This window comes from Tachyglossus aculeatus, chromosome 3 (assembly GCF_015852505.1).
Source record: "Tachyglossus aculeatus isolate mTacAcu1 chromosome 3, mTacAcu1.pri, whole genome shotgun sequence".
NCBI classification, from domain to species: Eukaryota; Metazoa; Chordata; class Mammalia; order Monotremata; family Tachyglossidae; genus Tachyglossus; species Tachyglossus aculeatus.
Window position 1 is genome coordinate 69,304,154 of NC_052068.1, and position 241,655 is coordinate 69,545,808.

Sequence of the window (241,655 nt, forward strand, 5' to 3'; positions counted from 1 at the left end):
CAATCAACTGCATTTATAGAGCACTTACTGTGTGCAGAGCACTGTACAAAGTGTTTGGGAGAGTAGAGTGTAACAGATCAGCAAGGATCTAAAAGCTTAGAGGGAAAACAGGAATTGAATTTCCATTTTGCAGAAGAGGAAACTGAGACATGGAGAAGTTAAGTGACTTGTCCGAAGTCACACAGCAGGTGACTGGCAGAGTCAGGATTAGAACCCAAGTCCTCTGACTCTCAAGTCCGTGTTCTTTCTACCAGGCCACGCTGCTCCTCTAGAAGCCAAACCTCCCTCATCTTGGGAGTGGAGGGCCTGGGAGTGCATAAATACTGGAGGAGGGCTAGAGTCCCCTTGCAGCTCAGGATCCCAGATGGAAAACCAGTGACAGACAGGGGGCTGCTGCAACCCTCCCTAGAAAGACTCCCCCTTTTAGACTGTGAGCCCACTGTTGGGTAGGGACTGTCTCTATATGTTGCCAATTTGTACTTCCCAAGCACTTAGTACAGTGCTCTGCACATAGTAAGCGCTCAATAAATACGATTGATGATGATGATGATGATGATGATGACTCCCCCCGCTCCTGATCCAGATTATGACACAAAGACACTAGTCCCATGGCCTATTCCTCCTATCCTACACCTCCAACCTCTGAAATCCTAACATGTAAAGGGAGTCAGAAACCAGCCCTGCTGCACTGAGGAGCCACTGCTGCCTCCTCCTCCCTGTCCACCTCGGCGACCCGTACATGGAGAATATTTTGGTAGCCTTACTCTGGGGCCAGGGAAAAGCCCCTCTTTCTGTTTTATCTTTCAGGCCACAACAAGGGACATTGACTTTAACAAGAGGGTTAAATCCAAACGTGGATTCTTTCAGGGAAGATTTCCGACAACGGAAAACATTCATATGTAATTGCTCCAATGTGGCCTGGGTGGTAGGGTCATTCATTCATTCATTCAATCGTATTTATTGAGTGCTTATTGTGTGCAGAGCGCTTGGGAAGTACAAGTTGGCAACATAGAGACAACCCCTACCCAACAACGGGCTCACAGTCTAGAAGGGTCCCTATGTCCCTCCTCCTCCTCCAGCCAAGCAGCATGCCAGCGGGAAAATGTTAGAAGAAGGTGAGCAGGCCCCCTTGGCTGCTTCCCAGCCTCTGCAAATTCAGAATTCCCAGCATCATATTCTGCTTTGAGGAAGGGTGATAGCTAACGAGGATTTCGGACTCCACTTGAGTCTGGCCAGATGGAGGCTGGGCTCAAAGGAAGAAGCTGCCAGCAGCAGCAGCAGCAGCAGCAGCAGCAGCAGCAGCAGCAGCAGCAGCAGCAGCAGCAGCGCATGGGGGGCTGGGGGCTTTGTGGTGGCTCCCTGTGCAGCTCGTTGCTGTTTAATTTTATCCCTCAGCCTCTTCCTGTGGTGATGTCGCTGGCCCCCTCAGTCTCTCATTCTCTCAGGATGAAGGAATGTAGTTTGCCCCACCACACTGAGGTGCTCAAGAACACATGAGGGACACCATGATAATAATAATAACAATAATTTTGGTATTTATTAAGTGCTTACTATGTGTAAAGCACTGTTCTAAGTGCTGGGGAGGCTACATGGTGATCAGGTTGTCCCATGTGGGGCTCACAGTCTTAATCCCCATTTTACAGATGAGGGAACTGAGGCACAGAGAAGTTAAGTGACTTGCCCAAAGTCACACAGCTGACAAGTGGCAGAGGCGGGATTTGAACCCATGACCTCTGACTCCCAAGCACGGGCTCTTTCCCCTGAGCCAATGGTTGACTAGGATGGGCGGGCTAGGGGAGGGTTGGGGCAGTGGAAGCTGGAATTCTGTGGGCTGGATAGGAATATGAATACTTATTCATATTACTGTCAATGACTATGAATACATATTCATATTACTGTCTTAATGTCTCTCTCTCACTCTAGACCAAAAGCTTCTTAAGGGCAGGGAAGTTGTCGATAATTCTGTTTATTGTACTTTCCCAAGCGCTTAGTAGAGTGCACTGCACATAGTAAACACTCAACAAATACCACTGATTGATTGATTTGCTGGAAGACACTGGTTCTTGTCTCAAGAAAAGCAAGGAACGGCTCAAGAAGCAATCATCAAGGATCAAGCGACTTAAGATCAGTGGCCTGAAAAATTCATTCATTCAAATGTATTTATTGAGCACTTACTGTGTGCAGAGCACTGTAATAAGTGCTTGGCAAGTATAATTCGGCAACAGATAGAGACAAAACCTACCCCAAAATGGGCTCAGATCATTGAATTTACTGATAGGAACCAGGTTGTCTCCTGGGCCTGGTCAGTGGTCCCTGCAAGCCAGTGTTTTGTCTCCAGCTAAAAATTCAGAGGGGTATCAGAACAAGACTTTGTGTTACATCCTCAGGGCTGACTTCTGAGTGGGACTGCTTGTGCTTCCTGGAACTCTGAACCTTTTTCTGTTTAGAATATCTGGATTTCATAGTTTCGATTTCGATTATTTGTCCCCAGCCCAACTGTATCGTTAACTTACAATTAACCTTTCCTTTTTTGGAGAACAAATTCAACCTTTGACCTTTTCACCAGGAGGCAGTCGATTAAGCATTGCCAGAAAGCCAATGATTTGAATCTCTAAATAACTGGCTTTCTGGCTCATGGCTGGTCTAGCCATTGGAAATCAGATATAAGGGGCTGGGAGTCCATCTCAACTAGCCAAACCCTATTGCCTTTGGTTTCTGGTTTACCTGACTGTCAAATCAGGTCCATTCATAGGGTTGTCAACTCTCCAGGAAGGAACTTCCACAGCTGTAGTCCTGCACTCTTCAGCTGCATCTGGGCTCAGTAGTAATAGCATTCTGAAGCACTTACTGTGTACAGAACGCTATACTGGGTCTTAGGAAAGAGTGTACAGGTAGGAATTAAACATAGCACAAGGGCCAAGGAAGGTATAATATTGCTCCAAGATCATGAACTTGTCTTGATTTCCTTCCAGATCCAGTCAACACAGCCAGAAAGAGGGGCTTTCTGAAGGATGATTATGTGGAGAAGCACTTTCCTGCAAAATGGTTCATCCATTAGGAACTCACACTGATCTTCTTGGTTTAGACCCACTGGGAACAAGCTCTCTCACCAAGAAGAATTAGAGGAAGCCAGTGGGGCAGGCACCTCTCTGAGGGTCACACCTGGAGAGTTTCCAGTACTCTACCAGTCTCAGCTATGGGAGGGAGAGTCAAGCAGAGGCCTATCCATTCCATTCCTAGCTTGGCCAGTGGCTAGCGAGTAGAAGGCAATCTGCTACAAGTTAGAACTCACCCATGCTGGGCAGCAGTGGCATGGTAGAGAATTGAGTTTGGAGACTGCTGAAGAAAGCTCAACAAGCTTTCATGTTGAAAGCTCAACATGTCGAAGACTGAGCTCCTTGTCTTCCCTCCCAAACCTTGTCCTCTCCCTGACTTTCCCATCTCTGTTGACGGCACTACCATCCTTCCCGTCTCACAAGCCCGCAACCTTGGTGTCATCCTCGACTCCGCTCTCTCATTCACCCCTCACATCCAAGCCGTCACCAAAACCTGCCGGTCTCAGCTCCGCAACATTGCCAAGATCCGCCCTTTCCTCTCCATCCAAACCGCTACCCTGCTCATTCAAGCTCTCATCCTATCCCGTCTGGACTACTGCACCAGCCTTCTCTCTGATCTCCCATCCTCGTGTCTCTCTCCACTTCAATCCATACTTCATGCTGCTGCCCGGATTATCTTTGTCCAGAAACGCTCTGGACATATTACTCCCCTCCTCAAAAACCTCCAATGGCTACCGATCAATCTGCGCATCAAGCAGAAACTCCTCACCCTGGGCTTCAAGGCTGTCCATCACCTCGCCCCCTCCTACCTCACCTCCCTTCTCTCCTTCTACTGCCCAGCCCGCACCCTCCGCTCCTCCACCACTAATCTCCTCACTGTACCTCGCTCTCGCCTGTCCCGCCATCGACCCCCGGCCCACGTCCTCCCCCGGGCCTGGAATGCCCTCCCTCTGCCCATCCGCCAAGCTAGCTCTCTTCCTCCCTTCAAGGCCCTGCTGAGAGCTCACCTCCTCCAGGAGGCCTTCCCAGACTGAGCCCCTTCTTTCCTCTCCCCCTCGTCCCCCTCTCCATCCCCCCGTCTTACCTCCTTCCCTTCCCCACAGCACCAGTATATATGTATATATGGTTGTACATATTTATTACTCTATTTATTTATTTATTTATTTATTTTACTTGTACATTTCTATCCTACTTATTTTATTTTGTTGGTATGTTTGGTTCTGTTCTCTGTCTCCCCCTTTTAGACTGTGAGCCCACTGTTGGGTAGGGACTGTCTCTATGTGATGCCAATTTGTATTTCCCAAGTGCTTAGTACAGTGCTCTGCACATAGTAAGCGCTCAATAAATGCGATTGATTGATTGATTGATTGAAGAAGCAGCGTGGCTCAGTGGAAAGAGCAAGGGCTTTGGAGTCACAGGTCATGAGTTCAAATCCTGACTCTGTCACTTGTCAGCTGTGTGACTTGTCAGCTGTGTGACTTTGGGCAAGTCACTTAACTTCTCTGTGCCTCAGTGACCTCATCTGGAAAATGGGGATTAAGACTGTGAGCCCCCATGTGGGACAACCTGATTACCTTGTATCCTCCCCAGCACTTAGAACAGTGCTTAACAAATGCCATTATTATTATTATTATGGTTATTATTACTGTACGGAGGGCGGCAATGGTAAACTGCTTCCATATTTTTACCAAGAAAACTCTATGGATACACTAGCAGAATGATTGCAGATGGAAAGCGGGACATTCTGGAAGAGATGTGTCCGTGGTGTCGCTATGGGTTGGAAATGTCTCGACAGCATAAGACAAGACAAGAAAAGTGGGGCAGGCAGGTAGGGGCATTAGAGCCAGCTGCAGAGGGGTTGAGGCAGAACTCCCACTTGACTCTGTCTGCCTTTCATATTCTTTCAGGCTCCCTGGGCCACAAGAAGCAGCGTGGCTTAGTGGAGAGAGCATGGTCCTTGGAGTCAGAGGACCTGGGTTCTAATCGCAGTTCTGCCACTTACCTGCCATGTGACCTTGGGCAAGTCACTTAACCTCTATTTGCTTCATTTTCCTCACCTATAAAATGAGGATTAAAAATACCCCTTCTCCTTCCTATTTAGATTCTGAGCCTGTGACCTTGGGCAAGTCACAACATCTTTTTGCCTCATTTTCTTTCTTGGAAAATGGGAATTCAATATGTGTGCTCCCTCCCACTGAAATTGTGAGCCCCGTGTTCATTCATTCAATGTATTAGGCACTTACTGTGTGCAAAGCACACAGAACTGTGTGGGTCAGAGACTGTGTCTGACCAGCTTATCTTGTATCTACCCAGCATTTTCTGAGCCCACTGTTGGGTAGGGACTGTCTCTATATGTTGCCAGCTTGTACTTCCCAAGTGCTTAGTACAGTGCTCTGCACACAGTAAGTGCTCAATAAATATGACTGATTGATTGATTGATTGATTTAGTATAGTGCTAGGAACATAGTAAGCACTTAATATATGCCACTTGTTATTATTATGTCCTCACCAGGATGGGCCTGCTGGTGGCTGTCATTGTTCCTGCTCTTCACTCCTGGATGCCCCGGGCTGGTGGCCAGGACTTGGGGAGGTACTTGGGGGCTCCCAAAGTACCTGTCATGAACAGCTCATTGAGAGCAGCCCAAAGAGCATTCTGTCTTTCCAGAGTGTGTGTGACTGTGTTGCCAACTTGTACTTCCCAAGTGCTTAGTACAGTTCTCTGCACACAGTAAGTGCTCAGTAAATACGATTGATTGACTGCTTGATTTCCCTGAGAAGTTGCCGCCATGTGCTATCTCCAGGCTCCTGGTTGGGGCCAGGATGTCAGATCGGATTTGTCCTGGAGGCTTTCAGGGAGCTGCACCATCACCACTGCTTGCCTCAGCATTCTCCAGGGCATGGACTCCTGCCACCACTGTAGGGGACACTGGTGGGGTCTCCCTGGGAGTTGGGGACTGAGTTGAGAAAAGAATTGGAAGGGTCTCATTCCAGGCCTCTGTCATAGTACTGTTCTGGTCATATCCAGCAGTCAGCGAGCCCAGGGCTGAGGTCACAGTGAGGCCAAATGTTGATGCCTAAGACATAGTTTGTGACAGTTTAAAGACACTGTCCTCTAGTCTCCAAGGTTTCTCATCATCATCATCATCATCATCAATCGTATTTATTGAGCGCTTACTGTGTGCAGAGCACTGTTCTAAGCGCTTGGGAAGTACAAGTTGGCAACATATAGAGACAGTCCCTACCCAACAGTGGGCTCACAGTCTAAAAGGGGGAGACAGAGAACAAAACCAAACATACTAACAAGATAAAATAAATAGAATAGATATGTACAAGTAAAATAAATAAATAAATAAATAGAGTAATAAATACCTACAGGGTAACCTACAGGGTACGCTCTACTCATGAAGACTGGCCCGAAGCTGTCCTCCCAGCAGAGCAAAGGGCAGTCACTAGCAGACAAGTGAGGAATCAAACAGCTCTTGTTGGCTTCCAATTCTCAGGGCTTTGACCAAGGTCTCCTCTTATTACCGGGCTCTGGGCTCCTGCTTTTGAAGTCCCTGCAGTTCCCATTATCCACCATGATGCCAGACCCCCTACAAATCTTTGAAGGTGACAACATCTGAGCTAGGTCACTTAGGGTCATTGTACTGCCTCAGATTAGTCTGTATCAGAGCAAGCAGGATGAGGGGAAAATGTGGTCAGAGTCAGGTAGAGGGACAGAGGAAAGGGTAGAGAACAGGAAGAAGTCGGAGAGGCAGCTTGGAACAGGTACCAAGAAGAAGGAGGAGAAGCAACAGTAGAAGTCTCCTCACCCAACAGGGGCTGCCAGGAAAGGTGAAACTGTGAATTTCTTATGTGGCCAAGTGTGCACTGGGGAGAGATGGAGGTACTGGTAAAAGGCTGGGTTGGGCACTTACTAGTTAACTCGTGGCTGCTCCTGCTAACACCATCACTGCTGCCCCTGAGTCCATTCACACCCTAAATTTAAAAACCTTCGGAAGCTGCGTTCTTCAGCTGAAAATGGACACTCTTCTGCCTGGGCACAGTGCTATCCTCTCTGGGGCCAATGTGGGGAGATGAAACTCTGTGTGAGGGGAGTGTCAAAGTTTCAAACTTTTATGGAAATAGAGAACTTTTTCCAAGTATTTCCAAACTTGTCCATATCCTCATCTTCTCACAGCATGAAATTGACAATTTCTCTTGGACTCAGGAGGCAAAAAGGATAATTTCACACCGGGGTAGGGAGCGGCTGATTCCAACACTTTCTAACCCTTTGGGGGGCTGTCTTCCAAGCCTGGGGGAGTGCAGTGTGCATTCCTGAGAGTGTGTGCATGTGTGCGTGCACACACACACATACATATACAAGTACAGTGGGCAGTAGGAGCCCACTCAGAAAAGTTACAGGGACTGGAAGGATGCCAATTCCTCATATCGGCTTAGGGGCCAGTGCTACTTCTTCAGTGTAAAGAGCCTGTTAAGAAGAACGAAAGCCAGTTCCCTGAAGGCACCATATTTTCAGGCCCTTGTAGCTGGGAAGACCTATCTATGGGTCCCTGGGTCTTATGCCAGTGTCAGTTTTTCAAGGAAATAGGCTTAGAGCAAAACTGTTGGTCCAGGACTGCATGGGGCAAGTATGATTTCAACCCCTTGAACCTCAGAAAATCTGTTTCTTTCCTAACTCAGCCCAAGCCTTCACAAGTTACTTGCAGCCGGGGAAATGGTTTGTTAGGGGGTCTTCAAGAGCCCCATGGTCACCTATTCCTCATGCTGATGCAGTGCTTGATTCAGTGCCACATATTGGCTTCAGGCTTGGGCCCAGCCCAGTTTCTCTCCCTCCCTCTCTCTAGCTCACAAACACACACACACACACACCTACACACATTCTGTCACTCACCTTTGAACTTCCTCCAAAACTAATAAGTATATTACACAGTGCAGTGGGCTCCTGCTAATTTTGAAGTTATGATTTTGGCAGCAACTTCGGGTTCCTAATGATAGACTTTCTCAGCCCCTGCCCTGCTTGCCTTTCATACAAGGAGCCTCAGTTTCCAGCAGAGAACCGCCTTGGCCAGTTAATATGCAGGGAGCCACAAACCCAGGCTGATTAAGTGGCCTGGCTCTGCCCCCTCTGCCTTTGTTTATTATGCCAGTGTAATGACTCTAACATACAAGGAGGCAGCATGGCCTAGTGGAAAAGGCCCAGGGTTGGAATTTGGCAGTCTTGGGTTTGTATCCCTGCTTTGTCCCTGACCTACTGTGTGATGTTGGGCAAGTCACTTAATCTCTCTGAATCTCAGTTTCCTCATCTGTCAAATGTGGTCAATCTAGATTGTGAGCACAATGCTGTGCCATATCTCCTAGCCTTGTTTCTACCACAGTACTTGATGATGATTTATCTACTCTATTTATTTATTTATTTATTTTATTTGTACATATCTATTTTATTTATTTTATTTTGTTAGTATGTTTGGTGTTGTTCTCTGTCTCCCCCTTTTAGACTGTGAGCCCACTGTTGGGTAGGGACTGTCTCCATGTGTTGCCAATTTGTACTTCCCAAGCGCTTAGTACAGTGCTCTGCACATAGTAAGCGCTCAATAAATACGATTGATGATGATGATGATGATGATGATGATGATGACGATGGTATTTATTAAGCACTTACTATGTGCCATCACTGTTCTAAGCGCCGGGCTGGATACAAACTAATCAGGTTGGACACAGTCCCTGTTCCACATGGGGCTCAAAGTCTTAATCCCCATTTTACAGAGGAGGGAACTGAGGACCAGGGAAGTGAAGTGACTTGCCCAAGGTCACACAGCAGACTAGTGGTGGAGGCGGGATTAGAACCCGTGACCTTCTGACTCTCAGGCCCAGGCTCTACCTGTCAGGTCAAGGGCAGCCCCCACTGTAAGTGCTTAATCAATGCCACTATTATTATGCATTTCTCCACATATTACTTATCTCCAGAACTACTCTCCATCTCCCTGGAAATGATGGAAAGTAAAAAAAAAGATGTGAGTTCCTAAGGAATAATGCCTCTTCCAGCCAATTTCATAATTTGTTTCATTAGCTCTGACTGGATTAAAAAAATCAGACCTTGTAACAGAAATAGAAAAGTGCCTCCATCGGCACTGGTGCGTGCTCAGGCAGTACTCTGTTTAGGCCTCACAGCATTCTGGGACTTGAACAGCTGCTCCATAACCCTGGAGGACTGTTAACCCATGCTGAATCTCTACCTCTTGTTTCTTCCATGTTGAGAGGGAAGGGAAGGACGTGTGAAATTGGAATGAGGTTTCCATCAGATACAATTTGTTTACCATGGCCTTGGGTAAAGGAATGAAGGACCCTCAGTTTCATTCAGTTCCTCGTGAGATTCAGAGAATTGGCCAAGTCACCGTTTGGGCCTCAATTTCCTCATCTTCACAGATTCCTGCTTTCCGAATTCCCTTGGCCCAGGATCCATTTGCGGGGAAAACAACACCCACACCTATCATTTGAAGAGGGATCAGGTTCTGATGTGTGTCGAGCTGGGTGCACCCTAAAGAACATTTTATCCCTGTTAGCTCATTGTAGACAGGGAATGTGTCTACCAATTCTGTTGTATTCTCCCACCTGCTTAGTATGGTGCTTGCGTAGTAAGTGCTCAATATTTAGTTAGTACTGTTGATGATGATGATGATGATGATAATGAGCTCTCATAGTGAATCAGCAAGACTCCTGAAGCCATCCCAAATGCCATCTGCAGGGCTTGACCCTGGGATGCAAAGGAGCTGAAAGTTTGGAAGTAAAAAGCAAAGCTTTCTTCCCCTTAACCCTCACCCCAGCCTTCCAGACCAAGAGAAAAACAGGTACTATTCTTAGAGGCCTAAGTAATTCACCAATCCAAATCATCTGGTGAGATGAAGGATTGTAAAACTGATCTTCTCACCAAGGTTGCTGGGTCACTTCACTGGAGATCTTAAGGTCCTTGGGCAGGGCCAGTCCCCCTGGATTTTTTCCTGTGTGTTAGAGACTATCCCCTCTCAGGGTCACATCTGGAAAGTTTCCAGTGCTCTACCAGTCTCAGCTATGGAAGGGAGAGTCAAGCAGAGGCCTACCCATTCCATTCCTAGCTTGGCCAGTGGCTGGTGAGTGGAAGGCAATCTGCAAGTCAAAACTCACCCATGCCTGGCAGCAGCAGCATTGGAGAGAGTAGAGGGCAGAGACTCAATTTTACTGTACAGAAGGTGACAAAGGTTGGACCATACCCACATCTCTTGCAGCATGGCTCAGTGGAAAGAGCACGGGCTTTGGAGTCAGAGGTCATGGGTTCAAATCCCGGCTCTGCCAATTGTCAGCTGTGTGACTTTGGGCAAGTCACTTAACTTCTCTGGGCCTCCGTTCCCTCATCTGTAAATTGGGGATTAAGACTGTGAGCCCCACGTGGGACAACCTGATCATTTTGTAATTTCCCCAGCGCTTAGAACAGTGCTCTGCACATAGTAAGTGCTTAATAAATGCCATTATTATTATTATTGTTTTGAATTGCCTGGATCACCACCTTTGAGGTATATAGGTATCATGTGCTGTGTACTGTACTGTACTTCCGTATATTTACCAAGAAAACTCTATGGATCCACTACCAGAATGATTGCAGATGGAGAGCGGGGCACTGTGGAAGAGATGTGTCTGTGGTGTCATTGTGGGTTGGAAGCGACTCGACGGCATAAGACAAGTTGTAAAGATTTTCACCTGACCCACAGAGAAGATCAATTGAGAATCACCATTCAAGGCTATCCAATTACAATCCCAGGTATCCATGCAAGGTATGGATGTTGTTTTTCAGGTGGGTAAAGTGAGGCTATGAAAGGCCAAGTCACATCATTTGAGCCTTTTGTTCTGACAGGCAGACTACCTGGGGTGAGAATTAGGATCAGAGTTAGGAATGCGTGTAGACGGGCCATGATGATACAGTCATCTCCCCTAGAAAGACTAGATGAGCAAGCAGGCTGACTTGAGGAATTGGGGAGGGGAAGGGGGGCTGGGAGAGGGTTCACCACAGCCTCCAGAGGGTTCCAAGTGGGTGTTTTTCCCCACAAATCCTGGGCCCCAGCCTCAACCGAAGTGCCAGACTCAGTGAGGTCTGAAGCTGGAAATGTTGTGGAGAGTGGAGAGTTCAGGAGGGAACTCCCCCGGGCACTGAAACGTTTTAAGATCGCACCGAATAAACTGGCAGCCCCGTTGGGGTAGGATTGCCAGTCCTAGTGGAGGTGACCGGTGCTTTATCAGGAATGTGTGACTCAAGGGGGAGCAGGGGAGGGATTGAGGATGGCTTTCGAGGGGCCTCGGAGGAATCACTGCAAAGTGCACCAACTACAGTCAAGACTGATGTCAGTGATCCGGGAGCAATGGACGCCATCCCATCTGCAGCACCAACGGGCAGAGATAGGCTTGGATCAGCAGTGTCCTAGCCAGGGAGGAAGAGATTCTGGGAAAAATTAAACCCGAGCCCCATCTCTCGCCCAGAGAGAGGTTGGCTTTGTCCCTAGGGAGCAATTAGGTTCCCCAGATAGATCTCTAGGCAGAAGGCCACACGAAGCTGGTTGATAAATTTCCTGTCATCTGGTTCGTTCTTTGGTTTTTGTCCTTGATCTCCTTGCCAAGTGGACATGTTATTCATTCTGGCCAGTCCAACAGAAGGCACCTGGTCTTGCTGGAGAGGTGCCATCATGGAGTAGAGGGGAAAGGAGGCAGGAGATAACCCAGAAATGACCAGGGAAGGAGGAGAGTCTCACAGAGCTGGGGAAGAAAGGAGCTGTCCTGCTCCTGAGAGCCTAGAGGAAAGACTAGCTCTGCCCCACAGGGGAAGCCATGAAGTTTGGGCCCTGGGAAGCATGCTCTGGTGAAGGCGGTGGCCCAGTCAAGGATTTGATCACCTCCATCTTGAACTCTGCACTCTGACCATCACTCAGCTGTGATCTTGAGCAAATCGTTTTGCTCCCAATGCCACCAGTTTTTCAGCTTGGCAATGAACAGGGCAGCCTTCCTCCCTGGTCCCCCTTCTCCCTCTTCTGACCCTCCTCAATCAATCAATCAATCAATCCTATTTATTGACCACTTACTCTGTGCAGAGCACTGTACTAAGCACTTGGGAGAGTACAAAATAACAGTTGGTAAACACATTCCCTGGAGGGAACCATTTCAGATACTTCCAATAGGGGAGGGTCTCAGGTGGAGGAATCAGGTTCCCTCAGTGCCACCTACAATAATAATAATAATAATTTTGGTATTTGTTAAGAGCTTACTATGTGCAAAGCACTGTTCTAAGCACTGGGGAGGATACAAGGAGATCAGGTGGTCCCATGTGGGGCTCACAATCTTAATCCCCATTTTACAGATGAGGTAACTGAGGCCCAGAGAAGTGAAGTGACCTGCTCAAAGTCACACAGCTGAAAATCAGTGGAGCAGGGATTTGAACCCATGACCTCTGACTCCAAAGTCCGGGCTCTTTCCACTGAGCCACGCTGCTTCCCCACACAAGGCACACAAGCCACACAACATCGAACAGTGAGGCAGGGTTACCCGCAGTGAGGTCTTTGAGGGGTTCAGCTCACCAGCATTTAGGGGTGTTGTCATCACAATCCACTTTGCTGGAAGGGACCTGGGAAGGGAATGGATGACAGCAACTTTTCCAAGCTGCTGCTCTGGGCCGACCAGACCCGGGATGTGCACGAGCAGAGAGGATTGAGAAGAAGCTTACCAAACCCACTGAAACTCAACCCCAAACTCTAGAACATTTTAACAGACCTCTGGGAGCTGAAGGCAGGGTCTACTTGGCTGAGTCTCTGAGGAAGGAGGAACCCTCTGAGAACAAAAACTTCAGGAAGATCCTAACACTCAGGCACAGAACTGAAAATAGAGCCAGAGGCTGCAGAGACCAAGAGCGGCATGCAATGAAAAACTATCTTCATATATATACAATGCCCACTGGTCCGGCTTTTACGACCAACCCAATCTGCCGGTGTATTTCGATGTCATTGGCTTCAACCAACCTGAATGATGAGCACTTTTTTAGGGTATTTGTTAAATGCCTACTATATGCCAGGCACTGTTCTAAGTTCTGGGGTAGATACAAGCTAACAAGGTTGAACACAGCCCCTGTCCCACATGGGGCTCACAGTCTTAATCCCCATTTTGCAGATGAGGTAACTGAGACCCAGAGAAGTGAAGTGACTTGTCCAAGGTCACATAACAGACAAGTAGCAGTGCCAGGAATAGAACCCAGATCCTTCAGACGCACAGGCCCATGCTCTAACCACTAGACCATGTTGCTTCTTGAAAAAAAAGTTCATGGTTTTTTTTCTAGTCTGTTCCCTTTGTGATTCCCTCACCATGCAGCTACAAGATCAGAATGAAATCATTCAATTAAACAGAAAGCAAAGCAGTCACTGTAAAGAGCTGGTTATTAAAATCATTCTGGAGGACTGTAGCAGTGAGATGAGTTGGCTGGGCTCAGCTGGACCGAGTTGGAGGAAGATGACATGGGCAAGGATTGCCATGGAAACCCCTGGTCCCAAGGCCTGTCAGGTTTGGCCTCCATCCACAGAAGGTGCTGGAGAACGGTCCCTGGGCCGCAAAGGAAGACAATCATCTCCTGGGGTACTGGTCCCCAAACTGTTGTGGTTTAAGTTATTTTGCTTGCTGCCATGAGGGTAGCAGGACCTTGTGATTATAAAGGCCTTGAACTTCAGCAAAACCTGAAGTTCTCAGAATCTGGACCAGGGGCCATCCCTGAGAATGAAATGAAGTTGATTGGGTGTTGGAGTCCAGTGGGGAATATTAGTCCACAAATGGCCATTCTTGGGCGGGGGGGTGTCAAGGTTACAGCCCACCCCAATGGAACAGGAGTGATGAACTTAGTTCCTTACCCTACCCCCAGCAATTCCACTCATTTTTTATGAAGTGACAATCCATTATGACCACATCAACATGAGAAAGAAGGAGTCCATCCATGCTTGGCACTTGGGTTTTTTCCCTCATCCAGTATTGAACAATCCTTTCCCCTGGGGCTCTGGTAGGCAAAGAACACTTTTAGGATGGTGATAATAATAATAATGATAATCATGGTGCTTGTTAAGCTCTTACTTTGTGCCAAGCACTGTCCTTAGCACTGGAGTAAATACAATGTAGTCAATCCCTGTCCCACATAGGGCTGGGGTAGATACATGTTAATCAGACTGGACACAGTGTTTGTCCTACATAAGGCTCACAGTAGCAGGGAGTAAAATTTAATCCCCATTTTACAGATGAGGTAACGAGGCCCAGAGAAGTTAAGTGACTTGCCCAAGGTCACATAGCGACATGTGGTTGGGCCTGGATTAGGACACTTGACCTTCTGACTCCCAGGACTGGGCTCGAGTTTGATTAAGATGGATAGTGGTGGAAAGTAGACTGCTGAGGACTTAGTGGCATACAGTCAAAAAGCCCAGAGTTCATGCCCCACTGCTGTCTGGTGGTGAATAACTGTGGTATGGAGATGTCAAACTGCAAGCAGTGACACTACACCACATCACCATAGTAGTGGTGGTAACAGCCGCAGCAGTTGTTGAGTCCTTCTCTAGACCGTGAACTCGTTGTGGGAATGAAACATGTCTACCAACTCTATGGTACCGTACTCTCCCAAGTGCTTACTATAGTGCTCTGCACATAGTAAGCACACAATAAATACCATTGATTGACTGGGCATCCACTTGATGCAGTGCTTTGTACTAGATATTTGAAAAGTACAAAATAAAGAAGTGGCACAGAAGGAGTGGGGCCTAGTGGAAAGGGCACTGGCCTGGAATCAGAGGACCTGTGTTCTCATCCTGGCTCCGACATACGTCCCCTGGGTGACCTTGGACAAGTCACTTAACGTCTCTGTGCTTCAGTTACCTCATCTGTAAAATGGGGATTAAATTTTACTCCCTGCTACTTAGATCGTGAGCCTTATAGAGGACAAACACTGTTTCCAATCTGATTAACACTTATCTACCCCACTACTTAGAACAGTATTTCTGTACTAGTATTATGGTACTTGTTAAAATATTATTTTTACTATTGTTATGAAGGAGTTTGCACGCTAACAGAGGACTGATACTGATTCAGGACCGAAGTTTTTTCCATTATTCTTTGTACCCAGACCAATCCAGTTCATCAAGATGGCTGCCCAAGATCACTCAGTCTTTGGGTCGTGTTTATTAGGAAGAGGTGATTCTCCAGGCTCAGGCATGCACCTGCCATGGACAGACCTGCCCCTGCCCCAAGGTTTATCTGAGCTCCCCACGGAGGAGAGCAGTCATCACCATTGCAAGCCTGTCTGGCGTGGGGAAAAGAGTATGCAGGTGATTGGGCTGGAGATTGGAGCTTCAAACCTTCTGACAGTTTTCAACGACATTGAGAAGCGAATCTCAAGGTTACCCTAAACCAGCTTAGAACTAATTGTCTTTCTAACCCGTCATCATTTCAAGCTCCAGTCGAGGTTTTGGCCTGGATTTCATTTATCTCTGACCATGGGCATAGCTCTGGAGCTGGGAGGCTTGGCGGACCGTGTCCATTTTTGTTGAGCGCTGCCAATAAAGAGAGCAGATCTGGGTCAGAGTGGGAATTTTCTCTGAATGGGCTCTCAGAGTGAATTCATGAATCCCCCAGAAAGACAAACTTATTTTCTGGAAAAGTTTCCGGCCGCATTAAAGCATGGGCTCTTTACCGTCTCTCAGAAAGCCAGGGTGTGGCTCACATGGGTCAGAATCAAGGAACCCAGTTCTTTGCCTCAGGCAGACCCAACCTCCCAGCCAGGTTGGAAGAAGGAAGAGTCAGGTACTTTTCAGTTTCCCACGGTTCTCCCCTGCTTTTTCCAGAGGGAAGCAAAAGCCTTTCGAAGCACGAAGATTTCCAGCTCCTGACCCAGCTGACCTCATCTGTTTTCCTGGTTAAAGCTCAGCCCCCCTTCCTTCCCAGGAAGGTGGCTTCTGGCTAGCTAGCCGAGTTGAGGACTACCCTGGAATTTTCTCCCATTTCTACCCCCACTTCTTGGGCGGGTAGGGAGCGATTCCCCCACCCAGCAGCAGGAGAATAAACAAAAGGGGTTAAAGCTTAGGTCAGAGAGGGTGAACTCCCCTCCCGGACTCCTTTCTGTCCTGTGAGAAAACATACGGTTGGTCTAACCCAAGGGAGTCTGACTAGAGGGTAAACTCCACTCAGTGTGCTGCCAGAGTGGCATCAGGATCCCTGGGTAATTGAGCTCAACCAGAGAAGAGGCTGGGGCAGCGCCCTGACTGGGCATGTGCAAACAGGGCAGGCTTTGATATTTAAAAGAAAGCTTCTCCCACTTCTGATCCATCTGCTGCTGCCGCTGCTTCTGCTGCTGCTGCTGTCACCACCACCACTGCCATCACCGCTGCCGTGGCATAGTTGGCATTGGGAATTGCAATAAACTGCTGCTGCTGCTTCCTGCTAGCCACCCTTCCCTGAGCCCTCCTGGGGTACCAGGGAGGGAATCTCCTGCCAGCTGCTGGACATGGAGAAGCAGCATGAATTTGGACAGCGGGTGACTTGCTATGATCACTGAGTTCCAGAGCAAAGTTGTGGCATCAGCTCAGGGACTTGAAAGCCAGTTTTGCTTCATCAGGATGAACGCTCCCTCCACACACCAGGGGGGCCTGGGCCCATCGTCAGATGCCAACTGTACCCGCAATGTGACGTCCCTCAACATCTGGAATGGCTCAGAAGTAGACGCGTATACTTTGCTGGACCTTCCCCCTGTGACTCCCATGGTGAGTGTGGAGATAAAATATTGCTTTGCCCCCTAAGCCTGTGGCTGGTTAGATTGGCAAGATTACTGTGGGGTCAGTCAGTTTGGCAAGTGGTCCCATCTCCCCTTCCCTAGCATCTCCTGGTAAAATCATTTCTGAAACAGACCAGGACCAAGCATTCCTTCATTCTTCGAACATGAGTGCAGCAGGGAGAATTCAGGGTGTGGGATGGGTGATGAACTGAGGAGAAGGGAGGAAGATTACATAAAAATGAAGGGGGCAGAATGAGGTCCAGTGTGAATGAATGCTCCATGTTCAATGGTGCACCAGCAGAGATGAAGCTTGTGTTCAGACTACAGGACGGGCAGTTTCCTTTCCTCAGCCCAACCTCTTCTGAGCAGTCACTTCCTTCCCTTTCTCCCTCCCTCCACTCTCCACCTCACCGAGGAGTGAGCACTGGAGTTTCTTCTCTGGTTCACTGCTGAACTTCACTGCTGGAACCACTGGGCCAAATGTGTATTTTAAATATTTTACATTTAAACATTTTAAACATGAAGTACACGTACAAAACACACACACACACACACACACACACACACACCACACACACACATTTCAACTAAAGGATATCTAGCGTTAGTCATTCATCTGCCCTGAGGTTGGTCAACGTAATGACAGAGTAAGCCGATCCACGGCAGTGGGAAAGGAGGGAAAAAGTATTCTTTGTATAGGCCTGGGAGGAAATCTAAAATGTACGAACTCTTAAAATATAGTAGGAGTTTAAGCCAGATGTCTCAGTGTGCACAGTGTTAAATTGACCTTTCCATTTAGCTCCAAAGTGCAATAACATGGGAAAGCTGCTGAAAAAATATAATAACCTTTTAAATTCCACTGTTGAATCTGCGTACTACCCGCCTTTGGAATAAGCGTTTTTCAGATGTGAAACTGTGGCACCAGAAGAACTTTAATGCATAGTGGTTTTAAAGGTCTCCCCCTTGAAGACTGTGAGTCCGTTGTTGGGTAGGGACCGTCTCTATATGTTGCCAACTTGTACTTCCCAAGCACTTAGTACAGTGCTCTACACACAGTAAGCACTCAATAAATACAATTGAATGAATGAATGCATGCATGAATGGTTCCCTTAGTCCTAGAGGGAGGAGGAAAGGGGAAAAGATGCACTGTAGGCCTGCAGGGAAAGAAAAAGAGGCTCAGAAAGTCAATCAGTCAATCGTATTTATTGAGCGTTTACTGCATGCAGAGCAGTGTAATAAGCACTTGGGAGATTACAATATAGCAATGAACAGATGCATTCCCTGCCCACAACGAGCTTCCAGTATAAAAAGCCACTCACCCAGTGCCTAGAGTAGGTTCCCCTTCCAGGAGCCCACATGTGGGGGCAAGTAGATACACTCTGCCAGACAATGAGAATCCACTGCTCGCTGTCAGCCCTGGCAGGACTCCAGCCATGGGCTGAGCCCCAGACCCTTGAAATGATTCCCCAAACCAAACCTAGCAAAAGGTTTTGTGATCAAAAAGCACTTTGCTTCTCATCCTTCCTCAGACAACCCACACCCCACAATTTGCTCCTGTAATGCTAAACTTCTCAATGTACCTCAGTCTCATCTATCTTGCCGCTGATCTCTCACCCAAGTCCTGTCTCAGACTTGGAATGCCCTCCGTCCTCATATCCGATGGGCAATACCTCTCTTCCCTTCAGAGCCTTATTTAAAGCACATCTCCAAGAGGTCTTCCCTGACTAAGCCCTCATTTCCTCTTCTCCCACTCCCTTCTGTATCTCCCTGACTTGCTCCTTTCGTTCTTCCCCACTCCCAGCACTGTAGCTCTTATGTACACATCTGCTATTCATTTATATTAATATTTGTCTACCCCTCTATACTGTAAGCTCATTGTGGGCAGGGCATGTATCTGCTAATTCTGTTATATTGTACTTTCCCAAGTGCTTAGGACGGTGCGCTGCACATAGTAAGTGCTCAATAAATGCCATTGGCTGATAATCCATAATATATTTATTTATATTAATGTCTACCTCCCCTTCTACTTGTAAGCTCATTGTGGGCAGGGAACGTGTTTTCCAACTCTACTATATTGTACTCTCCCAAGCACTTAGTACAGTGCTCTGCACAAAGTAAGGAATCAATAAATATGATTGATTCATTGATTCCCCTCATGGATTTTATAATCTAGCAGAGAAGATAGACTGACTATAAAATAAGGTAAGAGAAGTAGTAGAGCTTAAGGAAATGTGTGTAAAGTGCTGTGGGGGTGGGAGGCATGGTGAGCACCTAAGTGCTTGTGGGGTAGAGACTCAAGTGCATAGGAGATGCAGAAGGGAGGAAGCATTATCACCTGGCTGATCATCACTGATCAAAAGTACCTATTTACTATTCTATTTATTTTGTTAATGTTGTGCATATAGCTATAATTCTATTTGTTCTGACAATTTTGACACCTATTACGTGTTCTGTTTTGTTGTCTGTTTCCCCCTTCTAGACTGTGAGCCCGTTGTTGGGTAGGGACCGTCTCTATATGTTGCTGACTTGTACTTCCCAAGTGCTTAGTACAGCGCTCTGCACACAGTAAGTGCTCAATAAATATGATTGAATGAATGAAAGTGGCAGATGGAGGTGGGTGTGGGTGGATAGGGTAGTGTAGGGGAGGGGAGAGGCAGGGCTTCCCTTGGTTTCACAAATGGAGCTCGTTGTGGGCAGGGAAACATGTCTGCCAACTCTAAGTTGTACTCTCCCAAGCACTTAGTACAGTGCTCTGCACACAGTAACTGTTTAGTAAATACCACTGCTTGATTGATTGAGAGCTTAAAGTGCAGAAAAAGTCAGTGTTGGAATGGGGAACCTCTTTATGCTTCTTCCTAAAAGAGGTGCAATTAGCATGAGGGGACAGATTGTGGTCTCTGGTCAAATTGCAGGCCCAAACCCTGGCCTTTAGAAGAGGCCCAACGGCAGAAGTGGCCAGCCTCTGGGCCTGGACCGTGTGAGAGCTCAGGGAGGAGGCATTCCTTTTGACCCCACCCATTAGGGTCCGTCCAATTACCCCATCCTCTTTAGCACAGGCTGGCCTCTGGCCCAACCCCAAGTCCCATTTATGGAGTCTAGTCCCGGGTTTGGCCAGTTCCCGTCTGTATCCAGCCCCTAGGGAGAAGCTGTTTGGGGGTCCGTCTCCACTCTGCCATTAGGAGCCCCCCAGCATGCTCACCTGACTGATCTTGGAGCACCAGGAATCTCCAGTTGTCATCACATGGCCCGTTTTATCAGAGATCCACCCCCCGGGCCTCCTGACGTCGAGCAGACACTGTGGGGCACAGCCCGGCCAGCTCAGCACCCAAGAGCTCACTGACCCACACTGGCAGGGGTGCCCCCACAGCACCAAGACCTGAGAAGCTGTGGTTAGTCTTTCCTCTGGGGAGCAGAGTCTTGGAGTCCCACCTCGGAGAGACCCCTACTGAGTACCCAACAAGGGCTGTTATAGTACAAATCTTCATCCTTATCATAGCTTAATCCTTCATTTCCCATTAGTTGATCCTTATTTGTTTCTCCTCTGGTCCTCCTCCCAGGTGACTTCCAACCTTTTTAGAGAGGGGGAGAGGGGGCTGCTCTGCTCCCACTGCTCACTGGGAGGGGTCCTCTTTGGCCTTGGACTCCTTTCACCAGGCGGTTTTCTAACCTGACCTTGGCTTACTCCCCTCTATCATTCCTCCTTTTTTGGAGGAAAACCAAGCACTGCTCCTACTGCTCACGAGGAGGGATCCTGCTTGACCTTGGGACTCAGTGCCTGGTTCTACTCCCCTCTGTCTTGTCTCCTTCCTTTTGGGAGGAAAGCCAACCTCTACTCCTACTGCTCATGGGGAGGCCCCTGCTTGACTTTGGAGCCTCCTTGGCTTGTTGGTTGTCTATTTCGTGTCCGGTGTTAAAGTCGCTCATTTACACTGATTCATACTGGGCCCTTGAGCAATAAATCAATCAATCAATCGTATTTATTGAGAGCTTACTATGTGCAGAGCACTGTACTAAGTGCTTGGGAAGTACAAATTGGCAACACATAGAGACAGTCCCTACCCAACAGTGGGCTCACAGTCTAAAAGCAACTTCCCCAAAATCCTCTGCTTTGTGTGGGGCCTTCCCTTTGACCGCACAGAACTCTTGGAAAGCTTTATCCAAGGGCTGGCAAGCCTCTCCCTCCAGTGACCCCTCCTGCCAGCCACAGTTCCAAGCTCTTCCCCTCTCTGGGTCTTGCATCCCATTGGGAAAACAGGGAAATTCCTTCCTTCAAAGTGGGGGCTGCAGAGACAGTGGCAGTAAAACGTGGAACCAAAGGATCGGGATCTGCTTCCCAAATCCTGGGTGATCCTGGGGCTGGATGCCTGGCTTCCTGAGATCATCATCAATCGTATTTATTGAGCGCTTACTATGTGCAGAGCACTGTACTAAGCACTTGGGAAGTACAAATTGGCAACATATATCGCTATAGAAACCTGGTTAAACTGGAAGGAGAACTCCGGCTTGAATTCCTGTCTCGTAATTGGTTCTGTAGGTGATAGTAGTTACTGAGCTTACTCATCAGGCAGTGGTCTGAACCAGGCTCTGCGGAGCTTTCAGTACGATGGTGGAGGCAGATCAGGTCAGACACATAGATGCCCAAGCCGCTGTGAAGCAGTGTGGCCTAGTGGCAAAACCCTGGGCCTGGGAATCAGAGGACCCAGGTTCTAATCCTGACTCGGTCCCTTACCTATTGTGTGACCTTGGGTGAATCAATCGACTTCTCTGTCCTTTGGTTTCCTCATCTATAAAATGAGGGCTAAATACCTATTTTCCATCCTATTTAGATCATGAGACCGCATGTGGGAATGGGGCTTTACATATATACCCCAGCGCTTGGCACTTAATAAATACCATAATTATAATAATTCATTCATTCAATCGTATTTATTGAGCGCTTACTGTGTGCAAGCACTGTACTAAGCGCTTGGGAAGTACAAGTTGGCAACATATAGAGACGGTGACTACCCAACAATGGGCTCACAGTCTAGAAGGGGGAGACAGACAACAAAACAAAATATATTAACAAAATAAAATAAATATATGAGCATTTGGACCATAAAACCTTAGACAAGATGCATTAGGGAGCCAGCATGGAAGGAGTCAGGGGATTCAGCCAAGCCACATCCCTCCCCTCCCTCAGGGCCCTCCAGCAAAGTCACCACCTCCAGCTGGTATTTTTTTAAGTGGTATTTATTAAGCACTAACTATAGGTCAGACACCTGTCAGGGTCGAACCTGGACAGTTTCCAGGACTCTACCAGTCTCAACTATGAGGGGGAGAGTCAAACAGAGGCATATCCTAGCTTGGGCACTGGCTAGCGGGTGGAAGGCAATCTGCTACAATTCAAAACTCACCTGTGCTGGGCAGCAGCGGCACGGGAGAGAGTCAAGGGCAGAGACTCAGGTTTACTGCACAGAAGGAGGCAATGGTAAAATGCTTCTGTATTTTTACCAAGAAAACTCAACAGATACATTACCAGAACGATTGCAGATGGAGGTGGGGAATTCTGGGAGAGATGTGTCCATGGCGACAGTATGGGTTGGACACGACTCCGCAGCATAAGACAACAGCAGCATATGTCAGACACTGAAGTAAGCGCTAGAGTGGATAAAAGCTAAGCAGGTTGGATACAGTCCATGTCCCACATGAGGCTCCTAGTCTTAAATCCATTTTACAGATGATGTAACTGAGGCACAGAGAAGTTAAGTGACTTGCCCAAGGTCACACAGCAGACAAGCGGCAGAGCTGGGATTAGAACCCAGGTCTTCCGACTTCCAGGCCCGTGCTCTTTCCACAAGACCACACTTGAAGAAAGGAAGAAAGAGAGAGAGAGAGGGGAAGAAAGAAAGGAAGGAAGGAAGGAAGGAAGGAAGGAAGGAAGGAAGGAAGGAAGGAAGGAAGGAAGGAAAGATGGAAGGAAGGAAGGAAGGAAGGAAGGAAGGAAGGAAAGAAGGGAGGGAGGGAGGGAGGAAGGAAGGAAGGAAAGATGGAAGGAAGGAAGGAAGGAAGGAAGGAAGGAAGGAAGGAAGGAAGGAAGGAAGGAAGGAAGGAAAGAAGGGAGGGAGGGAGGAAGGAAGGGAAGGAGGGAGGGAGGAAGGAAGGAAGGGAGGGAGGGAGGGAGGGAGGAAGGAAGGAAGGGAAGGAGGGAGGGAGGAAGGAAGGGAAGGAAGGAAGGAAGGAAGGAAGGAAGGAAGGAAGGAAGGAAGGAAGGAAGGAAGGGAGGGAGGGAGGGAGGGAGGGAGGAAGGAAGGGAAGGAGGGAGGGAGGGAGGAAGGAAGGGAAGGAGGGAGGAAGGAAGGGAAGGAGGGAGGGAGGAAGGAAGGGAAGGAAGGAAGGAAGGAAGGAAGGAAGGAAGGAAGGAAGGAAGGAAGGAAGGAAGGAAGGAAGGAAGGAAGGGAGGGAGGGAGGGAGGGAGGAAGGAAGGGAAGGAGGGAGGGAGGGAGGAAGGAAGGGAAGGAGGGAGGGAGGAAGGAAGGAAGGAAGGAAGGAGGGAAGGAAGGAAGGAAGAAAGGAAGAAAGAAAAGAAGGAAGAAAGGAAGAAAGAAAGGAAAGAAAGAGCAGAGCAGAGAGAAGATGCTTTTCAGTCACACAATCCTCTCAGTGACTTCCTCACTGACTCAGCACTTAGAACAGTGCCAGCACTTAGAACAGTGCTTTGCATATAGTAAGCGCTTAATAAATGCCATCATTATTATTATTCCATGCACTTTATTTTATTTGGAATGGATTTAGTTATCTATGTGTGAATATTATTTATACCTATTTTCAAACCTCCTCACCTGTTGTATAGTCACTGTTCATGTTGGCTTACTCACATATTAGATTGAAAGCTCCTTGAGGGCGGAGATCACATCTCGTCCTTCTTCTCTATGTCTCCCAAGCCCTGCATCCGGGGATGACGAGAAGCAGCGTGGCTCTGTGGAAAGAGCACAGGCTTTGGAGTCAGAGGTCATGGGTTCAAATCCCAGCTCTGCCAAATGTCAGCTGTGTGACTTTGGGCAAGTCACTTCACTTCTCTGAGCCTCAGTTCCCTCATCTGTAAAATGGGGATTAAGACTGTGAGCCCCCTGTAGGACAACCTGATCACCTTGTAACCTCCCCAGCGCTTAGAACAGTGCTTTGCACATAGTAAGTGCTTAATAAATGCCATCATTATAATGTTCCGAGAATTCAGGAGTGGGAACCTGCACAAAGGAATTGATTATAGTGATAGTGCTTTGCAAATCATCATCATCAATCGTATTTATTGAGCGCTTACTGTGTGCAGAGCACTGTACTAAGCACTTGGGAAGTACAAGTTGGCAACATATAGAGACAGTCCCTACCCAACAGTGGGCTCACAGTCTAATGCCATTCTCAGTCTCTCTTGCCTGCCAGTCATGTCCCACCAGGGCCTGGAATGCGATGAATGGGCAGGTGGGAAGGGGTGAAGTGATTTGCAAATGGAGATCTTTTACCTGAAATCTCCATTTATGGCTGAAGTGACCCAATACAAAGTGTCAACAACCCAGCAGGCTGTTGCCTTGGTAGCAGCTATGGTCTTTCCCACCCATGATAGCCTGCTGTTTCTCAGGATTGGGTTGGGTCTGCCCTACTTGGGTTGTACTCTGGGGGACTCTTTAGTTAGAAACCTGCCTCACTGGCAGAAATGCACTGTCATTTGGTTCAGTGCACTCCCCCAGTTCTCTCATTCACACCGATTACTTCTCCCAGTATTCTGTGGCCTGCAGTCTTTGCTCTTTCCAACCCTCTGGCTCAGGACTCTAGCTCCAGTTAAGGTCCCAGAACCCTAAGTGTCATGATGATGATGATGATGATGATGATGATGATGATGCTGATGATGGCATTTATTAAGCGCTTACTATGTGCAAAGCACTGCTCTAAGCGCTGGGGAGGTTACAAGGTGATCCGGTTGTCCCATGGGGGGCTCACAGTCTTAAACCCCATTTTACAGATGAGGCAACTGAGGTACAGAGAAGTTAAGTGACTTGCCCAAAGTCACACAGCTGACAATTGGCGGAGCTGGGATTTGAACCCATGACCTCTGACACCAAAGCCCGTGCTCGGCACACAGTAAGCGCTCAATAAATATGATTGATTGATTGATTTCCACTGAGCCACACTGCTTCTTCATGATGTTGCACAGGGTCTGAGGGCAGCCACCGATGGCTGTCAGGTCCATAGGGGGGTCAGGGGAGGGTGCCCAATCTGACCCCTGATAATTCTGATAATCTAGACCGCAAGGTCATGTGGGCAAGCAGCGGGGACTATGGCTACCAAATATTATATTGTTCTATTGCACTTTCCCAAGTGCTTAGAATAGTGCTCTGCACACAGAAAGCGCTCAATAAATGATTGATTGATTGATTGATTGGTCACCTATGCTCTTCGTTAGAAAGAGAGAGACCATCCAACTTTCCCTCCACATCTCTGTTCTTTGCTCCAGTAATCCAGCATGGGGCTATTGCCCATCAATCAATCAGTTGTATTTATTAAACACTGCATAAGCACTGCTTTAGAGCACTGTTCTATGTCTTTGGGAGAGTAGAATGCAACAGAGTTGGCAGATACATTCCCTGCCCACAGTCTAGAGGGGGAGACAGATTAATACAAATAAATTAGAGATATGTAAAGAAGTGTTGTGGGGCTGCAGGTGCAACTGTTTAAAGGGGGCCTATCCAAATGCTTAGGCAAAAGAGCACGGGCTTTGGAGTCAGAGGTCATGGGTTCAAATCCTGGCTCCACCACTTGTCAGTTGTGTGACTTCCGTCTAGTCACTTTACTTCTCTGGGCCTCAGTTACCTCATCTGTAAAATGAGGATTAAGACTGTAAGCCCCACGTGGGACAACCTGATCACCTTGTATCCCCCCAGCTCTTAGAACAGTGCTTTGCACATAGTAAGCACCTAATAAATGCCATTATTATTATTATTATTATTAGTCAGAGAAGGTCTCTTGGAGGAGATGTGATTTTAGTAAGGCTATGAAAATGGAGAGAATAGTGATCTTTTTTTATGGTATTTGTTAAGCACTTACTATGTGCCAGGCACTGTTCTAAACACTGGAGTAGATACAAGCTAACCATGTTGGGCACAGTCCATGTCCCTCATGGAGCTCACCATCTTAATCTGCATTTTACAGAGAAGAGAACTGAGGCACAGAGAAGTTAAGTGACTCGTCTAAGGTCACCACAGAAAAGTGGTGGAGCTGGGATTACAACTCAGGTCCCTCTAGCTCCCAGGCCCATGCTCTATCCACTAGGCCAGGCTGCTTCTCTGTCATATATGAAGGGGGTGGGAGGCCAGTGATGAGATAGATGGGATTGAAGAAGAGCGAGTAGGTTGACATCGGAGGAGTGAAGCGTATGGACTGGGTTGTAAGAAATCAGTGAGGCATGGTAGGAGGGGGAGAATTGATTAAGTGTTTTAAAGCTGTTAGTGAGGAGTTTGTCTTCAGTTTGGAGGTGGATGGGGAACCACTTGAGAAGTAGGAAGATGTACTGAATGGCTTTTTATAAAAATGATCAAGGCAGCAGCATGTACTAAGGACTGGAGTTGGGCGAGACAGGAAGCAGGGAGGTAAGTGAGGAGACTGATGCAATAGGCTGTTGGAAGATAAGTTCTTGGATCAGTGTGGTAGCAGCTTGAATGGAGAGGAAAGGGTGGATTTTAGTGACATTATGAAGGTGACAGAGTGAATACGTGGGTTGAATGAGAGAGATTTGTCTAGGGTAATGCCAAGTTTACGAGCTTGTGAGATAGTGGTTTTGTCTACAGTGATGAGAAAGACAGAGGAAGGCCAGGGTTTGTGGGGGAAGATGAATTCTGTTTGAACCTTGTTGAGCCTTCTCTAACTTTTTTAATGATATTTCTTAAGCACTTACAGTGTGAAACTCTATTCTAAGCGCTGGGGTAGATACAAGTTACTTAGGTTGGACACAGTCCCTGTCCCGCATGGGGCTCACAGTCTAAGTAGCGGTAGGAGGGAGAACTCTTCCCTCTAGATACCCATGCATTTGCCCAAGCTTGCTTGAACCAAATGGTATTTCTGGCTGCAGAAATTCCTGTAGCTACAGATTCCATGTGTTTTTCCCACCTCTGGTGGAGGAATGATTTTTTTCTCTCTGTCTGAATCTGCCACACACCAGCTCCAGTAGATGCTCCTTAACTCTTATACTATTACTGCTATTCATTCATCCATTCATTATTCATTGAATCATATTTATTGAGCACTTACTGAATGCAGAGCACTGTACTAAGCACTTGGAAGAGTACAGTAGAACAATAAGCAGACACATATTACCACTGCTACTAATAACGATAATAGCAAGAGTAATAGTGGTATTTACTAAGTGCTTACTATGTGCTAAATACTGACAATTTCAGGAACAATAATCCTGTACTGCACTATCCATCCCTTTCATGTATCTTTTTCCAAGACTTTGGGTCTCTCCTCATTCAGAGGTGGCCTCAACCCACTGACAGCTGGGGAGGAAAAGAACAAACTTCCCTCCACTAAGAAGTAGGTGATGGTGGTGGTGGGCATGGGTGTGGTTGGGGCGGCGTGTGTGTGTGTGCGTGTGTATGAATCCTTGGTGATGCAAGGATCGTAGTCCCAGGAATCAACCTGGATGCCCAGTGTGATGCTTAAAATGCTTCAGCCACTGCTTCTCTCAGGTGTGAAGTCAAAAAGCTCAACAGAGATTTTTATAGCATCATCCAGCATTTTGAGCAATGCTTGTCAAATAGTAAGGACTCAACAAATACCACGTTGATCATCCTTATCATTATCATCATCATCTTTCCTGTGGAATCCAGGACATTTACCAGCTCCCAGAAACTGGAAATCTCAGCGCTGATAGGATCTTTGCTGTTCCACCATCTTTCCCTGTAGGGTGAAGCCTCACTGCCCAGCTCCTACCACGCCTTCCCAACAGTAGACGTCCCGGACCACGCTCACTACACCATCGGGGCCATCATTCTGGCTGTGGGCATCACAGGTGTGCTGGGGAATTTCCTGATCATCTACACATTCTGCAGGTACCGAGGTTCGGAGGGGGTGGCGAAGAGGGTGGAGTCCTAGGTGATGTCTCTTGGAGTCGGGTGCTGGGGTTCAGTGGAAGTGGGGTTGGGTTAGTTGGTGGGGTGAGAGGTGGAATCAGTGGCATTTGGGGAACATTCAAAGACCTGAATGGACTATAGTCCTGGTGCGTTACTCAGGACAGTAGAGAAATTATCTTCCTGAATAATTCATCATGGATTCATCGTGGACTTTTAGACTGTGAGCCCACTTTTAGACTGTGAGCCCACTGTTGGGTAGGGACTGTCTCTATGTGTTGCCAATTTGTACTTCCCAAGCGCTTAGTACAGTGCTCTGCACATAGTAAGCGCTCAATAAATACGATTGATTGATTGATTGACACCAGTGGAGAGGCCCTTTAAATAATAATGTTTTGAATTGGTAGAGTGCTTTTTATTTTTCCAGAGAAATTCTCATCAGTTATCTGAATTTATACTCACAATAACCCTGTGAGGTTGAGAGAGTCTAGTGTTATAATTCCCATTTTATGGATGAAGCAAACGAGGCCCAGAGAGATAAAGTGACCTCTCAGGGTCATACAGAAGGCCTATAGCAAAGCTAGGCCTGGAACTCGGGTCTTCTGGTTCCTAGCCTCTTTCTCTTTCCACTAGCCACACTGGCTCTAATAATTATAATAGTATTTATTAAACATTTGCTATGTGCCAAACACTGAACAAGATAAACAGATTGGAATTGGTCTCTGTCCTACATGGGGCTCACAGTCTAACTATTATTATTATTGTTATTATTATAACTATTATTATATTATCATTGTTTTCTTAAGAGCTTACCATGTGTAAAGCACTGTTCTAAGCACTGAGGTAGATACAAGTTAATAAGATTGTATTTACAGTCTAAATAGGAGGGAGAGCAGGCATTGAATCTTCATTTTACAGATGAGGAGACAGAGGCACAGAGAAGTTAAGTGACTTGCCTAAGGTGCCAGCAGGCAACTGGAAGAACTGGGATTAGAACCCCGTCCTTAGACTCTCAGGCCCAGGCTCTTTCTATGAGTCCATGCTGCTCCTTGAAGGACAATGGGTATTGAATACCTATTTTACAGATAAGGAAACTGAGGCCCAAAGAAGTTAAATGATTTGCCCAAGGTCACACAGCAGGCAAGTGATTGAGGCAGGACTAGAACCCAGGTCTTCTCACTCCCACTTTCCACTAGGTTACACTGTTCTTTCTCTAGTCAGCAATGGACGCTGGTCTTTGGGGAGACTGGAATCAGCCTACGTGGCTGTGACAATTATTCTAACTCATCTTGCTTGGCATCCAGCAGGAACCCTATCTGACCTTCTTCCTTTCTGTATTTTTGGTGGTCCCAGGAGAACTGGGTTTTCTCCACCCAGGCACTGACCTCCTAAAGAATCACTCTGGGCCTTGAGCATCAGAGGAATCCTATTCAGGGGCTGGAGCACTACAGTGGGGAGGAAAATGGCTCTTCCACAGAGACCCACAATCCTTTGGGCTGGGTCAAAAAAGACGGAGGAATCTCATGGGACCCCACTAGCCATCAGCTTCCTGGCCACCTGTTAATCAGTCAATCAATAGGATTTGTTGAGTGCCTACTGTGAGCAGAGCCCTGCCTTAAGGGCTTGGGAGAGATAGCATCTCTGTAGCTCCAATAAATAGAAACATTTTCTGTCCACGATAAAGGGCCGTCGACCCCCAGCCCATGTCCTCCTCTTGTCCTGGAATGCCCTCCCTCCGCATATCCTCCAGCTAGCTCTCTTCCTCCCTTCAAAGCCCTACTGAGAGCTCACCTCCTCCAGGAGGACTTCCCAGACTGAGCCCCCTTTTTCCTCTTCCCCTCCCCATACCCCCGCCCTACCTCCTTCCCCTCCCCACAGCACCTGTATATATATGTTTGTACAGATTTATTACTCTATTTATTTTACTTATACATATTTCCTATTCTATTTATTTTGTTAATGATGTGCACCTAGCTTTACTTCTATTTATTCTGATGACTTGACACCTGTCCACATGTTTTGTTTTGTTGCCTGTCTCCCCCTTCTAGACTGTGAACCCGTTGTTGGGTAGGGACCGTCTCTATATGTTGCCAACTTGTACTTCCCAAGCGCTTAGTACATTGCTCTGCACACAGTAAGCGCTCAAGAAATACGATTAAATGAATGAATGAATATTAGTACACATAATTGCTGCCCTCAGAGATCTTAAAAATCTAGTTGGAGAGACAAACTCTTAAATAAATTACAGGGTGGAAGAAATGAGAGAGAATAAGGATACATACATAAGTGCTATGGGAGGTTGTGTAGTTAAGTTCTGAGATGGCGTAGAAGGGTTGAAATTGCATTTGGGGGACATAAAATGGGAAAATTTAGATTAATTGTGGAAGGCCTCCTGAAGGAAAGTTGATTTTTAGAAGGGTTTTGAAGAGGGGGAAAGCAGTGTTCTGTTGCACATGAACAGAAGAATGTTCCAGGCAGTGGTGAGGACATCAGCAAGAGATTACTTGCAGGTGAGGCAAGAACGGGTCCCAGTGAGTATGTTAGCTTGAGAGGAATGAAGAGTGGGACCTAGGGAGTAGTGGCAGAAGGGAGTAGATAAGTAAGAGGGAGAGAACTGATTGTGTGCTGTAAAGCCAAAGGTCAGGAGTTTCCACGTGATGCTAAGACGAATGGGCAATTATTGGAGGTTTTTGAGGAGGTGGGTGACATATGCTGAATGGTGTTTCATTCCATAATCGGGCCAGTGGAGAGTAGAATAGACTGGAGGGGGGAGCGAATTGGAGGTAGGCAGACCAGTGAGGAGGTCAATGCAGTCGTCAAGCTGGGATATTGCAAGTGCCTGAACCCCTGTGGTGGTTATTTGGATGAAGAGGAAGGAGGGAGGATCCTAGAAATGTTTAGGAGGAAAAACAGGCAGGATTTGGCAAATGGACTAAAAGTGTGGGTTGAAAGAGAGGGAGGAGTGGAGGATAATGTCAAGGGTACAGCCTTGAGAGGTAGGGAGATGGTGGTGTTGTCCCCCATGATGGGAAAGGAAGGAGAAGAAAAAATATAAATATGGGAGGAAAGGTGAGGAATCCATTTGGAACATATTAAGCTTGAGGTGCCAGCAGAACATTAGTGTAGAGATGACTGGGAGGCAGGAGGAAATGTGAGACTGGAGGAGAGAGGTCAGAGCTAACGAACTAGATTTGGGAGTCATCCACATAGAGGCCGTAGTTGAAGCTCTGGAAGCAGATGAGCCCCTCTGCAAAAGTGAGATGAGGAGACCCAAAATAGAGGCTTATGGTACATCCAAATTTGGGGTGTGGGAGGCCAAGAATGAGCAGATGAAAGAAAAAGAAAGATTGTCTAGAGAGGTAAAAGGAGAACCAGAAGAGGACTGTATCATAAAAACCAAGGCTAGATAGATAGTGTTTCCGGGGGAAAGGAGTGGTCCACAGTGACGAAGGCAGCTGAGAGGCAGAGGAGTATTAAGACTCAGACCAGTGGGACCCACCTACTGGGCCCAACATCTCTGCCTGAGCTGTCAGACTGGTTCATCCTCCTTGTTGCTGCTTTGTCAGGTGAGGTGGGCATTGCCCCGGCCAGCTCACAGAGCTCATTGTCTGCCTCAGTAAGGGGAGCAGCTGGGCTTGATGAGGCGGAATGCCTCCCTTTCTAATCACCCCATTCGGCAGTAGCTACTAATCCTATCAGCTGCGGAAAATGCTTCTCCAGATCAGCCTGACCCAGATCCAGAAAATCCATAACCTGTGGCCAGGACATTAATTTCCTGTTCAACAGGGCCGGGGGGCAGGTGGGGTCGGAGAATCTAATGGGCCGTGCTTCCTCAGAGATCGAACGGATCCTCATAATCAGCCCACTCTCCCTCCCCCAGCTGCGGGGGTGTTAGGGGGCCAGGGGTGCCTTGGACTTTCTTTTTTCAGCTCATCTGGGGCCCCTAGACCATATTGAGTGTAACTTGACTTTGGTCTGTTTCCCACAGGAGTCGAAACCTCCGGACTCCTGCCAATATGCTCATCATCAATCTGTCCATCAGTGACTTCTTCATGTCCCTCACCCAGGCTCCCGTGTTCTTTGTCAGCAGCCTTCACAAGAGATGGATTTTTGGGGAGAAAGGTATGTGGGTCAGTAATTGCCACAAGGTCATTCCTTTCAGGTATTTCTTGCTCCTGTGACTTCACATGTGCAAGCCTGGGCATATATTGGTCGCTGGCTTTCATTAATGTCTGTTGGGCACTGGGTAAGTGGCTGGGAAAACGTGCTATAGATTAGCCAGAGGAAGAAGGTCCTACTTTTTCCCAAGCAGCTCACACACCTGGACCCAATTGGAGAGATATTTAGCCAGAGTTTTAAAACATCCAAAGGCTCAGTCACATTTCCCAGATATTTTTGATTGCATGAATGACTGGGCAAACCACCACATGGTTAATAGTAACTGTGGTACTTGTTAAGCACTTACTATGTTCCAAGCACTGTTGTAAGCACTAAGGTAGATAGAAGATAATCAGGTCCCATATGGGCTCACCATCTAAATAGGAGGGAGAACAGATATTTAATCTGCATTTTGCAGATGAGGAAACTTAGGCACAGAGAAGTTAAGTGACTTTCCTCAGGTCACACAGCAGGTATCTGGCGGACCCAGGTTTAGAACCCAGGTCATCTGACTCCCAGGCCTGTGGTCTTTCCACTAGGTCACACTGATGCCCTTGGAACTCACATCATTTCTTCAAGGGTCTTTTTTGTATGGCAGGGTGGCACCACTGACTGGGAATTTTACATTTTACCCTCCAGTCCTGTTGACTAAATCCTCAAGGCCTTCCCCCACCTCATCCCCCCCATTTCTCAGGAAGTGACTTGATGTTGGGAAGCTGTGTGCTCACTCTCTCTCTGTATTCCTCTGCCTGGGAATAGGTTGCCAGCTCTACGCATTCTGCGGTGCCCTCTTCGGCATCACATCCATGATCACTCTGACAGTGATTGCATTGGACAGGTACTTCGTCATCACTCACCCGCTGGCCTCCATAGGCTTCATCTCCAAGAGGAGGGTTCTGCTGATCCTGACCGGTGTCTGGGTTTACTCTCTGGCTTGGAGCCTCCCGCCTTTCTTCGGATGGAGTGAGTAGGGTAGAGGCAGGGTAACGGGGGAAAGTGGGTCAGAGAGGGTCTAGGGTGAAATTCCTGGTGGCAGCAAGATTCCCAAACAGTCGGTAGCATTTACTGATTACTTACCATGTGCAGAGCACTGCACTAATGGTAAGCACCGAGTATAGTGCATTAGACACAGTAAGCACTCAATAAATACGATTTGTTGATTGATACAATCGATTAAGTAAAAATGATTCCTGCCTTCTAGGAATTTGCAATCTAGGGAAGGAGACTGTAGCTGTAGCTAGACTGTAAGCTTCTTGTGGGCAGGGAACATGCCTTCCAACTCTGTTATCCTGTGCTCTTCCAAGTCCCTAGTACAGTGCTGTGCACATGGTAAGTCCCCAGTAAATATGATGATTGAGTGATTGAAGGAGATAGACACTGAAATAAATTGCTGGCAGGTGGAAGCAATAGAATTTCAAGCTATGCACATAAGTGCTGTAGAGAAAGAGGGTGGAGTACAGATCTAAGTGCCTAGGGGGTCAGGAATCAAGTGCATAGATGAAGCAATAGAGAGGGAAAAGTGGTGGGGAGTTGAGAGATTAGGGAAGGCCTCCTGGAGAAGATGTGATTTGGAAGATGGAGATGGTGGTGGTTTGCCAGATATGAAGCAGGGGAAGGAGTTCCAATCAGGAGGAAGGCCATGAGAAAGAGCTCCACAGAGAGAGAGTTGAGAGCGAGGCACAGTATCTACCTTGGTATTAGAGAAGTGAAACATGAGGACTAGGTCTCGATGGGAGAAGAACCAAGATAAGAAGGGGAGAGAGCTGATTTGGTGTTTTCAAGCTGATGGTCGGGAGTTTCTGCTTGGGGAGAGACATTATCAACCAATGGAAATTTTTGAGAAATGGGGGGATGGATGCAGAACAGTGCTTCAGAAAAATGAGTCGGGTAGCAGAGTGCAATATGGAATGGAGAGGAGAGAGTTTGGAGGCAGGGAGATCAGCTAAGAGGATGATTGGTCCTGGAGGGGACAACCATTAGAGACCAAACTTTAAACCCTCATTCTGAAGGCACTTTCTTCCTACCAATGAATCTTGATGCTATTTAGCTATTAGTTCAGGTCTCCAGCTTCATTACCTGGATTTTTATTAGCTCCGTCTGAGAAAAACTGCAAAGTAGCAATGGTTTCTGGTGTTTCAAGCTTCTGATGATTAAATAAAACTAGTAGAATAATCAAAGTTAATGGTAAAAGAGGAGGAAAAAGGGAATTGGGAGTCTTCATGCAGTGCCCGGTGCATAGTAAGCGCTTAACAAACATAATTATTATCATTATTATTATTATTATCATATATGGTATTTGCTAAGCATTTACTATGTGCTAGGCACTGAATTAAGCATTGAGGGATGCAAGCTAATCAGATTGGACATAGTCCATGTCCTACTTGGGGCTCACAATATTAATTCTCATTTTACAGATAAGGGAACTGAGGCCCAGAGAAGTTAAGTGACTTGTCCAGGGTCACACAGCAGACAAGTGGGGGTGCTGGGGTTAGAAGCCAGGACCTTCTAACTCCTAGGCCTGTGCTGTATCCACTTGGCCATGCTGATGCTCAACAGTTTCATCTGCAGTGGTTGTGTGGCTCAGCTGCATCACTGAACCCCCAATGGGACCATCATATTCCTTTGGAAACAGTCCTTTACAAATCCTCAAACAAGAGAGCCGCTCAAGCCAAGGGCTGTTTCCCAGAGCATAACTTACATACAGAAGAAATGCCAATCATGGAACAATTCTACACTGTGAGCCCGTTATTGGGTAGGGACCGTCTCTATATGTTGCCAATTTGTACTTCCCAAGTGCTTAGTACAGTGCTGTGCACACAGTAAGTGCTCAATAAATACGAATGAATGAATGAGTTGGGTGTACATTAAAATGTGGCATATTAAAATGACCATGATAAAAAGCCTTATGAAGCTGGAAAATTTGACTGAAGCTGTTAATTTACTATAAGGGTCTAATAGTAGCTGTAATTCTGAGTCTTGGTGGATAATTGGGGATAATTGGACAATAGATATCTGGTCTACTGTTCAAGTGTTCACCTTAAAACAGAAGAATATTGAGTGCCAGGAGAAAAAGCACAGGACGGTGATCAACATTATCTATCCCCTCTAGACGATTCATTTAATCTCTGGGTAATTTCTTTATTCTCTTGGGGCAGGCTTCCTCCAACATTCATTTCCCAATTTTATTTAGCTTCCTGCTGTTCTGAGCAGCACATGATAGGCTGTTGGGGCTCAGCAGGCATTGACAAAGCTCACAATATCCTATTGCTGCTATTTGCAAAGAAATCTTTCCTGGCCAGAACATTACAAAGAGTAGAGTTCCAAATCTCTGTTAGAATGGGATCAATTTCTGAGAGTTAAAGTAGGAATCAAAGCTGCCCGACCTTTGAGGTGTGGAGGCCCAGTTTGAAGCATAGGCAGATCCCGGACTCCCGCTCCTATCGATGCAACAGACTCAATAGATGTGTTCCCTGCCCACAATGAGTTTACAGTGTAGAATAAGAGACATAATGCTCCTGTTGTCGAATTAATCAAGTAAGTGGTCCTGTGGGTTCGGGGAGAGTGGAGAAGGGAGGCACTTTAGGGAGCATAACATGCTAGCGGGCCAGGCTTTCCTCTCAAGTGGGCCAGTGAGATTTGTGGAATTAGCTGTAGAATAATGATAGACCTCTCATAGTAAACAATCATCAGTTCTGTATTACCAAGAGAACACTGAAGTGGAAGCTGGCAACCACTGTGGGTCATCTCTGCGCTCAATAATACAAGATGGGTTTGGAGAGAAAAAGAAAGATCTCTTCCCTCACTCTAGACTGTAAATTCCTTGTGGGGGGAGTTCCCAGTCCAGAGATTGGTTCTCCCTCATTAGACTTGCGGGCAGAGACTGTGTCTATCAACTCTGTGGTATTGTACTCTGCCAAGTGCTTAGTTCTGCATACATTAAGCACCCAATAAATATGATTGATTGATTGCCTCTCTTCCCTAGCCCTGTCTGTGTATTCTCTCCTGTGCAAATGCTGCAAGTGCAGCAGATTTTTTTAAGCAAGGCTATCTTGAAAGTGTTTAGTCTTTAGTACTTAGGCTTTAGGGGGTGATGGAGTATGCTGTCTTGGACAAGGGCTATACTAAGAGCAGTTGTGTATGGCAGGACAAAGGATAGGGCTGGCCAACCTTCACCTCCGCAGTACTTATGTACATATGATTATACTGTGTTGCTTCCCTTGTGTGAAATTTATTTTAATGCCTGTCTTCCCTACTAGATTATAAGTTCCTCGAGGGCAGGGATCGTGTCTCCAACTTTATCTACAAAGTACACACAGTAAGTGCCCAGCAAATATATTTGATTGATTGAAGGGTAGCAGAGAGAGGCCTTCCCCAGCGAGGTTATTTTGAAATAAGCAACTTTGCCAGAAAAGACTCCAGGGCAACAATTCTATTTTACATAAATGGACTCTGTACCGCATCAACTCTTCCCATTCCAGGAGAAAAAGGATCTCTGAGGCTGGATCTCGTGTCAGTTTCCACCTTTCTTTTCCCTCTTCCGAGGTGCCTATGTGCCTGAAGGGCTCCTGACATCTTGTTCCTGGGACTACATGACTTTCACGCCACCAGTCCGGGCCTACACTATGTTACTCTTCTGCTTTGTCTTCTTCATTCCCCTGATGGTGATCATCTACTGCTACTTCTTCATCTTCCAGGCTATCAGGGGTACCAACAAGTGAGAGATTCTTTTGATCAGGCTTGGGACCTACTGGGGTTAGAAGAGGGAGATAGGTAAAAAAAGAAGCCCCCACCCAAAACTCACACCACCATAACCGTCATTGTTATTACCATCATCATCATCACCATCACCACCACAATCAATCCACCTGGTCTATCAGGTTGCAGTAGCTCAGTGATAGTTGTGGCATTTGTTAAGTGCTTTCTATGTGCCAAGCCCCCTCTCAGGATCGCATACTGTACCAGTCTTGGCTTCAGGAGGAAGAGTCAAGCAGAGGTCTACCCATTCCATTCCCAGCTTGGGCAGTAGCTAGCGAGTGGAAAGCAATCTGCTACAAGTCAAAACCCTTCTGTGATGGGAAGTAGCGGCTTGGAAGAGAGTCAAGGGTGGAGACTCAAGTTTACTGAGTGGAAGGAGGCAGTGGTAAGCCACTTCCATATTTTTACCAAGGAAACTCTACAGATACACTACCAGAATGCTTATAGATGGAGAGTGGGGCGTTTTGGGAGAGATGTGTTCATGGAGTCTCTATGGGTCGAAGACAACTCAGCAGCATAAGACAAGATATGCTAAGCACTGGAATAGATACAAGGTAATCAGGTCAGACATAGTCCCTATGCCACATCAGGCTCACAGTCTAAGTAAGAAAGAGCACAGATATTTAATCCCTATTTTATAGATGTGGAAACTGAGGCTCAGAGAAGTTAAATGACTTGGCCAAGGACACACAGCAGGCAAGTAGCAAAGCTGGGATTTGAATTGGGGTCTCCTGACTCACAGTCCTGTGGTCTTTTCACTAACCACAGTCTGCTGGTGTCTTCCAAAGCATGGGGCAGAGGGACCAGTCATCTTCAGAGTGGCTCGGTAGACTGAATGTTGGGCTCAAATGTTACCTCAGCTACTAGTCTCAAACCTGTCTGAGCCTCACTTACTCAGCACAAAGGATCGCCAGTCTTGCCATCATCATGTATTCACCCTCTCCCAAGTCCTCCTTCTGGCCTGAAACTCCCTCCCCCTTCATAGGCCACAGACCACTACACTTCCCACTTCAAAAACTTACTAAAATCACCCCTCCTCCAAGAAGTCTTCCTTTACTAAGCCCTCACTTCCTCTATTTGCTCTCCCTTCTGCATTGCCTATACACTTGGATTGGTACCTCTAAGCTCCTGATATTCACCCTACCTTCAGCCCCACAGCACTTACATGTTCTTAAAGTCTGCAGCCTTTAATGCCTGTCTCCTCCTAAAGACTGCAAGCTATTTGTGGGCATTGAATACATTTACTGACTCTTTTGTATTGTACTACTAATAATAATAACTGTGGTATTTGTTAAGCACTTACTATGTGCCAGGCACTGTACTAAGCACTTGGGTAGATAGAAGCCAATCAGATTGGACACAGTTCCTGCCCCATGTGGTCACAATCTTATTCCCCAGTTTGCAGACAAGGGAACTGAGGCCTAGCGGAGTGAAGTGACTTAATAAATACCTTTGATTGATTAGAACTCAGTCCCTATTGGACTCCCTAGAACTCTCCCTGTTGGAGAGGCAGCTGTGTGTTGTACAGAGGCGATCCCAGAGCTGCTAGAAAGGACCCAACTCTATGTCTCAATGAACTCTTCTCAAGTCCCATTTTCAGTCTCCATTCTTGCTCCTGTGCAACTGGTTGCTGTGGGGTCTGCCAAGAATGAAAAGAAATAAAAGAAAACTCCTTCCTGGCAAAGACTCAAGGCTCTCCAGAGGCAACAGAGTTATGAAACAGAAATGCTAAAGTCTGGGCTGAAAGATAATGTCCAAGCCAAGAGATAATGACATTCAAGGCTGCATTCCTAGGAGAGATACGCCAGGTTCCTAAATAGGAGGAAACAGGCTTTCCCCCAACCAACCTATTCCTGAAGGGAGTGAGTTCCCTAGAATATAAGAGAAAGACACCTGCACTTGGTTTCAGAAGATTATGAGCAAGAAATGTGTCTGCAAATTCTGTTGTATTGTACTCTCCCAAGTGCTTAGTACAGTGTTCTGCACATAATAAGTGCTTAATAAATACCATCGATTGGTTGATTGATTTGGAACCTACTCCTGACTGTACTGCTGACATGCTTGGTGATTTGGGGCAAGTGCTCTATGGGCTTCAGTTTTTCCATCTATAAAATGGGAACTACCTGCTTCTCTGGTATTTTGTCAGGGTACAGTGAGATAATAAGTTAGGTAATAGATGCAATTGAGGGCTTTAGAAATAGTGGAATAATGAATGGAATTGAGAATTTTAGAAATACATCTCCTTACCATCATCAAGTTCTTCCTCATCCTCTTTCTCCTCCTCTCCTCCCTGTTCCCCAGGTCTTCTGTACAGTCTTGATTGAGACCCAACCTCAAGACTGTAAGTTTCTTGTGGGCAGGGGACATGTCTACCAATTCTGTTATAGTGTACTCTCTCAAGTGCTTAGTACAGTGCTCTGCCCATAGTAAGTGCTAATAAATACAATTGATTAATTGGTAACCAACTGGTTCTGGTGCTCATTTCCCCAGGGCAGTTCAGACTATCAGCTCAGATGACTGCAGAGGGTCTCAGAGGCAATGCCAGAGGATGAAGAATGAATGGAAGACAGCGAAGATCGCCTTGATGGTTATCCTGCTCTATGTCATTTCCTGGTCCCCTTACTCTGTGGTGGCTTTATTGGCTTTTGCTGGGTAATTCTCTATTTCTGTTACCTGCTCCTCAGAGAGCTTCAGCTGTCTTGCAAATCTCTCCCCCAGCCTGCCCTCATCCAGGAGCCATGCCAGGCATAAAAATGTGCACCGGCAACACCCATGGGCTGGGTGCAGCCTGGCAGACTTTCGCCCCAGTCATGGGGAGGAGTGGCTTTTGTCCTGCCAGTGGCAGATACTGTTGAGAAGCAGGTCCTTGCAGGTGAGGGGCCATTCAGAGGATGAAAGCGTAAAATTGTCCAGAGGTCTCTGGGTGACGCACAGGGATGGGCCCTAGGGCAGCTGAATCATCTCCATCCTCTTGCTTAAGGCTTGCCACCAGTGATCCTCTTATACTTGGCTTGATATGCAATTGAAACATATGAATTGTAGCACTTATTAAGCCCTTAGTATGTGTCCAGGGCTGGGGTTGATACGTGATAATCAGGGGTCCCTGAGTTAATCCAAGTGAGCATCTTCTCAGGAACTGTGTGGATGAGGCAGACGCCCACCCAGGGCATGTCAGCAGGGTTATTCAGATCCTGTAGAGACCCCATCTGCTTGTACTGTAGTAACTATAGAAGCAGCTTGTCCTAGTGACTAGAGCATGGGCCTGGAAATCAGAAGAACCTGGGTTCTAATTCCAGCTCCTCCACACATCTGCTGTGTGAACTTGGGCAAGTCACTTAACTTCTCTGTGCCTCAGTTACCTCATCTGAATAATGGGGATTAAGACTGTGAGCTCCATGTGGGACATGGACTGTGTCCAACCTGATTTGTTGCTGAATTGTACTTTCCAAGTGCTTAGTACAGTGCTCTGCACACAGTAGGTGCTCAATAAATACGACTGAATGAATGAATGAATGATTAGCTTGTATCTACCTCAGAGCTTAGTACAATGCCTGGCACATAGTAAGTGCTTAACAAACGCCAATTTAAAAAAAAGGATAAGGGCCAACTTTCCTGATCTCTACTGAGGGTAGACCTGGGGAGAGATATAGATGGGGCAGAAAGAAGTATTCCCCCCAGGGATAGTTGGAGTATAAAAAGGAGTTGTGGAAGTCTTGCAAAATGGGATGCAATGTTATGTCTGGGAGGGTTTCTGTGATGGCCTGGCTGGAGGAAGAGGGATGGCTTTCAAGGTCCCATCCATTAGTAACCATCCATCTAAAAAAAAATTGTATTTGTTAAACGCTTACTATGTGCCAAGCAATGTTCTAAGATGTGTGAATTAAGCTTTACAAAAATCAGTCAGCAGAGTGAAGTATGAACTGGAACAGGGAGTGATTAGAGGCAGGGAGCTCAGCAAGGAGGTTGATGGCTGTAGTCAAACTGCGATATGTGACAACGTCCTGGACCATTGACATGGACCAATGTGGTAACCATTTGTATGGAAGAGAAGGGACAGATTCTGAAAATGTAGGGTTAGAGACAACATTAGTTGGAAACCCCCTAAGTGCGAGGGTTGAAAGTGAAAAAAGTCAAGACAATGCCAGGACTATGGGCTTGAGAGACGGGGAGGATGGTGGTGGTGTCAACTGTGGGGGGGAAAGCTAAATTGGAGAAAAGGCGAGGGGCTCACTTTTGAACTCATTGAGCTTGAAGTGACCGAGATATTACATTACGTGATATTGAATGTAGTATGGTAGAGATAATCCGGTTGGACACATCCTGTCCCACTTAGGGCTCACAGTCTCAATCCCCATTTTATAGATGAGGTAACTGAGGCCCAGAGAAGTGAAATGACTTACTCAAGGTCATACAACAGACAAGTGGCAGAGCCGGGATTAGAACCCAGGTCCTTCTGACTCCCAGGCCTGTGGTCTATCCACTAGGCCACGGTGAGCTCATCAGAGGTCCCAAGAGAAAGGGACGTGTTGTTGCCCCTTCACTCCCCCGCTGTACCCTTTCTCAGCCTCTGGCAGCCATAACCTTCTTCCTATTTTGGTCTGCTTCTGGAGCTCCAGAACCCTAATTTTTTTTATAACTTTGAGATGGACCTTCTAAAAATTCCAGAGCATGGTTAAAGAGCATCTTCAGGGCACGCAGGGAAAGAACAGCCACCAGCCTGTTGTGTGACCTTAGACTAGTCATTTAACCTCTCTGCACTTCCATTTCCAGGGGTGTAAAATGAAGAAGAAGTGCCTGCACTTTTTGCCCCTTAGACTGTGAAAACTGTGTAGTATGTAGACTGTCTGATTTGATTATCTTAGAGCACAACGATGGTTTTTATTAACCACGTATTACGTGCCAAGCAACGTGCTAAGTGCTGAAGTAGATAAAAAATAATCAGATTGAACACAGCCCTTGTTCCACCTTGGGCTGGCAGCGTAGGAGGGAGAACAAGTATTTTATCTCCACTGTACAGATGAGGATACTGAAACATGGAAAAGTTTAGTAACTTGACCAATATCACACAAGCTGGCAAGTGGTGGAGCCAGAATTAGGTCTCTAGTCTCCTGACTCCCAGTTGTGTGCTCTTCCATGCAGATCAATCCCAGCCCTTGGCACAAAGTAAGCACCTAATAAATCCCATAATCATTGTCATTATTCTGAACCTCTGAAAGTAGGTCTGGCCAGCCCAGAGATGGAGAGAATGAAGATAAGTGGGTGGGAAAGACGTCCAAGTTGGAGGAGCTAACTGAGCTGAACGAGCACGCACTAAAACACATTCTCCTTGAACTTGGCCAATTCAACTTGTCTGGGAGGGGAGATTTGCAGGGTTCGTGGTTCAGACCCTATCTTCTCAGCTCCAGTTTCCTCCACATTCAGGTATTCCCACCTCCTAACACCCTACATGAATTCAGTGCCAGCTGTGATCGCCAAGTCCTCCGCCATCCACAATCCTATCATCTACGCCGTCACTCACCCCAAGTACAGGTAAGCCAGGCTGCACGCCATGCTCTTGACCCGTGTCCATCCGTCTTCCCAGGGAAATGGCTTTGAACTCCACTTTCTTGGCCTTGGCATTTCTGACAACACTTAACTTAGACCCACAATGTCCTGCACCTGAGCTTCCTCTGAACCAAGAGGGTGTGTACTCCAAGGGGCTTCATAGACAGAAAGGAGTTTGAACTGTCTAAGGCGATTGGTAAAGAAGAGCAAATTTTCTGGCTAGAAACTACTTTTAGGGTACTTGTGGTGATTTCCCAGGAAATTAGGCTAGAATATAGGTAATAACAATTGTGGCATTTGTCAAGCAGTTTCTTTCTGCCAGGCTTTGTACTAAATGCTGGGGTGGATACAGTATAGGCAGATCAGACAGTCCCTGTCCCACAAGAGGCTCCCGGGCTAAGCGGGAGGGAGAACAGGAATCAAATCCCCATTTTACAGATGAGGAAACTGAGGCCCAGAGAAGTTTCGTGACCTGCCCAATGTCACACAGCAGGCAAGTTGCGGAGCTGGAATTAGAACCCAGATCTCCTGGCTTCCAGGTCTGGACTTTTCCCACTAGGCCAAGTGGTTTCTGTGAGAGAAGCAGAGCCTGACTTCACACAGCCTCTCACTTGCATGGCTTCTGGACTTTTGGTCCCAGCAGCTTCTAACCCTTGTGTGTCCAGCTCAGAGCTGAGTTTCCTTCAGGCAGTTGGGAAGGTAGGGCACAAGACAACTGGACTTGAGGGTGCAATCTTCCCTCTCCAAGGGATGCTCCAAAACCCAGTGCCCCCCATCCGGAAAGGAGACACAGCTTGCTGGAGAATGGAAGCTCTTAGCTAGGCAGCCAGCTAAGCAGATGACTGGGTGGGAGAGGGGAGAGAGCTGTTTTGGGTGAATTTAAATGATTCTCTGGAAAGCCACTCCACTGGCCTGGTTTAGAGGGGCAAGAAAGAACCTTTTGGATTTTACCTTACTTCCAATTAAACTCTGTATGGTTAAAAAGCTAATTTTAATAGCTGTTTTCCCCCATGAGATTGATGTTTCAGTATCCTTTTTCCACGCCAAACAATGGCAGTGCTAAATCCGCTCCCAACGGGATAGTGTATAAGACATCCACATTTTGTTTCATTCAGAATCTGCCTTTGCAAACTGAATTAAGATGTGATGATCTAGAATCAGGATCCTTTCTGTTGATGCTGAGCCTAGAGTGCTACCATCTCTCTGACATGAAGCAGTGTGGCCTAATGGAAAGACCATGGACTTGGGAGTCAGAGGATCTCAGTTCTAATCCAACCTCTGTCGTCACTTGCCTGCTGTGTGACCACCAGCAAGTTGCTTGACTTCTCTGGACCTCAGTTTCCTCATCTGTAACATGGGGATTAAATACCTGTTTTCCCTCCTATTCATAAGGTGGGACCTGATTATTTTCTTGCTTACTACAGTGCTTGACACATAATAAACACCTAACAAGCTATATTATCATTGTTAGTATTAAGACTAGGATGAGCCACAAAGGTTCTGAGCAGAAGGGAGGCCCAGTGTTCCTGGGAGCCTCCTGGCCTCTTCCCTGGGGTCAGAACTGTAACTTATTTATCTTTTTATTTATTTATATTTATGTCTGTCTTCCCCTCTAGATTGTAAGCTTGATGTGGGCCGGGGAGGGGTCTCTTTATTGTATATTCTCCCAAGTGCTTAGTACAGTGCTCTGTACATAGTAAGCGCTCCATAAATACGATTGACTCACTGACTGATGCCTGGGTCTAGTCTCATCTGTGCTGGAGATCAGTCCCTTGGACTCTGTTAGCTGGGATTGCAACACTAGCTGCTCCTCACCTTGGAGGCAGGAGGAGAGGAGGGCCACTGCAGGCACAGATGGGACTCTGACGATGGCAGGGTTGTGCCAAGGATGGGGTTGGTGGAGCCAGGGCAGAGCGGAATGGGGGTGGTTGGGGGGGCCTGAGGGATCGTGCTTCTTTCTGCCAGAATGGCCATCACCAAGTACATCCCCTGCCTTGGACCCCTGCTGAGAGTGTCTCGCCAAGACTCTAGGTCCTCCAGCCACTACGTGTCCAGACGCCGCTCCGCGGTCACCAGCCAGTCCTTGGATGGGAGTTGGCGTCCCGGGAGGAGGCGCCTCCGGTCTTCCACCTCAGACAATGAATCGGTGAGCATGCGGGGCCCAGCTGTTTGGGCTCCATGCCATGTGCTTGGTGCTGAAGCCCAGTGCTGCAGGCAGTGCCAGACGACTGATGCTGATGACAAATGTTGCTTGCCGATGGCATGAGTGATGTGTCAGGGCCATGTTATTGGGTCATCTAGATCTTCCGGGAAGTAAAGGACCCCCAAACTGGGATGAGCTCTAAGTGGCCTCGGACCCCAGATCTGCTCTTTCGTAATGTGACCCTGGAACATGGCAATTGGCTTGGTGTGGCCAATTCCCTTCAGAACAGGACTTAACCCATGGGGTCCCTTTGACTGGCCGGGCTCTCAGCCCCCTCCTCCAAGGCTGAGTCCAAACTGGACCATGGTGACAACGAACTAGCCGATTGCTGGGGTGAACACCCCCTCGGATGTTCCTCTCTTTCTTGACTCCCAGCTTGAAGTCCACCGTGGGTCACACTTCTGATTTGGGTTCTAAAAGGGTACCATATACAGGCCTGCCAGGGAGACCCACCCACCAAGTGGGGCATGGAGGATGCTGGGTTCCAGACACCCGACTGCCACTATTTGCCCAGAGCAGACTAAGTTCTCTGGACCCCTGGAATCGGGAAATCAGGACTTTTCTGGAGAGCAGAAATAGAGGGCTGGAGCTAAGGCCCTAGTAGTGAATTTTTCTCTACTTCCTTGTGGGTGAGGTGGGGTGGGTTGGGGACAGCACACTTTCCAATGGGACTGTCTCTCATCTCTATTATTGGAGACCAGAGGTTAACTGAGAAAGCCAAGAGTCAGGACTCCTGGGTCTCAGCCCCTCTCTCCATCAGAAACTCAGCAGGTGAATTGGACCAGACATATCCTCTGACTTAGTCTACTCTGCCCCTTCCGCTGCTGGCTGGAGAGTATCTTCCTGAATCCTGGCCTGACTCCCCAGGACACAGGTCCCAGGTTCCCAGGGTCCCAGAGAGAGCATCGGGTGGAGTAAGAGGAAAGTGCCTTGGGCATGTGCCAAGACCTGCTGAGACCCAGAGGTGATTTTTTTTTTTTTTTAGGGCAGCATGAGTAAAACCTGACCAGGCCTCTGTCTCCACCCATGCCCAAATTGGTGCTTTGTTAAGCGACAGCTATTCTGCAGTGCCCAGATTCCTTCTGGAAGAAAGAAAAATGAAAGACTCCATTTGGAAACATCCACAATCCCCTCCCCCTACAACACACACAACTCACACAGGATTATTTTATGGGGATTTTTGTAGAGAAAAAAGCTGGAATTTGGACCATAGAAACCTTTGCAGTGTCATCTTACCCCTATTAAATATCCTAGTTGGTGAGAAGGGGCAGGGAGCTGGTGGGGGTTGGGTCCTTTAAAACCTCTCTTCTCGGTCTGTTGCAATCCTCTCACCTCCCATAACTAGATGGACAGTGGTGTTCGGGGATGGAAAATGAGTTTTTCTTTCATGGTTTGCTCCAGGGCTGGACAGACACTGAGGCCGATGCTGGCAGTGCTTCCTCCAAGGCCGCCAGTCGTCAGGTTTCCTGCAGAATGAGCCGGGGCCCCACAGAGCATTGCAACCCGCGGGCGAAGGTCAAGCCGAAGAGCTGGGAGGTGGGAAGTTTCCAGAAGGTAATCACGATTGGGTCAGGTGCAAGGTTCAAGGAAGTCTTAGCAGTGAGCACATCTCAAATACCTGGGGAGAAGAGAAATGTTAGGGTTAAATATAATGATGATGACAATGATAATAATTGCAGTATTTGTTTGGCACTTACTGTGGGCCAAGCTCTGTACTAAGCACTGTAGCAGTTAGAAACAGAGCATACAGGACATTGTCTCTGTCCCACATGGGGCTCACAATCCAAGTAATAATAATAATAATAAAAATAATAATGATAGTATTTGTTAAGTGCTTACTATGTGCCAAACACTGTTCTAAGCTCTGGGGGAGATACAAGGTAATCAGGTTGTCCCACATGGGGCTCACAGTCTCAATCCCCATTTTACAGATGAGGGAACTGAGGCACAGAGAAGTGAAGTGCCTTGCTCAAAGTCACACAGCTGACAAGTGGCAGAACTGGGATTGGAACCCATGACTTCTGACTCCCAAGCCCAGGCTCTTTCCACTGAGCCACGCTGTTTCTTTAAGTAGGAAGGAGAACAAGCATTTAATCCTCATTTCACAGTTGAAGAAACTGAGGCACAGAATAGTGAAGGGACTTGCCCTTCACTAGCAGGAAACAGCAGGAAACTAGCAGTGACACAGCAGGAAAGTAGCAGAGCTGGGATTAGAAGGCTCTTCTCTAAAATGAGGGTCTCAGCCTAGCCCCATGGCTGGTAGTGGTCTGACTGAAAAACCTTCTCCCAGCATAACTATTTAAATCTCTGCCTTGGCCTGGCCAGCCAGCTTTTTCGCACTCCTGGAGACGAGCTGCTTCTAAATTCCAAGCAGTCTGGGCAAACCAGACTACTTCATGCCATAGTTAACCAGGTACAGAACATCATTCTTCTCCTCCCTGTGTCTGGCTAGATCTATTTGTCCATTTGGGTAGAATAACCTCCCCAGCACTTAGAACAGTGGTTTGCACATAGTAAGCGCTTAATAAATGCCATCATTATAGAATCAATGCACTGAAAATAGTGGCTGGTGAGTAAATATGTCCACCCCACTCTGCTCCTCAGGATAGGATAAGGATTCAAGCTGCAGCATGAACGATTCATGATTGTTACGATTGTTGTTGACGGTTGATTCAGATTAGATGTGAGAATGGCCTGTGAAGGAGGGTACTTTGCTCCTCTTTGGAGATCTAAAATGGGTGGAGGCAGGGGCATGTCTTCTCCTTGATTAAAATCTTATTTCCCTCCTACTTAGACCGTGAGCCCCATGTGGGACGGGGATTGTGTTCAGACTGATTAACTTGTATGTATTCCAGGGCTTAGAACAGTGCTTGATATATAGTAAGCACTTAAATATTATAAAAAACCGAACACCACAATTATAATTATTATTCTCTTGGGGAGTCTCCTAGCCCCTGGAAATGCCTGCCTATCTTTCTTCCTCAGCCCCATTCCTTGAGATAAGCCAGCATAGTTGCTCCCATTACACAGATGTGAGGAATTTGTCCCAGAACTGAGATCAGACCTGGCAGCCCTAGAGAGTGTAGGCTGCTGGCCAGCCCTTCCAGCACTTCCACCCTCCTTCTCTTCCTCCTTCTCTTCTTCCTTCTTCTCCCTCTCCCCTTCCTTGGTCACTGCCTGGGGTCAGCCCCTCTGGAACCTTGATCAATTCTTCTTTGTTTCTAGGTTCTGATGGACACAGAGGACCTTTCCCCAGCAGAGGTGAGTGGGGCAGGGCCAGCTCGGGGCAATTGGCCCCAAGTAACTGAGGGAGACAGAGGCAGAGCCAAAATGTCCGATATTAATTTGCCCTTTGGAACCCAGCCTGTTACCTCGGAGCCACCATTTACACTGTGGGACTATCCTTTGGATCCCTGCCACTGGGGATTGGGAATCTGGGAGCTGAGTCAATTGAAATGAGTTTGAATTCTTCTCTGAAACGTTCTTCCCGGCCACGTAATTCCACCTCCAGGTGTTCTCAATTGCTTGGGGCCCTCTGCTCTTCAGTGCAGAGTGCTGATCCAGCTCTATCACCCTGGAGAAGCTGGTTCTGAACCGATAATTGTCAAGATCCAAGTGTGGTTCTTTGCCAGAGAATAGGTCTCTGGGCTCAGCACTACCAGAGTGGTGGGATTGCTTATTTTTCCAGAAAAATCAGGGACATCTATTCATATCTCATATTTCATATTCATCAATTCATATTTATTCATATCTTCCACATCTCATTCCTAGATAAATGAACAGACATTTGCTGTTTTTAATGTGAAAAAAAGTCCACCGCTTATTGCCATGGCAAATTGTACTGAGGCTCCTGGGAGACCTGTGGGTCATGAACAGCCATCACCCCCTTAATGCCCCCCACAGCAAGATCAGTCTGGGGTGGGGAGGAGCCACAGTGGGGGCTCACCCTAAAAGTCAGGGAGACCTGAGAGGTCAAGGACCATCATTGTCTAAAGCTCCAAGGGTAAATCTGCAAAGCAAGGCCGTGAAAGGCATCCCCTCTTGAACTTCCTTGAATTGGTGGCGTCCCATGAGGAAAATTCAATTTCCTCATTGGTATAAGAGATGATGGCAGCTGTCTCTCACTGCCTTGCAGGAATGTGGGGAGAGCAATATGTCATGGCTGGTGAGAAGACTTGTGCTGCAAGGGGCTGGCGATTAGGCAGGGCAGAAGTGACCGCCTGCACAGATTACTCTTTTCCTGTACTTTCTGCTGCTAACTGTGCCGGAGGCCTGGAGAGTGTCTACAGGGCCAGGCCACTGTGGGTCTCGGGTTTGAATTCTGCTCCATGGCTCCAGAATAGGCAACCAAATTAACACTCAGGTCAAAGCCCCTTTCCCTTAGAAAAGCAGCCTGGCCTAGTGGCTAAAGCACAGACCCAGGAGCCAGAAGACCTGGGTTCTAATCCCAGCTCCACCACTTGCCTGCAGTTTGACTTTGTGCAAGTTACTTAATTTCTCTGTGCCCCAGTTTCCTCAACAGCCAATGGGGATTCCATACCTATTATCCCTCCTACTTAGACCATGATCCCCATGTAGGTCCTGATTATCTTGTATCCCCTTCAGTGCTTAAGTCATAGTAAATGTTAAAAGAATACCATCATTATTATTTCCTGCAAAGCTGCGCAGGCTCTTTATGGACAGCCTCACCCCTCTGTCTGGGCTAGACTGCCCCAGTGATATCAAATTGCCCCAGCTCAGTGCCCCACCATGATAAGCCCAGCCTCCTGGCACCTGGCCCCTGCAGCCCCATAATTCCCGTAGTGGATAGAGCACGGGCTTGGGTTGCAGAAAGTCATGAGTTCTAATCCAGATCCACCACTTGTCTGCTGTGTGACCTTAGTCAAGTCAGTTAACTTCTCTGTGCCTCAGTTACCTCAACTGGGGATTGAGATTCTGAGTCCCGCCTGGGACAAGGGACTGTGCCCAATCCGACTTGTTGCATCCATCTCTGCACTTAGTACAGTGCCTGGCAAATATTTAACACATAACAAATACCATAATAATTATTACTATTATCTCCTGACCACCCACTCCCAGAACCTTGGGAGCCCGGCACCATTTCCTGGGGAGCATAGGCAGACTGTGACAAGCTGAACTCCACAGGACTGGAAATTTTGGAACTTGTACCCTAATACTTTCTGGACTTCCTCATCCAACAGGAGGCCAGGTGATGTTTGGGTAGAAGTTTCTAGATTGGAAAGGAATGTAGACAAAAGAGTGGCTGCCTGTTAATTACTGAATCCTGACAGTGATTTTCCCTGGCCCCTAGAGGTGCTTCAAATGGACTTGAAGATTTGGGGCACTTTTTTATGGTATTTGTTAAGTAATTACTTTGTGACAGGCACCGTTCAAAGCACTGGGGTAGATACAAGGTAAAAATGTTGGACACAGTCCATGTCCCTCATTCCCATTTTACATATAAGGGAATTGAGGCACAGAGAAATTAAGTGACTCACCCAAGGTCACAGCAGACAAGTAGTATAGCCAGGATAAGAACCCAAGTCCTTCTGACGCCCAGGCCCTCGCTCTATCCACTAGGCCATGCCAGGCCTAACTATTTTAACAGCAAATCTAAATCCCTCCAGCTTTCTTTTATCAGTGGATTATTGCTAGGTCTTAGAAACAATATTGTTATTTTTCTCATTACTAATAATAATTCTTATTACTAATTACTAATACTAGGAGAAGCAGCTTGGCTCAGTGAAAAGAGCACGGGCTTTGGAGTCAGAGGTCATGGGTTCAAATCCCGGCTCCGCCACTTGTCAGCTGCGTGACTTTGGGCAAGTCACTTCACTTCTCTGGGCCTCAGTTCCCTCATCTGTAAAATGGGGATTAAGACTGTGAGCCCCCTGTGGGACAACCTGATCACCTTGTAACCTCCCTAGCGCTTAGAACAGTGCTTTGCACATAGTAAGCACTTAATAAATGCTATCATTATTATTATTATTGTAACCTCCCCAGCACTTAGAACAGTGCTTTGCACATAGCAAGCACTTAATAAATGTCATCATTATTATTATTATTATTACGAATTATTAATTACTAATACTAATTCTTACTACTATTACTTATTACTAATACTATTACTAGTAATTACATATTACTACTAATACTAATTATACAACTAATTAGTTGTATAATTACTAATACACCTAAAAAGAACAATAAAATGTTTATGAAGTGCTTACTACGTGCCAAGTGCATGGTTAGATAGAAAATAGTCAGCTCAGACACAACCCTTGTCCCCTACAGTCTTAGATGGGAGAACAGTATTTTACCATCAATTCTTCAGACAAGGAACCTAAAGCAGAGGAGTTAAGAAGCAGTAGCAGCCACAGCTGCAGCAGTAGTATTTAATAGTAGTAAAAGTGGTGGTAGTGGTACGAGTAGTAGAAGTAGTAGTAATGGTTGCTATTACTCTCAGAGAGGTGTAGCTAGGAGGAGAGAGAAACAACAGCTCACTCCAAATCAGGCATCTTTAATCCCATGCCTACCAGGGAGGGCTCAGCACACAGCTGCCCTGCTCAGGTACTGTGCTTTTGGGGGAGGGGAGGGGGTGCTTAACAGGTGGTTTTGACCTATCTGTTATTTGCTTAAACCCACCCCAAGCTGACACAATCAACTCCCCTTGGCCCTCCCCAAGATGATCCACCTTGCCTGAGCAAATCCTCATTAGTCCCCATACTGTCAGTCAGGTTCCGTGGCTTCTTGTTGACAATTGCACAAGATGTTGACATCCCTCGGTCTCCAGTGGTATCCGTTCATTACTCTCGGTTTCTCCTCCAATGGAGCTCAATGAGCTTCATCTTGTGGCCTGATCTGCCATCTTGGAGCCAAGTGGCCCGTAGAGGAAGGGGTGGGAGGAACACCCAAAATGTCAAGGGGTGGGGAAACACGGGTGCTAGGGTCATTCCCAAGCTGCGATGGGGAGGGGGCTGGGGTCCGCACCCATGTCATGTTGGCGTCGGGGTGTGTAGGGGAAGGGAACAGTGAGCCTGGGCCACCATATCCACTCTAACACTGGAGCCAGGCCCTGGGACTGGTAGGTGTCAGGGGTACAGTGGAGGTGGTATGTAGGGACTGTGGTTACAGTGGAGGTGGTATGTAGGGACTGTGGTTCAGATCCCCAGGGTGAGCCATGGGTGAGGGGGAGTGGGGGAGGTGAGGTGGGGGGCGGTGCTGGCTCCATGATGGAGGCAGCTCAGAGCCCCCTCTCTGAGCTGCAGTTTTGCCCCAGAACAAGGAGCTGATGAAGTGTCCTGGATTTCCCTCTCCACCTCAGGGAGCTGATGAAGGGGCATGGAGCTCCTCTGCACCTCAGAGTCAACTCAGACTGTGGTTTGGAGGGAGGAGGGGTAAGGAAGACCACTCTGGGATGCCTGCAGCGTGGGACTCTTTGGCATTTGTGGGGTAGGCAGGGGTGTGTGATGATAGTGGTGGTATTTGTTAAGCGCTTACTATGTGCCAAGCACTGTTCTAAGTGCTGGGAGAGATACAAGGTAATCAGGTTGTCCCATATTGGACTCACAGTCTTAATCCCCATTTTACAGATGAGGTAGCTGAGGCCCAGAGAAGTTAAGTGATTTGCCCAAAGTCACCCAGCTGACAAGTGGCGGTGCTGGGATTAGAACCCATGACCTCTGCCTCTCAAGCCCGGGCTCTTTCCACTGAGCCATGCTGCTCTGGAAGGTGGGGAGCAGGCACTGTGGTGGAAATAGGCCAGGACTCATCGCTCTGCCACAGACCCCGAGCCTGAGGAAGGCATGGGGTAACAGTGGAATTTATTGACTGCCTATCGAATACAGTATGCTGTACAAAGGGCTTGGCAAGTGCAACGGAAGCACAAGATATATTCCCCACCCACAAAGAGCTTCTACTACAATGAAGGAGACAGGCACAGAAATAGCAAATTCACAAGTACATAAATACGCACATAAGTCCTATAAGTGGCTAGTGTGTTAATAAGAACTTGGATGCTAATATATAGTAGGGAAAGGCTTGCTGGAGGAGATGGGATTTTCAAGCTTTTAAGGAGGAGAACGTTGAGAAGTCTCACGGATATGAGGGACAGTGGGAGCAGGGGGATGGAGGGAGGCAAAATGAAAGCAGAGTTCAGCTAGGAGGGGGTCTTGGTGGGAGTGAGGAGTATAAGCAGGAGAATGGGGGGGGAACAGTGCTGATAAGTAAGGTAGGGAGAGCCTTGAAGTGATTGGTAAGGAGTTTGGTTTTGATGTGGAGGGAGATGGTAACCATTGGAGGGTTTTGACCCAATTAGCTTCTATCTACCCCCGTGCTTAGAACAGTGCTTGGCACATACTAAGTGCTTAACAAATACTCAAAAATTAAGGAGAGGGAGGACCATGTGCTAAGGAACACTTCTGGACAATGATCTGGGTAGTAGCATGAGGTATGAACTGATGGAAGGAGGGGCTGGAGACAGGAAGACCAGGAAGGAGGCCACTACAATAGTCCCATCATTGAACTGGGGTGGTGCTTTTATGAGTGGAGAGAAAGGGGTGGATCCGTGAAATGGTTTCAATGAAAGATAGGCAGATTTCAGCAGTAGGACAACAAGGAGTCAAAGATGATGCCAAGGTTTTTGGTTTCGGTCACAGGGAAGATGATGTTGTCAGTGGAGATGGGAAAATTGGGAGGTGGAAAAGGGTTAGGTAGGAATATAGGAAGTTCAGTTTTGAACTTGTTGAATTTAAAAGGCCAGCAGGCCATCCTTGTGGCGATGTCTTTGGACAAAGAGGAGATGCAGGATTGGATAGCAAGGGGAAGAGATCAGGCCTAAAACCTCAAAGGGATGGTGGCTAAAGCTATGTGAGTGTATGACTTTCCCCAGGAAAATGAGCAAAGAGGGAGAAGAGCCTTATGGGACACTCCCCAGTTAGGAAATGAGAGGTGGAGGAGGAGTCAGCAAAGGTGTGAGCCCGTTGTTAGGTAGGGACAGTCTCTATATGTTGCCGACTTGTACTGCCCAAGTGCTTAGTACAGTGCTCTGCACACAGTAAGTGCACAATAAATATGATTGATTGAATGAATGAGACAGAGAGGGAGCAATCAGAAGGATAGGAGAACAAAGAGAGTACCAAGCTGGCAAAGCCAAAGCCAGATAGTATTCTGAGGTGAACATATTGTATTGTATCTAGCCAAGTGCTTGGCACAAGTAACTGTTTTACAAATAGCATAGTTATTATTATTATTATTGTTATAGAGAAGGGGGTGGCCCACAGTACTTTCGAGAGGGTCATTTCCGTGAGTGAAAGGAGCAAAAACCACCTTCATTCCAACAAAGTTAAGTGACTTCCAAGGTCAAACAGCAGCACAATGGCAGAGCAGCTTAGGTTAGAACCCAGGTATTCTGACTCCCAGTCTCATGCTCTTTCTATTTGGCAGTAGTTGCCTCCCTCCCATACCACCTTCTGTCATACTGCTTCTTTCCTGTGGAGGGTTGGCAGGTGTTTGTGTGAATTCTGTTCCTGGTGACCTTAGTCCTAGGTCATCTTGAATCTCCCTCTCCCATTCCACTTCCACCTGAAGACACCCATTCCCCACTACTCGGTGCAAATCTTTGTGAATAAATCAGCTGGGTGGCCAGGACTGATTGACATTCAAGTTTTGTTTCCGCAGACTGGAAGATTGCTCACCCACCTGAACCTTGGGATTTAACAAGGCCTCTGCACTCCACGGCCCTACCAGCCTTACCTTTGTTTCTCTAGGTGTTAGCCAGGGGTCCTGTTGCACATGTACCTCTTGTAAGAGCATAAACATCTGAGCACTTTTAATGTGATGAAGGAGCTGATATTCCAGTGATGTCTTGTACTTACATGGTCCCAGCCTCAAACCTGAGCTAGCCATTTGAGCTTGGTCTCTGCTGTTTTGGGTAGCGATATATCCCCTTGATGACAATCTGTTTGTTCAAATGTCTATTTTAAAATAAAAATATAAGGTCTCAGCCAGGTTTGGGGGATTTGGTTCACCTGTGGGTTATTTTAAACTTGGAAATATGGATGGCACCATTTTCTTTTTTCATTGATGGAACAAAACCCAGGATAAGTTCCTTCATGTTTTCCTAAACTGAATTCCCTCTCTCTCTCTCTCTCTCTCTAACACACACACACACACACACACACACACACACACACACACACACACACACACACACACACACACACACACTTCCTGTATGTTTAAGGTTGGCTTCAAATCCACCCAGTGCACCTTCAAAGAGATAGCTATGAAATGACAAGACCTTTCCCCTCTAATACTTGTTAAATGTCAATGAAAAATAAGAAGCTTTGAGGGTTAACTGAGCTCAGGAAGCTCATTTAAGCTGATGCTATGGTTTGCAGTTGTGGTAAGATATGGGGGAAATGACAGGGAGCCCCCAAAGTGGCCTCTTGAGTTCTGCCCTGTGAATTCGACAGAGGCCACCCCCCCACCCACCCCACCACCTGAACCCCAAATTGGCTGTATAATAGAGTGGGAGCAACATGAGTTGAGCTGAGGAGAAACATCTGGGAAAGAACAGTGTGAGCAGAAAGAGGCAATGGTCCTGAGGAAGAAGGGAGGAATGTGCTTTCCTCAAATTGTGCAGAAAATGAAGGGAAAGGGAGCAGCAAAAGTGGGGAAATCACAGCAGAAGTGGATGATGTCAGCAAAAACCACCACTCCAACCCCCACCAAAGGACTTTCAAGACCGTCCAGGTTGGAAGAAATGGGAATTAAGCTAGGGGTAGTGGTTCTGGATACTTGCAGGAAGCAGGAGTTGGACAGCGTGTGTCTGAGGAAAGAAAATCTCCCAGAAGCTAGACTCCCGCTTCATTTTGGGATTTCTTTTTGGAAGTGTGCTCTGCTCCAGATTTCAGCCCTGGGAAGGAAGGAAATGAGCTCTCATCAGCATGTTTGCTCTCTCCCTGGGGCCAGGGGTTGGGGAGGAAGGGGGGTTGCTCCAATCTCAATCAATCAAACAATCAATCAATCCTATTTATTGAGTGTGAACTGTGTGCAGAGAACTGTAGTAAATGCTTGGGAGAGTACAATACAATTAGAATATGTACACAGTTATCTCTGCCCTCAAAGGACTTTCAACCTAGCTTTTATCTCTTGTCTTCAGTTGACTTTGATCTTCTTTGATTCCCTTAGGAGCCAGGCACATTGGAGTGAACCAGAGGGGGCATTCTGGGACACCTCTGCTCATCTGTTTCTCAGAAGGAGTAGTGTTGGGGCCAGTTCAGTTCTGGGACTCTCCTCCTCTCCCCCTCCCCTGGTAAGCTCACGGAATGGAGACCTCATTCCCTAAGGAAAGGGGGGGGGGGGGGGCTTTATGTCCTCATGCCCAGTATGACATAGATTGAGGTCTGCTTGGATTACCCAGAGGAGCCCCAGTCTGGACTGCTTTCCCCTCTGTAAAATGCAAAAAAAAGCATCTCCCTCCCTATTTTAGAGGGATGTTGAGAGAGTTAAATGATACATGGCAAGTGCATTGAGCTCCTCAGAATCTGATTTTGAAACTCTAACCCCAACCAGTCCAAAAACCTGGCCTATTGGTCCTTCTTTCCTTACAGATGGCATCTTCTAGACTGCAAACTCTTTGTGAACAAAGAATAGATCAACCGACTCTGTAATACTGTGCCCTTCCAAGCACTTAGTAATGTACTCTGCAAACATTAAGCATTCAATAAATAACATTGCTTCACTGATTGATCAACATTTCAAGGGCCGAGGTCCCTGAACAGAGCTGAGAGAGTCTCCCTCTTGTCACAGCAAGTTAGCACTAAGACCAAAAATCTTCTGCCAAACAGACTCAGCTTCCTTCTTTTTAGAGTTTTTTTATCGTATTTGTTAAGCACTTACAATATGCCAGGCACTGTACTAAGAGCTGGGGTAAATGCAAGCTAATCAGGTTGGACACAGTCCATGTCCCACATGGGGCTCACAGTCTTAATCCCCATTTTTTAGATGCGGGAACTGAGGTACAAAGAATCTAAATGACTTGCCAAGGTCACACAGCAGGTACATGGTAGAGTCAGGATTAGAACCCAGGGCCTTCTGATTTGCTGGACTGTGCTCTATCCATTAGATAATGCTGCTTCTCAGTTTGTCATGCCCAACTGCCAGGGCTCTTCTTTAATCAGTGGGCAACATGGGCACATACCCGCAGCCCACACTGGCACCAAGAAAGTTGCATGGGAGCTTGTGCCTGTCAACGTGCTCTTGTGCAAGCCAGGAAGCAACCACCTCCTGAACACATCATGAGTGCAAACCCTGTGGGGAGTCATGCTACAAGTAAGACACTCTTGGACAGGATTTATAGCTCACCACAGCACCACCCCCAGCCCCCCAAAATTCCTAAACTAATGTTCAATCCCTCTGAGCCCCCAAACCTCCCCAGCCAGCCGCATGGGATCAGGCAAACATTGCTATGATATTGCATTATTCCAGGCACGTTGCCAGTATTCAATGGTTCAGTGTCACAGAATCACAGTTTACTCAATCTTTACTGTGTTTTCTCTGGGCATTTTGGCTAGAACACTGTTGGGAATCAGGAAATCTTCCAACAGTGCATGTCTATGTGAACTAAAGAGATAGGTCAAAAGAAATGGTTGTGGCATCAGGAGCATCACTCCTGTGTTAGAGGAAAACTCAATGGATTTGAGAAATAATTGCAGGAAACGTTAGGCAAGGGAAATGCTAAGCTAGTTCAATGAGGTGAATTCGCAGAGGGACAAAACATGACATTAACACAGTTTGTTCTGCCAAAACATGTGTTTCCAGTAACCATTTTGACCAGGATGCTGTTGCAGAATTAAGGAATGTCCTTTCACTATTGTGCATCTGCCTGGATACAGCGTGATGCAGTGTTGGAAGAAACAGTTTTCTACATGTGTATGGCATCAGGCATGGTACGAGTACTACCATGTGACTTTTTGTGAATGCAAGTTTTTCAGGCAAACGAACCCCACATGAGGCAAAACTGACTGTATCTGGAAATAGTAATAGTAGGAGTAGTAGCATTTATTGAGTACCCACTTGATGTGGGGCACTGTACTAAGTGTAAGGGAATTATAGAATAGCAAAGTGGCTAGTCCTCTGTCCACAAGGATCTCACACTCTTAATAAGAGAGACAAACATAAAAATAACCTAGCTACACAGGCTCAGTGGCATGCCTATAAGCCACCCAATGAATTATCGCCAGACTGAGGCACCCCACTCCACTACGCTCACTTTCCCATCACTGTTGGCACTACCATCCTTATGACTCACAAGCCCATAACCTTGAAATTATCCTTGACATTGCTCTCTCATTCCACCCGCATATTCAAGCCATCACTAAATCCTGTCAGTTCTACCTTTATAACATTGCCAAAATCTGCCCCTTCCTCTCCATTCAAACTGCAACTACATTAATGTAAACACTTATCCTATCCAATCTTGATTATTGTATCAGCCTTCTTGCTGACCTCCCTGCCTCCTGTCTCTCCCCACACCAGTCCATACTCCATTCTGCTGCCCGAATCATTTTTCTTCAAAAACATTCAGACCATGTCTTCCCACTCCTCATGAAATTCCAGTGGTTGCCCGTTCACTTCCGCATCAAACAAAAACTCCTCGCAATTGGCTTTAAAGCACTTAATCACCTTGCTCCCTCCTACCTCACCTCACTACCCTTTCCTCTTAATGCTAACCTACTCACTGTACCTTGATCTTGTCTGTCTCACCACCAACCTCTCGCTCACATCCTACCTCTTGCCTTGAATGCCCTCCCTCCTCTTGTCAGACAGATATTGCTCTCCCCCACTTCAAAGCCTTATAGAAGGCACATCTCCTCTGAGAAGCCTTCCCTGACTAAGCCCTCCTCTACTCTTCCCCAACTCCCTTCTGTGCCACTCTTATTTGCTCTTTCATACATCCTCCCTTCCATCCTTACAGCACACATGTATAATCTGTATAGATCTGCATTTTATTTATTTATTTATTTAATCTATTTATTTATATTAATGTCTTTATCCCCTCTAGACTGTGAGCTCAGTGTGGGCAGGAACATCTCTGCTTGTTGTTATCTTGTACTCTTCTAAGCACTTAGTACGATGCTTAATAAATGCAGTTGAGTGAATGAATTCATTCATTCATTAAATCATATTTATTGAGCGCTTACTGTGTGAAGAGCACTGTATTAAGCCCTTGGGAAATACAAGTTGGCAACATATAGAGACTGTCCCTACCCAACAACGGGCTCACCGTCTAGAAGTGGGAGACAGACAACAAAACAAAACAAGAAGACAGGTGTCAATACCATTAGAATAAATAGAATTATAGCTATATACTCATCATTAATAAAATGAATAGTGTAATAAATATATACAAATATACACAAGTGCTGTGGGGAGGGGAAGGCGTAAGGCAGAGGGAGGGAGGCAGGTGATGGGGAGGGGAAGAGGAGAAGGGGAGGAAAAAGGGGGCTCAGTCTGGGAAGGCCTCCTGGAGGAGGTGAGCTCTCAGTAGGGCTTTGAAGGGAGGAAGAGAGCTAGTTTGGTGGATGTATGGAGGGAGGGCTTTCTAGGCCAGAGGTAGAACGTGGGCCAGGGGTTGATGGCAAGACAGGTGAGAACGAGGCACAGTGAGGAGGTTAGCAACAGAGGAGCGGAGTGTATGGGCTGGGCTGGAGAAGTAGAGAAGGGAGGTGAGGTAGGAGCGGGCAAGGTGATGGAGAGCTTTGAAACAGAGAGTGAGGAGTTTTTGCTCAATTCGAAAGTTGATAGGCAACCACTGGAGATTTTTGAGGAGGGGAGTGACAAGCCTAGAGCGTTTCTGTACAAAGATAATCCTGGCAGTAGAGTATAGACTGATGTGGGGAGAGACAGGAGGATGGGAGATCAGAAAGGAGGCTGACGCAGTAATCCATTCGGGATAGGATGAGAGATTGAACCAGAAAGGTAGCGGTTTGGGTGGAGAGGAAAGGGTGGATCTTGGCGATGTTGTGGAGGTGAGTCCGGCAAGTTTTGGTGACAGATTGGATGTGTGGGGTGAATGAATGAAGTCCACTCATCATCAGAAATAGTATTTATTGAGTGCTTATTGTACCCAGGCACATACTGAGCATATGGGGAAGTATAAAACAGTAGAGTAAGTACACGAAGTCCCTGCCCTCAAGGCACTTATGTACAGTGGGGGAAACAGATATTGAAATAAATATACATGGGGAAAGCAACTGAGGGTATGGAGATGTACATAAATATTGCAGTAGGGTGAGAGGGGTGGATACCCAAGTGCTTAGGAGATATGAACTCAAATATACAGGTGAAGCAAAAGCGGGGGAAAATAGGGTGGGGAGATGAGAGTTTTGTCATGGACTGCTTCCTGGAGAGGTGATTTTAGTAGGGGTTTGAAGATAGGAAGAGTGGTTGTCAGATAAAAATGGAGGCAGGGTGGCCTTATGGAAAGAGCATCGATCTGGGAGTCAGAGGACCTGAGTTCTAATCCCATCTCAGTCATTTGTCTGCTGTGTGACCTTGTGTAAATCACTTAACTTCTCTGTGCCTCAGTTACTTCATCTGTAAAATGGGGATTAAATCTTCTTCCCTTTGATTTAGACTGTGAGCTCCATGTGGGACAGGGACTGCTGTGGTGAGCCCACAACAAGCTCTCTGTGACGCTGCAAACACCACCAAAAAGAGACTGTGAAGGCACTGATAGGCACCACCTGAGGGTAGGTGATGGCTGGCCTGTGGGGGTGGAGCATGGAGGGAGGCGGGAATTTCTCTCCCTGTTCTTTCCAGTAAAGGGCCTGGTCCAATCAATGACGGCCACATAGAGCCACAGCTGCGATGCCCCAGGCAGATAAAAGGCAGTCGTTGTTTTTTTTTTGAAGCACACGGGAGTCACAGAGGGAAGTACCTGGAGCAGAAGTATGCAGAGGAGAAGCAAGAAGGAAGCATGCTGAGAGCAGCAGCAGAAGAAGGCAGCAGCACTTGGAAGTAGAAAGAAGAAGCGTTGGTAGAATGGGCTCCCTTGCCCAGCAGACTGATATTGGACTCTTAGTGGAGTGAGTATGTGTAGGGATGTGTCACTACCTTGCACGGTGGTAAAACTAAGCAAAAAAACTTTCCACAGTAACCTTGGTGATCCCCTGATGTGTGTTTGACTTCTACTATGTGTTACCGAGAGTGGCTCCCCTGGTCCAGGAAGGTCCTGGTTGGTATGAACTGGTGGCTCGTGACAACTGTGTCCAACATGATTATTTTGTATCTGCCCCAGTGCCCAGTACAGTGTCCTGCAAATAATAAAGTGCACAAGTACTGTAAAAAATAAAAGAAAGGGGAAAGAGTTCCATGCAGTGGGAAGGTACTAGCAAGAGGGACAGCAAGGAGCAAAGTATGTAAGCTGGGTTGTAGTGGAAGAGAAATAGCATGGTCTAGTGGAAAGAGCACAGGACTGGGAGTCAGATGACCTGAATTATTATTATTAGGGTACTTGGTAAGTGCTTATTATGTGTCGAGTGCTGTTCTAAGTGCTGGGTTAGATACAAGTCAATCAACTTGGACTCAGTCCCTGTCCCACATGGGGTTAGTCTAAGCAAAAGGGAGAAGAGGCATTTAATTCCTATTTTACAGATGAGGAAACTGAGGCACAGTAAAGTTAAACTCCTTGCCCAAGTTCACATAGTAGGCTATTTGGGGAGCTGAGATTAGAACCCAAGTCCTGTGACTGCCAGGCTCATGCGCTTCCCCACTAGGCTATGATGATTCTCTTGATGTGGGGAAAACAGGATGTGAGGTGGGAAAATAAGGAATTCAATTTTGTATGTGTTGTTTGAGGTTATGGTAAGACAGCCAACTAGAGATGTCCTGAAGGCAGGAAGAAATGTGAGATAGAAGAGAAGGAGAGAGGTTGGAGCTGGAGATGTGAATTTGGGAGTTTTCCATGTAGAGATGGTAGTTGAAGCTGTGAGAGCAAATGGGTTCTCCAAGCACTTCTCATATTCCAAACACTTATATCCCACCTTGACTACAGCACCAACCTCTTTGCTGATCTCCCTGCCTCCTGTCTCTCTGCACTCCAGTCCATACTTCATTCTGCTGTCCAGATAATTTTTTTAAAAAAACATTCAGGCCACACCTCCCCATTTAAGAACCTCTAGTGGTTGCCCGTCAAACAGAAACTCCTTACCACTGGCTTTAAAGCACTCAATCAGCTCTGCCTCTCCTACCTTACCTGGTTGATTTACTACAGCCCAGACTGCAAACTTTGCTCCTCAACAACATCATATTCACTGTACCTCAGCCTCAACTATGTCACCACTAACCCCTTGCCCATGTCCTCCTCCTCCTGGCTTGCAACTCCCTTTCTTTACACATTCAATGATCCACCACTCCATCCACCCTCTAAGTCTTATTAAAAACCCACTTCCTCCAACATGCCTTCTCTAAGTCCTCATTTCCCATATTTCCTGTCCCTTCTGAATTGCACTTGGATTTCTCCCCTTTAAGCACTTGACATTCACTCCCACCTTCAGCTCCACAGCACTTATGTCCATATCTGTAATTTATTTGAATATCTGTTTTCCCCTCTAGATAGTAAGTTTTTTGTGGGCTGAGAATGCATCTACAAACTCTGTTCTACTTTCCCAAGTGCTTAGTACAGTGCTCTGCACACCGTATCCATTCAGAAAATAGCACTAATTGATCAAGGGAGTGATAGTCAAAGGGTGTCTCTTATTACATTGATTTAGCACACCTCTCAGGGGGCTCCCATGCCTGTCAGCAGACCCATTAGCTCCAACTAGCCAAAATAAATCAATAACCTGCAAACCTGCTTTCCTCTTCTCCAGCTCTTACCCCCACTACACCAATATGTACCACATGGAGGGTGGCTGGTCATCTGGTTTTAAACTGACAGTCTGGTTTTCCACTGGCCTGTTCCCAAACTGGACACTTCTGGGGCCACTTTTGTGTCAAGATTCCCTCTCCCACAGCTCCTGCTGATGAGTTCTGAGGCTCAGATGCTGGGCCAGGTTTTGAGCTGGCCCGGAAGGGGGAATCATTCAGTTGTATTTATTGAGCACTTACTGTGTGCAGAGCACTGTACTAAGCACTTGAGAGAGTACAATATAACAATAAACAGACACATTCCCTGCCCACAGTGAGCTTACAGTCTTGCAAAGGCCCTGGAGCAAGCTGGTGGTTTGAGCCTCCCCTCCCCAAGAGAAATACTCTAGGATCTTCTGAAATCTGCAGATTTCAGGAAAATAGAGGTCATGAGGTCACTACTTTTCAGTGCATGCCCAGCACAAAGCTTGCAGTGTCTTACACATCTCCCCATTGGTACACAAAAGGGGCATCAGTGACCATCGTGGCCGTGGCCGCAAGCACTGATCTGGGCTTCCCTAAATTCAAATATTAAGGAAGGGCAGGAGCCCACAGAGTTAGGGGCACCCCTGCTTCAGGGAAGGCTGACCTTAGACCTCGTCGGGGGGGGTCTTCAGCAAGAACTCACTGTCAGGCCCAGTCACCTAACTTCACCTTGCTACTCTCCTACTACAACCCAGCCCACACACTTTGCTTCTCTAATGCCAACCTACTCAACTGTACCTCGATCTCGTCTGTCTTGCCACTGACCTCTCACCCACGTCTGCTTCTGGCCTGGAATGCCCTCCCTCCTCAAATCCAACAGACAATTACTCTCCCCTTCTTCAAAGCCTCATTAAGAGCACATCTCCTCCAAGAGGCCTTCCCCAACTAGCCCTCTTTTCCTTTTCTTCAACTCCCTTCTGTATCACCCTGACTTGTTCCCTTTATTCCTCTCCCTCCAGGCCAGTCCCACAACATTACTGTGCATATCTTTATTTTATTTATATTAATTTCTGTCTCCCCCACTAGGCTGTAAACTGGTGGTGGGCAGGGAATGTGTCTATTTTTATATTGTACTCTCCCAAGTGCTTAGTACAGTGTTCTGCACACAGTAAGCGCTAAATAAATACGATTGGCTGACTGACAGTCGGATGAGACCCATGCTGAGCAGGTATCTGGGAGGAATTTCTTTCTGCTTTGACTTTCTCACCATTCTCCATCACTGCATCTCAGAAGGCAGCTGGGCTATTTCACATCTCTTTGTGGCTGGGAAGCAGCGTGGCCTAGTGGAAAGAGCACTGGCAAACTAGGTTCTAATCCCAGCTCTGCCACTTAGCTGCTGTGTGACAACTTCTCTGTGACTCAGTTTCTTCATCTGCAAAATGGAAATTCAATACCTATTTCTCCATCCTAGACTGTGAGTCCCATTTGGTTCCTGATTATCTCTTGCTTATCCCAGTGCTTAGTTCAGTGCTTGGCAAAAAGTAATTGTTTATCAGATACCATTATTAGTAGTAGTAATAGTATGCCCTGGACCTCCGAGGACCTCCAGAAAGGAGAGGTGACAGAGTGGCAAATGCTCAATTAGTGAAAAGAAATCCAATTTCCAAATGAGGCCCTGCCCCTTTAAGAGGTCCACCTTAAGAGATGGCTCCCTTCCCTCCCCTACACCAAGGCCAGAGTGTGTGTGTGACATCACCGGGATACAGGGATCAGATAAGTGTACAGCTAAAGCAGCTGGGAGCCTCAGGAGCACCAGAGGGGACCTGCCCAGCTAGCTGTTCCCAGGTATAGATTGTCAGCCTGCCGCTGGCTAATGCCCTGCCCGGTGGCTTGACACTGCCCATTTCTGCAGGACCTGGGCTGCTGTTGTAGCTGCTGATTTCTATTCAACTTCCTGCCTATAGCTACTGGACATTTCTACTTTCCTCTCTCTTTTTCCCTCTTTCCCTCTTTCTTCCTCACCTTCTCTTGCCCCCTGCCTTATTCCCTTCTCCTTCCTCTCTTCCCTTCTCCCCCTTCCTTCCTCTCTTCTTTTCCCCTCATTTCCTTTCTCCCTTCTTTTCCCCTCCTTCCTTCCTCCCTTGCTTCCCCCCCCTTCCCTCTTTCTCTCCTGTCCCCACCTTCCTGAATATTTCCTCATCACAACTAAGATCCAAGAGATTTACTTGCTGCTGTGCTGAGGCTCGTGCCTGTTGTGGGTTTAATCAGGTTGTACCACGAGCTGCAGAAGCTCCTGGCCATTTGGTCACTAATCACAGAGGATCCACTGGAGAGATAGCTTTGTAAGCTTGCAGCTCTTGTCGTTACAGTGGTCAGAGCTGGCCCTTTTGCTGGTCTGCATCTTTCTGCCGTGTATTGTGGTCTTGTCCTGACTGCACCGTGAAGCTTGGGGTCTGCTTTTCCCAGAGTCCACTTGGTCCCAACAAGTGATATCTTATCGGGTCCCTGCTCCTGGGCCTAGCCCTACTGTTCTGGGCTTCCCTGTTCCTGAAGAGATTGGGCTGCCCATCTAGATATATTTTTTTAGGAGGCAGGGATGTGGAGAGTGGTATCTTGCTGAATGCAATAATTATTGGTGTTTGGGGGAGGGAGAGCGGTTCAGAAAAATCCCCTAAAATTGCTATCATTCGTCCCACCTACCTCCAAAGGCAGGGTTTTTTTTTTTCTCTTTGAAATTTCAACTTTGTTTTGGGTCACTAGCAAATTTTCCAATTCAATGCACTGATTGTATGTTCAACAAGTGACCATTTCATGCCTCACGTTTTATAAGGAGTATCATGCTGTGCTCCTGTATTTCCATGTCTCTGTCTCTCCATGCTGTGTGCTACATGGCATTACTGGTGCTTTAAAACATACCATTCTTCTAGTAACCAGGGATAGTAGGGTCTTTTTCCTGAGGGAACTGATATTTGTTCAACCACTTAATCACGCCCAACTGAGCATCCTGATCACTGAAGTGTTAATGCTAGATTAGCTTCTGGAAAAGGCAACCTCATGCTGAAATACTAGGTTAATGCCCTTTGAAGTAGCCCAAAGAGCCATAGAGCCTTAGAGAGGGAGGATAGGAGAAGAGCTAAAATCAGCTATATTTGAGTGCATACTGTGTTAAACGCTTGGTAAAGTGCAATATAACAGAGTTGGTAGACATGTTCCCTGCCCAAAAAGAGCTTGCAGTCTAGATGGGGAGACAGACCTTAATATAAAATGAATAAATTACAGATATGTATGTAAGTGCTGTGGGGCTGAGAGATGGATGAATAAAGAGTGCAAATCCAAGTGCAAGAAAGATGCGGAAGGGAGGGAGAAGAGGAAATGAAGGCCTTGTTGGGGAAAGCCTCTTGGAGGTGATGTGTCTTCAATAAGACTTTGAAGACTTCTCCCCCATGGAAACCTGGCCTGAGTCCCCGTCTATTTGCAGATTTCCCCCCAGCTCATGCTCTCTCTGGGCTTTAATAGAGGTGGTGAATAGGAGTTTGGAACTTGGGCCTGAAAACTGCAGGTCCATTCTCCCATTCACTGGTGGTTTTTACCCATACAAGACAGTATGGTCTGTCCTACCTTGGCAACGTTTAGAATCCAATTCTTGCTTGGCTCTAACACAGTTTATGGTAGCCACACCTCACCAAGCCCTTCATGGTTCCCTGGATGGGGTGGAGGAGTGGAGGGGCACAGCAGAGATGCCACTGTACCTGGGGAAAGTAAATGCTGGAAGGCTTCGAGACTTAAGGGACGGAGAAAGGAGCTAGCTGTCAGTCGGAGGCCGGGGCTGGATCTCATGGGATATCTATAATCTCCTTTCCAGTAGAATTGATGGGCAGGGAGTGTGGGGAGAGAAGAGAAAAGGAGGTTCAATCTTTTTTATGATGATGAACTCTGGGTGGTTCTAAATATTCCAGACATGCTGGCCAGACAAACTGGATTGTGTGTGCCCAGCTGGGTGCAATTGGACAACTCCTGCTTGGTTGGGGAATTTGAGCTTGCTAGCAGGCTATTCTCTGCCTGACACAGTATTCTAGACCATGCTTTTATTCTCTCAACTGCCACTTCCAGCTTTGAGCCTGGTGATGGGGCAGGGGGTGGGTCCTCAGCGTTGGGTTTCCTTGATGGTTGCTGGGGGCCTCTGGACATCTTTGAGGTGCCGTGGCATGTGGTGGTTCTTTAAAACCCACCTCCCTCACTGGTCTATCAGCCTAAGGGTTTTGATCTCTGCACCTGGCTGTTAACTAAGCAGCTAGTTGGGGGATTTTCACATCCTCCATCAACAGAGGCACCCAAATTGAATACCATTCCTGAGTTCCTACTGGAAAAAAAAAAACTCAACCAGCTTTAATTCTACAGGATTCCTGGGTTCCTACTGTGGGGGGCAAAAGTTCTTGTTCTAGGCTTCTTCTTCCTTTACTGGTGACCATGACCTAGTCCTGGCAGGGTTAACCAGCCCAAGAGCTAGCTCAGACAGAGCTCTTTATTTTTATGGTATTTGTTAAGCACTTAGCATGTGCCAGGCACTGTACTAAGCACTGGGGTAGACGCAACCTAATCAATTTGGACACAGTCCATGTCCCATATGGGGCTTTCAGTCTTAATCCCTGTTTTACAGTTGAGGTAACTGAGGCATAGAGAATGGGATTGACTTTCCCAAGGTCACACATTGGGCAATTTGCAGAGCCAGGATTAAAATCCAAGTTCTCTGGCTTCCAGGCTGGTGGTCTATTCACTAGGCTACACTGCTTCTCTTGCTACCCTGTCCTTAAGACTTTGACATTCACATTGGAAGCCACAGCTTGGGGCTGCTTTTCAGGGTGCTGGAGGGACACTCGGGGTAGTTCAATGATGTGAACTGGATGGGGCTCAGAAAGGAGACCAGCTCCCCATGAATCAATCAATCGAACATAGTATTTACTGAGCTCTTACTGCATGCAGAGCAATCAGTCAGTCAATTGTACTTATTGAGTTCTTACTGTGTTCAAAGCACTGTACTAAGAGCTTGGGAGAGTACAGTGTAGTAATATAACAGACACATTTCCTGCCCACAATGAGTTTTCAGTCTAGAGAGGGAGACAAATTAATATAAATAAATTACAGATATGAATTTACAAAGCACTGTTCTAAGTGCTTGGGAAAGTACAACGTAACAGATTTGTTAGATATGTTCCCTTTCCACAAGGAGATGATAATCTTGAAGAGCCATGGGGGAATGTAGGAAGGGTTGGCAGCCGCTGAGTGGAACTTTGGTGAAATTTTATTCAGATCTTGTCCTCTGACATTGCTTCTAGGTTGTCTGCCCCCATGTGGTTCACAGTAATTGTGGATCACAGAAACTGAATCACCTTTTTTTTTCTTTTACAATGGTATTTGTTAAGTGCTTAACGATAATAATGATGGCATTTGTTAAGCACTTACTATATATGGAGCAGTGTTCTAAGCTCTGGGGTAGATACAAGAAAATCACGTTGTCTCATGTGGGGCTCACAGTCTTAATCCCCATTTTACAGATGAGGTAACTGAGGCACAGAGAAGTTAAGTGACTTGTCCAAAGTCACTCAGCTGATCAGTGTTGGAGTCAGGATTAGAACCCACAACATCTGGCTCCAAAGCCAGGGCTCTTTCCATTAAGCCACGCTGCTTCTCTACTTACTTGCTTCTGTGCTTACCTTGTGCAGGCACTGTACATAGGTGCTGGGGTAGATACAACATAATTACGTTGGTCATAGTCCCTTTTCTAAGAAGTGCTCGCAGTCTTAATCTCCATTTTATGGATGAGGTAACAGGCCCAGAGAAGTTAAGTGACTTACCCAGGATCGCACTGCAGACATGTGGCAAAGACAGGATTAGAATCCAGGTCCTCTGACTCTCAGGCCTCTGCTCTTTCCACTAGGCCATGCTGCTTCTCCCAAGTCTGAAGTTCCAGCAATCCGAACTTCTCCTTTTCCCGTTTCCGAGGAAAGAGGCCCAAGGAAAACCCTGATCCTCTATAAAGTTCCCTTTCTAAGCAAATTCATTCATTCAATCTTAGCTATTGAGCACTTACTGTGTGCAGAGCACTGTACTAAGCACTTAAAGTACAAGTTGGCAGCATATAGAGACGGTCTCTACCCAACAATGGGCTCACAGTCTAGAAGGGGGGAGGCAGACAACAAAACACGTAGACGGGTTTCAAAATCAACAGAACAAATAGAATTATAGCTATATGCACATAATTAACAAAATAAATAGAATAGTAAATATATACAAGTAAAATAGAGTAATAAATCTGTACAAATATACAAGTGTTGTGGGGAGGGGAAGGAGGTAGGGCGGGGAGATGGGGAGGTGGAGAGGAAAAAGGGGGCTCAATCTGGGAAGGCCTCCTGGAGGAGGTGACCTCTCAGTAGGGTTTTGAAGGGAGGAAGAGAACTAGCTTGGTGGATGTGGGGAGAGAGGGCATTCCAGGCCAGGGGAAGGATGTGGGCCAGGGGTCGACGGTGGGACAGGCGAGAATGAGGCCCAGTGAGGAGGTTAGCGGCAGAGGAGCGGAGTGTGCGGGCTGGGCTGGAGAAGGAGAGAAGGGAGGTGAGGTAGGAGGGGCGAGGTGATGGAGAACCTTGAAGCCGAGAGTGAGAAGTTTTTGCTCCTCACTGGGCAAATATCACTGGGACCCGCAGAAGCCAAAGTCTGAAGGAGCCAAGTCCAAATGAGACAGGGAAGGGGCAACATTACAGTTCATGACCCCAAAGTTTCCTGCCCCCCGAGACTCCTTCCTCTTTTCCGTACCCCAGGATTTAAGAATGTACAGTGAAATACACCAAACCCCTATCCCCTGTCCCTCATGTGCCGAGTGTATTGTGATTCCTTTTGCTGGTGTGGGACACTTTGGAAATCTTGAGTTCCCCCCTTCCCCGGGGACCTTTCCAGTAGGTGGCACTAAGGACCCCTGGCTTGGTTTCCCTGTGTGAGCCCCACCCCACGCTATCTGGATCCCACCCTCATTTCTTTCCTTGGGGTGACTGTCACCGCTGCCTCCCCCAGGGAAAGGAAAATAGGAGTCACACCCCTAAGAGCACAGTGATAGCAGGTTGGATCTCATGACGACTGAGAGGATGTTTTCCACAACAGCAACGACCGGGCATGGGTGGCAGCGGCTCTATTTTGAGCCCCTGGTGCGAGACTCTCAGGATGGAGTGAGGCTCCTCAGTCATTTTCGACCAGAGACTCCAACATCATCATCATCATCATGGTATTTATTAAGAGCTTACTTCTATGTCAAATGCCAAGCGGATCGGACACGGTCCCTGCCCGACACAGGGCTCCCAATCCTAAAGGGAGCAGGTATTCTATTCCCATTCTACAGATGGGGAGATTGAGGCACCGAGAGGCTGTGATTTACCCACAGTTACACACCAGACCAGTGGACTAACTGGGATTATAATCCAGGTTTTCTGATTCCCAATCTTAGGTCCTACTTTTTTTTAATGTTTGTCTCCCCTTGTAGATTGTAATCTCCTTGTGGGCAGGAAGCACATCTACCAACTGTATGAAATTGTATAGACGCAGCATGGCCTAGTAGAAAGAGCATTGGCCTGGAAAACGGAATTCTGAATTCTAATCCCGGCTCTGCCACTTACCTATTGTGTGACCTTGGGCAAATTACTGTATTTCTCTGTGCCTCAGTTCCCTCACCTGCAAAATGGGGATTCAAAACCCATTCTCCCTCCTAGTTAGACTGTGAGCCCTATGTGGGACCTCGTTATCTTGTATCTATCCCAGCACTTAGTACAGGTCTTGGCACATACAAAGCGCTTAACAAATGCCACAATTATTTTCCCAAGCCGTTATACAGTGCTCTACACATAGTAATCTCTCAATAAATGCCATCTGAGTGATTCTTTCCACTAGGCCACACTGCTTTTCTGGTCCTGCCAGTTTCGAGCCCCTTTCCAACTCCAGCCGTGATCAATTTACCAGACCAGTTGGTCATGGAAGGAGTATGCAGCAGTTATCTGCTTCAGCTATCAGAGGACATTCTAACTCCAAGATTATTTAAACCCCTCCAGCCCCACCTTGCCCTTATCCCTTTTTGGTATCTGTTGCCTAGCAATGGAGCAAATGGCATCTCCTCTTTAGAAGAAATGAAATCCATAAATCCCACAGGGCACAATGCGTTGACACAATGGAGCACGCTTCTCGCGAGGGGATTTTCTGCTAATGCTGTCAAGTTTTCCAAAGGCTCAGGGCCCTGGAAGATAAAGATGATAAAAAATGTTAGACACAGACTTTGGGGGCTGAGGGTGGAAGCACCTCCAAGAGCCCATTAGATGTTTGTTGGGGTGGAATTTGCTTAAATCAATTGACTCTTCCTCCAACATCTCTGTCCTTTACTCTCCTGCTGTCCCAACCCCACTTGAAGATCTGATTTTTGGATCACCAGCCCAGACCAAGTGGATGCTAAGCCCACTGGCTGGGCTTTAGCAGCGTGTGAAGCATTGTGGCCTAATAGAGCGCAGTCCTGGGAGTCAGAGGACCTGCGTTCTAATTCCAGTTCTGCCCCTTGTCTGTTATGTGACTTGGGCAAGTCACTAAACTTCTCTGTACCTCAGTTACCACAACTACAAAACCGTGAGCTCAGTGTGGTACCTGACTCTTGTATTTATCCCAGTGCTTAGTACATGCCTGACACCTACTAAGTACTTAACAAATACCACAATTATCATTATTATTATTGTTATTATTGAGAAGCAGTGTGGCTAAGTGGAAAGAACCTGGGCTTTGAAGTCAGAGGTCATGGGTTCAAATCGCAGCTCTGTCAATTGTCAGCTGTGTGACTTTGGGCAAGTCACTTAACTTCTCTGTGCCTCAGTTACCTCATCTGTAAAATGGGGATTAAGACTGTAAGCCCCCCATGGGACAACCTGATCACCTTTTAACCTCCCCAGTGCTTAGAACAGTGCTTTACACATAGTAAGCACTTAAATGCTATTATTATTATTATTTTATTAAGCTGAAGTTGCAAGGCCCAGAGAGCATTTGGTAACCGCACAAATTTATGACCATCCCTAGGTTGGAAATCACATCCTCCTTCATCTTCCCCACCCCAGATTTCTTTAAGGGCCTTGTTTTGTGAAAATGAAGTATGGGGCTCCCTGCAAAATCTGCCGTACAAATGGAGCAATGCGACAAATGCAACAGTTAGGAAGGAATCAGCCACAGACTTCCCATGAGGGCAGGAGCAAGCCAGACTCAAAGGGTGGGAACTTCTTTTCTCTAATTATTAACAATGATAATAATATACATTTCCTTATCATGAGCCACTGTCAGCTCAAAGCCAGGGTAGTGGAACCGAGAAAGATCAGCTAACCTCTCTTGAGGCTATATTAGACTTCTGAGTCATGGAGCCCCTAGCAGATTGAGTGTTTGGTTACAACCCTTTTATGGACCCAGCTGAGCTGAGATATCAGTATCTGCATTAAAGCTCCTGCCTATTCTTAGGTGACTCTCCAACGGGACTGAACAGGCAAGGCACCAACCAGCCGGTAGCGTGCTGATTTTTCCTTGGTGTGCGGGTGACTTCTTTTTTCAAATTGATTACAAATCCCCCCCCTTTCACCTCCTCTGCGTGTCTATTTGTTTGTTCTTTAGAGCTTAGAGGTAGCTGCTACAAGAGCCACAGAATGGCTTACAGCGTGACTCTGAACGGCCCGGGTCCGTGGGGCTTCCGACTGCAAGGTGGAAAGGACTTCAACATGCCCCTGACCATCTCCAGAGTAAGTACTCACAGTGGATGGGGCGAGGTGCTCCTCTTGAGGGAGCGTCTGCTGAGCCACCCTAGCTGGTTCTGCTCCCCCGAAACCCAGCGGGCACCGGCAACTGGAACTGCTGACCACACAGTAAATCTAGGGGTGCCTCACAGTGGGGGAAGCAGTGCTAACCAACTAGTGTCTTGGGTGGATGCTTGATTTTACAGTAAGCTCATGTGGGTGGGCAGTATATCTATCAACTCTATTATATTGTGTACTTTCCCAAGCACTTAAGCATAGTGCTCTGCACACAGTAAGTGCTCAATAAATATCATTGATTTACATGTGTCTGGGGGAAAAAGCTCACTGTCAGGGAACGATGCTTCTCCTTCCCTCCTCAGAGCAGAGAGGGTAGCTCCTTTTAAATGGAGACCTGTCCTCAGGGAAATAACCTCCGTGCTAATCCAAGTCGATTAGAAGGGAGTTAACACCTCTGCCACCCAGTCTGAGATGGTTTACCCAGCCCTTTGGTGGGATCTGGATGCTTTCATGCTCTGTTTCCCGTAGCCAGCCAATAAATGGTTGCTGATGGACAGATTTAGCAATGAATAACTCCTTTGACTGACCAGAGGGTAGGGGCTCAGCGGTGAGGTATTGATCCAGTGTAGAGTCCAGAGTCAGAAATAACAAGTACATCTGACCTAACCCCCGCCAATCTGGATCCTGGGACATGTTGGGGCCCCGGGGGCAAGGGATGTGAAACCGAGAGAGGGAAAGGTCAGGTTGAAATAGGTTTTCCAGTGAAGACTTCAGGAGCTGGGTAGAACTCTCGATCCTTTCCTGCCCTATTCAGGAAGGACAAATCTATGCTTCGAGCAGGGAAGTGAAGTTCACATTGGAAAAGGTCTGGAAATTCTCTGCTCTCTCAGGATTGTCCTTTGTGCTCCAAGGAGACGCCCCTGGCAAATGGACTTGATCCTGGGTACAGGTATAACTGAAAAGGTTGACGCCAGTCAGTTTCAATACTGATTGCCCCCATGCCTGCACCCTGTTCCTTTAATGCTATAGGGAATGTTTTTCCCTCTCGCTTTTCGGGGCTATTCTGTGTTACATGCTTTCCAATGAGGCTCTTGGGAAGACTATTGTTGATTAGGATGAGAGGGTTTGGGGAGCTGAGAAACCCTTCTTCAAGACCAAGGTCCTGAATATTTCACAAAATAGAGGCGTGAATGTGAGGGAAGCTTGGCGTGGGAAATTATCATTTAATCGGAAGACTAATGAGCCAATCCATTCCGGCACAAGATTGTGGGTCAAATGAGTGCCTCTGTAAATGCTCCTTTGGTGTACAATGAACTAAAGCTGAATCTGCCTGCCTCTCTGTCACCATCTGGCAAACCAGTGAGTCTGAGTGAGGCTTATTTTGAGACCAGACCGTGGAAAGGCTCTGAAGTAATGTGTTATCAGAATAATCCTGGGGGGGAGCAACCAACCTTTTGACATTCTCTCTGGTTCCCCTGACACTTGAGATATTCAGTGGAAAGTGCGTTCAGTTCTTTTGGAAAAGCACGCCTGTTATCTAGGTAGCCAAAGATGGGCGGCCGCGAGGAGCTGGAGTGTGCCTATCTGTTTCAACATTCTTCCAGGAATACCTCTGACTTTGGTTGCTAACCTCTCTAACTCTTTCTTTCGCTCACTCTCCCCACTCAACTCTTTCTCTATTTCACTTTCCATCAATTTTTTTTCTCTCTCTCTCATTTCCCACCCTGCACCCAGTTTTCTCCCATATTTTTACTTGTTGTGTCTCCCACCCTCTGTTTTTGTGTTTTTGTTTTTCACTCACATTCTCCCATAAACTCGCTTCTTTGCTCACAGGTCTGAGGGAAGCTCCCTATAGCTACTCTCTTTAGGAGAAGTTATCATTTGGGAGTTTAGAAAGCACAAGGGCGCCAGTTAAATGAAAGTTGTCCTGCTACAAAATGGCCCATCCTAAATGCTTCATGATGGGAAGCCTTCCATTAAACACGGGCTCTCTTTCCCGTGTTCTAGTTGAGTCACTGACCTCCCAACCCAATGTGGTCCCCCCAAGAGGAGGTTTGAGTTTTTCTGAAGGCCCGCACAGTTTGCTACATCTTGTGGTGGCTGGCTCCGGGCTCTCTGGTGATCCTCATGTCTATGGGGGCTCCCAGTTGGAGAATGGCAGGTCTGGTCCTGATCCCTTCCTGCACCATGCAGCCATGCTGACCTGGCTCAACATGTCTGCACACAGGACAAAACCAAAGAGAGTCTCGAACTCACCTCTGGCAGGCACTGCCGTGCCAGCATGGCCACCCAGTGGGCTGCTATAAATAAATATAATTTATTTATATGATATCTGTCTCCTACCTCAAGACTGTAAGCTCCTTGTGGGCAGGGAACATATCTACTAAATCTGTTATATTATTCTCTCCTAAATGCTTAGTACAGTGCTCTTCACACAGTAAGTGCTCAATAAATATGATTGACTAATTGATTGCTGAGAGTTCATTCATTCAATCGTATTTATTGAGCACTTACGGCGTGCAGAGCACTATACTAAGTGCTTGGGAATTACAAATCGGCAACATATAGTAGCCCAGGGAAGGACTGCAGGCAGTTTCAGTCGGGGGAGGAGGAGAAATGAGTCAGGGTGGAGGCAGGGAAAGAGTCGGGGCTGTGAGGACAGCAGTGGAGGAAGGGTAGTGGAGCATTCATTCATTCAATTGCATTTATTGAGCGCTTACAGTGTGCAGAGCACTGTACTAAGCGCTTGGGAAGTACAAGTTGGCAACATATAGAGATGGTCCCTACCCAACAGTGGGCTCACAGTCTAGAAGGGAGCAGATGTCGTTTGGGGTGGAAGACTCTAGAGAGTAATAATAATAATAATAATTATTATTATTATTATTATGGTACTTGTTAAGCACTTACTGTATGCCAAGTATATTCTAAGTGCTGGGGTAGACACTAGTTAATCAGGTTGGCCGCAGTCCCCGTCCCACATGGGGCTCACACTCTTAATCCCCATTTTGCAGATGAGGTAACTGAGGCTCAGAGAAGTTAAGTGATTTACCCAAGGTCACACAGCAGACAAGTGGCAGAGCTGGGATTAGAACCCAGGTCCTTTTGATTCCTAAGCCCATGTTCTTTCCACTAAGCCACGCTGCTTCTCTGGTAGTGAAGTGATCTTGTGTTTTGCTCCATCTAAAAGAGGGGGCCATCTTTGAACCGAAGGACAACTCGCCTACTCTAGAGAAGGGAGACTGGCTGGCTGAGAAGGGATAAAACCAACAGGGCTCATTCCCTGCTTTGTAAGGAGCCAGGGTGTCAAGACAGCCCTGTGAAGAGCAGAACTGAGGTTCCTCTGTGACCAGGGCAGGCAGGGGGTCCGGGGGCTCCAGAAGCTGGGCGGCAGAGGTGTGGCCCAGAAGACAAACTGGGTGTTTGGGTGAAATGATCCTCTGCCCTAGTTCTATAAAGAAGCTGACAGCTCAGGATGGGACAGGGCTCCAGCTTCTCAGGGCAGGGAGCGGACTGTTCCTGTGAGGAATGGCTGCCCCCTTGCCTCCTCTTACCAGAATGAGAAGGTACAGGCCAAGCTTTGCCCTCTGGCTCAGTCCCCACTTCTCTCACCCACCCACCTAAATCACTTGGAGCGTCCATTCCCCCACTCCACTCTCACCTCTCAGAAGCACAATTCACCAGCTTCAATTCCCCTTTTCTGCCCAGAGAGAGGCCGTACAGACTTCTCCTCACTTACTTTGCTGACTTCTCCAAACCATGGCCTTTCCCCTCCTCTTTTCTCCTGCCATTTTACTCCAATCCCCTCTACCTGCTCCCCCAGTACTGACTTCTCCCTCCCAGCCATTCCTCTGCCCTTGGGCAAGGGTCCAGCTGGCACCAAGCAGGGTGGAGCACTTTTATTTTCACACCCATTTCCCATTGTTTTACCCTCAAAACATGCCTGTAAGGTAAGGAGTGGCAGGGATTCTTTTCACCATTCTACAGATGAGGAAAAGAGACACAGAGAGGTTACATAACTTGGCAAGGTCACACAGTGGGCAAGTGGCAGAGCTGGGATGCAAACCCTGGCCTCCTAGGGCCTGTGGTCTATCTACCAAATCTATGGTCTATCCATCAGCCCATGCTGCCTTCCATGCCTTCCGGATCTTTGGTAATGGGAGGGGAAGAAACCTCAATTAAAGCTTCCATTTTGTCATGACAACAGCTGCCCTCCTCCTTCCTCCCCACCTCAGGAATTATCTTGAAGGTGGAAATCAAAGCCTGAGCAAACGGAAAAACCAAGAGTGCTGGGTGGGTGGCCGGGGGGAGTGTATTTCAGCTAGCTCTGTGTCCCATGCTTGTCAACTCTTCAGATGCCTTGCTTTCTGAGGGTCTGGGTGTCAGGAGACCCTGCTGTGGAGGAGAAACAAGGGCCAGATACCCCTCCCGTGGTGGAGCCTCCTGTCATTTTATGGCTGTAGGGTTGGTCATCGCTGTGCAAGGGGAGTGGGCCAAACTCCCCCTGGGACACAGCCCAAGGGAAGGCTGATGGTTTGGGGCTGGGGCAGCAGCCACCTGCAGGGTGACCAGATTGCTGTATAGCCCAATTCAATCCAAGGTCCTTCAGTTTTCCCACTCTCTGCCACCCAAAGCTGCCTTAAACTGGCAGAGCCCGAGGAGAAACCAATGGGGGTTCAAAACTGACTTTTGATCATTAAGGGAGGCAGTGTGGTCTAGTGGAAAACTCATGGGATGGCAGTCAGGACACCTGAGTTCTGATCCCAGCTCTACCAGTGGCCTGTTAAGTGGCACGTCACTTTGTTTTTCTGTGCCTCAGTTTTTTTGTGTGTAAAATGCTCTCCCTCCCTCTTAGGTTGTGAACTTCATGTGAGACAGGTACTGTTTCTGTCTTGTAGATACCCAAACACTTAGCCCATAATAAGTACTTAAGTACCCTTATGAAGCTCAGCTGTTGTACTTTGCCCCATCTTAAAAGGGAGGTGCTTTTGGCCAGTGAGCCAGGCCTGTGTCTCAAATAGCCCAGACCTTTTCCAGGAGAACCCCTCCACCTCCTGTGTCCATGGAGAAAGGGAATAACCATCGATCAGGGGCTCTCTGTGCCAGGGATCCGTGAACCTCTCTTGGCTGAAAAAAGCTTCAGCACATTCTTCGTGTTCCATGTTAAACATAGCTTGTGACTTCACTCCGTGTCTCTGAGGGGTCGCAGAAAGTTAACTCCATGTTCTCAGTACAAGAATGCTGGCACGGAGGTGAGGCTTAAACTGCTGCAAAAGGGACGTGGGGCTGTTTAACAGTGGAATGAAAGGCCTCTCGCTCTTTGGAGGTCTTTATAAATGGTTTAGATTCTCCTTGGCTTAGGAAGGTTGGACAGCGTCCTTTTTAGAGGCAGGGGGCTGAATGATATGACCTCTTAGGATCCTTTTCAACCCTTTGGTGATTGGTTTTCCCAAGATAACATGGTGTTCAGGGCTGCCTAGGGTGTGGGTGATAATCAATGATATTTACTAAACCCTTACTGCGTGCAGCTCACTGTACTAGGCCCTTGGAAACGTACAATACAATGGTGTTGGTAGGAGCTTACAGCTTATGGTGGGGGGAAGATATTAAAATAAATTACAAGTAGGGGAAATAGAATATAAGGATTTGTACATAAGTGCTATGGGGCTGGGGTGAGTATCAAAGTGTTTGAGGAATACAGATCCAAGTGCATAGGTGATGCAGAGGGGAAATGAGGGTTTGGCCACGGAAGGCCTCTTGGAGGGGATGTGATTTTAGAAGGACTTTGAAAGGGGGGAGAGTGGCAAACTCGTTGTGGGCAGGAAATGTGTGTACTGATTCGGTTGTATTGTACTCTCCCAAGCACTTCATAAAGTGCTCTACACTTAGCAAACATTCAATAAATACCATTGTTAATTATGTTGATGATGGCTGTCAGATAGGAAGGGGAATAGCCAGAAAGGACATTATTTACTGTTCTCCAAAACCCACACTCCCAGGGTCACACACTCAGCATGAAAGTGGCACCCTGTGGATGGTGTGTACATGAAATCTGTTCCCACATAAAGCCATGCTGAAAGTGCCTATATGTTTAAAGGTGGGTTTGGATACATCCAGATATGAGTGATCCATGCTGGGTCACTGGAAGGAAAATTAGGGATGGAGAGGGGTAGAGTTAAGGGTGTTGGATGGTCCATCCTCAGCCAAGATGGGTGGAGTACGAAAGAACAGCTAGTCCATGTTTCTTCCAGTCATCCTGGTGCCACTATTGGTGACACATTCCTGGGCCATGGGGCTGATCCAATAGTGGTGGTGCTCATATTTCTCTTCAATAAATAATATTTACTAAGCATAAATAATATTTACTGAGCACTGACTGCAGAGTACTTTACTAAGCACTAGGCAGAATACACTGAAATTCATTCATTCAACTGTATTTATTGAGCGCTTACTGTGTGCAGAGCACTGTACTAAGCGCTTGGGAAGTACAAGTCAGCAACATATAGAGACAGTCCCTACCCAACAACTGGCTTACAGTCTAGAAATAATAATAGTATTTGTTAAGCACTTACTCTGTGTCAGGCACTGTTCTAAGTGCTGGGGTAATAATAATAATAATAATGATGGCATTTATTAAACACTTACTATGTGCAAAGCACTGTTCTAAGCACTGGGGAGGTTACAAGGCAATCAGGTTGTCCCACAGGGGGCTCACAGTCTTCATCCTCATTTTACAGATGAGGTAACTGAGGCCCAGAGAAGTTAAGTGACTTGCTCAAAGTCACACAGCTGACAATTGGCGGAGCCGGGATTTGAACCCATGACCTCTGACTCCAAAGCCCATGCTTTTTCCACTGAGCCATGCTGCTTATCTGGGTAGATACAAAGTAATCAGGTTGTCCCCCGTGGGGCACACAGTCTTAATCCCCATTTTCCAGATGAGGTAACTGAGGCACCGAGAGGTCCAGTGGCTTGCCTGAAGTCACACAACTGACAAGAGGCAGAGTCGGGATTCGAACCCGTGATCTCTGACTTCCAAGCCCGGGCTCTTTCCACTGAGCCACAGGATCCCAGCCACCCCGCCACCTTACTTGGTCTCGTGGTTCCAGATGCGGGCAGATCGGTCCAGGGAGCAGGTGGCCAGGAGGGACTTGGGGACACAGGTGGCCAGCCCCGTGATGGCCGCTGAATGCATCGGGAACAGCAGGTACTCCAAGTGGGCTGGTTCCCCCTTGTTGATCTCGATGCCCTCAGGAAGCTTACCATCTAGTGGGGGAAACATGTACTAAGCGCTTGGGAAGTACAGGTTGGCAACATATAGAGACAGTCCCTACCCAACAGTGGGCCCTCTAGATTGGAAGATCCTGGTGGGCAGGGAACGCGTCCATCAGCTGTTATATTGTACTCTCCCTGGGGCTTGGTCCAGTGCTTCGCACTTAGTAAGCACTCAATAAATACGATTGAGTGAGTGAATGAAAGCAAGCACTCAGTAAATAGCGTCGATTGACTAAATGGGGAGTTAATCCATCGTATTTATTGAGCGCTTTCTGTGTGCAGAGCACTGTACTAAGCGCTTGGGAAGTTAAAAGCCAGAAGGGAAGCAGTGTGGCTCGGTGGAAAGAGCCCGGGCTTTGGAGTCAGAGGTCATGGGTTCAAATCCCGGCTCTGCCAACTGTCAGCTGTGTGACTTTGGGCAAGTCACTTCACTTCTCTGGGCCTCAGTTCCCCCATCTGTAAAATGGGGATTGACTGTGAGCCCCCCGTGGGACAACCTGATCACCTTGTAACCTCCCCGGTGCTTAGAACAGTGCTTGGCCATAGTAAGCGCTTAATAAATGCCATTATTATTATTAGAAGAACAATTGGAATGGTGAAATTGTGTCCAGGCTAAAAGTCCTAGCTTTTAGTGTGTGGTCTGTATATATGTATATATGTCTTTTAGACTGTGAGCCCACTGTTGGGTAGGGACTGTCTCTATATGTTGCCATCTTGTACTTCCCAAGTGCTTAGTACAGTGCTTTGCACATAGTAAGCGCTCAATAAATACGATTGATTGATGTGAAAATAGATTACAGGTACAAAGTAATAGAGTACAGAGATATGAACGTAAGTACTATGATGGTTGGAGGAATCGGGGGAAAGAAAAGTGAAGAAAAGAAAAGTGTTCAAGTGGCAGTTGGGGGTGGTATATAGGGTGGAAAGATTAAAGTTGAATCAGGGAGGGCCTTTTGGAGGAGATGTGATTTGAGAAAGGGATTGAGGATGGGAGTCAGGTTGAAAAACATTTATAGGATCCTGTCCATTTTTGAATGGTGCAAATGTTTATGATCACATTAAACTGCCAACAAAAGGGACTTATCAACTAGTGCTTTATCTTGCAATTTGGCCCTGTAGGACTAGAAGCTGCTAAGCTATGCTCAGGAAGTTAATGAGTTTGTTTCCTGCTGTCTGACTGCAGATTGGCACAGTACTGCCCTTCAAAGATAACGAGATGCTGTCTGGGTGGATCTAGGGGCTTTTGGGGCAAATGCCAGGAATTATGAAGAATGCATCCATCCATTAAAACCCTTCATAGAGCCCCTGAGCTGGAAATGTTCTTTATAGTAGAGTACTGGCAACCGTGTACAGAAAGGGAAAACGTAAATCAAAATGCAACACGATTCAAGGAAGCAGAGAGGATACTCCTGCATGTAGTTACTAGAGAAACCTGCCCTCCTCCTGTTTCTCTAAACAACCCTGGTTAAGGGTCAAAGGAATGACCATTGAGTCTGTCTAGTTTGCCCCTGGAGCAGGTGGAATATCTATGTGTAAAGGTGGTTTTGCTATGACAAGATGCTTGTCTCCTCTCTGAAGCTGAGTGGGGTCAAGAAAAATAGCTCAGGAATTATTCAGGCCATGAAAAGCAACTCAGCCTGGGCCCATGATAAGCAAGGAGACCCAGAGGTGGCTTAAGACTCTGCTGCATGAGGAGAAGCAGAATCGCAGGAAGACATTCCACCCCAAACTGCTGCTGGAGGAATCCACCATGGTTCAGTGGAAAGAGCACAGGCTTTGGAGTCAGAGGTCATGGGTTCAAATCCTGACTCCACCAACTGTCAGCTGTGTGACTGGGCAAGTCATGCAACTTTTCTGTGCTTGTTACCTCATCTGTAAAATGGGCATTAAGACTGTGAGCCCCCCGTGGGACAACCTGATTACCCTGTAACCTTCCCAGTGCTTAGAACAGTGGTTTGCACATAGTAAGTGCTTAATAAATGCCATCAAAAAAAATGTTGGTCAGTCAGTTGTATGTTACTGTGTGCAGCGCGCTGTACTAAGCATTTGGGAGAGTACAACAGAACAATGAACAGACACATTCCAAGACAGGATGAGTGTCTTGGGATTTTACCCTGGATCAACTCCCCCAATGAGATAGAGAGGGAGGGAGGGGGCATGCAGATACAGAGGCAAAGTTACCACATACCACTTCTTTGTGAGATTGAATCTGCTTAAGGTTGGAGTGAGACCCAGGCCATTGTAAGAGAATTGGAGAGAACGATAGCAGTTTTCCTGAACTTCTGTTTGATTGGGCCCCTCTAGCCATGTTAGCAAGCTCCTCTGTCCCAGATGACCAATTTCACTGGACACTTCTCAAGGGGATAGGCTGACCATTTAGCTTGGCAGTTGGCAAGTGCAGATGAGACCTTGGGGACTTCAACATCTGCAGACTAGCCCAAGCCTTTGAAGAATAGTGTTTGGGCTTGGAGGAGCGATCTGGGGGAAATCAGGGCAAGAGATCCCTTCTGTTCCTGGAGGCTCTCGGCCAAGGTCTGTAAGGAGTAGTCGGCATGGATTCTAGGACCCCCCCATCCCCCTCAGACCGATGCACTTTGCAGATTCGCTACCTTCAGGAGGCTGAGGTGGGATGGAAAGAGGGAGAGGGGAGCCAGCCCAGTCTTATGATTGGCACTGGAGTGAGTTTCTAACTTCTCGTGTTGGTAGCTAACTGGGTCAGAAGGAACTGGGCATTTCATGCTGAGCTGGAGATGCTCCCTGCCACCTTGCCCTAATGCTACTTTCTCCTTCTGGTTGTTGCTGGCCCTGAAATCAATTGTTCAAACAACTTCTGTGAGCAGAGCACTGTACTTAGCACTTTGGCCTGCATCATGGATTTAGAAGACATGATCCCTCCCTCAAGGAGCTTACAATCCAGCAGACCTTCAGCATGGCCAATCTTGAGCTCTGTGGGTGCCTGTGGGCACCGATCACTGTTGGTTCCTGTCCAGGACAGACAGTGACAACAGCTGAAGGACATAGAAACCCCCCCACAATACCTGCCCAGGGCCACTTTTAGACCCTCTGAGTTCTGTGAGGTGGGGGAGGTGGCCATCACTATTTAAGGCAGTTGGTAATACAGGAGCTATTTGGAATTGGAGCTCAGAGAACACTCATTTCATGCCGCTGGAAAGTTTTCCCCAGGACAGGTGGCCACTCTGGGTCCCAGGTGTCCCTGCCCTGATCCCAGCTTTTGGGTGCCAGCTCCACCCCCCAGAAAATTAGCCCACCAGGTGCAGAGTTGCAGCCCTGGCCCCTACCCGCAGCTTACTCACCATCTCCTGGGGGAGTAGAGTGTTCAATCAATCAATCATCAATAGTATTTATTTAGTGCTTACTGTGTAGAGCACTATATTATGCATTTGGGATAGTATAACAATATAACAGAGTTAGCAGATGCATTCCCTGCTCATAATGAGCTTACATTCTAGAGGGAGCCCCATCACCCCTAGGAGGGACCCTGCTGGACAGGTAATCCAAGCTGGCCAGCCACCACGGAGCCAAGGCTAATCAGAGCGGGCCACGGTTAGTCCCTTGGGATTTCTGTCCCGAGTTGGGACTGTAGCAACAGGAGGAGAAGTGGTCATTTTTGGGATCGAAGGCTTCCTCTCTCCAGCGGCTCCTCTATCAGCCCCAAGGCAGGAAAAGAGAGAGTCTTCCCCTACCCCCGTTTCCATGCCCCCGCCCCAACTGTCATCAGCTGCTGAAGCTGGGAGACAACATGGAACAGCTGAGGGTGCTGAGGAGATCTATAGCTGGCCCAAGACTGAGGAAGAGAGCGAGCAGAAGGTGAGGAGGGGAAGGGGGTGGGAACTCCTGGATTGAGGCACTGCCAGAGAGATTACTGGGAGACCGCCTTGAGGGAGATCAATGTACCCGACAGACTGGATTGATACAGCTGAGCCAATGAAGTACCCCTTGGCCCCTCAGCAGGCTGCGGGCTTCAAGTCTCGACTGTTTGAGGAGGTTGGAGCTCAGGCCGGGCTTGCAGGAGCCCAAGGCCCTGGTGGTGAATGAAATCGAGCCTGAAATGGCACAGCTTTATTTATCCACACCGACAGGTGCTGGGAGGCTGCAATGTGAGTGCTTTTCATTCCCTCTCCTTGCCCCACTTCTCCCTACCCCCAGATTATGTCCCTCTGACCCTCAACCCCCACACCGGGCCCTTCCTGAGGATACGTGGGTTTGGTGGTCTGGAGCCTAGGGGCTGACCGCCTCTTTCTCAGGAGCTCTTTTCAGTCAATCAATCAATAGTATTTATTGGGCACTTACTGTGTGCAGAGCACTGTACTAAACACTTGGGAGAGATAAGTAGATATGATCCCTGACCTTAGGGAGTTTACAGACTAGTGAGGGTGGAAAGGAAGGAGCAAAAGAGGAGCTCTGCAAGTGGGGCATTAGAATGGTGGCTATCCCCACCCCCAGAGCCAGCTCCAGAGTTTGCCTGGCTTCTGACCAACTCTGCTGGCCTAATTATAATAACTGTGGTATTTATTAAGTACTTAATATGTGCCAGGCACTGTACTAAATTTTGGGGTGAATATAAGCAAATTGTGGTGGACATAATAGTAATAATGGTACTTGTTAAGTGCTTACTACTTGTAAAGTACTTTCTTAGTGCTGGGGTAGATACAAGTTCATCAGGTTGGACACAGTCCCTGTCCCAGTGGGGTTCACACTCTTATCCCCATTTTACAGATGAGGTAACTGAGGCCCAGAGAAGTTGTGTCTTGCTCAAGGTCACACAGCAGACATGTGGTGGAGCTGGAATTAGAACCCATGTCCTTCTGATTCCCAGGCCTTTGCTCTATCCACTAAGCAGTCCCTGTGCACACATGGGGCTCAAAATCATACACCATTTTACCGATGAAGTAACTAAGGCACAGAGAAGTGAAGTGACTTGTCTGAGATCACACAACAGACAAGTGGTGGACCTGGGATTAGAACCCAGGTCCTTCTGATTCCCAGGCTCATGCTCTATCCACTAGGCCATGCTACTTCTCAGCATCTGGGGGCTGGGTGATACATTTTGGGGCCAAGAATCCTGCTTCATTGACCCTAGCTGTTGGGTTGAAGCAAAGAAAGCTGGAATGCCGAAGGGAGTGGAATTGGTTGCAAAAGGAAGTGGACTCTTATTGAAGTGACTGAAAAGCTACCCCCTTCAGTTCTTCATTCTGGGGGGCCTCTAACTGTTTCCTCTCAAACTTGAACTTCCCAGAGCCCTGCACCCCACTATGGAGCCCAGAGTGGCATTGCTTTTTGGTGTACCAGGGCCCTCACATGCCCCCCTCACCCATTTCTCATCATCCCCTGCTATGGGGATTGAGTAACTGGTTAGAGCAGGGAGGTTGTGGTCCAGCCCAGAGCCCTTTATTGTGGGTTAGCCGAGCAGAACTGGCTTCAGATGATCAGCAAAGTTGGTCATCACCTCAGAGGGCCATACCAGCCCTCCCAAAGCCACCAACCTTCCCAAAGATGGTGGGAAGTTTCTCACCACAGTTTCTCAGAAATAGTTACACCCCCATCCATCATAAAGTGGGCAGCAGAGGGGCAGGAACTAACCCATTTGCAGGGTGAAAGTTGGTAGCTCAGAGCCAAGTGGACAAGGGCTCTTGGTAAGAAGCACTAGTGATTTGGTGGCTGACAATCTCTCATCAGCAAGACTTTGCCTCGGATGCCATTGCACTACACAGCAAGAGCATCGTGTCACAATGATGTCATTCTGTTGGGCTGCGTAGCGTGTTGTGGGAGTGTAGCGGGATAGGATGCTGTCATGCATGATATCAGGGGTGCTGTTGAATATCTGCAGCTGGGCCTGCTTCTGAGATCGATGAACCAGGCCTTTTTTTGGTTCTTGCTTCCAAATAACTTTATCCCAACATTCTGCTAAAATGTGTCCCTGATCCTCGAGGATCTTGGGGCTACTTTGGTTCTTTCATATCAGCATGGGGACAGAGTGACTGGCATCTGGGGCACCTTTTCACTGAGCCAGCTAAACAGATCGAGTCCCTGCTTGGGAGAAACTTCAACCAGTTACTCCATGAGTGATCCAGGGCCCAGGAATCCCCTAGGGTGAATGTTGTGGGTAGGCATTGTGTCTATTTATTGTACTTTCCCAAGTGCTTAGTACAGTGCTCTGCACACAGCAAGCACTCAGTAAACACAATTGACTGAATGACTGCAGAGATTGCTGGTAGAGGACAGGGTGGCTTCACCCTCATGAGCTGAATGGGACCTGCCATTCATTAATTCATTCATTCAATCATATTTCCTGAGCACTTACTGTGTGCAGAGCACTGTACTAAGTGCTTGAGAAGTACAAGTGGACAACATATAGAGATGGTCCCTACCCAACAATGGGCTCACAGTCTAGAAGGGGAAGACAGACAACAAAACAGGCACACATCCCGGCTTCCACGGGATTTAATATCATGGGAAAAGAACTCCAGAGCCTTGTAGGAGACAGGGCCTCCAGCCTGTTTGACCCACATTAGAAAGAAGGAGCAGGAAGAAGCTGTAACAGCAGCTCCTGATGATTTTTGCGCTATGAGTTGAATTTTACTCCCGTCACTCAGCAGCATGCTCTTTTCCTTAGTCCAGGATAGCAATTCTGAATCCTCTGTATCTGCCTTGGGCTCTCCACCCACACCCCCACTCTTGCCCCGACATCCCTCGATAAAGGAGGCAAGAGAGAAGCCAGTCAAAGTGTGGGCCTGGGACTAAGCTATTATTGGTGATGTTGCCCCAAATGTTTCTGGAATTTGATAGCAGCAGGTCAGACTTCTGCTTTGTTTAAGATATCACCCGTGGGTGAAGACAGACAAGACTGTTTTTAGCCTGGTCCTGATGGTCAGGGGGAGCCTTTGCCAAATGCAGGAAGGCTGATGATATTGTGTCCTCTGAGCTAATTGATAACAAGACAGGACACTATCACCTGAGCTGGAAGATAAGGGGCCAGAGAAAATTGTTTCTACTGAAAGATGAGCCAGAGCCAAAAGATTTCCTTCCTTTTGCCTTGCTTTTAAAGAGGGCTGGAGTGAAGAAAGGATCCAGGTGGTGAAAGGAATCAGTCAATCAATCAGTGACTTTTATTGAGCGCCTACTGTTTTAAGTGCTTGGAAAGAGAATAGTTAGTAGACACCTGTCCTCAAGGGGTTTACAATCTAGATAGGAGAGCTGAGATTTTTCTCCCACTCCCTCACTGATTCCCTGTGCAACCTTATAAATATCACTGCCCCTCTCTGAGCCTCAGATTTCCTGAGCATACGAGGTGGAAACTGTGATGAGAAGGCACTACAGAGGAAGACTGAGAGGGAATAAAAGCAGAGATTGTTTTGCTCCTCGCAGGACCAAACATAGCAACTACAAGGTCATTGTGGGCAAGGAACGTGCTGTCTACCAACTCTGTTGTATTCTCCCAAGGGCTTATATTGATTGACTGATTCATCGCAGGCCAATGTACTACGTGCTTGGGAGAGTACAATAGAGTTAGGTGACACAAGGCCTTCCTTCAAGCAGTTTGCAATCCAAATCTGGACCCTAGAATCATTGCTGAACTCCGCAGGTGATGCTCCTGGTCAGGGGAGGGAGAGTAATAGACCTCTGCTTGATGGCCAACAGATTAGGTCCAGAGACTGAGTGGTTTGAAATGAAGGAAGAGAACAGTTCACTGCTAGGGTCTTGGAGGGGAGCTGAGAGTTTTCCCCAGGCCATGGCTAGATAAAGCTGGAGTTCAGGCCATTTTCCACAGCCGCAGACAATTCAGCCCTAAGGCTTGGGCATGTCAGGCCCACTGGAGTGAAGAGACAGCGCCTTGATCCCTTGGTCTGGGGCTGTCCTGGGTCTACCTGTGGAGGGTGGCTGAGGATTCGCTTGGTCTTGTGACATTTGTTAAGCACTGTACTAAGCACTGGGGTAGATATGAGATAATCAGGTCAGATGCAGTTCCTGTCCCACCTGGGGTTTACAGGCTAAGTGGAAAGTAGAATGGGTATTAAATCCCAATTTTATATATGAGGAAACTGAGACCCAAAAAATAAAGTGACTTGCCCAAACTCACCCAGCAGGCAAGATGTGGAGTCAGGATTAGAACTCAAGTCCCCTAACTCCCAGGTCTGTGCTCTTTCCATTAGGCCATGCTTCTTCTTCGGCCATGCTTCTTCTTTGCCCCCTCCATATTTCACCAACCCAGTGTGACTTACCCAGGCAGCATCAGAGTCAGTCCAGGGTCCTGTCCCCAGGACCTTCTGATTGGGTTCAGCCTGGACTGTGCTGCCAACTCTTTTGTGCCTCAGTTACCACATCTGTAAAATGGGGATAAAGACTGTGAGCCCCATACGGGACATGAACTGTGTCCAACCTGATCTGCCCAAGACTTAAGGACATGAACAGTAGCACCCTACAGCTCAGCAGACCATAGCATAGGTGAGCAGGTTGGCTGGGGGGTTGTCTCCCACACCCAGGGTACCCTGGCATGTGCCCCGTCAGTGACACCCAACCCAGGGACAGCCGAGGGAAATGTTCATCAACCCCCTCAGGGGTGCTGAGGGGGAAACCCTCCTGAGCTTTTCACTTGAGGCAAAGTCCTGTGACTATCTGTGGCTTAGCAGAACTTCTGGTCTCTCCAGTTTCTCCTGGTGTTGGTTCCTAAAAGCCGCTGCAATTTTCATAGGTGCATTTTTGAATCTCTTGAGAAGAACAGGTGGGAATGAGGCAGGCCATCCTCTACTCTTCCTTTCACCCCTTCTTTCCAAGGGCAGGATGTTGATGCTGCAAATCTCAAATAGTCCTAGAGTAGGGGCTGGGCCAGGGCTGGCCTATGGGGAAAGGGCCGGCCAGTTGCCTTGTCTCCCTTCCAGTCGTCAGCAAAGGCTACTAGGCCTTGTTTCTCAGTGCCAGCCCTCAGCAATTCTCCCCACTGTAATAGCATTCTCCTTTGGTTTGAAACCTTTATTTCAAAAGTGACTCTGCTCGTGGCACGGCTCTACCTGTGGACTTAAGTTTCACAGAAAGAAGCCCTTGCACACTTTGTCCATGAAAATGCAGTCATATAAATTTTCTGGTCCCTTGCCATTTGAGGTGCTCTCCCCTAAGCTCAAACTGCCCCTGGGCAATTCGTTTTCTTTCTTTTGGGGGAGTCTTCTCCATCTATGCCCTTTCAGAGACGAGGTCACAAAGAGGGATCTGGATTTCCCAGATGATAAGGGCGTCATGTCCTGAGGGGGAGAGGTCAAAGTGCCTTGAGTCTTTTGTGGGAAGAGATGAGGAGCGAGGGGAAGGATAGGTCCGGAGGGTCTGTGAAGAAAGAGAAATGACTGCTATGGGGCTTAAAGAGAGGGAGAAAATGAAGCAGTGTGGCTTAGTGGATAGAGTATGGGCCTGAGAGTCATAAGGACCTGTGTATCAATTCCAGCTCTGCTACTTGTCTGCTATGTGACCTTGGGCAAGTCACTCAACTCCTCTGTGCCTCAGTTACCACATCTGTAAAATGGGGATAAAGACTGTGAGCCCCATATGGGACATGAACTGTGTCCAACCTGATTAGCTTGTATCCACCCTTGTGCTTAGTACAGTGCCTGGCACATAATAAGCACTTAACTTGTGCTGTTGAGTTGTCTCTGACCCATAGCGACGCCACGCACAAATCTCTCCCAGAATGCCCCACCTCCATCTGCAATTGTTCTGGTAGTGTGTCCATAGAGTTTTCTTGGTAAAAATATGGAAGTGGTTCACCATTGCCTCCTTCCGCACAGTAAACATGAGTCTCCACCCTCGACTCTGTCCCACGCTGCTGCCTCCCAGCACGGGAGTTTTTTTAAAAAGGAGTCAAAGAGTTGGGACCCAGAAAATTCAGGGAAATCCCAGAATGATTGGTGAGAGAATTTCTGGTGGATGGGGAGGAAAGTGGGCAGGAGAGGGGCAGGTAAGTCCCAGGAAGAGAGGATTCATACAGGCCAATGCTCCTGCCTCTTAGTGCTGCTTCTGGCAGCAATTGCCTCCCCAGCACAGCTGGGGAGTTGGAGCCCTGCACTCCCCAAGGGCTAATTTTAGGCAGTGACCTTTCCCTGGGCTTCTCAGAGGCAGCCCCACTTAACACCCAGTGGGTTGCAGTCAGACAGTAAACTCAGGAGAGTGGATTTCTCAGTGCAACTGGACACACACTGGACCCTGGGGAAAAAAACGGCAGCTGACAGCAGAACCACTCCAGATTGGGTCCCCCTTTCTGGCAATCAGAGCTCCAGCAGCTGGGGTGGTGGGACCAATAAAGATCAAGGAGCATGGGGGATTGAGTGGGCAGGTTGCTCAGGGTAGGAATTCAGGAACCTGGGACCAGGAGATGTTGGCTATAGTCTGGGTGCCTGGGGGGTGGGGGCTTCCCTGCAGCGTTTGGGGCTGGTTTTTGGAAAGGTCAAACCCCCTCCTGACTGGGTGATTTGCAGGCACTTAGATACCCCCTGCTTTCCAAAGGGGAGAAGGAGAAACAGCCAATGTGCAGCAGTGACCCTTGGTTTCCCAGAGCCATAGCTCAACCTGATTCTAGAACATCCTGGTGTTAGCAAACTTCCTCCCCTTCCTTCTTCATATCATACTTTGCTTCATGAGAAATAGTATGGCATAATGAGTAGAGCATGTGCCTGGGAGTCAGAGGGTCATGAGTTCTAATCCCAGCTCTCCCACTTGTCTGCTGTGTGATCTTGGGCAAGTCAAGTCACTTCATTTCTCTGGGCCTCAGTTCCCTCATATGTAAAATGGGGATTGCGACTGTGAGCCCCATGTAGGTCAGGGACCGTGTCCAACCCGATTTGCTTTTATCCACCCCAATGCTTAGAACAGTGCCTGCCACATAGTAATCACTTAACAAATAATGTTATTTGTTAAAAATTTCCCCCTAGTTCACAAACTTCCCCTTCTGGTGGACTTCCCATTTGTTAACTCCCTCTCAGGTCCACTGAAGGGACAGGGACCATGTCCGATCTGATTGTATTGTATTTACCTAGTATTTAGCACTGTGCTTGACACAGAGTAAATGCTTAATAGGCCCCACTGTCATCATTATTGCTATTATTACTTAAGAGCTATTATTGTTATAGGGTTTATTTTCCAGCCTTTTGGTGGAATTTCTCCAGTCCCCAAACCTCCCACCCGCAAGATCCTGACTTCCAGCGACCTTTCTAGAAACATTTCTAGACATTTTCTAGAAGGCTAACACTCTCGCTCCCTCTCTCTCGCTCCCTCTCTCTCGCTCCCTCTCTCTCGCTCCCTCTCTCTTTCTAATTACAAGCCAACAGGGAACGCAGAGCCTGCTCCCCTCTTATCTGCCAGACATGGATAGGGTGGGATTGTGTCAGTTCTGAATGGCAGCCAGCTGCAGCCCAGCCTGTCAGCCTGTCCTTCTCCCCTGGAACGATCACATTACACATTCTTTCAGGGTCAGGCATGGCAGGACCAGGACCTCCTGGGGTCCATGGCGGTCCCCTTATTGTTAGCCGGAATCTGTCCTTTGACAATCTCCTGGGCTCTCCCTCCAGATGCCCCTAAACATGATATCCTAAGATAGAATAGCCTCCCTGCCTGATTTATTACTTAGAACCCTCAAAGTTCAGCTGTGACTTAGCTCTGACTGCCATCCTCTGGAATTATGGAAACCTAGACATAGAGACCTAACTATGCTTTGGATCAGGGCGCCTTTCAATCAGTCAATCGGTTGATGGTATTTACTGAGCATTGACTCTTTGCAGAGCACTATAAAGCACTGGGGTCAAAGGAGTTAGTGGACCCGAATCCTGCCCTTAAGGAACATCATCTAATGGGATTTCTTTTTTGTAGGGATGTGTTGGGATGGAGTTTAGGGCCTTTGTTGGTGAGGGGGGAGACAAACCAGTGGATGCTCATTAAATGTCAACTGTTACCAGCAAGAGGAAGTAACAGATCTAGGAGCCCTCCTCCTTTCTGTGCAATGAGAGGCTGGGAGGTCAAAGTCACCTAACACACACTGCCCTCCTCACAGGTAGCCCTCCTTCCGATCCCAATGATAATCCTGTCATTGACAGGAGAGTAAACCCCTAGGTAAGGAGAAGATCAGTAGAGGGAGGAAAGTTTTAAAGAGCCACCCTGCCCCTGCCACCACCAAACAGATTTTCAGAGCCTTCTGAGACCAACATTATTAAGGAATTCTTCTCTGCCTCCCTTACTGCCCCATCCCAGCTGAGCTTAGATCCCCAAAATGACAGTCCTGGGACATTTCTATAGTGGATGTCTGTGAGCCTTCTGGGGCATTTCTATGGTGGAGGACTGTGAGCCCCTTGTGGGTTGGAGATTGGGTCTGACATGATTAACTTGTATCTGTCCAGTGCTTAGAACAGTGCTTGACACCTAGCACACACTTAGCACACACTTAACAAACATAATAATAATAATAATAATAATGATGGAGGAAAGACTAGGACTGATCCCTCAAGAAAACTCCTCCCCCTCCCCAGCACCTCACCCAGAAGCTGCCATCCCCTGATCATTTTGCAATGGAAGCTCACTGTTCAACCTAAGCCAATAGAGGAAGTATCGCTGATGGTCCTGTAAGGTGAGCTCCATGGTACAAGTGAATATTAAGTCCAGAGAGGATCTGAATCCTGTCCCAAACCACCCTGGGAAAACCCTAACACAGCTAAGGATTTCTTCCACTGGTTGGAAGGTGATGGAGGTGTCCCAGGAATGAGCTGATAGAAAGGAAAGTCAGCCTGATTTGGGGGAAAGGGCTAGTGTGTTGGGATGGCTGAGGAAAGGCTTGTGGAACAGAGAGGTTGCCCAACCTTCCTTATGGCTGTGAAGTTCAAACCTATCATTGAGCTCACATTTGACTTCTTCAAGGTTAGAGTCACATTTCCCTCTAAATGGTGAAGCTGCCACTTAGAGTACCATCATGGTCTAGAGGAAAGAGCACAGGCCTAGGAGTCAGAGGATCTGAGTTCTAATCCTAGCTCCTCTACTTGTCTGTGTGTGACTTTGGGCCTTTGATGACCTAACTTCTCTATGCCTCAGTTATCTCCTCTATAAAATGGGGGTTAAATGGTGAGCCCCTTGTGGGACATGAACTGTATCCAAACCCATTACTTTATACCTATCCCAGCTCTTAGAAAAGTGCCCGGCACATAGAAAGTGCTTAACAAATACCATAAAAAAAAATGGCTGGACCACTGCCATTGAGGTCCCGGAATGCAGTGAGTCCACCAACACAAAAATGATGCTTTGGACTACTTAGGATAGAGAAAGACCAACCATGATATAATTAATGATAATAATGATGATGATGACAAAAATAGTAATAATAGTGGTCTTTGTTAAGCACTTACTATGTGCCAGGCACTGGATGAAGCACTGGGGTAGATACAATGCAATCATATCAGATAAGTCTCTATCCCACATGAAGCTCACAGTCTAAGAGGGAGGGAGAAGTATTTAGTCCGTAGTTTACAGATGAGGAAATTAAGAACCAAAGAAGTTAAGTACTTGCCTAAGGTCACAAAGCAGCCACCTCTCCTGATGCTTGGCCCTGTGCTCTTTCTAGTAGGCTTCACTGCCTCAGGACACCCAAGAAGCTTCATTTGGCCAGCAGGAGTAGGGCCTCAAGCAAGGTGAGCAGCAGAAAATTAGTAAGGGAGAACACCAAAGTCCAAATTAAAACCATATCGAAGAAGTATGGGATTCTGGGTAGTTGTAGAAGGGAACCTTCCTTTTAAAAGTATTGGGCAAAAGTTAAAGGGACAAACTGCAAGAGCAGCACCATCCCAAAGCTGAAGGACAGTCCACAGTTGGGCACTAAATAGAAAGACCACTGGTTACACATCAATCTTTTCAGCACCTGAATCTCCCCATACCCACTGAAAACACCACTGTCAACTCCGTGTGTCCTCCCCAAATACCAAGGGCAAGAGGTTGCAAGAAGTTGGTCAGATGGAAAATCTTGGAGCCTGGAAGGTGGGATGTCTTACCCAGCGCCTTCCACCCCTCAACCTGCTGAAAAAGGGCAGTAATAATAATAATAATAATAAATATTAAGGGTTTAGTATGTTCTAAGCACCGTTCTAAGCACTGGGGTAGATATAAGATATTCAGTTCGGACTCAGTCTCTACCCCAACCAGTTTTCATAGCCTAAGTAGGAGGGGTAACAGGTATAAAATCTCCATTTTATAGATGAGGAAACAGGGTCGCAGAGAATTTAGGTGACTTACCCAGAATCACCCAAGAGGTGAGTGGCATAGTTGGGACTGGCTCCCAGGCTAATGCTCTTTCCGCTAGGCCATTCTGCTTTTCTAGTAAACCAAACTCTCTCAGAACATCAAAACAGGGAGAAACTACCCCTCCCTCCCAAAATCCAACTTCAAATAACATCACTCCCGCGCCCCTTGGGATCGAGCTCAGTTCTCTGTCACTAAGCCAGGGTTCCGGCATTGGTAGAGCAGATGAGATCCCAGGGAGAAATGCTGGAGAATACTTTGTTGGTTTACAAGGAACACCAGTTTCACAACAGATTTGGCAATATGCTCAGAAATTCTTGGAGGCATTTTCCAGGGCACGGGTCTCAGGCTTTCCCCAGAGTTCTCCCAACTCATCTTGTTCCCTGGGTGTTCTCATGCAGATGGGGCTGCTAGACTATAGAGTAGCTCATTCTTGTTGGTCAGTATTGACGACAGAGAGGTGGGAATCAGGAAACCGTGCAGCTCCAGGGAAGGAAAAATTCCCTTGGGAATCCCTTTGTTTGCGGAGCCAAACTTGTGCCAGGCAGTTCTGAGTAGCGGAGAGCAATGTTGATTTAAACATCTTTCGGCTGAGCTCTGCACTGGGTGACTGGAAGGGAGGCCGACCTCTTGGGTCCCACTGCGGAAACCAGAAAACAAACCCAGGAAACATCCCAGGGGCACATTCTCTAAGGTTACTGGCTTGTCCCAGGGGCTTTGGCGAATAACAGCACTTTGGTTTCCCCAGTCCCTTCCTTTCAGTATGGGAACATGGCTGCTGGGGACTCTTTTGACCTCTCCATTTTGTGGATGGATCTGTTGAGCCTGAGCAGTGGATAAAACTACCTGAGATTGCACTCCTCTGCAACAAACAGAAACTCCTTACCATCGGCTATGAAGTGCTCAGTCAGCTCTTCCCTTCCTACCTTCAGAAACTACACACTTCGCTCCTCTGGCAGCAGGTTGCTTACTCTACCCCGATCTATCTTGCCACCAACTCCTTTTCCATATCCTCCGTCTGGCCTGGTATTCCCATTCCATATATGCTGGACCACCTGCAAAGCCTCATTAAGAACACATCTCCTCCAAGAGGTCTTTCCCAATTAAGGTCTCTTTCCCCAATTCGTTCTGCATTACCTATGCATTTGGATCTGTATCCTCTAAGCGTTTGAAATATGATTGAATGAATATTCACCCCACCCTTATTCCCACAGCACTTAAGTACATATCCATAATTCATTTATTTATATTAATGTTGGTTTCCCCCATAAACTGTAAGCTCACTGTGTTCTGTTGTACTCTCCCAAGCATTTAGTACAGTGCTCTGTGCACAGTAAGTGCTCAATAAATACCATTGATTGATCTATTGAACTGAGCAGGCAGGGTGCTAGTCCAGAAGCCCAGCTATCAATCCTGAACTCTAATCTTTGGGTCCCACAAAAGATTAACCCAATTAACCCCACTAGTGATTGTGTGAACTTAAAATGGCCACTGGCCTCTTTGTCTCAAGGTTCTATGAACATATCTCATCTAGCTTTAGTGGCAGCAGGAATAGGAGCATTAGTAATAGTATTAGTAGTAATAATAGTAGTAGTAGTAGTAGCATTTATTAAGTGTCCAATTTGGTGTAGTGCACTGTGCCAGGGCTTGGGAAGTACAGAATTACAAAGTGGCACGGTGCTGCCCTCAAGGTGCTTACATAAACAGGGGAGACAAATATAAAAATATTTACAACTGGAGAAGTCATAAATAAAGCAGACATGAGGACTAAGGAGGACACAAATAAGTTCATAATGACTCTGCTACTTGTCTGATATGTGACTTTGGGCCAGTCAACTTCTCTGTGCCTGTTACCTCATCTGTAAAATGAGGATTAAGATTGCAAACCCCATGTGGGATATAGACTGTGTCCAACATGATTATCTCATATCGACTCCAGTGCTTAGTACAGTGCCTGGCCCCTGGTAAGCACTTAATAAATACCATTAAAAGAAAAAAAAGTGATTGAGTTGGCCAAAGGGATGATATAGCTCAGGGTGCTGGGAAATGAATCAGAGAAAGCTTGATGGAGGAGTCAAGATGGGACTGACTTAATTTAGTGAGTTCCGGAGGAGTAATGGACTAGAGGCAAGTGTGTGACCCAACATCCTCCCCTTGCTTCAGGATGAACCCTGGGTCCTCACTGCAGAGTTGATGCCCCTGCCGTCTCTCCACATGTCTAAGGATAATAACTGTGGTTTTTGTTAAGTGCTTACTATGTGCCAAGGACTATACTGAGCCCTGGGGTAGACACAGTACCATCAGCTCAAACTGCAGGTGAGTCTGGAGTGGAGGTGGATGGAGAGGACAGCTGAAATGTGGGGATTAGGGCAGAGGATTAGGCAAAGCTGCTGTCTGATAGATCGAAGATTAGCTGGAGATGCTTGAACTCCAGGCAGCCTGGAGCCAAGATAATGCATAAAGGAATATTTCTCTGAGCCTCTGTTCTCCCTCCAGTGATGGACACAATGGTGAATCCTTAGCCAAATGCAGGCTGCCCTTCCAGAAATCCCTTTCCCCCTTGGGATAAATTGTGCAAAGCATGTTAAAAAGAAGCAGTTGTCTTGCCAGTGATTTGATTGGGGGTGACATTAGGGAGACATTTCCAGTTATACAGAGCCTAACCCAGGTGTCAAGAGGTTAAAATGGAATGGTCCCCACTGCTCAGCCCAGCAGCTGGCTCCCACAGCTAGTGGGGAATATACTACTTCAGTTCCATGTATATCCTGGGTCTCTGCCAGGAAACACCCCAGTTGTCTTGAACAGGGGGTCTGAGGGTCTGGGTCTTTGCTCTCTCCCCAGAAAGACTGGTGCTTATAGATTAAAGTCAAAGACGCATCCCACTACTTGAGCAAGAGCAGGGAAGTACCTGGGGTTGGAGGGAGTATGGATAGTTATCAAGCTTGCTCAAAGCTGGGAGACACCATTCCCCATCATCCCCAAGGTCCCTGTGTTCCAGGAGAGAGGGATCAGAGCAGTACAGTTCTAGTTCCCACTGGTATGGATGGGGAAGGGCTAAACCCTACTTAAAATCATAACTCCTCCAAGAAGCCTTCCCTGATTGAACATCTCACTTCCCTACCCTATTCTCCTTCCCTTCTGTGTTGCCCATGCACTTGGGTCTGCAGCAGCAGCGTGGCTCAATGGAAAGAGCACGGGATTTGGAGTCAGAGGTCATGGGTTCAAACCCCACTCCGCCGAATGTCAGCTGTGTGACTTTAGGCAAGTCACTTAACTTCTCTGTGCCTCAGTTACCTCATCTGTAAAATGGGGATTAAGACTGTGAGCCCCCACTGGGACAACCTGATTACCTTGTAACCTCCCCAGTGTTTAGAGCAGTGCTTTGCACATAGTAAGCGCTTAATAAATGCCGCCATTATTATTATTATTATTATTATCACCACCCCTAAATTTTGATACTCTCCCCATCCCAACTCCCCCAATGCCTAACCCTCAGAGCACTTCTTTACACTGTTGCTTCCTCAAACTGTATTTTATTTTGATGTCTGTCTCTCTATAGATTTTATTTTAAGTCAGGCAACATATCTACTAATTATTTCATGTTGTACTCTCCCAATACTTAGGGTAGTGATCTGCACACCATAAGTGCTCAATAGATACCATTGACTGAATGATTGATTGATTAGCTGGCCCCTAGGTGGAGAGAGTGAAGGGAGAACAGCCTCTTAGACAGGGAGTGGCCCCCATCAGTGGGAAATGTAGACCTGGAGGGCTTGATACAACTGCATCCAATGCTGAAAGGGTGATTTCTTTCCTTTGAGTTTTCCATGACATCTCAGCTAGTGAACATCAAGTCTGTTGAGTGTCTGGCACCATACCCAGCCCTCTACTGCTCATACCTGGGGTGCAGGAGGGTAAGGAAAGGGGAGGGGTGAGATGAGGAAATGGGGAGGCAGGCTTGCTGTGATGGGGCCACTGCTGGATTGGAACAGGCCCCACGTTGGTGCAGGGCCCAAGAGGGTGGAGGTGCAATTGAATTGCAATTGCAATATGACTGAATGAATGCAAGATGGTGAATTAGGAAGACCTGTTGCAGGAGAACCCACTGATTCAATGGAACTGGATCCTCTTCTGGGGCAGGGGCCCCAGGAAGGAAGGGAGAGGCCCTAGAGAAGCAGCATGGTGTAGTGGATAGAGCACAGGTCTGGAAGTAAGAAGGTCATAGGTTCTAATTCTGGCTCCGTGCCACATGCCAGCTGTGTGACCTTGGGCAAGTCACTTAACCTCTTTGTATCTCAGTTACTGCATCTGTAAAATGGGGACTGGGACTGTGAGCCCCAGGTGGGACAAGGGACTGTGTCCAACCCAGTTTGCTTGGCTGCCTGGCACACAGAGTAAGCACTCAATAAATACAACTGAATGAGTAAGGGCTTAACAAAGTCCATCATTATTATTATTATTTTAGAGGCAGGCAGCCACTGGTCCTTTGGCATCAGGCCCCACTGCGAAGCCATAGCCCTTCTGATTTTCTCTGTTTTGGGGGTGTCAAAGGAGAGTAGCACCCTGATTCCACATAGCCCTGTCAGGACAGTGTCAGTGACTGAAACTTATTTCAATGTTTATCTCCCTCTCTCGGGTCCTTGTGGGCAAGGATCATGTCTATCATCTGTACTGTATTGTACCCTCCCAAACTCTTAGTGCAGTGCTCAGCAGACAGAAAGCATTCAATAAATACCATTGATTGACTGAAGAACACAGTGGAATCCTGATTGATTGACTGATGGATTGATTGATTATTGTGCCTCGGTGGGAAACCTGTGGCAGGGATAGAGACACGGGACCTTGCTTTGGGGACTCTGCAGCACTGCTCCCATGATTTCAGGGAGATGAATTCCAGGAGGCCTTTCCTGATTGATTCCCAATTTACCTGCCACCCATTCCTTTCAGCCACTTTAGTCCTCAAGGATTTATCTGTGTTTATTTTCTTTTGTTTCATTTATTCCCCTAGAGTTAGTTGTATTTCTTCTCTTCCTCTTAACTCTGGTATATTCTTCAACCTATATTTATTGTACCTCTGCAAGACAGTAAACTCTTTGGTGGCAGGGATCACTGTCCCGCATATGCCCAGTATAGTGGTCTATCAGTCTTAGTGGCAAGCTCTGCCAATCTTGATGACACTGACATTAATCCTGTGCTATTGGTGCCTCTTTACTTGTTTTAATATCAGTCTCCCCCCTTCCAGACTATGAGCCAGCCCGTTGTGGGTAGGGCTTTGTGCAGAATTGTACTTTCTAAGCACTTAGTACAGTGCTCTGCACACAGTAAGTGCTCAATAAATGCGATTGAGTGAATGAATGAATGATAAGCTGTCCTAGCTATCTACTTACCAGTCAGGGTTACTGGGAAGCAGGCAGCTTAGGGTTTTTCAAGTCTGACCCCTCACCCTCATCTCCACCTCCTGCTAAGGTCCTGTGTCCTTCTGGTCCACTGTCCTAGCCCTGGTGTTTAGTGAATGTGAGTGACACTTAAGATAAGTCAGTCAGCTCCGGTCCCTGTGGAAGGTTCGGGCAGCTGTAGCCAAACCCAGCAAAGACTGTACCCTAGCAGCAAAAAAGTCTTCTCTTCTTTTCCTCAAAAAAGAGGCCTGCTCTTTCTGTCCTTAGGAGGACTGAAGAACAGGAAGTCTTTTTATTGACATTTCTCCTTGGGATGAGCCTGTCCCCCCAAAAAACTGTATTTCCTACTTCATAGACTGTGAACCCTCATAGATCATGAGCCCCTCATAGATTGTGAGACCCTCATAATAATAATAACTATTATTATTATGGTATTTGTTAAGCGCTTACTATGTGCCAAGCACTGTTTTAAGTGCTGGGGTAGATATAAGGTAATCAGGTTTCCCATGTGGGGTTCACAGTCTTCATCCCCATTTTATGAAAATATTTTATGAAAATATTTGGTCCATTTGGGGTTCAGGTGACCCTTCAGATTTTGGCTTAAACTTGCCAATAATTTTCCCTTTGGGATCTTTAACAGAGTAACTCCCACTTGACCCTTGAGATATTCTTTCCGGAAAGACTCCACCATCAATTATAATTGCTGAATAATTTCAGCAAATTCTGGATCTTCCAAGAATATCTGTAATATAACAGAGAAGTTAAGTGACTTTCCTAAGGTCACACAGCAGACAAGTGGCAGAGCCGGGATTAGAACCCAAGTCCTCTGACTCCCAAGCCTATGCTATTGCCACTGGGTCGTGCTGCTTCTCTAAGATTTTGAGCCCCTTGAGAGACAGGGTCTGTGTGTCCTGTTCCCACTTGTATACTCTTTCCTGGCATTTAGTACAGTGCTCTGCACGTAAGTGCTTAATAAACAGTATTATTTAACCTCTTTGTATCTCAGTTACCGCATCTGTAAAATGGGGACTGGGACTGTGAGCCCCAGGTGGGACAAGGAACTGTGTCCAACCCAGTTTGCTTGGCTGCCTGGCACACAGAGTAAGCACTCAATAAATACAATTGAATGAATAAGTGCTTAACAAAGTTAGGCTATTGCTCTGGCCAGTGTGAAACTGTTAATAATAATAATAATAATAATAATAATAATAATAATGGCATTTGTTAAGCGCTTTCTATGTGTGAAGCACTGTTCTAAGCGCTGGGAAGGATACAAGGTGATCACGTTGTCCCACTTGGGTCTCACAGTCTTAATCCCCATTTTACAGATGAGGTAACTGAAGCTCAGGGAAGTTAAGTGACTTGCCCAAGGTCACACAGCAGACATGGGGAGCTGGGATTAGAACCCATGACCTCTGACTCCCAAACCCGTGCTCTTTCCACTGAGCCACGCTGCTTTGTATGCTCAACTCGGCAAAGTCAATGAGCTATTGTCATAGGAAACTAGCATGGAGCATCAGATTTGGGAGCTGGTGACAGCAGAATTGGGAGTTGCAGAAATTATTCTCTGTCCTAGTTAGGAGAGTCCACGATGTCTGGCTCATTCAGTGGGTGGCTTCGTGGCCTAAGCTGGAGGGACCTGCTGTGAACCCCCCCTTCTAGACTGTGAGCCCACTTTTGGGTAGGGACCGTGCCAACTTGTACTTCCCAAGCGCTTAGTACAGTGCTCTGCACACAGTAAGCGCTCAATAAATACGATTGATTGATTGATGGGCTCTGAGCCCTTTATCCCTTAGAAACTAGCGCTTTTAAGGTCTTGTCTCTGGCCTGATCCTCTCCCTACCCACTGCAGCTAGAGGGTCCCTCTGCCAGGCAAGAAAAAAATCCTCCCCTCCCTATCGTCTTTCTAGAGCCGTGAGACATCTTCTTGGGTATACACAAGAAATCTCCAGGAATTAGGGATGGAGAGGAGGGTGGCTGCAGAGTCTTGACCCTGAGGGAAGGAGACTGGCTGACTAAAGCCCTCTAGAGCTCCTCCTCAGAACTTGGCAGTTTTGAGGCTCAGAACCTGCCCTTTTTAGTAGTAGTAATAATAATAGTAAAAATAAAAATGTTATTTGTTAAGCACTTACTATGTGCCAAGCATATCACACTAAGCACTGGGGTAGACACAAGATATCAGGTTAGACACGGTCCCTGACCCACATGGCACTCACAGTCTAAGGGGAGAGAGAATGGGTATTTCCTCCCCATTTAACAGATGAAGAAACTGAGGCACAGAAGAGGTAAGTAACTTGTCCGAGTTCACAGAGCAGGCAAATGGCAATGTCATGCTTAGGACCCAGATCCTTGGACTCCCAGTCCTGAGCCTTCCACTAGGCCCCTCTCTTCCCTCAGTTTCCCAGTTCTCTCTCAGGGAGGGTTGGTCATATTTCAAGGCCACTAGCTGATCTCTGGTCAGCTGGATGATTTTTTTTTTTAACTGGGGAGACTTGCCCTGAGCCTTGGGGATGTATTGGAAGTTTAGGAAGCTGTGGACTTTGAAATGGAAACATATCATAGCCTTAGTAAGATCACATCTCTACCAAGAGGCCCTCCCCACTGAAGCCCTCTTTTCTCTGGCTCCCTCTCCCTTCTGCGTCATTTATGCCTTGGAATCTGTGACCTTTGGGCATTTGATTTTCGACCCACCCTCAATGCCACGGCATTTATGTTCATATCTTTAAATTATATATTATAAATTAATTATATTAATGCCCGTCTCCCCCTCTAGACTGTAAGCTCACTGTGGGCAGGAAACATGTCTGCTAACTCTGTTGTATTTTACTCTTCCAAGTGCTTAATACTGATCTCTGCACATAGTAAATGCTTAATAAATAATGCTCAGTAAATACTATTGATTGATAGGAAGTTCCTTGGGCCTGAACAATGGATTCCTGGGAACACCAAGACTCAAACTGAGGCTTAGGGTGGGGCATGGGGAGAGGAACTTCAGGCGAGGCCCCGCTCTCCTTTCCTTCCCTTGGGACACTTCCTGTCCACATGTCGATGAAACCCCAGAAGGAACCAGTTTGAGCTCCACAATAATAATAATAATATTGGCATTTGTTAAGCGTTTACTATGTGCAAAGCACTGTTCTAAGTGCTGGGGAGGATACAAGATGATTAGGTTGTCTCACGGTCTTAATCCCCATTTTACAGATGAGGTAACTGAAGCATAGAAACGTTGTGACTTGCCCAAAATCACGCAGCTAACGACTGGTGGAGCCGGGATTTGAATGCATGACCTCTGACTCCTAAGCCTGTGAGCTATTCACTGAGCCACGCTGCTTCTCTAGGCTCCTGACATTCTTTATAGTTCTTCTTTTACCTCTTCCTCCCTGATTCCAGCAACCAGCACAGAGCCCCGGGGATTCATGGAGCTGCTTCCCCGCTACCTTGATAGCAGCAGCCCAAGGCAGAGCACTAAGGGCCTGAATAATCGCTCCCCAGCCCACGCTCTCAGCCCGAACCCTGGATAACTGAAAACGCAGCTTAGGTCAGCCAGTGCATGACTCAGCCTCCCACTAATCCTGGAGCCTCTCTAATCTGAGGCCAGACATGCCTGGATCTAAAGCCAGGAGCCAGAGTGGTGCCCCTTCCTTCAGGGGACATCAAAAAACAGGAACCTGGTTGGTGCAGCCATGCCCTGGCAGCCCTTGTCCAACCGTCCTTTCTTTGGCTGCCCACGAGGAACTGAAACACCCTCTCCTGCACCAACCCAGTCCAACCTGGAGAGCTGATTTGGGCTGTGCTGGCCCTGATGGGTGACAGTGATAGGGTTTCCACTTTGAGACGGGCCTCTTGTTTACATAGCGAAGCCGGATTTTCCAGGCCGTCATCGTTCCCAGAGCTCAAGCCCTAAATAGTCCTTGCAGTTGAGGGTCAGAGAAATCAGAAGCAGATAAGATTAAAGAGGAGCCAGACCCCTGGCCCATCTCCGGCTGGGATGGTTTCCAGTTCAGATGAGATTTCTGATTTTCACCCTCGGGGGGGACCCAGTTTGGAGCAGTCCAGGGAATACTCTGCTGTTTGTTTTCCTGAGGAACCATTCCCCAGAGACGTGCATTGCCTGAACCCTGCTAGGCCAATGGGGGTGTATTCTTTCAGACATAGGGCCACCACAGGAAAATTCCCTAGAGACCTTAACTCTCTCACCAGATCCTTCCTCCCTGGATTTGTCACCTTGTCGCTCTGGCCTACCTGCTCTCCCTTCCTGCCCCCAGTTTCCAGCTGTGCTCCCTCAAAGATGCTCCCCCAACCTCCAGCACCTGTGCATGAGTGTCCTGGTCCTGCTCAGGTGTGAGGTGGACAAGGGGCTTTCGTTGGATTTCAGGGAGAGGATGGGGGAACATGTTGACGTTGATCTGACCTGCAGTTGAGTGGCACTATGGTCTTGGTGTTCCAGTTCTCCACCTTGATCAGTGAGAGTGAATTTCCATTAACCAAATCAATCAATCAATCAATCATATTTATTGAGCGCTTACTGTGTGCAGAGCACTGTACTAAGCACTTGGGAAGTACAAGTTGGCAACATATAGGGACAGTCCCTACCCAACAGTGAGCTCACAGTCTAGAAGGGGGAGACAGAGAACAAAACCAACCATATTAACAAAATAAAATAAACCAAAGCCACGAGTGCCTTAACAGAGGTCCACTCTACTGGTTCTTGGGAAGATGGAACTTCTGGGAGAACCCAGCCAGACTTCAATTCTCTTTTTTTTTGGTATTTGTTAAGCGCTTACTCTGTGTCAAGAAGCGTTCTAAGGACTGGGATAGATACAGATCGATCAGATTGGGACATTTATCCTGTCCCTTATGAGGCTCGCAGTCTATGTAAGAGGGAGAATCCCCATTTTAGAGTTGAGAAAACTGAGGCACTGAGAAATTAAGAGCCTATGGTCACAGAGCAGGCATATGGAGCTGAAATTAGAACCCAGGTCTTCTGATTCCCAGGCCCATACTCTTTCCACTAGGCTATTCTGCTTCCCAGGCAGGATTGGAATTAACAGCCACCAAACCACATCAGCTGCCTGCTGCATTCTTGTCCGTGTTGCTCAGGCCAAACTGCTGTTTGGGCAGGAATGGACAGATAGAATTAGTACCTTTGGGTCTCTCCCACTAACGTACACTCCTAAATACTCCTCTGCAGACATGGGCCTCCATGCCGGCTCTGAACTCCCTCTCGCCTTTCCTCTGCCGTCTCCGGGTCCAAACCCAGGCTGTTCTGGACAAGGAAGGGAGAGGAAGATGAGGGGGGATGGGGTGCACTGAAGTCTCTAAGGCAGGGGGCTTTTGGCTCACTGTGAGCAAACAGTGAATCTGAGCCCTGCCTTGATGAACAGGCACAGGTGGATTGAGGAGGTGAGGGAGGGAGTCCAGGCTCCTGGCATTAACAGAGGTGTGGAAAGAGTCCACGTTTTTTCTGAAGCTCTTTTTTCCCCGGAGAAAGAGGTGGTGAGCGAGAAACTCTGGTTTGAGTTCCGATTGGAATCAGATTGGGGCACTGAATGGTTGGAGACCGGGCTAACTCTGGGTTCTCCACATCCTAAAGAAGCGCGATAGGTATCCTTATTTTTTGTTGTTGTTGTTGTTGTTAAGTATTTACTATTTGTCAAGCAGTGTTCTAAGCATTGGGATAGATACAGATAAATAGGGTCAGACATATTCCCTGTCTCACATGGCGTTCACAGTCTATGTCAGAGGAAGAATCCTCATTTTAGAGTTGAGGAAACTGTGTAACTGAGAAGATAATAATAATGATGGCATTTGTTAAGCACTTACCATGTGCAAAGCACTGTTCTAAGCACTGGGGAGGATACAGGGTGATCAGGTTGTCCCACAGGGGGCTCACAATCTTAATCCCCATTTTACGGATGAGGTAACTGAGGCACAGAGTAGTGAAGTGACTTGCCCAAAGTCACACAGCTGACAATTGGTGGAGCCAGGATTTGAACCCATGACCTCTGACTCCCAAGCCCGGGCTCTTTCCACTGAGCCATGCTGCTTCTCAAATAATGATGGCATTTGTTAAGCGCTTACTATGTGCCAAGCACTGTTCTAAGTGCTGCGGGGGGGGGGGGGATACGAGGTAATCAGGTTGTCCCACATGGGGCTCACAGTCTTAATCCCCATTTTCCAGATGAGGGAACTGAGGCACAGAGAAGTGACTTGCCCAAAGTCACACAGCTGACAAGTGGCTGAGCCTAGATTAGAACCCATGACCTCTGACTCTCAAGCCCGGGCTCTTTCCACTGAGCCAGGCTGGGAGGGAGTAAGTTAAGTGAATTGCCTAAGGTCACACAGCAGGCAAGTGGCAGAGCTTACTATGCACCAGGCACTGTACTAAGCGCTGGGATAGGTACAAGGTGATCAGGTTGGTCACAGTCCATGTCCCACATAAAACTCACAGTCTTAATCCCCATTTTAATAATAATAATAATAATGATGGTATTTGTTAAGCACTTACTATGTGCTAAGCACTGTTCTATTCGCTGGAGTAGATACAGAATGATCAGGTTGTCCCACGTGGGGATCACAGTCCTAGTGACCTTTTAACAGATGAGATAACTGAGGCACAGAGAAGTTAAGTGACTTCCCCTAGATCACACAGCAGACAAGTGGCGGAGTCAGGATTAGAACCCGTGAACTCTGATTCCAAGCCCGTGCTCTTTCCATTGAGCCATGCTGCTTCTCACGCATAGGTTTCATTAAATTTCAGTGATTATAATATTTCCAGGGGGCACATCCTATCCCCTGCATTAGGCTTTGACTCCAGGATACTCTCTCTCTCCCCTTTCTTGCCCATGGCTGCTGACATCCTTATATCTTTCCTCGTGACCTGAAGCCGAGTTAATGGATTTCATTTTTTCTCCTGAGGTGCCTAGGAGTCTCATGGGTTAGGTTTGCCTTCCTGGAGTGAGGTGAGAACGAGTCTCCAGCCTCATGCTAAGATAGATAGATTGCCCATTCTGTTGAGTATTATATGGAATGAACAGAAGGCCCAATCAAACCTCTAGGTTGTGCGGACTCATGGTGGTGAAGACATAGGACTTGGAAGGGCTGGGGAAGTGGGGAAGAGGCCAAAGTTTTCCCACTGACCTTTGCTAATTTCTGGTGTTCCTGGCCTTGTGGGTACACTTCATTTCTTAGGCTGTGGTTGGGAAATTTAATGAATTTGTGTTGGATTTGGTGACTGGAATGAAGGTCTGGTCACTGATGCCAGGGAACTAAGGGGGATGAGCCATCCATGGAGAGAGATTTAGGGTTTCCTAGGGGCAGAGCTGCCCCTGCAATCCCTTTCTCACCTTCTGTACCATTCAGAAAATGTGCAGGGCAGTCCAAAGGCCTGGACATAGGCCTGATTTCTTGATAGAGTAGTCTGAGGCAGCCTCAAAGTGAAGAGAAAGTTGGTCTGGGAGTGAAGCCCGGTAGTGACAGATCTCTAGAACAAAGGATAGGAAGAATTGGGGAGGTTATATAACAGATTAAAAAATGGTGAGCAATTGCTGCTTCTACTGTGATATCACTTTGGTTCCCAGAACCCACCCCAGCATGATGCTGGGCCGAATGGCAAGCCTAGAACCTCCTGATATTCTTTCTTTTTCCCCCTCAGATCACTCCCGGCAGCAAGGCAGCCCAGTCACAGCTGAACCAGGGTGACCTGGTGGTGGCCATCGATGGAGTCAACACGGACACTATGACCCACCTAGAGGCCCAGAACAAGATCAAGTCGGCCAGCTACAACCTGAGCCTCACCCTCCAGAAGTAAGTTTAGAGGCCTGAGAGCCCAGGGACGGTTGGGAAGATGGTCCTAGAGATTAGGATAGAGCCCTCTTCCTTTGGGTAAAAACAGAGATCAAACTCCTTGAGGGTAGGAATCGTGTCTCCCAACTCTATTGTAGTTGACCTGGTCATAGTATTTATTTAGCATTGTGTGTAGAGCACTGCACTAAGCTCTGGAAAAGAATATACAGGTGGGAACTAGACATGGTCCTTGTCCTCAGGGGGTTTACAATCTAAAGTGCTTAGTACAGTGCCCTGCACATATTATGGCATTTATTAAGCACTTACTATGTGCAAAGCACTGTTCTATGTGCTGGGGAGGTTACAAGGTGAGTGATCAGGTTGTCCCATGGAGGGCTCAAAGTCTCAATCCCCATTTTACAGATGAGGTAACTGAGGCACAGAGAAGTTAAGTGACTTGCCCAAAGTCACACAGCTGACAATTGGCGGAGCTGGGATTTGAACCCATGACCTCTGCCTCCAAAGCCCATCCTCTTTCCACTGAGCCACGCTGCTTGATAGAGAGCATTGATTGATTTTTTTGGCGACTATTTATATGGCCATCAGCAAGGGGAGAGTGTCTTGATACCCATGTTTGAAATAGTGAAACTGATCAAGTCCTGGATCGGACTCCTAGATATGGTTTTAGCTTCAGTCCATTGCCCAGGTGACTTTTTTCAATGATATTTGTTAAACACTTACTATGAGCCAGGCACTGAACTAAGCCCTTGTGTAGATCCAAGATAATCAGGCTGGAAACGCTCCATGTCCCACATGGGGCTCACAGTCTTCATCCCCATTTTACAGATGAGGTAACTGAGGCACAGAGAAGTGAAGTGACTTGGCCAAGGTCACATGGCAGACTAGAAGTGGAGCTGGGATTAAAACCTAGGTCCTCTGACACCCAGACCTGTGCTCTTTCCACTAGGCCATACTGATTTGAGGTAGAACCTCCCCTTTCTGGGCCTATCTAAGAAAGGAGGCTACAGACCCCTTGCGTCTTCATCCCTTGGAAAAGTGGAAAGTGCAGCCTCTCATCATTAAGTACCAAGAGCTGTCACTTGTACAGGAGAAGATCAATAACTCAGTAGGGCTTAGTTAGTGGTAACCCCTAGAGATCAATACTAGTTGATATCTTCATTGATGATCAAGGTGGAGGAAAAATGAATAAGTGGAAATAAACTGATTAGCAGCAGTTAACACTTGGGAAGATTTGTGACATGGAAAAATTAGACCAGTTGGAAAAAATGGTTGTGCGAAAACAGGATGAAATTCAATAGGGTCAAAGTACGAGGGACGAAAAACAAATGGCAGTCCAGGATAGGGGAATGTCAGCTTTGTCCAAGAACGGCAAATAAAGACCTGGGAGGTCATGGTAGATCATAGCTGAATGAGTCAGCGTTGTAATTAAAAGCTCACATTACCCTGAGAGGTATTGGCTGGAAAAGGACATGAAGAAGTTGAGAATCAATCAGTCAACGGCATGTATTGAGTGCTTCCTGTGTGCAGAGCACCGTACTAAGCACTTGGGAGAGTACACTATAACAGAGTTGGTAGACACATTCCCTGCCCACAGTGAACTTACAGTCTAGAGGACTTCTAATGCATTATTAGATCCTTAATAGAGTCTAGGATCCAGGAGTCTAGTAAAAATGAGAGGCTCTAGGGAAAAGCAACTAAAATAATTCATGGATTGAAAAATGGGTCTTTTGAGGAAAAGGTATTAGCTTTGGGGCTGTTTAGCCTGGAGAAGAGAAGGCTAAAGAGATGAATTAATTATGGTACTTGTTAAGCACTTACTATGTGCCAAGTCTGTTCGAAGCATTGAGGTAGATACAAGGTAATGAGGTTGGACACAAGATTTTTCTCTTATAAAGGGTTTTCATGGAGAAGACACTGACTGATTATTCTCCGGTGGAATTTAAGCAGGAGAGGTTTTGATTGGATAGAACGTTTTAACTGTGGGGACAATTCATCACTGGAGTAAGTGTCCAGTGGATGGTGAAGGGTCTCCTCCCTGATGATCTCTAAGGAAAGAATAGATACCCAGCTGTCTTGGATAACCTGGCCATTCACTGGCTTGGAGGCAGAGGGTGGACAAGATAATAATAATAATAATAATAATAATAATAATGGCATTTGTTAAGCGCTTACTATGTGCAAAGCACTGTTCTAAGCGCTGGGGGGATACAAGGTGATCAGGTTCTTGAGGTCTCTATCAGCTTTGGGATCCTAGGATTCTAGCTATTGATTACCCAAACAGTACCTAGCCAGAGGAAGCAGTGTAGTGTAGTGGAAAGAAGAGGAGCCTAGGAGTGAGAGGACCTGGATTCTAATCGCTGCTCCACCACTTGTCTGCTGTGTGACCTCAGGCAAGCAGCGTGGCTCAGTGGAAAGAGCCCAGGCTTGGGAGTCAGAGGTCGCGGGTTCTAATCCCGGCTCCACCACTTGTCAGCTGTGTGACTTTGGGCAAGTCACTTCACTTCTCTGCGCCTCAGTCCCCTCAACTGTAAAATGGGAATTAAGACTGTGAGCCCCATGTGGGACAACCTGATCACCTTGTAACCTCCCCAGCGCTTAGTACAGTGCTTTGCACATAGTAAGCACTTAACAAATACTATCATTATTATTATTATTAAATTCTCTGTATCTCAGGTCCCTCATCTGCGGCATGGATATTCAATACCTGTTCTCCCTGTTACTTAGACTGTGACTCATGTGGAGCCTGCTTATCTTGTATCTACCCCATTTGATACAGTGCTTTGCATATAGTAATAATAATAATAATAATAGCATTTATTAAGCGCTTACTATGTGCAAAGCACTGTAAGCACTTCACAAATACCACAATTATTATTATTATTATTATTTGGCCTTATTTCGGGTGCTCAAAACCTTTGGTACAAAATAGACAAAATCCCTGCCCTTAGGGCACTTGCAATCTAAGTGAGGCTATCTAATTGTACAGATTAATGCAATGCCTTTAAAGCAGTCAGACTCCTGAGGAAACTAAGTGGGTTTTGCACTATCTTGTTTGTGGTGTAAATACTGGTAAGAAAGACAACCCCACAGGCTGAATGAACAAAGCCACCCAGTGAGGGTTGAGCCCAGGTCCTGGATCCCAGGTCCTGGATCCGGGGAACTTCCAAGGGCTTGAGGTTCCCTCCCCATGCCCAGTTTCAGACTGAAATTGTCATTGGTATTGTACTTCCACCCAGAACAGTTGTTGGGACTGCTGCCTGGACCACTGCACATGTCCAGTCCTGCTCAGGGGGAGCCTGAATCTTTTTCTGGTTTGGCCTGATGTTGGAGGCCTGGAATGCTGGAGGCCAGAATTGGTTCTAGGATGGGTGGGTTGGACTGGGGTGGACCGGGCCCAGACCTCTGGCCCATTCAGGACCAGTGTTTGCTGACGTGCAGATTCATTTTAGGAAACTAGTGACTTTTTCTTGCGATCTTACTCCTTGTGAGCCATTGGTATCCACCAGCGGTGGGGCTACCCATCAGATTTTATATCAGAAAATCCAGTTTTTGGCTTGCTTTTCTCCTCTCTGGTACAGATTCAGGACCATTCATTCATTCAATTGTATTTATTGAGCACTTAGTGTGTGCAGAGTACTGTATTAAGGGCTTGGGAAAGTACCATGCAACAATGAACAGTCACATTCCCTGCCCACAACAAGTTTACATTCTAGAGACGATCTTACAGACCAGAGACTGTAAGCTAGAGACCAGACACCTTAATGTCCAGTATTTATATTTTCAGTGCCTCAAGTTCCTTGAGTCACAACTCTAGCCATCGAGTTTCATGGCCAGGAAGTGGCCTCTGTGTTCAGAGGGACCTGGAAGGGAAATGCAATGATATCCGGAGAAATGCTTGAGCTTCAGACACGATTGGGTGCGCTTCTGCAAAAATGGCACCCGTATGATGTCACCACATTATGCCGTATGCCAGCAAAACACATATAACACCCCACAAATCTTGGGGTCTGGATTTTCTGAATGCTGTCACTGGCCACCCGATACCCATAGCCAGGAATTAAATGGGATTAAGCCCGTGGCACTGAGTCCTTTGCCATCCTTCCGGGGTGCAGTCAAATGGGCAGAGGGAATGCTGACCACAGCTTGCCCAGGGTCAATCAGACAATGGTGTTTATTGAATGCTTACTGTGTACACAGCCCTAAACTTTGCACTTGGGAGAGTACAATGCAATAGAGTTGGTAGACAGTATTTCTGCTGTCAAAGAGCTTACAGTCTAAAGGAGAGACAGACATTAAAATGAAACTCAAACTGGGGAAGCCCTCTGGCTTCATCGAGCACCCAGCCCCTTCTGCGTCACTCCTGGATGGACAGGGCGATGAGCCAAACTGCCCCCCCTCCCCCAGCCTCACGCCCCTCCGACCAGATTCCCATCTCCCCACACCTGTTTCTGGTGATCCCTCCAGGCACAGGTCCGGGGTCCGGCCCTCCGGCTTCCAGAGCGACATCAGAGGCTGCATTTCCATTTTCCTTGACCATAATTGTCCAGACCTGCAAGAGGAGGGTCACGGGGGCCTGGCAAGTTTCCATTGGCCCATGGAATGGAAATCCCTGAAAGCTGAGCGCTTGGCTCGCCTCAGAGTCACAGATCTTGCTGCACCTAAGACGCTGACCCATCAGGGTCACTAATGGGGAACGAAGACAAAAGAGCTCCCAGGATCTAAACAAACGGAGGCATAAATCTGCAGTGCGGCTCAGCACCCTCTTTTGAAATGCTATGGCTGGGAACCACTTCATAAGCTTTTGCTCATGGGTACAGGGTCCTCTGTACTTCCTGTTTCACCCACTCACCCTAACCCTCGTACTGTCTCCCCCTCTCACCCCCATCCTTGCCGTGTCTCACAGAGAACCTTCAGTGAAAGACCAGGCTCCATTCCTAGTGCCTGCTTAGTACAGATCTTCATAGTCACACTTCGCCTGTGCTAATGATCTGTGGGCACCCACTGGAGAGGTGAGGGGCAGACCTGGTCATTAGTGTTTCTGTGCGGGTGCAGATCAGGTGAGAAGCAGCATGGCGTAGTGGAAAAAGGATCTGGGTTCCAATCCTGCCTTGGCCACCTGACTGTTCTGTGGCTTTGGGAAAGTCACTTAACCTCTCTGGGTCTCAGTTTCCTCATCTGTAAAATGGGGATTCAATCTTCCCCTTAGGGTACAGTGCTCTGCACACAGTAAGCACTCAGTAAATACAATTGAATGAAAGAATGAATGAATGTGGGACAGGGATTGTGTCCAAATGATTACCTTATCTCTACTCCAGTGCTTAGTGTAGTGCTTGGAATATTGTAAGTGCTTAACAAATATCATTATTACTACTTTCATTATTATTATTATGATAAGCTCGGCTGTGAAACTTGATAGCAGTCACCAGCACTGCCTATCAATGCCTGGAAACCAGGGATACGCCAAAGCCAGGACTGATTTAGGGCTCAAACTGAAGCTGCCCTGCTCCTCTCCCTTTTTTCTCCTCTCCCTTCCCATCCCTGTCCTCTCCTGCCCCAACTTTGGACCCACACTGCTATGCCCCGAGGGGACATAGCTTTATGCTCAGTTGCTTCCCCTTCCTGCAATTTATTTTAATGTTTGACTCCCCAGCTAGGGTTTAAGCTCCTTGAGGGCAGGGATTATGTCTCCTTACTCTATTATATTCTCTTTAGCATCAAGCACTGTAGTCTGCGCAGAGTAAGCGCTCAATAAATATCACTGATTGATTCAGTGGGTAGACAGCAAGATGGGCAGGGAAACCACGTAAAAATGCCCATTGAACGCTGACTCTTAAAGGGACAAGGATCTGAGCAGGATTAGATAGACCGCCTCCACACTCCTCCCCAGCTGTACAGTCTCATTCCCAAAATATTCAAAATTTACTCCTCCCTAGTAACAGGTACCAACATTGGATTAGTTAAGCAGGTCATTCATTCATTCAATCGTATTTATTGAGCACTTACTGTGTGCAGAGCACTGTACTAAGCGCTTGGGAAGAACAAATCAGCAACATATAGAGACGGTCCCTACCCAACAACGGGCTCCCAGTCTGGGGATATAAGTCACAAGCGGGTGTAAGAGAGTCTCCATGCAGGTCTCTCCTCCTGAGGGCCCTGTCAGTTTGCTGTTCTGACAAGAGGTGGAGTGGAAAGGTCTTTCAACATATTCTGGGCTTGACTGGGTTCCATTCCAGTCACTGATGAGAGGGAAATTGAGGACTTTCAGTGTTTTAAAGAAGCATTGAAAGGTTCTGAGGCGGTGTTCCAAATTTCTCTTTTTTGTAGTTTTTCCAGAGCTTGTCATGAAATCAATATTTAAGAAATGCTTGTAGCGATGAGGGGAGATATTTATACACACACCCGCAGAGGCATGTACACACACTCATTCAAACATGGACACTTTTTTACCATCCTTCTTTAGTGCTCTGAACCTCAGGCTGCTCAGAGGATGAGGAAATTGGATTCACTATAGTTCTTTACCTGAATCAGGCAGACAGCAGCCTCTCTGAGCCCATTAAAAAGCAGCTAGCAGGCAAGCTGCCATGAGGAGTGGAGGTGAAGAGAAGGGGAAGGAGATCGAAACCAGCCAGAGAAGAGAGAAGGAGAGGGCAGAGTCAGGGCCGCTCTCCCTTAGTCCTGCCTTAGAACTACCTCCAAGGTGTGGATCTCCTCAGCCTGCCGCTGCAGAGGCTGCACAAACAGTTCAGAAACCATGAGTCAGTCAGTCAATTGTATTTATTGAGCGCTTATTGTGTGGGGAACACTGTACTAAGTGCTTGGGAGAATACAACAATAAACAGACACATGCCCTTCCCACAACAAGCTTACAGTCTAGAGGTCGGTGGGGGACAGGGATTGGGTGGCATGGCCTTCTGCCCAGATGAGCCAAGACCCCCGCTGTGGAAATGACTTGAACCAACACCGAATGTTGGGTGGGTGGCAGCCCCTACGTGGTGCCCAAAGGCTCTGCTCAGCCCCCACTGGCACCTAGGCCTCATTCCTGATGGCCTTATAAATATTTATGACTGCCGCCAAGCCTAGTTGTATACAGTGGGCCTATTTTCTGCAAATCTGAACTGGAATTTTAGACACCAGATCCTCAACCTTAAACAAATGCCTCACTCAGTCACCCAAGCAGCTGTGCATTGGTGGGTCTCACCAGAAATAGTAAAGTCCAGGGCTGGAGGAGTGTCGGGGAGGGAAGGAATGGATAGATGGATGACACTTTCTCAACAAAGCCTTCCCTGTTGGGACTCGGCTAAGAAGCAGAGCTCAGACCTCTCTGCTGAGGTCCAAGAAACACCCAGTGCGACAGAGTGGTATCTGATTGCTTTATCACTCGTGACTTAGAAAAGGTCTCCAAGAGCCATCCTGGTGGAAGGAGGAGGGAGGAGCTGAACTGATTCTGTTTTTCCCTGAACAATGTCCCACTTTGACCAGGCCTCTCTGAATCCCTGCCACCAGCTCCAGGGCATTTCCCCCAGAGCTACATCTTGAGAAAGCCTTTCCGGGATCCAAGCACTTCGGCTCCGCCATACAGAAAAGGAGCAAAAGTGCCAATCTGGCAGGTTGTTTTAAGCAACTTGCCCCTTGCCCTAGGTTATCAGCCAAGCCTCTCTGAAGGAAAAGCAACATTCTTTCCTCCTGTCAATTGTTCCTGGGCAGCTGCCTGACATCTGAAGTTCTGCATGAGGGCACAGCAGTGTTTTCTTAGACTGGAAGAAAGACTACTCCTCTAATATTCTTTGGAAAATCTCAAAGTCCTTTCGGTCTTCATTTCAACTTGTAATTCCCAACTAAGGTGGGAAAGTGATACTATATTGCCAGTGAACGAAGAGAGGCCCTGAGAAGTTTAGGTGACTTGACCAGTGTCATTCAGCAAGGGGAGACCTGAGTCCACAACCTTCCCATGCCAGTATTTCCATGTCAGCTGGGGGGAGAAAGGCGTGAATTCCTAATTAGGTATGACTTTTACATTTTACAAGAGGCTGATGTTTTCACTCCCATCCTGGGCCATCTCTTCATATCTGAGGAGCAGGAACCCAGAGAGCCACCAGGGATTCCAAAGGACGTTAAAGTACTCTCACCTTGTAAGAGTATCCCAGCGAGCGGGTGGCCCTCTCTGTGGATCCTTCCCCACTTCACAGGTGGCTGCAGAAGAGTTTGCAAAAGGGCACCATAATTGCCTGATGATTGAGTGCCAAACTTGTTGGAAAATCTCTAGGAAAATCTCGAGTCTCACCCTTCATTGCCCAGCAGGGATGATGTTCAATAACTCATAACACGTTTTAGTAGTTCAGATGGACTCCAAAGATTCTGTCAGTCAGTCAATCATATTAATTGAGTGATTACTCTGTGCACAGCACTATACTAAGGGCTTGAGAGACTATAGTATAACAGAGTTGGTAGACACGTTCCCTGCCCACAAGAAGCTTACATTCTAGAGCGTGACCTAGTGGATAGAGAAAGGGCCTGGCGGTCAAAAGGACCTGGGTTCTAATCCTGGCTCTGTCATTTGTCTGTTGTGTAACCCTGGGCAAGCCACTTAACTTCCCTGGGCCTCAGTTACCTCAACTTTAAAATGAGGATTAAGAGTGTGAGCCCCATGTGGGAAAGGGACTATGTCCAACCCAATTTGCTTGTATCCATCCCAGCACTTAGTAAAGTGCCTGGCATTAAGTAAGCACTTAACAAATACCACAGTTATTACTATTATTATTGGGGGGGAGATAGAAAAGTGAAAGTCTGAAAAGGTGGGGGGAACACGACTGGGTCCTTCAGACCACGTAACACTGCTGCCAACTCTGTAAAACTGTACCCTCTCAAGAGCTTAATATAATGCTCTGCACACAGTAAGAGCACAATAAATACCACTGATGGATTGATTGATTGATTGCTGCCACCAGGCCCTTAAGGCACTTTAGAATCAGGCCAGACAATCCAGGAAATGTATGGGCTAGAAATTTAATCACCCCTTAACCATGAGATGTGGAATGAGGAGGTAGATGAAATCAGGTCCTCAACACCTGCCCCCCCATCGCACCCCTGCTCCAGGCCCAGCTAACTGCACAGAACTGTCTCAAGGGAGAGGGTCCCAAGGGTCTCTCGGCTGAAACCGAGATGGATGTCCTGTGGATCCCTCAGAGTATGAACCCGTCTCTCTGGCTAGCCCTCTGGGCCAGAGCTTTCTGCTGGACCCCAAGCCTTTGGGGTCCCACGTATAGAGTCTGGGGAGGAGGAGTGGTCATGGACCCATTCACATTTCCCTGTGGAATTGGAGGAGGCATCTTGGCTAAGGGAGAGCAGGACAGAATTTGCTGAGGTCTGTTCCCTGCTCAGGTCACTTTTGGTAGAACAGGAAATCCATGGATTCACTAAAATGGTCCACATCCACTTTGGAAGGATTTAATCTGAAAATTGGGGTCATATAAAAAAGTTGAAGTTCAGTGATTCAGTGTGTTTTGGTCAGAGGTGGTGGTTGGAGTCGACATTCTGAGTTTCTTAGATCTCCTCATCAACCCAGAAGAACTGGGATGTCCGAGGCTGATCTGATCCAGTACAAACCTTCAGGAATGTGGTTTCTGGCTCCTCAGATGCAACATTCCAGAGAAATCCAAAATATCTTTAAGCTTGTGCAGTCATTTTTTGTTTTTGAACCTTCTGCTCAATCAGTCAATTGTATTTATTGAGTGCTTAGTGTATTCAGGGGACTGTATCAGTGCTTGGGAGAAAACAATATATTAGAGTTGGTAGACATGTTCCCTGCCCACAGTGAGTTTACACTACTCCTTTCATAACTACAGCGAAGATGACACATAGTCCGAGGCTTTGCTTACCGCATCACTAAATGGTTTCCTCTGTCATCCATACGTTCAGCTGCCCAATTTCAGTTCTCTGTAGGAGAGCTGTTTTGGAATCCTTCTGCCTTCCATTCTCCTCGCATCCCCCAATTTCATGAAGGTGGGATGTGCATGAGCAGGCTTCAGTGCTAACAGACTGACATTTTACCAGGATTTTGTTGTTCATGATCCTATCTTGTCATCTGATATTGAGTCTGGCTTGTAAATGATGCTGATAGAGCTGCTTAGGGAGTCGGTGACAGAATCTATGAGAAGTTGGCCTCACATCTAAAAGAGGGTTGGTCAGAAGCTCTGTAGAAGTTTGGTTGCGTCTGAAGCCTGATGCTACACTACAGTCGCACTCTAGTCTCCCTTCATTTGATTTTCCTTGACTGTCACTACGTTATTGGATAGATAATAGAATTCTGTGATGACTAATTTCCATTTAGCCAACAAAGATATTTGGTATGGATAGGGTTTGCCTGGCACAGGTTGACATACCTTGATTTTCTTCAGACTTTACATCAAATTGTAGTAATGAGCTGAGTCTGCAAAGCAGTTCATAATAATTTGCATGCCTTCTTGGCTCTGTGTTTCCTCGGGCACAGTCATACCCATATGAAGAGGGAGTCTTCCACTGGGAATCAATGAAAGAGGTTTGGTTGTTAAACTTCAGGACTGATAACCTGTGTGGAGAAATTGATTACAATGATAATGATTTATGCAGCACCACTCACACTCTTTTTTCCTGCCAGCCATGTTCCCTCTGGGAGTCAGAGGGCAACAAGAAAATAGGGCTGCAGGATTGCAGCCTATGGCAAAGTGTATATAATAATAATAATGCCATTTATTAAGCACTTACTATGTGCAAAGCACTGTTCTAAGCACTGGGGAGGATACAAGATTATCAAGTTGTCCCACATGGGACTCACAGTCTTCATCCCCATTTTTATATGAGATAACTGGGGCACAGAGAAGTCAAGTGACTTGCCCAAGATCACACAGCTGACAAACGGCGGAGCTGGGATTAGACCCATGACCTCTGACTCCCAAGCCAAGGCTCTTTCCACTGAGCCACGCTGCCACACTGAGCCAAATTGGAAGAGTTTCCCAAGGGTTTGGGAGCATGTTCTATTGCTGAATCTAAGTCCCTTGTTGCAACTTCCAACATGTCTGCAAAGAATACACTGAAGAAAAGTGGCCTGACTTTGCCATAGTGACAGTGGCGTAGGGCATTCCCAGCTCTGACACAACCAGCCAGCTTTGGCATCTCACTGATCATTACACCTATCCCTTTAACTTGATTTGCATGTCATGGCTTAAGTCTCTGTAACTTGCTTTCTTTTGACAGGAACTCCAAGTATAAATCTTGTTGATGCATTATCTGTTTTCCTGAAAGAAGTCTTTGTATCTCTGACTTGTTTTTATTGAGTCAGTCTTAGCCGATGTCTTAATGGCTGCCTGGGAGACAGTGCCATGTCCCATTTGCTGTTTGTGCTGTAGATTACAATCATGGTTCCATGTTCCACTAGGGCTGCTGTACTGCTGTTGTGGAGCTTAATCAATCAAAGGTATTTATTGAGTGCTTACTGTGTGCAGAGCACTGTACTGAGTGCATAAGCTACTAAGCTTCTTGCAGATGTCTTTGATTTTTAAGAGCCTAGCATTTAGTCTAGACTGTGAGCTCATATCTAGACTGTGAGCTTGTCATGGGCATTGTACTCTCATAAGCACTTAATACAGTGCTTTGCACACACTAAGCACTCAATAAATACGATTGAATGAGAGAATGGTCACCTTTATGATTTGGGGGCCACTTTTCGATGTAAAAAACTGTAAACGCAGAGAAATTTTGAAGTTTATCAGATGATGATTATCATTCTAAATAATAGTAATAAAATAATCTTGGTATTTATTAAGTATGTATGTGCCAAACCCTGTACTAAATACCGGGATAAATACAAGATAATCAGGTTGGACACAGTACCTGGCCCACCTGGGACTCACAGTCTAAGTAGTCAATCAATCGTATTAATTGAGTGCTTACTGTGTGCAGAGCACTGTATACTAAGTGCTTGGGAGTGTCTTTATATCAGTTATATTAGTTATAATAGACCTGTTCCCTTCCCACAAGGAGCTTGCAATCTAGAAAGAGCAGGTATTAAATCCCTATTTTACAGAAAACTGAGGCACAGAGAAGTTAAGTGATTTGCCCAAGGTCACACAGACTGCAAATGATGGACCCGGATTAAAACTCAAGTGCCCTGATTTCCCAAGCCGGTACCTTTCCACTAGGACACATCAAGGACTTACTTATAGAGTGGTCTGATCCATGTGTGGCTATCATGATCTGAATATTCTTCACATCCTCCTGTCACACTAGGATTTAGCCCTGAGATGTTACTGTTAAGATTATGGTGGCATCCAGAATATTCCCCTTTCATATTCAGTTCTCCTACAACATGGAGGTTGCATTCTTGTTAAGGAAAACTTGAGCTATGCAGGGATCAACACTGGGCACATACACCCAAACTGGTTTTTCCACCACCATGTCACACTTTATCAAAACAGATTCATGTTTTCAGATGAATGTTCCCAATTTTTTACCAGAATCTGGAATGAGAATATATACTGTGGCAGAACTAAGTATATTTCTTATCAGCTGTTGGTGTTGGGGATCATGAGATAGTGTTTGGCCCATTCAATCAATAAATCAGTCAGTCATATTTATTGAACACTTACTGTATGCATTCACAGGGGAAAAGTAGATCACTGTCGCTTAGTTTGCCAGTCCCATGGATTTCCTACGTTTGGATTTTGCTACCAACTTGAGCACTGTAATCCCCCATTATAATCAGTTTGTCGAATGTTACTTCCTCTTGCGATGAGTCTATCATAAACTGTCGAAGCGCTTTTTATTTTTATTGTAGTCACTCGCTGTGGGGGCATCTGAGCTGTTGATGGGGGTGAAGTCTTTTGATTCAGTGGCAGATATCTCATCAGGCATTCATGTAACTAGATATATTTGGAAGGCTCGATACTAATTATCTGATTGCAAATCCGTCATTAATTATACTTATTGAGTGCTTACTGTGTGCAGAGCACCATACTAAGTGCTTGGGAGAGTGCAGTATAACAGAGTTGGTAGACATGTTCCCTGCCCACAATGAGTGTACAGTCTAGAGGGGGAAACACATTACAATAAATTAATAAATTTTGGATAGTTACATAAGTGCTACAGGGCCGAGGGAGGGATGAATAAAGAGTGCAAATCCAAGTATGTGAGAAACAACATGGCCTAGTGCAGCAAGCATGGGCCTCGGAGCCAGAGGACCTGGGTTCTAACCCCGGCTCTGCCAAATGCTTACTGTGTGACCTTGGGCAAGTCACCTCACTTCTCTGTCCCTCAGTTTCCTCAACTGTAAAATGGGGATTAAATAATCCTACTTAGACTGAGAGTCCATTTGGGACAAGGACTATATCTAATCTAATTTGCTTGTACTTACCTCAACACTAAGAAGAGTGTTTGACCAATGGTAAGCACTAAAAAGTACCATTAAAAGGTGCAAGGGTTACACAGAAGGGAGAAGAGGAAATGAGGGCTTAGTCAGGGAATCCTCTTGGAGGAGACGTGCCTTCAGAAAGGCTTTGAAGGTGGGGAGGGTGATTGTCAGATTTGAAGACGGAGGATGTTCCAGACCAGAGGCAGGATGTGTGTCTGTTTTCTGAGGAGGGGTAGGATCTCCAAAAGAAGATGTGCTGAGCACCGATCTAAGTGGGCTCTCCTGACTCTGGTTTCCCTTTGCCCTGGGATATTGGCTCACCTCTGGCCCGTTCACACACTATAAATGCTGATCTTCTTTGGGGACCATGGCTCGTCTCATCATTATATGGTGTCATTCATTCATTCAGTCGTATTTATTGAGCACTTACTGTGTGCAGAGCACTGTACTAAGCACTTGGAAAGTGCAATTCAGCATGTCCTGATGTCTTGTGAAGCCCTGGTGGTTTTCTTAGATGAACTGATGAACCGCTGAGTTTGGGTGAGTCAGGACATTTTTCAGGTTACCTCTTCTAGATCTCCTCCCCATTTGGGGTGAATGGTGCGTTCCTCGGTGGGGCTGCTCAGACACCCAGGGTGATGCCCAATTACACTGGTGCTTCTTCAGTGATCATCATCATCACTGGTATTTACTGAGTGTTTACTGTGTGTAGAGCATCATACTAAGCTCTTGGGAGAGTACCATACGAGAGTTGGTAGACACATACCTTGCCCTCAATGAGCGTATAGTCTAGAGATGAGAGCCAATATCCTCGACCATCTACTTCCTCCTTCCTCTGGACTTTGGTCTAGGGCTTGGAGAATCCCAATATGAGTGGGACATGTTGCGCGGCTTAGTGGCAAGAGCACGGGCTTGGGAGTCAGAGGGTGTAATTGAGGCTTGTCTACTTGTTTTATTTTGTTTGTCTCCCCCTTCTAGACTGTGAGACCATTATTGAGTGGGATTGCCTCTATTTGTTGCCAAATTATACTTTCCAAGCGTCTAGTACAGTGCTCTGTACACAGTAAGCTCTCAATAAATACGATTGAATGAATAATCCTAGATCTGCCACTTGCCTGCTGTGTGACCTTGTGTAAGTCACTTAACTTCTCTGTGCCTCAGTTATCTCATCTGTAAAATGGGGATAAAGACTTGGAGCTCCACGTGGGACAACCCGATTACCTTGAAGCTTAGAACAGTGCTTGGCACATAGTAAGCACTTAACAAATACCATCTTTATTATTATTATTATCATTTTCCAGGGGTGGTGGTGATTAGATCCCCTCTCACCTGGCATTCTGAGCTGGCTGTTCAGGATAAGGTGGCAGTATCTGGTTGAAAGCAGGAGGCTTCTGTGCCCTCTCCTCAGCAGCTGCTGGGCCTCATCTGGCCTACACACTGCTGCAGAGTGAGACACCACTCACATCCTTTAAAGCACATGGATCTTTACCGGCAGACAGGGGCCTAGAGTTCAGATTGGGAGGATATGAAAGTGACAGTTGTAAATAGTAAAGGAATGTGTGTAGAGGCCTTCCCAGACTGAGCCCCTCCTTCCTCTCCCCCTCCTCCCCCTCTCCATTCCCCCCGCCTTACTGCCTTCCCTTCCCCACAGCACCTGTATATATGTATACATGTTTGTACGTATTTATTACTCTATTTATTTTACTTGTACATATTCTATTTATTTTAGTTAGTTAATATGTTTTGTTTTGTTCTCTGTCTCCCCCTTCTAGACTGTGAGCCCACTGTTGGGTAGGGATCGTCTCTATATGTTGCCAACTTGTACTCCCAAGCTCTTAGTACAGTGCTCGGCACACAGTAAGCGCTCAATAAATTTGATTGAATGAATGAATGAGTGAGGATGTGAAAGCCTTGGGTCTGCAAGTGGATTGGCAAATTGGAAACCCATCCCTTTGACCAGGAAGCTAGGGCCAGGGGCATCACACAGTGTATAGTGTATCCTCCCCATCTTACCTCCTTCCCTTCCCCACAGCACCTGTATATATGTTTGTACATATTTATTACTCTATTTATTTTACTTGTACATATCTATTCTATTTATTTTATTTTGCTAGTTTGGTTTTGTTCTCTGTCTCCCCCTTTTAGACTGTGAGCCCACTGTTGGGTAGGGACTGTCTCTATATGTTGCCAACTTGTACTTCCCAAGAGCTTAGTACAGTGCTCTGCACACAGTAAACGCTCAATAAATATGATTGATTGATTGATTATAGTAGCGTGGCCTAGTGGAACGATCATAGGACTGGGAGTCAGGAAAACTGGGTTCTACTCTGGACTCTGCCTCTTTTCTGCCGAGTGACCTTGGAAAAGACATTGGACTTCTCTGTGCCTCAGTTGCCTCATCTCTAAAATGGGAATTAAATACTGATTTCTCTTCCCTCTAGGACTAGGAGTCCATCTGGGAGAGAGATGTATCTGATCTGATGGTACTGCATCTACCCCAGGGCTTAGCACAGTGCTTGCATGTAGTAAGAGCTTGATAAGTGCCACAATTTTATTATTACCCTGAACATCACCGCCCCACCCCCACCACCACTCTCTTTCTCTTTCTCTCTCACTCTCTCACTGCTTTTTCTCTCTCTTTCTGGGCTAAGCCAGAGGAAAGACATGGAGAAAGAAAGAAAACTGCACATAAAGAGAGAGTTGGCTTACCTTATTTCCCTCCTGGTGGCTGGGTCTGGGCCCAAGATAAATAATAACTGAAGCAAATAATTACCCACCTAATCATATATTTTTGTATATCAAAAAGGCCCATTCCCTCCTTATGTCCCCAATTCTTGAAGCATTTAAGCTTCTCCCTCCTAGTACCATCCAGATTGTGCTAATGCCAGAGAGCTCTTCTAATCCCCTCTACCATCATTAAGATCTCTAAACCTGCTTGCGACTGTGTTAATGTCCTTGGTGTCGCTGAATGTACTGTACTGTGTACATGTACTGTCTACATGTTTTGTTTTGTTGTCTGTCTCCCCTTTCTAGACTGTGAGCCCGTTGTTGGGTAGGGACCGTCTCTATATGTTGCCAACTTGTACTTCCCAAGTGCTTAGTACAGTGCTCTGCACACAGTAAGCACTCAATAAATACGATTGAATGAATGAATCTCATCAGGGTGTTCCCCTGTCCCTAACCCATTCATCTTGTGATTTTAGAGATGAAAAGCCCGTGAGCAGACTGTACCCAGGATCATTTACAGATCTCAAATTTGTCCAACACCGAGGTACCAACCCACCAGCTGGGGGAACTAGAACTAGGGAACTAGAGAAGCAGTGTGGCTCAGTGGAAAGAGTCCGGGCTTTGGAGTCAGAGGTCATGGGTTCAAATCCTGACTCTGCCAGTTGTCAGCTGTGTGACTTTGGGCAAGTCACTTCATGTCTCTGTGCCTCAGTTCCCTATCTGTAAAATGGGGATTAAGACTGTGAGCCCGCCATGGGACAACCTGATCACCTCGTAACCTCCCCAGCACTTAGAACAGTGCTTTGCACATAGTAAGTGCTTAGTACATGCCATCATCATCATCAACTACCCCACTGAATTTCCTCTTTTCCACATAAAATCTGATCCATCCCATTAGGCTGACTTTTTTTATGGAATGCCAGACGCCGTCTGTCCTAAACACTGGGGTGGATGCAATTTAATCAGATTGAACACAGTCCCTGCCCCACATAGGTCTCACAGTCTTAATCCCCATTTTACAGATGTGGTAGCTGAGGCACAGGGAAGTTAAGTGACTTGCCCAATATCGTATAGCAGATGAGTGGTGGAGATTAGAACTCAGACCCTCAGACTCCCAGGCCCATCTTTCCACTAGACCATGCTGCTTCTTACACTGCCATTCTTTCAGATTAGAAATTTTCCCTACTTGCTGAGTATTTGAGAACCTAAAATATGTCAAAGCTAAAACTATCTGTCCTCTTCTGGCATCACTTCCCCAGATGTACCAATATACTGATTCTGAAACAATAATAATAATAATGATGGCATTTGTTACGTGCTTACTATGTGCAAAGCACTGTTCTAAGTGCTGGGAGGATACAAGGTGATCAGTTTGTGATCAAGTCAGCCTAATGGGATGGATCAGACTTTATGTGGAAAAGAGGAAATTCAGTGGGGTAGTTGATGATGATGATGGCATTTACTAAGCACTTGAGCCCATGACCCTCTTCCTTCTGCATTGCCCTTTCACTTGGAATTGCCCCCTTTATTCACCCCACCCTCAGCCCCATAGCATTTAGGTACATATCCGAAATGTATTTATTTATATAATCTGTCCCCTCCTCTAGACTGTAAGTTTGTTGAGGGCAGGGATCGTGTCTACCAACTCTTCTACATTCTACTCTCCCAGTTGTTAGTACAATGTTCAGTAATCACAATAAGCATTCAATAAAGCATTCTTCTCACCTTCACACTCACTGCTCACACACTTCACACCTCACTGCTCACAGTCTTAATCCCCATTTTACAGATGAGGGAACTGAGGAACTGCCTTCCCCTTTGTATCCAGCAGACAATCACTCTCCTCACCTTCACACTTACTGCTCACACACTTCACACCTCACTGCTCACAGTCTTAATCCCCATTTTACAGATGAGGGAACTGAGGCTCAGAGAAGTTGACTTGCCCAAGATCACACAGCAGATATGTGGGGGAGCCGGGATTAGAACCCATGACCTCTGACTCCCAAGCCCGTGCTCTTTCCACCAAGCCACCATCCTTCTCTTTAATAATAATGATGCCATTTGTTAAGCACTTACTATGTGCAAAGCACTGTTCTAAGCGCTGGAGGGATACAAGGTGATCAGGTTGTCCCACGTGGGGCTCACAGTCTTCATCCCCATTTTACAGATGAGGTCACTGAGGCTCAGAGTAGTGAAGTGACTTGCCCAAAGTCACACAGCTGACAATTGGCGGAGCTGGGATTTGTACCCATGACCTCCGACTCCCAAGCCTGGGCTCTTTTCCACTGAGCCACACTACTTCGGATGACTTCCAAATCTGTCTCTTTGTCAATCAGTCAATCAATCAGTCAGTCAATATAATAAATTGAGCAATTACTGTGTGCCTAGCACTGTCCCTAGCCCTCACCTCTCAACTAACCTGCAGTCTCATATCTCCTCTAGCCTCCAGGACTTAAATGCTCTCCCACCATCTCAACTTAACACAACTAAAACAAAACTTCTCATCTATACTCCAAAACCCCATCTGCCTCCAAACTTTTCCATATTAGTCAATAATGCCAACACCCACCTTTCCCCAGAAGCCCACCACCTCAGTGTCAGCCTTGCCTCCTCACGGTCTTTCAACTCTTATGTTCTGTCTACTTCCAAATCCTGCCAGTTCCCCCTGTATAACATCTCTTGGATCCACTCCTTCCTTTCCACCCAAACTGCTTCCCCCCACTTCAAGATCTGGTTTTATCCTGGCTAAACTATTGCCTCAGTCTCCTCACCAGTCTCACTATCTCCCAAATCTCGTTCCAAATCTCTCCTCTCCTCAAACCCTCCAGTGGCTTCCTTTGTCTCTCATCAAACGAAAACTTCTCCCAGTTGTCCTCAAAGGCTCTCAACATACTCACCCCACCTTACCTATCTGTTCTTTTTACCTGTTGTTCCTCGACTCGCTCTCTCCATTTCCCGCAAGCCAACATTCTAGCTGTATCTCATTCTCGACTCTCCCATCTCCATCTCCTTTCTCAAGCTGTTGGCCTGACTTGAAATTGACTCCCTCCCCAATTCTGACAGACCGCTGCTGTCCCTAAATTCAGAGTCCTCCTAAAATCTCACGTCTTCCAACAAGCCTTCCCCAGTTAATTTCCCAGCCCTCTAAACCAAACATACCCAATGAGCCTACTCTATTACTTCTGAAGCTTATCTATAGTCATTCTCAGTCCTTTTCTATATGTTTATTCACTTGGTCTTTCAACTGTTCATTTCGACATCTTTCATTGTAAATATGTTTATGTCCATTCTCCCCATTACAGTGTAAGCTCTCTGTGGACAGGAAATGTACCACTTCTCTTTTGTACTTCCCAGGCACTTAGGGCAGTACACTGAGCCAAGAAAGTACTCAATAAATAGTACTACTACACTACTGTATTCGATCTGTCTTCAAATCCTGTTGATTTAACCTTCACAGCATCACTAAAATCTTCCCTTTCCTCTCCATTCACACTGCTACCATGTTGATCCAAATACTTATCCTTTCCTAGAGAAGCAGCGTGGCTCAGTGGAAAGAGCACGGGCTTGGGAGTCAGAGGTCATGGGTTTAAATCCTGGCTCTGCCACTTGTCAGCTGTGTGACTTTGGGTAAGTCACTTAACTTCTCTGGGCCTCAGTTCCCTCATCTGTAAAATGGGGATGAAGACTGTGGGCCCCACGTGGGACAACCTGATCACCTTGTATGCTCCCTAACGCTTAGAACAGTGCTTTGCACATAGTAAGCGCCTAACAAATGCCATCATTATTATTATTCCCACCCTGACTACTGCATCGGCTTTCTTGCTGACCTCCCTGTCTCCTATCTCTCCCCACTTCACTCTGCTGCCCAGATCATTTTTCTACAAAACCATATCTCCCCGCTCCTCAAGAACCTCCGGTAGCTGTACATCCACCTCTGCATCAAACAGAAACTCCTTACCTTTGGCTTTAAAGCACTTAATCCCCTTGCCCATTCCTATTTTACCTCATTGATTTCCTACTACAATGCAGCCCACACACTTTGCTCTGTCTAACCACAGATCCTTTGCCCACTTTCTCCTTCTGGCCAGAACCGCCTTCCCCTTCATATCCAGCAGATGATCACTCTCCTCACCTTCAAAGCCTTATCAGCACCTATGTCCATATCCAAAATTTATATTAAATTATTAATTTACCTTAATATAAATGTTTGTCCCCCTCTAGACCGTAATCTCATTTTGGTCAGGGATTGTGTCTACCAGCTCTGTTATACTGTTACGGTGTACTCTCCCAAGTGCTTGCTACAGGGCTCTGCACATAGTAAGTGCTCATTAAATGCAATTGATTGATTTAGTGATTAAAATCACAGGCCTCCAAGATGCCTTCCTGACTAAACCCTCATTTCCTCTTCTCCCTCTTCCTTCTGCATTGCCCTTTCACTTGGAATTGCCCCCTTTATTCACCCCACCCTCAGCCCCATAGCATTTAGGTACATATCCAAAGTGTATTTATTTATGTAATCTGTCCCCTCCTCTAGACTGTAAGCTTGTTGAAGGCAGGGATCGTGTCTACCAACTCTTTTACATTGTACTCTCCCAGTTGTTAGTACAATGCTCAATAAGCACAGTAAGCATTCAATAAATATGATTGGTTGATTACTACCTCTACACTCTTTTTTTCTAACACACCTTCAGGTATAAAGGTCCCACCCCCGGTACTCACTTGTCCCAAAGGTACAGACAGGGCCTGAGCTCTGGTCAAAGAGATATTATAGTCAAACGGGTTGTTCCTACTTCTATGTTCTCAAAGAAACAGCCACAGCTTGTCACTCTGGGCTGATATGCTTTAGAATCTCAGAACCAGAAATGAGCCCTTGGGGTCATTGCATACGTCTCCTCCCACATACACACACAGATGAACTTAGACCATGATTATCTCTATGCCAGCCTGGCCACCAGCTCCTGTCTGCTCTTAGATGTCTTCGAGGAAAGAGGTGCCACAGATTTCCTCAGGGCCAAATGGAAAAGCATCTTACCCACGGAGAGGCAAGGTCTCCCTGGGTGCAGGGCTGGGGTAGAAGTAGGTTGACCCTACCCGGAGCAGCCAGGGCCTGCGGGAAGACAGAGGCAGAGATGGGTTGAAGCTAGGTTCCAGGGTCTCATTACAGTGCTTTCCCCTTAACCCTTGTTTTGTTTTTTTTTTTTAATGGTATTTGTTAAGCACTTACTATGTGTCAGGCACTATTCTAAGCACTAGGGTAGATACAAGTTAGTCACACCAGACACAGTCCATGTTCTACATGGGGCTTATGGTCTAAGTAGGAGGGAGAACAGGTATTGAAGCCCCATTTTGCAGTTTGAGGAAACTGAGGCACAGAGAAGTTGTGACCTTAAGTTAAGGTCATGCAACAATCAAATGGTGGAGCCAGGATTAGAACCCAAATTTTCTGGCTCCCAGGCCTGTGCTTCATCCACTAAGCCATGCTACTTCCTTTTCTTTCCTGGGTTTCATGCAGACAGAGTGCTGCCCGCTTCAGGATGCTGATGGAGTCATACTCCCACACCCAACAGTCAGGAAGAAGGAAGACAGTGAGATGAGGAGGGAAGTGAGACTAGTGGATTATGGGAGTGGTTGGGATTTGAGGATGAAGCTAACTGACTGATGTGTCTCTTTGATGCTGCTCTCTGAACAGCCATTTGAAGAAAATTGGTGGGGTGTCAACACAATCTCATTTTTTCCTGTATTATTTCTGAATTTTTTCAGGTCCAAGCGCCCCGTGCCAATCTCCACTTCAGCCCCCCGGATTGACTCCCCTCTGCCTGTGATTCCCCGTCAGAAGGTAAGTGATCTCAGGTGGTCTTTGGCCCCAATCTCCTGCCCCAACCTCCGTCCACCCCAGGGTCACCAGGTCATTGGTGCTGCTAGGCTGTTCCAAGCTGATGACCTCTGGCCTGGCTCCTTGCTGTCGATGGGGAGCATGCGAATGGGAGAATCCATGTCCATTCCTCGTGCCGGGCCTCTGGTGGTCCTGAAATTCTCCCTAGTCAGGCTACTGGGACAAGGGTCAGGATACTGGAATGGGAAGTAGTAGAGCCACTGCTTTGAGACTGGTCAAGACGACTGTCAGAGTCAGATTAGCGCCCAGAAAAGGAGGGAATTTGTTGACAGGAGGGGCGGTCCCACTGAAGGTCTCTCTCTAAAAAATATTCTTCCTTGGGATCCATCTTCTACCATCGCAACCCAGGGGGTCAGGCACAACTGGTCGTGAGGGATGCAGAGAGACCTGCATAATATCCTGCTTCCTGGCCAGAGCCTTGACTGAGCTTTGTCTGAGGGGGAGGAGAAAGCTGGTACTAATCACCTCTCAGTCTAAGAGACCTCCCATAGCAGAAGGCCCAGGGATCTATGGAAGTTGAGGAGAGGCAAATTAATCCCAAGAGCAGATAAAGCCCCTACTTCCTTCTCTGGTCCCTGGAGTAGATGAATGAAGCCTGTCTGTGCCTTTGAGAAATCGGTGTTTGAATGTGTATGTCTCTGGCTCAGAGAGGGGGTGGAGGGTGTTGGGACAGGGAAGAGTCGATGTGAGGGTGTTTCTCCTGTACCTGTAACCTACGTGCTTCAGTAGGCTGGACTCCTGGGAGGGCCAGAGGCAGATATGCAGTCAATCAATCAGTCAATCAATCATATTTATTGAGCGCTTACTGTGTGCAGAGCACTGTACTAAGCACTTGGGAAGTACAAGTTGGCAACACATAGAGACAGTCCCTACCCAACAGTGGGCTCACAGTCTAAAAGGGGGAGACAGAGAACAAAACCAAACATACTAACAAAATAAAATAAATAGAATGGATATGTACAAGTAAAATAAATAAATAAATAGAAGTAATAAATATGTACAAACATATATACATATATACAGGTGCTGTGGGGAAGGGAAGGAGGTAAGATGGGGGGATGGAGAGGGGGGAGAGGGGGAGAGGAAGGAAGGGGCTCAGTCTGGAAAGGCCTCCTGGAGGAGGTGAGCTCTCAGTAGGGCCTTGACTCCCTACTGTCCCTGGCATCAGAAGGCTATAGACTCACAAGCAAACATCTGGGTATCTCAGGTCATCTGAAACTCTCCTTTCATATGGCGGCCATGAGTGCCAACTCCTTGGGGTGATGGGGGATATAGCCCCCTAGGGTTGCCAGCCATGGGTGTGAAGCCACTGTTTTCACTACTATGGCCTTTGAGGTTAGACTTCAGCCTTTTCCCCACAGTCTCTGTCAACTAGGGCTAAAAAGACCATGAAGCTCCTCAAAGCCTGCCTGCCTGCCCCTCCCAATTCCCATCCCTTTTTTGACTTTTCACTTGAAAAGAAATATTGGCACCTTCCACCAGAGTGCCGATGGTAGGAACCTTCACAGAGAGTTAAAGTGAGAACTTTCCACCACCCTTTTTCTGAATGATGCTGGCTGGTGGAAGAGTCAAATCTCCTGCAGGATTTCAGGGTTCTGAGGGCTCTTTCCCCTGGGCTATTTCCATTTAGACCCCCTCAGTAGAGGAAAGAGGTTGCTGAGGATAAGCCCCTCCCCACCCAGTCCCTAATTTTGGAGCCTGAAGAGAGTGAGGAGGCACCTGCAGGTGAGACCCCCCTCCTTCCCCTACCAGAACCTGCTAGGGAAGGGTTGGCCCACCCAGAGATAGTTATTGTTGGGAGAGTGGGCTGTAACCCAGAGGAAGGGGTTAAGGGCTCAGGTGATTCAAGATCCTAAGGGATAATAATAATGGCATTTTTAAGCGCTTACTCTGTGCAAAGCACTAAGCGCTGGGGAGGTTACAAAGTGATCAGGTTGTCCCACGGGGGGCTCACAGTCTTTATCCCCATTTTACAGATGAGGTAACTGAAGCCCAGAGAAGTTAAGTGACTTGCCCAAAGTCACACAGCTGACGTGGCAGAGCCGGGATTAGAACCCGCGACCTCTGACTCCCAAGCCTGGGCTCTTTCCACCGAGCCATGCTGCTTGCCTGAGGTCACACAGTAGACAAGTGATGGAGCAGAGATTAGAATCCAGGTCCTCTCACTCCCAGGCTCCTGCTCTTTCCACTACACTACACTGCTTCCTCTGGTTACAAGGTGATCGGGTTGTCCCACGGGGGGCTCACAGTCTTCATCCCCATTTTACAGATGAGGTAACTGAGGCCCAGAGAAGTTAAGCTGCTTGCCCAAAGTCACACAGCTGACAATTGGTGGAGCTGGGATTTGAACCCATGACCTCTGACTCCAAAGCCCGGGCTCTTTCCAATGAGCCACGCTTCTCCTGAGGGATGGCAGGCAGCTGAGCAGGGAGTGTGACTGGAATCCCCAACCTCCCCATTTATTCATTCACTCATTCAATCATATTTATTGAGTGCTTACTGTACTAAGCCCTTGCAATGACCAGCCCCCTTCCCAAAATATATTAACCCATTGCAAGGATCCCCGAGCCAGCTTCCATTTCCTAACTGCTGCCCCCAAGGTTGGAACTGGAGAGTCCACAACTTCTCAGCCTCATGGAGCTTAGAGCAATTATAGCCTTTCATTCTACCGTCCCAGCGCATTGCCAATTCAGCGGTAAGGGCTAGATCCTGCCCTTTGCCACTCTTTTTATGTCCCCGGTGGCTGGACCCTGGTAAGTGGGGCATTGTATTCTGAAAACTAGGGCTTGAGAGCTGTTAATAATCTAACCAACATTTCTGGTGTACCTCTCTCCTTCAAAAATCTGGCAATAGGAAGAAAGGGAATCAATGATGACTCTAGGGAAGAGAAAACGTGGGTCTGAAGAGAGTGAATCTTTCTACCTTTCTACTTCAGCCTGGACATTTCCTGTTGGCACTGCTTCAGCATATATTCACTGAGGATATAGAAGGCCAGGGAGAGGAGAACTCGGAAAAACGGATTTGAACTACTGTGCTGTGTGGGGCGAAGGCGAGCGTAACAGAGAAAAAGCCAATGTAGCCCAGTATCAAGCACCGTCTACTGGACATCAGAAGAATCAATCAATCAATCAATCGTATTTATTAAGCGCTTACTGTGTGTGGAGCACTGTACTAAGCACTTGGGAAGTACAAGTTGGCAACATAGAGAGACGGTCCCTACCCAACAGTGGGCTCACAGTCTAGAAGACTATACTAGCAGGGGGTTTCTTGGTGTGAAGAAGCGCACTTTGCCTCGTCCTCCTGGACTCAGAGTTTGGTTATCGCCTTCAGAGGGCTTAGTATCCCGGATGTGAAAGAGAGATTCTCTGATCCATCTCCTCCACTGGGAATAATAACCAGAATCTTGATAATTAACCTAAGTTCCCCCTCTCCATCCCCCCCATCTTACCTCCTTCTCTTCCCCACAGCACCTGTAGATGTGTATATATGTTTGTACATATTTATTACTCTATTTATTTATTTTACTTGTACATATCTATTCTATTTATTTTATTTTGTTAGTATGTTTGGTTTTGTTCTCTGTCTCCCCCTTTTAGACTGTGAGCCCACTGTTGGGTAGGGACTGTATATGTTGCCAACTTGTACTTCCCAAGCGCTTAGTACAGTGCTCTGCACACAGTAAGAGCTCAATAAATACGATGGATTGATTGATATCACCAGTAAAGTCATGTTTCCTCTGCGGTCATTATCCAGGGGGTTTAGGAATTCTCTCCAGGGATGGCAAGAGCCACAGTGAAATCCCTAGAGGACCTTGCGACTGGTGAATTGGTCCCACGGCACACCTGGGACAGTGGCTAAATTTCAAGCCTGGCAGTTTTTCAGCAAGCTGAGGTTAATGCCCATGTAGCAACCAACCCTATTGTGAAACGTCAAATGCTTTGAAACCATTGAAATGCAGTGGATTTGGCAGAAAGGAGGTGCAGGTGGAAGGAGAGAGGGCCAAGATTTGAAAGATTTGATTTTTGGTCACACTCGTCTTGTACCCTCCTTGCCTCAGGTTTGGGTTTTTGACATACGGATCATTATTTTCCTATTCAATTAGCTCACGGAGATTTGCATTTGGCAACATTTATGGTGAATCGTGTACTGAGGTATTTAATACAAAGCATATTTTCCTGAAGATTTACCAGATGGCTTTGGGAGAGCTCTACTTTGTGTGTTCCTTGTGGCCAATTTATCAAACCTGTAAGGCCAACAGTTCCCACCCCTCTGACCTCCTTTCCTGATTTAGGAGCCATTTATTTAACCCTTGATAGAGTTATTGTCTTTCCTCCCTCCACAAGACTCCCATTTGGGTGAAGGAGAATTTTGTGTGTTCTGAAATACGGCAGGTCTCTATGGAGCTCTGTAAATTGAGTTAGGAGGCAGGAAGCTGCCTCATATTGCTGCCTGCTGTTGGGTGTTTATTCATCCTGAAACAGGAACAATAAAAATCTCTAATAATCCCAGATTTGGGCAGTTTGTTTTCTCTGCTGTTTGTGAGAGGTGGGCAATTGATTTCAGATTGCACTTTGCCAACCTTAGAACTAACAATAGTAATTACTATTGTATTGAGTGAGTGCTTACTGTGGGCAAGCCCCGAGCCTGGTGTGGATATAGGATAATCAGATCAGCCCAGCCCCTATCCCATAAGGCGTTTACCATCTTAAACAGTGGGGAAGCAAGTATCTTATCCCCTTTTCTCAGGTGAGGAAATTGAAGTCCTGAGAAGTTAAGAAACTCACCCAAGGTCACACAGCAGACCAGTGGCAGAGTTGGGACTAGAACCCAGGTCTCCTGACTCCCATCCTTGTACACTTTCCACTAGGCCACACCAGACCCCAGACCTAACAAAATAAAATATCAATTGTGGTATTTGCTAAGCACTTACTATGTGCCAAGCACTGTACTCAGTGCTGGGAAAATGCAATTCAATTAGATCAGTCTCCATCCCAAATGGGGCTCACTGTCAAATCAATTAATCAGTCAGTCAATCAATCAGTATTTGAGTGCTTACTATGTGTAGAGAACTGTACTAAGCACTTGGGAGAGGTAGAACAGGTATACAATTCCCATTAATAGATGAGGACACTGAGGTATAGTGAGATTAAATGACTTGCCCAAGGTCACAGAGCAGCAGAGTGGCAGAACCAGAATTGGGACCTTGTGTATTTTCTACTAAGCCACAGAGGACCCCAATCAGAACAAACTAAAACGCCCAAACAGAGACTCCTGGCCAGCTGAGCAAGCTCAAGAGTTTCCCACAAACACCTACATCTGCCTGTGGAGAAAGGCATTGGCAGACAAAGCCATGGGGAGGTAGCTTTCTTTTCATATGAGAGGTTGAGAAATGAAGCAGCCAGTAATTCCTTTCTGAAACTCACAGACCCATGGCCAGAATGTGGCAAAAGTATTTTCTGGGCTCTAATGAATGAAGAGAGAGCTTGATTTTGCCGTACTTCAAGACAAAATTCTCAGTTGATCTAACTCCCGGTGGTCTGCATCTTCTAAGTCTGGCAAGCCCTCTGGGGACCCGAATTTGGGGCAAATTACCCTTCTGGGTCAGCAGGAAGATTTGGGTATAAGAGTGTAAGCATTTTCATGAGTGTTATAATTGACTGTAATGCTGGGACAGTGGACTTGGGGCAGGGGTGGAAAATCTCAGTAGATCACTGGGTGAAGTGCATTCAGACAATGCCCTTTTTTGAGTGGAATTTCTTAAGCTCTTACTACGTGCCAGGCACTATAATAAGCGCTGGGGTAGATACAAGGTTGGACATGGTCCATGTCCCATGTGGGGCTCACATTCTTAACCCCCATTTTACAGATGAGATAACTGGGGCACAGAGAAGTGACTTACCCAAGGTCACACAGCAGACAAGTGGTGGAGCCAGAATTAGAATCCAGGTCCTTCTGACTCCCAGGCTTATGCTCTATCCACTAGGCCATGCTGCCTTGTTTCTTTCCAGTCTCCATGTCTGTCGGTCAGAAGGGCCAGGACTAGTCTGCTGCCATCGTGCAGAGCTTTAAATGATGGGGTCCAGCTCTAAGCCAGGAACTCAAGTAGCTGGACACTGTGGTGCTCCTTGGTTGGAGCAGCTGGAGGGCCTCTCTGTTGAAGCCATCATTGGCCTCCAGCAAAAAGTTCTCATTTGATGGAAGTAGGGTTCCTCTTCCTCGGCCACCTTGCTGAGCGTGTCCAAGGGGAAAGTCGTGAAAGGAGAAAGGGGCAGGGGGATCAGTCCGAATTGCTTGGGTGGGGAGACTGGTCCCACTTCCCTGTTTTAGGAGGACGGGTGGGTGACTCTTTCCCTCGGTATGGATGCCCACTCTGGGTGCAGCCTGCTTCCCACAGTTCAGCAGGCTAAATAAATGGCCCCTCCACTTCTAAAGGAATGCCCGGAAGACCACAGATTACTGTACTTGGGCTGGTATGAGACCCAGAGTACCGGGACTCAAAACAGAGGAACGACTGTCAAATAAAACTGGGAGGGATTGCTCAACTCCACCCTGCCCTCCCACTCTGGCTGGCCAGGGTTCAGAATAAAGAAATGAATCCAATGAATCCTGGAGAGAAACTGAGCCTTGATGTAGTCTGGTTAAGGCCCAGGTTACAGGGCCAGCTGTGGAACCAGTTTCTGGCCTGGTTATGGCCCTAATTTTGAACTCAGGTTACAGTCTGTGATGCCGCTGCAGAGATAAAACTCTAAGTCATGAGGTGGGTTGCTCAGCTCCTCCGGGGTCAAGACAGGTCCTTGACCCAAGTGTCCAGTGGCCCCCGGACTCCTGAGCCGGCCCCTTTCACCTCCTGCTAACTGTTGTGCCAAACTGCATGGGCTAATTTGCATGGTCTGGAGACTTGAGCGGACGATCCGGTGGATTGGCCGATTGAATTTTAACTCCATTCCAGGCTACCCCAGTGACTTCTATCCGCGAACCCGGGCAGGTTCTGATGAAGGTTCGGCCTCTTCCCCTGGACTGTTGTGATCCCCATCATGGTCTTCTTCCTTAGGACAGGAAACAGAGGCCATGGAGCCGGTCTTGGTGCTGCTGAAAGATAATGTTCTGCTTTGCTGCCACTGGAGCTCCTTGTTTAGGATGCAAAAAAACAAGAAGCTTTTTCTCTTTCAGGTTTTATCTCCAAAGAAGAGCTGGAGGGTGGAAGCCAAACTGTTGGTTTTGTTGCATAGGTGCATCGGTGTTGAGATCGCTAAGCCATCTGTTGCAGGTGCCAGGAGGCAGAGCATCCAAAGAGCGGCTATGTCCTTGGGTGCATGTGTATGCTGATTGCTTTTTCTCTTTCTCTCCTTGGCCTGCATGTCAGTTGCTCCAGGACCCCACAGCAGAAGGAAATGGCCAGCAGGCCTCCCCACCTCCTCAGGCCGGTCCGGCAGCTGGGTCCCTGGGTGGTGATGTAGTCACCAATGGATCGTGGTCAGGCTTTCTCAGCAAGCAGGAGATCAGCCTGTCCCACAGCTCCTCTTGCTCTCAGGCCACTGAACTGCGGAGCTCCTTCCCCTCTCACCCAGCGGCCTCCACTCCGTCACCTCCCCGGAGTCACTTGCCACCTTCGGTCAACCCGGTTGGCTCCTCTAGCCTCAGCCCCAAACTCCAAGTGAACTCTGGGAAGCAAAGACAGTATAACAACCCCATTGGCCTTTACTCGGCGGAGACGTTGAGGGAGATGGCCGAGATGTATCAGTTAAGCCTCAGAGGGAAGGCTTCAGGAGGTGGACTCCCGTCAGGGTAGGTATTGTGGTGATATCAATCCATGGTGTTTATGTACTTGTATTTAGAATGAGGGGCCACAACCCCAGTTAGCTCTTGGTTCACTGCCGTAGTGCTGGTAACTCTTGGTCCGTGGGGTTGCACATCACTGCCTCGATCAGGGTCTTGACATGATGTTTCTCCTTTGGCTGAGAACAGGGGCCCAAGTGAGCTGAGGGAGACCCCATGAGAATGAGGCTGCTCCCTAGTCCCACCGGTTGCTATAGGAGTTGGGGGAAAACTGTGTGGCAGGCATTTCAGATGGCCTTGGGAAAACAGGTCAGAGCCCATCAGTGGTAACCAAACATGCAACTTCTCTCCAAGCTGGGACTCTTCTCCATCATTGAAGATGGTATGTGATTGTTAGACCTGAGGCTATGCTGTGGGATGGAGATGGGCCTGCTATTCATTTCAAGATAATATATCTTTGTCTTCTAGGGAAGAGGCGGGGAGGTTTGCTGGCAACAGAGCTGGGGATCAGAGCTGGTGCATAGCCCGGTGCCATGGGGGTTGGGGTGGGTTGTGTGGGTTCTTGCCAAAGTGGTTGCAGCAGGGGTCACTCAAGTAGAAAGTGCTCACCCTGGCAGTCAGATTCCAGAGAGACAGCCCTCTAAGGGTGTAGTCACCCCTCCACAGCCAGATGTGGGGAGCCTTTACAGGGTAGGCACCTTTGGCATAGAGCTCAAGGAAATCCAAAGCTGGGAGATTGGAGCCCCCACTGGGAAGGTCCTTCATAAGGAACGAGAAGGGCATCAATGTGTGTGGGTCTCCGTGGCCCTCAGCTAAGTGGCATCATTGGACTTGGATTTGTGTGGGTGTGAAAAGGAATCTGTGCTTTTGACTACCTCCCCCTTCTTAGGCAGGGACGGAAGGCAGGGGTGGGGCTGATTTTCCATGTCCCAGGAACGTGGATCCCATGGTGATCCCTGTCTCTGCATGAAGGGTGAGAGTCAGCCACTACCACTCCACAACTGGGCTTTTCCTCAACTGTTTCCAGGGAACTGAGGGCAGGGAAATCAGCTGGACAAGGAAGAGAAGGGGATGAGGAATGGGAACAGAAGGATTGATGCTTGGGAAATCGCCAATGTCTGTTGGGAATGTACTAGATGGTTCCAGAAATCTCATCTTGCTCTCCAATGTGGTCTAGCCTAGGCTAAGAAGATTAGTCCCAAAATTCTACAGTTTAAGGAAGTGGAAAAGTGGTAGAGGAAATCCAGGCTGGTCTAGGAGCTTCTCTCTGCTGGCTTTCTAGAGTTCCTGGGACAGGTGCTAATTGGTACACATTTTATAAAATTATTATTATGTATATTTGTGAAGCTCTTACTATAAGTACTGAGGAAGTGGAAAAGTGGTAGAGGAAATCCAGGCTGCTCTAGGAGCCCCTCTCTGCTGCCTTCCTAGAGTTCCTGGGCCAGGTGGATATTGGTACACATTTATTATTATTATTATTATATTTGTTAAGCTCTGACTATATTCTAAGCACTAGGGTAGATAAAACGTTTATCAGATTGCACACAGTCCCTGTCCAGCGTGGGGCTCACAGTTTAAGTAATGTGTTACCTCCACCGTGGGCTTGACTCCGGGGAAACTGGGACAGGGCCGAGGATTTTTCCATGGGGGTGTGCTCAGAACCTCTGGGGCCCTGTGCGACTGAGGGATCCATGGCCAATCCTGTCCGAGGCCGGTTCCAGCTGGCCTGCTGGAAGGGCAGGTGGCCCCGGCTCACGCACAAGTCGCCCTGTCCCCGGTGGAGAGTGATCCGCTTACCCAGCAGTTCCCCAGCAGCAGCTGCTCAGCTGGGCAGCACATACCTAAAATGGAGAAGGAATTTCTGTTCCCCTCCAAAGACTCCACTGTTCCTAATATACCTTGGCAGCTGATATTTTTGGCTCCACTCCTGGTTGGGAGAGCTGATGGAGTTTCTTGCAGTGAAAGTCTAGGGGTGGGGGAGGAGGGAATCTCGGCTCCCCCAGGATCCAGGACAGAAGCTCCTTCCATAGTTTTTGGGAAATGGGGGCTTTACGCAGGGCGGTGAACCCCACCTTCAGTACGCTAGGGAAAGAAAGTCACATGGGCCCTGATTGGCCATTAGATAGCTTGATGGGCCACTGGCTCATTGCACCTTGTTCTCCTAGTTGGAGGGGTCCTCCTTTCTTTGCCCCTAAAAGAGACAAGACACATTCCTTGTTCACGTAGCAGAGGATGGGGTGTAAGGGAGGACTGGAGGAGGCAGGGCCCTCTCTGTACTCTCTTCTTCCCCCCACTCCTTCCCCTGGCCTGGGACCTCTGGGCCTCCTTCCACCCCAGGTGCCCTGCACCTGCCAGCACAAACCTTGGAAGGGGACTGGACCCCTGCTGCTTGATCCAGGGTACCCAAGCTGTGGTCATCTCCACTGGGCTCCCAGGAAATGGATTAGCGGGGCAGCACTGGATGCATTGGATTTACTGTGGTGGAGGCCAGAGGAGGACTGAGCTGTGGGCTTACAGTCTCACTGGTCAAGACCTGTTGCTGTCTAAGTGAAGGTGCTCCCTTGATTAGGGTGGCCCATGCTTGCAGGCCAATAGGAGCCAATGACTCCTCAGGTTGAACAGTGCTGCCCCACTCCTCAATCGCCCAGCTCCACCAGAGCTCCAGGCCAGCTCGATTATGATGTAGTGACTTCAGCCTTGGAGCTTGGGACCAGCGCACCATTCATTCATTCAGTTGTATTTATTGAAAGCTTACTGTGTGCAGAACACTTTTCTAAGTGCTTGGGAAAGTACAATACAGCAATTAAAGAGAGACAGTTTCTGCCCACAGTGAGCTCACACTCTCGGGGCTGCGGAGCTGGGGATGACAGACATCAGTACAAATAAACAGACTTCAATATAAATAAATAAAATTACAGATAAACATATAAGTACTGTCGGGTGGGGAGAGGTGGGAAGAGCAAAGGGAGCAGTGGAAAACATTCATTTAATCATTTATTGAGCACTTACTGTGTGCAGAGCACTGTTTGAGCCACTTCCCCTCCCTCCACCACACACACACACACACACACACACACACACACACACACACACACACACACACACACACACATATCCCTCCCCACAAGCTTCCAAGTGGCTGAATTTTTCAGAGTAAGACTGGTAGGCCAGGTCGGGGGGTGACTGTGAGCCCATTGTTGGGTAGGGACCGTCTCTATATGTTGCCAATCTGTACTTTCCAAGCGCTTAGTACAGTGCTCTGCACACGGTAAGCACTCAATAAATACGATTGAATGAATGAATGAATCCAGGGGTTAATAGGTTCAGACGAAGAGTCTCAAAGGGGTGAGAGTCTGGATGGTAGGAAAGGAGCTGGCCTTATGAGCTGACTAGGCCAGCTCTTAGTCCCTAACAAAGGGCAGCCATGCCAGAGGGCCTCAAGCATTGCTTGTTTGTCCTCTGGGGCAGTTTGGCCAAGGTGTGGATTGACATCCAGTTCTTGAGCAACTCTTAGGTGTGAAATGGGGAGAACAGTGCTGATTTCTCCCCTTCACCCTGGGGCTTTGGACATTGGCCTAAAGACGGAGTGGCTGAGCGGTCAAGGAAGATGAGGAGGTCAAAAGTAGTCAATGCAATTTGGCAAGAAGGGGGTCATTGGTGAACTTGGAGAGAGCCATCTCCATGGAGTTAGCAGAGCAGAAACCAGATTCTAGAGAGAGTTGGAGAGGAGAGGAATTGGTGGCAGGGGGCGGATACAACCTGTTTTAAGAATTTGGACAGGAATGGGAGACAAGGTAATTGCTGATGTGCTCTAGGATCCAGAGAAGGGTCTTTTAAGATAGGGGAGACAGGGGTAAGTTTGGAGCAAAAGGGAAAGGAGCCATCAGAGACGGTGGTCGTGGGGCGGGATGGGGCAGGGGAGAAAACTGAGGGTGCAAGTGATTTTCAAGGTGAGAAGGCATGGGTTTTGAGGCAAAAGTAGAGTGGGTGAATTTCGGAAGCAGATGGGAGCCCTTGAGTCACAGTCAATCAATCCATGGTATCTATTAAGTTCTTACTCTGTGCAAAGCACTGCACTAGGGACTTGGGAGAGTGTACTAGAGTAAGTAAACAAGATCCCTGCCCTTAAGGAGCTTTGCTACACTTCCATGTCCTTCTCCAGCGTAAGAGGATTTGTGGGGCTGGGACAGTGAGCCAGAGTGGAGTGGGAGGGTGCTGTCAAAAAGACACGCGTGTGTGTTTGTGTGTGTGTGTGTGTGTGTTGTGGGGAGTAGGGGCTACAAGTGGCTGGTGGAGCCGGGGAGAAGAGGGAAGAGGCTCAGTTCAGTTAGCCATCTGGACAGATTGTTTGAAATTCCCAAGCCCCCATCTCTGCCCCACATTGCCTCCCTGTTGGCTACCCCCTACCCTCTGCAATATTTTCTTCTCCTCCATCCGGTCCTGGAATCCCTGTCCTTGGGATGGTTTTATCTCAGTCAATCAATCAGTTGTAACTATTGAGCGCTTACTGTGTGCAGAGGACCGTACTAAGTGCTTGGGAGAATACTGCACAGCAATATAATAGAGACATTCCCTGCACACAGTGAGCTTTCATTCTAGATGGGGACACAGAGGTTAATATATATAAATAAATAATGGATATGTTCGTAAGTGCTATGGGGTTATGGGGTGTGAATAAAGGGAGCGAGTCAGGGCAATGCAAAAGGGAGTGGGAAAAGAGGAAATGAGGGCTTAGTCAGGGAAGACTTCTTGGAAGAGATGTGCCTTCAGTATGCCTTTGAAGGTGGGGAGAGTAATTGTCTGTTGGATATGAAAAGGGAGGGCCCCTGTTCCAGGCCAGAGGCATGACATGGGCGAGAGTTCGGCAACGAGATAGATGAGATCGAGGTATAGTGAGTGGGTTGACTTACGTAGCAAGATGGGGCAGGAGGGGGAAAGGTGATTGAGTGCTTTAAAGCCAACAGTAAGGAGTTCCTGTCTGATGCAGAAGTGGATGGGGAACCCCCAGAGGTTCTTGAGGTGTGGGAAAACACGGACTCAACTTTTTTGTAGAAAAATGATCTGGGCAGCAGAGTGAAGTATGTACTCGAATGGGGAGAGACACAAGGTAGGGAGGTCAGCAAGGAGGCTGATACAGTAATCAAGGTGGGGTAGGATAAGTGCTTGGATTAACGAGGTAAAGCAGTGAAAGTACCTTCTAAACGATTCTACTCATTGTCTCCTGTCCTCAGGCCTCTCCCTCCCTCCTTCCCTCCCTTCCTCCCTTGTTTCCTTTGTTCATTTTTTATTTGCTCTTTCTCTACCCTAGGTGATACCCAACTCTCCTGCCAAGTTAGTATTGAATGGCCTGTGTGTATGTGTGTGTATGTGGGTGTGTGTGTGTACGTGGGTGTGTGCACATGCGCGCTACCTGCTTTCTCTGGGGCAGGGATGGGGGAGCATGAATCTTTGTGTTCTTGCCGGAGGCATTCTGCTTGTGGGCTTCCAGTAAGGCTTGGGACTGTGCTGTGTTGGCTCTGTCTGCTGAGATGGGGCCCATAAGCCTGGCCATTTCCAGGCACACACTCCTCTCCGAATTACCACTCTTCAGCCTCCTTCCACTTCTTCTGGCCACTGCCCAGAGGCAGGGAGCACTCTCAACAATGGAACAGAGCCCCAGCCCTAGCTCTGAGGCAAATTTGCTTTAACTCTCAGCATGAAGCTCATACTCTCCATGCTTCAACTCCGGGACTCTTGATTAGCGCAAATGGGACCCAGAGGGCCAGCACTGGACACTTCCTAACAGGAAGCTTCTCAGGACCTCAGCTAGAGGCCCAGCTGCAAGAGAGCCACCATGGGTGCTGAATGAGTCTTCTTGTTTTCATTGCCCTTTATCCCGGCAAGGGCCTGCCCTAGTCTTTCCTGAACCTGGGGCTCGGGCCTGAGGATCCATGTCAGCCTTTGTTGGTGGCCACTGGCTCCCTGAAGTGGATGGAGGAGGCATGGGCCAGCCCTGGGTCCCTGGCAGAGCACATCAGAGCCAGGAACTGGGCAAGCCCAGCTGTGAAATGAGCCAAATGGAGACCTCCATCTGTGGCTCCTGTGGCTTCGGACACCATCTCCCAGAGGACACTTGCCCTTCTCGGCTGATACATGCACAGGCCCGAGGACCCACAGAGAGCAATGGAAAGACGACAAGGTCAGAGAAGATCAGTGATGGAACAGAGGCGTTCCTCTCAAAGAAGTCTCAAGGTGTTGGCAGGGCATGTGCACAGCTTCCGTGTGGAGTCATGACCTCTTGAGCTTTTGGGCTGGGAATTTTGGGTTTGGATCTCTATCTTGCATGAGTCTGTCCCCTGTGCATGCTACTGTCTGGGTGTTCTTTGGCTGCTGCGCCTCTGTGCCTCCCCTGGAGGTATCTCACTAAATGAAAAGACACTTCCATTCCTGCAGCAATAAGTTTGTCCTATAAACTTTCCCAGCGATGACACAAATTTATGAAGATCAAACCCAGCTTCAGGCCCATGATCCTGACCCCTGATCCATCCATTCCAGTAATTTTTTCTTTCTCTAACAGTGACACCAGAAAGCTTGGAAAAACTAAGTTGTGAGATGTCTGCCTTCCTGGATACCCATCCTCATGACAAGAGACGGTCCATCCAACCCCTTAACTTCCCCGCTATAGACCATAAGGTTTTCTTTCCTTGAAATTGAGACTAATTATTGAGTGTTTAGCCTCCTCAAAACCAAGGCTGAACATCCAAACTCCCATAACCTTTTCACATCTCCCTTTTGTATCCAAAGGTTTGTTCTCTCTACAGTGCTTGAGGCTGAAGCTTTGGTGTGGTGAGAGTTTTGTCCATGTATGCCCCATCACCTCCCCATCGCCCTGAGTTTTTTCATTTTCTTTGATTTTTCCATGTAACCATTCCCCCATTCTGTCCTGTTTCTTGTTTCCCTCTCTTTTCTCTTGCTTCACCTCCCCTGTTCCTCTGCACCCCTCCTGCCCCCCGTGCCCCAGTGCCGACACCGCCGAACGCTTCAACCCCAACGCGCTGAAGGACTCGGCTCTGTCGACCCACAAGCCCATTGAAGTGAAGGGGCTGGGGGGCAAAGCTACCATCATTCACGCCCAGTACAACACCCCCATCAGCATGTACTCCCAGGACGCCATCATGGATGCCATTGCTGGCCAGGCTCAGGCCCAGGGCAGTGAATTAAGTGGGTAAGAACCGTCCTCTTTGTACAACCTGGGGAGAAAGTCCCTGCCATAGTCTTGGAAATAAGCTTGGCCCACATCTCAATTTCCTCCCCAGTGCTACCCCAGCACAGGTTTGGTATGGCTGCCTGCAGCCTAGGTTTGAGGAGTCCTGGTGGATGGAAACACCACTCCCTTTGGGTTAACATGGCCCAAGGAGCGATTAGCTAGCGGGGGGAAAACAGCAATGGATAGAGGGAACAATGGACTTGAACAGGAGGAGTCATAAGGGCCCAGCTGAGCGGGAGTTTCTCACTGAAATTACCAGCCGGGCACCCCTACCAAATTAATCAACACAAAGGATTCCCATGAACTTCCCAAAGAGCTAGTTCAGAGGAAGAGACATCACAAAGGGACTTTCTTACTAAGAGGAGTAATTTTTTGCAGCACATCGGGGGCCGTTTCCTACCTCTGTAACCTCCGGTTCCCCCTCCTGCCAGCAAAGGGTCGAGTTGATTCCTAATCCTTCAAGACTAAGTGGCTTTGTGTCCGTGCTTTCCGCATTGAAACTCCAGAGACCCCACGAGGGATTTTCGGATTGACTCCAAAATTTCTTGCTCTTTGACTTGAAGGCCATTGCCTCCAAATCCATCCTTTGGGATGGTCAGGGGGCTGAGGCTCCTTGAATTATAAGCCAGAAGCATGAAATGCAGTTCCTGTTTTGGATGGTTTTGTAGGGTTGCTCCATGTTGGAGTCCTGGAACTCTTGGGAAAACCCAGAGGAGGAGTTCTGTAAGCAGCAGCAGCAGGAGGAGGAGAGTAAACCCTTAGGCTAAAGCAAGATAAGTAGGGGGAGGAGGGTTTTACAGAGCTGCCACAACTGTTTAAAGCCCCGCCACACATACACATACAGCCATCACCACTCTCCACTCCTGGCCTCTGGAACTAAGACTTTCAACCCAGCCATCATTCCCCATGGGTCTCAGACCCACTCAGAACTGAAAGTCAATAGTTCCAAGATCTTTTCTGAAGAAAACTGGCCTGGGTGGTGACTCCTGAGCAAGTGGATGAAGCACTGAAAATATTGATCTCTGCATATATATTGGGATCCATCCATCCCGCAGACCAGGTTTGAAAGTGGCTCCAATTCAGTCTTAAAGAAGTGTCCAATTTTTCCCTCTGAAGACACTGGGTAAGTTTTAGCACATCAGAGAAGAGAGGAAGGAAAGAGATGCCAAGGAAAGCAGGGCAGTCAGTATTGTGTCATACATATCTCAACTCTATTTCATATCCTTGTGATGTTAGTGGGGCTTGGGTGCTTCAACAAGGAAAATGGGAGGGAGAGAGAAACGGAGGAGGTTTGAAACTGTGGAAATATTCCTCAGTTCAGCTTTTGTTTTTCACCATGAATCAACTCAGAATTTCCAAGGAAAAAATCTTCCTCCGTGGGTTTCCAGTTCTCTAAGAGCTAGGCACTCCTAATAAGAAAACATTTGGTATTTAGAATGCCAGATTAAAATAGAGTTTCTGTAACCTTTTTGCGAAGAAGCTGAAGATTTATTATGAAGGTCTGAAAGCAGTAGAAGGGAATTCTAAATGGAGTGTTGAGAGATGTGTAACTGGAATTTGGGTTCTGGCCAGCCACTCGCCATCTGAGACCTGAATTGGCAAGAGGGCCCTTGTCAGCACAGATATAAGCGGGGTGGAAATGAAACTCTAATATCATCTGGTTTCTGAAGGAAAGAGGAGGACTGTAGAATTAATCAATCAATCAGTGGTATTTACTGAGTGCTTACTATGTGCAGAGCCCTGTACTAAGCACTTGGGAAAGTATAGTACAATAGAGTTGGTCAGCACGATCCCTGCCCATTAGGAAATTGCAGTATACCAGTGGAAGACCCAAAGCCATTTGGTAGTCATGGAGAAGTTGTTTTTGTTTTGTTTTTGTGGGGGAGTGGTTTATGGTATTTGTTAAGCGCTTACTATGTGTCAGGCATTGTACTAAGCCCTGGGGTAGATACAGGCTAATCAGGTAGGACACAGTCCAGGTCTCACATGGGGCTCTCAGTCTTAATCCCCATTTTGTGGATGAGGTAATTGAGGCACAGAGAAGTGAAATGACTTGCCCAAGGTCAGGGCAAGTCCCAGGCCCCTGGTCTTTCCACTAGGCTAGGCTGTTTCCTTGTTTTGCCCCCTACTTCCATGGCCCTATAGAAAAGAATCTGAGCTACCCTCCCATCACTCTGTCACTCTTCTCTCCAGGGCCCCATTCCTTCCGTTTCTCAAAATGATTCAATTGCCCATTTTCACAGCAACTCCTCCCTGCTTCCCTGAAAGTCTTCTGATCCACTGGGGAAAAGAAAAGACCTTTTGAAGTTGAATATTAATAATGATGGTACTTTTTAAACACTTGCTATGTGCCAAGCATGGTGCTGAACTCTGGGGTAGGTACAAAAGATTCAAATTGGACACAGTCCCTGTCCCACGCAGGCTCACAGATTAAGAGGGAGGAAGAGCGGGGATTTTTGTCCCTGTTTTACAGGTTAGGAAACTGAGGCACAGAAAGGTTAAATAACTTGCCCAAAGTCACACAGCAGATCTCCTGACTTATGATTCCCAGTCCCATGCTCTTTCCACCAGGTCATTCTTTTTCCGAAGAGATGGAGCTTTAAAAAATAAGTGGGTTTTTCCTCTATAAACCATGACTTTTTCATTAAAGCAGCACCTGTAGTCACTGCTATCATGTGGGGAGTGGGTTGGGGGGATACATCTGACGCGGGCCAGAAGAAGCAAATTTTTACAAAGATAAACTGTCTTGTAACTGTCTTGTTCCTCCCATGCAGAAGAAAAGCTATTATTATCTTTGTATTAATATCAGTGTGATATAATAAGAACATATTGTGTGCAAAGCACTATAGTAGTCACCTGCTGTGTGCACAGCACTGAACTGAGTACTTGGAAGCATACAGTGAAATTAAAAGGTGCAATCCTTACCCTGAAGATGACAGTGTAATGAGACAAGCATACCATAGTTAATAGTGATGTAATAATAGACATAAGAGAAAAGATAAATAGCAAATACAGTGATAATAAATACATGAGTGCTGAAATGACAGGCCTGGAAGAAGTGGCTTTTTAGATGAATTTGTACAGACCACAACTGCTTTCCAAGACCTTGGAATCTAGTATTCTGCAATTCCCATATGATTTACTCTAGCAAACATTCCAGACATTTCAGGCCTAAAGAACACTTAAGTCTGAAGAATCCAGAAAACTGACTGGTCCAAAAAATACTTTGGTGTCCAAAATGATCTCGGTAATTTGCTAGGGCAATAGCAGCCTATGACACTGTCCAAACCCAAGTCACTCTCTTTCTTCTCCAGCCGTGAGTGTCAACACTAGGCAACTTATCCATTTTGTGTGGGTGGGGAGTTAAAAATGATCTTCTATTTAACTGAAATCTACAGTGATAATATGGATTCATGTGCTTCATGTTGATTTCTTTCATCTCTTCCTCATTGATGATTTCTTTTCTTATTTCTCTCCTCTATCCAATCCTTCCTTTTTTTAACTTATTTCTGATACCAACATTGCTCTATTGTGCTCATCCATCACCCCCTCTGCATAATGATGGAAACTAATCAATCAAATCAATACCTTTTGCTGGGTTTTCATCGTATGCCTTACAGTGACTCTCCACTGATGTAAGTAGACCCATCTTCCTCCCTCACAAAGTCTTCAGTGGTTGTGTTTATTGGGAAATGGTGTGCTGATTTGGTGTGTTGGGTTACTGGATGGGCTTTGTCTCCCACTGTGGTATTTAGGGGAAATGGTCACAGTTGTTCTTCACCTGGTCTGTCTGTCTCCTGGTTGTCGCCTATCATCCTGGTCACATATTCATTTTATGGACTTAGAGCCGGTGAAATCGGGGCAGTTCCATTCTCCAGTGCCTTGGAGCTGGTGGATCTGGTTTTGAGGACTTGTGTAGTAGGAAAGAGTAACATGATTAGACCTATGCTGCCCCTCAAAGCCTTAAGAACCCCTGTGATGGTTTTCAGAAGATAAGGAGTTGTTCTTGTAGTGATCCGGCATTGAGCAAAGGTGCGCTTCAGACAAAGGTCTTTGGTCGTTTCTTGTGCAGCCCTGTTTTCTACAGGAATGATGAAGGATGACCTCTGGGGAAGGGTCTTTTTCAACTGAGGCTGAGTTTACCATGCAATAAAGGAGGTCAGAGATGGTAGTCCAGTTCAAGGTCAAAGATCAGTATATTTGCACAATAAAACCCTAATGTTCAGTTGATAGTAAAGTCCATATTATAAGGGGTGAGAGACCCAAATGCGCCTGCCATTTACTTTTGGGTACATGAGGGTTTAATGAGTAAGGACTTCAGATACTTTGAGATTAGAAAGCTGTTCTGACCATTTCCCTTCATCTTCAAGCAGAGGTTTCAAACATCCCCTTTGTCCTTAGCAGGGTTCTGGAGTTGAGCATAACTCAGAAGAGTGTTTTCTTGGGCTGGGAATGGAAGAAGAGTGGAGGAAGAAGATTGTCTGAAACTGCCAGACCTCAAGCTGATTAGAAAGTGCTGTGTTTGACACTGATCCTACCGAATTGGGTCAGAACGGGTCAGATGGCAGAGTGAACCTTCCCTGAGAGGTGTAGGGTTGCGGTAAATGGAGATGAAAAGCTAAGCATCCTACCTTTCTCTGAGTCACCTGCAAGCCCATTTAATCTCAAATGAATCAGTCAATCAATCATATTTATTGCTTGCTTGCTGTGTGCACAGCACTGTATTAAGCATTTGGGGAAATACAATATAAACAGATTTGGTAGACACATTCCCTGCCCACAATGAGTTTACAGTTTACTGCCTAGAAGGGGATATGGACATTAATATAAATAAATAAATTACGGATATGTACATAAGTGCTGTGGGACTGGGGGAGCAGTGAATAAAGGATGCAAATCCACATGCAAGGTTGATGGAGAAGGGAGGGGGAGAAGAGGAATCGAGGGCTTAGTCGGAGAAGACCTCTTGGAGGAGATGAAACTTTTCAGTCAAGAGAATACTCCAAACTTCTAAAGTGAGGAAGCAGAATTCAAGACATAATGCTACAGATTTCACAGTATTTTGATGTAGGAACTTGAAACAAAAGTCCAAATTTAATGCCTAGTAAAAATGGCCAAGCCAATAAGAATGGCAGATAACATAAGAAGTAGCACTTGACTTCAAGATCTAAGAGGCAACTTTCCCAAACCATCTCTCAGTGGCTCTGGCAGATATGCATAAACCCTGTTTCTACTGATCTAGAACTACAACTTCACTAACTACGCTAGCCATAAAGTATAATGAAATCACATGTTCGCCGCATAGCCTTTGAGTGACTGGGTGCCACGGGAAATGCTCCCAGCCATTTAGATTGGCATTATCGAAACCTCATGCCAAGGCCTGCAGAAAGGACATACTTCTTTCCTGATGGACAAATTTTCCATTTTCATCGTGCCATACTCTGTCTGTGGAACCCATAATATACCAAGAACCAAGAGTTACATGCTATGGTCGTCTGTCTGTGTTGCATGTTTCAATCAAACCTCTTTTCAAAGCCATAATCAAATCTTGCCCCTAGTATCCATGAATGGAAATATCCAAATGGGTTTCCACCTCCTCTGTGGTGCCCAGATTATTTTCTCATTCCATCCCGAATGATGGGTTCCCTTGGCATTCCAGCTGGGGCATACCCATCATTGCCCCAGAAATCTGCTTCCTTGTCTCCGTCCATGGCCAAATTGTGAGACTTCCCTCTTAATTGGATTGACCCCTGGCTCAAAGAGGTTTGATGGCCTTCAGTCTCTTTGGGGTGGAAGTAGTTGGTGGGATTGGGGGTGCTTACTGGAATGTTTCAGTGCTCTGAGGGAGCAGTGCGGTGGGTGGAGGGTGGTCCTAGAAGGGGACGGGTCTCATTCCTTCAGCTCAGCAGCCAACATGCTCAACGTGAGAGTTCCCCTAGCTCAGGTGAGAAATGGACTTTTCTGCTGCCTCTCCCCGCCCCACACTGCAGTCCTGGCAATTTACAGAGAGAGGATTGAGGGCGAGTCATGCTCAGCTCAAAGCAGTAGTCAACTTGAGGCATTTATCCAAATAACCTATACCACGCATCAGAATCATCCTTTCTCCAGAGCAAAAAGCACAACTCTTGAGTCTCCATTTCTGTGCTTTGTTGTTCTCAAATCCTTGACAGTTTAGCTTCCCCAAATGGTTACTGAGGAATACACTTTTTGCCCTACACATGTGGAAATCCATCACACCTCTAAGGGATGAGCCGATAGAGACCTGAGTGCCGATTCATGCAGGAGGTAGCCACCAATCCCCTTATTCCAAGGAACCAATGGAAGGGCGGCCCAGGTCATGACTCAACTCAAAGGGGAGGACAGCTTAAAAGACCCCTAAGCCCTACGCTACAACCCCCTCAACTAGAGGATAGAGAACTGAAGTTCAGTGGGAAGAAGACCGTCCTTTTGACTGGTCAACCCTATTTTTAATAAAGGGAACTCTTAGGAGCCTGCATTTGAAGCCGTCAGGGCCAGGAGATGGGGGGGTTCCTTCCCTTGTCTTTCTCAGCAGCTACACTTCAATTTCAAAGCACTAAATGCAGTGTGTGCATCCTGGTAGGTCAAAGCACAAGGTTCAGAACCCTAAACACAGTAGGTCCTGAGCTGTAGAAATAGTCTTGGTTGTTGAAAAGGGCAAGAGGGAGCTGCTTCCATCCTCCCCATTGCGAGGAGGTGGGCAACTGTATAAAGATAATAGCAGCACGGTACCTGATGCAAAGCCCATTATTCGCTCATGAAAGCAATAACTAGATGGGGAGGAAAAGGGAAGCCTATGTCAGGGGATAGGATCAGGAAGCCAATGAAATAGGCTGAAAACACCCAGAACTGGAACTGATTCCTAGTCAGGGCAAGATTCTACTGAGGGAAACAACCAAGTGAAATCCCCCTCTCTCTTGATTCTGGAGTATCCCTTTTAAAGGAATAGACACCCCCCTCCACTGCCCTTTTAGTTGCCATGAAGAGTCACAGAACCACACACTGCCTACCCAAGGGTCTTTGGGGTCAAATCAATGCTGCTGTCCAGCTCCAAAACCGCAAGGACTATCCAGTGCTCTTTAGACTACAAAGTCCCAGGGACCACCCTGTTGGAAGATCCTGATGGAACTCCTACCATGGAACTCCTACCATTGAACTCCTAGTGGGATCGGGGACAGGAGGGTGGAATGAGCAAATCCTGGAATGAGCAAATCCCAAGCCAGCCCCTTTGAGAACAGATAAGTTGGACTGGGCCCCAGTAGTTGTTCTCCTCTCCCTCCTACTGAAATTACCTTCTTGGTTTCACCATGAAGTGATCTTTTTCCTCTTCCCATGGAAAAGGCAAAAGTCAGAGAGGAGGGGAGGGCGTGGGTGTCGGGGGCGGCCCACCCCTTCCTGGCCCCTTTCCGACGGGCCTCTTTCTGCGTTGCAGTAACCTTCCTGTTAAAGATCTTCCCGTAGACAGTGCTTCCCCTGTGTATCAGGCTGTGATTAAAAGCCAGAACAAGCCAGAAGGTGAGACAGACGACTGGGCCCGCCGTTCAGCCAACCTGCAGTCTAAGTCCTTCCGCATCCTCGCCCAGCTGACCGGAACGGAGTACAGTAAGTCCAGGGTCTGGACTCACACTAGAGTTTGGGGTGGGTTTTCCATAGGTCCCTCCATGATTCTTCCATGAGCCCTGAGCACAAAGCCTAAATTGCTAAACAAGCCGGCCTGGTGAATAAGAATAAAAATCGTCCGGCCCCTACATAGTTTCTGCCAGCCGACTCTGCCCTGGCCACTAGAATAATGACAGAAACTCTCCTGAATTAAGTGGCTGTTCACCATTGGTGAGTAAGAGGAGACTGTTTCTAAAGCAATTAGCCTGTTGCTTTTGCATGAGAAACTCAATGCCTGGTCAGGGGATGGACTGCCCATTACTTCACATTGGCAGCTAGAGTTGTGGCTGCACTTGGGCATTTCTCTCTCCTTTCTGGCATTTCTCCTCCAGTGACCTCTCCCAAACAATCTCACACACGAACAAACCTCCCCCCACCAACCAAGTTCTCTCCCTTCCTCTTGTTGGTGGAGAAAGTTGTACAACAGCAGCCTCTAATCCCCCTCCCTCCCCACCTTTCCTATTCCTCCACTCCCTCACTCCTCAGACCAAACTGGGAACCCTAAATCCCAATCCAAATTCTCTAGAAAATCTGGATTCCCCAAAGCCACGGAGGTGGACTTTCCATTACATTTGCTAGGGGATTTGGGCCAGGGACCCAATGTAGCCAGTGGTAACTGAATTATTTTTCCCTCCTCAGTGCAAGACCCTGATGAAGAAGCTCTGAGGAGATCAAGGTAGGCACCATGAAGCCGACTCTGAGGCCCTCTCATTACAGATAACCAATTCCTAATGCTCCGTAACAGCAGTAATCTGAATCAGTGTTTTTGAAAAAAGCTAATTTTCCCTCCGTTTGGAAGGAACCATTCTAACTCATTTACTCAAAAACCACTAAACTCTTCAAGGCTACTGGCTTAGTCCTTGTCTAGCAGCAGTCAATCTAAAGAGCAATGTTGGGGACCCAGGTTCAGGGGAGGTGCCCAAACCACTGGATTATGGAGAAGGTGGGAACCATGGATTGGAAAGGTCCCTGGATGTGGCTAAAGGCTGTAGTGAGAGAGCTGGTATGGCACAAAGAGCATCTCCATGAATGACTCAGTTGGGAAAAGTGGAGTTTCTAACTCTACGATTCAAGTGTTATGTTCATTTGGTTCCCATCCATGGGTGCAGGGCTGCTTTTGTTAATTAAATCTGGGGACTTCTTCCTGAACCTCTTTGTGGGTGGACTGGGGCATGGCAGCAGATGTGTCTTCAACCTCTCTGGCCCGCTGAATCTTAGATATTCAGGGTCTTGTTCTGAACTCCTGTCTTTCCATACATGCACTACGTTCCTTCCACTATTTCAGCTCAGACCTGGAACTTATCTTAGACCCACACCTCATGCTGCTCTTTGGTGGAAGAAATGGGAATTTAGACGTACTTTAAAGATGGGAAGAGCTGGGAATTTAGAGGTACTTTAAAGATGGGATGAGCTGTGGTGAAGCAGAGTTGGGAGGAAAGGGAGTTCCTGGTTGGAGAAGCATCGTCATGAGCTAGGCCTTGGAAGTGGGAGAGTCGAGAGTCAGAAAGTTGGAAGATGAGCTTGGGAAGGATGAAGAATGTGAGGGGAGTATGGTGGTGAAGAGAGCCCATATATCATATATATATGTGTGTGTGTGTGTGTGTAGCTATAGATGTATATTCATATATATTTACATAGATATATATATATATGTGTGTGTACATGTATATAGATAAATATCTATATATTTATATATGGAAATAACGGAGACAGCTGGTACAGAGTTTTCAACCCAATCAATCAATCAGTCGTATTTATTGAGCGCTTACTATGTGCAGAGCACTGTACTAAGCACTTGGGAAGTACAAATTGGCAACACATAGAGACAGTCCCTACCCAACGGTGGGCTCACAGTCTAAAAGGGGGAGACAGAGAACAGAACCAAACATACCAACAAAATAAAATAAATAGGATAGAAATGTACAAGTAAAATAAATAAATAAATAAATAAATAGAGTAATAAATATGTACAACCATATATACATATATACAGGTGCTGTGGGGAAGGGAAGGAGGTAAGATGGGGGGATGGAGAGGGGGACGAGGGGGAGAGGAAGGAAGGGGCTCAGTCTGGGAAGGCCTCCTGGAGGAGGTGAGCTCTCAGCAGGGCCTTGAAGGGAGGAAGAGAGCTAGCTTGGCGGAGGGGCAAGTGGTAAGGACTTGATTCTGTGAGAGATAAATAACTAATGAAGGTCTTTTGAGTAGAGAGGCATGTGCCCCGTGACTCTGCGAAAAGATGATTCATGTCGTAGCACGGGCATAGAGTGTGGACTATAGTGGGGAAAGGCCAGAGGCAGGGAGAGCAACAAGGAAGCTGATGGAGTAGTTCAACTGTGATATGACCAGAACCTGAACCAGCGCGGTAGCTGTTTGAGTGGAGAGGAAGAGGCAGATCCAGGAGATAAAATGGAGGCAAAATCGACAAGATTTCATAGTTGACTGAATGTAAGAACTAAAAAAGAGTGTGGAGGCAAAGACAACGCCAAGATTTTGAACTTCTGGGATAGGGAAGATGGTGGTGTTGCCAACAGAGATAGGAAAGTTAGGAGAAGAACTAGTTTTGAGAGAGACAATATGGACATTATTTGGACATTTTTTATGGTATTTGCTAAGCGCTTACCCTGTGCCAAGCACTGTACTAAGGGCTGGGGTAGATAGACAATCAGTTTGGACACACAGTTCATGCCCCATATGGAGCTCAAAGTCTTAATCTCCATTTTCCATATAGGGTAACTGAGACACAGGGAAGTTAAGTTACTTGCCCAAGGTCACGTAGCAGGCAAATGGCAGAGCTGGGATTAGAACCCACATCTTTCTGTCTTCCAGGCCTGTGCTTTATCCATTATACCAGGCTGCTTCTCACTGGACATATTGCATTTGAGGTGTTGACAGGACATCACATGGATACATCCTGGAGTCAGGATAAAATGCTGGTTTTTTTTATTAAAGGAGAGATCATGACTGGAGAGGTAGATGTGGAGGACATGTACATAGAGGTGGTAGTTAAAGCCAAGTGAGTGAATGAGCTCCTCAAGAGAGGGAATGTAGAGTGAGAATAGAATAGGGGGCCCAGAATAGAGTCTTGCAGAATACCCATAGTCAGGAACCGAGAGGTGGAGGGGGAACCAGTCGAGAAGCAGAAGTACCTTGTTGGCAAAACTGTGGTCTGAAAGCCTTTCAAAAGGAAGAGAATGGTCCACAGTGTCCAAGGCAGAACACTGAGATCAAGAAGCATTAGGACAGAGTAATCCCTAATCGCTTATGCTAGGAAGAGGTCATTGGTGACCTTGGAGAGTGTTGGCTTTAAAGCCAGCAGTAAGGAGTGCCGGTCTGATGCAGAGGTGGCTGAACAACCACTGGAGGTACTTGAGTAGTGGAGAAACAGGGACTGAACAGTTTTGTAGAAAAATGATCTGGGCAGCAGAGTGAAGTGTGGACTGAAGTGAGGAGAGATAGGAGGCAGGGAGGTCAGCAAGGAGGCTGATGCAGTAATCGAGAAGGAATTAACATGCTTGGATTAATGTGGTAGCAATTTGGGTGGAGAGGAAAAACTGAATTTTAGTGATGTCGTGAAGGTTGAACCCACAGATTTTGATGACAGGTTGAATAACAGAATTTGATGACAGGTTGAATATATGGGTTGAAAGAGAGAGATGAGTTGAGGATAATGCCCTAGCAAAGACCCTAGCAAAAAGCAGCCCTGTCTAACCCAACCAATCGGACCACCAATCCAACCAGCTGATCCATCCAGCCAATCCAATCAGATGAGCCAATCCAGCCAAGCCAATCCAATACAATCGGATACCCAACCCGTCCTTTCCAATCCATCTGATCTGAGGGCCCACGCTACATAACAATCAATCAATCAATCGTATTTATTGAGCGCTTACTGGGTGCAGAGCACTGTACTAAGCGCTTAGCACTGTACTAAGCGCTTAGCACTGTACTATCTGCAGAATCTGATGGAGTTCCCCAGGCGGACAGTGTTGCCCGTCAATGAAGCTAATAACGGCATCCCAACTAGAGAGGGTCTTTGGTGGGCATGCCCAATCCTACTCACTGTGAAAGCTAGCAAAGTTCTGGGAATGACCCAGGGTTCAAATGCATTGTAGGTTAGCCCACGGTTGGAGCCCCCAAGCCTGCCCTGTGGAGTACCCAAACCTCCAGGGTGGGGCTAGAACACTGAGGAATTCTCAGAGTTCTTCCAAGCCATACCTGACATGACTGGTCTGGGCCAATATGATTCCCCAGGCCTGGCCCTCACCCAGATCGGAGTCTGATGGGAAAGAGGGGAGTAGAATTTGCCTGGTCATTTCCCCCAAAGTCCTTTACCCCATAGTCAGCACCCACCCCTCCAGCAGGAGTCTGATGAACCTTCTAGAGCTGCCATCGGCCCCTTTGGGGTGCTCTTGGATGCCAAACTAAATCGAATCAACAGCTAGATATACAGGAAGGGAGTGGTGGACACATTCTTTAACCCCTTTCTTCCTCCTCTCTCCCTCTCTTTCTCTCTCTCTCTCTCCTTCCCTTTTCCTCTCTCTCTGTCTCTGTCTCTCTCTCCGTGCCACAGGGAAAGGTTTGAAACGGAACGTAACAGCCCTCGTTTTGCCAAATTGCGGAAATGGCATCATGGCCTTTCTGCGCAAATTCTTAATGTTAATTAGCTAAAAACCCATTTGGAAACCCTCCAAAACACCTGAAGGCAATACCTATGGTGATGCTAGAGAATTCTATGCTGTGCTGAGAGTTTAAGCAGAGCAAGCACTCTTCTATATCTAAGTTATGAGATCACTGTTTTCGGTTGCTAGCTAGTAGTCCTCCACCACCACCACCACCCAAACCACCCCTTCAAGCAAATGTTGCTGATTGTACACTGGATTGCTGTTTATCTGCTGCTAAATCAAATATAATCTTAAACTATAGCCGGGAGGAAAGACATATTTACTACTGTACATGCCTAAAGAAAGAAAATAGGATGCATTCTAGGGTCAGCTTTTCTTTGAGGAGCGTTACTGCAGTAAAAATTGGATAATCTGACACGAAGGTCTTCTGAAGGTAGCCTGAAGTTTGCCAAGTCTGTGCATATGGTCATTTTCCTAGAGATGAACAATTGCCTCGGATCAAGGACTGGACAAGTGACCTGGGATTATTTTTCTGGAATGTCGGACAAGGTCCCAGACATTTCCTTTTGGAGCCAGAAATCCAAAAGGCCCAGGTTGGGTAGAGCAGCTCAGGGAATGGGAGTGGAAATCTAGGGAGATAGGGTTTTTGTTAGAGGAGGTTCAGGGCTCCAAAGGGTAGTCGAGCCAGAGATGACTGGTCCTGGGATTTTCCACAGTGGTTTAAGTTTCAGCCCCGAGTGCTCCCCTCTCTGTTCTGCTCTCGCTTTGCTTCAACACCCTTTTTTCTTCTGTACATAGCAGCATGTTTCTTCTGAAATAAAAAAAGAATTTGAAAACCTATCCAGTCATGCTGTGCCTGTTTTGCACTAGAGCTTCAGTATGGAAAGGAGAAGATGTCAAAGCCTATGAGGAAAAGGAAGGGAGGAGACCTTTTTCACCAGTTCCTAGGGCTTGGCCACATGTCCATGACCCTGCCATTACTGGGACGAACCTGTAATCTATCAGCCCAGGGGGCTCTGTCCCCAATCCTGGCCTTAGGATGCTAGAAGGAGCAGTGGCAGGGTTGCCCTCCTGGGTACTAACCCTCGTCCTTAGAGATGGACCATTCATCTCCCTCAACTTACCCCTTAGTGACCCATAAGAGAATGCATGCCTGTGCATCTAAATCCCAAACCCCTTGGAATCTTTACATGTTTTTGACTACCCAGCTTCCTAGGGGAATGGATTTAATGTATTTCTTCCCACTGGTTAAAGCAGTGTTTGGTCCAGTGGTCAGTCATGGGATTCTCTATGTACTCAGTCTCCAAAGGTTTACAACCAGGCTGGACAAAAGCCTCGAGCTAGCCAACAAAATGGAACAAACACCCATTCCCCCTCCCCTCAAACTGGGAGGAATATTACAATCAGGCCTAGTTCACTTCCTCTTTCCCTTGGTGATTGATTTTTGATTGTGATGGTAGCTCTTCTGACCTTGGTCTGGACAAGCAGGTTCGGGGTGGCTCCCAAGGAGGTGGGGAGCGCTTGGTGGGAGCTTTCTTTGACGATCCAAGGAAGCTGCTTTAGGGTGACAGTGAAGCTATACAGGACTGGACTACTTCCACCTCTCTGATCTGTGCCCCAGTGTCCCTGTGGTCTCCGCATCCGGGACACTCCTCTAACCCTTGGTGGCTCTGGAGTCATTGACAATCAAGAGAATTGTCAGCTGGTCTAGAAGGCAGAGAGGCTTCTCCTGTTGGACTCTGCAGCTCAGGCCCAGACTCCTCCAGTTCTCAATGCCTTCTCTGATGGGCCCAAATGGTTTGCGTGAATTCTCCACTTGCTCGGTTGCAGAGACGAGTGTATCTGAGGGGCAGGAGAGGCAGCTGCTTTTTTAGAATTGAGATATGGAACTGCCCTTGGAAATAGTCTTTGCACTACATCAGGCAAGTTGAGGTTTCTCCATCCAGCTGGGCCTGGCTTTCCTTTGTTACTCATGTTCATCTTCTTGCTGGGCCTTGGAGCTGAGAAGAGGATGTGGTAGCTTGTAGGCTGGGCTAGTTTCCCCTCCATGCTTGTCATACTGGGTTTCTGGAGCACTTCCTCAAGGCCTGGGGTAGGAACCTGAGGGTAGTGAGAGGCAGAAAACAGGGACTGGGCAGCTAGGTAGCTGGGCAGGGAAGGAGCCGGCTGCCTGTAAGTGTTTGTTTGGGAGTCTGGCCAGGCCTCGCTTCCCTCCTGTTTTAATAGAGGTGACCCAATTTGCTGGGCCTGTAGCTCTGGAAGCCTTGGTCCCTAGGTCTCAGGTTACAGTGGCCGAGGTCCCTCTCCCCAAGCCACTGTCCCGCACAGAGAGAGATGGAGGAACCCAGAGTGTGCTAATCAAACCAGCTGGGCCCTGCCCCTTCCACGCCACCAAACCCAGCCCCCCGCACGTCCTTGAGTATTTAACGAAGATCCAGCCAAGGCAGTTCCAGCAGTCATGCCTCCAGGTAAATCTGCTTGTCTGGCTGCAGCCCAGGGAAGTGCTCACTTTCGGCTGTAGGCTGAGTCCTGTTTGATCACTACTAACCCCTTCCCTGCCCTCCATGGAGAGACTGTCTCCCCTTTGCCTCTCCCACCTGCCAATCTTGGCCTCTTACCCCTTTGGGGCTTGCAGCAGGACTACTGACAGCATGTGGCGCATGCGGTGACCGGCATGAGCTTGTGTGTGGAGACTTGAGCACTCATCTTCCTGCCACAAAGCTGGAGGTCCTGGAAGGAGGAGGGACATCCAAGCAGGATCCCCTTTTCTTACACTTCCCCCAACCCTGGCCCACCCAAGAAATTTATGGATCCTCTTGCTAGTGGGGGAACTGCAGTGACCTGTGCGAAAAAGGCCCAGGGCAGACAGGGGCAGCTTTAGCCAGAAGCCCAGGCAAATGCTGATGGTCATAGTAGTGCCTTCTTGAGAGAGAGAGAGAAAGGGAGGGAGAGAGATGGAGAGAGAGTGGGAGAGGGAAAGAAAGAGAGAAATAGCAAGGGAAAGAGATGGAGAGGGAGAGAAAAAGAGAGGGAGACAAAAATAATGAGGAGTGGGGGGAGAAAAAGAAACAGAGAGAGAGAAATAGCAAGAGAAGGAGGTCCTTGGCTCATTTCATTCTAGCTGGCACATCACCTCTGAGGCTGGACTTTTAGCCCTCCATAACTAATAATAATAATAATAACAATGGCATTTATTAAGCGCTTACTATGTGCAAAGCACTGTTCTAAGTGCTGGGGAGGTTACAAGGTGATCAGGTTGTCCCATGGGGGGCTCACAGTCTTAATCCCCGTTTTACAGATGAGGGAACTGAGGCACAGACACAGAGAAGTGAAGTGACTTGCCCCAAGTCACCCAGCTGACAATTGGCAGAGCCGGGATTTGAACCCATGGCCTCTGACTCCGAAGCCCGGGCTCTTTCCACTGAGCCACGCTGCTTCCCCTAGAAGCCACAGTAGGAGCCCTGCCTAGTTACAGCCCAGCCAGGCTTTTTGGTGAGGACATAGGACCCAGCTGAGAGCTGGGAGCCCACCTTGGGCAAGGCCCCCAGGCTGGACACTTTCTGAGCACTGGATGGGCATCGTGGATGAGCAATATGCAAGCAGGAAAACTTGGTGGAAGAGAAGGGAGCTGAGGCTGAGGAAAGGGACACGGAAAGGGGAACTATGGCTGAGTGAATGACCAAGGAAAGTCCGGGTCACCTTGATCCTAGGTCAGAATCTCACTTCAGGGCTTCTGGAATGCAGTGGATCTGAAAGATGGGCCTTCAGTTTTGCCAAGATGGCAGATTCAAGGCTAGGACCAGGATGCTACCAGACTTGCCTGATACAATTCACTGTTGAGCAAGCTGAGTGAAATTGACAGGCTTCGGGGTTCCCATCCCAGGAACATGAGGGTGACTAACCAGCATCTCTGCCCGTAAAGTTTCCTGGTGGGGTCTGCTCCAGTCCTCCTCCAAGACCCTTGTCCTCCTTCCGGGAGAAGGTGGGACAGAGCTCCTGGGACATTCAAGTCTTGGTTGAGGGTGAACAGGTTTTCAGGAAATTTCAACATCCAAGCTTGAATGTGAGGAGAGTAGGACTGGGAAAACCCTGGGAGCAGACTATGTTGGGTATCTGCAGGCTTCAGAGTAAGGGTATGCAATCTCCCAGGTAATCTGAGGTAGAGATATGTCCAACTCTCGGGTAACCAGGGGTAAGATGTCCCATTCCCATGTACATGTCCCAAGTAATCTGGAGTGGGATCGAACCGTCTCCCTAATAACCAGCTGTAAAGGATACTTCATATCCTAAGTCATCTGGAATATGGTTGTACCATTCTCCTGTTTACCAGGAGTACAGTTACACTGTCTCCCAGGTGTTGTGGAGTACAGTCTCAGTGTCTCCCTGGTAACTGGCCTTATGGTTACACCAACTCCCAGGTGATCAGGGTTTCCTTCCAGGCCTCTTTGGCTCAGTTCATTTTCCCTGAATCCAAGTTCAGGGACCTTGGAGATTCTTGTGACTTGATCATATCTTCCACCTCTTCCTAATTACCAGGTGGTGACTGAGATAGTTGTTAAGGAAAGTGACCAGTACCCACCTCTGAGCTCCTGCCATTGACTTGCCTAGACCTTTTCCCCTCCAGTAGCTTCTCCCTTCAGAAGGGGGTGTTGGTTAAAGCAGTCCTGGGCAGGCGGAAATTCCAGTAGCCCCTGGGGCAACAGAGCCTGCTGGAACAAGTGCTTGAGCCAAGCCACCTCACTGAGAAGTTCCCCACCTGCAAGCCAGGGACAAGATCCCTCGCTTTCCCTGGTCTCTGCACCTGGGCACTGGCTTCCCAGTTCCCATAAGTGGCTTCCCTCAGTTCAGCTCGAACTGTGAACCCTGCTTGTGAATCTGTCGCAGTTCTGTAGTGTTTGTTCTTTCTCTCTCCCTCACTCTCTCTCTCTCATTCTCTATCTCTCTCTCTTTTCCCTCACTGGGACACTTCGTTGAGGCTAGAAGAAGACAGCCTTACTCTACTTCTGTTTTCTTCCTGAGGGTTATCATTGCTTACTGAGGCTAGGCCTGGGTACTTGTGACAGGGGGTCACAAATACACAAAAACCTGGGAAAGGCAATTGCCAAGTTAATGCTCTTCCAGGGAGTGCATTGGGGGAGAGAAACAGAGGGGGCAGAGAGAGAGAGAGGAGTTATCTGTGGCTTTTTGGACTAGGGCCAGACTGGTGCTGAAGTTTTTATTGGGAAATCCTTGAGAGAAACTTGAGAGCCAAAGGGAATGGTTTGAAGAGCGGAAGTCCCTTCATTTCTACTGTGTTGCTCTAACTGGTTCAGAGCCAAAGTAGTCACCCAGAGCCAGGCAGAAGACCCAAGCAGGAGAGTGGCACATTGGTTTAGAGCCAGTAGGAGCTGCATAGTGGGTGTGAAGGAGAAGAACTTTAAGTCCACCCCTGCCCAAATGAGCATTAGCCCTCAAGATCATCCCAGTATCTTGGCTGAATTTGGGGCCCTATGGGCCCCTGTGACCACTTGGCTTGGCCAGAAAGTCTGCAGTCATAGAGGCTGGGGTGACCTGAATCCATCGCAGAGTGGTGGCCATGTTCTTAGGAACTTAGCACTAGAGTGAGCTCCATTGTTCCTCCTTTGTTGGGGAGTAAACTCCCCCATAGTTAGTGTCTACCAAGGCCTATGGTCTCTTTTTCCCTCCCCATGGTTCTGGGAAGATGTTTCATCCCCACATTGCTGGATGTTTCATCCCCACATTGCTGCTCCCAAGCATTAACCCCCCGGAGGCCAGTGGACAGCATTAACTCCCCTGAGGCCAGTGGACACCACCATCCAGCAGGCCCTAAGCACACGTGTGCCGAGGTGATATATTGAGGACCTTCTGGAGGGAGGTAGATCTAGATGGAGCTGGGTAGTGCCAGGGTTGGTCCAGGGCCCACACGCCATGCTCAGTCCACTCCCCAGATGCTAGCCCCAAGTGAGTCTGGGTCCCATGACAATGTAACTGGGCCACCAGCCCTGGCCCTGATCTATATTTACCATTTCATTGGGGACAGAGCATTTCTGTTCCACCGAGGCCAGAGCCCATAGGAAGTCACACAAATCCGGGGTGTTCTCAGTAACAACATCATTCACTAACACAACCTACCGACTGTGCTTGCTAGATCAGGATTTTCTTTTCCCCGTCAAAAGCCCTCCCCCAGCCCATGTCCAGAGTACCAATCTCAGAGGCCTGCAAACTACTAAGGAGAGTACTTCCTGGAGACCAAATTTAGCGTAAGATTTCCGTCTAAACCTTGGGCCGTTGGCAGCAGCCCTGAGTTCTGAGGCAGGTGGAATGGAGTGGCCTGGACCTTGGCTCAGTTCAGAGGATGTTTTTCATTAGGTTGGTGGGAAGCATCTCCCAAGTTTCTGGTGAGGGCCATGGGACGTATTAAATCAACCTATCCAATGTCATGTAGAATCCTTACCATGGTGTGGTGTTGAGTCCTTACGGTGACTGGCTCAGCACTGCCACAGGCAGGCTGGGCCTCTGGGGCAGTAGAGACCACCCACTCCTGAGCTCATGACCGTAGGAAGCCGGGGAAGGCAACCAGCCAGTCATTGCTCATCTTCAAGTCAGGAAAGAGGGAGCGAGCCTTCCACACTGACGGCCTAAGGCCACAGACCGGCTCTACATCAACCTTCCTACAGCTGCTCGCCTCCAGATCAAAGCCCCTCTTGGGTTTTGGACCTGTCTTTTTCCCTGCTTTGCCCGATGGCCTCATTTCTTTCCACCCCACCCCACATTCTCTGTCTCCATCCCTGGGACTCCCCCGATGCCCCTTTAGTGCGCCCTCTTTGACACGCACATCAGCAAGAGGGCTCCTGGCTGCTGCTGCACTGAGCGGGAAGGTGGTGGGGCTGAGGGGCTCATGCCAACTGTAGTGGCTTATTGCTGCTTGCCTCTTGATCTGGATATGGGGCTGTGTCCACACACACAGTGGCTACCTTGGAAATAAACCAGCTTCCTACTTCTCCAGCAGTGAGCGTGTTTTGTGGTGTGTGTTTCTTTTAATGTCTCTCCAGTCCTGCATGGTCTCTTGGTTCTTGGTATACTCTGTTGATGTCTCCCCTTTCGGCACAGACTCTTGCGTGTGTGTGTGTGTGTGTGTGTGTGTGCGCGCGCGCGTGTGTGTGTGTGTGTGATCTACTCCCCCACTCCCACCCCGATCTGTGTCACACTCAAACCACACACCCCGTGGGGTCGCAGTTTCCAGATGCTGTTTGGTTGATCCTCATTGTCTGGGAAATGGGGGCCGTCACAGAATTCCGCTTTCCACTTGCCAGCTCCCAGCAGCCTCATGGAACAAGAGAGGGGTCACCCCCAAACCCAGGGCAGGCTGGGGAGCCACGTGGACAACAGACTCTCGATCCTGGCCGATGGTCCAAGACAGCTGCAGACGAACAGTGGGATCAAAGCCGTTGCATTGGTCAATGGAACCGAGCCACTTTCCCTCTCAGCTACCACAGCCCTGGGCAGAGGATAGGGTTGAGTGTGAGCGATGAGGGCCACCTCCATCGATTGACTTAGGATGTGAATTGCTTTACAAACGTGAGCTGAGGATTTCTACCTGGGAAGGGGGCTTGTACCAGGGACTGATCTGCGTAGGCTGAAGTTGCCCAGGGATAACCGGCCCATGGGTCACCTCAGTGGCTGACCGTTCCACACCCTACTTGTCTCTGGGGTACCCAAGAGAGAGCTTCCCCTTTAGCTCCTAGACAGGAACTGGCCTGCTCCATTTACATTCCCCAAGGAGCCCACCACCAGCAAACCCTGGATAAATGACTGGGGAAATGGGCCAAAATCAGAGGGAACAGAGACTGTAAGCTCATTATGAGCAGGGAACGTGTCTACCAATTCTGTTACATGACTTGACTTCCCAAGTGCTTAGTACAGTGCTCTGCACACAGTAAGTGCTCAATAAATACCATTGAATGAATGAATGAATTACACCCTCCCAACTGCTTAGTAGAGTGCTCTACACACAGTAAGCACTCGATAACTACCGTTGATTGATTGAGTAATAAGACACTTTTTCAGTCCACTTGTTCCCTCAGATAGTCAATGCCCTTACAGGACCCGTGGCTAGGCTTTCATGAGCAAGCATGTTTTGGAAAAGGATGTGGGGAATTGAAATATCCATTTTTTCCCTGGCCTGCAAGGGGCAACCCTAACTCTCAACAGCCCACTGACATTAGGGGAAAGAGTACTGTGTGGGCAGGCCTTGCCTGTGGCAGTACATCCCATTACTCTCCACCTGTCGTGGCGATCAATCAATAGTGTGAACTGAATACTTTAGGCAGTGCTTGAGAGAGTAAAACAGAATTAGGAGATGTGATCCCTCAAGAAGCTTTCATTCTAGTGTGATAAATCCCACTAGCTCCCTCGAGTCTGCTTTGCCCAGTGGTTCCATCTTGGAGTCATGTGGACTGTCTGTCATTGGCCTGATTGCCCTGGACATCTAGAAAGTTTTCCAGCCCCTCTGCCCAGCCCCACCATCTGCTGCCATCCTTGAAGCTTCACGGCCGTCTTCAGAGCCCAGACCTACAGGCTGACAGCAGGAGGGGGAGGAGCCCAGAGTCCCCAGCATGTGCAGGCAATAGCGGTCAAGCAGATGCCCAAGACAGTCAAGGGTGTCCATGGACAAGAATCCATGACTGCATGGCCACAAACCAATCCAGAAAGTAAAGCTCAATCAACTCTGCCTTTAAAAAGCATGTGTGATTGGTACTGCCATCTCCAGTGAAAATAGTTTTTTTTCCCCCTGCAGAATCAGTCTTTAGCCTCAACCAATTAAAGCCCAACTAGGCGGAGCTGCTTCTGCTTTCAGACCCATCAGGCTCCTAACACTCCCTATTGCTGTAAGCCATGGGACAAAGGGCTTTCTCTACCTCTCCCCCAGAGTTTTGCACAGGAGACTGCTTTGGTGAAGATTGGTTGTTTTTTCTGTGACTTTTGCCGGTCGACTGGGGAAAGAGGAAATCAGAAAGCACGTGGGATATGGTAGTCAAGAGATTTGCCCACCAGAGCTAAAGGGAAGTCCTTGGAATTGTGGCTGGGCAAAACGCCCAGTGCACTCTCAAACTAAGGGTCTCAGAACAATGGATCTGGAGGATTTCTAGTCAAAGCTCCCTAGGCCCAACTCAGAAAAGACTTTGGCAACCAAGCATCTGTCCTGGCACTGCTGCGGCCTTCTGTTCCAATTCCTCATGTTTCTCCTCCTTCTTCCCCTCCCTGCCCCACACCTGCCTTACCCCCTATGTTTCCACTGGCTGTTTTCACTTTGTACCCTCCTTTCGCAGAGGCAAGGGACGGCTGGCTACATCAGCAAGAAACAGGTAACATTTGCTGTGTCCCTTTTTTTCCCACCTACCCACCCTCCTGAAAGGGCTCTGATGTCTGACCCCCTGATTACCTTACTTTGTGAGCAGATTCACAACTATTTGGGGATTTGTGGTTGAATCAAGAGCATTTGCAAGAACCGGGTTTTTTTTTCTTCATCCAGATCTTTGTATGTGTCAGGCGACTATCTAGAATTAAATAATTAGACTAAGCCCCATTTGGGACAGGGAGTGAGTCTGGCCTCATTATCTTGTACCTTTCCCAGGGCTTAGTACAGTGCTTGGAACAAAATAAACAGTTAACGAATACCACAGTTATTACTAGTAGTATTCCCCACTTGAAACATTAATGGGGCTGGGTCACTGGGGTTTGTTTAAAGCAAGATGAACTATAGATTTTTTGTTGTTTGCCAGGGAGTTGACAGCAACCCATCGAGAATGGACCTGGATTCAGGGAAGGCTTATCAGCAAGGAAGCATTCAATCAATCAATGGTATTGATTGAGCATTTCCTGTGTGCAAAACACTGTACTAAGTGCTTTAAAGAGTGCAATGCAATAGCGTGGATAGACCTGATGCCTGCCCACAAGCCCATAACATTGGCATTTATCCTTGATTCATTTCTCTCATTCAACCCACGTATTCAATCTGTCGCCAAATCCTTTCAGTTCTACCTCCTAAACATTGCTATAATCCACCATTTCCTCTCCATCCAAACTGCTGCCATGCAGATCCAAGCACTTATCATGTTCTGCCTTGACTCCTGCATCAGCCCTCTTGCTAATTGCTCTGCCTGTTGCCTCTCCCCACTTGAGTCTATACTTCATTCTGCCACCCAAATCATTTTTCTTAAAAGTAATCCACATCTTCCCACCCCTCAAAAACCTCTAGTGGTTGCCCATCCACTTCCTCATCAAAGAGAAGCTCCTTAACATTGGCTTTAAAATGCTCAATCACCTTGCCCCTTCCTACTTTATCTTGGTGATTCCTATTGCAAACCAGGATGCACACTTGGCTCTTCTAACCCAACTTACTCACTGTACTCGATCTCATCTATCTCATTGCCTACCCTCACCCACATCCCCCCTCTGACTTGGAATGCCCTCCCCCTTCCCATACAACAGATCACCAGTCTATCTTCAAAATATTAATAAAATCACATCTCCAAGAGGTCTTCCCCAATTAAACCCTCTTTTCCCCTATTCCCTCTTCCTTCTGTGTCATCTATGCACTTTCATTCATTCATTCAATCATATTTATTGAGTATTTACTGTGTGCAGAGCACTGTACTAAGCACTTGCACTATACTACGTGTTTATTGAATCTGCACCTGTAAGTACTAGTTATTCACCCCACACTCAGCCTCGCAGCATTCACATATGTATCCGTGGTTTGTTTTGACGATTGTCTCTCCCTCGAGACTGTGAGCTCTAGTGGGAGAAAATGTGGGCAGAAAAATGTATACCAACTCTGCTGTATTGCACTCTTCCAATCTGCACATGGTAAACACCCACTGATTGAAAAAAAGGAGCTTACAATCTCCTTTTCCCTTGCTGAACCTCCAGGGACCCGAGGCATCGACAAACTAGAGGCTGTGAGAATGGGTCTTTGAGTGTGTGACTCCTCCAATTTCTTCCATTCACAGGTTTGGTTCCCCTTAGCCTCTCTAGCTTCTGTTTCATTTGTAGTAAAATGAGAATCTTCAGTGCAGTGATCTGGGTGAAGTTTCAGGAAAAAAACCTGAATACTCATAAAATCCAGAGTTGCAGGGCTGCTTTGGAAAGCCCACGGTAGCTTAATCAACCCGTTCCCTGCCTTGGGGCTGTCGTTCTTTGGTGACTGTATTTTATTGTTCTTTCTATTGGTTCCTTTTCTCAAGGCCCCATGCCAAGATCTGTGCCATTATCTTCAGTTCTGAACCTGCAAAGTGAGACTCAAGCTCACCATGTCAAGGAATAGCACTGTTGGGTTAGGGTCCCCTTGCTTCCCATTGGGACCCAAAGCAAGCTGACCAGGCTCTCCTCTCCCTCTGGGAAAAGAGACTGTTGGCCTGATGTCAGCCAGAAAGAATCCTAATAATAATAATAACTGTGGTATTTGTTAAGCTCTTATTATATGCTAGGCACTGTACTAAACACTGGAATGGATATAAGCAAATCCGGTTGGACACAGTCCCTGTCCCACATGGGGCTCACAGTCTCAATCCCCGTTTTATGGAAGAGGAAACTGAGGCCCAGAGAAGTGAAGTGACTTGCTCAAGTTCACACAGCCTAGAGCCAAGATCACGGGGAAAGCCGGGGAAGGAAGAGGAAAGGCTCATAGCCATTTTCAGAAAGAGCAACAGGAAGCCCCAAGAAACCTCATTTGCACTTCTTTCACTTGGGCCTGCCAGGTGTCAGAGTCGGCACAGCAAATGGGCTCTGGAAAAGGGCATTTTCCCGGGGACAGCTTTGGATTAGGGAATAGAGGGAAGCCCGAAAAGCAGAGCTCCTTGCCAGGACTGGAATTCTGCTTCTTAGACCTCTCTGGCCTGGACCTCTAACCTCCAGGGGTCCTGTACTGGATTTCTCCCTGATCAGTAGATGGAGCAGAGTGGGACATACTACCGTGGGAAAGTTCCTGGGCAACGGCAGCTGCCTCCCTGTGACAGTCCTGCCTGGTGCATCTCACTGCGGGGCCTAAACTCTTCACAGGAATGGCTTCTCCTGAAGCTAAACATGGCAGTTAAATGATTCGGCTCCCATTGCCTTTCAAACAAAGTAATCAATCAATCAGTTATTGAGTGCTTACTCTGTGCAGAACACTGTACTAAGCACTAGGGAAAGCCCCTCTAGACTGTAAGCTCATTGTGGGCAGGGAACTTGTCTGCTATATTGTACTCTCCCAAGCACTTAATACAGTGCTCTGTAAATAATAAATGCTCAATAAATATGATTGACTGATTGATTACAATACAATAGAGTTGGTAGACAGGAACTTACAGTCTAGGAGCCTGTTGGGCCCTGAGGACCACTGTCTCAATGTCTAAGACAATTCACTGTCCTTCCCATCTTTGTGTTGGCTTTAGTTGCTCAGAGGAAGCAGCATGACTTAATGGAAAGAGATTGGGCTTAAGCGTCAGAGGACATGGTTGCTAATCGCAGATCTGCCACTTGTCTGCTGTGTGACCTTGGGCAAACCCCTTAACTTCTCTGTGCCTCAGTTACCTCATCTGTAAAATGGGGATTAAAACTGTGAGCTCCACATGGGACAACCTGATTACCTTGTATCTACTCCAGCACTTAAGAACAGTGCTTGGCACATAGTAAGTGCATAGCAAGTGCCATAATTATTATTGTAATTATTATTATTATCATTATTAAGAAGACTGAAGACTCTTCCTGGTCTTTTAGAAGTTTAGGAAGCATTTGAGCTGAAGCAGTGGAAATCGTTTAAAATGGAAAAGAAAAATGGGTAGGGAACTTAAAGGCAAACAGTTTCTAGGTTTGCTAATATGAAAGCAGAAATGCAGAAGCCTCAGGCTACAGGAATACCTCTGTGTTCCGCGCACAGTAAGCACTCAGTAAATACGATTGAATGAATGAATGAATTTATTACTCTATTTTACTTGTACATATTTATTCTATTTATTGTATTTTGTTAATATGTTTTGTTTTGTTGTCCGTCTCCCTGTGAGCCCACTGTTGGGTAGGGACCGTCTCTAGATGTTGTAAGCGCTCAGTAAATACGATTGAATGAATGAATTTATCACTCTATTTTACTTGTACATATTTATTCTATTTATTTTGTTTTGTTAATATGTTTTGTTTTGTCTTCCGTCTCCCCCTTCTAGACTGTGAGCCCGCCGTTGGGTAGGGACCGTCTCTCTATGTTGCCAACTTGTACTTCCCAAGCGCTTAGTACAGTGCTCCGCGCACAGTAAGCGCTCAATAAATACGATTGAATATATGAATTTATTACTCTATTTTACTTGTACATATTTATTCTATTTATTTTATTTGGTTAATATGTTTTGTTTTGTTGTCCGTCTCCCCCTTCTAGACTGTGAGCCCACTGTTGGGTAGGGACCGTCTCTAGATGTTGCCAACTTGTACTTCCCAAGCGCTTAGTACAGTGCTCTGCGCACAGTAAGCGCTCAATAAATACGATTGAATGAATGAACCAAAGATTTAGAGAGGCTGCCCACTCCTGGTCAAGGTTTCCAGGACAAGATTGGGGTGTGAATCATCTTGTCAACAGGGGCGAGACTGTGTCCAGTTTGGGTTGAAGGCATGGACGTGGCAAAGGGACTGTCAGCAGAAGTCTGTGAGTGTGTAAATGTAAGTGCGTGTGTGTGTGTGTGTGTGTGTGTGTGTGTGTGTGTGACTGGGTGGGAATGGAGCAGGTAAATTTGCAACCTCCCAATAGACCACCTTGAGAGTTCCTTGCTGGTATAACTTCAGACATTTTTCATAATACTGAAAGACGAGGGGTTCATATCTGCCATAGCTTTTCTGTAGGAAGAGCTCATTCCATTGGTGAGAGTGGAATCAATCGACTCATGGGGCCAGATCACTGAACTTTCCCAGGGTGACAGGGAAAGCAGCCAGATAGGAATCAAGCCTCTGTTCTTATCCCATACTCTCATCCTGGTTTAAGGGATCAGTGAGATGAGAACGCAGACTCAAGTAATGGAGAAAACCAACACCTTACCCATTCTATTTAGGGTCCACACAGTCGTTTCTCTAGTTCTGCCCTAAGACAAGTATCTGCCTGTGCTCCTCTAAAGCACTTAGCTCTTTCATGTGATCATTTCTTGATTTTTTTCCCCATCTCTCTTCCTTTCTTCTATGCTTTCTAGTGTCTACTCTCCCTCATAGCTCCCTTCCCCACCCTCGCAGTGAGGAGGAGAGAAAAGTGCCCAGTTATGCCCTTTTCCCAGGGAAGTGAACTTCTGAGCTCCACATGTGCCCCTCCATAAAGAGAACACTTTCTAAAGTGCTGATCCCCTTTGAGAAGCCCTGTCTTTAACATCTTCTCTTAAGGTGGAACTGAGTACAAGTGCAAAGTCTAAGTCTGTACAAAAAATCTCCAGTCTCTCCAAACAGAGCAGGCATCTGTCTGTCTAGGGTGGTTAAACCAGTTCATTGCAAAGGAAGGGTGCTGAGAAAGAAAGGAAACAGCATCCTTCAGAGTATTTTGGTGGTTGACCTCTCTTAAAATAAGACCAATCAGTACCGATTGTAAATGGAAGGTACAGTATCTGGCAAAATACAAACAAATGAAACAGGAGAAAGAATATCGATGATTGCGACTGTTTTGTTGGCAGCTGCACCAATATGACCGGATGGTCCCACTTGACCACGCTGCTTTGGAGGCAGGGGACTGGGCCAGTTGGTTTCTTCAGGCCCCTCCAGTGTTCTTATTCCCCCCATCGTTTGCATAACTAATGTCCTTTTCTTGTCCCTAGCCCACCTCAGGGGCACAATCGTGTTGGTTTTTGGACCTTCTGAAAGTGTGCACCACCTTTTTCTCAAGCCCCTTCTCTGTCTTATTTAATTCTAATTCTAATCAGTACCCCTGTCGAGCATGCTCCAGTGTCCACCAGCTCTGCCTCCGCTCCCATGTCAGCTGCTTCCACCCATCTGCCCGCTACTGCCACTCCCAATGCAGTCCATCTGACGTCACCTCCGGCCTCCACCTCTTTCTCCAGTCCCGACGACTCCCTGTCGCCCTCACTCCAAAGGTAATGCTCCTGGGACAGGGGCTCTGGTCTGTGTGGTCCATACTGATTTCTGGAATGAGCTTGATCTGCCTGCTGCAAGAGGAAAAGGGGACCACTGCCCCTCAGGTCTGAAGAACTAGAAAAGAGCTGGGGTGGCAGCAGGCTCAGCCTGGCTTTGCCCCGGGTGTTGGGGGCTCCTGGTCAACCAGAGAGCTGAAATTCACTAGTGTTCCCAAAGCCATTTTTGTCATTAGCTCACCTCCTCCAACCCACCAAACCTTTCCCTGAACTGCCCCTATGTTACATATCTGAAAGAAGGAGATCCTTGGAAATCCACAGACTGGATCACCCACTATCCAGGAGCTTTGGGAGGGCTCTCTGCTCGAGCCCCTGACTGCTCTCCAATTCCTTCTCCTGGGACCCAGCCCTAAGCTGACCTGATCCAATGGGAGGGAAACCCCCATTTTGCTCCCCTCCCACGCTGCTCCTTCTAACCTTCACAGGTCAGTTTTTTTTCCAGGAGACAAGCTCCAGTGCCGCCTCCCAGATCTCGGAGCAACCTAACAGACCTTCTTTCCAGGGCTTCGTGCAGTCTGACCTCTTTTCTCTTTCCTCTTTCCCTTTCACCCAGGCAGGTCTGCAGGTCCTGTAAGCTGCAGGGGTGTGCTAGGTTGGGCCCCCCAGCCAAGATGCTGAGCCAGAAAAATCAATGTGTGGCCGATGCCATTGCTGCCTCCCTTTAGGGTCCAGACTGACTTGGGGCTTGGGTTCCAGATGTCCTGGTTTTGATCCTGGCGTATTTCACGTGTCCATGCTTTGGTGCTTTTTACTGTGTCCTCTGCAGAGTGCTTGCTGCTCCCAGCTCTTCTTCACAGCCTAAGCCTTTTCCTGACCCTAAGAGTATATCCTTGGCGGCTTCTACCATTTCCTCTGCTCTCTCTTCTCGGTCTAGGTATATTTGCATCATCTCTCCTTTGTCTCTCTCTCTGTCCCTTCCCCTCCCGCCCCCCTCACTCTCTTTCTAGTTCAATTGTTTGACTTTATATGTCTTCTCTCTCCATTTTCCCTCAACAGGATAGGGTTCCTGGGGCCGGAGCCAAGATGTGGGAACAGTGTAAGGTCTGCAAAAATAGCTGGTGTGGGTGGAGCTTTAGTGTGATTTAGATGGATCTTGACATGAAGAAGCCCAAGGGTTTCCTTGGGTGCATTTCTGTGATCTCCTTCTCCATTCTCAAAGTGGTGGCTGAGGTTCACGTATCCCCTCCGTAGACGAGAAGGCGGCCCGGGTCTGAGTCACAAGAAAATGGACAGTGATAGGACCAGTCACCCCATTTCACAGAGATATGGTCCCTAGCAGGATGTGATCCAACTCAGTTGGCTACTTGCCGGTGTCCGAGGGTCTCCACATCTCGTCACTGACAAGTGAGATGGTTTGAATAAACTCCAGTTAGAAAATGAACCTCAGAGTTCAAAGTGCTGTGTTTTCATCCCCAGCTATATCACCAGCTGGCTGGGTGACCTGGGACAGGTTGCTTAACCTCTCTGTGCCATGGTTTCTCCCTCTTTCCAAGGAGGATAACAATAAGAAATCACATGGCCTCATGAGAAGCCAGTAAATTTGGACCATTTACATCTAGTTTTATGATAGAGATGTAAACAAGGTAGATGTAACCCATCCTTCTAGGTCTAAAGAAAGGCTTTGGATTCCATTCCACCTGGCATCCTCACTGGCAAGCCAAGGCAATGATTATCAATGATTCATCATCAGCCTGAGGGACAGGAGGGTTAGGAGGGAAGGGAATTAGTGCATGCTATTTCAAAGGGATCAAGTCTAGGAGTGGTTCTAGTTAACATCTTGCCTGGTGACCTGAGTGTAAGAACTGAGCATGCTCATCACATATTTTAAATGGCACTAAATTAGGTGGGGTTGCCAACAATTTGGAAGACAGAGTAGAATTCAAAGTTTTCCTTGCTCATAGTCTAGAAGAAAGAGCATGGGCCTGAGAATCCGAGGACTGGATGAACAGGCGGGGCTCCCTGCCTGTTTCTTCTCTCCCTCTCTGTCCCCTTTCTTTGACCCCCTAACCCCACCTCTCTTTCTTTAGACTTCTCCTCATCCTGCTTAGATGTGTGGGTTCTTTTGGCAGGTAGATCAAGCCTAGGCCAATGTGGTGTTTTTAACAGGAAGAGAAGAATTTAGTTCCCTCTCTGCTAGTGGTTCTTATATAAATGCTTGTTCTATAAACTTTGGCAGTTAGTGATCTAACATTTGCCTTCTGACTCCCACCACTAACCAGCAAACACTGCCCCGCCCACAGTCCAGTCCACCTTACCCCTCACATTGCCCCCTCCCAATCTGCCTCTGTTTTAACCCAACACAACCTTCTCTGGGCCTTGCTGTGTGACCTTGGGCAAGTTACTAGACTTCTCTGTGCCACCATTTCCTCATCTGTAAAATGTTGATTAAATACCTGTTCTTCCTCCTGCTTAGGCTGTGAGCTCTCATGTGGGACAGATAAGATATGATTGTAGTGTACCTACTCCAATGCTTAATATATTGCTTAGCAATATAGTTGGTGCTTAAATACTATTGCTGTTATTATTAATGATAATAATAATAATATTTCCTCTTCCACCCCATGAGACCTCTGCTCAGACAACATACTCTTTCTGGTGAATGTGTGCTCTCTCATACTCTAAGAAAATAACCTAGTTCTGGGCTATTTCCAGCTCAATCAACAATCAGTAGTATTCCCTGAGTACCTACTGTGTTTAGAATACTATACTAAGTGTCTGGGAGAGTACAATAGTGTTAGTAGACATGATTCCTCCCCTCAAGGAGCTTACAATCTAGTTGGAGAGGCAAACAGTAATATAAATTACAGGTAGGAGAGAGTAAGTATAAAGATGTGTCAGTACTTTAGGGGCTTCTGAGTTCTTACATGCTTATGTGTTACAAAAGTCCTGAAATTGCAGTTCGGAAGAATATAAAGTGAGAGGATTAGAAGTCAGCTGGGGAAGACCTCTTGGAGGAGATGTAATCTCAGAAGCGATTTCAGGGTGAAATGTGGACTATCAAATGGAAAAAGGGGAGGGAATTCCAAGCGTGAAAGAGGATGTGAGCAAGAGGTCACGGCAGGAAAGCTTAAGAAGAAGACACAGTGAGTAAGCCAGCTTGAGAGGTGTAAAGACTTGGAGCTGAGGTGTAGCGGGACAAGAGAATGGATAAATAAGGAGATAGACAGTTAAATTGAGTGTGTTAAAACAATATCAGGTGTTTCTGCATATTGCACAGATGAGTGAGCAACCGTTGAAGGTTTTGGCAGAGTGGGCAGGAGTGTTCAGAATACTTTAGAATAAAGATCTGACCAGCATCCTGAAGTATGGACTAGAGAGAGGAGGGACTGGAGACAGAGATAGCAAGGAGGAGACTCATGCAGTAGTCAGGCCGGAATGAGACAAGGGCCGGGAAGCAGCATGGCTCAGTGGAAAGAGCACGGGCTTGGGAGTCAGAGGTCATGGGTTCTAATCCCGGCTTCACCACATCTGCTGTATGACCTTGGGCAAGTCACTTAACTTCTCTGAGCCTGTTACCTCATCTGTAAAATGGGGATTAAGACTGTGAGCCCTACGTGGGACAACCTTATTCATTCAATCGTATTTCACCTTGTATTCCCCACCCCCAGCGCTTAGAATAGTGCTTTGCACACAGTAAGCTCTTAACAAATGCCATCATTATTATTATTATCCCATAGAACTATTCTTGGGTGTATTGCTGAAAATATTTGCTTGTAAATTTCCACCATTGGTGCTCTTATGGTGCCCACACTTTTTAATAAATGTGTAGCTTTCTATTTTATATATGAGCATAAAGACATAGCCATTAATGGGACGGACTAATGGTCCATACAGCCCTGTCTGTGCCCATACAGGTTCTGTCTTCAGTAATGACACCAGAATGTTTGGAAGAACCATTTGCACTTAGAACAGTGCTTCACACATAGTAAGCACTTAACAAAATGCCATTATTATTTTTTTTATTATTATTATTATTATCATCATCATCATTATTATTATTATTATTATTATACCAAGTGGGTGGTTAGTAGGTGGTTCAGCTTGCCTCAATGGCATGGCATAGCAGAGGAGTGACTGGCTCCAAGATGCAACCACAGAAGGAGGATGTCAGGTCATTCGTTCAATCATATTTATTGAGCACTTACTGAGTGCAGAGCACTGTACTAAGCACTTGGGAGAGTACAATACAACAGTAAACATACACATTCCCTGCCCACAGTGAGTTTATAGTCTAGAGGGGGAGAGATAGACATTAATATAAATAAATAAATTACAGATATCTACATAAGTGCTGTGGGGTTAGAAGGGGGGAAGAACAAAGGGAGCAAGTCAGGGTGGTGCAGAAGCAAGTGGGAGAAGAGGAAAGGAGGGTTTAGTCAGGGAAGGCCTCCTGGAGGAGATGTGCCTTTAATAAGGCTTTAAAAGGGGGGAGAGTAATTATCTGTTGGATTTGAGGAGGGAGGGCATTTCAGGCCAGAGGCAGGATGAGGGCAAGGGGTTGACAGTGAGATAGGTGAGATTGAGGCACAGTGAGGAGGCTAGCATGAGAGGAGTGAAGTGTGTGGGATGGTTTGTAATAGGAGAGTAGCGAGGTGAGGTAGGAGGGAGCAAGGTGATAGAATTCTTTAAAGCCAATGGTGAGGAGTTTTTGTCTGATGCAGAGGTGGATGGGCAACCACTGGAGTTTTTTGAGAAGTAGGGTGACATGTCCTGAACATTTCTGTAGAAAAATGATCTGGGTAAGAGGTAGCTGGGGAGGTAATAATAGTTGTGGTATTTGTTAAACTATGTGTCAGGCAATGTACCAAGTGCTGGGGTGGATGCAAGCAAATTGGGTTGGATGCAGTCCCTGTCCCACGTGGGGCTCACAGTCTTAATCCCCATTTTATAGATGAGGTAACTGAGGCCCAGAGAAGTTAAGTGACTTACCCAACAATTAACAATTGGCGGAGCTGGGATATGACCCCATGACCTCTGACTCCCAGCCCCGTGTTCTATCCACTAGGCCACGTTCGGGGTGGTTTAGCTCAAACCTAATGGTTTCCATTTCATCTACAAAATAGTTGGCGAAGTCATCAGGGGCAAGAGAAGGGAAAGAAGGAAGCAGAAGGGACTTTGAAAGTCTGGAATTGTTGCTAAAGGCAATGGGCATCGGAATCAAAGAGGGAGGAGAAGTAGTGCTGCTGAGTGAAACAGAGAATAGAGCCTTTTAAGGACAACTTCGAAGTGAGCAAACTCAGTCTGATGCCTGGATTTCCACCAGGACATGAGTGGAAGAAGTATACTGTGGAGGTGATCCATGCCTGGGAGGTGGTGGTGTGAGATTGACAGAGGATCAGGGGGCCAAGAGAGTTGAGTTGAGGTAAATTTCCTTCCTACAGACCTGCCACCGGCTCTCTCCTGGTCTGGAGGATGGATGGCCACCCCTCTGCTGGCTTTACTTCTAGTCTGACCAGAGTAGATTCACTGATTCAAAGAAAATCTCCATTTGTGGCATGTTGGAGGGAGGCAGAGATGGAGAAGGATGAAAATAAAAATTCCTGCATGAATCTCTGCTTTCTAAACCATCATTTTTAATCCCTCCCATGAGAGCAGCATTTGACGTACCAGTTCATGATTTTTACTCAAATATTTCCCCAGTTCTGTCCAGCACGGCACACACACTTTTTTCAAAGAACAGAAAGGAGGAAGTGAATACGAGGGATGAAACTCAGAGCTCATGAATGTGACCCCTGGGTTGATCTAGAGTGGAGTCTGAAGCTGAGGCATTCTTGATGGGGCTCCAGTTGGGCAATTTCATCATTTACTACTATGTGGAATCCTGGAGGCTGGGAGTGTCAAATGGGCAAAGGAGTCACTGGAGCACTGTGGGTTCCTCTCTCTCTCTCTCTCCAGTCATGCTCTGCTCTTTTCCTCTAACATTCAAAATGGTTGGCCAGGATGCCACTATAGCAAAGCCATCTGCAGCCCTCCTCAAAGATGCTAATGAGAATGGCTTAACAAGTATCTTCCACTACAACTTACCCATAAAACGAAGGCCTTAAATGCTCCGTAAATCTGAATGATATGGCTAGCTCAGTGGTCCACCGGAGATTCCCAGATAGGAAAGATCAAAGTATATCTTGGAGGCTGATTTATCTGGATAACTGGGATATTCAGGCCCAGCCCCTCGCTGGATAAATTTGTCGCTGGATGCAGGCCTCTGAGGTATGGCTACGGGTTTGGTTTTGAAATGCCAGACCACACATCTGGATTACTTCTTCTTTCTGAGGTCTAGGGTTTGTGGTTGGGAACCCCCTGTGGCCTCCTGAGCCCAACCACAAACCCTGGCACATGGAGCTATTGGGAGCTCTCAGAAGGGTGTGTTTGCTCAGCAGAAGAGGGTGTGTTTGCTCAGCAGGAAAGGGGAAACTGTGTGGCCTAGAAGAAAGAGCACGGGCCTGCGAGTCAAAGGACCTGGGTTCTAATCCCGGCTCTGCCACTTGAGAGACTCTGGGCAAGTCATTGAACTCCTTTGTGCCTCAGTTTCCCCTTCTGTAAAATGGGGGTTAAATCCTACTCCCCCTTACTTAGGCTGTGAGCCCCATGTGAGAAGTGGTGTGGCTCGGGGGAAAGAGCCCGGGCTTGGGAGTCAGAGGTCATGGGTTCTAATCCCGACTCCGCCACTTGTCAGCTGTGTGACCTTGGGAAAGTCACTTCACCTCTCTGTGCCTCAGTTCCCTCATCTGTAAAATGGGGATGAAGACTGTGAGCCCCACGTGGGACAACCTGATCACCTTGTATCCCCCCCAATGTTTAGAACAGTGCTCGGCACATAGTAGGTGCTTAACAAATGCCATTATTATTATTATTATGATTATTATTATGTGGGTCAGGGACTATATCGAGCCTGATTTTCTTGTATCAGCCCCAGCCCTTAGTTCGGTGCCTGGCACTTAGTAAGTGCATCACAAGTACCAGAATTATTAGCAAACAGAGACTGTCCCATCTGCTCTGCTAGCTGACAACCCTTGGCACCACGCAGGAAGTGAGTTCCAGAAAGACAGCAAAGAAAGCCCCAGGCCTTAAAACATGCTTTAAAAAGGATCTTCTAAATCCATTCCCCAAACTGTACTTGAATTCTGCTTTTCCTTCTTCCCCATTGACCCTCCCAAGAGTTGGTCCTGAAACGCCCCTGCACTGCGATCATCCCGGCTTCAGGAAGGATGCCCAGGTAGAGGATCCCTGGGGCTCTGCCAGCTCCAACTCTCCAGGGCAAGGACCCAGAGCAAGACTCAGCTCTGTCTTAACCTGACTGCAGACCATGATAAATGTAATCATTCCAACAGTGTAACACAAAGGAGCTGCTCAGGGTGAAGTTTGGCAGATTCGCTGACAGAGCCAAAAAGGGGCAAATCAGCACCCTTGGTTTATTATCTGCTTTTAAAACTTCAGTGGAAAAATAGCACTTACCCGGAGAAGTTTAAACCAGCTTCCTTAGGCAGCATTCCACTGTGATCTTCTATCCATCGATGGTATTGGTTGAGTGTTTCCTAAGTGCAGAGCTCTGTACTATGCTCTTGGGAGAGTACCATACAATTGAGTTGGTGGAGCCGATTCCTGCCCTCAGTGAGTTTAGAGGCTTTTTTTTTTGCCCAGATTTAAAGTGTTTCAATTTCAAAATTAAAGTGTCTTTAGTTTTCACTTTTTAAAGCTTCAACAAGTATACTTTCATCTCATTCACTAGCGGTTCAAATGGAGGGAGAAGCTCTGCTCTGTCAGCCAGGTAACAGCACTGTCAGCAATATTCAAAAGGCCACTTCAGTGCGTTGGCAAATTTTGAGCAAAAGATGAGGTAATTTAAAAAATGACCTCATTCTCCGCACTGTCTACCCCTCTCCTTTCCCTGCTGATGAGTCATTTTCAAACCTGGCTGTCCCTTTCCTACTCTTAGGGTTTGCAAACTTGTTAGGGTTTGCCTCAGTCAGAAACATGGCTGGAACTGTTTGCTGGCACAGATGCCTTTGCATGGTACCATTAATCCTCACTAGCGTCCTCCCGCTTCCTAAATGTGCTTCAATCTCAGAAGCAGAAATCGTCCCCTCAGCAAGTCAGTCTTGCTCCAGATTCAGATGGTCCCAACTGTCATGGGCAAAGGGGTGTTTATTAAGCACTGACAAGGGCCTGGAGTCATGTGAGTCTCTGTACAAGTATGTCCCAAAGACTTCTGGACCTTTTAGCCTGAAATGATGTTCAGGAGCCAAACGTTTCCTGCTCTGCTGCGACAATCCATTCTCCTCCCAGAACGATTATGCTCTTTGGGGCCTATCTTGGTGGATTGGTGCAGACGCAGGAGGCCAGGCTATGCAGCAGAGAACACCTTGAGAAAGGTTTCTGGCTCTAGCCCAGGTCCCAGCTTTATGTTCCATCCCTTTACAAACATCAGTGACTGGGTTTCTGGTTGGTCAGTTCGATTGTCTTGTCAACCAGGGCACCCCAAAAAGTATGCCAGAGAGCCAATCAATCAATCATATTTATTGAATACTTACTGTGTGAAGAGCACTGTACTAAGCACTTGGTTCCCAGCCATGAGGCAGTGCCTCCCCAGACTGAGGTCAGCCAGGACCTGAGTGGAATAGGCCCAGAAAGGGTAGGGTCTTCTTTCCAGTATCTTTGATGATCAAAGATAATGGCAGTACTGTCCTGGACCTAAATGATCATCAGAACAGTGAATTTCAGCTGTGCTCACTGTGCAGCCTGGCCAGGGGATTCCTTTACATCAATCAGTCATATTTATTGAATGCTTATTGTGTGGCGAGCTTGGGAGAGTACAGCATAGCAGAGTGAGTAGACATGTTCCCTGCCCTCAACAAGTTTACAGTCTAGAGGACGTGGTCTAACGGACCAGATTTCACTCTCCCAGCAGGAAGCTGCAGTTACTCCTGTGGACCTGACCACAGCTTGAACTGAGGTATCACCTGATTATCTTTCATCCACGGAATCCCAGGAACTCAGGTTTGGAGGGGGGCTTGAGAGGTCATCCAGTCTATCAACCTGGCTCCTGCCAGGATTCTCTCACTGCCCCCCTACCAAACCTACCCATTGCAGACAGATAAGATCTGATATACTTTCAAACACAGAAAGAGAGAGTCTCAAATTTCCCACACTTGCAAAGAAGCAGGGCAGTTTCTAGGTTTGAAGAGAGGGCTCTCAGGCAAGTCGAGAGCTCTGCCCTTGAATCTCAGCTCCTCGATCTCTGGGCTTCAATTTACTCCATTGAAAAATGGAGCACAATATCTGATACCTGTTTGCCTCTGTGGAAAACTAATAATGATAATAGTGGTATCTAAGTGCTTACTGTGTGTCAAACATTGGACTAGTTATAAAATAATCAGATTAGGCAGTCCCTGTCCCCCATGACAGTCTAAGTAGTAGTGGTAGTAGTATTTATTCAACACTTCCTTTGTGAAGTGCACTGTACTAAGCACTGGGAAAGAATACACAGGTGGCATGAAGGATTGGTATTTAATCCCCATTTTATGTTGCCAATTTGTACTTCCCAAGCGCTTAGTACAGTGCTCTGCACATAGTAAGCGCTCAATAAATACAATTGATGATGATGATTTTATAAAGAAACAGAGGCACAGAGAAGGTAAGTGACTTGTCCAAGGTCATACAGCAGGCAAGAGGCAGAGCAGGGATTAGAAACCCAGTCCTCTAACTTCTTTTCCTGTGCTCCTTCTACTAGGCCAAGCTGCTTCTCTGTGAGGATCCATCAGGAAGTATGATTGTTATACATTAAAAATGCACCTCCTCTCAGCACGCAATTTTTTGAAGGCGGAAAGAAAAGATGGGCTCGCGAAGTGGTAGACACTGATGGTCACTGCTCAAGGGTCAAGCCATCTCGGAGTTAGGAATGAAACTATGTTGCAGTATTTCAAGGAGGAGCCCAGGCTGGCCTGCAGATGGAAAAGTGTCCGGTTGAGTTAGGGTCCAGTGACTCCGGGGCAAAGCAGGAATTGAAGGGGCCTGGGGTCTCGGAGACAGTTTCAGTGATTTGAAGGGCAGAGTTAGGTCAGCTTGGCTGAGCGCAAGAAGAGGGGAGTGCACATTGGTGAGGCCTCCAGAATAGAAAGGTGATGAGGCACAGAGAGTCCCAGTGGCTGGGGGCTCTAGAACATTACAGCTCGGCACCATCCCTGTCTAAACCCGCAGAAAACACAGAAGGGTTGGAAGTCGGGCTCTTCCCCCCGCACAACCTCATTATCAGTTGTTGTTCATCCAGGGGATAAACTACCCCGAACTTCCAGGATTTTGTTGAGGGAGGGACACCTGTAACAGTAATGGCTAGAACAGGGGACAACTCCTCTCTTCCAAGGGACTGGTTTCTAGAAACACAGGCCATTTCTTCTGCGTTTCCCCGAAAGGCCTCCATGGATGGCATTCTCTGAAAGCCACTGGTGGACATATGGCTTTAGCCACCTTCAGGGGGCCTCCAAATACAGAGTTATTTTCCTGGGGCAGGCTGGGACCAAGCCTGGCTTCCAGGGTCTTCCCTCTCTCCAAGAAAACAGCTCTCCTCCAGCTTCTTCCTCTCCTTCCACCCTTTGCCCTCCTCACATTGGGATTTGGGTGAACTCGGGTGAACCCACCACCGTGGGGACCTCCTGGTTCAAATTCTCCTCCCAAGAGCCACTTTGAAGATGTTGAGCTGTGAGATTACAGAGGGGCCCCATCCATGCAGGAACTGGGTAGCCCAATCGGGGCTTCTGGGAGCGCTCTCACCCTCGCCATGTCCCCTGGGGCTGAGGCTGCCCCTCTAACTCATCCACGGAGTGACTGACCGCTCCTCTTTGCTTTTAGACTCCTGGCTTCATCCTACAGCCCGGCTTTTGCATCTTCCCACGGACCCTCCACCTACAACGAGGCCCCGGCCCCCGCCCCGAAGCCCAGGATGGTCACCACCGCCAGCATCCGACCCTCCGTCTACCAGCCGGGTAAGGGGATCGCCCTGGGAATCGTGAGTGGCTTGGCCAGGAAAAGGCATCTGGAGGTGGAAAGGTGACGATCAGGAAGGGATGCATTTGGGAGAAGGTTAGGGCTCCCTTACCAACCAGTCAGTGGTTTTCATTGAGCACTAACTGTGTGCAGAGCACTGTACTAAGCTCATACTTATGGAGAGTACAATACAACAGAGTTGGTAGACAGGATCCCTGTTCTCAGGGAGCTCACAGCCTACAGGGGGAGAAAGCCCTACTGAGAGCTCACCTCCTCCAGGAGGCCTTCTCAGACTGAGCCCCCTTTTTCCTCTCCTCCTCCCCATCCCCCCCCGCCCTACCTCCTTCCCCTTCCGACAGCACCTGTGTATATGTTTGTACAGATTTATTACTCTATTTTACTTGTACATATTTACTATTCTATTTATTTTGTTAATGATATGCACCTAGCTTTACTTCTATGTATTCTGATGACTTGACACCTGTCCACATGTTTTGCTTTGTTGTCTGTCTCCCCCTTCTAGACTGTGAGCCTGTTGTTGGGTAGGGACCGTCTCTATATGTTGCCAACTTGTACTTCCCAAGCACTTAGTACAGTGCTCTGCACACAGTAAGCGCTCAATAAATGCGATTGAATGAATGAATGAAAAGACATTTAAATATATTACAGATAGGGAAAATAATAGAGTATAAGGATATGGACATATATCCATTCATTCAATCATATTTATTGAGTGCTTACCGTGTTCAAAGCACTGTACTAATCACTTGGGAGAGTACAATATAACAATAAACAGACATGCTGTAGGGCTGGAGTGAGTATCAAAATGTTTAAGGGGTGCACAGCAAAATGCATCGGTGATGCAGAAGGGAGGGTGTTTAGGGGAAATGAGTGCTTTGTACAGTGCTTAGTCACCCCTACTGAGCGAGCCAAACTGTCTGGGATCTCAGCATTGACTGAAATCCAGCCAGAATCTGGCATCCTGGGCTTTGTATGGGGAATAATGGATTCCAGGTTAAAGTCCGTGCTCGATAAATACTTATTTTTAATGGCATTTTGGCACTTGTTAAGAATTTTGTTGTGGTCCGGGAATGTGGGGAAACATGTCCTGAATATTTCTGTAGAAAAATGATACTGGCAGCAGAGTGAAGTATGGGCTGGAATGGGGAGAGACAGGAGGCTGGGAAGTCAGCAAAGAGGCTGATACGGTAATCAAGGCGGGGATAGGATAAGTGATTATATTAATGTGGTTGCAGTTTGGATGGAGAGGAAATTGAAGATTTTAGCAATGTTGTGAAGGTAGAGCTGACAGGATTTAGTGATGGATTGAATATGTGGGTTGAATGAGAGAGAGGAGTCAAGGACAATGCCAAGGGTATGGGCTTGTGAGACAGGAAGGATGGTGGTGCCAGCGACAGTGATGGGAATTTGAGAGGGAGGACAGGGTTTGGGTGGGAAAATCAGGAGTACTGTTGTATTGGACTCTCCCAAGTGCTTACTACAGTGCTCTGCACACAGTAAGTGCTCAATAAATATGGCAGACTGACTGACTGACTGTACCAGGCACCGTATGAAGCACTGGGATAAATACAAGGTAATCAGGATGGACAAAGTCCCTGTCCCATATGGGGCTCACAGTCTCTATCTCCAAATTACAGATGAGGGAACTGAGGTACAGATAAATTAATTGGCTTGCCCAATGTTGCATAACAGACAAGTGCCAGGGCAGGGATTAGAACTCAGGTCCCTCTGACTCCCAGGCTGCTGCTCTTTCCACTAGGCCACGTTGCTTCTCCGTTGACTGTTGGTTGATTGGTGATGGCGATGATGGTATCCGGAGCAGGCATCAAACTCTAGGACCCGGAGGAAGGATGGCTATGCACAAGCTCATCCTCTTGGGGAAGGTTTCCCTCGGAGGTTCCTATATCTCTGACAACAAACGCCTCTTATGGGCACCCATCCATCACTCACCTCCTTCCCATTGAGTGGGGTCCACGTCCTTGCAAATTGCAGAGGAACAGATGACTAGACTGTGCGCTTGTTGTGGGCAGGGAATATGTCTACCAACTTCGTTGTCCTGTACTCTCCCCAGCACTTGGTACAGTGCTCTGCACACAGAGAGTGCTCAATAAATACGATTGATTGATTGACAAATCTGTCCCATTGTCAGATGGTCTGCTAGAGCACAGATCTGGGAGTCAGAAGGGCCTGGGTTCTAATCCCGGCTCTGCCGCGTAACTGCTGTGTAACCTTGGGCAAGTTACGTCACTTCTCTGTGCCTCAGTTACCTCATCTGTAAAATGGGGATTAAGACTATGAATCCCATATGGGACAGGGACAGTGTCCAACCTGATTTGCTTGTATCTACCCCAGTGGTTAGAACAGTGCCTGGCCAATAATAAGCACTTAAAAAATGCTATAAAAAAAAGTTAAGGACAGAGCAGATACAAGTTCCCAAGCTCTTCACCAGGGCTTTTTTTCCCTGGGAGAGCTGATGAAACTGAAACATAAGAGTATTCCCACCTCCTCTTCCACCCACTAGAGTGGTCTTTTGGTTCAGTTCACTTAAGGGGGGTGTTTTGAGCAGAAAGGAACTTAGAGTACCTCTCATATCGTCACCATCCTATGACATCTTCAATCAATCAATCAATCGTATTTATTGAGCGCTTACTGTGTGCAGAGCACTGTACTAAGCGCTTGGGAAGTACAAGTTGGCAACATATAGAGACAGTCCCTACCCAACAGTGGGCTCACAGTCTAAAAGACTTCTAAAAAAGTAATCTAGAAAGTCTAAACAACAACAGTCTAAAAAACTTCAACATATATTAGTTTCATAATATTTGGAACTCCAAGCACTTATAACAGTGCTCGGCACACAGTAAGCGCTTATTAAAGTCACATCTCCTCCAAGAGACCTTTTCTGACTAAGCCCTCATTTCCCTTATTCCCTTTCCCTTCCACATTACCCTTGAACTTGGATTTGTACTCTTTTATTCAGCCTACCCTCAGCTCCATACCAACTATGTCCATATCCATAATTTATTTTAATGTCTGTCTCACCCTCTAGACTGTAAGCTCCTTTTGGTCAGGGAACATGTCTACCAACTCTGGTGGTACTGTGCTGTTCCAAGTGCTTAATACAGTGCTCTGCACACAGTAAGCACTCAATAAATATGATACATTGATTTTCAACCTAAAAACTGTTTTTGTAACTGACCATAGCTGGGTGTACTAAAAGCTAATAGAAGCCAAGGGAATCCTGCCTTTAACAGAAGCTAAAAAAAACCCTTACTTTTTAGAGTGTGTTTTTTTAGTAGTAATCAATGCACTAAATTTACAATGACAAATGACAGTAGTACATGACTCATATTTAATTATCTAAGTTTTGCCGGAACCATGCTAGTCATATTTCACAGGGTACACTAACAATGGTGTAAGTCCACTCTTCCTTTCCATAAAAGGAACAGTGTGTGCTGAAAGTGTGGGGCAACACAGATAGGAAACTAAATATCCATACTTTCTGGCAGGCGGCTGTGTGGAATTGAAAATGGACAAGGAAATAGCAAAACACAGGCATGTCTTCATCTTCATTATTATCAGCATCATCATCACCAGGACGAACTAAGCATTTGCTGTGTCTTGGTGCTCTGCTCTCGTCCTCTCCCAACTACATTACTGCATGTCCCCTCTTCAATCTGTACTACACTCACTCAATCAATCAATCACATTTATTGAGTACTTACTGTGTGCAGAGCACTGTACTAAGCACTTGGGAGAGGGCAATGTAACAATTAGTAGACACATTCCCGGCCTATGATAAACTTACAGTCTAGAGAGACATCTTTTTAAAATTTCATTCGACACAGATCTCTTTGTGCTTCAGAAACCTCCAATGGTTACTCGTTACCTGTTTCCTGCTATACAGAACAGGATAGGATGTCGTCCTTGCTCTTGAAGCGTTTACAATCCTGTAAGAAAAAAGAGGCATCAGATGGAATGGACCTCAGGGTGACTTTAAACCAGAGTGAGTCCCGCTGGATTTCCTACTGGACAGAGGAGTTCTCCAATGGAGTTCTCCAATTCAGGTCCCCTGCCCAGGTGAATCTATTCCATCTTCAAGTAACGCTGCTTAATGGAAAGAGCATGAGCCTGGGATACAGAGGACCTGGGTTCTAATCCTGACTCTGCCACAGGTCTGCTGTGTGACCTAGGGCAAGTCACTTCATTTCTCTGGGCCTCAGTTACCTCAGCGGTAAAATGGAGATTAAGACTGTGGGCCCCACCTGGGACATGGACTGTCTCCAACCTGTCCGATTAGCTTGTATGTAACCCTAGTGCTTAGTACAGTGCCTGGAACATAGTGCTTAACAAATACCATTAAATAGAAATAATAATAATAATAATAATGATGGCATTTATTAGGCGCTTACTATGTGCAAAGTACTGTTCTAAGCGCTGGGGAGGTTACAAGGTGATCAGGTTGTCCCACAGGGGGCTCACAGTCTTAATCCCCATTTTACAGATGAGGTAACTGAGGCACAGAGAAGTGAAGTGACTTGCCCAAAGTCACACAGCTGACAGTTGGCAGAGCCGGGATTTGAACCCATGACCTCTGACTCCAAAGCCTGTGCTCTTTCCACTGAGCCATATATATATATATATATATATATATATATATATATGTTTATATATTTGAAGCTTCTTGATGAACAACTTGGGCATCAGAAGCCAATTTTTCTGACTGCTGAAATGGACAGACTCTGGACTCACTGAGGGCTCTCCTTGAGGAATTTGAGGGTGGTTGTGGGAAGAGCTAAGTCAATCAGTTGGCCACTGGGTCTCACATATACATCCTCTGAGCTACCCCTTTTATCATCATCATCAATCGTATTTATTGAGCACTTACTATGTGCAGAGCACTGTACTAAGCGCTTGGGAAGTACAAATTGGCAACATATAGAGACAGTCCCTACAGGATTCTGACTCCAACATTCAACACACTCACTTGAGCCAAGATCGAGGGTCTGGGGAGTAGAAATGAGCAGGCAAGGTACCAATGACCCTGGACAGCAGAGACGTGCAGAGGAACTTGGGCAAAAGCTGACCCAGTATACACTTGAGAGACCTCCCCTCTTTCTCTCTTGACTTTTGAACCCATCAATACCAGTCGAGGACTCCAAAGTTGCCCATTTCCCATTTGCTCTGGGGACCCAAGGCAGCCTAGCTAGGTGCGGACAAATGGGATTGTCCTCCAGCCTATTCCATCAATGCACCCACCAGTCCAGACTGTGCATGATCCCTAAAAAGGCTTTGGGCAAGAGCCAGAAAATAATTAGCAAAGTCAACTCAGACAGGTAAGCTTCTCCAACCTTGAGCAGGGTGAGAAGCAGCATGGCATAGTGGATAGAGCACGGGCCTGGGATTCAGAGGACCTGAATTCTAATCCCAGTTCCACCACTTGTCTGCTGTGTGACCTCGGGTGAGTCACTTCACTTCTCTGAGCCTTAGTTAGCTCATCTATTAAATGAGGATTAAGGCCGAGAGCCTCATGTGGGACATGGACTGTGTCCAACCTGAGTATCCTGTTTCTACCCCAGTGCTTAGTACAGTGCCTGGCACATTGTAAGTGCTTAACAAATGCCATTAAAAAAAAAACCAACACATTCTGACACACATTCAACAAACAAATGCATTCAAAAATGCCCACCTGAAACCCACACCTACACATTCACAAACACCCACCCAGGGAGGCCCCTCAGTTACACTCTCACACACATAAAAACAAGTACTCATGAATGTTCAACCATTAACCTTCACCTATACCCACACAGAGAACGTATCCACACACTCTCACACCCAAGCACAGTCTCTTACATTCTCCCTTTCACATTCTCACTCCTCTTCAGAGAAAGCATTCAGGCATTTCCTCAGTGTCTCATGCATCAGCGCTTAGAACAGTGCTCAGTACTTAGAACAGTGCTTCACACATAGTAAGCACTTAACAAGTGCCATCATTATTATTATTATTATTATTATTATTATTATTATTATTATTATCATCATCATCATCATCAACCCAAGAGCCCAGTATGCTGGGTTTGGATGAGATAGCCAGTAGTCGGGTTATATTCCTGACAATACAGTTTTCATCTGACCCATTGCCATGTTTCGTTCTGATGTGACACTGGACTTTTGCCACTTTTACATCCGGTTGTTTAATTTTAATGCTGTGCCTTGCTTCGCTGCAGTTGTGGCACCAAGCTCTGTGGCTCAGATGCTGGAAGAGACTTCTCACTGACCCAGGAGGGGAACCCAAAAGCTCTGCAGCAAGTGGAAGGGCCCAGGGCTCCCCAGATAAATGGCCTATAGATCCCGTAAAACCCAAATGCTCCCACAAAATGGAACCTGAGACAGCGTCACGTCATGCTGCGTGCCCGGCGTAGTGTGTGATGTCATGGGAGTCTCCTTGCCTGGCCTTTGGGAGGGCGGTGAGGGGGCCACCCTAATTGTGGCCCTCATTGTGCCATCTTTCCTGGGGTTAGCCTAGAGTACTTTGGGATGGGGGGCTCCAACTGGCAAGCTGAGAGCCATGGGGTCTAGCCCTGGCTCTGTGTGAGACTGGCAGTGGGCCCCAGGGCCTGAGTCAGAAGGTCATGGGTTCTGATCCTGGCTCCACCACTTGTCTGCTGTGTGGCCTTAGGGAAGTCACTTCACTTTTCTGGACCTCAGTTACCTTATTTGTAAAATGGGGATTGAGACTGAGAGTCCCACCTGAGACAGGGACTGTGTCCAGTGTGATTTGCTTGTATCCACCCCAATGCTTAGTAAATTGCCTGGCCCATCATCATCATCATCAATCATATTTATTGAGCGCTTACTATGTGCAGAGCACTGTACTAAGCGCTTGGGAAGTACAAGTTGGCAACATATAGAGACGGTCCCTACCCAACAGTGGGCTCACAGTCTAGAAGGGGGGAGACATCTCACACAAACCCCATTGTCTCCCATCTATAGATCCCATCCTTCCCCCTACCATCTTCCAACCTTAACAAATACCACACTTACTATTATGTTAACTCCCCCTCTAGCCTGTAAACTCATTGTGGGCAGGAAACACGTCTGCCAACTCTGTTAGGTTGTTCTACTCTCTCAAGCACTTAGTACAGTGCTCTGCACACGGTAAGCACTGACTAAATAGGAGTGAGTGAGCGATTGAGTGGGGAGGAAGACTCCATTGACACCCTGCCAACCGGAGCCATAGCCTCCCGCCCCATTCATTCATTCGATCGTATTTATTGAGCACTTACCGTGTGCAGACCACTGTACTAAGCACTTGGGAAATACAGTTCGGCAACAGAGACAATCCCTGCCCACAGTGGGTGCTTAGTCTCCCGCAGTGAAGACTGGGCTCTCTCCCACCTCCAAGCCTTCCCCTCCTCTTGGAGGGCAGCCCTGCAGTACCAATGACATTCCAGTGACAAGAGAAGCAACATGGCCTAGTGGATAGAGCATGGGCCTAGGCGTCAGAAGGTCATGGGTTCTAATCCCAGCTCCGCCACTGGTCTGCTGTGTGACCTTGGGCAAGTCACTTAACTTCTCTGTGCCTCGTTACCTCATCTGTAAGATGGGTATTAAGATTGTGAGCCCCACATGGGACAACCTGGCCACCTCGCGTCTACCCCAGAGCTTAGAACAGAAGCAGCGTGGCTCAGTGGAAAGAGCCCGGGCTTTGGAGTCAGAGGTCGTGTGTTCAAATCCCGGCCCCGCCAATTGTCAGCTGTGTGACTTCGGGCAAGTCACTTAACTTCTCTGTGCCTCAGTTCCCTCGTCTGTAAAAATGGGGATTAAAACTGTGAGCCCCCATGGGACAACCTGATCACCTTATAACCTCCCCAGCGCTTAGAACAGTGCTTTGCACATAGTAAGCGCTTAATAAATGCCATCATTATTATCATTATTAACAATTCATTCAATCGTATTTATTGAGCGCTTACTGTGTGCAGAGCACTGTACTAAGCACTTGACAAATAGTAGCATTATTAGTTATTAATAATAATAATGATGATGGCATTTGTTAAGCGCCTACTATGTGCAAAGCACTGTTCTAAGCGCTGGGGAGGATACAAGGTGATCAGGTTGTCCCACGTGGGGCTCACAGTTTAATCCCCATTTTACAGATGAGGTAACTGAGACACAGAGAAGTGCCGTGACTTGCCTTATTATTATTCCAGCTCTCACCGTCCCACGAGCCCAGGCCCGTTGCCTAATCCCGGCTCCGCCTCTTGTCGGCTGTGTGACCTTGGGCAAGTCACTTGACTTCTCTGTGCCTCAGTTCCCTCACCTGTAAAATGGGGAGGAAGACTGCGAGCGCCAGGTGGGACAACCTGATCACCTTGTAGCCCTTCCCAGAGCTTAGAACAGTGTTTCACACCTAGTAAGCGCTCAACAAATGCCATCATTATGATTATTATGATTATGATTATGATTAATTGATGCCCATCACCACCCTGGGCCACGGGGGGGCAGCATACGCCTATTCTTAGGCTATGGAGGATATGGGAGATGGGGGGGGGGCGAGGGCATCACCATCCTGGGCCACCAGCCAAACTCCCGCCTTCTTGGGTCAAAGGCCTCTTCTTCTTAACTCCTTCACTCCCCATCAGAGGCCTGGCCTGGATAGAGAACCCATTCTGCTCCCAGACATGAACTCACTGGCATCTGGAGGGAGGACAGTGGTGGAGGAATGGGGGTGAGGGGGGGTAGAGGAAAGAGAAAGAGACACAGAGAAAGAGAGATGACCGGGGTCACAGGAATGGACTGGAACACACTCTTCTTGATCCCCAGATCATCATCATCATCATCAATCGTATTTATTGAGCGCTTACTATGTGCAGAGCACTGTACTAAGCGCTTGGGAAGTACAAATTGGCAACATAGAGAGACAGTCCCTACCCAACAGTGGGCTCACAGTCCAAAAGGGGGAGATAGAGAACAAAACCAAACGTACTAACAAAATAAAATAAATAGAATAGATAGGTACAAGTAAAATAAATAAATAGAGTAATAAATATGTACAAACATATATACATATATACAGGTGCTGTGGGGAAGGGAAGGAGGTAAGATGGGGGGGATGGAGGGGGGACGAGGGGGAGAGGAAGGAAGGGGCTCAGTCTGGGAAGGCCTCCTGGAGGAGGTGAGCTCTCAGCAGGGCCTTGAAGGGAGGAAGAGAGCTAGCTTGGCGGAGGGTCAGAGGGAGGGCATTCCAGGCCCGGGGGATGACGTGGGCCGGGGGTCAGTGGCGGGACAGGCGAGAACGAGGTACGGTGAGGAGATCCTCCCTGCCTCTGAGGAACACCACCTGATTGAGTCCCCCTTGGGAAACCAAGGCAGGATAACTCCTTGAGCAGGGACTGAAGGCCCCTTTCACATTCACTAATTCATTCATTCAATCGCATTTATTGAGCAGCGCTTACTGTGTGCAGAGCACTATACTAAGTGCTTTGGACTAGACTGTAAGCCCACTGTTGGGTAGGGACTGTCGCTATATGTTGCCAGCTTGTACTTCCCAAGCGCTTAGTACAGTGCTCTGCACACAGTAAGCACTCAATAAATATGATTGATTGATTGATTTGGAGAGTACAATAGAACAATAAACAGACACACTACCTGCCCACTACGAGGTTACAGCCTAGAGGGGGCCAACTCTACTTAGACCAAACCTGCTATGGGAGAGGCCAAGGTTGGAAGATGGAGAAGCAGCATGGCTCAGTGGAAAGAGCCTGGGCTTTAGAGTCAGAGGTCATGGGTTCAAATCCTGGCTCCGCCAACTGTCAGCTGTGTGACTTTGGGCAAGTCACTTCACTTCTCTGGGCCTCAGTTACCTCATCTGTAAAATGGGGATTGACTGTGAGCCCCCAGTGGGACAACCTAATCACTTTGTAACCTCCCCAGCGCTTAGAACAGTGCTTTGCACATAGTAAGCGCTTAACAAATACCATCATTATTATTATTATTGTGGTAGGGGGAAGGATGGGATCTATAGATGGGAGACAATGGGGTTTGTGTGAGATGTCTCCCCCTTCTAGACTGTGAGCCCACTGTTGGGTAGGGACCGTCTCTATATGTTGCCAACTTGTACTTCCCAAGCGCTTAGTCCAGTGCTCTGCACACAGTAAGCGCTCAATAAATACGATTGAATGAATGAATGAAAACACCCCTTTCAGTTTTGTCTGTTAGAGCCCCAGCAACCCTGGCGCCTCGGGACAGAGGAAGAGGAGGAGGGGGAGGAGGAGGGAGAAGCATGAGCTCACCTGAGATGCATGTAACAGCTTCCCCCACGAAACTCAAAGCACTTCTCCAGACACCATCTCACCCAGCCCCACAGCAACCCCAGAAGGGAGGAGGGGGCGGAGATTAGGGCCAGCCCTCTTTCCCAAGTGGGGAAACTGAGGCTCTAAACAGTGAAGCGATGGTCTCCCCGTGAGCTCGGGACCGAGACGAGACACAAGGAGTCTGGATCTCCCATCCAGCCCCCTCTCCATCCTAACCTTACAGTCTCAGGAGCAGATAGAGCCTGCGTCGCGGTGTCATCCTGCAGCAGGGCCTACAATCATCCAGTCATGGATGATTTTATCGTGATCTCTGTTCGGCTGGCGCCTGCTTCCCTTGAGCCGGAGGTGTAGTGATGATTGATGAGGTCTCCCCAGAATCCTTTGGGCTTCAGTAAGAAGGGGGGCAGGTGGCTTTAGAAGAGCTCCCGATTGAATAATAATAATAATGATGGCATTTATTAAGCACTTACTATGTGCAAAGCTCTGTTCTAAGCGCTGGGGAGGTTACAAAGTGACCCAAGTGGGGCTCACAGTCTTAACCACTGCTTAACAGATGAGGTAACTGAGGCACAGAGAAGTTAAGTGCCTTGCCCAAAGTCACACAGCTTGACAGTTGGTGGAGCCAGGATTTGAACCCGTGACCTCTGACTCCAAAGCCCATGCTTTTTCCACTGAGCCACGCTGCTTCTCTTTGAAGATCAACCCTCCATGAATTAATAGGCCCAAGGGTGTCCTCTGATGGAAAGTGCCCTGTAGATTGAGTATTGGATGGGATTTTACCCTGGGGAATTACTGAACACAGAGTAAGCGCTCAATAAATACAATTGAGTGAATGAACAGTCCTACCGGCTGTCTCTTTGCCACCGAGGGGGCAGCAAAACTGGAAATGTTCCTAACCCAGCTTTCCATGGGGGATTTTGGGACTGTCAGAAACAGTGTCTCAGCTCTTTGAGAGAGAAGAGGGAAAGAGAGACCAAAGATGTCATGCTCCAAACTTAGAATTAGTTAGAAATCACCTTGTTTAATTACAGATTCCTGAGACAAGCTTGGGAGATAGGGGCCTTTTGAACTTGCCAGAGATGAAATATCACCTTCTAATTTGGACGGATTTAATGCCATCGTGCAGAAATAGCAACAACCCCGGGGCTTAAAGAAATTGAATATAAAGTCTCTGTTCTGGGAGCTCTAACTACTGTTTACTGTTCCCAGGTGGGAAACAGGAGCCCAGAGGCAAAGGTGGAGGAGGAGGCTGAAGTGGGGGGGGGGGGGCGTGGTAATGGATCTGAGGAGTACCACCGGTGATCAGGACAGATGAAAGTCTGAGGGTCTTCTTGGAGGAGGTGTCAACCTGAGTGAGACAGGGAAACACTGTGAGGTGGGAAGGGAGAAGCCAGCCATACCAAGGAAATGAGTCCCTGCTAAGTTCAATTTCCTCTGGGAGAGGGCATTTCTGGTTGGAAGAGGGACTTCCTTAATATGACACTGCTGAGTCTCACCATGAATGTATATGTGTGCCTTTGTACACACACATGCACATCTTCCTATAATAATAGTAATGATGGCATTTATTAAGCGCTTACTATGTGCAAAACACTGTTCTAAGCGCTGGGGAGGTTACAAGGTGATCAGGTTGTCCCATGGGGGGCTCACAGTCTTACTCCCCATTTTACAGATGAGGTAACAGAGGCACAGAGAAGTTTAGTGACTTGCCCAAAGTCACACAGCTTGACAGTTGGCGGAGCCGGGATTTGAACCCCTGACCTCTGACTCCAAAGCCTGGGCTCTTTTCACTGAGCCACACTGCTTCTCCTTCACGTTCAACGATGCTGTACAAAATCTAACGACCATTCGCATCCTCCTCCTTGGGTCTCATAGCTTTTTGTTTGTTTTTTAATGGTATTTACTATGCACTTACCAGGTACCAGGCACTGTACTAAGTGCTGGGGTAGATCCAAACTAATCAGGTTGGACAGAGTCCCTGTCCCACTTGGGGCTCGCAGTCTTAATCTCCATTTCACAGATGAGGTAACAGAGGCCCAGAGAAGTTAGGTGACTTCCCCAAGGTCACATCGGACAAGTGGAGGATCCAGGATTAGAACCCAGTCCTTCTGACTCCCAGCCCCATGCTCTATCCACTAGGCTATTTACTGTGCTCTGCACACAGTAAACGCTCAATAAATATGAATGATTGATTGATTATGTTGTCTCTATCCCAGCACTTAGTGCATTGTGAGGCACTAAGTAAGCACTTAATCAATCAATCAATAGTAGTTATTGAGCACTTATTGTATGCAACACACTGTACTAACTGCTTAGGAGAGTACACTATAATAGAGTCAGCAGATAGAATCCCTGCCCACAGTGAGCTTGCCTTAATTATTATTGAGCTCCCCCTTGTGCAGTACAAAACTGACAAGGGATGTATTCCCTTCCCACAAGGAGCTTACACTCTAATGGGGAAGACAGCTATAAACAGTATTTATAATAATAATGGTCGTTCTTGTTAGGCACTGACACCTGTTAAACACCATTCTAAGTGTTGGAATAGATACAAGACGGTCCCTGTCCCAAATGGGGCTCGCGGTCTAAGTCTGAGGGAGAACAGATTTTGAATCTCCATTTTACAACTGAGGCACAGAGAATTTAAGTGATTCGCATAAAGATCATCCAGTAAACAAGTGGTGGACTTGGGATTGAAAACTAGGTCCTCTGATTTCTAGGCCCATGCTTTCTCCATTAGGCTACTTATATGCAAAGTAATCAAAATAAATAATTGAATAAACATATATTGTTAAGCTGAGGGAGAGTCTAAGTACATACAGGCTAGAAATGACTGATGAATTCATATGACTCGGAATGCTAAGCTTGTTGTGGGCAGGGATTGTTTCTATTGCTGAAGTGTACTTTCCATGTGCTTAGTACAGTGCTCTGCACACAGTAAATACTCAGTAAATACGATTGAATGAATGAATTAGTCACGGAAGGCGTGTTGGAAAATGTGGGCTCTCAGGTAAGCTTTGAGTATGATGGAGGGCTGTGGGCTGTCATAGTACAGTGCTCTGCACATAGTAAGCGCTCAATAAATACGATTGATGATATCCATGGTGGAGAGGGAGTTCCAAGCCTGGGAGCAGTGTGAGTGAAAGGACATAAGTAGGGGAGTCAGGATGGAGGTAGAAGGTTGGCTTGTCAATCAGTGATATTTATTGTGTGGAGAGAACTGTATTGAGCCCGGAAGAATACAATCAATCAATCAATCGTATTTATTGAGCACTTACTGTGTGCAGAGCACTGTACTAAGCGCTTGGGAAGTACAAGTTGGCAACATATAGAGACAGTCCCTACCCAACAGTGGGCTCACAGTCTAGAAGGGGGAGACAGAGAAAACAAAACCGAACATATTAACAAAATAAAATAAATAGAATAGATATGTACAGTAAAATAAATAAATAGAGTAATACATATGTACAAATATATATACATATATGCAGGTGCTGTGGGGAAGGGAAGGAGGTAAGACGGGGGGGATGGAGAGGGGGACGAGGGGGAGAGAGCAGCCAATCGTATTTATTGAGCACTTACTATGTGCAGAGCACTGTACTAAGCGTGTGGGAGAGTACATTATAACAATAAACAGACTCATTCCTGTCTACCAGAAGCAGCGTGGCTCAGTGGAAAGAGCCCGGGCTTTGGAGTCAGAGGTCATGAGTTCGAATCCCAGCTCCACCACTTAGCTGTGCGACTTTGGGCAAGTCACTTCACTTCTCTGGGCCTCAGTTCCCTCATCTGGAAAATGGGGATGAAGACTGTGAGCCCGCCATGGGACAACCTGATCACCTTGTAACCTCCCCGGCGCTTAGAACAGTGCTTTGCACATAGTAGGCGCTTAATAAATGCCATTATTATTATTATTATTACCAACTCTGTTACATTGTACTCTAACCACGTACTTAGCACGTTGCTCTATACACAGTAAGCGCCCAATAAATACCACCGATTGATTGATAAAAGACCCTCTCTAGATACGCTAACAGAACCATTGCAGATGGAGGAGAGATGTGTCCGTGGCATTTCTATGGATAGGAGACAACTCTACAACATAAGACAAGACAAAAGACAGTCCCTGGCCTCAAGGGGTTTAGAGTCTAATGGGGTAGGTGGGTGGACATTTATTTACAAATGGTGACAGCAGGAGGAATAAGTGTGCAACTGGTAAGAGTAAAAGTATGGAAGGAAATGAAGAGAAGCAGCATGGCTCAGTGGAAAGAGCACGGGCTTGGGAGTCAGAGGTTCAAGTCCCGACTCCACCAATTGTCAGCTGTGTGACTTTGGGCAAGTCACTTAACTTCTCTGTGCCTCTGTTACCTCATCTGTAAAATGGGGACTAAGACTGTGAGCCCCACGTGGGACAGCATGATTACCTTGTAACCTCCCCAGCACTTAGAACAGTGCTTTGCACATAGTAAGTGTTTAATAAATGCCATTAAAAAAATGAATATGCAATTTGAATTATAGTCAGTCCCTACCATTACACATATTTCACAATGCTAGAATGCAACAGGAGAATTGGGCAATGTTCTTCTGACAACACAAATCTGGACGCAGCACTATGCAATGTCAGAAGTAATGGTTATTTTATTATCATTATTATAATTGTCGTTATTATGTTGAGCAGTCTTAGTAGGAGGGAGAACAGGTATTTAGCCTCCACTCACAGATGAGGAAACTAAGGCACAGAGAAGGTAAGTGACTTGCTGAAGGTCACACAGCGAGCAATTGGCAGAGCTAGAATTAAAACCCGGGTCCTCTAACTCCCAGGCCAGTGTTCTTTCCACTGTGCCATGCTGCTCCTCACAGTTGTGCCCAAGTAGTTGGCATCAGACTCGAGGTATTGTGTAACAGGTCACAACTTCTCAGGACCTGAGTTTCTTCAACTGTAAAATGGGAATGCCTAGCTCCCTTTCCCTTCAGCTCCGTGTGGGACAAGGACTGTGATTGATGGGGTATTATTGTATCTACCCCAGCACTTAGTACATTCCTAGGCATAGAGTAAGCACTTAACAAATACCACAATTATTAATGAGGCTTTCCATTAACATGAGGCATATAGATAAGTTCATTCATTCATTCAGTAATATTTCTTGAGTGCTTACTGTGTGCAGAGCACTGTACTAAGCACTTAGGGGAGTACAATCTAACAATAAACAGGCACATTCCCTGCCCACGACGAGCTTACAGTCTAGGGTGGGAGACAGACATTAATGCAAAAAAGTATAATTATAAAAAAGTGTAAGAATAAATATAAATAATGTAAATAAGATGTGTTAAAGCTAGCACTAGAGTGGAGGCTCTCAAGTTCCCAACAACCCCAAATCAATCAATCATATTTATTGAGCGCTTACTGTGTGCAGAGCACTGTACTAAGCGCTTGGGAAGTACAGGTTGGCAGCATAACCTAGGTTCCCAAATAATTCCCCCTCGCAGATGGAGAAACAGTGTTCTGGAGTCCAATTGGCAAGGGAATCTTGGAGCAGGTGGCCTGGTGAGGCATTTTGCCTTACCCCTGCATGTGGCTGGAGGGATGAAATAAAGGGGGTCCATGTAACTGTGGCCTCAGGGGCGGCCAGCCCCATTAGCACCATTCAGCACCTGTCTGAAGTCTGGCACAGAAAGAAAGGCAGCTGTGAGGGCACTGTCAGGCCATCACCATTCATTCATTCAATCGTATTTATTGAGCACTTACTTTCATTCAATCGTATTTATTGTATACAAAGCACTGTATTAAGCCCCTGGGAGAGTACAATATAACAGGCACATTCCTGCCCATGATGAGCTCACAGCCTAGAGCACTAAGAGTAACTTAGAGAGTTTCTTGCTGAATGTTTACCTTCCATAAATGGCAGGAGGTTCAGTGATTCATAAATGACTCACTGTGGGCAGAGAAAGTGTCTTTTATGGTGGTGTGTTTTACTCTCCCAAGAGCTCAGTACAGTGTCCTGCACACAGTATGTGCTCAATAGATTGATTGATTTAGTGTCTTGAGCAACCTTTGAGCATAGTCCAAGGCCAACCCCCACACACACTCTCATGGTACCTGTCTAAAATGCTGAAAGCCCGGGGACCATTCAGCCTGGATGGCTGGCTGACTGGACTGGAAGTCGCTAACACCAGTCCACGGTTTTCAATAAACAGGAGCCCAGCTGGTAAGGTGGGGAGGAGTTTTGAGTATCAAGTTCTCCAGAATTTAACTTCTGAGGCCAAAGTCATGGAGAGATGACCGGGTCTCTAGTGGGAAACTGTGTTGCCCAGAAAAAGGTCAGGAGAGGACTTCCTCCCTCCTTTCCTCATACCTCACCCCAGGGGAACAGAGGGTTTCAGCAAACCCCAGTCATCCCTAAGAAGAATATTTTACGCTGGAACCTGAATATCAGCAGCACCCCTCCATTATGGGGTCGGGGGGAGACCTCGAGAGTCTGGGTAAATTCTAAAGCTTTGAATAGCAGGGCCTGGGAGAAAATGCGCGCCAGGAAGCAGCGGCATTGAGGAGTGGAAATGTTTCCCATTCCAGGCTGGGAGCCCCTGTTGGGGCTGCACTCAGACGCTCAGCCCGGGCAGCCCACAAGGCCCACGAGAGCCGCAAAAGCCGCAGGCCTCCCGGCCTCAGGAATGAGGAGTTTGTCCCGACATGTTTTCTGGCAGCTGGGAGAGGGAGGAGGGCTGAGGAAACCCAGTTCTTTGGGGCAGGAAAGCATAAACGCACTCTCTGGTGAGAAATGGAGGAACCGATCTTTAAACCCCATGTGGTAATGAGGAGCCTGCTGGAAGGAGGGGACCAAGCTGTGAGGATTGCGGAGGCGTCCATGTCTGTCCTGAGCATGGCAAACATGGAGGTGCTTTGCTTCTTGAAAGTCCTGCTTCCTTGGGAGCTAGTAGGACTACCGTATCCCGAGGATCGGCAAGTCCGGCCTCCTGCTCGATTCTGACCGAGAGCCTGGGGCCGTTTAGCTATTGCTCCCTGCAGGGTTGGGGAGAAGTGGGGACTTGAGAGAACCTTGTCCAGGAGTCAAGCAATGGGTGAGGGGTCCTGGATTATCTTTCTACTCTCCCTTTGATTTATTTGGGGAATGCTGAAAAGTCCCCTTAGCTCTCCATATGCTCCAACTTACGCATGAGGAGAGTTACTTTGCTTCAACAATAATAATAAAAATAATGATGGTTTTTGTTAAGCACTTACTTTGTGCCAGGCAATGAACTAAGCGCTGGGGTGGATACAGGCATATCAGGTTAGACATAGTCCCTGTCCCACGTGGGACGCACAGTCTCAATCCCCATTTTACAAATGAGGTAACCGAAGCCCAGAGAAGTGACTTCCCAAGGTCACGCAGCGGATAGTGGCATAGCCAGGATTAGAACCCATGACCTTGTAACTCTCAGGCCCAAGCTTTATCCGCTATGCCATGCCGCTTCTCATGCTGCTTTGGAGGTCTGAAGCCCTTTGGGCCATCACAGCTAAAGTAGATGCTCTGGGAAATGGGTGTAAGGAGGGGGCAAGGTTCTGTCTTCTCTGTTTTCTTGAGTTTGGAGCCAGGTTTCTCTCTAGGGACCTTCGCATAGTCCTCTCTGCCGAACTGGCACAGCTTGGTAGTTGCTTATTGCTGGACCCATTTTCCCTCTACTCCACTGTGAACCACATCCATCTGGTAGTGAAGTAGAACCCAATTCCCACCTGCTTAGAAAGAGAAAAAGTTATATCTGAATAGAGATACCTGATTAATAATTGGGGTATTTGTTAAAGTCCTACTATGGGCCAAACACTATACTAGGCGCAGGGGTAGATACAAGATAATCAGGTTGGACCCAGTCCCTGTTCCACACAGGGCTCACACTCTAAGGGGGCAGGAGAGCAGATGTTGATTGCCCATTTTAGAGATGAGAAAACTGAGGCAGAGAGAAACTAAATGACTTGCCCAAGAGCATACAGCAGACTAGCGGCAGAGGCAGGATTAGAACCCAGGTCCTCTGATTCCCAGTCCCACGTGTTGCTAGACTATGCTGCTTGGATTAAAGCAGAATTTAGGGTTGTGGCACATAGCTAGGGGAACAGAGCTATTGAGGAGGCTGGTAGAGGTGGGTCCCTCTGCTGTGATTCTGGTACTGCTCACAAGGACGAATTGGTCACGGTGCCACCCATAGGCAATAAGCTTAGTGCTACCCCTTAGTTCAGTCAGTCAATTGTGTTTATTGAGCGCTTACTGTACCCAGAGCACTGTACTGAGCACATCGGAGAGTTCAATCTAACAATGAGTAGAAACATTCCCTGCCTACAGCGAGCTTACAGTCTAGAAGTGGGGGGGGGGGGACAAGCATGGCTTAGCGGAAAGAGCACGGGCTTGGGAGTCAGAGGTCGTGGGTTCTAATTCTGGCTCCACCATGTCTGGCCCACGTCGTCCCCCCCCCCCGGCCTGGAATGCCCTCCTTCTGCACATCCGCCAAGCTAGCTCTCTTCCTCTCTTCAAAGCCCTACTGAGAGCTCACCTCCTCCAGGAGGCCCTCCCAGGCTGAGCCCACTCTTTCCTCTCCCCCTCCTCCCCCTGCCTTACCTCCTTCCCCTCCCCACAGCACCTGTATATATGTTTGTACATATTTATTACTCTATTTATTTTACTTGTACATATTTACTATTCTATTTCTTTTATTTTGTTAATATGTTTTGTTTTCTGTCTCCCCCTTCAAGTCTGTGAGCCTGCTTTTGGGTAGGGACCGTCTCTATATGTTACCAACTTGTACTTCCCAAGTGCTTAGTACAGTGCTCTGCACACAGTAAGCGCTCAATAAATACGATTGAATGAATGAATTGAGCATTTAATGTGTACCAAGCACAACATAACAGAGTTGGTAGACATGTTTCCCTGCCCACGAGGAATGAGATCCTCAACAAAGTCTAGTGAAGCCTTCCAGCTGGGGAGGGACAAACCCATCAGATAGGGTCAGTACTATTGTTTGGTGGTTTGGAAGTGATGAGGGTGGGAGGGGAGCGGCTAATTTGGGTGGAAACGTGGAAGTTCCTAACTCTTCTCTTTGGGTTTTCTTTTGTTTTGGGGTGGGGTTACAGCTCCAGCTGCCAGCTACAGCCCTGCTCCAGCAGCCCCCTATAGCCCTGCCCCCTATAGTCCCTCCCCCTACAGCTCCCCCCCAGCAGCATCCTACGGCTCTGCCCCCGGAGAGCCTGCCAGCCGCCCACCCTGGGTGACAGATGACACCTTTTCCCAGAAGTTCTCTCCTGGGAAGACCACGACAACTGTCACCAAAAACCTGATGCCCCGGGGCACCCCAGTCTCGTCTGCAGCTCCAGGCCCAGCCTACACTCCTTCGAGCACCCAGGTGCCCACTCTGACCAGGGGCACCTTCCAGCGGGCGGAGCGTTTCCCAGCCAGCAGCCGGACCCCTCACTGCGGATTCTGTAACAGCATCATCCGGTAAGGCCTTGCAGGGGACGGCAGGGGAAAGCTAAGCAGTTCATAGAGAAACTTTTTCCCAGGCTCTGGAAATGCAATCCCGCAGTCAACGCGGGAAGAAAAATAATCTAGCAGAGAAGGAGGCCCGACTCAGCATTGCCCAGGCATTTCCTAGCTCTGGATCTCAGCTTCTCGTTTCCCTCTGTCTTAACCTCTGTATCTCCATCTCCCCAATTCTCATCCATCACTTTAGGCCAGACTCTGTAGCTAGAGGAAAGCTTGCCATATGGCAAAGAGAGATATGTGCCTTGTTGTGCCCATAGACACTCACTGAGATTATTTCACATCCCAATAATAATAATGGCATTTATTAAGTGCTTACTATGTGTAAAGCACTGTTCTAAGCGCTGGAGATAAACGCTTTCAATACTCAAAGTATTCCTACAGTGTAATATCTCTACAGTATCTAGAATGCAACAAAGCCCTTTTAAGAAAGCTACCCGGTAAAGCGGTGTGACAGTACACGGAAGCCAAGATTCAGGCCAGCTATCCTCCTCGCCCTCGAGCAGCTTTATGAGAGTAGCAGAGCCATGGAAGGATGCCGGAGTTGGCTTAGATGCCTCCCCTCCCTTCCTGTCCATTCTGAACTCCAGAAAATATGGCCACTTTAACTTTGAAACTATTTATCCTTTAGAAAACTGTGAACACTAGGACTCTGGACCCTTGCCAGTTTAATGAGTTTTTTGGGTTTTTTGTTTTGTCTTGTTTTGTTTATTGTATTTGTTAAGCGCTTACTATGTGCCATTTATTGTATTTGTTAAGCGCTTACTATGTGCCATTTATTGTATTTGTTAAGCGCTTACTATGTGCCAGTCACTGTTCTAAGCGCTGAGGTAGATACAAGGTCACCCGGTTGGACACAGTCCGTGTCTCACATGGGGCTCACAGTCTTAATCCCCATTTTATAGATGAGCTAACTGAGGCAAAGAGAAGCGAAGTGACTTGTTCAAAGTCACACAGCAAGCAAGCGGTGGAGCCAGAATTGGAACCCAGGTCCTCTGACTCCTAGTCCCATGCTGTAGCCACTGGGCCATGCGGCTTCCCCTGTGTCCAACCTGATTACGTACCCAAGTGCTTAGAACAGTGCTTGGTGCATAGTAAGTGCTTAACGAGTCATCATCAATCATATTTATTGAGCGCTTACTGTGTGCAGAGCACTGTACTAAGCGCTTGGGAAGTACAAGTTGGCAGAGTTATTAACGTTGATTCCCTGGAGCCCGTTAGCCATTCTGCTTTGTTCACAGGGGGCCCTTCCTGGTCGCCATGGGCCGGTCCTGGCACCCAGAAGAATTCAACTGTGCCTATTGTAAGACATCGCTGGCAGACATGTGCTTTGTGGAGGAACAGAACAATGTGTACTGTGAACGGTGTTATGAGCAGTTCTTTGCCCCTCTCTGTGCCAAGTGTAATACCAAAGTCATGGGGGTAAGTTGCAACGCCTCTTTTCCTGTTCGAGCAGGGGTGGTCAAACTGCAGCTTGCCAGCCACATTCGGCTCTTCTCCACTTACTGCGCGGCTCGGGTACATGCGCTCTGCTATTTATTATTTTGTCGAGGCTGTTGCGGTGGCAACAAGATGCATGATGCTGCTGCTCCAGGCTTTTGAGCAGGAGTGATGGTGATGGTGGTGGTGGTGGTCCCTGGGTCGGGGCATTCATTCATTCAGTCGTAGTTATTGAGTGCTTACTGTGTGCAGAGCACTGTACTAAGCGCTTGGGAAGTACAAGTTAGCAATGTATAGAGACAGTCCCTACCCAACAATGGGCTCACAGTCTAGACGGGGCCTGGCTCCAGCCCCAAGCTCTACTCCATTGTCTCTTGTTTCTCACCACCACTGCTCATCACAACCCCAGCCTCCCAAACAACTGCTCTTCACCGCTCCTTCTACCCTCACCCTCAGAAGCCCTTGTTATGGCTTCTTGGCTGTTTGTTGTCATTCATTCATTCATTCATTCAATCATATTTATTGAGAGCTTACTGTGTGCAGAGCACTGTACTAAGCCCTTGGGAAGTACAAGTTGGCCACATATAGAGACCGCCCCTACCCAACAATGGGCTCACGGTCTAGAAGGGTTTGCAACTCTTCCGTTTAGGAAGTTTGTCAGCTCTTTGTAGGCTGGGAACGTGCCTTGTGGTTCTGTTTTCAGCTGCTTAATAAATACTACTTCTACTACTTCAACTGCTACTGCTACTGTTACTACTACTACAGTTATTACTACTACCTTTCCCTGGTTCTCTATTCATGCAGAGTCCTCAGGCTGTAAGGGATCTTTAGGAGCTATCTAGTCCATATCCCTGTCATCATATAGAGCTTCAAGCCATCCCAATCAGAAGAGAATGTACCCGATTCTCAAAGATTCCCCAATTTCCTCCATCTCAGTGTCAACCAAACTTCATTAACAGGACATTCTGCACGGCTCATTTTATCCTAAATCCATGAAGGCAGTTTCTGGACCACAGGACACCAGAGAGCAAGTGTGAATTGTGCCGCAAACCATCACCCTTGTGCACATCTCTTCTGTCTTGATTAACTTACCTGGAGTTCGTTCAGGAAATGGGGGAATAGCCTGGGGGATCTCCATAGGCCTCTCATCCAGCCTGGGGAATCCATAATAATTCTCCATCCCAGAGCAAAAAGCATTGCAGTTCTCCCCAAACTTCTGGTCATTCTTTCTACCACAAGCTGATTTTCTGTGAGCTAACCAAAGAATTTCTTTCTTCCAAACTGCAGAACTGCATTTCTTTCTGTTGTCTGGGGGAGAGGAAGAGGGAGAGGAAATTTAATTTCCTTGAGTGCAGGCGCTCTCTATCATGAAGCTGCTGGAATGTCTAGAAATATGTTTGGGGTGAAAGAGTTAGATGATTGTTCTGCATTTGGGAAAGACATTTCCTAGGTAGAATTGCCCAAGCAGGCAGAATTGCCCGGGGGTGTTTAAGAAATCAGTGGTGGTTTCTCTCTCAGGACCTGAATCACTGTGCTGAACAAAGGGAAAGTAGGAATTTGGAACATGGAATTTGGGCTGAAGGAGGTGAGGGAGAAGAGGGAAGGGCAGCGTGGCTCAGTGGAAAGAGCACGGGCTTGGGAGTCAGAGGTCATGAGTTCTAATCCTGGCTCCACCACCACCATCTTGGGCAAGTTACTTAACTTCTCTGAGCCTGTTACCTCATCTGTAAAATGGGGATTAAGACTGTGAGCCCCACGTGGGACAACCTGATCACCTTGTATCCCCCAGCGCTTAGAAGAGTGCTTTGCACATAGTAAGCGCTTCACAAATGCCATCATTATTATTATTATCCCATAGAACTGTACTTGGGTGTATTGCTGAAAATATTTGCTTGTAAATATCCACCATTGACGCCCTTATGGTGCCCACACTTTTTAATAAATTTGTAGGTTTCTATTTTGTATTTGAGCATAAAGACATAGCCATTAATGGGACAGACTAATGGTCCATACAGCCATGTCTGTGCCCTTACAGGTTCTCTCTCCAGTAATGACACCAGGATGTTTGGAAGAACCATTTGCTGGTTGCCCTCCTGGACGTCCATCCATATTGTTAGGAACAGACCGTCTATCTTTCCCAACTTTCCCTCTAGAAAACCATCTTGGACTGCTCATTTACCCAAACCCCTCTTGAACGTAGTGAGATTCTTCTGGCTCCCCAACTTGATTTTATTTACTTTTATTTTATGGTATTTGCTAAGCGCTTACTCTGTGCCAGGCACTATGTTAGGTGCGGGGGTGGATGCAAACTAATTAGATTGGGCACAGTCCATGTCCCACATGGGGCTCGCAGTCTTAACCCCCATTTTACAGGTGAGGTAATGGAGGTACAGAGAGGTTGAGTGATTTGCCCAAGGTCACACATCAAAGTGGCATAGCCAGGATTAGACATCAGGTCTTCTTCTTCTAGCCTGAGTTCTTTCCACTAGGCCAGGGGCTGCTTCCCATCACTTACTGTGGTAACAAATTCCATCTGTTCATACCTGCCGTGGGAGAAGGTACTTCCTTTACTTCCTTTCATTGTTCTGAACATACCACTCTCGCATTTCAATGGTTATCCCCCTCATCCTAGTGTCTGGAATTTCTTGAACTGTAATTCAGCATTCATCCTGTCATCTTCATCCTTCATGATTTTGTACATTTTAATCACACCCCCTCTCGGCCTTGGGCTTTCCAGACTGAAGTTCTTATCTTTTTGATCCACTTACTTGGAAGCTCCTCAAATTCCCCTTAGTTGCTCTTCTCTGTAGGAATATTTATTTATGTTTGTGTTTGTCCTGCCTTACCTGTAAGGCTGCAAGAAACATGTTCTTGTTCTTCTCTTGTGACTCTAGAAGTAAATGTACAGTAAATCCTGGTCTGCAGAGTACGCGTCTGATATTTGCTGTGTGCTTTTACAGGAAGTGATGCACGCCTTAAGGCAGACTTGGCACACAACCTGCTTTGTCTGTGCAGCCTGTAAGAAGCCCTTTGGGAATAGTCTCTTCCATATGGAGGATGGGGAGCCCTACTGTGAGAAAGGTAAGAGACCTCCTGGGGCCTTGGGTGCGAGATCTTAAGAGTGCACAGGTTTTAATAGGACAATCAACCAAAGTATGTCAGATTTGAAAAGGGGCATTTCTCATGCTGCATGAAAACCTGATCTTCATGATTCTTCACTGCAGGGATGTTTAAGAGTGCACAGATTTTAATGGGACAATCAACCACAGTATGTCGGATTTGAAAAGGGGTATTTCTCACGCTGCATGAGAACTTGATCTTTATAATAATAATAATAATAATGACATTTATCAAGCACTTACTATGTGCAAAGCACTGTTCTAAGCGCTGGGGAGGTTACAAATCAATCAATCGTATTTATTGAGCGCTTACTGTGTGCAGAGCACTATACTAAGTGCTTGGGAAGTACAAGTCGGCAACACATAGAGACAGTCCCTACCCAACAAAGTGATCAGGTTGTCCCACAGAGGTGGGACATTTTCCAGATGAGGTAACTGAGGCACAGAGAGGTGAAGTGACATGCCCAAAGTCACACAGCTGACAATTGGCAGAGCTGGGATTTGAACCCATGACCTTTGACTCCAAGGCCCGGGCTCTTTCCACTGAGCCACGCTGCTTCTCTTTATGATTCTTCACTGCAGAAACAGAGAAATATCCAGGGTAACTGTGGCATACAGGCAAAAAAAAAAAAAAGAAAGTTGTTCTAGCATTTCTCCTCTACTTGTTTCCTCACCACGGCTGCACCTCAATGTAAATGGTTTCCAAGGATAGGGATTATGTCTTATGTGTAATCATCTATACCTACCTTCGCCACCCACCTTGCCCAGCCCTGGGCTAGTGCCTAATACATAGTCTAGGCCCAGAGAAATGCTTTTTGTTTTTTTTTTAATAACCACCATCTAGCAAAATTCCCAAGGACTGTCTGTGATTTAAATGATCATTTTTTAAACCCATGAATTACTAAATGCTAACTCTGCTTGGTAACTGTAAGCTAGACTCTAAGCTCTAGCCTGGAAGCTCCTCCTCTAGATCAGAAGCTCCTTGTAGACAGGGATCATATCTACCATCCCTTTTGTATTGTGCTCTCCCAAATGCTCCCAATTCAGTGCTCTGCACACAGTAAACCCACATTAACACCACTGACTGATGGATTTCTGATTGCGGTGGAGGTAGCCCAAGAAGCCTGAGTCTGGAGAGTCAGAAATCTTGTGTTCTAAGATGTCCAGCTCTAGTTCTGTACGCCAAGTCAAACCATCCAACCTCTGTGTTTCTATTTTCCTTGTCTTTTTAAAGGGAATGACAATTCTTAATAATAATAATAGTGGTATTTGTTCAGCACTTACTATGTGCCAGGTACTGTACTAAGTGCTGGGGTGGACACCAGCAAATCGGGTTGGACACAGTCCTTGTCCCACAAGGGGCTCACAGTCTCAATCCCCATTTTACAGATGAAGTAACTGAGGCACAGAGAAGTAAACTGACTTGCCCAGGGTCACACAGCAGACAAGTGGCAGAGTTGGGATTAGAACCCATGATCTTCTGATTCCCAAGCCCGGGCTCTATCTACTATGCCATGTTGCTTCTATAAAGCTCTTCATCACAGGGATGAAGTAAAGATTAATGATGAATGGAAATGTTTTATAAAGTCGGCGGAGCACTTTAAACTCCTCAAAGTGAAGTGTCTCAGAAAAACCAAATTTTCTCCAAAGTAGCTGACTCTGGTTCATCAAAAGTTTCTGACTTTTGCCTGCTTGGTGCTAAATATAACGAGGTCCATTTTTTCAGGGGAATGTGTAAACACTTAAGAGTCTGGAAAGCCGAAGTTATGAAAGTCAAAGTTATGTTTCCCCAACAACCAATCCAACCCAAGTACACATGGTGGATATTGTTTCATTTTAAAAGAGGTGCACCTTTGGAGCAGAGTTGTTTTTGAGGGTGGGGTGGGGAGGTTATGTTCTCTGTTAAATGCGTTATTAGGTGCCAGGCACTGGTACTTTTTGGTTTGTTGTGGGGGTTTTTTATGGTATTTGTTATGCACTTACTATGCACCAGGCACTCTACTAAGCACTGGGGTTGATACAAGCTAATCAGGTTGGACACAGTCCATGTCCTTCATGGGGTTCATGGTCTTAAACCCCATTTTACAGATGAGGTAAATGAGGCACAGGGAAATCAAGTGACTTGCTCAAGATCACAAAGCAGACAAGTGGTGGAGCTGGGATTAGAACCCAGAGCCTTCTGACTACCCAGGCCCATGCCCTATCCGTTAGGCCACACTGCTTCTCAGTCTTTGAATGACTCCTCGCTCTGAATTTCCCAAGTTTGTTAAAGGTATTTGCATTTTTAACCAAACGGCCTCCAGGACATTTTTTTTTCATTCTTTTGAAATGAGAAAAAATAGGGAAAATTATAATTGTTCTGAAAGCGATTCAATAGCAACATGGCCGAGTGGACAGAGCACCGGCCTGAGAGTCAAAAGGACCTGGGTTCTAATTTCTGCTCCACTGTCTGTCTGCTGCGTGACCTTAGGGAAGTCACTTAACTTCTCTGTGCCTCAGTTACCTCATCTGTAAAATGGGGTTTAAGACTGTGAGCCCCATGAGGGACAGGAACTGTGTCCAACTTGACTACATTGTACCTATCCCAGCACTTGTATCAATTCTTCACACACAATAAACACATAGTAAATACCATTATTATTATTATTGTTATCATTATTATTATTCATATTAATAAAACTCTAGAAAAATTCATTAACAAAAGCAACTTGGGCAAGTGGATAACTCCCTCCTCATTCATATCCAAAGACCACAACTCCCCCATCTTCAAAGCCCTTCTCAAATCACATCTCTTCCTAGAGCCCTCACTTCCTCTATATGCCCTCCTTTTTTTGTAGTTTATGCACTTTCATTTATTCATGCATTCAGTCATATTTATTGAGCGCTTACTGTTGTGCAGAGCACTTTACTAAGCACATGGAAAGTAAAATTTAGCAATAGAGACAATCCCTGCCCACTCCAGGCTTACAGTCCAGAAGCGGGGAGACAGACATCAAAACAAGTAAACAGGCATCAATATAAGTAAATAGAATTGGGACTGAAACCCTTAAGCACTTTGATCTTAACCCCCCACAGCACTTATGTTCCCAGACTGAGCTCCCTTTTTCCTCTCCTCCTCCCCGTCACCCCCACCACCTTACCTCCTTCCCCTCCCCACAGCACTTGCATATATTAGTACAGATTTATTACCCTATTTATTTTACTTGTACATATTTACTACTCTATTTTATTAATGATGTGCTTATAGCTCTAATTCTATTTATTCTGACGGTTTTGACACCTTTCTCCATGTTTTGTCTTCTATTTCCCCCTTCTAGACTGTGAGCCCGTTGTTGGGTAGGGGCCGTCTCTATATGTTGCCGACTCGTACTTCCCAACCGCTAAGTACAGTGCTCTGCACACAGTAAGCACTCAATAAATACAATTGAATGAATGAATCCATCTATAATTTATTTTAATGTCTAGACTCTAAACTGCGGACTTTAAATTCCTCCCTCTAGACTATAAGCTCCTTGTGGCTCAGTGGAAAGAGCACGGGCTCAGGAGTCAGAGGTCACGGGTTCTAATCCCAGCTCCACCGCTTGTCAGCTGAGGGACTTTGGGCAAGCCACTTAACTTCTCTGTGCCTCAGTTACCTCATCTGTAAAATGGGGATTAAGACTGTGAGCCTGATCACCTGTATTCCCCCCCAGCACTTAGAACAGTGCTTTGCACATAGTAAGCGCTTAACAAATGCCATTATTATTATTATTATTAAGTACTTAACAAATAGTATCATTATTATTAGACAGGGAACATGTCTCTGAACTGTTTCACTATACTCTCCCAATGGCTTAGTACAGTGCTCTGCACTCAGTAACAGCTCAACAGATACTACTGGTTGATAATAATAATAATAATAATAATAATAATTTTGGTAGGTGTTAAGTGATTACTGTGTGCTATGCACAGTTCTAAGCACTGGGGAGGGTACAAGGTGATCAGGTTGTCCCATGTGGGGCTCACATTCTTAGTCCCCGTTTTACAGATGAAGTAACTGAGGCACAGAGAAGTTAAGTGACTTGCCCAAAGTCACACAGCTGACAAGTGGCAGAGCTGGGATTTGAACCCATGACCTAATACTCCAAAGCCCATGCTCTTTCCACTGAGCCACGCTGCTTCTCTTGACTGTGAGCCTTGACTGTGAGCCTTCTCTTGTCTGTGAGCCCGTTGTTGAGTAGGGACCATCTCTATATGTTGCCTACTCATACTTCCCAAGCGCTTAGTACAGTGCTCTGCACACAGTAAGCATTCAATAAATACAATTGAATGAATGAATCCATCTATAATTTATTTTAATGTCTAGACTCTAAACTGCAGACTCTAAATTCCTCCCTCTAGACTATAGGCTCCTTGTAGACAGGGAACATGTCTCTGAAGTGTTTCACTATACTCTCCCAAGGGCTTAGTACAGTGTTCTGCACTCAGTAACAGCTCAACAGATACCACTGGTTAATTACAGAAGCAGTGTGGCTCAGTGGAAAGAGCATGGGCTATGGAGTCAGAGGTCATGGGTTCAAATCCTGGCTCCGTCACTTGTCAGCTGTGTGACTTTGGGCAAGTCACTTAACTTCTCTGTGCCTCAGTTACCTCATCTGTAAAATGGGGATGATCTGTGAGCCCCTTGTGGGACCACCTGATCACCTTGTAACTTCCCCAGCGCTTAGAACAGTGCTTGGCACATGGTAAGCACTTAATAAATGCCATCATTATAATTATTATGATTATTGACGGGCTCAGACTCTATCAAGCGGGACATTGATCTGGTCCATCTCAGATCTCTTTGTCTTAACTCTGTGTTGGTTACATTGCAGATTACATTAACTTATTCAGCACTAAATGCCACGGCTGCGATTTCCCAGTCGAAGCTGGCGACAAGTTCATTGAGGCCCTCGGACACACCTGGCACGATACCTGCTTCATCTGTGCGGTAGGTTTCTGATACCCATTCGGACGATGGCAGAATCACGTTGCTGCCCTCCAGAAAGTGGAGGTAAAATGGTGGAGAGCCTAACCAAAGGAGGAGGCAGTCCTAAACTGTGGTTAGTTCATTTATTTCCTTGACAAATGGTGACTCTTCCTATTTTAGTGCCAATTTTCATCATGAGGATTAGCCTGGAGGTTGTTGATTATCTCAGAAGTGTAGAGATAAGGCCGATTTCTATTGACAAAGCCTTTAGAGAGCAGGACAGAGTATCGCTTTAGTTTTCCAAATGACCCCATTCTCAATATATAGCAGGCCAGAGGCCAGAAGATAAGCATGAGTTGCCCATTAACCACCCCACAATTTCTTTCCCCTGTTCGATGGCGTGGAAAGCTAAGCATTTTCCTTTAGTGAATTTTGACAATGTTTTTAGACTAAATGAACTGCCACTTGAAAAGGTTTACAGATTGGAAGCATGCTAACTCCATTCATTCATTCAATCGTATTTATTGAGCACTTACTGTATGCAGAGCACTGTACTAAGTGCTTGGGAAGTACAAATCCGCAACAGATAGGGACGGTCCCTACCCAACAACGGGCTCACAGTTTAGAAGGGGAAGGCAGGCAACAAAGCAAAACATGTGGACAGGTGTCAAGTAGTCAGAACAAATAGAGTTAAAGCTAGATGCACATCATTGTAAATAAGAGACAAATAAGACTGAAAACTACACCCTAGACTGTAAGCTCCTTACGGCCAGAGGAACATGTCTACCAACTCTGTTATGTAGTACTCTCCCAAACACTCAGTACAGTGCTCTGCACACTGTAAGCCCATAATAAATATGATTGATTGATTGATTACCACACACTTCACTCCTCTAATGTTAACCTTCTCACTGTACCTCCACCTCGTCTATCTCGCCGACCTCTGGCCCACGTCCTACCTCTGGCCTGGAATGCCCTCCCTACTCATATCTGACAATTACTCTCCCCAGCTTAAAAGCCTAATTGAAGGCACATCTCCTCCAAGAGGCCTTCCCTGACTAAGCCCTCCTTTCTTCTCCTCCCACTACCTTCTGGATCACCCTAAAGTGCTCCCTTTATTCATCTCCCCCCTCCGACTCCCCCCAACACCCTCACAGCACTTATGCATATATCTGTAATTTATTTATGTATATCAATGCCCGTCTCACCCTCTAGACTGTAAACTCATTGTGGGCCAGGAATGCATCTCAGCTTCAAAGCTGTCCATCCCCTCGCCCCCACCTACCTCATCTCCCTTCTCTCCTTCTCCAGCCCAGCCCGCACCCTCCACTCCTCTGCCGCTAACCTCCTCACTGTACCTCGTTGTCGCCTGTCCCGCCCTCGACCCCTGGCCCACATCCTCCCCCTGGCCTGGAATGCCCTCCCTCCGCACATCCGCCAAGCTAGCTCTCTTCCTCCCTTCAAAGCCCTACTGAGAGCTCACCTCCTCCAGGAGGCCTTCCCAGATTGAGCCCCCTTTTTCCTCCCCTCCTCCCCATCCCCCCTGCCCTACCTCCTTCCCCTCCCCACCACACTTGTATATATTTGTACAGATTTATTCCTCTATTTATTTTACTTGTACATATTTACTATTTTTATTTTGTTAATGATGTGCATATAGCTTTAATTCTATTTGTTCTGACGATTTTGTCACCTGTCTACATGTTTTGTTTTATTGTCTGTCTCCCACTTCTAGACTGTGAGCCCGTTGTTGGGTAGGGACCATCTCTATATGTTGCCGATTTGTTCTTCCCAAGAGCTTAGTACAGTGCAGAGAAGCAGCGTGTCTCAGTGGAAAGAGCCCGGGGTTTGGAGTCAGAGGTCATGGGTTCGAATCCCAGCTCCGCCACTTGTCAGCTGTGTGACTTTGGGCAAGTCACTTCACTTCTCTGGGCCTCGGTTCCCTCATCTGGAAAATGGGGATTAAGTCTGTGAGCCCCACGTGGGACAACTTGATTACTTGTATCTACCCCAGCGCTTAGAACAGTGCTTTGCACATAGTAAGCGCTTAATAAATGTCATTATTATTATTATTGTTATTATTATTATTAGTGCTCTGTACACAGTAAGTGTTCAATAAATATGGTTGAATGAATGAATAATGCTATACTGTACTCTCCCAAGCACTTAGAACAGTGCTCTGCACACAGTAAGTGCTCAATAAATATGATTGACTGACTGAATGACTGAGGAAAGGGGGCAAATACCTTTAGTTGATGTTTAGCTCGAACTTTGAACATAAGACCAGTAGTAATCTCTTGAGCAATTCTACCACTTGGTTGAAGCCAGTGGTCCAAGCAGCCTAGAGTTCTCTCTCTGTCAATGTGGCAACACAGGATGATTGGAAGGCTTCCTCCAGGAAGTCGTCCCTAACCTCTCTTTTTTCCCCATTTTATTCACCCTCCCTTCTGTCACCTAAGAGAAGAAGCATGGCTTAGTGGATAGAGCACGGGCCTGGGAGTGAGGGGGACCTGGGTTCTAATCCTAGCTCCGCCACTTGTCTGCTGTGTGACCTTGGGCAAGTCACTTCACTTCTCTGGGCCTCAGTTACCTCATTTGTAAAATCGGGATTAAGAGTGTGAGCCCCATGTGGGACAGGGACCATGTCCAACCTGATTAGCTTGTATCTACCCCAGAACTTAGAACAGTGCTTGGCACATAGTAAGCGCCTAACAATAATTATTATTATTACTATGCATTTGGATCTGTACCCCATAAGCACTCTGATTCACAACCCACCCTATCCCCACAACACTTAGATACATAGCTTTATACTCTGCTCCTTCCTCTGTCTGTAATTTATTTTAATGTTTGCCTCCTCCAGTAAACTGGAAGATATTTTAGGGCAGGGATAGCTATTGTATTGTATTCTCCCAAGTGCTTAGTACAGTTCTCTGCACCCAGTAGGCATTCACTAATCAATCATATTTATTGACCATTTACTGTGGGCAGAGCATTGTACTTGGGAGAGTACAACATAACCATAAACGGACACATTCCCTGCTCAATAAATATCAGTAATTCATTGATTGGAAGTACTGGTTAATGGGCCATCATTTCTAAATTGATTTAACCCTCTTTGAACCCTTTATTATCACAAACCTTTCCCTTCTAGCATTCCTAACATTCCTCCTAATAACCAGTGTAGACGCTCTTACATGAATTTATCTAAGGCCGTCTTGAACTTGCCTTGGAGAATCTTAATGCGCTAATATTGACTTTGTCCTGAAGAACAGTGCACAGTTCTCCAGTTGAGCCATGTGTGTATCTAAATAAGCTCATACATTTCTACACATGTATAGACATATATCAGTAGTTGAGCCCTTAGTTGAAACCACCTAGGAGATTGGGGCAGAATTTACATAACACAGGATTTCAGACTTTTTAAACTTTATTGAGCCGGTGGATTGGGACAGAGAGAAGGGGAAGAGAAAGGATGAGAGTGTATCCTTGATCCACCTTGGAACTGGGATTCAAATCACTCAATAATAAATAATAATTGTGGCTTTGTTAAACACTTACTATGTGCCAAGGACTATACTAAGGGCTGGGGTAGATAATAATTGTGTTATTTGTTAAGCCCTTACTATGTACTAAGTAAGCAGTGAGAGAAGCAGCATGGATCAGTGGAAAGAGCCCGGGCTTTGGAGTAAGAGGTCATGGGTTCGAATCCCAGCTCTGCCAATTGTCAGCTGTATGACTTTGGGCAAGTCACTTCACTTCTCTGGGCCTCAGTTACCTCATCTGTAAAATGGGGATTAAGACTGTGAGCCCCACGTGGGACAACCTGATCACCCTGTAACCTCCCCAGCACTTAGAACAGTGCTTTGCACATAGTAAGCGCTTAATAAATGCCATTTTTATTATTATTATTACTAAGCAATGAGGTAGATAATTAATTTGGACACAGTCCCTGTCCCACATAGGGCTCACAGTCTAAGCAGGCAGGGGAACAAGTATTTAGGAAAATGAGGCACAGAAACTTAAGTGACTTGCCCAAGGTCGCCCAGAAAGTGGGTGGCAGAACCTGCATTAGACCCCAGGTCCTCTGACCCAATGGGCCTGTGTTCTTTCCATTAGGCCATGCTGCTTCTTCAGGGGATGAGTTTCCTAGGGCCTATTTTACTTCTGCTTCTTTCTTTTGTTCTCTTAACCATAAAAGCCCTTGTTACTCATGTAGATGAGTGTTCCTTTGCTCCCAGTTCGGCAGTCAGAAGTGAGAAAAGAACACTTCAGTTTTTATAGCACCTGAATTCACTCCTGTGACTTTAATATAAATCAGTAACTTCTTATCTGGAAGCAGCTTAGAATAACTGACCTGGGTTGAACTCTGCCTTTAACAATTCTATATTGAAGCCTTGTTTCTTAGGGAGTGTTACCAAACTTGCATACCCGTTTGAATCTTATCTCTCCCAGTGTATTTATATTTACCTATCACCATAGTAGCTCAGAAGTGCTTTGACTCAGATATTACATTAAGCTAATTCCTTCCTAAATTACAGCAGCCGAATCCAGTTAATAAGCTGGCTTCTCCTAAAACACAGGCTGAAGCTATTGACCTTTATCAACTTGCAGAAACTGTAGGGAAGTTGGTTCCTAGATTTAGTGATCCCCAGAAGTCAATGAGAACACCTCAAAAACTATTTTTCAGTGGATTTTTCTATGCTCATTACCCGGATAGAAAATTGTGCACTTGTTCTCCCTCTCAGGTAGACCATGAGCCCGTGTGAGACAGGGACTAATCTCACACGTGTGTCCAATCTAATTATCTTTTATATACCCCAGTGTTTACTTTTTTATGGTTACTTGTTAAGCGCTTAATATGTGCCAAGTAGTGTTCTTAGCGTTGGAGGGTAGCTACAAGGTAACCAGGTTGGACAGAGTCCACATCCCACATGGAGCTCACAGTCTTAATCCCCATTTTACAGATGAGGAAAGTGAGGCACAGAGAAGAGGATTGACTTCCCTACTTAGTACAATGCTTAGCATATAGTAAGTGCTTAACAAATACCATTATTATTATCATCATTAGCAATGATGATAATAATAATAAAAAAGTAATAAAATTTCAGACTGGAGTTTCTAGTTACTCTAGTCAGAGATCAGCTTTCCAACCCACCAGTTTTAGATTAACTTGTTGAATTAGCAACTGTGACACTCCCTTTTCCTCCTTTTTTTTCTGGCATTAAGCACTTATTATGTGCCAGTCACTGAACTAAGCACTGGGGTAATTACAAGCTAATCAGGTTGGACACAGTCCATGGAACTCAGAATCTTAATCCCCACTTTACAGATGAGGTAACCTAGGCACAGAGAAGTTAAATGACTTGCCGAAGGTCACACAGTAAGCAAGTGGCAGCGGCCGGATTAGAAACCAGGGTCTATTTGGCCACACTGCTTCTCTGATGTCATTCCCCCTTTTGACGAAGTTGTCTAAGCCTCAAGCTCTGCTGAGTCTGTTCAGTCTGTATTTACTCACCCAAGCACTTAGTAGAGTGCTTTGCACACAGTAAAGTCTCAATAAATATGACTGAATGAATGAATGAAAGCTCCCCTGCTCTGTCCCTTGGAGAGAGAGGCAGATGATAACTGTGGGCTTCTCCTCCCCTGGCTTCATTCACCCTCCAGGCAGAGCTGTTGGTCAGACCAAAGGGATCGCCCGGATGGTGAATGAAGCCAGAAGGGAACTGGAGAAGTCCAGGGACTTACTCAAAAGGAAAGTGGCTTTGGCTCTTGCCTTCAACTTTGCCCCACCTCTAAGCCATGATATATAACTGCAGGCTCAGCCCGAGAAGGAGGTCAGAGTTCTGGGTCCCAGCTGGTTTTGACTTGGGTGACATGAAACAAGAATACTGTTCATGAAGCTTGCCCTCTGCTATAAAAATGTCTTCACTAAGCACCTGCCTTTGAGTTTCTTTTTCCTTTGGCCACATTTCACTTTGATGTGCCATCAGAGGTCATTTCTTCCTTGGGTACTCCTTGGGTGCCAGACACGGCACAGTTTCCCAGAAACTTCAGTTTGAGAGTTTATTATTTATTAACAATGTGATAATAACAATCACCATCATAATAGTGGTATTTGTTAAAAACTTACCATGTGCCAAGCACTTTACTAAGTAGGGAAGTCACTTCATGTCTCTGTGCTTCGTTTACCTCATCTGTAAAATAGGGATTAAGACTGTGAGCCCCATGTGGGACATGGACTGATTACCTGTTTACCTTGTATGTATCCCAGCACTTAGAAGAGTGCCTGGCACATAGTGGGTGCCAAACATTACCCAGCTTCCTGGGGGAAGACCCTCCACACCTACCCCAAAGTAGGGTAATGGAGCTCTCCTGAGAAATGACCCCAGCAAACCAGGAACAAACTGTAGGGTGCAAGGCTTTTGATTTTCACTTTTGCAAGTCACAAAATCACAACTCTGCAGACTTACCGTCCCATGAACACCAACACACACACGTGTGCAATTCCTATTGACTTCTTGGCGGGTTCTCTATTTGTCTCCGCACTTCTATGGCACTTCTGAACCTTGTCTCAAGCAGGATGCTGTTCTTTTTTCTTCAGGTGTGCCACGTGAATTTGGAGGGCCAACCTTTCTACTCTAAGAAGGATAAACCACTGTGCAAGAAACACGCTCACGCCATCAATGTCTAAAGGAAAGGCTGGAAGCCATTGGTGCTGGAGGATGATGGCTGATCTGAAACCTGCTAAAAAGGATAAACAGCTGATAATGTTTCTTACTGTTGGGGAGCGGGAGGGGGGCTAAAAAGCACTTGAGCTCTTGTGAAGTATAATTTTAGTCCTTTGTGGATGCAGAACTTGCATTTGCATAGTTCAGACTAGAAGTCAAAGCAAGCTAGTAATGAATCCAAGACTAGAATGGTACTTCAGAAGTTTGGGACAAGATTCAAAGAGCTCAAAATCCAAACACTAAAAGCAACTTTTATCAAGTGTACTTTCCATTGACTCCACCTGAATAGCCTTAGAACTACTGTTAATAAGAGCTCAAACTCATTCTGAGTGTGCTACATATCCACAGCTGGCCAAAGAATGAAATTGCCAAAAAGGACTGGCTGCAAAATATTTTTAGAGCCAGAGCTGAGAGTTTGTAAACTAAGACAGATCAGGCATTCCTCACCAAAAAAGGAAGTATTATTCTTACATTAATGTCGCTGTGCTACCTCCAGCATCAAACTTAAGACCTCTGAATGAACCAATGTGAGGCATTCTATTGATATTTCAGGGCAAAGCAGTGGCCAGGATTCAGAGAAACTTTGACTACTAAAAGCAGGAGAAGAGGGGCTATTCTAGGAGAGTGTGGGTAATGGAAAATTGATGAGTGAAGGGATCATGGCATTTATCTAGCCCACACGAGACTGAGAAAAGTTGGGCTCTTCAGTTAACCTCTTTCAGTTCAGATCCCTATGCTCATAAGGCTTTTCTTATTTTCTATTTGGTGTGAAAAACTGGAATTGGCTTTCACTGATTTTGCTCTTTGTCGGGCGAGGGAAGGAAATTGAGAAAGACTTGGGTTTTGTTTTGGTGCCTTGCCAGTTCTGATGGGTTTGTGGGCAGAGTTGAGTTGGCTGTGCCTCACTTCCCGTTTGCAGGTCAGCACGCGTTATCTTTCTTAGAGCCCTTTATTGGACGAGGCGATCCGATTTTGAGTCGCCATCACTGAGATGGAGCAAACCTGGAGTCTTTACCAACTAGTATGTCAGAATGGTGTTTGCATCCAGTGAAAAGAGAGGTCTTAATTTCTGCAAAACGCAGAGAACACAGAAAAGACAGATTAGAGGGCAGCACCATCACTGTGATTGATTGCATTGTATGGAACGTGTTCTACTCTGAAGATTTGTCGACTACTGGAAAGGATAGGCAGACTGAAGTTTAGCTTGTGCTCAGATATCCGGTTTTAAATAATTTTGATCTAGCAAGTATTATAGCTTGGCCTGTGTGGTGAAGAACAATCCATATTCTTGATAGTAGCAGTAGCTTATTATTTTCAAATTTCTTTATAAGCACACTATGATTGTTTTCTATGTGAGATAGTGCTTTAAAATGGCTCTGCAGTGGCCAAGAGTTTGGCTTTATTTCTGAGTGTGGAAATTTCACTCCATTTTAAAAGTGCATCTATTTTTTTTTTGGAAAGTGTTCTTCATGCTCACTGATGAAGTACAATAGCATGAACATTTTTCATTTATGCAAAACAATTTGACATCTACGCCAATCTCTTTTGAATTTTTTTTAAGTAATTTAAACGTGGCAAAGTGGAATCAGGAATATCTGTTTCCTTTCCCCCCAAAGTAGTGCTTGTCTTGGAAAAGTATCTTTCTTGGCTGTGTTTAATTCTCCTGATGGGAAGTCAAAATCTAATGCTAGGAGTTGTTTCCTTAAACACCATCCAAAAGTTGTCGGATGGGCATATATTTTGAACTTTGTCCTATGAACTGCCATGAAACCAACACACTTGTCTTCCAACACAGAACATGGAGGAAAGCGTGTAAATATGCACATGCTGCTTAGTCATAATGAGGCTCTTCGTTTGTTTAGCACTAACATCACGACTGTAAAAGCAGTTTATTTTCAGACTGAATAAAGATTGCCTAGTCATGGCAAGCAGTTTTTTCAAGGGTCTAATAAGACTGCTATACAGTCATTTTTTAAAAATTAATATATAAAGACAAGTAGATTCTTAGAACTCAAAAAGTGAAATGTTGTGTAGTTAAATAGGTAAGGAATTCTGAACAAATTTGATTTAATCCAAAATACTTTCAAAATTTTTGCATTCTCATTCATTCCCATTCCCTCTCCCTCTCTTTGAGCTCTAAAAAATTGCCAGTTCCTTGAAGCCAAATGTGTCCCCCAAACCCAATTTGGGAATCTTTTCAATAAATATGTTTTTATTATATCTACAAAGTGAAGAAAGCTAAATGACTCGGGGAAGGGTTTCTTCATTGGGATTTGACATTGAAATCAGTTTCTTGAGGTTTGGTGTATTGGATAAATTAAAAACTGGTAAGGGGCAGTAGCTTTGTTGGAGTTTGGTCTTTTTCAGTAAGTTAGTTCTGGGGCTTTGGACAAATTTATTCTATAGATAATGATTCGAATGCCTAAACTTCAAAGCACTAACCTTCAGGCAGGATAATTTGGATTTGCAATACCTGTCTCTTTGCAGTAGACATTTGTTTATAATTTAATGACATTATCATTTACTGCTGAGTGAATTGTGGCTGCAGTGATTGGGTTGGAAATCTAGCTTTTTTAAATATTTATCATTAGCCCAAGTGTTCTAGCTTTTGAATCATTTCAAAGTTTCTATTTATTATTATCTGAAGCAGAATTTAGTTCTATTTAGAGGTGTGTGGAAATAAATCTTGCATGGATTATCTGTGCCAATATGAATAAAATTTCACAACAAACAAAGCAAAAAGGGTGTGATGGCATGGAAAGGGAGCTTTGAGTTTAAAGATTTCTATTAACCTAAAATTACAGTCGGTTGTGCCTTTCAGCCATAAACGTAAATTAGAGAGAAGAAAGCTGTTTAGGTGCCCTTCATCAGATTTTGAAAACAAAATAAAATGCCCAGTGGAAAAGTGGCTATTCATTCAACCTCTCTTGTCATGCCTCATCACTGAATGTGATACACTGGCAGTTCAGTTGCCTTGTTTAAACAAACAAATTTAGGTCAATAAGCAGAAGTTCTACATTGTAGGGCTTGACCGTACACCTGAGATGGGCCCTAACTGTATTGTCACTGTTTATTGTTATATCGGACTTTCCCAAGCGCTTAGTACAGTGCTCAGCGCACAGTAAGCACTCAATAAATACGATTGAATGAATGAATGAAAAGGTTTATACACTAAAATACTTGTTTAACGATCACTTGAGATTTATTTTTATTCTAACGCAAATTGGCCAATATGTCTTTAAGATAATTCATTTTCTCTAGAATCACTAGATTGAAAGATCATAGCAAATGCTTACAATCATTAGAATGTAGGATTCCTGAGATCAGGGATCACGGCTACAAATTCTCCCTAGTGCTCAGTACGGTGCTCTGCCCACAGCAGGCACTTGGTAAATAATATCAACTGATTGACCCTCCAGCTCTACTTCCTGGTATAAAACAAATGTAAAAATTATCACAATTTAACCCCTAGGTTCCCTGTTCCTCCCCCCCCCCCCCCCCCCCCCCCCCGACAAGGTGAGCAATGTGGGGCACGGAGACTGTGATTGTTCTGAATCGATTCCCGTACTTAATGCACAGTAAAAGCTTAATAAATGCCATAAGTGATTAATAGCATTCTGGTTTGTTAAAAACCCTCTTTTTATATGTCCCTTTTGTATACAGTATTTGTTAAGTGCTTACTAAGTGGCAGGCACTGTGTTAAGCGCTGAGGTATACAGAAGCTAATCGGGTTGAAAAGAGTTCATATCCCACATGGGGCTCATAGTCTTCATCCCCGTTTTCGAGATGAGGTGACTGAGGCAAAGAGAGGTTAAATGACTTGCCCAAGGTCATCCAGCAGACAAGTGGCAGAGCTGGGATTAGAACCCAGGCCCTTCTGACTCTCAGGCCCGTATTCTATGACTAGGTCATGCTGCTTAGCAAAAAAGAATAATGTATCTTTTCTTTTTATAGACTTAAAGACCTGGTCTTAGTTCAAAGTAATATAATTAAAAACCATAGTAAAAAAATTATATTTCCTTAACAAGGGACAGAATCCGCTTTTAAAAGCAAAGCAAAATACAAGGGCACCCAAAACCTAATACATGAGCATGCTCCCATTTATTTTATGCCATGGCTGTATAGTGAGCAAAGAAAGAAAGTAAGGCATCAATCAGATATAATATGAATTGGGAAATTAACCCTGTGGTGTAGACAGATGATACATAATTCAACTTTAAATCTGAATCGGTAGTGAAATTATTTCTGTCCCAACCTTTGCCCTTTTCATTAAGCATCTCCACAGAAGAGAAGCAGTGCTTTGTCTATTTAAAGATGGCCTATAATCTTGAAACTGGGGTTCTCTTTGTAAGCCATCAATCTTACATGCAACCCAAATCCCTCCAGCTTAGCTGAGAAAGAAGAGGAGTTGTGGAGAAATGGCTACTGCACACTTCAGTGGCACAATGAAATGCTTTGTTCTTTGAGATGCACTGGAGAGCAACAAGGAACTGAGTCCTCAATTTAGACAGAAACTCCCTGACCTACAGAGAATGTCATTTTATAGTTAAGGAGGCTCGGTCCACCAACTGCACATGGAATTGAGTTTGAGTCGGTGAACCATGAGGTTGGAAAGCTTCCAGGGATTGAGATGGAGAAGGGCTTTACCTTCCCCGACTTCACCCCCACCACCCCAAAGAAGCTTGCATGGAGGGTTTGCAAGACATTTACAAAAGATTTAACCACCCTGTTCCTACTGCAAAGGCCTACACTGCCTCTGGAGATTCCATCACAGTCTAGTTCCATTCACTTTGCTTGAATCCATCTCAGATCGGATCAGCATCCAAATGGGGTTTTTCTGCTCTCTGCATAACCCCTGCTTTCCAAAAATAATAAGAAAAAAAGTTTCATTAATAATTCCCTGGATTCCAAGTTGGGCTAAGAACGTTCATATAGACAGTTTTGCTCCATTTAACTCTAGAAATCCAGAAGGACTAAAGGAATAGATGAAGATTGAAGTATAGGGAAGATTGAGGTACATAACTTGACCAAGATCACAAAGCATTTTGGTTATGTAGTCAGGATTAGGAGGATCTGTGTCTTACTCTTCCTATTCCGGTGACACTGCCTCAGACCCGAGCTATTTGTTTCAGGACTCTGTGTTATATATTGGCGGTTGTCACTGGAAAATCAAGCAGTTGGAGGGTGTTCAAACTGGAAAACGTAAATACTAAAAACGATCACCTAAGCACCCATGACAGTATGTTCACTGAAGTACTGTAAATAGAATGACACCTCCCTGCTGCAGTGGTTTAGGAAACCATCTGCCATTCTAAGATGCCTTTTCAATTGTTGTCACATTTTAAATCATACAAATGTACTAGGAATATCAGTATTGAAACCAAAGACTTAGTGACTGCAGGGCAAGTGAAAAGTTTGACTTGTTGAAAGAACAGGAAGTAATTAAAGGGGAAGGCTATTTGGTGGGCCTTCCTTATGTACCATCTTAGCTGGAAAATAATAATCTCCAAAATCACAGCTCACATTGAAGGGTGGATTAAGAATTGAGGAATCTTAAAAAAAAGTGTTTCCAAGCCATAGAAGAATGTGTATGAACAACATATAGGCTCAGTTGCTAGATTGTAAACGCCTCAAGGACAGGAATTGTAATTACTATCTCTATTGCATTATACTCTCCCAAGCACATAGTATAGTGCTCTGCAAACAGTAAGTGCTCAATAAATATCATAGATTGAGTGATTATTAGTTTATAGAGATTTACATTGCCTCTAGAGGAATAGAAATGTTGACTTGATCGGTTCAGAACAAGCATAAACCAAGGTTCTTATTTCACAACCAAGTTCTATTCAAATCTTATTCAGAAAACAGCTAGAACTGCATCTGCATCTACTTGCAAAGCAGTTTTTTTTTATAACTTTGGCCAAAGCCTTTTCGGCTGAAATCCAGTTGATTTGGTGCATTAAAGCGAGAGGGAATAAGTTGCTTAAAGAAAATGTTCCCATGTGAAGGCAAGATTCACTCCCATTTTCGATACCCCTGGGCATGCAGTGGTCTTGGGGAAACCATGACGCCCTTGGCATATTTAATGTTGAGAGAGTCTTCCTTACATATCCAATGCTTGTTTTTTTTACTAAAAAGGTCCCCAGGCCCTTTTATTTTGTAGTGTGTTATTTCCAGAGTCCAAGCTTGTCTGTGAGTTTGAATGGGATGATATTTCCAGAGTCCAAGCTTGTCTGTGAGTTTGAATGGGATGATATTGGCTCTGGAGACTAGAGTTGGGTAGGTCAACACAACTGTTTGGCAATGGTAGGGCCAGGGAAGCTTTTGAAAAAAACCTCTTCCTTTAAAAACTCACCTTTTATTAGCCCAAAAATTTGTTCTTCTGCAGTTGGATGTTGATAGTCATTGAGCCCTTTTTCATCACATCTGGGTGGGCCAACCTAAAAGCAAGTTGAAAAGAACATGCCCACATGCACATATTAAAGGCCCTGAAGATATTTATGTTAGCCGTTGAGTTGATTTGATCCTAACATTTTTGTAGCACTTTCGCCCAGAAGGATGCAGAATTATAGAATGAACTGGAGCCAGCAGGGTTATTGTTTTCATAAGTCTGCAACCTCATTTTTAAAATTATTTTTAATGGTATTTGTTATGTGTTTACTATGTGCCAGGCCCTGATCTAAGTGCTGGGGTAGATACAAGTTAATCAGGTTGGATGCAGTCCTTGTCCTACAGGGGGCTCGCAATTGTAATCCCTATTTTACAGATGAAGTAACTGAGGCACAGAGAAGTTAAGTGACTTGCCCAAGGTCACACAGCAGATAAGTGGGATTAGAACCAAGGTCCTTCTGATTTCCAGGCCCTGTTCTATACACTAAACCATACTGTTTCTCATGTATACCAGGCTGGGCAGCTACCAACACAGATTTTGGGAACTTGCACCTCCCTTCTCACCCTGCTTCAGCCTGACTGAGACTTCCTAGGGCAGAAGCACAGATTGGGAAGTTGGAAAAGTCCAAAATGTTGTCTGTCAATGGCTGGTCGAGCCACCAACTGGGCCCCTGCCCGGGCTCTGAGCAGGCACTTGGGATAGGCAGTCCTCTCTTAATCAGCTGGATCTCCAGTTATGTTTTTCTGGAAGCTCAACATTCTCTTTGTTCTATGCCCATCTGGGATAGAAAAGCCATTTTCCACTGGAAAATTCCTTTAAAAAATTTTTGTTTGCCCGTGCGGACTTTTTCACAGATCCCGTTAAACAGTTTGACGTTGAGAAACAGAGGTTGCAAGGGTGAAGGAATTCATCTCGAGTCCAGGCCCTCAGAATAAGGCCCTGCAGATGCCCGACCCATGCTATGGAAAAATGTGACATCTAAATAACAATGCCACTTCATATAGATCCTATTACACATCTTAGCACCTCCTCAAGAACTCAAAGTTCTGAAAAGTATCATTATTTTATTCATTCTCATGACAGTCCAAGAAACAGCTATTCAGCCCATTTTTCAGAGGGGAAAGCTAAGGCTCAGAGAAGAGGAAATGATCTTCTCAGACACCAAGCAGGCAGAGGAGAAAGCCTGACTGGAAATAAGGAGCCCTGACCGCTAAACTCACATTCTGATGTAGCCACTATGTAAAGCTGCTCCCCAGTCTGTCAATCAATCAATCGTATTTGTTGAGCACTTACTGTGTGCAGAGCACTGTACTAAGCACCTGGGAAGTACAAGTTAGCAAGCCCCGTTATGGCTGTTAGCCACAGGGGGCCAGTCACTTCTCTGGTTAAACAAGCCAGGGGCAAAGGAGATCACTCCCAGTCCTCTCCAACTCCTGTCCACCAGGAAGTGGCCGGAGGCTGGGGAATGGAGGAAATTAAGTCAGGACCAGGACTGGGGCTGAGACCCTAAACCAGACCTGGGCCTGGTCTGCCACCTGATTTTAGTTGCCCATCTTCCCATCCCCCCATCCACCCCATGCAGAGGGCAGCACCGCAATGACTATAACCAGGGTGCGCCTTCATTATTTGTTCCCATACGGGTCATTCAGATGAGGGGGAAACCCCAAAACAGAGCTCAGGCCCACCTGCTATTCTCTGTGCCCACAAGTTGGATCTGCAGGTCGGCTGTTTGGAATGGTTAAGACAGCATTTCCATGGATCTAGCCTTCTCAACTCAGACTCTCAAACCATAAACTAATGATCCTATCACCCTTTCAAGCATGCAGGCTTCTTCCCGTACTAGATTCGGATCAGGGGAAATGATTACTGAGCTTCTCTGCTTGTCGGAGTGCTGGTGTCTTAGAGAAACCTGGCTCTCCAAGAGCAGAGGGAGAGCTCAGCTGATCTTAGTGGTGAAGAAGTTAAGGTTTCAGGAACTTGGCTTCTAAATTCCTCTTGTGGTGTTACTCTTCACTCATTCATTCAATTGTATTTATTGAATGCTTTCTGTGTGCAGAGCACTGTACTAAGTGCTTGGGAGAGTACAATGTAACAATAAACAGACACATTCCCTGCTGACAAATCTCTGTATTATTTCCCTCTTTGACCTAGTTGCCAAAATAGGGTCCTTTCCTGGAAATCAGTAGCCCATATGCATTTGGTTAGAATAAAGCATCGTGGTAACAATGGGGAAAACCAAAGCCTGGCCTTGGTCCTAGCCACTCCCTAGTCCATGAGAGTTGTGAGTTCCAGGGGGAGCTGGAAAAAATGGTCTCCTTGTTCATGTAGCCATGTTCTGCCCCCTGTATTTAGGAAGGGGATTTTTAGACTGGGGGCTTTCCATCCTGCTTAGGGTCCCAATATCACCAAATAACTCTGCCAGATCCTTTTGGGCCTGGACTGAGATCAATTGGTGTTCATCAGGCAGATAAAAACAGGCTGGGTTGGTTTCCACCCCACCACACACACACACACACACACACACACACACACACACACACACACACACACACCATCCCTTATGCACTTCAGAATTTACTATAAACAGCTTGATGTTCCTAATTAAACCTGTACACTCATGCCTGAATCTTTAGGAAATGAGGAGCTGTTTTTATTATTCTCTTCCCAGTGGAAAATGCCAAAGGCACTATCGCTGGCTTAAAATACGGCTTCCTAGCCTACTGGGTCTGTAGGTGAGACTCCAGGAATTTTCTGACACTGGTCCAGAGGGGAGCTTCACTTGGTCTTTCTTTTCCATTAAGTGGACACTCTCACTCAGCCTTTTCATCCGGCTGGCTGGATTCATTAGGAACAACAGAGACCATTTTCTTAGTGTCCTCTGGGTGCACCTGAGGGAGAAGTGAAGAAACATTCCCCGTTTTATGGATGTCTATCTGGGGATCAGCTTTAAATGACTGAAATTCCAAATAGGCCACTTCTCTTTTCTTTGGCTGTTGGGATGAGATGGACAATAATGTGTAGGAAAATGGCGGGGGTGGGGGGGTGGGGAAGCAGGCGGTCACACATCTGGATTAAAGCCCAGCTTAATCAGTTGGCCCAAACAGGCCAAATGAATTCCCACTAGCTTGCATAAACATTCTGGTTTTCCAACAGAGTCTCAGATTTTATCTGCATCTTGGCCAGTCAATCAGTTAATCAATCAATGGTATTTATTGAACGCTTACTATGTGCAGAGCACTGTACTAAGCACTTGGGAGAGTGCAATACAACAGAATTAGAGAACAATTTTCCTGCCCGTAACGAGTTTAGTGTCTGGAGGGGGAAAGAGACATTAATATAGACATGAATATAAGTAAATCATTTATAATATATAATTTAAAGTCAGTGGCAGGTGAGATGATCCTGGACTTCATTAGGCAGTTCCAGAATGTGCTAGTCAGTCCTGTGGTCCTGAACTAGAAAGATCTGGCATTTTCCAGGCTTCCTGGAAAGTTCATTGAGAATGGGCAGTGGGTGCTCTGAACACGCAGATGTTCTAGTTTTAGCCAGAACAAGGAAGTCCAGCTATTTGTTCTGGGACTACCATTCCCGGGAACACCTAGAGGATTCAAATCCCTCCCACACTTCCCCACGTTCTGTTCTCATGGCCTCCAAGGCACTGTAGAATCCAGGCTGGATGGGAAGGGAGGCCACAGAAGCTATTAGCCCAATTTTCTTGTAAACTGACCACCTTTCAACAAAGATAGTACGCTGGAGAACTGGACTTCTTGCCTACCTTAGGTTTGCAAAAAAAAGTTGGTGTTTGTGTTGTTTTAGACTGTTCTTTTGAACCAAGATGGGACTTTTCCAGAAAGACTGTAAGTTATTCAGACTCTTGCTACCCGTAAGGATATGGTTTTTCTGGTACATGGTGAAGGAAAGAATGATTGGGGCAGGTTGAAACCTTAGTAGGAACTAGACCAAATCCCCCTTGGGCTGTTCTGTGTAACGGTACCTATTTCTTGTTCAAGACCATAGTCACTGCCAGTTGATCTCTTAAGAGTCAAGAGGGCAGATGCATTGCAGGTTTAGAAGCAGACTTTTAGTAGTGAATTCCCAGTCGGTCATGTCATGAATGCTCCATCTTAGGAGCAGAGCAAAGTAAAATAGAAGATGAGACCATTGCCGTTTTCTCTTATCTGCAAAAGAATAACTAATCAGCCCTTTTGGCCTATCTTCTTTCATCGCAGAATAATCCAGTGCACATGAATCAACGGTGAAAGGTTCAGTAATAGCTTTCAGTAAGGAAATAGGGGCAGCGTAGCAGGATATCCTTTTTCCGCACTAAAGCACCCAATACTTTCAATTTTATATACAGCGGAAGTAATTAATTGTACTAGAGAGAAACACAGCTGGGTTTTCCTGATGGCCTCACAAGCAACAGCCACTAATATTCAAGGTCCCGAGTTTACGTGCAATTCAGTCAATTGCCCGGACAGCAGTTTTGATCATTCTGTGCTTTGAAATTTTGCAGCATAAAGGCAAAAGGTTCATAACACAATATTAAAGTGTTACTACAAATTGCTAACGTGTTGAAATTTAACTTTTAAATGAGTGCAACTGAATGTTAGGTAACGGAGGAACTTATTTCTCTGTGGTGTGTTTTTTTTTATTATTTTTATTGTTTGTTTCAAACACAACATGACTATCCACTGTTTTTCTCCTGAAGCTCTCCCTGCTAAAATACAAGTGCTGGGTGTTTTTTTGATTGTTTGTTTCATATGTTTTTATTCAACTGAGCTGTAGTTAGCACTTCTTTTGTTTTTATTATAGAGTGTGCATGTTGTAAGATGCATGAATGCAAATGATAAAATACCAATAAAGAGGGCTATATGTGAAAAACTGGGAGTGCCAATCATTTTCTTTAGTTTCCCTATGTGTGCACTACCTCTTAAATAGCCACACAGTAGAAAAGATAGAAGGGTATGATTATTCTGATGCATTTGTATCAACACAATTGCAGAAATACTTTAGTGGTTATGTCTGCAGAGAGCACTTGCAATAAGGGCTTGATTAGTTATGTATCCAATACTTGCTTTTTATGGGATTCACATTTGCTTCATTCTGACAAATGGGCAGTATGTCTTTTGCTTAAGTATGCAATTTTCCAAGTCTCTTGCTTCAATACGCCTTGCTGAAAGCCCTGAAAGATGTACACCAGATGTAAAATGCAGAGACCATACAAGGGAAGAAAGGATCTAAACAGAATATTCAGGGAACAGCAGCCAAACACTGAACTTAGACTGAGAGTCCCATGTGCAACAGGGAGTGTGTTCCACCTGATTAACTTGCATCTATCCCAGCTCGTAGACTTGTGCTTGTTACATTATCAAAATAATAATAATTATAATAATAATTGTGGTATTTGTTAAGCACTTACTGTGGGCCAGGCACTGTACTAAGCGCTGGGTTGGAGACAAACACATCAGGTTGGACACAGTCCCTGTCCCATATGGGGTTCTCAGTCTTAATTCCCCATTTTACAGATGAGGTAACTGAGGCCCAGAGATGTGAAGTGACTTGCCCAAGGTCACACAGCAGCCAAATGGCTGAGGCGGGATTAGAGCCCATGACCTCCTGAACTTCTGATGCCCAGGCCCATGCTTTATCCACTATGCCATGCTGCTTCTCATAATAATATCATAATAATTGAAACACTGAGGAGGAGATTGTAGGTCTGGCTTTGAAAAATCCTTTCGGGACTCCAAAAATTCACAGACAGGAGATTCCCAAGCAGGTCAAGAGCAATTTTTGCAGGTATTTCTCTCCAGTGGAAAAATTTCCACTTTTGGCCCAAATCTGCCAGGGCAAGCAATAATGTGAATGGGAACTCCATGATGCAAGAAAATGCCACCCTTGGTGGGGTGTGTTTTGATGTGGTGGGGGGTGCTTAGAGGGCACTTAGCATTCCTCCAGTCTCTGGATCTGCCCTCAATAATAATAATAATAATGGCATTTATCAAGTGCTTACTATGTGCAAAACACTGTACTAAGCACTGGGGAGATTACAAGGAGATCAGGTTGTCCCACGGGGGGGGTTCACAGTCTTCATCCCCATTTTACAGATGAGGGAACTGAGGCCCAGAGAAGTGAAGTGACTAGCTCAAAGTCACACAGCTGACAAGTGGCATAGCCAGGATTAGAACCCATGACTCCTGACTCCAAAGCCCATGCTCTTTCCCCTGAGCCACGCTGCTTCTCAGTACCCTGACATCAGTACCATGTCCTCCTCAGGAATAGTATTTTGGAATTCCTCCCCATCCTGTCCTGTCCTCAAATGCTCTGCAGTCTCACCATGCCTCAGGCCATCGCCCATAATCCGGGGAGGATGACGGAAGGGCAGAGAGGAGGTTGAGTTGTTAACTACCCTGATGTACTTTGAGGGCAAAGGAGCCTTCCCTGCTGCAACCTTGCTCGGCGCGTGGAGCACGGGGCCTCTGTGGACCTTGCATTTCAGGACAGAAAGAGACTAAGGCCTGGGGAATACCAGGGTAGGGATTTAGAAAAGCTGCATGAAGCAGAGCTGTACTCAATCCCCTCATCTATTCACTATCATGGAGGTGGCTTCTTCAAAGGGAGAAAGGTTCGTTCGCTTTAGTATTAGCATGAATTTTTCTGGCAGCTTCCAATGAGAACACAGGCCGTTGGATTCTCCCAGCATTCCTCCTCCAGTTTGACAGAACCCAGCTGAAGGAGAGATCCAGGAAGAGGGAATGGGGAGGGGGCTAGAGGAGAGAAGAAGGAGAGAACAATGGAAGAGGAGCGGTGAGGCACCAGTGAGGGAAGATATTCTTTACTCTGCAAGCAGGGTGCTTTGTTGGTACCAAAAGAGAGGCTAGACACTAAAAAATGTATTTGTCAGGAGTTTAAGGTAAGGGAAAAGAGACCTCCGCTCTTATAGCAAAAAGCTTAGTGCTGAGATAGGAAACTTGTCAAGCCAGCTACATGCCATGATGAAGGGCATTCCATTACAAATGAATAAAAAATGTGCTATCAATTGACCTGAAAAAATGAGAGCAAACTATTAACAAAACACAAAAAGGAACCTCAAATCTATCAAGGGGAATGATTCCACCTCAAGAGCAAATGCTAGGATATATATCTTATATTAACCTTTCAGCTGCCTTAAGCTAAATTTAACCAAATCCCAGAGAGGCTTCTGTCTTTGACAGAGAGGGGATTTCAGCACTTGCCGCCGCTTACAGGAAGATGCATTCCCAGCAAAAAAGAGAACAGAGATGCTGGGATTTTTTTCACCTAATGTTTGCTCACTAGAAAGTAGAGCTGGATGCAAATGCCAGCTATAACTCACCCCAGCTATAAATCATCCCTGCTACTCACTTATGATGGCCATGGAGAAAATGTTTGCACTCATAAAACTGTCCTTGATGCAGAAGGTGCCATCCCCCCCTTCATTTGAATATTTACCTCTCAGCAACTCTGGTCTGAGATGTACAGGAGTTACAGCAACTCCTATAAGGCCGCCTTACCCACGTCAGGGTTTGGCTGTGGTGGCTTTCTCCTAGGTTTCTGGAATTCGAACTGCAGGCACTCCTGCAACTGGGATGTGGATTTAACAGTGGGCTCTGGGTCAGTCATGTCACCAGGAGTGTTTTGGGTTTTTTTTCCTAATTAAAACAAAAACAAAATTTTATAGGAAATAAACTCAATGACTGTAACGGCATCCTTTGAAATCTGCATTTTTCAGCATTTTAAAGAGGTTTTATGAGGCAAGGGGAAATTACAGTAAACTAAATAAGGAAAGAAATCTGGAAACATTGGAAAGTTTAAAAAAAATAGAAGAATGGGGGTGGCATTTATCTGAACCTGTACCTCTCCCAAAACCTTAATTTTGAAAACAAACAAAAAAATACCTTTTACTTTCTGATTTTTACACTAGAGTTTACACAGAGTAAATTTTTAATTTAAAAAGTACAAGTTCCTCTCTCTATACTGATCATTCATTCTTTTATATCCACTTCCCTGTTATATAAAATATCTTCCTGCCTCAGCCTGGTCCTTTTGATCTATGATTAACTGTTGTTAAGCAATAAAATGTCCTAATAGGGCAGTCCTCTATCGCTGTTTCTCCACTCTCTTTCTCATTCCTTTTCCCTTGATGTTTGGCTTTCAGACCAGCCCAAAGATCATTCCATGGAAGCCACCTCTCCCCTAGTCCACATTACTAGATTCAAAGTGTTGCCTCTGGCCCCGTAAAATCTTTACAACAGGAAAGGGAACTGGGTGACCTTGGCATGAGCGAAAGATGATAGACTCACATTCTTGAAGAAGAAATCCTGCCTAGCCACAGCCAAGATTTTGGCAGAGTAATAATCATTATGGTATTTGTTAAGCGCTTACTATGTGCCAGGCTCTGTACTGAGCGCTGGGGTGGATATAAGCGGAATCAATTTTACCTTCACCTCCTCTATTCTGCTAATAAGCCTCCCAGCTGATCTGGAGGAATCCCTGTCGCTCAGCTGAAAGATGTCCACTCAGTCCTGGACTTCTCTCCTAAGAATGAAAAGGGACATCTTTCATTTGACTTCAAACTGTGGACGCTACCATTGTTGTCCCTAGGCTTTCTATTTGGCTTTGAATGGCTTTGCCTTTTGGTCTCTTGCAAGCATTTCTGCAAACAGGCAAGTGGCAGAGTGGTCCCACATAGCTTACCCACAGCCCTAGCCATTTTAAGAGATTGTATTGTGTCCAAGAAAGCTTGCAGTCATGACCCTGGACTTGAGGCCTTGGTGGGGTGTACTGGGCCGCACTCTTCTGTTTCTCCACAATCCCAGCCAACTGTGTTCTTACGAGTGGGCCGACAAACCGGAGAGACAACCCAATGTGCAAGCACATGCAAAGATCCACAAAGAAAACCTCCTGCCGGGCTTCGTTGAGTGGGCTGCCCAACTCAGTCTGGGCTTCTGGATTTAGGCAGGCAGGTGGTCCTTCTCGAAGAACAGCTAGACTATTTAGCACGGGATAGCCTGGGAGTCAGAAGGTCATGGGTTCTTATCCCAGCTCGGCCACTTGTCTCTTGTGTGGCCTCGGACGAGTCACTTCACTTCTCTGTGCCTCAGTTACCTCATCTGTAAAATGAGGATTAAGACTGTGAGTCCTATGCAGAACAGGGACTGGGTCCAACCTGATTTCCTTGTAATAATAATAATAATAATTATGGTATTTGTTAAGTGCTTACTATGTGCCAAGCACTGGGGTGGATACAAGCAAATCGGGTTGGACATAGTCCCTGTTCCACCTGGGGCTCACAGTCTCAGTCCCCATTTTACAGATGAGGTAACTGAGGCCCAGAGAAGCTAAGTGACTTGCCCAAGGTGACACAGCAGAGCCAGGCAGAGCCAGGATTAGAACCCATGACTTTCTGACTCCCAGGCTCTTGCTCCATTCATTCAATCATATTTATTGAGCGCTTACTGTGTGCAGAGCACTGTACTAAGCGCTTGGGAAGTACAAGGTGGCAACTTATAGAGACAGTCCCTACCCAACAGTGGGCTCACAGTCTAGAAGGGGGAGACAGAGAACAAAACAAAACATATTAACAAAATAAATGCTTGTACCCACCCCAGTGCTTAGTACAGTGCATGGCACATAGTAAGCACTTAATAAATACCAGAATTATTATTATTATTAAGGATTAAAGAAACAGGTTAAAATAAAATATATCCCACAAGTCTTAGGAAGTGAGCATTTCTAAAGAGATGCTGCTGCTCAAGGGGTTACTGCTGCTGGTTCAGTCCCCCATCCCCACCCCAAAAATTCTTTGATTTCTACAATGGCATCAGTCCTCTGGATTGTTAGCTCCTTATGGGCAGGGATAAAATCTACCAACTCTGTTGTATCGTAGTCAATCAATCAATGGCTTTTATTGAGGGCCTACTATGTGCAGAGCATTGTACTAAGTCCTAGGGAGAGTACAACAGAGATGGTAGATCCGCTTCCTGCCCACAACAAGCTTACAGTCTAGATGGGGAGACAATACTCACCCAAGGGCTTAGTATAGTGCTCAGCACACAGTCAGTGCTCGAAAATTACTGTTAATCAATCACCATGTAGTGCAGCAAAGTTTCTACTCCGAAACTGGACAGGATCCAAATAGGAAGACCAATTTGCCAATGTTCCAACTAGAGAATTGTCAAAACAGATCAGAGTAACAGATTCCAGTATTTTTCAGCTCCTCCCTCATACACGAGAAGTGAGCCAATCTGCAGCTGGCAGGACACACGCATGTCATGGCTTTCTCGGAGGTGTTTAGACAAGATGCGCCCATGTTACATTGCTCACCCCACAGCACCGCCCCTGCCTCCCTCAGCTGGAAATCCTTTGGGCATAGGCTTATCATTTTCCCATAATGCCAGTCTAGTAAGGAGAGAACATGATGCAGAAGGAAAGGGAAGAAAGCCTTACCAGTTTGAGAAAATGCAGCCAGTCAGTTCCCCTATGTATAAAGGAAGTGAGGTGAACTCAATCAATCAATCCTCCAGGAGGCCTTCCCAGACTGAGCCCCCTCCTTCCCCTCCTCATCCCCCTGCCTTACCTCTTTCCCCTCCCCACAGCACCTGTATATAAGTTCGTACAGATTTATTACTCTATTTTCCTTGTACATATTTACTATTCTATTTATTTTGTTAATGATATGCATCTAGCATTATCTCTATTCATTCTGATGACTTGACACCTGTCCACATGTTTCGTTTTGTTGTCTGTCTTCCCCTTCTAGACCGTGAGCCCGCTGTTGGGTAGGGACCGTCACTATATGTTGCCAACTTGGACTTCCCAAGCGCTTAGTACAGGGCTCTGCACACAGTAAGCGCTCAATAAATACGATTGAATGAATGAATGAATTAATCGATTGGTCATATTTGCTGAGTGCATACTGTGTGTGTTCTCAGCACTGTACTAAGCACTTGGGAGAGTGCAACATAATAGAGTTGGTAAACATGTTCCCTGTCCACAACACTTATATGTCCCTCTAATAATAATAATAATAATAATGATAGTATTTGTTAAGCACTTATTATGTGCCAAGCACTGTTCTAAGCACTGGGGGGATACAAGGTGATCAGGTTGTTCCATGTGGGGCTCACGGTCTTAATCCCCATTTTCCAGATGAGGTAACAGGCACAGAGAAGTGAAGTGGGACCTGCCGCCCACTTAGCAAGGGATGAGAGTCCAGGAGTGGGAGTCGGTCAGACCACCTGGGCTCTGGGTCAGTCGTTGCCTGGGTCGCCTCGGGCAGGCCACTTCACCCCTCTGGGCCTTGGTGACCTCATCTGTAAAATGGGGATTGAGGCTGTGAGCCCCACGTAGGACAACCTGACTACCTTAGAGAAGCAGCGTGGCTCAGTGGAAAGAGCCCGGGCTTTGGAGTCAGAGGTCACGGGTTCAAATCCCAACTCCACCAATTGTCAGCTGTGTGACTTTGGGCAAGTCACTTAACTTCTCTGTGCCTCAGTTCCCTCATCTATAAAATGGGGATTAAGACTGTGAGCCCCACATGGGACAACCTGATCACCTTGTGTCCCCCCAGTGCTTAAAACACTGCTTTGCACATAGTAAATGCTTAACAAATACCATCGTTATCATTATTATTACCTTGTATCAACCCCAGCGCTTAGAACAGTGTTTGGCTCATGGTATGCGCTCAACAAATACCACCACCATTGTCATTCTTATTCTTATCAGCAGCATGGCTCAGTGGACAAAGCCCGGGCTTTGGAATCAGAGGTCATGGGTTCAAATCCCGCTCCACCAATTGTCAGCTGTGTGACTTTGGGTAAGTCACTTAACTTCTCTGCGCCTCAGTTACCTCATCTGTAAAATGGGGATGAAGACTGTGAGCCCCCCGTGGGACAACCTGATCGCCTTGTAACCTCTCCAGCACTTAGAACAATGCTTTGCACATAGTAAGTGCTTAATAAATGTCATCATTATTATTATTATTATTAAGTGTCTTGCCCAAAGTCACACAGCAGACAAGTGGTGGAGTTGGGATTAGAACCCATGACCTCTGACTCCCAAGCCTGGGCTCTTTCCACTGAATCACGCTGCTTCTCTAGACTGTAAACTCATTGTGGGCAGGGAGTATGTCTACCAACTCTATTGTATTGCACTCTCCCAAGTGCTTAGTGCAGTTCTCTGCACATAGTAAGTGCTCAATGAATACCACTCATTGATTATGTACCTAACTTTACTTTATTTTAATGCCCGTCTCTCTCCCTGGACTGTAAGCTCTCAGTTTTACCATTCTTTTTCAGCTCAGGCCAAGAAATTGTTGCAATAAGATGCAAAGAAGTGAAAGGAGGAAAAGTTAGTGGCAAACAGCAGTTAAAAAATCCTCTCCATTCCTCATTGTTTGCTCCTGTGCATCTCATCTCTGCTGCTGTCAACCTCTTGCCTACACCCTCTCTCATGTCTGAAACTCCCCCTTCACATGCAATAGACTCCTCCCATCTTAAAAACCCTTCTTTAAAAAAATCACATCTCCTTCAAGAAGCCTTTCCTAATTGATCATTTCTCCACCACCAGCCAGCTACTGTGGCACATATCAACTCTAGATTCCTCATCCCCTAGGCACTTAGATAATCCCTTCACTCCCAGCACATTTATGCACTTGTCTTTAAACTCCTTTTCCCTACCTGCTATTAATTTGAGTGTTTGTATTCCCAGCTAGATGGCAAACGCCCTGGGGACAGGGATAGGAAAGTAGAAAAAAAGACAAACCGTGGAACAGAAAACACATCCCATTTCAAGTCCATGTTGGGGAGAGATGAACTTGAAGACAAAGAGGGAAGTGAAAAGAGAGCAACAGAGAAGGTGAGAATGAATTCCAACTGTCGTAATTCTTTTTCTCCATTGAGAATTAGGTGAAAAATATGTATTTCAAGATCAGAACAGTGTTGAATTTGAGAAATTGATTGTTTTTCAAGGAAATCTTGGGAACACCCTAGTGAGAGAGTAGCAGTGTGGTCTAGTGGAAAGTGCACAGGTCCCCCTCTGCATCCCCCCCATCTTACCTCCTTCCCTTCCCCACAGCACCTGTATATATGTATATATGTTTGTACATATTTATTACTCTATTTATTTATTTATTTTCCTTGTACATATCTATTCTATTTATTTTATTTTGTTAGTATGTTTGGTTTTGTTCTCTGTCTCCCCCTTTTAGACTGTGAGCCCACTGTTGGGTAGGGACTGTCTCTATATGTTACCAACTTGTACTTCCCAAGCGCTTAGTACAGTGCTCTGCGCACAGTAAGCGCTCAATAAATACGATTGATTGATTGATTGGGAGTTAGGCAACATGGATTCTAATCCCAGCTCTCTCACCCTGCTGCTGTGTGACCTCAGACAAGTCGCTTAATTTCTCTTTATCTGTTTCCTCATCTGTAAAATGGAGATTAAATACCTGTTTTCTCTCTGCCTCCGGATGTGAGCCCCATGTGGGACGGTGATTGTGTCCAACCTGATTATCTTGTATCTACTCTTGTGCTTAGTACAGTTCTTGGCATAGAGTAAGTGCTGAACAAATGTTATTTTATGATTATTACTACTAATACTACTACTACTAATAATTACAGAATTGGAGTCACATTAGGGGAAAAAGGTTAATCCAAGTATCTCCACCCTCCTCACACAAACAGAATACTTTGCATTTACCATATCACCTTCTGTTTAAGGGCCTTAAAGCACATTATAGACCTTAACTGATTGATTGTTTAATACCCTGTAAAACTAAGGACTTAGCAGTTATTCGCGCAGAGAGGTGAAATGACTTCTACGGTTAGAAAATGAAGGTCAGAATCCAAGGCTCCTTGTTTCCAACCCCACAGCTTTAAGTACTAGACTGATGCTAGGTCTTTACCTCAGCTCTCTGGAATTCCTGTTTACCTGTGTGCGGCTTTCATCACGTCTAGAAACACAAAGGCAACGTCCCTGGCAAGCGGTGAGTGAGTCACCGAGTTGTCCTCCAGTGTAGTTGCAATAGAGGAAACACTTAAAACAGGAGAGAATGCTGATAGCCGCGGCTGGGGAAGTTTAATTGTCAAGGCGCTTAGTACAGGGCTCTGCACCCAGTAAGCACTCAATAAATATCATTGATTGAGTGATTGATCGGTCTCAGTAGTAAGTATTGAGCTACTACTGCAGGCGTACTTTGTACAGGGCACTTTGGAAACATAGCAAAGAAGGGAGATGCAATCCTAGCCTTCAAAGACCTGGAGGTGTAATAAGGAAATCAGCACACACAAATCAAATACGCTGATTGGCCCTACTCACGAAGACTTCAGGCCTGAGCGCTTAGGTGAAAGAACGGCTGAGAACTATTTTCAGGATTTTTTCTGAAAAGACAAGGGGCTTAGCTTAGTTCTCCGATCAGATACCTTCCCCAGATGGCATAGCCCCCACAGAAATTCCATCCTCTACTTCTGCCTGTTTCACACCCCTTCACCATGATGAGGGAATAGAGATATAAAAGAAGTAGATAGAAGCAAATCAATCAATCAATCAATCATATTTATTGAGCGCTTACAATGTGCAGAGCACTGTACTAAGCGCTTGGGAAGTACAAATTGGCAACATATAGAGACAGTCCCTACACAACATTGGGCTCACAGTCTAAAAGGGGGAGACAGAGGAAAAAAACCAAACATACTAACAAAATAAAATAAATAGAATAGATATGTACAAGTAAAATAAATAAATAAATAAATAAATAGAGTAATAAATATGTACAAACATATATACATATATACAGGTAACAGGTAAATCATATATACAGGTAAATCAACAACATATCAATAAACAGATAAATCCACGAGTCTCAACGGGGCTGATGGATAGCACAACCAGGAAGGTGAGGAGCTGAATCACCAAAATTCCTGCTTATCTGAGTAAGCCTACTGAATTATTATTGAGCTATCTGAAATACAATCAGATCTCAAAACAAGGCAACTCCTTGTTTGGGGGGCCTTGATTCTGAGGAAAAAAAACCATGTAAAATGACTCCATTTTTACCTAGAGGGGTGAGAGAACAGTGGTGAGACTGCTAAAGAGGCAAATGTATCAGGGCCACTGGCCTTGGGGGAGACTTACCACCTCTCAGCCATCAGGAGAACCCATCATTTCAAGAACACCCCTGCTCCTGCAGCTTTTACCTCCTCTAGAACCTCTCCTTGGCTAAAAATAGCCTTTGCAAGGTACGGAAAAGAAGTGGGCTGGGGAGGTTGGCGTGTGTACAAGACATGGGGAGAGAGGGAGGAATCGACTTCTTCTTAAGGGGCCTCTTCGGTTTCCACTGCCCTGGTGCAAAGAATGGGACACTGACCCTGAACTGAGTATAATAGGGTATACAAGAGAATCAATCAATCATATTTATTGAGTGCTTACTGTGTGCAGAGCACTGTACTAAGCTCTCAAGAGAAGCAGAGTGGCTTAGTGGAAAAAGCGTGGGCTTGGAAGTCAGAGGCTGTGGGTTCTAATCCTGACTCTGCCACTTGTCAGCTGTGTGACCTTGGGCAAATCACTTAATTTCTCTGTGTCTCAGTTCCCTCATCTGTAAAATGGGAATGAAGACTGTGAGCCCCACGTGGGACAACCTGATTACCTTGTATCTAACAGTGTTTGGCACATAGTAAGAGCTTAACATATACCAACAATATTATTTTATTATTATTATATCCATTCTACTCCTAGCTTGTGCAGTGGCTAGCGAGTGTTTGCTTGTTTTGTTCTGTTGCCTGTTTCCCCTCCTTCTAGACTGTAAGTAAGGCCGTTGTTGGGTAGGGATTGTCTCTGTTGCTGAATTGCACTTTCCAAGTGCTTAGTACAGTGCACTGCACACAGTAAGCGATCAATAAATACGATTGAATGAATGAATGAAGGCAAACTGCTACAGGTCAAAACTCACCTGTATTGGGCAGCAGGAGCATGGGAGAGAGTCGAGGGCGGAGACTCAATTTACTGTGCAGAAGGAGACAATGGTAAACCATTTTTAAATGGTATTTTTACCAAGAAAACTCTACGACAATGGTAAACCATTTTTAAATGGTATTTTTACCAAGAAAACTCTATGCAACTAGAATGATTGCAGAAGGAGGTGGGGTGGTCCAGGAGAGGTGTGTCCATGGAGCGTCGCTATGGGTCGGAGACGACTCGACAGCACAAGACGAGACGTAGGAGCTGTGGGGCTAAAGGAGGGACGAATAATGGGATCAAATCCAAGTGCAGGGGCGACGAAGGGAATGGGACATATCTGTAATTTGATTTAATGTCTTCCTCTCCTATAGACTGTAAGCTCCTGGAGGTCAGGGAATGTGCCCACTGCGTTGTACTGTATTCTCCCAAGTGTTCTATGCACAGTAAGAGCTCGATAAATACCACTGATCGATGGATTAACACTATGTGGTTTTTTTCCTGTCTCACTGGTTCCAATTGACAGTGACTAGAAACAATCTGCAAAACTAAGGCTCATTCTCTGGAGGACATCCTAGTCTGAGTCTGTGGCTACCCACTCCGGGGTAACTGGAATAACAGAAGAGGGAAGGGACCCGGGGAAGCGAGTATAAGGGTGTGAGGAGTGGAGGTGGCAGAAACTATCAGGACCACAGGCTGGGAGAGGAGATCACATCATCAATCGTATTTATTGAGCGCTT

General features: G+C 46.6%; 2 protein-coding genes and 2 non-coding genes across 5 annotated transcripts; all 4 read left to right on the plus strand.

Moving 5' to 3' along the window:
* The first annotated feature begins 3,144 nt into the window (after positions 1-3,144).
* LOC119926140 lies at positions 3,145-3,282 on the plus strand. Its single transcript, XR_005450045.1, has one exon. It is a non-coding gene; the product is annotated as a small nucleolar RNA SNORA7 (small nucleolar RNA).
* Positions 3,283-10,072: 6,790 nt separating this feature from the next.
* On the plus strand, positions 10,073-10,210 carry LOC119926434. Its single transcript, XR_005450310.1, has one exon. It is a non-coding gene; the product is annotated as a small nucleolar RNA SNORA7 (small nucleolar RNA).
* A 6,606-nt stretch (positions 10,211-16,816) lies between these two features.
* On the plus strand, positions 16,817-54,437 carry OPN4 (opsin 4). Its single transcript, XM_038744309.1, has 11 exons — positions 16,817-16,849; positions 27,796-27,941; positions 31,948-32,081; positions 32,877-33,080; positions 36,660-36,831; positions 39,363-39,524; positions 42,294-42,401; positions 44,382-44,562; positions 46,021-46,173; positions 47,845-47,880; positions 54,298-54,437. The coding sequence occupies exons 1-11, from the start codon at positions 16,847-16,849 to the stop codon at positions 54,334-54,336; spliced, it is 1,338 nt and encodes a 445-aa protein (XP_038600237.1). The 5' UTR covers positions 16,817-16,846; the 3' UTR covers positions 54,337-54,437.
* Positions 54,438-71,972: 17,535 nt separating this feature from the next.
* Positions 71,973-220,607, plus strand: LDB3 (LIM domain binding 3). Of its 2 annotated transcripts, XM_038743480.1 has the most exons (17): positions 71,973-72,026; positions 72,133-72,257; positions 106,863-107,014; positions 128,886-128,961; positions 142,103-142,125; positions 143,795-143,998; positions 147,661-147,675; positions 151,491-151,660; positions 152,357-152,393; positions 171,261-171,431; positions 172,255-172,362; positions 182,331-182,464; positions 201,912-202,275; positions 203,559-203,739; positions 206,718-206,838; positions 211,730-211,845; positions 218,429-220,607. In XM_038743480.1, exons 2-17 carry the CDS (start codon positions 72,165-72,167, stop codon positions 218,516-218,518), a joined length of 2,055 nt encoding a protein of 684 aa, XP_038599408.1. In that variant the 5' UTR covers positions 71,973-72,026; positions 72,133-72,164; the 3' UTR covers positions 218,519-220,607. The 2 variants fall into 2 exon arrangements, with proteins under 2 accessions (XP_038599408.1, XP_038599407.1); XM_038743479.1 differs by lacking the exons at positions 171,261-171,431; positions 172,255-172,362; positions 182,331-182,464; ... (3 more) ...; positions 211,730-211,845; positions 218,429-220,607 and adding an exon at positions 156,288-157,179.
* Positions 220,608-241,655: the final 21,048 nt, after the last annotated feature.

Coding starts and splice junctions, on each gene's coding strand:
- LDB3 (XM_038743480.1), top strand. CDS start 72,165: ATGGCTTACAGCGTGACTCTGAACGGCCCGGGTCCGTGGGGCTTCCGA. Junction 171,432..172,254: donor CTGTCGCCCTCACTCCAAAG/GTAATGCTCCTG, acceptor TGTCCTCTGCAG/AGTGCTTGCTGCTCCCAGCT. Junction 206,839..211,729: donor GGAGCCCTACTGTGAGAAAG/GTAAGAGACCTC, acceptor GTTACATTGCAG/ATTACATTAACTTATTCAGC.
- OPN4 (XM_038744309.1), top strand. Junction 27,942..31,947: donor ATCATCTACACATTCTGCAG/GTACCGAGGTTC, acceptor TGTTTCCCACAG/GAGTCGAAACCTCCGGACTC. Junction 33,081..36,659: donor CCCGCCTTTCTTCGGATGGA/GTGAGTAGGGTA, acceptor CCCTCTTCCGAG/GTGCCTATGTGCCTGAAGGG.